Source organism: Pinus tabuliformis, chromosome 1_2, assembly GCF_031772625.1.
Source record: "Pinus tabuliformis cultivar Carrire ecotype Pingquan chromosome 1_2, CPIR1, whole genome shotgun sequence".
In the NCBI taxonomy this organism is placed as follows: Eukaryota; Viridiplantae; Streptophyta; class Pinopsida; order Pinales; family Pinaceae; genus Pinus; species Pinus tabuliformis.
Window position 1 is genome coordinate 1341800314 of NC_142298.1, and position 288358 is coordinate 1342088671.

Below are 288358 nucleotides of genomic sequence, written 5' to 3' on the forward strand. Positions count from 1 at the left end.
GGCTGAAAGTGTCTCACTGTGATATTCCACTGGATGCACATGTTGAGTAAGGACTGGCCCAATAGCATAGTTAGAGGCATCTATCTCGATCTCAAATGGTTGTTGCAAGTCTGGTAATGTGAGCATTAGTGTAGAGCAGAAGCGATGTTTCAACTCTACGAATTCCTTCTGTTGAGATTCAGACCAAAATAATTTTTCTCTCGTGTCTCCCTTCGTGACTTGACTCAAGGGCCAAGTGATATGAGAGAATCCAAACATGAACCTGCATCTGATTCCGCAGCCTTCAAGTCGACCACCAGTGACTGCTTGGCCCGACACTCACTTGTGTTGTGAGTGGATCTCTTATGGAACTCACACCACTTTCCTGTGTCCTTCTTCGGCTTTGTGGTGTTGTTCTTTTCTTGCAGATTTCGTGAGTTGTCCTGGGACACCCTGCCTTGGCTTTGTCCTTTGTTTTGTGGTTTGGGGGCACTTTTCCCTTGCTTTGGATTCGCAGATCCAAATTCTCACTTCTTTTGTTTAAACTTCTGCTCAATCTTGATGACATATTAGTACGTTGTGCTGAGCAAGGAGATGTCTAGGAACTCCATCGCGTCTTGGATGTACCTACATAGACAACCCTGGTACTTGAGTACCAAATGTTTCTCAGAATCCATGATACCCAACTTCGTGCGAAGGGTATGAAAAAAATTGGTAAACTTTGGAACATCTTGGTCCCTTCCATGCCACAACATTGTCCACTTTATGTATTTATCCTCCTAGCTCCCGATAGGGTAGTACTACTCCTTGATGGCATCCTGGAACGAATTCCAAGTGGGTGTGGCTGAAAACAGTGAAGTCGTACTTTCATTCTTCTGCTCACAATAGGTTTCCCACTAGTGCTTGACGTGGGGGGCAACTTTGAGAAGAGCAAAAGTAATATTTTCTCGACTGGAAAAATCATGAACAGAAAAATATCCTTCTAGTAGATTTAACCATTTATCTATGGCGTCTGCATCTATTTGGCCCTCAAATATGGGAATGTTAAAGTTTACTTGTACCTTAAAAGGAGTGGAGCCTCCAGAGTAGCTGCTGGATGTGGATGTGCTGCTAGTGGGCAACCGTTGAAGGATCTGGGTAAAGTTATCCATCATCGCGTTCCTTTGTTTCTCGAGGGCCTCCTTGAAAAATATTTTGACAGGATCTCCTGCCCCCTCGTCTTTCTTTTCTTCCCCCATAAGTGGTCACGGGAGTTTGCGAGGATAATCTTGCAAAGGTTTGTAGGTCCCTATACTACATGAAGCATTCATAGAACCGAAAAGTCGACAGCTATGGAATCAATCAGTTTCAGAGTATCTAATCAAGTGGAAGAACTTACCCGCTAAAGATTCCACATGGAAGGATGATAATTTTATATAGAAGCATCAATAGCTACTCAAGCATTGAGGACAACACTTTTTGAAGGAGAGGGGCATGTTAGGTCCCTATACTACTAGTGTAACCCCCTATTGTTATTAGTACAAACCCCTTATTATATTGTTGTGCCCATGTAGTCCCCATATTGTTATTATTGTGCCCCATAGAAGCCCACTATTGTTATTATTGTGCCCGTACATTATTATTGTTATGTCGGTTCTGATTATATTATGACCCCTTAGACTCCTATATATAGAAAGGAGGTCTTTTCATTTGTATCATCCAAGAATTGTTCATTTGTGTAATGTAAAGGAGGTTTCCCCCTCGAAGAGGTTGAATTCTAAGGCGTTGGTCTATCTTTTCTATCATTTTGTGAGCTGGTTTCATAACAAAGGTTCAACCAGATCGATCCCTAACTCCTTATATCCCGACCTCGTTGGGGACATGCAAAGAAAAACAGAGAAAGAGCAGACCACTCTGATACCACTAATCTAGATTTAAATAGGAATGCAACAAATTACAGATATAACCATAAATACAAAGATGCAGTAGAAATAACACTTCATTTCATTAATATCAAATACTAAAATATGCTTACAAATAGAATGGAAATAAGAATAGCTCGGGTGATGGTAGCTTATCTCTTTGAAGAGATGTGGCGGCCACATGTCTCATAACTCTATTACATTGAGGCTCAAAGGCCTATTTATTATTGAGAAACAATGGAAAACCCTAAACATCCAAAAAGCTAACCCTAGGAGATGAAGCACCAAAACTGTGGGACCCGTTTGGCTAAATTGCTACATCAACTACCTGGGGTCGTAACTTTGGGATACGATCTCCGTTTGGCTATCATAATACCTTGATTCGAAGAACTAGAAGAGAATGACATTAACAAAGCAGCAAGCTAGTTTGGGATGTTTTCGATCTCTTTGTTTTCCCTAAAAATGTCATTTAGGGCCTCAAAATGGCTCTGAAAGTTCAGGACTCGAAAAACTGCCAAAAATAGTAAACTGTGCTACAATAAAGGAACAGAAAAACTAAAAGAGACAGTGTTGGGGGTTCAAGTGGAATAGGCGGGTGGCCACCAATATGCACCTGGATCATTCCCCACCCCTTAGGTAGAAATTGTCCCCATTGCATTGAGTGCCTCCATGAGATGGGGAAACTGCTGCTGAACTTGGTCCCTAGTGAGCCACTTGCGTTGGTGAAGGAGTTGGCCACCTTTGAAAACCGGATATAGTTGGATCTTTTGTTGGCAAGTGCTCTTGATCTCTGCATCCATGATCCAATCAGTGGTGGCGTGTTCCATGTAGTTTGGGTTTAGCTCTGTTAGTGTGAGTTGTTCTGCAACATCAGATGTGTTCATTGATGGTGGAAAGTATGGCCGAAGTGGTTTACATTGAACACTGCTTGCGGACCAAGGAATGGTGGAATGCTAAGCTCAAATGCAATGTCTCCCAAAGCCTTGATAATGGTGCAAGGACCATATTGGAGTGGTCTGAGTTTCCGATAGGCTCTGCTAAGGCATTCCTTCTGCAAATGCAACCATACTTTGTCGCCCACTTGAAACTTGTGTGGCACTCGATGTTGATCATGTCACTGCTTGTACTTGTCATTTGATTTCTCCAGAATGTCGTGGACCTACTGGCATATATGTTGGATGTGCCCAATGAAGTTGTTTTCCTTATTAGCTTTGGACTGGACATGAGTCGAATCTACCTGAGTAGCTGCAAATGGCATGGCCACATCAATGGGACATAGTGGTTGGCATCCCAAGCCCACCTAAAAAGGGTTGTGGCCATTCGAGCTATGGAGAGTCGGGTTATAGCATTGATGGACACAGGGGAGGCTCTCATCCCATGTGCGTGGATGCTTTGAGTTGTACATGCATAGAATGTGTGTGATCATCATGTTGATGACCTCTGTCTGGCCATCAGTTTGGGGATGGAAAGTTGTGGATTTAATGAGCTTGGTGTCCAGCATCAACCATAGAATGGACCAAAATGTACTGAGGAACCTATTGTCCTGATATGAGACGATAAACTATAAGATCCCAAAGTGTTCCCACACTCGTTCGAAGAACAGTTTAGCAGTGGCTTCTATTGTGACATTCTTCTTACAGGCCACCATAATGGCCATCTTCAAGAATCTGTTGACAACCACAAAAACACAATCGTTTCCATGCTTAGTACAAGGAAGGACCGACATGTAATCCATGGAGATGGATTCCCAAGGTCGAATAGGAGTAGGCAGTGGAGTATAGAGGCCTTGCTTCTTGATGGCCAGTTTGGCGATGGCGCAGGTAGTGCAGGATCTGATGTACTTCCCGACATATTGTCAACGATTTTGCCAGTAGAAATACTTTTGCAGTATTGCCACCATTTTCGCGACCTCGAAATGCCGAGTGGCCCAATTGTAGTGCACTTCCCAAATCATCTTGGCACACTCGTTTGAAGGAACACAAAGGTGTCCCAAGTGGTATAACAGGGTATACTAGAGGTGAAAATCTGGAACTTTCTGACACTCCAAGAGCAGCTAGTATGTGTGGCCGAATTCTGGGTCTCTTTTGTAGAGAAGTGGCCAATCAAAATTTTCACACCCACAAGAGTTGAGAATGGTGTTTAACGCCATGATCGGTGGTCGCCTGAGGAAGTTTGCAACATTTTTGGTGCTACCCTTCTTATACTTGATATTGAAATGGAGTTGTTGCAGGTATGTGGACCACTTTCGATGGCAATCATTCTGTAACTTCCCTTGCATCTGTATGAACTACAAGGGTCAATGGTCTGTATGGATGACCTTTCCTTCCCCAAAATGTAATGCTTCCATTGTCAGCATGCCTGCAGAATGGTATACATCTCTTTATCATAAGTGGGATATTTCTGGACTATTTCCGAAAGTGTCTCACTGTGATATGTCACTGGATGCCCCTGTTGAGTAAGGACTACCACAATAGCATGGTCAAAGGCATCGGTCTCGATCTCAAATTGTTATTGCAAGTTTGTTAATGTGAGCACTGGTGCAGAGCAGAGGCAATGTTTCAACTTTGTGAATGCCTTCTGTTGAGATTCAGATGAAAATAATTTTTCTTTTGCTCCTCCCTTCATGACTTGACTCAAGGGCCAAGTGATATGAGAGAATCCAAACATGAACCTACAATAGTAATTGGCAAGACCCAGAAAAATGTGAACCTCTGTTAGAGTGGTTGAGGCTGGCCAATCTTGAATGACTTTGATCTTGGCTGGATCCACATGCACCCCCCGTTTATCAATAATGTATCCCAGATATTGAACCTGGGTCATGCCAAAAGTGCATTTATCCAAATTGGCACATATATTGTGTTGCCGCGGTGTTTGGAGAACCTGTCAGATGTGGTGGAGGTGCTCTTCCAAATTCTAATTGAAGATCAGGATTTCTTCCAAGTATACCACTACAAATGAGTTGGTGAATGGTCGTAAGCTGTCATCCATAGCCTCATGAAGGTTGCATGAAAATTCTTCAACCCGAAAGGCATAACCAACCATTTGAAAAGGCCCTCCTTGGCTCTGAAGGTAGTCTTGCACACATCCGAGGGTTTGATTGGTACCTGCTGATATCCGAACTTCAAGTCGATCTTGTTGAAATATTTTGCCCCATTGAGTTGGTCTAGAAGGTCATCGATCCGTGGGATCAGGTACCTATTCTAGACAGTGATCTTGTTCACTGCACGATAGTCAATACAGAGTCTCCAAGTCCCATCCTTCTTATGTACCAACAAGATGGGGTCTCCAGAAGGCAATGAACTCGTTTGGATGTGACCTTTCTTGATTTCTTCGTTCTCTAGAATGGAGTGCCGATAAATTGGTCCATTGGGCAATGGCACACCTAGGGTCAAATCAATGGAGTGCTTGACCTGACAGTGTAGAGGCACCCCTGCGGGGGAGGTGAAGATGTCCTCATACTCCTCCATGACCTTGTCAATCTATTGTTGTCGTGCGGATGGGCGTTGTCTAGAGGTTGTGGCCACCATCTTCTTCTATCCTTGAGGGTGTATCATCAAGAAAACTAATTTCCTGGTTTCGAAAATGAGCTTACTACATTGTTTTGCATTAACCAAAGAGATGGAGGTAGGTGGTGCTACCTTCGGTATCCTGTACAACCTATTTCCCAAAGTAGCAATAACAACGCGAGGACTTGACTCATACACAGCATGTCACTTCCACAACTATGGTTGGCCAAATAATACATCACAAACATAAAGGGGAGTAACGTCACATAATACCTTATCCGTGAAGGGCTTGATGCTGTGTGGAAGGAGGCACTGCTGGCTCACGTGAAGATCCAGTCCTTGGTGAAGCCACCCGATGGTGTAAAGTTGTGGGTGTTCTATGGTTAGTAAGTCCATCCACTTCACGACCTATGCTGAAATGAGGTTCTTTTGCCTCCCGTTGTCAATAATGAACTGTAGCAAGGAACCCTTTACCCACATCTGATAGTTGAAAAGGCACTCCTCCTCCTCTGGATCTTCGGGTTTGTCCTTCTAGATCTTCGTGGTGGAAATGGTGGCATTGTGCTCCACATCGATAATATTCTTCCCTTTTTCATTCCCCTTGTCGGGTTCTAACTCAGATTTGGAACATTCATCTGATTATGAAGCCTTCAACTTGGCCACCAGTGACTTCTTGGCCTAACACTCACTTGTGTTGTGAGTGGAGCACTTATGGAACTCACACCACTTTCCCGTGTCCTTCTTCAGCTTCATAATGTTTTTATTTTCTTGCAGCTTTGGCGAGTTTTCATGGGACTCCATGCCTTGGATTTTTCATTTTTTTTGTGGTTTGGGGGCACTTTTCCCTTTCTTCAGATTTGCATATCCAAATTATCTCTTCTTCTATTTAAAATTCTGCTCGATCTTGACGGCATATCGATACATCATGCCAAATGAGGAGATGTCCATCTTGTCCTGGATATACCTCTATAGGTAGCCTCGGTACTTGAGTACCAAATGTTTCTCAGAATTCTTGATACCCAACTTCGTACGAAGGGTATGAAAAACATTGGAAAACTCTGGCACATCTTGGTCCCTTCCCTGCCACAGCGTTGTCCACTTTATGTATTTATCCTCATAGCTCTTGACATGGTAGTACTACTCCTTGATGGCATCCCAGAACAAATTCCAAGTGGGTGAAGCTAAAAATAGTGAGGTCTAACTTTCATCCTTCTGCTCATAGCCAGTCCTTGATGTGGGGGGTAGATTTGAGAAGAACAAGAGTAATATTTTCTTGGCTAGAAAAATCATGAACAAAAAAATATACTTCTAGTAGATATAACCGTTTATCTATGGCATATGCATCTATTTAGCCCTCAAATATGGGAATGTTAAAGTTTACTTGTACTTTAAAAGGAGTGGGGCCTCCAGAGTGGCTGCTGGATGTGGATGTGCCACCAGTGGGAAACCATTGAAGGATTTGGGTAAAGTTATCCATCATCGAGTTCCTTTGTTTCTTGAGGGCCTCCTCGAGCAATATTTTGATAATGTTAGAAAATTATATATTACAGAGCAATGGAACACATAAAATATATTGCAGAAATACAAACACAGAAAACACATAAAACAAGAGAGAAACAGATATACGTGATTCACTCAATTTTGGCTACATCCACAGAGAAACAACCAGTCCTTCCTTTTATATTATCTAGTAAACTGAATAGATACAACCTACAGCAGATCTGTTGTAGTTCCCTCTTTGCTCTCACACAATCTCTTCTCTCTTTCTCACTTAGAACACAAATCTACATAGACACAATACAATTCCCTCATATATAGCAAGGGGTTGCCTTCTAGGGCAAAAAACACTAAATTTAACATAACTTCTACCGTCAAATCTCTGCCTAATGAATGACCAAGATTGACTACGAAATTACAACATTTTACAAGGAAATTTTACATCTACTTTAGCTTCAGTAGGCGCCCCCTTGGACCCCCCAGCAGCGTTCATTTTACAGGCGGCGTTGCAACCACATTATGAACTAGGGTCCAATGTGGCGATACCTCTAAATAAAGAAGATAATCAAGCTCCACACCCAACAATCTCCCACTTGGAGACTGATTATAGCAACTTCACCGTTGCTTCATTTGTTGGACAATGACTCCACCTTGGACCTAGTTGTTTCTCATCTTCTTCATCATACTTGAAGGCTAATTGAAACTGAGTAGATTCTTAGTTTCTCCCTGGTTACAACTTTTGTTAACATATCTGCAGCATTCTGGCTAGTGTGTATCTTTCCCAGCTTCAATTGTCCATCTTCCAACACAGTTGCCCCCCCTGGACCCCCCGTGCAGCGTTAATTTTACGAGCATGTTGCCGCCACATTATGAAAAGGGGTCCAATGTGGCAATACCTCTAAATAAAGAAGATGATCAGGCTCCACACCCAACAATATCCCACTTGGAGACTAATTATATCAACTTCACTGCTCCTTCATTTGCTGGACAATGACTCCACTTTGGACCTGCCTGGTTCTCATCTTCTTCATCATACTTGAAGACCAATTGAAACTAAGCAAATTCTCAGTTTGTCCCTAGTTACAACTTTTGCTAACATATCTGCAAGCTTTTGGCTGGTGTGTATCTTTTCCAGCTTCAATTGTCCATCTTCCAATGCAGCCCCCCCCGAACCCCCCTAGCAACGTTCATTTTACGGGCGGTGTTGCTGCCACATTACAAACTGGGGTCCAATGTGGCAATACCTCTAAATAAAGAAGATAATTAGGCTCCAAACCCAAAAATCTCCCACTTGGAGACTGATTATAGCAACTTCACCGCTGTTTCATTTGTTGGACAATGACTCCACTTTGGACTTGGCTATTTCTCATCTTCTTCATCATACTTCAAGACTAATTTGAAACTGAGCAGATTCTCAGTTTCTCCCTGATTACAACTTTTGTTAACATATCTGCAGGATTCTGGCTAGTGTGTATATTTTCCAGCTTCACCTATCCATCTTCCAATGCAGCCACCCCCATCTGGACCCCCCTGCAGCGTTCATTTTATGGGCGGCGTTGCTGCCACATTACAAACTGGGGTCCAATGTGGCGATACCTCTAAACAAAGAAGATAATCAGGCTCCACACCCAAAAATGTCCCACTTGGAGACTGATTATAGCAACTTCACCATTACTTCATTTGTTGGGCAATAAATTCACTTTGGACCTGGTTGTTTCTCATCTTCTTCATCATACTTCAAGACCAATTGAAACTGAGCATATTCTCAATTTCTCCCTGGTTACAACTTTTGTTAACATATCTGTAGGATTCTGGCTAGTGTGTATCTTTTCCAGCTTCAACTGTCCATCTTCCAATGCAGCCGCCCCCCGCTCGACCCCCCCTGTAGCGTTCATTTTACGAGAGGCATTGCTGTCACATTACGAACTCGGGTCCAATGTGGTGATACCTATAAATAAAGAATACAATCAGGCTCCACACCCAACAATCTCCCACTTGGAGACTGATTAAAGCAACTTCACCGCTGCTTCATTTGCTAGACAATGACTCCACTTTGGACTTGCATGTTTCTCATCTTCTTCATCATACTTGAATACTAATTGAAAATGAGCAGCTTCTTAGTTTCTCCTTGGTTAAAACTTTTATTAACATATCTACAGGATTTTGGCTAGTGTGTATCTTTTCGAGCTTCAATTGTCCATCTTCCAATGCAGTCGCCCCCCAGACCCCCCTGTAGTGCTCATCTTGCGGGCGGAGTTGCCGCCACATTACGAACTGGGTCCAATCTCACGATACCTCTAAATAAAGAAGATAATCAGGCTCCACACCCAACAATCTCCCACTTGGAGACTAATTATAGCAACTTCACCGCTGCTTCATTTGCTGGAAAATGACTCCACTTTAGACCTGCCTGTTTCTCATCTTCTTCATCATACTTGAAGACCAATTGAAACTGGGCAGATTCTCAGTTTCTTCGTGGTTACAACTTTTGTTAACATATCTGCAGGATTTTGGCTAGTGTGTATCTTTTCCAGCTTCAACTGTCCATCTTCCAATGTAGCTAACCCCCCCGGACCCCCCCTACAATGTTCATTTTACGAGAGGTGTTGCCGCCACATTACGAACTTGGGTCCAATGTGGCGATACCTCTAAATAAAGAAGATAATCAAGCTCCACACCCAACAATATCCCACTTGGATACTGATTATAGCAACTTCATTGCTGCTTCATTTGCTGGACAATGACTCCTCTTTGGACCTAGTTGCTTCGTATCTTCTTCATCATACTTGAAGACCAATTGAAAATGAGCAGATTCTTAGTTTCTCCCTTTTTACAACTTTTGTTAACATATCTATAGGATTCTGGCTAGTGTGTATCTTTTCTAGCTTCAACTGTCCATCTTCCAATGCAGCTGCCCCCCCTGGTTTGCAACATTCATTTTACAAGCGGGGTTGTCGCCACATTACGAACTTGGGTCCAATGTGGCGATACCTCTAAATAAATAATATAATCAGGCTCCACACCCAACAATATCCCACTTGGAGATTGATTATAGCAGCTTCATCGCTCCTTCATTTGTTGGACAATGACTCCACTTTGGACCTGCCTATTTCTCATCTTATTCATCATACTTGAAGTCCAATTGAAACTGAGAAAATTCTTAGTTTCTCCCTGGTTACAACTTTTGTGAACATATCTACAAGATTTTGGCTAGTGTGTATATTTTCCAAGGTCAACTGTCCATTTTCCAATGTGGCTGCCCACCCCCCCCCCCCCCCGGGACCCCCCCTGCAGCGTTCATTTTATAGGCGGTGTTGCCGCCACATTACAAACTAGGGTCCAATGTGGTGATACCTCTAAATAAAGAAGATTATTAGGCTCCACACCCAACAATCTCCCACTTGGAGACTGATTATAGCTACTTCACCGCTGCTTCATTTGTTGGACAATGACTCCACTTTGGACCTGCATATTTCTTATCTTCTTCATCATACTTGAAGACTAATTGAAACTGAGCAAATTCTGAGTTTCTCCCTAGTTACAACTTTTGTTAACATATATGCAGGATTCTGGCTAGTGTGTATCTTTTGCAGCTTGAACTATCCATCTTCCAATGCAGTCGCCCTCATTTTACTGTCGGCGTTGCCACCACATTACGAACTGGGGTACAATGTGGCAATACCTCTAAATAAAGAAGATCATTAGGCTCCACACCCAACAATCTCCCACTTGGAGACTGATTATAGCAACTTCATCGCTGCTTCATTTGCTGGACAATGACACCACTTTGGACCTGGTTGTTTCTCATCTTCTTCATCATACTTGGAGACCAAGTGAAACCTAGAAGATTCTCAGTTTCTCCATGGTTACAACTTTTGTTAACATATCTGCATGATTCTGGCTAGTGTGTATCTTTTCCAGATTCAACTGTCCATCTTCCAATGTAGCCGCCCCCCTTGGACCCCCCTTGCAGCATTCATTTTACAAGCGTCATTGCCACCACATTACGAACTTGGGTCTAATGTGGCGATACCTCTAAATAAAGAATATAATCATGCTCCACACCCAACACATAGGATCTCCTGCCCCCTCTTCTTTCTTTTCTTCCCCCATGGTCTGTCGTAAGAGTTTGTAAGGTTGATCTTGCAAAGGTTCAACCAGATCAATCCCTAACTCCTTATATCACGACCTTGTTGGGGACATGCAAAGAAAAACAAAGAAATAACAGACCGCTCTGATACCACTTATCTGGATTTAAACGGGAATGCAACAAATTACAGATATAACCATAAATACAAAGAGGCAGTAGAAATAACACTTCATTTCATTAATATCAAATATTGAAATATGCTTACAAGAAAAATGGAAATAAGACTAACTCAGGTGATGGTAGCTTATCTCTGAGAAGAGATGTTACAGGGAAAAGTGTCTACACAGAATTGCTTATCCCACTAAGGTGTGATAGCTACCTTAGAAACAAACAAAGTAAAGCTACTTTCGTTTTTCCTTTATGAAGTATAGATGAGAGAAGAACAAAGAAGACCAACCTATGTCTTGCGCTAATCTCCTAGTTCGATTCCTCTCTCTCTTGATAGTCTTTCGCTACTTGTTCCCTTGCACACCCAGCTTCACAAAGTACCTGTAAGATCACAGTAGCATAGCACTATACAAGAACATGGATATATAATCATAAACAATCTAGGATCATATGTAAATTGACCACACAAATGCAGCAAACATAAATGACACAAGAGTATGGAGGAAAACTTGAATAGCTTTTATTGATAAACAAGAAAGAGCCAAGGGAGTTACAACCAGTTGTTCTGACCCAACATCATCCTCTCAGCAAGGAAGCCCCTCTTCACCTCTTACAAAGCTTAGATAACCCAACAATCTGATGTTGTCTCAAGAAACCAACAGCAATTCCTTACAATATGCAAAATTCCAGCCTCCTGATCTCTGGGATGAGTGATCCATATATAGATATCTGTAAGGGAGATGAGTCAGCTTGTGACTTGATTAGTGTCTTCCCTCTGATAGTTCTTGCTTCCACTTGGAGATTGATGATCTCTTACTCATCCTTGGTCGAATTCGGAGAGGCAAGTGTCACAGGAGAAGTTTCTGGAAGTTTCTATGCCTCTCCACCTCGCGGAATGACACTACCATTTGTCACTTCTCGCTCATCGCACCCCATAGAAGGGATTTTTGAAATGCAACGCACCCACACAGTGTATTTAGGTGAGATGCAACGCACTTTGCCTATGGAGCAGCTGAAATGATCCTGTTTTGACCAGTTCTGAGCAGTTTTTCATGGAGAACTTCTGGGAGAAGCTGTAATCAGTTGACCTTGTTCCTTTAGGGGTTAGAACAACACTTTTAGGGACTTAGGAGCCCTTGGTTTATGGACATTTCATGCTTGGGGTTGTAGTGCCCAAAAATGTCTATAACAGTTGCCCCCTAAAGCATGAGGTCGTTAATCTTTTGATGTCGAGTGAAATGCTTTATTATGAGGATCTGAAGTTCTTTCAAGCTGGGAGAAGACCTGTAATAAGATACAATACAATACATTATCTTCATAATGTTTTCATGATTTAGCTGAGGCAGGCATTCCCATGCTCAGCTTTATAAATTCATTTTCATGTAGATAGGACAGACAATCGTCTGAGTGTAGACTGATGATTCTGGTAGAGCCATCATCCCTTTGATTGGATGATTATCTGTGCAACAATGATGTACATTTGATGTCTTTATTTCCTTGAATATATATCGCAGCCCGGATGGATGAAACTAGTTCCGGGGTCTTCAATCTCATTCGATCTTCACTCGAAGTACAAGTCTATCCATGTGAGAGATGTTCTGGAGTCGAACACGGAAAGACATCGCCTGATTACTAGCCAATGATGTAAGCTGTTAACAGGCGCGAGAGGAATCACCGATAATGATAATGACCCTCAAGGTACTGCAGTACAATTCATGTGGTGTGAATAAAGGACTTGGCGTCGAATACCACGCAAAATCTTTCGGTCGAAGGCCATTGATGTAAACCTGTCGCTGGAAGTGAGAAACTTGCCATTGAGGCATGCAAGCTTCAAAGTACTGAACGAGGTGTTCCTAGATCGACTTCTTGGATAATGCGTTGATGTCGACAAGAAGCGATCTGTCACAGGAGGGCCTTAATGAATCCCACATCAATGACACGGAACAGAGCAAATGATTTTAATGGAGGTGAAAACGATCTGATGACATACGGTTCAGGGTGGCGGTCATGAAAGAATGGAGTGTAAATGTATTGTAGCGGGTGAGACACAGGTGAATTCTCTGAATGACTTCTCTTGAACATATCGGCGACACTGACATGATGGATTGGTAGCATTACCCCAAATGTGGATGGTGTGATGGGACCATGGTGATGTGACCGGTGAATGAAACAACCCAACCCGACTTGGGTGCGGAGTGAAAGTGTCATGTTCAAGAGCGACTTGCTACCAACAAAGTTTCTTCAAGTTTTCTTCCCAATTTTTCCTCAGTCATTGCTGACCAGTACCTCTTTATTTTTGTCAAGCTTGAGGAGGATAACATATGCTTGTTCAATAATTTTCCCTTCGGGCAAACCCATCGCTATGTTTTAATGAGCCTAGCGATAGTGAAACTCGTTCTTGTCTGCCATGGACAAGTTTGTCGCTATTAAGTTTTAACGAGTTTAACGACAAAGATAACTTGGTCCTTTTCAATTTTAGAGAGTCTGAAAAGGAACGTAAAGGAAACTCCAAAATTCCTTTTTCATCATCTAATCCCTTAAGTCTGAAAAAGTATAAAACAATACAGAAGGGATGAATTTTCGATACTTTTAAAGAGCTGAACAAAACAAGCGCTCGATATTTTTGTGTAATAATCCCTCAGGTCCAAAAAGATTAAAATTTAGAGGAGGGATAGCACTTCCGGTCCCTTTAACGAGCTGGAGAGGCCAATGGCTCGACAATATTTTCATATTTTACGAGTCAGTTGAAAAGAGCTTAAAGGAGACTCGTCTTTTGAGGAACGAGTGATAAAATTGGGTAGCAGCTGATTCCAGGTAAGGTTTGGAATGTTCCAATCACGTCAGTGTTACAAGGATGGCTAGTGAGATCACTCTTTGCAGCTGTTCCTCAAAACGGGTAAACAATCAAATGGAGGTGAATGATCGGCCAATATAGAGTGGAGGTGATGATGAGAACACGACCAAGGCTTTTAAAGGCTGAAGTACTACATTCACAATGGTTATTTACTGGGAAATAGTTCACTTTTTAATGAGCTTAAATGCGGGGGGAAACATTTGCTCATGGTTTATGTTTATTTTTTAACGAGCTTGAACTATGCGCTAAAACTGCTCGATTAATCCAGTTGTATAATAAGAATGTCCCATTAAAAACAACAATTTTTAGAGTTTTTCCCCACATCCTTTCTTTATGCAAGTTAGGAAACGACCAATCCTACGAGTTTAAAGGGTTAGAGGACCTACAAATTAAAAAAAAAAAAAAAATAGTCGCTCTTCGCTTGCATGCCAAAACGTTTGCATGCCCCCAGGTATAAAATAAAGTTTCAAGGCCACCTTTTGTTCTACCGACAAAACATTTGTTTTATCAGGAAAGGTAATCCTCTTTCAGGTTACCAAAGATTGTTCTATTCACAGCGCAAACAAAACATTTCTTCGGCGATGTCTACCGAAATAGACAAAGGTGAGACAATCCACTCACATAACTTTGACGAGAGAATCTTGTTCCAGTCTAACCCCCTCTTCCAATCACGGACAGGAGTACAGTCTAGTCATATATCTCTCGCGGAAACCTACCCTATACCCGAAGTTTTCCTGCCGAAGCAGACCAGGGTGCATGCCCCCTAGGTTTCAGTCATGTCTCCCGAATCACTCGCGCTCATTAGGTGGACGGACTGGAGATTGATGAGACATTCCTTGTGTGAAAAGACCATTCAGCGATGGTATATGTCTATTTGCTATGCGTGATTTGGGAAATGAAAGATGGTCTACGAGCTTGACCACTCTTCCTTCCAAGGAGTAGATTATAATCCAAGGGTCCTTGGACGACCATTACGTTCATGTGAATGGTTTTCCCTCTCAATGTTATGGGCACATTGGGAAGGATCCCTAACGGTCGACTGGTTCCTTTGTCAATGCCTGTTAGATTTCTCACCTCAGGCAAAAGCGATGGTGAACCAAGCGATTTCCAAGCAGTCAAGGAAAGGATACTCACAGAAGCCCCTTCATCTATGATGGTACCGGCCATAACCATTCTATATACTTGAGCAATAATTCGGAATGGTACACTAGCTCGTAAACGGGGTCTGCCTAGTTGATTCCAGTCGAAGGAGACAACTAGGTTGCTTGGAGGTGGGACCGAATAGACGGCCGGGTACGACTCTGACGAACTTCCTTCCTGCGGTAAAGGAATGGGTAAATTGCCCCCATGTTCATCGGAGTCTGTGCTTACGAAAAGAATTTGGACGGTGTCATCCTTATTCTCTTCTGTGACTGTATCATCTGAAGATGGAACCTCTGAAGGCAAGACCGGGTCAACTACCGCCTCGACCTTTTGACTTTCATCTGGCATGGGTTCAGATGGTTTGTCTTCAATGATAGATGCTTCGGCCGACCACCTGAGTGGGTCAGCCAGCTTTTCAACTAGTGACGGACTCGGCAAGAGTTTTTTATATCCAAGAGGAAGTCGTAACGGTGAGACTGGACGATCATCCAAAACTCTTTTAGCCTCATCTAAGAAGGGACAACGGTGGACGGCATGGTCACCTTCGCACAGTTTACAAGGAAATCTATATTTTCCTTTTTGTCCTGGGCCTTCACTTTCACTAGTCGATGGTGTGCTTTCAACATGATTATCAGAGGTTGACAACACCGGGTTGTGCAAACGAGGAGACCAGTGCCTTAAGATCCGAGGGATGCAAGGAAAATCTCTATGATAGTGGTCTCCTTTGCAAATGACACATGGTGATTTAGGCCTGGTCGGTGCAGTGTGTGGATTTTCGCTAGACGACACTTGGTTGCCCCCCTTCTCTTTTGGCTCCTTCTTCTTCTTCTCTTTCTTCTTCTTTTCCTTCTTCTTCTCAGGTACTTGATTTTTGGCTTTACCAACCCATCAAGCGAAGAAGAAGGAGGAGAGGAAGAATTGGAGGAAGTAGAAGGTTGGTGGGTAACTCTGGATTCGTCTAGTTGCTGACTCGACTGTTCAGGAATTGCTGTGTTCTGAACGACAGAGGTTGAGAAGAGCCATACGAGCAAGCCGATTGTCAATCCTGGAAGTGACAATGTGGCCATATGGGGTGCACCAACATCTCCCCAAGAAGAGAAGGGACTAGGATTTCATCCAAGGGGAATTCCTTGGTTGGTGGGTTCCATTTTCTCAACCTAAGATCAACATAGGGAAAGGTGATGATTATTCCGTTTAAAATAAATTTTAGATGCTTTGACACAACTTGTTTTTTTAATTTTTAAGAGTCGAGAAAAAACAAAAGATGACTCTAGTCGCCTTCGATTTTTAATGAGCGTGAAGTGACAAGTGCTCAAATGGACCTTTTCCATTAAGGAGTCTAAAAAGGAACGAAAGGGACTACTCTGGAAATCTAGGTAGAGGGATTACCAAACCAATCGCAAAACTGCAGAATACCTTTTACGGTATGACAATCAATCTTCCCGAATGTTGTGTTCAGTGCATTGCGATCGATAGGGCGGCAAACACGTTTTCCCATGGATAAAGGATTAAGCCTATTGTGGTCTCCCAAAATATACTCGACGGTACGTGGGAGCACAAGTCCGTACTGGCACTTATCATCTCAAAGTGGAGGAATCACCCAACCATCAGTGAGAACAACAGTTAGTAGGCTTTACGATGCCGGAATACGTCTCTAGCCTAGACTTCTAAATGTTGTGCGTTAGGTTCCAAAGCATTGTTAGATTCATTGAATTTATTTTATAGTTGATCTTTTTTATGAAGTTTGCCTTTCAGGTTCACCGTGAGATGTAGATGTGTAATTCCTAAAATGCAATCTAAGATGATAAACAGTCTTTTATCTTCTTTGTGCAATGAAAATCCTAGCTACTAAGGAAAGAGAGACAGTATTCTTTCACAAAGTGTTGTTGGGAAAAGTATCCAATACGGAATGACCCTATCCCACTCTAAGGGTGATAGTTCCTTAGCAACAATCAAAGCAAAGCCATCTGAGATTTCTTCTTTATGAGATGTAAAAGAGGGGAGAAAGAGATCCACTAACCGATGTCTTCCGCTAATGGTTGATCCAATCTTCTCTCCTTGCTGCTTGCTCCCAGCTCCTTGCTCTTTCACGGGCCCAGCTACACCAAGATCCTGCAAAGTGACAAGAGAGGGAAACTACAAGAAGCATACATTCATAACTGATTCAAGGATTAGAATAAATCAAATATACAAGTATAACAATACATCATTGAGACACATGCATATAGAAGAACCTCAAATGCTTTATTAATGGAAGAAAGTAATGTTCAGGAAGTGATACAACCATGAGAGGCCCAATCCAGCATCACCTTCCCAGCAGAAAGAAATCTCCTCTTCACCTCCTTCAAAGCAAATCACCTCAATAGTTCTAGACTCAAACCAACAGCAATTCTTTACATTCACAAGATTCCAGCCTCCAGATCTCATAGGAGAGAGATCCTTATATAGAGTTTTGGAGAGAGCATGAGTCAGCTTGAGGCTGGTATGAAGCTGACTAGTGTCCTCTCTTACTCCAGTTCTTCTTCAGTTCTTGAGTCCACTTGGAGGTTCTTGCTTCCACTTGGAGTTTTAGAACCTCTTACTCATCACCAGTCGAATTCCTTGATCCAAGTGTCATTTTGGAAACTTCCTGGGCACTGACACATTGAGGAATGAGACTTCCACTTGTCAAATCTCGCTCAGCGCAGGTAGCCTTTGTTGGAGTTGACATTCAACGCAGGTAGTCCATGGAGCAGTTGACATTCAGCGCAGATGCTCAGTGGAGCAGTTGACATGATCCAGAATTGCCTTGTTTTTGAGTAGTTTTCAGTGGAGAACTTATTTGGATTGCTGTGGTTTGTCGGCCTTGTTCCTCTAGGGGTAGGAACAACATGTTTAGGGACTTTGGATCCCTTAGATTATGGACATTTCATGCTTCATGCTGTTAGGTACAAAAATGTCTATAACACAAAGAGCAAAGAGCACACTCTAAATGCACTTTCCTAAATCAAACCAATCAAATAGTCTAAATGCAAATGCACATGCATGTATTTGTTTTCGGCTTTCTTAGTATGTGAATGGAGAAAAGAAAGCTGATGCACAAATATGAATTACTTTTCAAGCGACAATTACCAACAAGTTTCTTTTCGAAATAAAAAATGGAGACAATCACAACACTTTATGATTTGGAAATGAATACTTGCTTTCGACACTAGAAAAATTACAAATTTAGACCAAATACAATAGTAACAGGATAATCGACTATCTACAGCAATCAAACTCTTTCCTATGTCTAAAAACGACACTTGCGACGCTTTCAAATCAAAGGACGACGGTACGATTACGTTACTTTTGCAAAGGAGAACTGAAAATGACTCAACAAATACACAAAAACATTTACAGTTCTTTTGTACAAAGGAGGCGGAATAACTGCAAGGAAAAGGGGTTTCAAACAGAGATATACTGATCACAGGCAGCAAAATTCATGAATAGAACTAGAAAGAATGAATCACAGAAACCAAAACTGAACAATGCCTAGTCTGATCAACGCACCTGTAACACAGGGAATTTGAAATGCAGTGCACCTAATACACTCGGGAAGTGTGCTGAATTTCAGATTTACAAAACAATACCTGCGCTGGGCCAGAGACGAGACTTTGCTTGGGTTCCGGGTCACAGTTTGCAGTTCAGTTCATGGGTTTTGGCCAAGCAAATGGTAATCAGTAATGCAACAATCAGGGGTAGATCTAAGGAGGATCTAAGAGCTATCACAAAGGGCAATCAGAGAGTTTGTAAATCAGTTGTTTAATTTATAAACAAATCCCGAAGATTGACTGAAGTGGCATTTATCTACTTTGCATTTGCATAGCAAATGCAGTTCGAAAGCTACCTGGCTCGACTTCAGGCTCCGTCTGTAAGTTTATAAAATAGACAACAAGGAAGATAAACAAACAAACTAATTCTTCCCCAGCGGAGTCGCCATTTTGTTACAGGGGAAAGTGTCTACACAGAAATGCTTATCCCACTAAGGTGTGATAGCTACCTTAGAAACAAACAAAGTAAAGCTACTTTCGTTTTTCCTTTATGAAGTATAGATGAGAGAAGAACAAAGAAGACCAACCTCTGTCTTGCGCTAATCTCCTAGTTCGATTCCTCTCTCTCTTGATAGTCTTTCGCTACTTGTTCCCTTGCACGCCCAGCTTCACAGAGTACCTGTAAGATCACAGTAGCATAGCACTATACAAGAACATGGATATATAATCATAAACAATCTAGGATCAGATGTAAATTGACCACACAAATGCAGTAAACATAAATGACACAAGAGTATGGAGGAAAACTTGAATAGCTTTTATTGATAAACAAGAAAGAGCCAAGGGAGTTACAACCAGTTGTTCTGACCTAGCATCATCCTCTCAGCAAGGAAGCTCCTCTTCACCTCATACAAAGCTTAGATCACCCAACATTCTAATGTTGTCTCAAGAAACCAACAACAATTCCTTACAATATGCAAAATTCCAGCCTCCTGATCTTTGGGATGAGGGATCCATATATAGATATTTGTAAGGGAGATGAGTCAAGTTGTGACTTGATTAGTGTCTTCCCTCTGATAGTTCTTGCTTCCACTTGGAGATTGATGATCTCTTACTCATCCTTGGTCGAATTCAGAGAGGCAAGTGTCACAGGAGAAGTTTCTGGAAGTTTCTATGCCTCTCCACCTCGTGGAATGACACTGCCATTTGTCACTTCTCGCTCATCGCACCCCATAGAAGGGATTTTTGAAATGCAACGCACCCACATAGTGTATTTAGGCGAGATGCAACGCACTTTGCCTATGGAGCAGCTGAAATGCTCCTGTTTTGACCAGTTCTGAGCAGTTTTTCATGGAGAACTTCTGGGAGAAGCTGTAATCAGTTGACCTTGTTCCTTTAGGGGTTAGAACAACACTTTTAGGGACTTAGGAGCCCTTGGTTTATGGACATTTCATGCTTGGGGTTGTAGTGCCCAAAAATGTCTATAACAGATGTGGCTGCTACATGCCTCTGAACTATGTTACATTGAGGCTCAAAGCCCTATTTATTATTGAAAAACAATGGAAAACCCTAAACATCCAAAAGCCTAACCCTAGGAGGTGAAGCGCCAAAACTGTGGGCCCCATTTGGGTAAATTGGTACATCAACTTTCCGGGGTCGTATCTTTGGCATACGATCTCTATTTATCTATCATAATACCGTGTTTCAAAGATATCGAAGAGTAGCCTGAAAAAAAATGGCAAGGCGATTTGGGATGTTTTCAGTCTCTCTGTTTTCCCTAAAAACGTCATTTAGGGCCTCAAAACGGCTTAGGAAATTTAGAACCCGAAAAGTTGCCAAAAATAGTAAACTATGCTAGAATTAAGGAAACCAAAAAACTGAAAGAGACAGTGTTGGGGGTCCAAGTGGAATAGGTGGGTGGCCACCAATATGAACCGGGATCATTCCTCTCCCCTTAGGAAGCGTCCATTGCATTGAATACCTCCATGAGATGGGGAAACTTCTGCTGAACGTGGTCCTTGGTGAGCCAGATGCCTTGGTGAAGGAGTTGGCCATCTTTGACAACCTGATATAGTTGGATCTTCTACTGGTGAGTGCTCTTGATCTGTGTGTCCATGATATGATTAGTGGTGCCATGTTCCATTCAATTTGGGTTTAGCTTTGTTGGTGTGAGATGTTCTGCAATGTCGGATGTGTCTAGCAATGGTGGAAGGTATGGCCGAAGACAGTGTACAATGAACACTGGGTACAAAACAAGGAATTGTGGAATGCTAAGAGCAAATTCAAATGCAACCAGACTTTTTCGCCCACCTAAAACTTGTTTGGCACCCAATGTTGATCATGTCGCTACTTGTACTTGGCATTTGGCTTCTCCAAAATGTCGTGGACCTTTTGGAGGATATGTTGGATGTGCTCAACGAAGTTGTTTGCCTTATCGGCTTTGGACTGGACATGAGCCGAATCTATCTGAGCGGCTACAAATGTTATGGCTACATCAATGGGACATAGTGGCTGGAATCCTACGCCGACCTGAAAAGGGGTGTGGCCAATCGAGCAATGGAGAGCTCGGTTATAGATGTGATAGACATAGAAGAGACTCTCATCCCATGTGCGTGGATTCTTTGAGTTGTAAATGCGTAGAATGTGTACGATTATCTTGGTGACAACCTTTGTCTAGCCATCAGTTTGGGGATCGAAATTTGTGGAATTAGTGAGCTTGGTGTCCAGCATTGACCAGAGACTGGAAATTTTTTTACTGAGGAGCCTGTTGTCCCGATCTGACATGATAGACTATGGGATCCCAAAGTGTACCCACACACGTTCGAAGAAGAGTTTAGCAGTGGCTTCTACTATGATATTCTTCTTGCAGGCCACCATAATGGTCATCTTTGAGAATATGTTGACGACCAAAAAAACACAATCGTTGCCATGCTTAGTTGAAGGAAGGCCTGACATGTAATCCATGGAGATGGATTCCCAAGGTCTACTAGGGTTAGGCAATGGAGTATAGAGGCCTCGCTTCTTGATGGTCAGTTTGGAAATGGCGCAGGCAGTGCAGGATCTGATGTACTTCCAGAGATCTTGTCGAATTTTTGGCCAATACAAGTAATTTTGCCCATCGTTTTCTTGACCCTGAAATTCTCAACGACGCGACTATAGTGCACTTCCCAAATCATCTTGGCATGCTCGCTTGAACAAACAAAAATGTGTCCCAGGTTGCATAACAGGGCATTCTAGAGGTGAAAATATGGAACTTGCTAACCCTCCAAGAGCGTCTAGTATGTGTGGCCGAATTCCGGGTCACTTTTGTATAGAAGTGGCCAATTAGAAGTCTCGTGCCCACAAGAGTTAAGCACGGTGGTTAACGCCATGATCGGTGGTCGACTGAGTTAATCTACATCATTATTGGTGCTACCCTTCTTATACTTGATATTCAAATGGAACTGTTGCAGGTATGTGGACCACTTCTGATGGCAATCATTCTGCAACTTCCCTTGCATCTGTATGAATTGCAGGGGTCGATGGTCTGTGTGGATGACCATTTCCTTCCCCAAAATGTAATACTTCCGTTGTCGGCAGGCCTGCACAATGGAATACATGTCTTTGTCATAAGTGGGATACTCCCAAACTGTGTGTGAAAGTGTCTCACTGTGATATTCCACTGGATGACCCTGTTGAGTAAGGACTGCCCTAATAGCATAGTCAGAGGCATTTGTCGCGATCTCGAATGGTTCTTGCAAGTCTGGTAATGTGAGCACTGGTGCAGAGCAGAGGCGATGTTTCAACTCTACGAATGCCTTCTATTGAGATTCAAACCAAAATAATTTTTCTTTCATTGCTCCCGTCATGACTCGACTCAAGGGCCAAGTGATATGAGAGAATCCCAAGATGAACTTGCAATAGAAATTGGAAAGACCCAGAAAGTTGTAGAGTTCTGTCAGAGTGGTTGGGGTTAGTGAATCCCAAATGACTTGGATCTTGGCTAGATCCACATGCACCCCTATTTCATCAATAATGTATCTTAGATACTAAACCTGGGTCATGCCAAAAGTGAATTTCTCTAAATTGGCACATAGCTTGTGTTGTTGTAATGTTTGGAGAACCTGTCGAATGTGGTGGAGGTTCTCTTCCCAACACTAACTGAAGATTAGGATGTCATTGAAATATACCACTACAAATGAGTTGGTGAATGGCCACAAGATGTCATCCATCAGCCTCATGAAGCTTGCAAGAGCATTCGTCAAACCGAAAGGCATAACCAACCATTCAAAAAGGCCGTCCTTGGATTTGAAGGAAGTCTTTCACACATTAGAAGGTTTGATTGGTACCTAGTGATATCTGGACTTCAAGTCGATCTTGCTAAAATATTTTTCCCCCTTGAGTTGGTCCAGGAGGTCATCAATCCATGGGATCGGGTAGCTATTTTGGACAGTGATCTTGTTCAATGCCCAATAGTCAATACAGAGTCTCCAAGTTCCATCCTTCTTTTGTACCAACATGATGGGGCTACCACAAGGAGATAAACTTATTTGGATGTGATCTTTCTACAGCAACTCCTAAATCTTCCTATTGATTTTATTGTTCTTGAGAACAGAGTGCTGATAGATTGGTCCATTGGACAACAATGCACCTGGGGTCATATCGATGGAATGCTTGAGCTGACAATGCAGAGGCACCCCTCCGGGGAGGTGAATATGTCCCCGTACTCCTCTACGACCTTGTCTATTTAGTGTTGTCGTGAAGAGGGGCTGTGTCAGGAGGTCATGGCCATCGTCTTATTCTTTCCCTGAGGGAGTATCATCAGGAAAAAAAAATCTCGGTTTTGGAAATGAGCTTATTGCATTTTTTTGCAGTAACCAAAGAGATGGCGGTAGGCAGTGCTACCTCCAGTATCCTGTACAACTTATTTCCCAAGGTAACAATAACAGTACGAGGTCTTGACTCATACAAATCATGTTGCTTCCACAAGTATGGTCAGCCTAATAATATTTCACAAACATTAAGGGGAGCAATGTCACATAATACCTCATTTGTGAAGGGCTCGATGATGTATGTGTTAACACCCAGGTTGTTCCCTTTGACTCCTGAGGGAATACGGCCGGGGTAACCACTAACCAAGCTTTGGATTACAGGTCCTAGCCTACCTATAATCAGAGAGGGCTCTCTCTTTAAGTTTTAACTTTGTTCTTGAGGATTTTAGGCTAGTTATGAGGTAGGAGTTTGCTTGAGTTTTGGTTGCAGACTGTTGTTCAAAGAAGGGCATGCAAATATGAAAGATGATTTAATCCATTGGGCATGTAGAGTCCAGAAATAAGTAGGTTTTGAATGTCTGTGATGAAGAAAGGTTAACTGCAAGGCTAGATAGGTATTCATGACACAAATTTTGATTTTTTAGCAAAGAAAACAGTATAAATTACACCAGGAAAGGCAATTAAGAGTTCTTTCACAGTGAAATAAGAGATGAAGAACAAATCTTACTCGTCAGCAACAAGAATTACTGAATAAAGACTTATCATGTGATTAGGGCAATTAGGAGCATTTAAGAATTCCACAGTTGCATCTAACCTTGAAGAAAACATATATAATAGTAAGGATTGAGTTTAGGGTGTCTGTAAAAGACAAATCCTGAACTAGTCTTTTACCTTTCTACCATAATTAAAATCCATACATACACAGACAGATTATAGAAGAGATAAAACATAAATACAGTTAGAAAACACTTATTGTATCACGCCATAACATGAGAATCTTGCAGCAGTCAGTAATTTCATCACAGCACATTCGAGCCACACATGTCTTCTGGAAACCAACAGTTCCTTCGTATTATATCTTTCAGAAGAATACAGCCGAGTTCTCTTGAACAGAATAAGTAACAACAACCCCCAATAAATAGCGCGGGGGTGCATATATACAAAAATATCTCAGTTCTAAGTTATTGCACAATAACTATTCTTACCAACTTTCAAAGATATTTTTACAAAATTAAAAGCTACTTTAATGAATACATAACAGCTGTTTGCTGTTTGTCAGAAGTTCTTGACTTTGAGGGCAACTGGCTCTGCAGGATGCTTTGCATTGATTCTGAATAATACACCTTTAATGTTCTGGCGTGTTGTAGCTTTCGCGGCCCTGTCATCTGTATCTGTCGATGTTGCTTTAGTGGCCAACTTGGTTTGCTGAGTTGGCTCAATCCACTCTTTTGCAGTCATAGTAAATATATCAACCATCTGAACATGATGATCTGTATTTTGATGTAGAAATTTGATGAAAACCTGTTTGTTCACAGCAATGTCTGTATCATACTTGTCCACCATTCCTGAGTAGGCAACTGATGTCTCAAAATTGTGCCTAATGTTTCATCTGCCTCTGTGTATTTGTAGTAATTAGGAGGCACTTCAAACAGATGTCTGATCTCATTCATGATAAAAAACAAATTCTCTACTCTGTCATAGAGACTCTGCCCAGATGCAGGCCTTGTTTCCTCTAGGGTACTTGATCCTGCAGTGATCTGATTTGTAGCAAAAGTATTTACCCTTTTGGCATAATTGTCATGGCATAACAACCTACCTGCACTGTTTAGTAGGCTGGGAAGGCCTCTGTTATGCAATTCTGTGAATTTCTCTGTAAACTTGTTCACCTCTGTCTGCATTTCCTGGCACCTTCTATCCAATGTTTGCACCAGATTTCTCAAAGTGAGGACCCTCTTCACCAGTAAGATGGTGTCAGTTCTGTTGGGGATTCCTATTGCTGCCAGCTGAGGGCCTGTACGGTTATTGAGGACATTGATCATCCTATTGGCTATCTCAGGCATAGTGCCTAGAGATTCTCTTGCTCTTTGACTTTCCTTGTGGGCCCTGCCTATGAGGTCCATGTGCTCATGAATGGTTTCTATGTATTTCCATTGATCTGTTATTGATTGACCAATATTGGCCCACAAAACTTTCTTGATCTCAGCCACAACCTTGTCAAGGGAGAGCTCTTTCTCAAGTTCTTTTATCTTCTTCTCAAGAGCTCTTACTTCCCTTGTTCTTTCAGCTACAGTTTGCTTTGATTTGTCATATTTTTCATTAAGTGTAGCCAATTTTTCCTTGGCTTCATTTAGCTTTTCCATTTGGGCCCCTAGAACTTGAATCTCCTTCATCATTTTCTGCATATCAAGGCTCGGTGCCTGTTCTGATGTTGTTGCTGGTGCTGATGTAGATGGGCCTGTTTCAGCTGTCTGTCCTGTGGGAGGAGTGATAATTTGAGGAGGTTCCTCAAGATTAATCACTAGCTGAGGGGGTTGAGATGTCTGGCCTCCTTCTTTCTGCTTCAGGGCTGCCTGTAATGCAGCCTCTGATTCTACCAATTTCCCTTCTGTTTGTACCAACTATTTGTGTAGTGTTAGCAGCATGGCTGCTACATCTTGGTCCTTCCTCTGTTGAGCAACATCTTCTGTTTGAGGGTGAAGGGTTGCTGGAATTTTTACCATCTTCCTCAAAGCTACTATATCTACCTCTTTTTCTTTTAGCAATGCCTGTACAGCTTTGGGATCACTTGGGTCATGCCCAAGCTCTATGATGATGTCTTCCAAAGACTTAATCCGGTTGTCTTTGGCCTGAGAGGATGCCTTCTCCAATTCAAGTTGGGCAGTTGTATTATGAAGGCTATTTTGCAATTTATTTGCAAGAAAGGTCTTATCTGCAAGAGTGGAATAGACCATCTCACCCGTTTGCTTATGAATCTCTATCTGATCCATTGGGTGGATGTCTTTTGCAAATACCTCAAGATTGGTCCTTATGTAATCTGCAGCTGACTGTGGCTGCAGCATAGTAGGCATGAAATGACTCATGGTCATCTTCCCCTCTGTTATGTCATATGCTGACATAAGCCTCTGCTGGTTTGTGGGAGCCATTTTGAGTAAATGATTGTATAGCTGGAGTCTAACTGGCTCATTTCTCTTCTTGATGTCAATAAATTGTTGTTTTATGCCAGATTCTGCCCTCCTTTGCTGGCTTGAGGAGCTGACCTCTCCTCCAAGTGTTCTTTCTTGTTCCTGTTGGAAGGAACTGGCAGATGCTTCCATGCTAGGGGGGCCCATACCCATGGATTGCCCAATAGGCATCTCTTCTTCAGAAAGAGGTTTTAATCTCTACATTTTCTCCCCTTGTTGACTTGTTGATGTAGTGAGGGGAGTTTCCTGCTCTCTATCCCTCTTTCTGATTCTTTCTTCATTTAATGGAGATTGGAGCACCGAGGCATCCACTATTGTTTCCTGCCTTGGAGGCACATTTTCTTGAGCCTGTTGCTCTGTATAAATGGGAGCTTCAGCCATTTCTTCTTGCTGTTTGGGTTGCTCCTTCTGCTGTTGTGCTGTTGGGGGTGGCTGCTCCTATTCCATCTCTTTTCCTTTACCTGTGCTGGCTGCCTTAAGAGTAGTTTGAGCTGCCTGTTGGGGGGCTGTAGAGGATGAGGCAGCGGCTCCAAGTTGAACTTGATAAGAAGAGGAAACCTGCCCACAATTTTCCAAGTCAGCTTCCTTTTCAAGATTCTTTGCTTCTTTTTGTAGTGTTTCCTCTCTAGTACTTGCCTCTTCTAATGTGCCTTCTTTCCATCTTAACAGATTTGCATATTTTTCAATATGAGGCAGCCTGACATGATCATAGCTAGCCAACTTATACTTGACCCTTCTAAGGCTAATGAAATGATTGGGATCATAGGGTATCCAGAGGAAACTGGTCTGCAACTCGAGGCACTTTAGGATCTTGTCTGCTTCTTGCCATGCCTCTTCTCTTTTGTTATAAATAAATGGGCCTAGCTGGTTCCTGACTTTGAGTTGTACCTTCTTATTTTTGCTGTGGAAATGGACCATGTCTGCATTTCCAAACTGTCTGAAATACTCTAAGGCAAAGAGTCTCATAGGGACATATCTTGGTAGCCTATATGGGGCTAACTCACAACCATATATTCTGATTACTGTATGGTGTTTGTAAAAGTACCAATCCCCAATGCTGTAGGCCTTTGAGAGTTGGAGGATTCTTTGCATCTCATCTGTTAATCTTGGAGGAGGGGCACTCAACAGCAAGGACATGGTTGGATGGATAAAAAGGTCTATGAATTCATAGTAGCTGTATGGTGAATAAGATGTATGATGAAAGATTGAAGACCAAAATACTACAGACCTTGGGTTTCCTTGAGCATCAAACTTCTTGAGAGTAATAGGGAAGCTATCAGGCTGATAGAATAAAAACAGGTGATAGATGTAAGAAGTGTATCTAAATATCCTCTCCCTCTCTAGATTCATCAATTTCTCATGAATCTTATTGGCAATGTAGGCAGCATAATCATAGTGAACAGCAGGAGGCTTTCCAGGGGAGAAGATGGACAGCATGACCAGAATGGTTTCATCAACATCCTCAGATGTTCTATATCCCAGGACATAACTGATCATATCCACAAGCATTTTGCCCAGCTCATTTAGATATACATTTCCAATGGGAGGGGTCCTCACAGTTTCAGAGCCTGATTGAATGAATAATTGATTGATCTTTACAATTTGGGCACTGGACAGCTTGCCTCCTTTCTTTATCAAATCCATCATGGAGACAGGAGTCAGTGGCTTTGTAGTATGAAAGTGTAGCATTTCATTTATGGCCTTAGGGGTGACATGGAACAAAATTGAGCCTGAGGAATTGAGGACAGCTCTCTGACAGGGGTCATAGTTGGCACTGCATCTATGTATCAAGTCTGGGAGGATATTGACTTGAGGGAGATTGAAAATGGGCAAATTGGAGTCCCAAATCCGTAGAATATTAGTTCCACTGAGGTGCTTGGCTTTCAGCTCATTGAGTACATGAATATTATACTTGGTGTCCAGTGAGAGTACTTCTGCCATCTGGTAATCTCTGTCAGCCAGGGCTTGCCACTCTAGCTCTCTTTGTGGGGCATTTAGAGGTGTAACATTCAATGCAACTGGTGTCTCCATTGTCAATTGGTGCTTTGATATGTATTTGAACTTGTTTCTCTGGGCTCAGCAACACAGAGCAATGAATTATGCAGGAACAGGGCAATTTGCAGGGGAAACAGGGTGAATTATGGTGGAAACAAGTTGAAATGCTCCTGAAAAGGTTTAATGAGTTAATACTGGGACTTAAGAGTCGTTTTCCTGGTGGACTTGCGTAGCAGAAGTTTTAGTTTGCGAATGCGCAAACTGACTGTAAATTTGTGGAAATTTGGCTCAATGCGGACAGTCTGTAGGTGAATTCGGCCTTATAGTTGGAGATAAATGGTGGTCACCGAGGATTTGCTGGTAATTACAGTGCTTTTCTCTCTTTTCTCGCTTGTTTTGGTGAATTATGCAAAAAACCAGGCGCGGAGGGGAGATTTTGATAAATACCTGGTGCAGACGGCCAATGGTGGCAATGCAGGTGAGTTGAGGGCACCCACGGTCTTTAAATCAATTTCTGCAGGTTGGCGGCGAAATGGTCGTAAATTACATGCAGGGAGCACAGTGGTTCTTTTATCAAAAATGCAAAAAACCGTGATTTTTGGCCAAATATGGACATTTTGGGCTTTGGCGCGTTTTTTGGATGACGTCAGCATGATGTCATCAGGTGGGGTCGGGTACAGAAAGGTGACGTGGCGGCCTGTGAGTGGTCCACGGGGACTGATGAGGTGGCGGACAGAGTGGAGCCATGGCAGGCTATGCGCTGATGCGGGGCCGACTTGGCATGACGTGGGCATAGCGTGGGCATGACGTGGTGAGCGGAATTGGCAGAGCGGTAAACGGTAATTTCGGACCGCTTATTGTACGGGAGCGGTATTGGCAGGCGACCTCCCGATACAACCTGGGAGCGACGCGTGGCCGAGCCCTGACGTCACCCTCTGACATTTTTCGGGTGCTATCGTCTGGACATCGGGGGCAGCCCGATATTGATATGAGCCGTCGGATGGGAGGGCCCAGATCCGACGGTTGACGGGGCGCAAAGTTGATAGGACAATACGGCGGGACCCGGCGGCATTATTTTAATGATTTCTTTTGTTTTTTGCGAAATGCGCATTGTAACAAAAACTTTGGATAGGCGGCAAAAGTGGGTTTTAACAAGGTTTTTGCAAATAGTGCGGGTAAAGCATTGTGAAGGGGTTGTAAGGGGAAAAGGGTAGGGTTTAGGTTATTAAACCAACCAGGGGTTAGTTTAATCCCTGACTTTAAACAAACCATATCCAACAAGACTTTGATTCTGCATGGTTTTCCATTATTTGAACATATGGCTATAATGCCAAAGGGGAGGGATATATACATACTTTGGGTTTTTATACACAATAGTGTTATGGTAATAGGGAAAGGGGAACATAGGGAGTTAAATGTAGATAGAGTTAGTAGTTAGTATTGGAGGGGAATATGAATGGGAAGTGATAGATACTAAGTTTTTTAGGAAACAAACTTAGTTAGGGAGTAGATCAAAATGAAAAGATTTTTACACAGGAAATGTGGCTCTTTATGCAACAAGGATCAATCAATGAGTTTGATTTATCTCATGAACAAAGGTGGTATTGGGATGTTAGCAAAGAGTTTGATGGGGGATGATTGGGAAGTTAGACATGCTTCATTTTGTTGCTGCAAAACTGCTGAATAGGAAGATCTGCACTGACACCATGTGTTTCCTTTGCTTAGGCCAGTGATATGAAAGAAATCATGCTTCTGCAACCCCATCTACCTACCCCTTCTATTGCCTAGCATTTTTTGTTACTTCAAGGAGGGTGCACTTAGACTTGCAAACCCTCATGTGCCTTTTCTTTTCCTTTGGCTTTTCCTTTTGATTTTCTATCTAAGGCTAGCCTTATTACTTCCAAGGCCCCAGATTAAACAGTTGGGAACCTTCATTCTCTACCTAACTACTTATCTGCCAAGATTGAATAGTTTGGACAGATTTCTTTCTCTAGTCTATAATAAAAAATTGAAATATGGTATGACCCAGCTTAGACTGTTGGATCACCCATTCAGAAGTAGGGCTGCATCAAACAACTGTAGAAATGTGTTTCCACAAAATATGAGATCTTTGCATCACCAAAGTAGATCATATTGGTACTTCCCTTGCCAATCATGAAAAATGAAACCTATTGGTATAGGTAGCTAATAGTGGCTCCACTTGGGGATGGTTTTTCTACTTGAAAGACCAAGAACAACAGGTCAGACTGCCTTGGCTTTTGACTTCTTCTCAAAACTTGAAAACTTTCTCTTTGGACTTCAAAACTGGAATCTGTCACCATTGTGGAACTTCTGAAATAAAAGCCTTTTCCTGCTTATTTACAAAACTTCTTGAATTGAACTATCTATATGCTGAAAGAAAAACTATATACAACTGATAATGTACAGGGAAGAGCCATGCTATATGCATGGAAAGTAGTCAAAATAGTGCTTTAACATCCGGCCATTTACAGGGCCCTCTTCAGCTTCAGTGCCATCTAAATTCTTCAAGAAATAGGTGTTATTTCCTTGTACTACTTGAATAACAAAAGGCCCCCTCCAAAGGGAGTCAAATTTGCCATGCTTTCCCTTGTCTTCTCTTCTTGAATCCCATTTAAGCACTTTATCACCAATAAAGAAATCTTCAGCCTTGGTTCTTCTATCAAAGGCTTTCTTCAGTTTCTCTTGTAGGACTTGAACTCTATTATACACTTGATCTCTGGTTTGCTGTAAATAGATAATCTGATTGATTCTTCTCTGCATGTCATTTGGTTCAGCTTGACTTTCTTGAAGTAGCTTCATGACAGGGACCCCTAATGATGAAGGGAATTTGGCTTCCATTCCATAAACCAACTCATATGGGCTGACCCCAATAGATCTTTTGGTTGTTAGCCTGTCTGCCCACAAGGCATTTACAAGCTTCTTGTGCCAATTTTTCTTATTCTCTTCTAGTATCTTCTTAATGATGTTGATAAGACTTTTGTTGGATGATTCGGCTAAACCATTGCCTTGAGCGTTGTCTGTTATAATCTTGTCAGGACAACCAAATCTGGAAAGAATGTTGGTTTCAAGGAACTGAATGATAGTAGAATCATTTGCTTGTCTGCATGGAACAACCTCAATCCATTTAGTAAAGTAGTCTGTGGCTGTTAGAATCCATCTATGTTGGCCTGAAGATGAAGGATGAATCTCCCCAATGAAGTCCAAGCCCCATTGCTGAAAAGGCCTTTCTGTTGCAATAGGCTTTAAGGGAAGTGGTAGTAACTTTCTTTTTCCCTCAAACACTTGACACTTGTGACATGAAGTGGTAAATTTTTTAACATCAGAGAAGAGAGTAGGCCAATAGTAACCTGCCCTTAATATCTTATCCACAGTAGACTTCCAGTACAAATGTCCACCACAATCACCTGCATGAAATTCTTTCATAACATTGCTTGTTTCATCCATATTCAAATAGTTCAGCAATATACCTTCATGATTTTTCCATAGTAAATTACCATCTATAGCACAAAATTTTGAAGCTTTCATTTTTAAAAATCTAGATTTGGTTCTGGACAATCCTGGGGGAGCACACAAGCTTTGCAATATATAACAGATATCAGAATACCACAGGGATTGTTCAAAGGCTACATTGATCTTTGGAGTCGCCAGCTCTGGTTCATTGTCCAGTTGGTTAATGTCCAAGGCTTGGAAGTTTGCTTCAGACATCAATTTAGCCAAACCTTTCCCTTTTATCAGTTTTGTAGGTCTTATCTCAATGTCAAATTCCAATATGTTAGCAATCCATTTTCCTCTTCTTCCCTCTAAATTTTCTTGAGTCAGTATGTCTTTCACAATGGGATTTGGTACATAAGCAATGAAATGGGAATATAGGATGTAAATCCTGAAGTCTTTGATGGCTTTGACCAAAGCATAAGCTTGCTTTTCCATGATCTGATATTTCAGAGGTGCATCTCTAAGGGCTCTACTAAAGAAAGCAATGGGTTTTTCATTCCCTTGATCATCTTTCTGCAATAAGACAACAACAATGGTATGTTTGGAGGCAAAAGAGAAAATGATAAATTCTCTGTCAAATTGAGGATTTGTTAAGACTGGGGTTTGGGTGAGGGCCAATTTAATACCTTCAAAAGCTTGATTTGCTTCTACTGTCCACTTCACTTTTGAATCCTTCTTTAGCATGTTGTTTAGTAATATGATCAATTCTGCTAAGTTTGGGATGAATCTCCTTAAAAAATTGATCTTTCCCAAGAAGGCTTGTAATTCTTTAATATTTCTTGGATGGGGCATTTGCAAGATGGCCTGTATTCTGTCTGGGTCAATTCTAATGCCATCCTTTGAAATGATATGACCCAAAAGCTTGTCCTCCTCCAAACCAAATAGAGACTTATTAGGATTTAAGGAAATTCCATATTTCCTACATGTTATGAATATTTGTCTCAAGTGTTTTAGATGTTCTTGGTCAGACTTTGAGAAAGGTGTTAGGTCATCTAGGTAAATCACAAGGAAGTCACGAATCTCTTTAGCAAAAGCAATATCCATTGCTCTCTGAAATGTAGCTCCTGCATTTTTCAACCCAAAAGGCATTTTAACATATTTGAAGGTTCCCCATGGGGTTGTGAAAGCTGTTTTATCTTGATCATCAGGGTGGACTAGGATCTGATTGAAACCTGAAAATCCATCAAGTAATGAGATTCTTGAAGCCCCCACCACTCTTTGGAGAATATGATCCATTTTTGGTAAGGGATAATTGTCTTTAAGGGATACTTGATTCAAATTCCTTAGGTCAACACAAAGCCTAATCTCCCCAGTTTTCTTTCTTGTGGGGACCAAGTTTGAAATCCAATCTGAAAACCTGATTGGTGCTATGATACCAGCTTTAAACATCTTTTGCACCTCTTTCTCAATTGAAAGGAGAAGCATAGGATTAATTCTTCTCAATTTTTGTTTGAATGGCTTTTGATTAGGCTTGAGAGGGATAGTGTGTTGAATAACAAAGGTGTCATAGGATTTCAAATCCTCATAACTCCATGCAAACACATCTTGGAACTCTTTAAAGAGGTCAATGTATTTAGGCTTTTGGTCAGGGGGTAAAGATGCAAACAATTTTATTATCTTGGGTTTTTCAGTAGTTCCAATGTTGCATTCTTCAACAGCAGCATTAAGGGGTTGCATTTTTGGTTTTCTAGGAACATCATTTGAGTCAAAAATGTCCTCTAATGGAGTTAGGCCTGTTGGTAAAAAATTGTCTTTTAGCTGTATGACCTCGGCTTCTGCATCAGTTATTTCATCAAAATGCAATTGTTTAATTTCTTGTATATTTTCCTTGTCAAAGGTTGTTGGATAGAGTATTTGATTTGTTGTTTTGAGTGATATAGCTATTTGGTCCTGTTCACTCAGTGGATGGGTGTCCTTCACAGAATCAACATCAATGTTCAAACCTGAAAATTCATGCTGCAAGGTTAAGAAACTGTTTATCTGTGTGTCATCCTCAAACACTTGCCAATATTTGACATTGTTTGGGACAGAGGGCCTGTGTTTTATCTCAGCTGTAAAACAATGGTTGGGTTCAAAAGGCAATTTGCATGTACTGGCAAACGTGGCTAAACTATGTGCATGAAGGTTGTGGGTCCTAGGTATTTTGGTCATTTGGAATTCAGTGAAAGCTTTGAGTATTTCAATAGTAGCAGACCTGTATGATCTTAGTCTTTTGTCATTGGTGACAAAATTGTCTTTCACTTGTTGAATAATAAGGTCTGAGTCTCCCATGATTGAAACTTTTGTGGCCTGTAAGGATTTTACCAGTTTGAGGCCTAGCAGAAGAGCCTCATATTCTGCCATATTATTAGTACATCTAAAATTAAGCCTATAGGCTCGACCTTCTGCATGATTGCTTTGTTTGTTATGAATCCACACTCCAGCTCCTGCCCCTAATTTGTTGACTGATCCATCAAACTCAAGAAACCATAGGATCTCTTGATTTAGGGGATTTTCAACATCTTCTCTATGACTTGGGATTATAAGTTGGAGTTCTTGTCTTTCATCTGGTTTGTCTTCTAGAATTACCTCATCAATTGATTTCCCAATTCTGATTCCTTGGGAACTTGATTGCTCACTCACATGCATATCTTGTTCAAGTATGACAGATTTGTTATCACTCATTGGACTTATATCATCATTGAACAGAATGAAGGAATCCATATCAGAATGGACTGCATAAATAGGGAAATTTTGAGGTTTTTCTTCACTGCTCACCATGTATTTCATGAGTGACTCTCTGTATAGCCTCTTGGGTTGCCCAAAGACAGAGATAGTGGCATATGACATGTCCAATTGTAGGGAACCTTGTAGTTTGGCTCCCCATGATCTTGATAACATCATTCCATATTTGGGTGGGATATCAGCAACTACCACATCCATTAAAATTGTTTTATTTGGGTACTGGACAAGGGACAAACATAGATCTTTTATCAAGCCTAAACACTTAACTTGGCTGGAGTCAAATGAAAATAGATCCTTATATGGTCTTGTGATGTCTAGATTCAATCTTTCCATTACTGATTTAGGCATTAGGTTATGAGAGGCGCCTGAATCAAACATTGCATTGTGTAATATCTTATCATGAACATGCAAACTGACATAAAAAGGTAGGATTCCAGTAACTGCTGTCTTTCCATCCACCTCTGGACCGAAAAGTAGTTCTGGGGTGTCATCCAACACATTGACATCATCTTTATTATGAGTAAGTTGAAGGGACTTCTTGATTTGTTGTTTGTAAATGTTATGCTTGGCTAGCTCTGACAGAGGAATGGCTATTTTCAATTTACCAATTTCAGCTTCTAAGTCAAAAGGTTTTTCAGATTGGATCTTGGTGTTCTCGTTAACAACCTTTTCTCTTTCAATTGAGTTCTTAGAGGTTTCTTCTTGACTCTCATTTTGATCTTGAGGCTTGTCCTTTTTGCTCATCTTTTGGAAAGTGTTGCTGGGATTGTGTTGTAAAGGAGGTGTAACCCTTGCTTCTTGATTTGAGGGAAATGGTTCGGTTACCTCTTCAACTGTTACTTCATTTGTAATTGAATCAGTCTTGTTAATAGGCTTTGTGATAATATCTTTCTTAGGTTGCAGGCTATCCTTTGTTTTCTCAGGCTGTGTCACATTTACAGTTCTGCTTCTTAATTTGTATTGCTTATGAACTTCAAAAACAGCTGTGTCATAGCCTTGTTTGAAATCAAATGATTCACCTAACTTGGTTTGGAACTGTTTGATGTCTTTATCTTCATGATCTTCTTGACTCAGAAAAACTTGCTGATCATTGTTGAGGCCCATCAAATTGATGTGGGTATCATCTATCTGCTTGTTAGAAGTGGATGCTTCAGCATAGTTTTCTTGGAATGGGGGTCTAATTTCTGGTTCCGGGTTGGCCTTGCCAACATTAGGATTTTGATTTCTTCTAAAATTGGGATTCCTGATAGGATTATTCTGTGGTGCTTCCCATGATGACTTCCTCTCAACTGATTCTACTCTGTCACCTAACCTATGCACACCAGTGATTATTGCATCCAATTTCTGATCCCAGCCTGAAAGCTCTTCTTTGAAGGTAGTTTTTCTTTCAGTTCTGGTCCTATTTCTCCTAGCTATCAGGTTGGCTTCTACACTCACTGCTATGTCTTGCATTTCAGCTAAAGTTCGGGGAGCTCTTTCTCTCAGTTGGTATGTCATATCTGAATCAAAACCATCAGGAAAGGTGTATAGAGCTAGATCAGGTGGGGGTCTGAGATTTTGAGGGATAGCATTGTAGACATTGTTAAACCGAGCACAATAGTCCAAGACAGTTTCTTGGGGACCTCTTTTGATAGTATTGTATTCAGATAAAATATGAAGTGGATCCTTTTTCTTCTCCCATATGTTGATAAAGGTTTGATACAGGGCTTCAGGGTCAGCTATGGAGTTTGTTGGGAGTGACCTAAACCATGATCTTACATCTCCTGTTAGGCTTTGCACATAAATTTTCATTCTAACCCCATCATCATCTATCTCATAATTTTTAAAGTAGTCTTGCATTTTCTTAGTATGTTGAAGGGCTGGATAAGAGCTAGTACCATCAAAATATGAAATCTTGCTTTAGTAATCTTGAGGCATAGGCCCTGGATTGGCAGGTAACTGCAGTGGAGCATATCTATTAGCCATGTTTGGTGAGACAACAGGGATAACAGGAACAAATGGGACAAGTGGAGGAAAGGGGATGAGAAGGGTATGTGTAGTTGATGGGGGGTTTGAAAGGAGACCTTGTGAAGTTGGTGAAGAACTAGGAGATTGTGGATTGGTGGTATGAGGATGTAGAGAAACCTTAGTAGGGGTTGGAATATTAGTTTGACATCCAGCTTCAGAACTTGAATCTGATAGCGTCCCTTTTGACTTGTGTCTCTTAAGGATTCTTGAAATCAAGTTTGGATTTTGGAACTCAGGTGATGGATCAGGATCTGGGTTTGATCTTGTATAGCGAGTTTTCTTCTTAGGAGCCAGTTTCTGTGATTTTCTATAGGAGAATTTTCTGAGAGATAGTGATATTTGACAAGGACTGATCAGGTATAGGACAATTGTATGGAACTTAAGACTGAATAAAGATTGACTGAGGCAGCTTTTATATACTCCTGCAAATGCAAAGCAGAGGCAGTTTCCAAGGCTGTCTGGCTGTCACTCAGGCTTTATCTACAGTATTAAGAATCAGACAGGGGGTTATAAAGTTCATTCGGTCCCCAGCGGAGTCGCCATTTATGTTAACACCCAGGTTGTTCCTTTTGACTCCTGAGGGAATACGGCCGGGGTAACCACTAACCAAGCTTTGGATTACAGGTCCTAGCCTACCTGTAATCAGAGAGGGCTCTCTCTTTAAGTTTTAACTTTGTTCTTGAGGATTTTAGGCTAGTTATGAGGTAGGAGTTTGCTTGAGTTTTGGTTGCAGACTGTTGTTCAAAGAAGGGCATGCAAATATGAAAGAGGATTTAATCCATTGGGCATGTGGAGTCCAGAAATAAGTAGGTTTTGAATGTCTGTGATGAAGAAAGGTTCACTGCAAGGCTAGATAGGTATTCATGACACAAATTTTGATTTTTTAGCAAAGAAAACAGTAAAAATTACACCAGGAAAGGCAATTAAGAGTTCTTTCACAGTGCAATAAGAGATGAAGAACAAATCTTACTCAGCAGCAACAAGAATTACTGAATAAAGACTTATCATGTGATTAGGGCAATTAGGAGCATTTAAGAATTCCACATTTGCATCTAACCTTGAAGAAAACATATATAATAGTAAGGATTGAGTTTAGGGTGTCTGTAAAAGACAAATCCTGAACTAGTCTTTTACCTTTCTACCATAATTAAACACCATACATACACAGACAGATTATAGAAGAGATAAAACATAAATACAATTAGAAAACACTTATTGTATCACACCATAACATGAGAATCTTGCAGCAGTCAGTAATTTCATCACAGCACATCCGAGCCACACATGTCTTCTGGAAACCAACAGTTCCTTTGTATTATATCTTTCAGAAGAATACAGCCGAGTTCTCTTGAACAGAATAAGTAACAACATCCCCCAATAAATAGCGTGGGGGTGCATATATACAAAAATATCTCAGTTCTGAGTTATTGCACAATAACTATTCTTACCAACTTTCAAAGATATTTTTACAAAACTAAAATCTACTTTAATGAATACATAACAGCTGTTTGCTGTTTGTCAGAAGTTCTTGACTTTGAGGGCAACTGGCTCTGCAGGATGCTTTGCATTGATTCTGAATAATACGCCTTTAATGTTCTGTCGTGCTGTAGCTTTCTCGGCCCTGTCATCTGTATCTGTCGATGTTGCTTTAGTGGCCAAGTTGGTTTGCTGAGTTGGCTCAGTCCACTCTTTTGCAGTCATAGTAAATATATCAACTATCTGAACATGATGATCTGTATTTTGATGTAGAAATTTGATGAAAACCTGTTTGTTCACAGCAATGTCTGTATCATGCTGGTCCACCATTCCTGAGTAGGCAACTGATGTCTCAAAATTGTGCCTAATGTTTCATCTGCCTCTGTATATTTGTAGTAATTAGGAGGCACTTCAAACAGATGTCTGATCTCATTCATGATAAAAAACAAATTCTCTACTCTGTCATAGAGACTCTGCCCAGATGCAGGCCCTGTTTCCTCTGGGGTACTTGATCCTGCAGTGATCTGATTTGTAGCAAAAGTATTTACCCTTTTGGCATAATTTTCATGGGATAGAAACCTACCTGCACTGTTTAGTAGGCTGGGAAGGCCTCTGTTATGCAATGCTGTGAATTTCTCTGTGAACTTGTTCACCTCTGTCTGCATTTCCTGGCACCTTCTATCCAATGTTTGCACCAGATTTCTCAAAGTGAGGACCCTCTTCACCAGTAAGATGGTGTCAGTTCTGTTGGGGATTCCTATTGCTGCCAGCTGAGGGCCTGTACGGTTATTGAGGACATTGATCATCCTATTGGCTATCTCAGGCATAGTGCCTAGAGATGCTCTTGCTCTTTGACTTTCCTTGTGGGCCCTGCCTATGAGGTCCATGTGCTCATGAATGGTTTCTATGTATTGCCATTGATCTGTTATTGATTGACCAATATTGGCCCACAAAACTTTCTTGATCTCAGCCACAACCTTGTCAAGGGAGAGCTCTTTCTCAAGTTCTTTTATCTTCTTCTCAAGAGCTCTGACTTCCCTTGTTCTTTCAGCTACAGTTTGCTTTGATTTGTCATATTTTTCATTAAGTGTAGCCAATTTTTCCTTGGCTTCATTTAGCTTTGCCATTTGGGCCTCTAGAACTTGAATCTCCTTCATCATTTTCTGCATATCAAGGCTCGGTGCCTGTTCTGATGTTGTTGCTGGTGCTAATGTAGATGGGACTGTTTCAGCTGTCTGTCCTGTAGGAGGAGTGATAATTTGAGGAGGTTCCTCAAGATTAATCACTGGCTGAGGGGGCTGAGATGTCTGGCCTCCTTCTTTCTGCTTCAGGGCTGCCTGTAATGCAGCCTCTGTTTCTACCAATTTCCCTTCTGTTTGTACCAATTGTTTGTGTAGTGTTAGCAGCATGGTTGCTACATCTTGGTCCTTCCTCTGTTGAGCAACATCTTCTGTTTGAGGGTGAAGGGTTGCTGGAATTTTTACCATCTTCCTCAAAGCTGCTATATCTGCCTCTTTTTCTTTTAGCAATGCCTGTATAGCTTTGGGATCACTTGGGTCATGCCCAAGCTCTATAATGATGTCTTCCAAAGACTTAATCCGGTTGTCTTTGGCCTGAGAGGATGCCTTCTCCAATTCAAGTCGGGCAGTTGTATTATGAAGGCTATTTTGCAATTTATTCGCAAGAAAGGTCTTATCTGCAAGAGTGGAATAGACCATCTCACCCATTTGCTTATGAAGCTCTATCTGATCCATTGGGTGGATGTCTTTTGCAAATACCTCAAGATTGGTCCTTATGTAATCTGCAGCTGACTGTGGCTGCAGCATAGTAGGCATGAAATGACTCATGGTCATCTTCCCCTCTGTTATGTCATATGCTGACATAAGCCTCTGCTGGTTTGTGGGAGCCATTTTGAGTAGATGATTGTATAGCTGGAGTCTGACTGGCTCATTTCTCTTCTTGATGTCAATAAATTGTTGTTTTATGCCAGATTCTGCCCTCCTTTGCTGGCTTGAGGAGCTGACCTCTCCTCCAAGTGTTCTTTCTTGTTCCTGTTGGAAGGAACTGGCAGATGCTTCCATGCTAGGGGGGCCCATACCCATGGATTTCCCAATAGGCATCTCTTCTTCAGAAAGAGGATTTAATCTCTGCCTTTTCTCCCCTTGTTGACTTGTTGATGTAGTGAGGGGAGTTTCCTGCTCTCTATCCCTCTTTCTGGTTCTTTCTTCATTTAATGGAGTTTGGAGCACCGAGGCATCCACTACTGTTTCCTGCCTTGGAGGCACATTTTCTTGAGCTTGTTGCTCTGTAGACATGGGAGCTTCAGCCATTTCTTCTTGCTGTTTGGGCTGCTCCTTTTGTTGTTCTGCTATTGGGGGTGGCTGCTCCTGTTCCATCTCTTTTCCTTTACTTGTGCTGGCTGTCTTAGGAGTAGTTTGAGCTGCCTGCTGGGGGGCTGTAGAGGATGAGGCAGCTGCTCCAAGTTGAACTTGATAAGAAGAGGAAACCTGCCCACAATTTTCCAAGTCAGCTTCCTTTTCCAGATTCTTTGCTTCTTTTTGCAGTGTTTCCTCTCTAGTACTTGCCTCTTCTAATGTGCCTTCTTTCCATCTTAACAGACTTGCATATTTTTCAATATGAGGTAGCCTGACATGATCATAGCTAGCCAACTTATACTTGACCCTTCTAAGTCTAATGAAATGATTGGGATCATAGGGTATCCAGAGGAAACTGGTCTGCAACTCGAGGCACTTTAGGATCTTGTCTTCTTCTTGCCATGCCTCTTCTCTTTTGTTATAAATAAATGGGCCTAGCTGGTTCCTGACTTTGAGTTGTACCTTCTTATTTTTGCTGTGGAAATGGACCATGTCTGCATTTCCAAACTGTCTGAAATACTCTAAGGCAAAGAGTCTCATAGGGACATATCTTGGTAGCCTATATGGGGCTAACTCACAACCATATATTCTGATTACTATATGGTGTTGGTAACAGTACCAATCCCCAATGTTGTAGGCCTTTGAGAGCTGGAGGATTCTTTGCATCTCATCTGTTAATCTTGGAGGAGGGGCACTCAACAGCAAGGACATGGCTGGATGGATAAAAAGGTCTATGAATTCACAGTAGCTGTATGGTGAATAAGATGTATGATGAAAGATTGAAGACCAAAATACTACAGACCTTGGGTTTCCTTGAGCATCAAACTTCTTGAGAGTAATAGGGAAGCTATCAGGCTGATAGAATAAAAACAGGTGATAGATGTAAGAAGTGTATCTAAATATCCTCTCCCTCTCTAGATTCATCAATTGCTCATGAATCTTATTGGCAATGTAGGCAGCATAATCATAGTGAACAGCAGGAGGCTTTCCAGGGGAGAAGATGGACAACATGACCAGAATGGTTTCATCAACATCCTCAGATGTTCTATATCCCAGGACATAACTGATCATATCCACAAGCATTTTGCCCAGCTCATTTAGATATACATTTCCAATGGGAGGGGTCCTCACAGTTTCAGAGCCTGATTGAATGAATAATTGATTGATCTTTACAATTTGGGCACTGGACAGCTTGCCTCCTTTCTTTATCAAATCCATCATGGAGAGAGGAGTTAGTGGCTTTGTAGTATGAAAGTGTAGCATTTCATTTATGGCCTCAGGGGTGACATGGAACAAAACTGAGCCTGAGGAATTGAGGACAGCTCTCTGACAGGGGTCATAGTTGGCACTGCATCTATGTATCAAGTCTGGGAGGATATTGACTTGAGGGAGATTGAAAATGGGCAAATTGGAGTCCCAAATCCCTAGAATATCAGTTCCACTGAGGTGCTTGGCTTTCAGCTCATTGAGTACATGAATATTATACTTGGTGTCCAGTGAGAGTACTTCTTCCATCTGGTAATCTCTGTCAGCCAGGGCTTGCCACTCTAGCTCTCTTTGTGGGGCATTTAGAGGTGTAACATTCAATGCAACTGGTGTCTCCATGGTCAATTGGTGCTTTGATATGTATTTGAACTTGTTTCTTTTGGCTCAGCAACACAGAGCAATGAATTTTGCAGGGGAAACAGGGTGAATTATGGTGGAAACAAGTTGAAATGCTCCTGAAAAGGTTTAATGAGTTAATACTGGGACTTAAGAGTCGTTTTCCTGGTGGACTTGCGTAGCAGAAGTTTTAGTTTGCGAATGCGCAAACTGACTGTAAATTTGTGGAAATTTGGCTCAACGCGGATAGTCTGTAGGTGAATTCGGCCTTATAGTTGGAGATAAATGGTGGTCAGCGAGGATTTGCTGGTAATTACAGTGCTTTTCTCTCTTTTCTCGCTTGTTTTGGTGAATTATGCAAAAAACCAGGCGCGGAGGGGAGATTTTGATAAATACCTGGTGCAGACGGCCAATGGTGGCAATGCAGGTGAGTTGAGGGTGCCCACGGTCTTTAAATCAATTTCTGCAGGTTGGCGGTGAAATGGTCGTAAATTACATGCAGGGAGCACAGTAGTTCTTTTATCAAAAAATGCAAAAAACCGTGATTTTTGGCCAAATATGGACATTTTGGGCTTTGGCGCGTTTTTTGGATGATGTCAGCATGACGTCATCGGGTGGGGTCGGGTACAGAAAGGTGACGTGGCGGCCTGTGAGTGGTCCACGGGGACTGATGAGGTGGCGGACAGAGTGGAGCCATGGCAGGCTATGTGCTGATGCAGGGCCGACTTGGCATGACGTGGGCATAGTGTGGGCATGACGTGGTGAGCGGAATTGGCAGAGCGGTAAACGGTAATTTCGGACCGCTTATTGTACGGGAGCAGTATTGGCAGGTGGCCTCCCGATACAACCTGGGAGCAACACGTGGCCGAGCCCTGACGTCACCCTCTGACATTTTTCGGGTGCTATCGTCCGGACATCGGGGGCGGCCCGATATTGATATGAGCCGTCAGATGGGAGGGCCCAGATCCGACGGTTGACGGGGCGCAAAGGTGATAGGACAATACGGCGGGACCCGGCGGCATTATTTTAATGATTTCTTTTGTTTTTTGCGAAATGCGCATTGTAACAAAAACTTTGGATAGGCGGCAAAAGTGGGTTTTAACAAGGTTTTTGCAAATAGTGCAGGTAAATCATTGTGAAGGGGTTGTAAGGGGAAAAGGGTAGGGTTTAGGTTATTAAACCAACCAGGGGTTAGTTTAATCCCTGAATTTAAACAAACCATATCCAACAAGACTTTGATTCTGCCTGGTTTTCCAGTATTTGAACATATGGCTATAATGCCAAAGGGGAGGGATATATACATACTTTGGGTTACTATACACAATAGTGTTATGGTAATAGGGAAAGGGGAACATAGGGAGTTAAATGTAGATAGAGTTAGTAGTTAGTATTGGAGGGGAATATGAATGGGAAGTGATAGATACTAAGTTTTTTAGGAAACAAACTTAGTTAGGGGGTAGATCAAAATGAAAAGATTTTTACACAGGAAATGTGGCTCTTTATGCAACAAGAACCAATCAATAGATTTGATTTATCTCATGAACAAAGGTGGTATTGGGATGTTAGCAAAGAGTTTGATGGGGGATGATTGGGAAGTTAGACATGCTTCATTTTGTTGCTGCAAAACTGCTGAATAGGAAGATCTGCACTGACACCATGTGTTTCCTTTGCTTAGGCCAGTGATATGAAAGAAATCATGCTTCTGCAACCCCATCTACCTACCCCTTCTATTGCCTAGCATTTTTTGTTACTTCAAGGAGGGTGCACTTAGACTTGCAAACCCTCATGTGCCTTTTCTTTTCCTTTGGCTTTTCCTTTTGATTTTCTATCTAAGGCTAGCCTTATTACTTCCAAGGCCCCAGATTAAATAGTTGGGAACCTTCATTCTCTACCTAACTACTTATCTGCCAAGATTGAACAGTTTGGACAGATTTCTTTCTCTAGTCTATAACAAAAAATTGAAATATGGTATGACCCAGCTTAGACTGTTGGATCACCCATTCAGAAGTAGGGCTGCATCAAACAACTGTAGAAATGTGTTTCCACAAAATATGAGATCTTTGCATCACCAAAGTAGATCATATTGGTACTTCCCCTGCCAATCATGAAAAATGAAACCTATTGGTATAGGTAGCTAACAGTATGGAAGGTGACATTGTTGGCTCACATGAAGATCTCGTCCTTGGTGAAGCCACCCGATGGTGTATAGTTGTTGTTGTGTTGTGGTCAGTAAGCCCAACTGCTTAATTAACTCTACCGAAATGAGGTTATTTTGGCTCCCACTGTCGACAATGAACTGTAGCGAGGAACCCTTTACCCACATCTAGGAGTGGAAGAGGCGCTCCTCCTCATCTAGATCTTTGGGTTCCTCTTTCTGGATCTTTGTGGTGGCATTGGTGGCGTTGGGCTATGCATCGATAATCTACTTACCTTTATCATTCCCTTTGTCAGGTTCTCACTCAGAGTCGAAACATGCATCTGACTCCAAAGCCTTCAGCTCGGCCACCAGTGACTTCTTGGACCGACACTCACTTGTGTTGTGAGTGAAGCTCTTATGGAACTCACACTACTATCTTGTGTCCTTCTTTTGCTTCAAAGTGTTGTTCTCTGCTTGCGGCTTTCACGAATTTTCTTGGGCCACCCAACCTTGGCTTTGTCCTTTGTTCTACGGTTTGGGGGCACTTTTCCCTTGCTTCAGATTCGAAGATCCAAAGTCTCACTTCTTCTGTTTAAACTTATCCTCGACCTTGACGGTTATTTGGTCTAAAATGTGGATGCAAATTAGAGTTTCATTTACTACCAATCCGGGTAAGTATACTTCGAGGATCATCCAATTTATATGGACTTAGAGACAAACTAAACTAAGCTAGGCGAAGAAATCCCAAAGCTCCCTTACAGGAGGTCTTTCATTGTGATCTACAACACCTATTTAGTCGTTTAACAAAATGAAATATAAAGACATTGTGACAAGTGTAAGAAATATTAAAGCTCCCTTCCAGTAGATTTTTCATTAATATTTCTAATCATCTTAATCAACAAACTATTTGAACTAATGAAATCAAACATTAAATAACAAATCAGATTTATTGAAAGAAACATTAATACTTTCTTACGAAAGGTCATTCGTTAATATTTAAAACGTATGAACCTAATGAAATTTACAAACAAACATAAAATGAAAGCTTACCAAAACAAAAGTGTACTTGCTAGACAATGGGGGCCCTTCCAAGGATTCACAAGCACATCAAAAGAGAAGTCAAATGTAGAAGATCAAAGAAGCTCCATTTTATTTATCATCAATTGCAAATTGCAATTACAAGTTCTACATTCCAAGAGGTTCTAAAATCTACATTACAATGATTCCAAATTCCAACTTCTCGTTACAACTTATAAGATCCTAAGGTTCTAAATTCTAACTTCTCAATTCTAAATTCTAAATTCCAAAGTTACAAATGAAGGAGATAACACTCCTATTTATACAAAAGTTATGATAACAAACTCATAAATGTGGATCCACTATTCCCTCTTCAAATCCACATATCTCTCAACCAATGGTGACACATAACCCTATCCTCCATGATCTTCTCCATGAGGTCCATGATCTTATCCATGAGGTCCATGATCTCCTCAAATTCGAATTTGAACATAGAGTGCCACATAAGGGTGCCTTAGAAGCTTCCTTTGTACCTACACATGTCAACAAACTCATTCTAATTGTTAGATATAAGTATATGGATATTATTTTCTAAAGTTTAACCACAAATTCAATTAAAAATACTAAGACTTAATAATGTTTTGGAAAACACAATGGTAACCCATTTAATGATGAAAGTGAAGCTGATGTGGTGACATGGTGGTGGAATAGAGGTGAGAAAATGTGAGAATGGAGTGAAGGTGGATGTATTTTAAGGAAAATTCTTAGGCCCAACATACCCCCAAACTGAAGGTATTGCACGTCCTCATGCAATCTATTACATTACTTTTTGATACTTGAGCTTTGGCTTAAACTTTGCATGATATCATTTACTTATATCATTTACTTAACTTTTGCAAAGTGTTTTTGATGAATTGCAACTTGGTTGGTTCTTGTGTTTCAACTGTATTTTGTTTGTTGCATTCCAATTCAATGTATGATCTTTGCATAATTTAATAATAATGTGATTTTTATTGCAAAGTATTTTTGTTGGAATGCATCATGGTTGGTTCTTATGTAACAACCATGATTGTGTTGGCATCCAATTAACTTTTAAATACTTTTTACAAAGCCATTTTTATGCTCATGATGATGTAATAGTAAATATATTTTGAAAGTATGTGGGTTTTAGAATGTGATATATGAATATGGAAAAATATGAAGGTGACAAAGTATGAATGTAAATATATCCCCCCCCCCTCCCAAACTAATGGTTTTAGCAATTTTGTGAAATGAGGAAAGAAAGTTTTTTTCCAAAAATTATCATTCTAGCTTTCAAGGAATTAAATGGTTAAAAGTTAAAAAATATCATACCTCAACTTACCCTTTCAAAAATGGATGAGAGTTGTGCATGTGTGGCTACAAAATTCTGATCATAGTCTTTTGTACTTGGTTGTGAAAATGGTGGATGAAATTGAGAAAGTGAATCTTTTATTGTTGTTGCATCTTCTGCTAAATCTGCTACTAGATCTTCTGTTAAATGTTCAAAATCTGCTATTGAATGCGGCTGGAAATTTATAAGGCTTGGAAGGTATACAAAATTCAGAATTTGCACTTCCCCCCCAGCCTTATTTATTGACTTGTCCTCAAGTCATTTACATTAAAAACTGAAAAGTAATGAAAGTAATTCTGCTTTCTCTGCTACAAAATGATTGGTCTTCAAGTCTTCAACACTCATTGGCACAATTCTTGTCATGTGAATAAATTTTTCGATGTCGAACATAACAATAAATTGTTAACTTAGTGGCCATTGATGGATGCCACTAGTCAACACGAGAGCTCCCTTCTTTGATGTGGATGAGAGTCAAAATGCCCCGAACACATCTTTCTAAGTATGAATGAATTTGTTGTTGTCGAATACTCAAAAGATCCGACGAATGAGGGACATTGATGTATTCCCTTGTTTATCGGCATGATAGATTTCCCTTAAGGCATGCAAGCTTCAAGGTGTTTTTAGAAAAATATTTAGAATCAAGGACTATGGACTCAATGGTGTATGGAAGCAAGGTTTTATTTGCAGGGGTAAGAAAAAGGAAACTGACAATGTGTTGCGCCAAAGTGGATCAAAAAGCTTGTAAATGTGCTTCGTTGCTTTTATTGGTGGGTTAGGTATGATGAAAATGTAATGAAGTGTATGTGGATAATGAGAAATGGTTAATGACTCTTGCTGGCAAAAAGTGAATTTTGGCATGCAAAATCTCATATATAACAAATCTTCTCATTAATTCTGGAATTTCTGCTAAAATAGCTAAGTTTGACCAGTGTTAACCAGCCACCTGTAGACATCAAATTCATGTGTGGATAGGTATTTCACCATCCTTGTACATTTAGGAACAAACCCCAGCTCTTCGAATTTGCTAATCTGTCATGCAACATGTCAAACCATTAAGCTATTACAAGAAGTTGCAAGAACTTGTAATTTTCTGGAAATTTCGTTTATGTTCATGGACTTGTTCTTTAGAATTTCTCATGAAATTAGTCTTTTGAAGACCAATTGTGCACACAATTAGTTTCCTTAATGATCAGTTGATCATCCGAAATCTGCAAAAAAAACTTGACATAAAGAACATAAGTGTGTTCAAGAAGAAATGGCCATTCCCTTCCTGATTCCTTCGCAAAAATTAATGCCAAATGAAACAGATTAAGGAGAATCAAAAGCATAATTTTCAGTCCAATTCATAATATTGATAACAATCCATTTTTAAGTAATAACCATGAAAATTAACTCATCTCCCTCTTTGTGTCAGATGTCTCCTCGAATGTGCATGACAAAGAGCATGTGCTACAGATTAGTATGTCTCATAAACATAGACATACTATTTGTTTGTTTTTTTCTATTTGTTTTGGTTTTTTTTTAATTGTTTTGATTCTATCTATTTTTTTTTATTCTTATTGCTTTGAGTTTTTTTTAATTATTTTGATTTTTTTATTTTTTTTTAGTTTTTGATTTTTTTGATTTTCTTTTTTAATTGCTTTGATTTTTTTATATATATTTTATTGTTTTTTAAAAACTAAAATTTAAAAATAAAATTTATTTTGTATCCAAAAAAAATAAAAATAAAAATAAAATATAATCATTTTTTTCTTTTTCCACTAATCAAGTAATATGTTCCATTTGTTCTTGTGGAGCAAATTCACATTCAGTTCCCTTTTTTTTTTTAAGTTTATTATATATTTTATTTCATTGCTCACAAAACCCAAAAAGAATGGATTAAGATGAGGAGGCCTTTGTTCAACCCAACCAAAGTAAACCAGAACAATGCATCATAGGATTTTCAACAGGGCTTAAAACTAGCAGAAATAGATCAACCACAAAACTACACGGAACTCGATTGTCCAGTGACTGATCTAGACGATATTTAACTCCATATTTGTAGCGAAAACTCAGGATTCAAACTTTACCATAAAGATTTATGGATTCGCAGCAGAATTGGTGAAACAAAGATAAACATTTCCACTAAGTCTTCATTATTGTTTCCCCTAAAATCATACATTTGATTGATGCAGAGGTTAAGGTGCGGTCGAAGATTCAAGATCGATATCTTTCCAAATTAAGAGCTTCACAAAATCTGCATCAAATCCCTCAAATCGCTCAAATTGTTGTTGTAGGCTAGATGGAGAAGTGTATAAAACATAAAATAACCGACCCACGGGCCTATATCAAAACCAAGGGAAGCATATTGGCGCGATACAATACTACAACCCGAGGCCCTTGCAGTGGATTGTGGCAGTGTAGAAACACTGTCGCTTAAATGGCTTGTGGCACCAATTATCGCTCTCTCATCGCCTTGGCTCTCTTAGTGCATATACAACACGCGCACATAGTGAAAGTATTCAGATTCAGTCTTATAATAGCGTGGAGGAAGGTGAGCTACCCTGGATTATAAATCTCAAATCAAAGGAAATCTAAATAAAAAACAGAAACATAAACGATCGAACCGAAACAAAGAAAGCAGGCCAGCTTTTGTCTCTCAGGCTTTTAGGTTTTCATTTAGTGGCATAGCGAACACGTTGGTCAGGAATAGAATGCTACCCACAAGCATGATGATGATGTATAACTAGCTGAAAGTATGCGTATGATGGTGACCAAATCAAACGATCAAAGTATGCGTAATGAAAGTATTTCGTGGATGGTGACCAAATGAAACGGTAAATGCGACTACTGAACCTTCTCAATCCATTAGCAAATTGGTTATCTCTTTTCTTTAAAATTCGATCGAAAGGGTTTCAAATTTAATGGAAATTGCCTGCGTTACCTGTTGTTTAGCAGGTTCTTTACAGCGATGGAAGTACCATCTATCAATTGACCGTGGTAGTTCTAGAGGCCTAGAATCAGTTTGGATCCTGAAAAGGAATGGTTCTTCATGTGAACTCAATGTAGTTGAAGATCCCCAATCCAGACCGAATGTGGTAGACCTGCAGCTTGTTCTCTGCATTGAGCGCTTGCTGCTTCAATAACGTGCGCCCTTCTGGTCTGATAAAGTTGGTAACAGAAGAGCCTTTGATGATGAACCCAATCCTCATATAATTGTGATCTGTGCATAAAAACCTTACAAAAGCCTTTGATCAGCTTATTACATCGGCATGGAATAGGCTCACATATGCGTATGCAACTGTTCTCTATAGGGGATCAACTAAATCCATTTATGGCATACTTGGTGGTACGATCAGGCATGCTACAGCCTACAACTATTCTGTTCTTTTTCAATTGACTATTAAAAGGATTTAACCAAATTTCTTCCTTAAAAACTGACATTGAATTATTTATATGCAGATTTGGCTTATTTGAAAGATGTGTTCAGTCTTAAAAAAAAAAAAAAAAAAAACCCTTTTTCTTCACACAGTCACCAAAGCAGAGTCTTGAAGAACCATGATTTCCTCTCAAACCGTTAGGAATCCAAGGAAACGATTTATGGGTTATGTCATTCATTACGTTCTAGAGAAAACCCATGTCTTTGTTTTTCTATATTTGTTTTGGTTTGATTACAGAACATGTTTAAAAGTGACGTGTCAAAACTACTGCATCTTCTAGCAATGCTGTAACAAAATCAAATATTCAGTTCATCGAAAGCCCTGTTTGGTGATGTTAGAGTCGGTCTGGTCATCCCTCCGTCAGAGATCAAAACTCTTTTTCGCATTTTATGTTTAGGTGTCCCATCACTTTCGATCAGTTGCATTTTGTTAGGAGCATGCCATAAATCTGACGAAAGGGCTTGTGTCACTCATTCCCCTCATGCTTGGCACTGTTGGCTCAGGTCTTTTCATAAAAATCAAGTCTTGAAAATTCATTCGCAGTCCTGTTTCAATTTCTAGGTCATAACAGTTATTTTAGTCATTAGGTCTAGGGTTAGTCAATTTGGTCTTTGACAAAGTCTAATAAAGCTAGCAGGCTAGAGGGACGTCCTTGATAAGTTGTTATTTCAAAGGTTTTTATCATCATATGGATGGATTATGACTTCTCTTCAAAACTCTATTTTGAAGATAAGTCGACATTTCGTTTTTGTAATAATTTTTCAAAAATTTCAGTTCTTGAATTTTCCAGGCGCAGCCCTAGTCTCCTTTGCCAGATCATATGTCAGCTATCCCTGCAAAAAATTGTCAAAGAAATTCATTATTTCAACCGAAATTAAGGAGGAAACAAAAAGGTCAAAATTCTATTAATTTTGAAAAAGTGTCAATTGCAAAACATTACAAATTGGGTTATTGAAGAGGCAAAAATCAAACTGGTGTCTATATAAAGTTTTTCCAATGAAGATTCAAGCCATTTTGCATGCCAAGGCTGGAGAAAATTGTTTCAAATCGAGTTTGTGTGTTTTGGAGAAGATTGGCTCACAGTTCACCTGCGCGGTGCATATAACAGGCAGCGCGGCACATATAGTGCATGCGGCGCACATAGGACTTCCGCCCAGTGTTAAGTTGAACCAACGCGGCGCTTATAGATTCAAGCCCGAAACTTGCTTGGAAACTCATCAAATCGCCCAAACCTTGCATCAATTTGCCAGGTAGGCTCTCATCCAATGTTGTTGCTCTATATTTGGTGATGAATGTGATTGGTTTATGGATGGTAGCCGTTGAAACAAGAATTTGAAACCTCCCTTTGAAAGTAAGGAAATTTGTTGTGGGTTTTTGAAACACTGTCTTGTCACCAAGGATTTTTCCCCTTCCCCCATTTCCCTTTTGTTTCCTCATTCCCAAAAATCCCCTCATCAATCCTACACTACATTCAAATCCTCAAACCCCTAAACCTTTACCCTTATAAAAGCTCCTCAGCCCTATTCAATATCCCAAACCCTAAAATCCTATTCTCATATATAGAATTCCCCTCCTCTCCCTAATTAAATTTTATTTCAATATTCCCTAATCCCCTAATATTCCCTAGTTACATTTGTTTTCCCCTTGGTTACAACATTGTTTATATCAAAAAGAGTAGTCCAAGTTCAGTTGTATACAGCAGATTCATACATCAGCAGTCATTCAAAACAGTTTGTATATCAGCAGTGATTTCGTCTGGTCATTCATTTGAATATGAGGCAGAAACCCAAAGTGATTCTCCCTTGGAAGAACAAGAACCTCGGAGGCCTTCTAAAAGTGGCAAACATGTTAGGGAAGAACCAATCACCCTTATAGAATTACATGCCTATCCTCTTGCTATGCAATGTTTTGAGTATCAGTCATGCTATGAGTTTTGTCAAAAGGTGGCTGAGGTCCAATTTCATCATGAGTTGGCTCATATTTTTGTCTTGCACTTGCACGGAGATCAAGATATCTTGGCTGGTGTCACCTTCACACTTACACCAGAATCTGTCTCATTAGCAACAGGTATACCGAATATTGGTGAACTATGGCACAAGAAACAACAGATTGACCGGCAGCATTATGAGCCATACATCAAAACCAATTTCTTGAGGCAGCTCAAGAGAGTGTTCCCATTCCAATACCTGAAAGATGAATATGCTCCACTCATGAGATTGATTATGAAATATTTCAGTTGTGAGGGACAGTTCTCTCATCTTTATGCTTATCACATCAGGTTGCTCATGCATTTCACCAGGGTGCGGATGATGAACATTCCGTATTTTATCTGCCGAAACATAGAGAGGATGACCACCTTTATACAACATAGAACCCCTCAGCAGCAACTTAACAGTGTCTATCATTTTGATCTTATAAAGATTTTGGTGGTTCATCAGCTTAGATTGCAGGGCATCACTTGGGATGATCTCATCTCTCGTGATTTCTTTAGAGATTCACGAAGAGTATCAGAGGTGAAACATGAAGGTGAACCTTCTCAGTAGTATGAGCGTCATGAGACCATGCCAGTATTCATTACATATCAGAAAGGCTATCCGAAAGGCACCAGACCTTTATTTGCAGCAGCAAAGCGAGTGTTATCTCCACCTAGCGTGGAAGGGGCCTCGCTTCCGACATCAGCACCACAGGTACAGGACAAGGGCAAGAAGCCCAAGCATAAGGAGGGGCCTTCAGGTGAGCCATCAAGTTTCGTTCTCGTTCATGATGATGAGACAGATACAGATTCAGAGAATGCCAAACATATAAGGGTCATCGAGGAGCAAGAAACAGACATTCAAGCCTTGGAAATCCAGTTGGAGATGGCCAAATGGAACATCAGGTATCTGGAGCAGAGAAATAAGCAGCTTGAAGACCAGCATGCGATCATGGAGCTGCAGAACATCCATGAGAATCGCCAAGCTGCCCGACATAGGAGGATTGAGTTCACTTCTCTAGAGAGACAGATCAATGAGGATCAAGAGTCTAATCTCGAGAGAGTCAACATTCACTTGGAGAAGCGGCTGAACAAGGCCAATAGAGACAATGCATTGCTAAGACACATGGTTGTCCACTACAGGGCACGGAACAAAGTTTGCAAGGCTCGGATAAGGAATCTAAAGGCGAATTTGAAGAAGGCAATCAAGAAGCAAAAGAAGCAAAGGGAGCTCGATCATCTTTAGATTTTAGCCGAGGCCTCTTTGGCCCAGCATCACACCTGATAAGGAAGCTCCAGCCCAAATTTCAAGAAATTTGGGGCATTTTTGGTGATTTTGGAAATTTTTGTGTTAAAAAACAGGCTTTTTCCCTATATGCGCCACACACCTTGTGCGACGCATAGGATTGGGAGCTCCAAATTACAAATGGCTTGTAGTTTTGGATTTGTCATGAGAGATCATGAATTTTGGTACTTGGACAAGAAACTTGGGCAAGTTCTGGGTCCCCAAACGGTCAAAAAACATGCAAAAAATGACCTCACTACCCCTATTTTGACACACAGGAAGCAGTCTTGGGAGAATGCACGTTTGGAGGGGCAAATGGATACCAAATTGGAAAATTCCACTTGGGTTGGTAAGTAGACAGGTAGGGCTTTCCAACAAGACAAACTGAGTGCAATTTGGACTTCAGAAAGTGCCTAAAAATCAGCAGTAAAGTAGCGCGGCGCATATAGAAATCAGCGCGGCACATATAGATTTTTGTCCCAATTTTTCATCTTTCAGCTCAGAAATTCGGCCAGTTTGACTAGTTTTGCTTTGTGATGCAATTTTTGACTTCTCTTGATGTAATTTACTAAACATGATGTAATTTTGACACTTAGTTACTTGTTCTAGAAGATTCATTCACCAAAGAGTGAAAATTTAATGAATGAATCAGTTTCCTACCTTATAGAGGCAAGTTGTTTTCACTGCCTAGATTGTAGTGCTTTGTTTAGAATTGGTTGAAACAGCTCCTAGAATGATGAGCTCAACCCCTAGAGGCAAGGGAATAGGTTGGCTTGCCTATATTATGTAATTTCTAAGTCATTTTCAGGGTTGGACTCTTGGGAAAAGCTTGACACTCTATTGTACATTCACTTCTGCATTTTTGGCAAAGGAAACACCAGGGTTTTGCAGCACTGTTTGGGATCCATGTGGCTTTATGTGTTGATGGTGTGCTTCTTTCAGTATTTGTAAGTTATTATGTGTATCATCTTCCTTCTCTCATCTTCTGCAATTGAACAAATGAAGTGTTAAGGTAGAATCCATAGATTGTTATGCTATGCCTTTGAATTTGTTTGATTTTTCATGTTTTCATATCTTTAAGGAGAATCCTTGAAAGCTTCTTGCTCTCCTTAGATTCTCACCAGTCAGATCTAGCCATTCATTCTATTTAAAAGCATCAAGACAATCGCCTACCTTGCCCCAAGTAGACCTCTGCAAAAACTGTGTCTCATCCCCGCACCCAAAATTGCCTTTCCCTTTGATTCAACAAAAACCTCAAAAATCAACTTCAAACTCCTTGTACTTCATAACTAGACTAAGATCAATTGCCAATTTAGTCATCTCGAGCCTCATCGATTACCTTTTGCCGAGATTGACCCGGAGAGAGCCCTCTCCTCTCCTCGTAGGGCTAGCTACGAGGCTAAGCGTGGTTTGATGTGGACCTAGAACCTTGTCTTTTCAGCCTGAGACAAATCTAGGCTCTAACAGGTGACATGAAATGCCACTCTGAAACCCATCGAGATAGTAGCAATGCCAATATGGAAGAGTCACAAAAAAATGAGACACAAGACTGATAAGATCTCGTTTGGACTAGTGGAAGGAATTTCAAACATCAGATTCTGCCAAGAAGGTTGTCAAATGTTGGTTTAATACAATGGTTCAGAGATTCTCCATCTGTTCCTTAAGATTGGCTTTGGCCTGGATGAGCAAACTTCCCAATTTGAAGGATGTTTTTAGTGAGGTAGGTGTGGAAGATGGGTGCATCAAGTTTGTTGGCTTGCTAGGGACATGAAGAAAGAGTATGCTACAGGTGAATTGATTTTGACAGGGATAGATGGAAATTGCACAATGGATTCCTTAATTCAAAAATTCACTTGTTATGTGAAAACAATATGTTGCCCATTTTTTGAAACCAATACATTGCCACATATGTGTTAAATTATGGTATGTTCTATGCTTATAACAGTTTACTTCTTTTTCTTATTATATTCCACCGATTAGCAATCACATGTACATAAAGTAAAGTGCAGATAGAACATTAAACGATCGACAGAAAACAAGCCAAGACAAGAGACACAAGATGTGGCGCTAGCCAGGGACAAACCCCACAATGTGTGGGGAAACCCTTTGATCAAATCTTCTTTTATCTTCAATAATTCAGCAGAGAGAAATAGTACAATAAATCTGATTCATATCAGCAGTAGCAAACCCTAGATCAGCAACATCAGCGTTAGTGGCTTCATTATCAAACTAGGGCAGACGATATCTCACAAACCGACCGTCGGATTGACTTCATTCCACCACCAAAAGTTTTGGCTTCTAGAGGAGGTTCAGATGAACCTACAGTGTAGTTCAGATGAGGAGATTTTCTAGGCCACGCAAGTCAATCTTTACTTCTACAGTTGCAGCTTCAGTCTCAGCAGTTTCCAGCTTCAAACTAGGGCAGTCGATATCTTGCAAACCGTTCGTCGGATTGCCTTCATTCCACCACCAAACGTTGCGGATTTCAAAGGAGATTTAGATGAACCTATAGAGCAGTTCCAAAGAGGAGATCTTCTAGGCCACGCAAGTCAATCTTTACTTCTGCAGTTGCAACTTCAGTCTCAGCAGTTTCCAGCTTCAAACTAGGGCAGTCGATATCTTGCAAACCGTTCGTCGGATTGACTTCATTCCACCACCAAAAGTTGCGGCTTTCAAAGGAGGTTCAGATGAACCTACAGCGCAGTTCCAAAGAGGAGATCTTCTAGGCCACCCAAGTCAATCTTTACTTCTGCAGTTGCAGCTTCAAATTCAATAGCTTCCGGCTTCACATGTGAGAGAGAGAGAGACCCATTTCAACGCAGTAGAGAAGAGACTCATATCTGCACAGTAGAGAGAGAAAGATGTGATGAGATGAGTGAGTCCAAATGAGGAAAGGTCCTCTTATATTTATGCACAACGTTGGTGGGTGAATAGATGCGACTGTTGGGCGTCTGAGCCTACATGAGTTGTAGGTCGGCTTGATAATAATTCCATAATCAAAATAAATTCATATCTCCATGAAAACTTATCGGAATTGGATGATCTTTATATCAATCCTACACCTCTCGATGAGAGGAATCTAATAAAAATATTATTAGCCATGAATAAGATGACCCACATGAAGTTTTGCCCTGGTTGCCAATTTTAACACTCCCTCTCAACCATGGAGAACTTCATCTGCAATCTGTCTATCGGTTGTTACTATTCATCCATCAAATGCACTACCTTGTACAGCCTGACCCTTGCCCTGCTCTGCTCTATTTTGCCTATTCTGCTTTGTCTTGTTCTGCCCTGCACTGATCTGTACTATTTTTTTTTGTTCTGCTCTGCTCTTGCATTGTTCTGTTCTACTCTGCTTTTGTCCGAATTATGAAGAAGAAGAAATGATCGAGGATGTATCATACTGACTCAAAGTCAGTCTCAGAGTATGTACCACTGGTCCCAGACCAGTCTCAACCAACCCAAAGTCAGCGTCATAGTGAGTACAACTCCAATGGTCCCAGACCAATATCATCCTCCACTGACTCAAAGTTAGTCTCAGAGTATGTACCACTGATCCCAGACCAGTCTCAACCGACCCAAAGTCAGCGTCATAGTATGGTACAACTCCTACCACTGGTCCCAGACCAGTATCATTGATCCCAAATCAATGGAGGTCATCCTAGCATAGGGAGTACAATAGTTACAACGATGCGTCCATCGGTACTACTATGGTCCCTAACTTCATTTCCCTGCTCATTGATCAGATGAGAGGTACTTCCCATGAGTCCCAGACTACATGGGTAGGATGCCTCAACAGGAGAACTAATCAATCCTATCCTCACAGGAGAACACATCAATCCTGCTACAATTGCCATGGAGAACACATCAATCCAGGCCTCACAGGAGAACACATCAATCCTGCTACAATTTCCATGGAGAACACATCAATCCAGGCCTCACAGGAGAACACATCAATCCTGCTACAATTGCCATGGAGAACACATCAATCCAGGCCTCACAGGAGAACACATCAATCCTGCTACAATCGCTGTGGAGAACACATCAATCCAGGCTACCATGGAGAACACATCAATCCAGGCCTCACAGGAGAACTAATCATCCTGCTACACAGGAGAGCGAATCATCCTGTTCCACAAGAGAGTGAATCATCTTGTCCCACAAGAGAGTGAATCATCTTGTTCCAGTGTGCACCACCAGGGGAGGGTGAGTCACCCTGTGGTCATATGTTGCTCCAGTAGGAACCGCAAGCCCTTAGAGCTCCCAGAGCTCAATGTATGAAACATGCAGGACCCTTGTACAAAGGTTTCTTGCCGACTCCAAGTCGTTTGGGAAAATCACAGATTAGATCTTTCCTCGGGGCTTTGACAAGGTGTATCAACCTGAACATCATCTTAATGTGATGGAGCTTCCTTGCTCATCAACTTACCATATCCCAGATGATGTCTATCTGCTAGAGCAATTGACGAATACGAGATTCCTCAATAATCGAATCCCACCTCTGGTTGTTACAAAGAATCACAGTGGTATCCAATGTAAATCTAAACAGCTCACTGAAGAGCTTTTGCAACCAGACTGCCTCACACGAGGCCATGCTAGCAGCAATACACTCTGCTTCGGCGGTGCTCAAAGCCACCGACTTTTGTTTCCTGCTCATCCAGGATATCGAAGCAGATCCCAAGGAGAAACAACACCCGAAAGTGCTCTTACGATCCTTCATATTTCCTGCCCAGTCAGCATCTGTGTATCCAAATAGTCTCACATCTCTGGCAATGTATCTTAACCCATAAGTGATAGTGCCACGAAGATATCTCAGCAGATTCTTGGCACCAATCCAGTGTATGTGGTGGGGTTCAACCATATGCTGGCTCAACGTGTTGACTGTAAAGCATATATCTGGACGGGAGTTCACTAAGAACATTAATGCTCCGATGAGTTGCCGATACTCAGTAGCATTTCGTAAAACAGGTCAAGCAGCACTACCGCTTAACTTCTTGAAGTCAAGCTCCATCGGAGTAGTTACAGGCTTGCAGTCCACCATTCCGAATCTTTCCAATATCTTCACCACATATTTTCCTTGAGATAGGAAAGTTTCTCCTGGATTTTGCCACACTTCAAGTCCTAGGAAGTAGTGCATCAGTCCTAGGTCTTTCATTTCAAATTCAGAGGTCAGCTCCCTCTTACATTTGTGAATGAGAGGGTCTGCACCTGTTAGAAAGAGGTCATCCACATACAACACCAGTATGAGAGGCTTGTCATCTTCAACCTTAAAGTAAAGGTTAGGATCGGCTTCACTCCTAGTGAATCCTAGCTTCATCAAGTAGCTATCGATCCTCTCATACCATGCTCGGGGTGCTTGCTTCAGCCCATAGAGAGCTTTCTTCAACCTGCATACATGAGATTTTCGATCATAAATCTCAAATCCTTCGGGTTGCTCCACGTAGACCTCTTCTTTGATCGAGCCATGCAAGAATGCAGTCTTGACATCCATCTGATGTAGGTTCCATCCTTGTGAAGCGGCAAGGGCTATGATCGAGCGGATGGTCGTATATCTGGCAACAGGTGCAAATATCTCATCATAGTCTATACCTTCCTTTTGGGAGAAACCTCGAGCAACAAAACGAGCCTTATACTTTTCCGTGCTTCCATCTGCTGCATGCTTTATCTTGTAAAACCATTTGGAAGTAACAACAGTCTTGTCCAGGGTCTGGGAACTACTTCCCAGACATCATTCTCCATAATAGACTCATATTCTATGGTCATAGCATCCTTCCATAGTTAATGCTTGATGACATCTGAGAATGATGAAGGTTCATTTTGTATGATCGTGCTCATGATGGTCAGGTATCCCTAATACCTGTTAAGTTTCTTACTTTGATGGAAGGTTCCTCAGGGTGCAGCATGTCCTTCAGCATCATCAAGTATCCTCCTAAGCCATGAAGGCCTCTTCCTAGAAGAGGAAGGCTCATGTGAATGAGGATCAATCGGATCCATGGGTTCTTCTACATCAGGCATTGATTCATCATCCTTTTCTTTCGGTTCCCTGGTGTCAACTTCTTAAGAGCTACTCAAAGTCAGCAGATTGTCCACCTTGCTGAGAGCCATATCTTTGTCAAAGGTGACATCATGACTAATCACGACTTCCCTTTGACTGGTGGTGAACATTTCTGCAGGAGTTTAGGAACCCAATGCTTGATGAGGGCATCAATTTTGTACATATACTACGGTGATTGTAGTTTCAGCCCATAGAAACTTTGAAAGTCTTTGATCATGTAGCATGGCTCGGACAACTTCCATCATCGTGTGGTTCTTCCTTCTTGCCACACCATTCTGCTCAAGAGAATGTGGTGTAGTAATCTCCCTCTTAATGCCAGCCTTAGATATGCCTGAGTGAACCAACTGAAATACATCGGAGGTCTTGCTTTGGCTTGAGGGGAACGGTCCCCTTTTGAGCTTTCCTTCAACACATCCCAGACATACACCTTCTTTCTCTATTTGGAATTCGGGCATCCCTGTCACCATTTGTTTTACACCAAGTAGAGCTTTGTAATGAAGGTGGGCAAACCTCTGATGCCAAAGTTTGGACTGAAGAGTTGTGTCACAAGACATGACACCTAGTGGACTTCCATTGACCTGATATGATGAATCAACACTAAACCCAAGAGTAAAGGCATTTCCATATACATACCTTTCCATTGCTTAAGGTTACCTTGTAGCCTTTGTCTTCCATTGCCGAGATGGAAACTAGGTTCTTTTTGAGGTCAGGTGCATTTAATACATCCTGGACTTTCTAGCCTTCTTGAATGGTTATCCTCTTCCTCGATCCCCAGCTCTCCTCTTACCTTTGCTGTTGAATTTGTCATTCCTTTGATTTGCCATCAGAGGGATTTTGATCATTGTCCCGGTGTGAGTCCTTTCTATCAGGGCACTCCCTTGCATAGTGACCTGCTTTATTGCAGATGTAACATCATCCTTTTCTTCCACCCTTAGGTCCAGCCTTTCCTTTTGATTTAGACCCAGAATTATTTCTTTTCTTAGCATGAGAAGAAAAAGCAGCAGGAGGACCTTTAGGCAAGGGCATTTCCTGCTCTTCTACCCTTGTTTGTTCTTGAATGCATCTAGCCATTAATTCCTCGAAACTAGGAATTACATTATTGTTTAGAAGAGTAGTCCTGAACACATACCATTCAGATGGTAATCCTCTGAGAGTTGTGAGTGCCATTTCTATGTCAGTAATGGTTTCCCCAATAGATAGGAGATCATTCTTGATCTTGGTGATTCTTAAGAAGTATGATTGCATACCTTCATCTTTACCCTTCTTGATTTCCCTCAACTTATTTTTAAGAAACAAAACTTGATTTGCATCATTAACTTTAAATAAACTCACCAGTCTGTCGTAGATTTCCTTGGAGGTGTCTAGATCAGAGATGTAGGCCACCAAGCGCTTGTCGATAGAGTCCCAGATGATCTTCTTTGTTTTGACTTCTCCATTTTTCCATTTGTTCCAGGCAGCAGCAGATGCATTTGATGAAGATTCAACAATATTGCCTCTTACATGGTCCAGCACTCCTTGATCTTCAAGGGTTAGATCGATAGACATCTTCCATCCGTGATAGTCAGCTTTCTCACGGAGCTTGTCTTCGGCAGGAAAGAGTGTTGAGGACCCCATAGTTCTTTTAGGATAGCCTTGCCAATCTTCTGTTCAATGATTGCTCTTGCTCTTGCTCGGGCTTTGTCTTCACCTCAGCTCTGATACCATGTTAAATTATGGTATGTTCTATGCTTATAACAATTTACTTCTTTTTCTTATTATATTCCACCGATTAGCAATCACATGTACATAAAGTAAAGTGCAGATAGAACATTAAACAATCGACAGAAAACAAGCCAAGACAAGAGACACAAGATGTGGCGGCTAGCCAGGGACAAACCCCACAATGTGTGGGGAAACCCTTTGATCAAATCTTCTTTTATCTTCAATAATTCAGCAGAGAGAAATAGTACAATAAATCTGATTCATATCAGCAGTAGCTAACCCTAGATCAGTAGCATCAGCATTAGCGGCTTCATTATCAAACTAGGGCAGACGATATCTCACAAACCGACCGTCGGATTGACTTCATTCCACCACCAAAAGTTTCGGCTTCTAGAGGAGGTTCAGATGAACCTACAGCACAATTCAGATGAGGAGATCTTCTAGGCCACGCAAGTCAATATTTACTTCAGCAGTTGCAGCTTCAGTCTCAGCAGTTTCCAGCTTCAAACTAGGGCAGTCGATATCTTGCAAACCGTTCGTCGGATTGACTTCATTCCACCACCAAACATTGCAGCTTTCAAAGGAGATTCAAATGAACCTACAGCGCAGTTCCAAAGAGGAGATCTTCTAGGCCACGCAAGTCAATCTTTACTTCTGCAGTTGCAGCTTCAGTCTCAGCAGTTTCCAACTTCAAACTAGGGCAGTCGATATCTTGCAAACCGTTCGTCGGATTGACTTCATTCCACCACCAAAAGTTGTGGCTTTCAAAGGAGGTTCAGATGAACCTACAGTGCAGTTCCAAAGAGGAGATCTTCTAGGCCACGCAAGTCAATCTTTACTTCTGCAGTTGCAGCTTCAAATTCAACAGCTTCCGGCTTCACATGTGTGAGAGAGAGAGACCCATTTCAGCGCAGTAGAGAAGAGACTCATATCTGCGCAGTAGAGAGAGAGAGATGTGATGAGATGAGTGAGTCCAAATGAGGAAAAGTCCTCTTATATTTATACACAACGTTGGTGGGTGAATAGATGCGACTGTTGGGCTTCTGAGCCTACATGAGTTGTAGGTCAGCTTGATAATAATTCCATAATCAAAATAAATTCATATCTCCATGAATACTTATCGGAATTGGATGATGTTTATATCAATCCTACACCACTCGACGAGAGGAATCTAATAAAATTATTATTAGCCATGAATAAGATGACCCACATGAAGTTTTGCCCTGGTTTCCAATTTTAACAATATGCCAACAATACATTGTTCCAAAGGCATATAACTTTGAATGTTTCTCTAATAAGATTATACACTGCTCTAAAGGCTATTCAATAAATTGATAAACATTTGAATGCTCTTCAAAAATGGTAAACAATTTTGAATGCTATTGATGAATGTTTGAACGTTATTCAATAACCATTTGAACACTCTCTAGGCATGAACGCTCTCCAAATGAAAGTTTTCACTTTGCTCATCTGCGTTTTTATCAGAATTTCAATTGAAGTGGGCTAAGAAAAATAAGGATTCGAATCTTGGAGAGTATTCAAATAGCCATTTCTTGTTAACCCAACATTCACCATTGTTTTTCTTAAGCTAAACTACAAATTTAATTTTTAAATTTGAAATAAAAAATAAACGAGTTTTTTTTTTTAAATGATCTCGATTTATAACGCTATAGTTTTTATGATTTGTGTAAATTCCAAGCAAGATATTTTTATTTAATTTCGAAAGTAAATCAATAGATTTTCTAATCTTCCTGATCGCTCGAAGCGTAGGAAGAGAGCATACTAACCTATTGATTTATTTTTATTTTTGTAGGTTAGTGTGGATGAAGTGCCTCTTACCTAAATTTATTTGTGAGAAATAATGATGTTTTTTTTATTATTTTTTTTTTTTAAAAGAAAATTCTATGAGATCTCGTTTTATTTTTCTAATCTATTCTACCTTAACTTGAAAGATTTTTTATTTCCTAGGTAAAAGAATGTTTCCAGTGAAGCCACCTACGAACTAAGAATTTGAAAATGCTCACATCAAGATTTAAATTTTTTACCTGATTATTTGCAAGGATGTGAGTAACCTGTTTTATTCTTGGAGTTGATGCAAGGTTCTTTTGGAACCAATCTTCAATATTGTTCTTGCTCTCCAAGAAGTACATGTTCAACATTTTCAATTTTCTCATCCGTAGATGGATTAGTAAGAAATGGGGGGTTTAAAAACTGAATTTGAAACTAAGTACAAAAAATAAAAATCAAAAATCTCAAACTTGAACTCCTTTATGAAGATCCTACTGTCACCAGGTTTCACAAGTTAGTCCATAAAAAGAAATTGCAATAAAAATGACTTCCTAAGTCTACCTCTAAATCATCTTCCCCGGCAACGGCGCCAAAATGTTTGGTCTAAAATGTGGATGCAAATTAGAGTTTCATTTACTATCAATCCAGGTAAGTATACTTCGAGAATCATCCAATTTATATGGACTTAGAGACAAACTAAACTAAGCTAGGTGAAGAAATGCCAGAGCTTCCTTACAGGAGGTCTTTCATTGGGATCTCCAATGCCTATTTAGTCATTTAAGAAAATGAAATCTAAAGACATTGTGACAAGTGTAAGAAATATTAAATCTCCTTTACAGGAGATTGTTCATTAATACGTCTAATCATCTTAATCACCAAATTATTTAAACTAATGAAATCAAATATTAAATAACAAATCAGATTCATTGAAAGAAAGATTAATACTTTCTTACGAAAGGTCATTCGTTAATATTTCAAACATATGAACGTAATGAAATTTACAAACAAACATAAAATGAAAGCTTACCAAAACAAAAGTGTACTTGCTAGACAGTGGGGGCCCTTCCATGGATTCACAAGCACATCAAAAGAGAAGTCAAATGTAGAAGATCAAAGAAGCTCCATTTTATTTATCATCAATTGCAAATTGCAATTACAAGTTCTACATTCCAAGAGGTTCTAAAAACTCCATTACAATGATTCCAAATTCTAACTTTTCATTACAACTTATAAGATCCTAAGGTTCTAAATTCTAACTTCTCAATTCTAAATTCTAAATTCCAAAGTTAAAAATGAAGGAGATAACACTCCTATTTATACAAAAGTTATGATAACAACCTCATAAATGTGGATCCACTATTCCCTCTTCAAATCCACATATCTCTCAACCAATGGTGACACATAATCCTATCCTCCATGATCTTCTCCATGAGGTCCATGATCTTATCCATGAGGTCCATGATCTCCTCAAATTCGAATTTGAACATAGAGTGCCACATAAGGGTGCCTTAGAAGCTTCCTTTGTACCTACACATGTCAACAAACTCATTCTAATTGTTAGGTATAAGTATATGGATATTATTTTCTAAAGTTTAACTACAAATTCACTTAAAAATACTAAGAATTAATAATGTTTTGGAAAACACAATGGTAACTCATTTAATGATGAAAGTGAAGCTAATGTGGTGACATGGTGGTGGGATAGAGGTGAGAAAATGTGTGAATGGAATGAGAGTGGATGTATTTTAAGAATAATTCTTAGGCCCAACAACGACATATCGATACGTCGTGCTGAGCGAGGAGTTGTCCAGGAACTCCATCTTGTCATGGATGTACCTATGTAGGCAGCCCCGGTGCTTGAGTACCAAATGTTTCTCAGAATACTTGATACCCAACTTCGTGCGAAGGGTATGAAAAACATTGGTAAACTCTGACACATCTTGGTCCCTTCCCTACCACAGTATTGTCCACTCTATGTATTTATCCTCATAGGTCTCGACAGGGTAGTACTGCTCCTTAATGGAATCCTAGAACTAATTCCAAGTGGGTACGGCTGTAAAAAGTAAGATTGTACTTTCATCCTTCTTCTCACAGTAGGTTTCCCACCATTCCTTGACGTGGGGAGCAACTTTGAGAAGATAAAAAGTAATCTTTTCTCAGCTAGAAAAATCATGAACAGAAAATATCATTCTAGAAGATTTAACCATTTATCTACAGCATCTACATCTATTTGACCCTCAAATATGGGAATGTCAAATTTTACTCTTATCTTAAAAGGAATGGAGCCTCCAGAGTGGTTGCTAGATGTGGATGTGCTTCTAGTGGGCAACCGTTGAAGGATCTGGGCAAAGTTATCCATCATAACGTTCCTTTGTTTCGCGAGGGCCTCCTCGAGTAATATTTGGATAGGATCTCCTTCCCCCTCGTCTTTCTTTTCTTCCCCCATGGGTGATCGTCAGGGTTTGTGAGGTAGATATTTCGAAGGTTCAACCAGATCAAGCCCTAAGTACTCCTTATATCCCAACCTTGTTGGTGACATGCAAAGAGAAATGGACAAAGAGAAGACCGCTCTAATACCACTGATCCAAATTTAAATATGAACAAAAAAAATTACATATATAACCATAAATACAAAGATGCAGTAGAAATAACACTTCATTTCATTAATATCAAATACTGAAATATGCTTACAAACATAATGGAAATAAGACTAGCTGGGTTGATGGTAGCTTATCTCTTAGAAGAGATGTGGCGGCAACATGCCTCTAAACTATGTTACATTGAGGCTCAAAGGCCTATTTATTATTGAGAAACAATGGAAAACCCTAAACATCCAAAAACCTAACCATAGGAGATGAAGCGCCAAAACTGTGGGCCCCATTTGGGTAAATTTATACATCAACTTCTTGGGGTCGTAGCTTTGGCATACGATCTCTGTTTGGCTATCATAATACCTCGTTTCGAACCTGTCGGAGAGAATGCTGAAAACAAAGTGACAAGCAAGTTTGGGACATTTTTAGTTTCTTTGTTTTCCCTAAAAACGTCGTTTAGGACCTCAAAACAACTCCAGAAGTTCAAGATCCAAAAAACTGCAAAAAATATTAAACTGTGCTACTATTAAGGAAACTGAAAAACTGAAAGATATAGTGTTGGGGGTGAAAGTGGAATAGGTGGGTGGCCACCAATATCCACCTGGATCATTCCTTCCCCCTTAGGAAGAAATGGTCCCCATTGCATTGAGTGCCTCCATGAGATGGGTAAACTTCTGCTGAACTTGGTCCCTAGTGACCCACTTGCCTTGGTGGAGGGGATGCCCATCTTTGACAACCCGATATAGTTGGATCTTCTGCTGCCGAGTACTCTTAATCTATGTGTCCATGATCCAATCAGTGGTGACCTGTTCCATGCAGTCAGGGTTTAGCTCTGTTGGTGTGAGTTGTTCTGCAACGTTGAATGGGTTCATGAATGGTGAAAAGTATGGCCAAAGGCAGTCTACATTGAACATTGGGTGCATACCAAGGAACCGTGGAATGTTGAGCTCAAATGCTTTGTCTCCCACAGCCTTGGTAATGGTGTAAGGACCATATAGGAGTGGTTTGAGTTTCCGATAGGCTCTGGTAAGGCATTCCTTCTGTAAATGCAACCAGACTTTATCACCCACCTAAAACTTGTGTGGCACTCGATGTTGATCATGTCGTTTCTTGTACTTGGCATTTTACTTCTCTAGAATGTTGTGGACCTATAAGCGGATATTTTGGATGTGCTCAATGAAGTTGTTTTCCTTATCTGCTTTGAACTAGACATGATCCGAATCTACCTGAGCAGCTGCAAATGGTATGGCCACATCAATGGGACATAGTGGTTGGAATCCCAAGCCCACCTGAAAAGGGCTGTGGCCAGTCGAGCTATGGAGAGCCTGGTTATAGCTGCACTGGACATAGGTGAGGATCTCATCCCATGTGCGTGGATGCTTTGAGTTGTACATGCGCAGAATATGTACGATCATCCAATTGACGACCTCTGTCTGGCCATCGGTTTAGGGATGGAAAAATGTGGACTTAGTGAGCATGGTGTCCAACATCGACTAGGGACTAGACCAAAATGTACTGAGGAACCTTTTGCCCTGGTCTGAGATGATAGACTGTGGGATCCCAAAGTGTACCCACACTTGTTCGAAGAAGAGTTTACCAGTGGCTTCTGTTGTGATATTCTTCTTGTAGGCCACCATAATGGCCATCTTCAAGAATCTATCGATGATCACAAAAGCACAATCGTTTCCATGCTTAGTAGAAGTAAGGCCCGACATGTAATCCATGGAGATGGATTCCCAAGGTCGACTAGGGGTAGGAAGAGGAGTATAGAGGCATTGCTTCTTGATGGTCAGTTTGGAAATGGCACCAGAAGTGCAGGATTTGATGTACATCCCAACATCGTGTCGAATATTCGGCCAATAGAAATAATTTTGTAGTACTATCACCATTTTCTCAACCTTGAAATGCCCATCGGCCCAACTGTAGTGTGCTTACCAAATCATCTTGGCACACTTGCTTGAAGGAACACAAAAGTGTCCTAGGTGGCATAACAGGGCATTTGGGAGGTGAAAATAAGGAACTTGTTGACCCTCCAAGAGTGTCTGGTATGTGTGCCTATATTCTAGGTAGTTTCTATAGAGAAGTGGCCAATCAGAAGTCTCATGCCCACAAGAGTTGAGCACGGTGCTAAACGCCATGATCGGTGGTCGGTTGACGATCCAAAATGGATTTTGGATAGACTTCTAAGTCAAAGTATTCCTCATAGAGGAAAATTAAAGTCCATGGAAATTCTTGGAAATAGCCCCGTTACAGAGATCTTTTCCTTCTGAATCTACTACAACTTGAATGGGCTAAAATGGACTTAGGATGCAAAAGTTATCACAAAAAGAAGTTGCCATTTGTTCTTTGGAAAAAGAGGCAAAATCCCAAAAAATGGTCAAAAAACCTTTATAAAGGGAAATCGCATCAGAGGAGGTCCAAAAGGTGGACTTAAGTAGAAAGGGGAGAAACCCCCAATTCCTGATCCTTGACATATCAGGTCAAAGGCAAGCTTGTGCATATAACCTAAGGCAAGGAACCTGGGTCAATGCGATATTGCGATCGCCGATATCGGCGGATCGGCGTCGGTGATGCCACGAGGCAAAGGACGGACCCCCAAGCCAACGCGACTTGTGATTACGATATATCGCATCGCAACGTCACCTCACAGCAATATAAAAGGGGTGATAACACAAGACCCGATGGACTCTATAGGCGCGGTACGATAAGTTTTGAATTTCGATAAAAGGGACTTTCCTGTGTATAAGCATGTTTCAGTGTAAAAACCGAAATACAAAGGAAATTGCCCGAAGTGCTAAAGCGGACCCGAAAGGGAATTATAAACACGACGCCATGTTATTTGAGTTCTGATAAGGCAGGATTTCGGGTGGGCCTTAGGCAGAAAGCGATATTGTGCTGGCTCCGCCCGAGCCCACACACTGGTCGACACGTGGCTGGCGGAGGAGAGAGGAAAACTGCCTTTTCAAGCGGGTAACCTCCCTACTCCTAAGCCGCTTGAAATTGGATATCGATTGTTGGATCGGAGATCCCACAGATCGATGATGGAGCTTGTGAAAGTGACCCAAGGCGGACCTGATACGATATTAGGGCGATTTCGATATAATTTGAAGTCCAATAAAAAGGATTTTGTCGGCTTTTTCATGTATTTCCCATGTATTTGGGATTTTACCCAAAACGCTTATCCGATGCGATATGAAACATAATGGCAGACCTGATAGGGAATTTAGGGGCGATTGAAGGGAATTTCATGTCCGGATTTCACGTCCGATAGTGTATTTTCCATAAATCTTTGTGTAATGAAATTTTCTCTGTTTTTGGGTTTTTGCATAAGAGAAGGCCCTGAAACCTCTGTAACTGCTTTGGATCCTCATGCCACACTACAAGCGAGCATTTGTACAGGCAATGATGCATTTTGAAGCCATAGAGCCGCAGATCCAGATGACTAGTCGAACTGACAAGGAGCAGGGAAGCCGCAGAGGCATAGAGAGATGATGATACGCAGAGAAATAGCTGGGGTAGCCGAAAAGTTGGAAAAGTACCTCAAAAGAGGCAAAGAGCTCAATTGAGAGTGAGGCAGAAGAAAGAGAGTAAAGAGAGAGAAAAGCTAATGCACAGAGCATCTGAGGGAGTCTTTGGAGTCACTTGGAGGTCAAGTGAAAAGCCAAAGACCTTAAAGTTGTAGAAATCCAAAGCCAGAGCCAAAGAAGCCAGAGCCAAAGAGTCAAAGCCAAAGCCAAGAGCCAGAGCCAGAGCCGAGCGTCAGAGCCAGCGCTAGAGCGAGAGCCTAGAGCCAGATAGTCAAGAGCTTCAAGCCAGGGGATAAGATGGTGTTTTGAACCCATTGTGTTCATTGTAAACAAGTGGATTTGAGTGTGGAGCTTGTAAAAGAACTTAGACCATAATCCTAGAGAGCCTAGTTGAGTTGACTAGAGCTCAAGGAGATGTATCCCAAGAGTTTTGGGTGAACTCCATATTAAACTTGTTGTCTTATGTGTGATGCTCATTTGCTGCATTGTTTCACTATTATATGTTTTATATCAGTTTAAGCAAATCAATTTACAACACATAAACAGTTTAAAACAACCATAAACATACACCTTATTTTCAAGCACATATTTATTTCCGCATTGGTTAATCATATAGACTTGGGAATATTTAAGCTTTGGAAGTGGGAGAGGTGCTTGTAAGTTAGATAAGAAGCCTAAGTGCCCCATTTTCATATCAGGTGGTATCAGAGCCTAAAATTGATCAACCCCACCTTCAAAAAAGGTTATGTCAGAATGCTTGACTGACAGAGCAAAGATTGCTTGTCTGAAAAGTGTTTGGGCAATCAAGGATTAATTATCTGATTGATCGTATGCTTGTTGCAGATTGACTATTTTCTGAGTTTGCAGAGGTGAAGGGAAAGCTGTTGATATCTCAATCTAGGAAGGACAAAAAGGAAGAAGGGATGAAGGCATTCTTCTATCCCAAAGGACCTCAAGGCAATCCTTGAAGCACAAGAGGTTTGTTGCAAAAGGTTGCTGAATAAAACTTGTTTGAAGTTCTTTGTTCATTTGCATAATGACAACTCCTACAAGTGAGTCCTCAAATTCCCCCTTCATCACAAGATCCTTTGATGAAGACATGAAGCAAGACTTGTTCACCATGATGGATATGGCGAGGGAAATATATGAGGATGGAAGGAAGAGCAGCATACTTAGAGAGCAGTTAAACTCTGTGGAGGAAGAAAAGCAGTTGCTTTCTGACAAATTGCAGGAAATGGAGAGGCAACTTCATATTGCAAATATGAACTGAGAAGGATGCATGAGTTGGATTCACAACTCCTTGTTGCCAAAAAAGTCTTGGTCAAGTATCAGCTTGAAGAAGAGGTAAATAGTTCCTGTTTGTCTTCAAATTCTTCTAAGAATTCTTATATTGGTTCTTTTGAAAAACATACTAGAGGAAAAGGTTCCAAGCTAATGTCCAAGATGGGCTATGAATGAAAACTCTTGGTCAAGCATGCACAAGGTATTGTTGAGCCAATAATGGTTGAGGAAAGGCCTAAATATTTGGGTCTTGGCTATGGACAGTCTTATGGAGAGAGTTCCAAAGCTTCCATGAAGGCTATTGAAACAGTCCCAAGAAGGAGTTTCATTTCATGTCCTCTACCTCAAAAGTGTGAAGATTGTATTCAGGAGGAATGTAATAGCTTGTAACATCATTTGCAGGATGCAGGTGTTCAGAAGCACACACTTGAACCATAAAACTGTGGAAACTCAAACAGCCTTGAAGAGCTTCATGGTATTCCAAAGGGAGCCACTTCTTCATTTGATTCACATCCTCAAGAAGGCAATAATGGTGAAAGACAAAGGTATAAATCTAGTTCTTATCATATTCCTTTTGATTATGCAAAGCATGGTAATTTTCCACATAGATATGGGAAAAGAATTGCTTTTTCCTTTTGTGGTTTGGATAACCATGATGTTTCTAGATGTTGTAAGAGAATGGCCACATGCAGGAAACTTTTGAACGAAAGGAAGCAAGAAGCCAAAGGTCCATTAGACAAGGCAAATCATGTTGTCAAGAGGATGCACATATGTTGCACTTACTGCCATAAGCAAGGACATCTTGCTGAAAAGTGTTGGACTCTGAATCCAGCAATGCTTCCACAAAAGCTGAAGAAAGTGGAAAGAGAGGATGGCAGAAATGGAAAGGAAGATTCCATGAATGATGTGTCTCAGGATGATTCACATGTTGATGTTGATGTTGATGTGCAGACAGAGGTAGCACCTTTGAAAGGGATTGGTAAGAAATGGTTAGAGTTCTTATCCAATTAAGATTTCATGTCTATTGATGCATCTATTTGCATTTCCTTGTTGATGGAATGCAAGTTGCAGGTTTCTACCAAGTAGGAGAATGGAGAAGCAGATCAGGAGACTCACTTTCTTGCTGCAACATTATATTTCATTTTAGCTTCGAAAGTACAGTGTGCTTAAGTGAAATTTGAAGGATAAAATGCATGCATGAGAATGAGATGCATGAACACATGGATGTTGATGTTTTCCTTGTATTTGAACATGTATGTGTAATTAACCTGAAGGGTTGATTGCTTTAAACATGCATGTAATATTGACTTGAGAAAAGTTGATTTGGTCTCCAAGATGGAGATAATGATAAAGTGTTTCATCTTTTGAAAAAGAGTCCTAATGATTTTTTTTTACATGCTGGACTTGAAGGGTCATTTGTTTTAAAGGTATGTTTTGTGGGCTTGTTATTTAGTCCATCATTTGTATGCAGATGTAAGGCATGGAGGCATTCACAAGATGTGAAATCTATTTCTTTTGTTGAAGCAGGAGTTTAGGCCATCCAGTTGTTGTCTGTATTTTTGTTGTTGTTAACAGTTGTTGTTGACAACTTGTCAAACAGGTACAAATGAAATTTTTGTTGAGCAGATGTACTTCACATTTGTTTGAGCCACCTTGGATCAATGATCAAGGCAGAACAGTTCAAACTACCTTCTATGACCATTTCAGCAGGAGTTCTGTAGGAAGCCAAGGAGGAACGGAGTTCTTCCCAGGAGGACCAGCACATCCAGGAGGGAAAGTGGTCAGAGACTTTGGTTTAGAGGCACTATACAAAGGCAAGTGTGTGGAGGCTGAAAGAAGAGGGTGTTGTTACTCTCATTTACTATTCAGATCAGTATATCAGTCTTTTGGAGACCAAAAGTTCTTTAGTGGGAAGGCATGATCCAAAATGGATTTTGGATAGACGTCTAAGTCTAAGTGTTCCTCACAGAAGAAAAATTAAAGTCTAAGGAAGTTCATGGAAATAGCCCCATTGCAGAGATCTTTTCCTTATGAATCTACTGCAACTTGAATGGGCTAAAATGGACTTAGGATGCGGAAGTTATCACAAAAAGAAGTTGCCCTTTGTTCTTTGGAAAAAGAGGAAAAATCCCCTAAAATGGGAAAAAAAAACCTTTATAAAGGGAAATCGCATCGAAGGAGGTCCAAAAGGTGGACTTAAGCAGAAAGGGGAGAAACCCCCGATTTCTGATCCCTGACATATCGAGTTGGAGGCAGGCTTGTGCATATAACCTAAGGTAAGGACCTCAGGCCGATGCGCTATTGCGATCACCGATATCGGCGGATTGGTGTCAACAATGCCACCAGGCAAAGGACGGACCCCCGGGCCAATGCGACTTACGATTGTGATATATCGCATCGCAACGTCACCTCGCAACGATATAAAATGGGTGATAATGCCTGTTGGCTTATTGGGCCCTGACCCAGGTTTGGAAGCGTTATTAGCCAAACAAATCCCATAGCTACTGGACCTTTCGGCAACATCCCACGGAGCGCGGACTGAAGTCTCACCTGAGGTAGTAGGGGAGGGTGCTGGAGCCAAGTTTCCGCACCCTTGGAATGTCTTGATGTGGTCTGGAGGGTTTGCGAACTGTTCTGAGGCTTTGTGCTACTTTACTTCCGCGCAGATCCAGAATAAGGCACTTCTTTAAGAGTTATTATTTATGAGTTTGTTATAGATCAGATATACTCTTTACAGTATTTAAGCAAACATTTAAACTTAAAACCCCATGCGTGCAATTATAAAGAAAGATATAAGCTCATACAATAGATCATGCATAAATTCATAATATAAGCAACAAACAGATCCGAAAGAAACCAGACAATGACTCAGAAATTCTTATCTTTATTGATCTTCTCTTTAGTACAACCAGATCCGCCCTACGCACTCAGTTGCAGGGGTCTATGCACATAGCTACGGACTCTACTAGGCCTCTGTGCACACAGCTATAGAGCCTCTATCTCTCTACCAACACCCTTGACTCAGACTTACAGACACTCCAAGACTTCTTTCTCTACAAGCCCATTACGTTTCAAATAAAAATTGCTTTTTCCAAAAAAAACTAACTTCTAACCATGGAGCATTGCTCTATTTATACATTTCCATGGTCCGCGGACCATGGATAGGCCGACTCATTTTACATTATTTTTGGGCAAACAACCCTTTGACTTGACTCCTTACACTTCACGCTCCACGCATCTCATGGAGTCTTTACCATACATTTACCCAAAATTGCGGGCTTTGATCACCAAAACCGTTATGCGGGGCCTTCGCTACCCAACAATCCCCCAACACAATCATCATGACTCATCCCGAGTCACTCGGCTGGTGCGACAATCTTTGCACAGAGGTCAGTCAGCAACTTCTGTGCTTCGCTTGTACTTGTAGCAAACTCTTCCGCAATCCGTTGTACCTATTCTACATGGGCTGCTGACACCTCAGTCTCTATTTCAGTTGCTTCGTCAGGTGCATATTCTGCCTGCATGTGTGCCACGTTGCGCTCGATAATGGTGGAAGCCGCGAATGCCTCATCAACCCATGGCTGGAGATGTTCTTTAATCACTACTTCCTTCTATCGAGAAACATCAGCTTGTATCTTCAAGGCCTGGGCCTCGCTCATCTTGGCCAAGCTCTATGTAATAGAAACGTCTGCACTGTTCCCTTGACATTATCATAGGCTTCCTAGAGCTCTCTTGCCTCCATTTCCAGTCGTTGTATGGTTGGATCTTCCTAGAGTGAAGTGAGCATAATAAGCGACTGATCCAACAAGTCGGCGCACTCCTTCATGGCACGTGTGATCGTTTCCCGCCCAGATTTAATGATGCCTCTGCGCTGCTCGGTGACCTCTGGTGGCATCGAAGGTTGTACTTCTAGTTTCAGCTTTGCGATCTACAAGCTGAGATCCAACTGAATCCTCGCGGCCTCCTCCTTTGCTTCACGGAACCTACTAGCCAGCTTGTGGATTCGTATGCCAACAGGCAACTCGGCTACAATATCTAGCTCAGGGGCCCGTGAACATGCTTCCCCTACAAGTTGCTCCAACTGCTGACTCTGTGCGACGGCTTCATCCCGTTGGAGGCTCAATTATTCTATATTAATTCTCTGTTCGCTGAGTACCTGTTCCACGCGTCCTTCCCTGGCACGGAGCTCCATCGTTGCGTTGTCCTGGAGCTGGTACAAGCTTTCGCATGGGAAGGCAACCAAATTTAATCCAAGCCCCATAAGCCAGCCCACCATAGCTCTATCCGCCACATTTTCTGTTATCAATTCTCCTGCTGGGATCACGATAGTATGAGCCATTTGGGCCTTTAGCAGCTGCTCAGTGGCTGACATACCTGTAACTCCATGAGTAGTGATGGTTCCCGGCTATGATGCCTGTGTCCCAAGTTCCTGTATCTGTGCGCAGAGCGCCCCCAACACAATTTGTTGCTCCGACATGGCCTCGTCTATTGCTTCTCGGGTGACTTCACAAACTATGTCCCTTATGTCACCTAGGTCACCCTCAGTCAATGTAGTCATTCCTCCGTCCCCCTTAGATGCCTTGCCCTTCTTCTGCGGCTTTGTCTATTCTATCGGCTGTGGCCATTTTAAGGGCACACCCGTGGTGGTTGGCGGCGTTCCTTCCGTCCTTATATCCATGGCCGTCTTGGTGGGCACCTTCAGACCACTTTCATCCTTTGTCGTCGCAGACCCTCCTGCTGGTGCCTTGCCTTGCGAAGTCTGTGCCGCTTCCCAAGCCGCCCGTACTTCTGCAGCGTGATGTTCGTTCCTCTTTTGTTGTGTTGCGCACTTAGCTTCAGCCTTCTGTTTTTGGATAGCGGCCTCATCGCACCCCACCACATCTGGTCCGCGCCATTCCAGTGGCCAAGTATCCAATACCGCATCGATAGCTTTGTTAATGGCAATGAAAGGAAGTGTGGTCCATGTCTAGTCGGGGTCCTTGCGCGCCCAGATGTAGACAAAGTGCATGTCTGCTTTAAACTTGGCGATGTGCTTCACACTGTCATATATTTCATTGGACAGCCGAGGTTGCTGGGTGATCCATTGCAGATGTTTGCATCCATTAGTATCCAAAAAATATTGATGCCCTAGATTCTTGCAGCACCCTTGGTCGCCCAGAGTGATGCATATTTGGCAGCTTCTGGCCAATCCTGGTCCAAAGAGGGAAACTGGCTGTCTTTGGGTAATTCACTGGTAACCAGCACGATGGACAATAGCAGCCACGCGTAGTGGAAGGTCTTGCCCTCCTCTTGGACCTCCCTACAGTTGATCAAAAACTCGTCACAGAAGAATTGCGCCCAATTGAACCGTTCCCTTGCTGCGCATTGCTCAGCTAGTGCGACGACTATCGCTGGAACCTCGTTGCTATGACATTTCCGCTTCGCTTTCCCTACCAGCAACTGGGTAGCAACGCGGACTGCTTTGTCCAAAATATTGTCAATAGTATACCCTCACTATCCTTTCTCCAGCTTGTATTTCTTTTTCAGGGTTTCTGTCATTGTCACATCGCCACTCTTATCAATGATTTCCCTGGGGTCTCTTCCTTCACAGGGGAGCTGCGAGATCCTATGAATGAGTTCTTTCGTGATGTGGATGGGTTTATCTATCCATAAGTATCCATCATGTACCAGACAGAGCAGCTGTCTGATGACCAATATTGTAATAGGGGGCCGGAGAAAGTGGGGAATGGACAGGAGACAGAGCAACCTGGCTTCCTCCACCTTTCGCAGCCATTCCTTTGGCTGAAGTGTCATAACCGTCCCTTCTGCGCTTTGCTCCATCAGTTCGCTAGTCGCCAAATGGGGAAATTTTTTTGTATCTGCAAGGTCCCAATCTTCAAATTTCATCGTCAAAATACAGCCAGTCACCATGCCTTCAATTGGAATCCCTTTTGGAAGAGACGGGGTGATGATTTTGTTTTCAATGTCATCCAGATTTGTAGGGGCCTTAGCCTTCCCTTTTCTTGGAGGAACATACTTGGGTCGTTGGACCGGCTAGATATTTGCTTCGCCTTCCTCGTTAGGGTCTATTTCTTTGACATAGGTCGGAGGTCCCTCTTCCTCCTCGTCGCTTTCAATTGTAACAGCTTTGCCCTTTTCTTCCATTGTGAGCTTGCTAAATCATAGATGCTACAGCGACCTCCTTATTGGTCCTGGTATCTGGGGGTCCTTATTGGTATGCGGCGTCCTAGGTGATTTAGGAATTTTGGCTGCCTGTGGTGTAGGATTCTGTGGAACCTCCTTCGTGGTTATCAACTTGAGGAACACCTCTCGCAATTCCTTTGGCATTGCCTGAAACCACAAGCTTTCTTCCATTGGTGTGTCATCCATCTTGCTCCTCTTGGCTTGAACCTAGGGCATCCTATTCTTTGAATGATCAAGCTTTGTTGTGTGCCCCTTCCCTTGCTTGTTATATATGATTTCAAATTCAAATTTGGCCTTTCACCCTATTCGTGGCTCATTAATGCGATATTGGCGATTACCCCTATGCCTTAATTTCCCGTTGCCCACTCCTCGACGTCTTAAATGGGATATCTTATCATGAACAGCACCTACAACAGTGACCTTCCATCCTTCCCCCTCAGCAACGCAGCCCTTGGTACGCGAATGCATCCTATGTGTTTGACTGGCCTTGCGCACCATGGCCAAATCGTGTATCTTTCCTGCAGCCTGTTTTATAGTCCCACGCCATCTTTCAACTGCGTGGAGCGCTGAGACTAGGCCTCTTATGGATAGTCAGGTGATCACACCCTTCATGTGAGCCTTCCTCTTCCCTGCTAGCCCCAGCTGCAGGCACCCTTCACATTCCTTTGAGTCTGGTAGCGTATTGCGGTCTGTGCTCCTTTGTGCCCTAGGGTGCAGTCGCAACCATGATAGCAGGGTCACGGCTTGTGCTAGTAGTGTAGGAGGGCCGGTCAGGTCCAGTTCCCTTAGTGGCTCTTTCATGCAGCCCGTTTGTGTGACTCCGAATTTTATTTTGTCAATTTCTTCATCCAACCTCGCACTTTTCCTCCTTAATCTGCTCCCCGCTTCCTCTAGCTCGTGAAGTCTCACATTTCCATGCCGAATGGCTTCCCACGACTGCTAGATTTCCTCATCCAAGTTTTCTTGTGCCTTGATTTTAGTGTGTTTATTCATGGGTAGAGTTCTCTGTGCACACCCTGCTTGGTTTAGGATTTTATTAGCCGAGTGAACCTTTGTGATGCATAGATGTCGTTGGGTCGATGATACCTCATACCATTGTGGGCTCTGTTGTAGACAGGTACTCGAACTATTATATCGTGGCTGCCCTGGTCGTCACAGAAGTCATTTAACCCATAACTACCTCCTACGTGCATGCTCACTGCACCTCCTCTTCCTACGCCATACTGGTGCGCGCGATGCTTTTTTCGTCGCACTATGCTTCTCCTGCTCTATGATTGAAGTACCAAGGTTGACGGAATGCTCCTCGTTTGTTGTGCCGTTATCCATTGGCCGTTGTATTACTTCAGTGGTTACGGGCCACAATGAACTAATCATCATATTATAGTTGAGTGTTGTGACTTCCTACAATCTATTCTACCATCTTTCAATCTCCTCATCTGAATCCGACATGCAGGAACTATCATGCTCCCATGAGATTCTTTCGTCCATTGAGGGATTCCCCCAATCCTGGTCTTGCGCTATTATTTGATAGATGCAGTCCAGTTCATTGTCATTGTCCTCATCGCGCACTGGCTCGGTGTAGTGCGCTCCTTCAGCTGGGTCCAATGGAACTATGGCACGGAGTGACTTTTTCTCGAATATCATTTTCCGTATTTTTAAGTTGATGACCCCATTCATGTCCATGGCCCAATCTATTACTAGTAATGCAGGGAAAGGATTGTTTTCATCAACAATTTCAATTACCTCAAAGTCGGTCTGTGTACTTACTCCTTCAATGTCCACTGTCACCCCTTGCAGTTGTCCCATCGGTAAGATCTTTTGCTGATTGGCCATCCGTAGTTGAATAGGAGACCACTGTAGTGCGGGCCTACACATTCCCACGTTTGCTTAGGTAACACATTCGCATCTAACCCTAGATCCAAAATGACCTAGTCTATCTCGTATTCACCGATTTGTGCCATCATTCACATCTCCCGCCTAGTGTGTAGAGCACGTTTCCCCACTTTCCGAACTACGCGCAGTTACCCTAATCTCGCACATCTAGTAATCAGCTCTTGGAGTCCTTTAACCACCCTATTATCGCGTAGCAACTTCATACATGTCTCTAAAAGGGTGGTAAGCATAGAGGGATCCATTCCCGGCTCAATTGGATCCCTATCACCTAGGGTAGAGACTTCCGTGAAGCTCTTCTGAGCTTCTTTAGACGTCCCTTTCGCCTGTTCTATTTCCAAGTCAGGTTCCTTTGTCAGAGCACCGCGACCCTTCTCATATTCTCAAGGTTGTTTCCTCGCACCTCCTCTGGTGGTTGCACCACTCCTTAGTACCATGTTTACACTGGGGTCCTCTTCGTGGGGTCTTGACTTCATCATTTGGACATTTGGAATTAATCCATTTGGATGAAACCCGTCGTGATGCCGCTTTGGCTAACGAAGCCCATAAGAAACGAGTCAAGGCACAGTTCGACAAAAATGTCAAACCCCGTGTCTTCTCAGAAGGTGACTTGGTCTTGCTTTACGACCAAGAATCCGATAAATTGGGAACAGGTAAATTCAATTCTTTATTTTGTACTTTGCAGATCCAATACATAGAAAACTTGCTTTCCCTTACAAAATTGAGCATGAAATGTCCATAATCCAAGGGATCCAAAGTCCCTAAAAGAGTTGTTCCTACCCCTAAAGGAACAAGGTCAACAAAAGACAGCTTCTCCCAGAAGTTCTCCACCAAAAACCACTCAGAAACAGTCAATTCAGGATCAATTCAGAGGCTCCACTAGCTACCTGCGTTGAAATGCAGAGGTTGTTGGGAAAAGTATCCAATTCGGAATGCCCCTATCCCACTCTAAGAGGTGATAGTGCCTTAGCAACAAACAAGGAAAACTATCTGAGCATTCTTCTTTATGAGATGTAAATAGAGAAAGAAGGATGTAACTAACCGGTGTCTTCCACTAGTTTGTCGATCCAATCACTCTCTCTTTTGTTCGCTTCTCACTGCCTACTCTTTCACTGGTCCAACTTCACCCAGTTCCTGCAAGATTACAAGAGAGGAAAACTACACCAAAGATATAGATTCACATTCATAACTAGTTTAGGATCAGATATAAACTAAATATGCAAATATAACGAAACATCATTGCAATACCAGCATATAGGAGAAACTCAAATAGCTTTATTGATATGATAACAAGGTTCAAGAGGAGATACAACCAAGTGAGTCCCGATCCAGCATCTACCTCCCAGCAAAGGAATCCCTTCCTCTCCTCCAACAAAGCATAAATCACCCAATGTACTAATCTCAATCTCAAACCAGCAGCAATTCTCTGCAAAGTACAAAATTCCAGCCTCCTGAACCTCTGGGTGAGAGATCCATATATAGATGTAAGCAGAGAGGATGAGTCAGCTTATGTTTTGACTTGTGGCTTCTCTCTGTCAGTTCTTGCTTCCACTTGGAGGTTGAGAGCCTCTTACTCATCACTAGTCGAATTCATTGAGGCAAGTGTCATTGGAGAAGATTCTGGAAGCTTCCATGGTCTTTCCACCTCGTTGAATGAGCTTGCCATTTGTCATTTCCCGCTCAGCGCACCCTGGTAGTGCTACCACCTGCATTGCAGTGCACCTAGCCAGTGTAACCTCTGCATTTCAACGCAGGCAGCTAGTGGAGCCTCTGAATTGATCCTGAATTGACTGTTTCTGAGTGGTTTTTGGTGGAGAACTTCTGGGAGAAGTTGTCTTTTGTTGACCTTGTTCCTTTAGGGGTAGGAACAACTCTTTTAGGGACTTTGGATCCCTTGGATTATGGACATTTCATGCTCAATGCTGTAAGGCACAAAAATGTCTATAACAGTTGCCCCCTAAAGTATGAGGCCGTTTATTGGGTGAAATGCTTTATTAGGAGGATCCGAAGTTCTTCCAATGCTAGGAGGAGACCTGTAATAAGATACAATACAATACATTATTTTTCATACTGCTTTCATGATCTAGCTGAGGCGGGCATTCCCATGCTCAGCTTTATAAATTCATTTTTCTGTACATAGAACAGACAATCGTCTGATGGCAGACTGATGATTTTGATGAAATCATCATCCTTTTGGTAGGATGATTATCTGCTGTAATGCTGTACATGTCAATGTCTTTATTTTTTCTGAATATATATCGTAGCCCGGATGGATGAAACTAGATCCGGGGTCTTCAATCTCATTCGATCTTCACTCTAAGTACAAGTCGATCCATGTGAGAAATGTTCTGAAGTCGAACATGGAAAGACATCGCTTGATTACCAGTCAATGATGTAAACTGTTAACAAGCGCGAGAGGAATCACCGATAATGATAATGACCCTCAAGGTACTGCAGTACAATTCACGTGGTGTGAATAAAGGACTTGGCGTCGAACACCACGCAAAATCTTTCGGTCGAAGGTCATTGATGTATACCTGTCGCCGGAAGTGAGAAACTTGCCATTGAGGCATGCAAGCTTCAAAGTACTGAAGGGTGTGTTCCTAGATCAACTTCTTGGATAATGAGCTGATGTCGACAAGAAGCGATCCGTCAAAGGAGGGCCTTAATGTATCCCACATCAGTGACACGGAACGGAGCAAATGATTTTGATGGAGGTGAAAACGATCTAATGATATATGGTTCAAGGTGGCGGTCATGAAAGGATGAAGGATAATGTATGGTAGTGGATGGGACACGGTTGACTTCTCTGGATGACTTCTCTTGAACATATCAGCGACACTTGTGTGATGGATTGGTAGCATTTACCCCACAGGTGGATGGTATGGCGAGACCATGGCGATGTGACCGGTGAATGAAACAACCCAACCCGACTCAGGCACGGAGTGGAAGTGTCATGTTCAAGAGTGACTTGCTACCAATAAAAGTTCTTTGAGTTTCTTCCCAATTTTCCCCAGTCATTTCTGACCAGTACCTCTTTATTTTTGTCAAGCTTGAGGAGGATAACATATGCTTGTTCTATAATTTGCCCTTCGGGCAAACCCATCGCTATGTTTTAACGAGCCTAGCGATAGTGAAACTCGTTCTCGTCTAAAGACAAGTTTGTCGCTATTAATGTTTTTTAACGAGTCTAACGACAAAGATAACTCGGTCCTTTTCATTTTTAGAGAGTTTGAAAAGGTACGTAAAGATAACTCCAAAGTTCATTTTTCATCATCTAATCCCTTAAGTCCGAAAAAGTATAAAACAATACAGAAGGGATGGATTTTCGATAGTTTTAACGAGCCGAACAAAACAAGCGCTCGATCTTTTTGTGCAATAATCCCTCGGGTCCAAAAAGATTAAAATCTAGAGGAGGGATAGCACTTCCGGTCGCTTTAACGAGCTGGAAGGCCAAACTCGGCAATCTTTTCATATTTTACGAGTCAGATGAAAAGAGCTTAAAGAAGACTTGTCTTTCGAGGAACGAGTGATGAAACGGGTTAGCAGCTGATTCCAGGTAAGGGTTGGAATTTTCCAATCACGGCAGTGTCACAAGGATGGTTAGTGAAAACACTCTTCGCAGTTGTTCCTCAAAATGGGTAAACAATCAAATGGAGGTGAATAATCGGCCAATGAAAAGTGGAGGTGACGGTGCAAACACGACCAAGGCTTTAATGGCTGATAAATTTACATTCGCAGTGGTTATTTACCGGAGGTTCATTTTTTAAACGAACTTAAACGCGGATTGAAACACTTGCTCGATCTTATGTTTATTTTTTAACGAGCATGAACTATGTGCTAAAACTACTCGATCTTATGTTTATTTTTTAACAAGCATGAACTATGTGTTAAAACTGCTCGATTTTATGTTTATTTTTTAACGAGCATGAACTATACGCTAAAACTGCTCGATTTTATGTTTATTTTTTAACGAGCATGAACTATACGCTAAAACTGCTCAATAACATGGTCTAGTTTTGATTTTTTACCATAAATAGTTTTGCCCTTTTCAAAGATAGTACTGTACCCTCAATTGCTGCACCAAACTAGTTAGAAATGAATAACATTTGTTTGAAAATGAGATTAAAACCCTAATATTTCGCTTTGAACTACGTAAAAAGCAATTAAAAAGTGTTTTTACCTCTCATTTTACCATTTCATTTGAACTTGGTTTGTTGGAGCTTTGGAGGTGCCTCTTCCCCCTTGATTTTCATCAGCTGATTCCGGGAGATTCTGTGGACGATTCTCAGCGCCGTCTGGACCAGGTAGGAGCTAAACTCGAGCTCTTTCATTTCATGGTTTCTTTTCTGCATTCTGTGCTTGATTTCCTACTTTTCTGAGCCCCTAGGGTTTGATGGGGTCGCTCTGCCATCAGCGCACCTAGTGCACTCGAAACCTGCGCTGAATGTCAAGCAGCATGAAGGCAGTTTGACCTTCAACGCAGGTGGAACACTGGGCAGGTGCACTAGGCACAGAAAAGAGTCTTGTTGCACAGTTTTTGATGAAAATTTTTGTCAGTTTCTCATCAAAACCAGGATCTAACTCCTCTCATGTTTGTTTTTCAGAGATATTTGAGCAAAATGACCCTTACATGGCGAGAACGAGAACATGAAGAAGAGGACATGATCGCCCTACATGATCCGGTCACGGTGAACGCGCTGCGGAACTGTGGTTTGCTGAAGTTCTTCCGCATCTCTAGCATGAGACAGCAGATCCACCTGCTGCAATATTTGCTCGATGCTTGGGATCCTATCAACCAAGTGTTCCAGATTAGGGGCAAATCTATCCCCTTGACCGCAGTAGACATTTACTTCTTGACTGGCTTGTCAAGGCGGGGTGCCCCCATTTCTTTGTCAGGTTCGGCCCGAGGGAGTGACTCTGTGAGAGATTATGTCCGCCAGTATTGCAGGGAAGGATCTCAGCCGAGTAAAGACGGCAAGATCGTTATCCGTGAGGTTGCTGACAGGTCCCTCAGGTCTATCCTGTACACCATTGGTAGGATGGCCGGTAGTGCGTCTCTTCATGTAGCCAACAGATCCTATGTGCAGCATGCCTTGGAGTGCCTCCAACCGAAAATATTCAACTGGTGTGATGCAGTACTTCTTCAGATGAAAAGTCAGTTGACCAAGGTAAAGGACGGGAAGTTGAAGAACTTTGGGTTTGGTTCTATTTTGACCGCCTTCGCTTTGGAGAAGATACCACTGATGCAGCCACAGTACATTGCACTTGACTTGCCTTCTCCTACTGAACCACGCATGCAGAGATGGGTTGATCACATGTCTAGACATGCTGGTCAATCTCAGATTTCTTTCTCTGATACCTTCTTCAGGTGGTTTGAGCATCAGGAGATGGTCTATTCCGAGTATCCATATGTTGGCATGGACTTCCGGGGTGATCCGGATTTGGTACTGCCGGATGGCAAGCAGTGGGGCGCTATTGGTAAAATCTTCGACCATATCACTGTTTACTGTTTTTATTCATAATGTCCTTGTGCTTTATTCTATCAAGACTTTAATCAAACTCATGTGTGCATGCAGATGTTGGTCCTGTTCATCCAGTAGTTTGCCCGAGAGCGCCAGCCGCTGCCCCAGCAGGGGAGGCTGCCGGGAGGGTTATTCTTCGTGACCTTGATGTGGCCGAGACCCTCTCAGCTGTGCAGGAGCAGGTTGAGAGCCTTACTCTCGGCATTCCATATGTGAGGATCGACGAGTTACCTCTACAGTTGCAGCGGCATACTACTGGTGTGCCTAGACGATGGACTCGTCTCTTACGCATGATCGCACAGGCCGTGACGTGCTATCATGAGCATCACTAGACTAGGGTGCCCCCTAGCATTTTTGAGTTTTTGGGTCATGCGACCGATTTTGTGTTGGTTACAGAACATTATATGTAAACCATAAACAGCTTATATATATATATTTTGATTTTCGGGGTTTTATTCTGGTTGAGTTATATGATCCACATGTATAACATCGATGATGTGTTTCTTTTTATAAATGTCGCAAATGTCTATCTAACACATAGTTTGCTAATGAGTCGGTTAATGTGTTTAAGTTTCTGGAAATATGTTGGTATTGAATTAAATCAAATTGTCTTTCCAAAATCTTAACTCTTAGGAACATGCGATAAATAGTTGGGTTGCGGATGGAATATATACCATTGAGTTGTAGTATTATGAGTTGTGAGTCTAGCCTGACGATTAGTCGGCGTATACCATGGGTGATGGCATCAGAAAGCAGTTCTATCAACGCGCTATACTCAGCGATGTTATTCGTTGATTGACCAATACATACACCTCTGAAACTTACTAGCTCGCCGCTTGGATCAAAAATGGCCCAGGCTGCGGAGGACAAGTTCCGCGAACTACGACTCGCTCCGTCGGCATATCCCACACATGTCTCCAAAAGGTTTGACATCTGCAATAAATGTAAAAAGGTGGATTACTCGACCAAAACGACCACTTTAGCGAAAACAAAATACAACAAAAGCATATTGGTTACTATTTAAGCATAGTAACGTTTAAGGTACAACCCATTACGAGGTTGCGCCAGTGGAATTCCGTCATAATCCATTAACTCGTAGGCTCCTTTTGCTAACACTCGTTTAACAATATAGGGGCCCATCCATAAAGAATTGAATTTACCTGTTCCCAATTTATCGGATTCTTGGTCGTAAAGCAAGACCAAGTCACCTTCTGAGAAGACACGGGGTTTGACATTTTTGTCGAACTGCGCCTTGACTCGTTTCTTATGGGCTTCGTTAGCCAAAGCGGCATCACGACAGGTTTCATCCAATTGGATTAATTCCAAGAAACGGGCCTCTTCTTCTAAAGTTCCGGGGAGGAGATCGATCGCGAGTTTAAGAGACGAGATTTCGCACTAGACTGGTAAGACTGCTTCCAGGCCATATACCAGTTGGCAAGGTGTGAACCCGGTCGCATTCCTTACTGATGTTCGGTAAGCCCACAAGGCTGAGTACAGGATTAGGTGCCACCTTCTTTTGTGAACTCTGATCATCCTTTGCAACATACGCTTCAGGACCTTGTTGATCGCTTCAACTTGTTCGTTGGCTTGCGGATAATACGGGGTAGAGCTGTCGTGAGATAGCCCTAGCTTGGCAGCTAATTCAACGATCATGTGATTGCGAAAATGCGATCCATGATCCGTAACTTTAGCCTGTGGTACGCCGAATCTGGCGACTACATGATTGAAAAAGAAAAGGGCAGTTGTTTCACCAGTGTTATCTAATGTAGGCATCGCCTCGGCCCTTTTGGTAAAATAGTCAACGGCGACTATAATATACCCATGCCCCCCGGTCGAGGTGGGGTTACATGTCATGAAATCGATGCCCCATTTGGCGAAAGGCCCAACAGCTACTATTGGCTGTAAAGGTGCGGGTGGTTTTCTGGTTTTGCTATCAAAAATTTGACAAGCATGGCAACTTCTGACTGCGGTTATGCAATCTTTGAACATGGTTGGCCAGAAGTATCCTGCTCGTAAGATTTTTTGTGCTGTTGCATATCCAGATTGGTGCCCCCCACACGCGCCTGAATGACACTCATTCAGGGCTTTTTCGGCGTCCTCATGGGTGAGGCACCTTCTCAGAACTGTATCGACACCACGATGGTAAAGCATATCACCGACGATCATGTAGTCTTTTGCTTGGTATCGTATACGTTTTTGTTCAGAGTGAGAGGTGTTAGGCCTGAACTTTTGGGTTTGGAGATAAATTATTATATCTCCATACCACTGATTGCTTGTAGATATCAGAAACAAATTCTCGTCCACGATTGATTCTTCGGATGTTTCATCGTTGGACGACGATGGGAGATCGCACAATAATTCTGCGAAAACTAGAGCTTTCTTTGATTTGGATTTTACAAATTCCAGATCAAACTCTTGAAGGATTGCTATCCATTTTGAATATTTGCCCCCCAGCAACTGTCGCGACAATATATAAGTCATGGGGTTGCAATCTGATAGAATGGTAGTTTTCCGAAAGAGGACATAATGTCGAAACCTTTGTATCGCTTGAACAGCTGCAAGCGCTAGTTTTTCAACATAAGAATATTTGCTTTCTGTATCATTTAAGTTTCTACTTAAATAATATATAGGGTGTTCAATTCCGTCGACTTCTTGGACTAAAACCATCGCGATGGTTGTATCTGCTGCAGCTAGATACAGGTTAAAATCTCTTTGATAATCGGGGGCGTACACTAATGATGCTTTTATTAAGGAATCCTTTAAAGCATCAAAGGAAGCTTGCGCAACCTGATCCCAGATGAAGGGTACCTCCTTTTTCAAAAGACGTGTATAACCTTTAGCAAGTTCGGCGTAATTTGGAATGAACCTCCTCAGAAAGTTTGCTTTCCCTTGGAGTTTCTAAATCTGAAGCAAATTTGAAGGTGGAGGCAAATTGATGATTGCCTGGACCTTGCAAGGGTCGAGACGAATCCCATCCTTGGAGACTACAAAGCCAAGTAAACGACCAGAACTGACAAAAATACACATTTGTGCGGATTGAGTCTTATCTTGTAGTGTCGGCAACGTAGAAATATCGCCCTTAAATGCTGCGGATGATCAGTCCGCTTTCGCGAATGAGCCGGAAGGTCGTCGAGGTATGGTTGAACGATGTTCTTGATGTCATGGAAGGCATAATTCATTGCCCTCTGAAACGTCGCCCCTGCGTTCTTTAAACCAAAGGGTAATTTTCGATATGCGAATGTGCCCCACGGACAAATGAATGCAGTCTTTGACTGGTCCTGTGGGCGGATATTTATTTGATTATACCCGAAAAATCCATCCATGAATGAAAAGATTTCACATCCGGCGCATTCATCAATTATCTGGTCGATGAAGGGTGTAGCTTGGTTTACGTCCCTATAATCGACACACACTCTAATTTTCCCTTGTTTCTTCATAACAGGGACAATATTCGATACCCAATCGGTTAGAGGAACCGGGTAGATGAAACCAGCATGGAGAAGGTTTTTCAACTTCTGCCTTAATGGCAGCGGCTTTCTTGGGGTGCACCTGCCTGAGCCGTTGTCGTACCGGTTTGACATCTGGATACATCTTAATTTCATGTTCAACGATACTCGAGTCAATGCCTGGCATTTCATCATATGACCAAGCAAAGACATCTCTGAATTCGCGAAAAAGAGCGTTATATACTTCTAGTTCTGAAGGAGAACTACCTTTGCTGACATAAATATTCTCTACAACATTTGTTTTAGTCGAGATATTTTTGGCTATAGTCTCTTCAATATTGGACAAGTTTCGCTCGGAATCCACCGTATTTACAGTATTTTATAGGAATTCAAATACTGAAGGGTGATAAAGGTCATTTTGAGTATCTTCTTCGTATTCTGAAAGAAGAGAACGATGGTGGTGATCATTCCATGGGGCCCCTTCAATCATCATTGATTGTAGAATTCCTTCGTCGGTTCCATGCACTCGCGACCAAGGATCTGAAGGGGTTCCATATTCTCTAGACCTATCTACCCAAATGCTTGACGAGCGTTGATTTGGGTTTGCCTCCCATGCTAGAAACATTGATTGCTACAATATTTCTATTTGGCTCAGGGGCAAAACCATTGCATGATCCATGTTGATATCGTTTCGTGAGATCTTTGTGGAAGATATCATGTTGCAGGTTCCTATCGATGCTACTTCCGCCAAATCAATTGGAGGTGGAAAAGCAAAAGTTCCCATTAGTATAGGATCTTTTAGTAGGCCTACTCCGATATTCTGAAGCGAATGGGGGCTTCCATGGATCATGGGAATGCTTCCTGTAACTTGTGAACTATTGGGGAGGAAGTTTTGTTGGTTGACGATTGTAATCCTCCCCTGAAAGGGAAATGCAATCTTTCTAAAATAGGTCGACACAACAGCTGCCATGGCATATATCCACAGTCTTCCTAGTAGGATGTTGTAATCAAGATTCCCATCGATGACTTCAACATCTATTTCTACTGTTTTTCCCCCTAGTTCAACCTTCAAGTTATTTAGGATACCGTATGGGGTATATGTCCTTCCGTCGAATGCTTTTAACGTCGTCGAAGATCGCGACAAGGTTGGAGATCCTAAAGTTTTCCAGCAACTCATCGACATAATACATGTAGACGCCCCCTCATCAATAATTTTTCGGTGAACAGTTTTGTTGAGGGCTTTCACTTGAATAAGGAAAGCTAGTTGCGCTGGTAACTGAGGATCGTATCCTTTGTGGTCAAAGGATACAAGATTGGAATCCTTAGGATCAACCCCACCAATGGCTGATAACAAAGCCTGCCTTTGGGATGGACAATTTTGCAGTACCTCAAGGGTCGACATAGCGGATGGCGATTGGGCCAAATCTTCCACTATGTTATAATGTTGCGCTGCTCTGGCGCGAGGATTAAATGTCGACTTGTGTACTACTCCCTTTGGCGGTTTTATTGTTAATTCAGGAATAGTGGGTGGTACAACTTCTGTCGAAGTTGTTGTCGAACTACTTGGTTGATCTTTACCTTTGTCGTTCGACAGCTGCGGATTCTCGTAATCTTTGTTCCTTGTCGAAATCAAAGCATCATTTTGTTGCTTGGAAATCGACAACATTAGCACTTGCGACGGGGAAGCATTTCCACTATCAACCAGATTTGTGCCTGGATTTGGAAACGGATCAGTTAACATAGCTGAGGTTTGCAAACTCTTAAAGAATCTTTCAAGCTCAGCTTTGTATGGACATTCTCTCGTCCAGTGATTCTCATCACATATCTGACACCCGAAAGGGGGTTTCCTATCTCCAGGAGGGTTTGAAGAAGTTTTTTCAGGAGATGACTCACCCTGTTTCTTCTTCTTCCCTTTGCTTTGTTTCTTCTTGCTTCCTGGTTGTTTGGTTTCTTTGCCTTTATCTACTGATACGGCATTTACTTCCGAAGCAAGAATTTCGTCCTTTGCATTTTGATCTGAAATCTTACGGGCTTTCTTGGACGAAGCCTTTGTCGATTTCGCGTTTGTCGTGCCAATCACACCATCGCCGGCATGAGAGTCATTATTTGATTTAGGAGGAGGAGGAATTTAGAATTCCGGTCTAGGGGCGTCAGGTATTTTGTCGTAGAGCGTGCCAGACTGAGTATAGACCAAGTCTAGATATTGCGCACGAGCGATAACTTGCTCTTCCGTTATGACTCCCCCCTTCGCCACATCTTCCGTTATGGCGGGAAGTAACGACTTGATAAACCATTCAGCTAATAGCTGATCGGGAACATATGTTTTTACCATCCTACGATGACGTCGCCACTCATGTATATGATCAGATATGTGAGTGGCTGTTGTCTGTTTGAAGTTGGTTAAGATTTCCGTTCCTGTCTCATACCTTATCGGTAATTGAAAATGGGTTAAGAAAGTCGTGGCTAAGGTGTTGAAATTGTCGAACGAAGCTCTAGGCAATTCAATATACCATTTTGCCGCTGGACCCGTTAACAGCCTCTGAAAAAGGCGAAGCCTTGTCGAATCATCGTTTAGGGTGTTTGATGAACACCACAGATGAAATGTCATCACGTGATTCGATGGGTCCTCACCTGGATTTCCATTAAATTTAGGAATATCTGAAGGAAGTTTGTGAGGAATCGCTGGCCACCAAGGGGCGTAAGCAATTGGATCGTTTGTTAACCGGTGTAAATCGGGTAGCTCTAAAGTTTCCACGAATGGTAACTGTTGATTCAGGTTAGGTGAAGCGTACCCAGGATACGATGGAATTGTTTGAGCAGTTGGCCTTTGCATACCAGCATAATGTAGTTGATGTTGGTACGACTGATACGGTTGGTGGACATGACCACTGTAAAGTGGTTGATTTTGACCGTTTTGAATGTACGGTTGTCCACTATTCGCAAAGATCTGCTGCTCAGAACCTTGGTATACTTGTTGGAATTGTAGTTGTTGGTATTGCACCAGCCACGGCTGTGAAGCCATGTTCTGTTGCGCTATACTAACCGTTGGACCAAGATGTGGGTTAATTGTACCCGTTTGGACCTGTGTCGCCCCACCAGTTGGCGATTGTGGTTGAGTCACAGGGTCAAGGGGCTGTTGCATTACAACCTGAGAAATCTGAGGTTGACATACAGCAGGCATCATTTGAACTTGTGACACTGTTACAATAGCTGTTGTTGTCAAGATGTTCGACATAGGTACACATTGTTGCATAGAATATACAACTCTTGGTTGTTGGGGTAGTATAGGTACCCAACCACTTGTCGTAACTCCAGTATAACCTGAATATTGTTGAGAACTCCCGTATGGATATCCTCCCGGAGGGGGTAATGAAAGGGCATACTGCCCCCCATATGGTGGTAATCCAGAACTCAAGGGGATTGTTTGCCCTTGGGGACTGGATGGCCCAAATTGACCTCCAAATGGATCAATTTGTCGAGTCTCAACATAAGAGTTGTCGGATATTATTCCGGAGGAACAAACAGGAACGGACCACACTGTCGAAATAGTCCCTGGATAGACTCCTTCTAGCGGTTGTGAGCTAGGCGGGACAGATGGTACGCCGGCAAACATTGTCGGAGTGGCGGCAGGGAGTTCTGCTGTCGCTGTGTCAGTTGACATAGTCCTAGATGTTGACGGTTGTTCAGACATTTTGAGTCTATCCAAAAGATTACCTAGCGATTCTACAGGAACTTCCACTGGTGGTAGACTATCTTCTGATGTCAAAGGAAATAGAGTGACCCCGACTCCAAAATGTGTTGGAGTACTCGCTTGCGGATCTTCTACAATTTCCTCTATCGCAATCAAACCAAGTGGAAGGGGAAGACCGTCAGGTCCGTAAAATATTTTTGGTGCCGAATAAGGGGTTGAATCGACAGCGACAGATGTTTGAGGAGCAAGACTCTCTGAACCGGTTGCAGATGGAACTGGTTCAGTAACGCAAGTGTTTACTCTCAGACTAGGATCAGTATTACTGTCCCTCTGTGGCTGTTGAACTTCTTCTGTAGAGGCAGGGTTTCCAGAAATGTTTGGAGTAACCAGAATCTCGGATGTTGTTGGAACACTTGTTCTAACTTTTATAGGAGATTTCGAACCGGTTAAACGAGTTCGCTTTGTCCGTACTGTTTTCGATTCCGGAGACAAAGACGGTTGACTCGTAAGCCTCCGCGAACGACGGGGTTTCAATTGACTTTCTTCCACGATTGCGGATTACTCGATCAACCAAAATACAAAAGGGGAAAGTGTGTTTCCGAATTAAATGAATTTTTAGACGCTTTAGACACAACTTGCTTTTTCAATTTTAAAGAGTCGAGAAAAAGCTAAAGATGACTCTAGTCTCCTTCGATGTTTTAACGAGCCCGAAGTGACAAATGCTCGGATGGACTTTTTCCGTTATAGAGTCTGAAAAAGGCCAAAAGGAACTGCTCTGGAGTTCTAGGTAGAGGGTGTGACAAACTTTTCGCAAAACCGCAGAATACTTTTTAGGGTACGGGCGGTCAATCTTCCTGAATGCTGTGTTCAGTGCATTGCGATCAGTAGGGCGGCCGACACGGCTTCCTATGGATAAAGGTTATATTCCTATAAGGGTCTCCCAATATATACTCGACGGTACGTGGGAGCACAATCCGTACTGGCACTTATCGTCTCTCAGGAGGAATCACCCAACCATCAGTGAGGCGACCAATGACCAGGTTTTACGACGCTGGAACACGTCTATAGCCTAGACCTCTATGTTGTGCGTTATGTTACAAAGCGTTGTTAAGTTCATTCAATTTATTTTAGGTTGATCTTTCTTAGAAGTTTGCCTTTTTGGATCACCACGAGATGTATGATACAATTCCTAAATGTAGTCTAAAGATGATAAGCAAGCTTTTATATCTTTCCAACAATGAAAATCCTAGCTACAAGGGGAAAAGAAAGACACCATCTTTTCTCAAAGAGCATAGAGCACACTGTAATGCACTTTTTCCTAAATCAACATACAAACTGTCAAAATGCAAATGCACATATGCATGTATTTGTTTTCACTTTCTTAATATTGATGCCTAAAAAGAAAGCTGTTGTACAAATTTGAATTCAATTTCAAGTGAAAAACACAAACAAGTTCCTTTTTCGAAATCAAAAAGACGATTACGACACTTTATGATTTACTTGTTTCGACACTTGAAATGCATAAATTCAAACCAAAAGACAAAAGTAAAAGCTAAATCAACTGTGAACAGCAACAAACTCACTCCTAAGATCAAAACGACACTTACGACAGGTCTAGATCTAAGGGTGACAGTATGACTAGTTTACTTTCGTAATGGGAAACTGCAAATGATGTAACAAATACACAAAGAACAAATACAGTTTCTTTATACAACTGAGGTGGAATTGAGGCAAATAAAAGGGGTTTCAGAAAGGTACACTGACTGATAATAGGCTGCAAAAACAGAGATAAAACTGAGAAAAAGGAAGCAAGGAACCACAGCTGCACAAGGCAAAGACTGATCAGCGCACCCCCAGCACAGAGAAACTAAACTTCAACGCAGGTAGCCTTCACGGGACCTGCATTGAAATGCAGAACCTCTTCACAGAGTCTACGCTGAAGCAGAAACGAGAATGGTTTCTGGGTTCTGGGTTACGGTTTGCAGTTTAATCTACGGTTTTTGGCCGGATAAAAGCTATCAATTAGGTACAATTAGAAGGATGATTTAAAGGAGGACTAAGATCTATCACAAAGGGCTGTTAGAGCACTTGTGGATCAGCTGTTCAGATCATAAACAGGCCCAGCGAATGGACTAGAGTAGCAGATCTCTACTTTGCATTTGTAAATGGCAAATGCAGTTCGATTCGGCACTCTTGAGTTTATGAAATGAATAGCAATAGAAACAAAAATAAACTAACAAGATACTGTCCCCAGCGGAGTCGCCATTTTGTTGTTGGGAAAAGTATCCAATTCGGAATGCCCCTATCCCACTCTAAGAGGTGATAGTGCCTTAGCAACAAACAAGGAAAACTATCTGAGTATTCTTCTTTATGAGATGTAAATAGAGAAAGAAGGATGTAACTAACTGGTGTCTTCCGCTAGTTTGTCGATCCAATCACTCTCTCTTTTGTTCGCTTCCCGCTGCCTGCTCTTTCACTGGTCCAGCTTCACCCAGTTCCTGCAAGATTACAAGAGAGGAAAACTACACCAAAGATATAGATTCACATTCATAACTAGTTTAGGATCAGATATAAGCTAAATATGCAAATATAACGAAACATCATTGCAATACCAGCATATAGGAGAAACTCAAATAGCTTTATTGATATGATAACAAGGTTCAAGAGGAGATACAACCAAGTGAGTCCCGATCCAGCATCTACCTCCCAGCAAAGGAATCCCTTCCTCTCCTCCAACAAAGCATAAATCACCCAATGTACTAATCTCAATCTCAAACCAACAGCAATTCTCTGCAAAGTACAAAATTCCAGCCTCCTGAACCTCTGGGTGAGAGATCCATATATAGATGTAAGCAGAGAGGATGAGTCAGCTTATGTTTTGACTTGTGGCTTCTCTCTGTCAGTTCTTGCTTCCACTTGGAGGTTGAGAGCCTCTTACTCATCACTAGTCGAATTCATTGAGGCAAGTGTCATTGGAGAAGATTCTGGAAGCTTCCATGGTCTTTCCACCTCGTTGAATGAGCTTGCCATTTGTCATTTCCCGCTCAGCGCACCCTGGTAGTGCTTCCACCTGCGTTGCAGTGCACCTAGCCAGTGTAACCTCTGCATTTCAACGCAGGTAGCTAGTGGAGCCTCTGAATTGATCCTGAATTGACTGTTTCTGAGTGGTTTTTGGTGGAGAACTTCTGGGAGAAGCTGTCTTTTGTTGACCTTGTTCCTTTAGGGGTAGGAACAACTCTTTTAGGGACTTTGGATCCCTTGGATTATGGACATTTCATGCTCAATGCTGTAAGGCACAAAAATGTCTATAACACACGTTTCCCCAGTTTCCGAACTACGCGCAGTTACCCTAATCTCGCACATCTAGTAATCAGCTCTTGGAGTCCTTTAACCACCCTATTATCGCGTAGCAACTTCATACATGTCTCTAAAAGGGTGGTAAGCATAGAGGGATCCATTCCTGGCTCAATTGGATCCCTATCACCTAGGGTAGAGACTTCTGTGAAGCTCTTCTGAGCTTCTTTAGACGTCCATTTCGCCTGTTCTATTTCCAAGTCAGGTTCCTTTGTCAGAGCACCGCGACCCTTCTCATCTTCTCCAGGTTGTTTCCTCGCATCTCCTCTGGTGGTTGCACCACTCCTTAGTACCATGTTTACACTGGGGTCCTCTTCGTGGGGTTTTGACCTCATCATTTGGACATTTTGAGTTGGAGTGGGCTGCAATACCCCCTTTTCGCGCATCTAGGAAATAAGCATTGGACAATCTACCATTTCATGGTCAAATTTCTCACAGTATGGACAAGATATCCTCATTGGATTCGTACAGTCATGAGCGTAGTGCCCTGGTCCTCCGCAGTATCCATGCCCTCACCTAGGCCCCATTCCTCTACCTTGTCTGTGTCCTTGAAATCCCCAGCGTGGCCCTACGGCCAGGTCAAAACCTCGCACTTCAATCTGCACTCGATAGGCTAGGGTCATTTCCATCATTAGATCATAACTTTGACACATTCGCTTGTCGTGACCTACTAACCTAGAAAAGTTGCAATACAGCTATTGCGGGGTCTAGGTATACTTCTGCAATAGGTGGCAGTTGTCTGTTGCATGCTTTCCCCCTACTTGACAAATTGTGCACCAGAGAGCGGGTGCCACACTTGGCCCTGCAAGTACCTCCAACTTTAATGGCATCATGCCCCCTCCCACCAGATAATCCGCGAAGACATGGCAGTGGTCCTTGTCGTGTCCTTGAATTTTGCATTTAATTCACCCTACCTCTGTACGCGCCTCCGGTTGGGGCACCCTTTCTTGCTTCAAGCTTTGCATTTCTAAGCACAAGTTTTGTAGTTTCGTGTGGATTTGCGGAACTGCCAACCCTGGATCTGGGATTGGAGTTTCGTGCAACCTCATTGCTGTCTCTAATGCTTCGTCTTGGATTGAAATCTTTTGCTGTGATAGCATTGTCCTCAGATGTGGTGTCAAAGATGCCACAAACCACGCACAGTGCTACGTATACATCAATGTCATGTTAGCCTCGCGGATTTTGCTTTTCAATCTCTGGTCTAGATCCCACGGGGTTTCACCAGGTAACATTGCGATCTCCTTGAACCCAATGACTGATTGTGTCTCTGATTTTGGATGACTAAATTCTTTGTTCAATGCATCCTGGATCGCCACTATTCCTGCATTCGGATGATCGCTTGAGTACTTTATATACCACGTCGACGCATGGTCCTTCAGTGTGCTAACCAGAGTAGCCTTTTTGATGTTATCATCCATTATGCCTTGGGCTTCCCATACAGCCTTTACCACAAACCAGAACTGACCTGGTTCCTCATTTCCTACACCTTTAAATACTAGCAACTTGACTGCACTCGCCATCCCAACCTTCGGTGGTGGTGGAGGTGGGGTTGGCGAAGATGGATTTGATGTAGGTGAAGTAGGTGATGGCATAGGCGGTGGTGGTATCAGTGGAATGCGTTGCTTAATCAACTGGACTGCACTTCTTGGAGAGAACCCTGTGAGTTCTTCCTCGCTTTCTCGTGAAATAGAAATCAAAGGATTGTTCTCTAATCCTTCGGTTCCTCGGTAGCCTCTTCTGCTCTGCATTACGCCAGATATCAATAAATGTGCATAATCCATTTTTCACATAATAACATTTTAATCCAAGTATTCAACGATTTGATGTACTTACCCCACGGTCCTTGGAGAAAATGCCTTTCTGCTTCACTATAACTCACAGTTGTGTCTATCGCGAACTCAGTGATGAACCCTCCTATTATCTGATCCAACCAGTGATCTACTGTGCGTGCGATTTTATCTTCAGATGCTTCTAGCCTGCGCACCAATTCTGGAGTCCATACAATGGGTTGATCTAGTCTGCACCTTCCCATGCTGTCAGCTAGCCTCACGATCCACTCGTATAACTCTATCGAGAATGATGCAAAGAGGATCTCATGGATCTCTACGTATATGTAACGATCCAACCACCTTTCTTTTGATATCCATGCATTTCAGTTTTCCTAAACCACGAACTCGTGAAGCTTTCGATCAACCAATCTTCAAGCTCTTTCTTTGTAGGGTTCCAATGTTCCGACATCAGACATCCCTTAGCCAGATCTTGGTCCCAATAACGGAACCATTTGTTAGTTTATTGGGCCCTGACCCAGATTCAGAAGTGTTATTAGCAAAACAAATCCCGCAACTACCGGCCCTTTCGGCAACAGTACGCGGAGCGCAGACTGAGGTCTCACCTAAGGTAGCAGGGGAGGGTGTTGGAAACAAGTTTCCGCACCCTTGGGATGTCTTGATGTGGTCTGGAGGGTTTGTAAACCATTCTGAGGCTTCGCGCTACTTTACTTCCGTGCAGATCCGGAACAAGGCACTTCTTTAAGAGTTACTTTTTATGAGTTGGTTATAGATCATATCTACTCTTTACAGTCTTTAAGAAAACATTTAAATTTAAAACCCTGTGTGCACAATTATAAAGAAAGATATAAGCTCATACAACAAATCATGCATAAATTTAGAATATAAGCAACAGACAGATCCGCAAGAAACCACACAATGACTTAGAAATTCTTATCTTTATTGATCTTCTCTTCAATACAACCAGCTTCGCCCTGCGCACTCAACTGCAGAGGTCTTCGTACACAGTTGCGGACTCTACCAGGCCTCTGCACACACAGCTGCAGAGCCTCTATCTCTCTTCCAACACCCTTGACTCGGACTTATAGATGCTCCAAGACTTCTTTCTCTAAAAACCCATTACATTTCAGATCAAAATTGCTTTTTCCAAAAAAAACTAACTTCCAACCATAGAGCCTTGCTCTATTTATACATTTCCATGGTCCGCGGACCATGGATAGGCCGACTCATTTTACATTATTTTTAGGCAGACAACACTTTGAATTGACTCCTTACACTTTGCGCTCCGCACATCTCGTGGTGTCTTTACCATACCTTTACCCAAAATTGTGGGCTTTGAGCCCTAAAACTGTTACAAGGGGCCTTCGCTACCCAACAACGCTGGACCCAATGGACTCTATAGGTGCGGTTAAATAAGTTTTCAGTTCGGTAAAAGGGACTTTCCTGTGTATAAGTGCGTTTCGGTGTAAAAACCGAAATATAAAGGAAATTGCCCGAAGCGATAAAGCGGACTCAAAAGGGAATTATAAACATGGTGCCATGCTATTTGAGTTCCGATAAGGCAGGATTTTGGGTGGGCCTTAGGCGGAAAGAGGTATTGGGCTGGCTCCGCCCGAGCCCACACACTGGTCAACATGTGGCTGGTAGAGGAGAGAGGAAAACTGCCTTTCCGGGAGGGTAACCTCCCTACTCCTAAGCCACCCGAAATTGGATATTGACCGTTGGATTGGAGATCTCACAGATCGACGGTGGAGCTTGTGAAAGCGACCCAAGGCAGACCTGATACGATATTAGGGCAATTTCGATATAATTTGAAGTCTGATAAAAAGGATTTTGTCACGTTTTTCACATATTTCCCGTGTATTTGAGATTTTACCCAAAACTCTTATGCGGTGCAATATGATGCCTAATGGTGGACCTAATAGGGATTTTAGGGGTGATTGAATAGAATTTCACGTCCAGATTTCACGTCTGATAGTGTATTTTCCATAAATCTCTGTGTAATGAAATTTTCTCCGTTTTTCGGTTTTTGCCTAAGAGAAGGCCCCGAAACCTCTATAACCACTCCAGATCCTCATGCCACACTGCAAGTGAGCATTTTTACAGGAAATGATGCATTTTGAAGCCACAGAGCCAGATGGCTAGTCGAACTGACAAGGAGCAGGGAAGCCGCAGAGGCGCAGAGAGATGATGATACATAGAGAAATAGCTGGGGTAGCCGAAAAGCCGAAAAAGTACCGAAAAGGAGGCAAAGAGCTCAATTGAGAGCGAGGTAGAAGCAAGAGAGTAGAGAGAGCGAAAAGCTAATGCACAAAGTAGCTGAGGGAGTCTTTGGAGTCACTTGGAGGTCAAGTGAAAAGCTAGAGAGCTAAAAGTTGCAGAAAGCCTAAGCCAGAGCCAAAGAAGCCAGAGCCAAAGAGCCAGAGCTAGAGCCGAGAGCCAGAGCCAGAGTCAAGCGCCAAAGCCAGAGCCAGAGCCAGAGCCTAGAGCCAGAAAGCCGAGAGCTTCAGAGCCAGGGGATAAGATGTTTTTCTGAACGCATTGTGTTCTGTGTAAACCAGTGGAGTTGAGCATGGAGCTTGTAAAAGAACTTAGATCATAATCCCAGAGAGCCTAGTTGAGTTGACTAGAGCTCAAGGAGATGTAGCCCAAGAGTTTTGGGTGAACTCCATATTAACTTGCTGTCTTATGTGTGTTGCTCATTTGCTACATTGTTTCACTATTATATGTTTTATATCAGTTTAAGCAAATCAATTTACAACACATAAACAGTTTAAAACAACCATAAGCATACACCTTATTTTCAAGGAAAAATTTAATTCCACACTGGTTAATCATATAGACTTGGGAATATTTAAGCTTTGGAAGTGGGAGAGGTGCTTGTAAGTTAGACAAGAAGCCTAAGTGCCCCATTTTCAGATCAACTGAGGCAGTCTACAACATTGTTGGTGCCACCCTTCTTATACTTGATATTCAAATGGAATTGTTGCAGGTATGTGGACCACTTCCAATGGTGATAATTCTGCAACTTCCCTTGCATCTATATGAACTGTAGGGGTCGGTGGTCTGTGTGGATGACCATTTCCTTCCCCAAAATGTAATTCTTCCATTGTCAATAGGCCTGCACAATGGAATACATCTATTTTTCATAAGTGGCATACTTCGAGAATGTGTCTGAAAGTGTCTCACTATGATATTCCACTTGATGCCCCTGTTGAGTAAGGACGGTACCAATAGCATAGTTAGAGGCATATGTTTCAATCTCAAATGTTTATTTCAAGTTTGGTAATGTGAGCACTGATGCACAACAGAGGTGATGTTTCAACTCTGCAGATGTCTTCTGTTGAGATTCAGACCAAAAGAATTTTTCTTTCGTTCCTCCATTTGTGACTTGATGCAAGGGCCAAGTGATATGAGAGAATCCCAACACAAACCTGTGGTAGAAATTGGCAAGACCTAGAAAGCTGTGGAGCTCTGTCAGAGTGGTTAGGGTAGGCCAATCCCGAATGACTTGGATCTTGGCTGGATCCACATGCATCCCCTGTTCATCATTAATGTATCCCATATATTGAACCTGGGTCATGCAAAAAGTACATTTCTTCAAATTGGCGCATAGCTTGTGTTGCCGCAGTGTTTGGAGAACCTATCAAATGTGGTGGAGGTGTTCTTCCCAACTTTGACTGAGGATTAGGATGTCATCCAAGTATACCACTACAAATGAGTTGGTGAATGGTCACAATATTTCATTTATCAGCCTCACAAAGGTTATAGGAGCATTCATCAACCCGAAAGGCATAACCAACCATTCGAAAAGGCCCTCCTTGGCTTTGAAGGCAATCATCCATACATTGGAGGGTTCAATTGGTACCTGGTGATATCTAGACTTCATGTCGATCTTGCTGAAATATTTCCCCCCTTGAGTTGGTCCATAAGGTCATCAATCCATGGGATCAGGTACCTATTTCGGATAGTGATTTTTTTCAATGCCCTATAGTCAATACAGAGTATCCAAGCCCCATCCTTCTTCTGTACCAACACGATGCGACTCCCACAAGGTGATGAACTCGATCAAATGTGACCTTTCTGCAGCATCTCCTGAATCTACCTCTTGATTTCATCGTTCTCCAAAACAGAGTGATGATAGATTGGTCCATTTGGAAATGACGTACTTGCGGTCAGATCGATGGAGTTCTTGACCTGAGAGTGCAGAGGCACCCCTGCAGGGGAGGTGAATATGTCCTTGTACTCCTCCACGACCTTGTCCAATCATTGTTGTCGTGCAGAGGGTCCCTATCTAGAGGTTGTGGCCACCATCTTCTTCTTTCCCTGAGGGCATATCATCAGGAAAACTAATTTCCCAGTTTTGGAAATGATCTTACTGCATTGTTTTGTAGTAATCAAAGAGACGGCGGCAGGCGGTGCTACCTCTAGTATCCTAAACAACATATTTCCCAAAGTAACAAAATAACAGCATGAGGTCTTGACTCATACACAACATGTCACTTCCAAAAGTATGGTTGGCCTAATAATACATCAAAAACATCAAGGGAAGCAACGTCACATAATACCTCATCCATGAAGGGCTTGATGCTGTATCGAAGGCGACACTACTGTCTCACGCGAAGATCCCGTCCTTGGTGAAGCCACCCGATGGTGTATGGTTGTGGGTGTTCTATGGTTGGTAAGCCCAACCGCTTCACGACCTCTGCCAAATGAGGTTCTTTTGGCTCCCTTTATCGAAAATGAACTATAGCGGGGAACCCTTTACCCACATGTGGGAGTGGAAGAGACTCTCCTCCTCCTCTAGATCTTTGGGTTCCTCCTTCTAGATCTTCGTGGTGGAAATGGTGGCATTGGGCTCCGCATTGATGATATGCTTCCCTTTGTTATTCCCCTTGTTAGGTTATGACTCAGATTTAGAACATGAATCTGATTCCGAAGCCTTCAGCTCGGCCACTAGTGACAACTTGGACTGATACTCACTTGTGTTGTGAGTAGAGCTCTTATGGAACTCACACCACTTTCCCATGTCCTTCTTCAACTTCGCGGTGTTGTTCTTTTTTTTGTGGCTTTGGCGAATTTTCTTGGGCCACCTCGCCATGGCTTTGTCCTTTGTTCAGCGGTTTGGGGGAACTTTTCCCTTGCTTCGGATTCGCAGATCCAAAGTCTCGCTTCTTCTATTTAAACTTCTGCTAGATCTTGACAGTGTATCGGTAAGCCGTGCCGAGCGAGGAGATGTCCAGGAACTCCATCTTATCCTGGATGTACCTGTGTAGGAAACCTCGGTACTTGAGTACCAAATGTTTCTCAGAATCCTTAATACCCAACTTCGTGAGAAGGGCATGAAAAACATTGGTAAACTCTGGCACATCTTGGTCCCTTCCCTGCCGCAGCATTGTCCACTTTATGTATTTATCCTCATAACTCCCGACAAGGTAGTACTGCTCCTTGATGGCATCCCGGAACAAGTTCCAAGTGGGTGCGACTGAAAATAGTGAGGTCGTACTTTCATCCTTTTGTCATAGTAGGTTTCCCACCAGTCCTTGATGTGGGAGGCAACTTTGAGAAGAGCAAAAGTAATCTTTTCTCAGCTGGAAAAATCATGAATAGAAAAATATTCTTCTAGCAGAGTTAACCATTTATCTGCAACGTCTACATCTATTTGGACCTCAAATATGGGAATGTCAAACTTTACTTGTACCTTAAAAGGAGTGGAGCCTCTAGAGTGGCTGCTGGATGTGGATACACCACTAGTGGGCAACTGTTAAAGGATTTGGACAAAGTTATCCATCATCACGTTCCTTTGATTCTTGAGGACCTCCTCGAGCAATATTTTGATAGGATATCCTACCCCCTCATCTTTCTTTTCTTCCCCCAAGGGCAGTCATCAGGGTTTGCGAGGATGATCTTGCAAAGGTTCAACCAGATCAAGCCCTAACTCCTTATATCCCAACCTCATTGGGGACATGCAAAGAAAAATAGAGAAACAACAAACTGCTCTGATACCATTGATCTGGATTTAAACAGGAACACAACAAATTAGAGATATAACCATAAATACAAAGATGCAGTAGAAATAACAGTTCATTTCATTAATATCAAATGCTGAAGTATGCTTACAAACAGAATGGAAATAAGACTAGCTCGAGCGATGGTAGCTTATCTTTGAGAAGAGATGTGGCAGCTACATGCCTCTGAACTGTGTTACATTGAGGCTCAAAGGCCTATTTATTATTGAGAAAAAATGGAAAACCCTAAACATCCAAAAACCTAACCCTAGGAGATGAAGTGCCAAAATTGTGGGCCCTGTTTGGGTAAATTGGTACATCAACTATCTGGGGTCGTAGCTTTGGCATATGATCTCCATTTGGCTATCATAATACCTCGTTTCAAAGATCTCAAAGAGAAGGCTAACAATAAATTATCAAGTTGGTTTGGGACATTTTTAGTCTCTCCATTTTCCTTATATATATATATATATATATATATATATATATATATATATATATATATATATATATATATATATATATATATATAAAATAAAAAAAATAAAAATAAATAAATAAATAAATAATTGTTTAGGGCCTCAAAATGACTCTGAAAGTTCAGGACCCGAAAAACTACCAAAAATAATAAACTGTGATAGAATTAAGGAATCCAAAAAACTAAAAGAGAAAATGTTGGGGGTCCAAGTGGAATAGGTGGGTGGCCATCAATATCCACCTCGATCATCCTTTTCCTTCTTTCTCCAAAATTCCAAGTATCCCACACTCTCCAACAGTGCTCGAAGAAAGTTTAAGTATCCAATAGTATGAGAGAGAGAATAGAAGAGAGTTCCACCAAAACTGAACTAACCATGCTTACCATCTGGGATGGGTGACCTCCCAGGAAGTCTTGGTTACCGGGTGCAAGCCTTGGAAGTGATGATTGATGCTATGTGATTCATTTCACTAGTTTCAATCCCACTTCTTCACCCCTGTGAGCATCACCCAATGCAATGAGTGCTAAGTGAACTATTCAAAAATCATGAGAAATTATTCAGTTATGACTACCTCTCATGGAAATGGTCATACGTGAATTACTTACTTAACGCAGTTGAATCCAAAAAATGATATCTAAGCTTATCATCCTGAGAAGCCTTTTTATTAGTGAGGCCTCTATTTTCTTCATTTTCCTTCAATTTCCTCCTCACATGCAACCTGTGACCTTTTGCCTTCCTTTTCTCCTATTTTCCATTATTTTCATAAATAAAATGTCAGTTAGTGCCTCTTTGCCTTTTCAAATACTTTTCCATTTCGTTTGCCAATTTCCTTAGCCATAATAAACTGAATGAACACCCACTAGGATGTTTTACCCACAATTTAGCTTGGAATATGTGTCCCATGACCGTGGTCTTATATATTTTTACTTGGATTTTTAATCAGGGTTGTTACATGTTCCCAAGGTCTAATCCTACAAAGAGATGTTGGGGGTATTGTGTCATTCAAATGGTTCCTTGTCAAATCTAGCAATGTCAATTGCTCTTCATCCCAAGCTCAACTAGAACTCCTGCGATAAGATAGTTTTCCTCATGACGCAATAAATGAAAATGTTGCAAGCTTGCAATTGAAGCAGGTATTCTACCACCCAGATTACTATTGTATAGGTCAAGCTCCTCAAAAAGGCCTAGGTTACCAATTTCCTGTGGAAGCAATCCCACCAAGCTCTTATTGAACAAATTAAGAATTTTTAGATTTTCCAATCAACTAAGCTCTAGAGGGATTAAACCATGCAATAAATTATTATGGAGATATATATCATACAAATAAATACAATTTCTAAGCTAAATAATAATTATCCCTGTAAGGCTATTATCGTATATGTATATCAAACTAAGTTGTTGCAAGAGCCGTAACGAAGAGTGTATGGAGCTAGAGAGCTGGTCTTGAGAAAGTGTGAGGTCGGTGATATTTCCTTAGAAACCTAACTTTGCAGGTATACATCCATCTAACTGGTGTCCATCGAAACTAAGGGTGATCAAACTAATTAGATTTCCTAAGATTTTAGGAATGCTCCACACGAAATTATTTCATGTTGAGCGTCGTATATGCCTATTTTTCCAACACATTGTACCACTATTTCATAACCTAAATTCTGACATTTTTTACTCATTTCATACTGTAATTCCACAACTTGGTGCCAATACATATCCTACACCTCATGGTCGATTAAGATTAGTTTTCTTAGCTTTTCTGTGATTAGAGATGATTTAGTCATGATTTACTAATGATGGGTTTTTTTAAGTTCATTTGTCGCAGGGTTCCATTGCCAAAATTATTCACATGCCAATTAAACTAGTCGCTATAGGTTGAGTACGAAATAAATTCATGTAGGTGAAAATATCCAATTTAGAGCTTCAAGATCTCGACACGATTTCGAGGAAAACGGAGGAAGTTTATTGTCTAAAATGATGTTCTAACACCTTCCCATGAGTTGTATTGCACCCAAGTCGCACATGTGGATCTCTAGAATAAAATCAACAAATTTTCTAAAATCCATAGAATTTTCAAAATGGCAAGTTTGACCTCGATTTGCTTGTAGATGGAGGCGAATCTCGAAAATCTGAGAAAACAAGTTTTTTTACCAATATAAAAAATTATCTATAGTCAAAACCTTTTTGCAATATTCAATTTGGTTCAAAAGTTAAACGCAGGTCTTTGAGGCAGTTTTATAAAAAAACATTGTTTTCCAGAATTCTAAAATCTTGCCGAAATTTGTAGAAAGAGCCAAACATCCAATTTCGGGCATGCTTTCCAAGAAAATGGAATTGAATGAGAAAAATAAAAGAGAGGGTTTTATTGAAAATATGACAAATTAGGTTCCCTCCAAACAATTTTCCAAAATTCACCATGGTTAGGAAGATATGCAAATATCTTTGAGGCCAATTTGTTAAAAGTATGCAATTTTCAAAGATTAAGGAAAATGACTCTTAAAGTCAAAATTTGCCTTGTAAATTTTGTAAATGGATTAGCTATGGCCTATGTGGAGGGAAGAAAATGATAGATCGAAAGGATTGATGTAATAAGTTTCGCTTTACCTCAGAAGCACTGAAAGAATGTATGCATATAAGCTTATGTTTTGAATTTTAATACAACTCGTATTTTCCACTGAATTTGTTGTAAGTATTAATGTGTTTTTTTATTTTTAAAGAGAGTATTTTGTTAATTTAGACTTGCTATGGGAGTGTCAAGGGCCCACCACCGCCTAGAAGCAAGTTTTGTAAAACATCATAGGATAGATCTAGACATAGGGATTTTACTTTGAAAACATTCATTAATTAGATCTCATATTTCTGAATCTGTACTGAAGGTTGTAATTTGTTTTCTTGAAATTAAATAGACATATCATCTCCAAGTCATTGCAAGCTCATGAATGATGTTGATCAACGGTTGTATTGCATAAATAATCCCTTTGTTACAAGTTTACGATTGGAATACTCAAAGGTGCTTCTTAATTGGATAAACAAGAGATCAATAACTCTATTTCTTTTAAATATGGATTAAAAGTGATTTTTTACCTTATTGATTCACTATAATTTCTCATAGCATTGTGTTTTGGCAAAAGAATTTGAAATCAATGCAACGAGACCATTAAATCATTGTTTGGAGTTGTAGTTTAGTTTTGAGATGCATTATAATTGTAATTAGTTATTGATAGAATGGTTGGTTAATGCGTTTATGTTTGAATGATTTCTTGAGTTTGATTAAAGTAATCTAAAGATAAAATAATTTCTTATTTTGTAGTCTTTTAAATCTAAAAACATGTCAATTAGAATCTTGGTTTACTGAGTTTCTTTTGAAGCAATTGCAGAGTGATGTTAGAGGTTAAAGTTTGAATGCTTATTGATTTGTGTGATCCCGAGAATTAGATTAGTTGAAGTCCTATTTGACCATTGCCTTAGTTTAAGATTGTTTGAATGAGAGTGAATTTTATTGGAATTAAGAATTAGTATAAGTTTGGTATCATTTTAAGTTAATCTTGATTGATTTAATATTCTTGTACGTGGATTAAATAGATCTTATTATGTAGATTGTAGTTTCCATTTAGATAAAAATCATTTGAATAATCATTTTTGTTGCTTGGTTTATGATTAATTAGAGTTAGTTTCGTTTGAACAATGACTTTTATTTCTTGAGCATGTTTTCCTCAATTGATTAGTTTCAAACTATAAATAGCAATTCTATACTCAAACAGTAAATTGATTTCTCACTCTAGTTTAGGTTAGATGTTCGGATCTTGCATTACCTATGCTTGTGGATCTAAGTCTTACGACCTTGGATTGATAATTTAATGTTGGAATTATAACATATATAATTTCCCCAACATTTTGGTGCCATTGTCAGGGAGTGCTAAAGGGATTAGAGCATATTTTCTTTCATAAGTTTTTGGTGTGACCTTAGTTACAGGGAAACTAGAGGGTGGAGGTGACAATCAGACGTGAGTGAAGAGCCACACATCCTCTTTGGTCTGGGCTCACTCCAAAGTCTGGTTGTCCAAGTAAGCGAGGATTTCAAGTTTGGTAAGTTTTATTTCAATTAGCAGTTTTTATTCATTTAGATTAAAAATTCAAGCCCTTCAAAGATAAAACATTTTTGGGGTATTGTAAGAACCCCTAGGTACTAATCCTTGTTGTGAGACAGGGATCATCAACCAACAGGAAAAATTCAAGAATGATTTAGAGCTTGACGAATGTCCCTCGAAGCACTTTCTCAGATCCTAGCAGTAGACGAGATTCTGCTTCTCAGGAAGAGTTCATCCTGACCGCATTCAGGAAACTACCTATCTCTCCACAGCCAGAAAAGGATTTGGAAGTCTCCCTTGATTCTTCTTTCATATCTGCCAAGGAGATCAAGAACTCCTGTACCAAATCCAATGGGGAGCATCCGACTGAACCTGAGATCAAGGAACTTTCACCATGCCCAACAAAAAGCCTTATATGCGTTCTGGAGACCAATTATCCAAGTTTTCCTAGCATGACTGAGGAGGACTTTCAGAGTGGTCCAAATGAAGAAATGGGTCAATACCACCAAGATTACATTGAGCATTGGTTCCAGACCAGAATTCATTCAAAGTATCACTCTCATCTTCAAATACTCTTTGTATCACATCTTTCAAAACTGCTGATTTTTCATGCTCATATACCTTCTAAATGTTATATTATAAATCTGAGCATGAATATATCTTTGTACCTGATCTGCACATGGCTTCATTGGAAGTTCTCTTTCACTTGAAGGGGGAAATTTTTTCTTTAGTATAGTAGGAAAGTTAGTAAATAAATGAAAATAGTAAAGAGAAAAATAGTCCTTTTGTGAAAACCAGCTTGTCTAGCACAACTGGGCATGGATTTTTCTTGAAAAGCAGGGAATTGGCTGGCAAAGTTCCCAATAAAGTTTGTAAATTTGTATGAGTTCTTCAAATCATGTATATTTCAAGTCATTATGTTTGTACTTGAGTTGGTTGATGTGGGATCCCTCAAGGACCACCTGCCAACAAGCCTTGTTCCATCGACATCAACAAATTATCTCGGACCAAGGTTAGAGTTAGATAAGGTACCTAAGAGCTTGCATGCCTTAATGGCAAGTATCCTTGTCGTCTACTAAGGAAATATATCAATGTTTCTTGGTGGAAGAATTATGTAGTCCATTCGACTTCAAGAAATCCATTGATGGCTAGTAGAATGTACCTAGTGCCTTGATTCCCATTGACATCAAAGGTGGGATATCTCGCATTGGCTAACGACATTCTCAATGGTTAGTAATCCAATGGTTCTTTCTTATGTTCAACATCGAAACCTTTTATTCAAATATGCAAGATTACACACAGGTGTGTAGCAGTTGAAGACTATATGGTTTGGTAATCACAACACATATTTGCAGCAGTTTGGATTTTTTGTGTCAGCATTTCCATTTTCATTTGTAGCAACAATCACCTTTTCTCAGTTGTTTGGGGACATACAACTCCTCAGGAATGGGGGAGAAGGGTAATTTCAATTCATCCTTCATCTTCCTTCAACAGATTCAAATTAGCTTCCATTGCATCTCTTCTTCAGTGGAATATATTATCAGTCCCATTAGCTCCATCCAGTCCATCCTCCACTTCATCTTGCAACATAGACCACATAAACAACAAGGTAAAACTTGACATAAATTTGGCTTAATATTCTCTAATTCATTATAAGGTTTAGGAAACTTAATGATTCACAACTTCTCATTCCATGGATTTCACCTTTCATAAACCATTTGTTTTCCTTCCATTCATTACGCATATACTCTGATTACAAGCCATGTTAGAAGCAAAATCCTTATGGTGTAAAGGCAGTCTCTATAGTGCCTTCTCCTTCCATGATGACAAGCATTCTGTTTGTATGATGAATTCATTACTACCATGAAATGATAAACAAAACCACCTATAAGCATTAACCTTGCGATGACAGAGTATGTGATCACCCATACACCATCTCCATCACCACCTAGTTTTCATCCATCATCTCTCCCTCATCCATCCCATTCTTGTCCTCAATTTGTATTTATCTGAAATTAGTATGATATGTTAATATGAAATAGTGTTTCTCCACAAGAACCAACACCTCCAAATTTTCAAGCAATGTTGCTCCACAAGAACCAACATCTACAAAACAATGTCAAAAATCTGTAGATGAACAAGGGATTTGTTTGCACGAGGACATGCAAATCCTCAGGCATGGGGGAATGTTGAGCCTCGTATATGAATATTTTTCCATCACATAGTACCACTATTTCATAACCTAAATACCGAGATTTTTAACTCATTTCATATCGTAATTCCACAACTTGCCGCCAATACATATCCTATGCCTCGTGGTTGATTATCATTAGTTTTCTTAGCTTTTCTATTATTAGAGATGATTTACTCATGATTTACTCATGATTTACTAACTTCATTTTCCACAAGGTTCCATTGCCAAAATGCTTCACAAGCCAATTAAACTAGTTGCTACAAGTTGAGTATGGAATAAATTCCTATAGGTGAAAATATCCAATTTGGAGCTTTGACATTTCGACACGCTTTCGGGGAAACCGAGGAAATTTATTGTCCAAAATGATGTTATAACACCCTCCCATGAGTTGGATTGCACCCTGGTCACACATGTGGGTCTCTAGAAGAAAATCAACAAATTTGTTCAAAATCCACAGAATTTTCAAAATGCCAAGTTTGACCTCAATTTGCGTGCATCTGGAGGAAAATATCGAAAATATGAGAACATGGGTTTTTTTACCAATATAACAAATCATCTATGACCAAAAATGTTTCCCAATATTCTCTTTGGTTCAAAAGTTATATGTGGGTCTTTGAGGTAGTTTTATGAAAAATCATTGTTTTTCTAGAATTCTAGAATCTTGCCCAAATTTGCAGAAAAAGCCAAATATCCAACTTTCGGCACGCTTTCAGAGGAAATGGAGTTGAATGAGAAAACTCCAAGAGAGTTTTTTGTTGAAAATATGACAAATTAGGTTCCCTCCAAACAGTTTTCCAAAATTCGCCATGGTTAGGAAGATATGCAAATATCTTTGAGGCCAATTTGTTAAAAATATGCAATTTTCTACAATTAAGGAAAATGACTGTTAGAGTCAAAATTCTCCTTGTAAATTTTATAAATGGCATATCCATGGCCTGTGTGGAGGGAAGAAAATGATAGATCGAAAGGATTGATGTAATAATTTTCACTTTGCCTCAGAAGCACTAAAAAAATGTATGCATATAAACTTATGTTTTGAATTTTAATGCAACTCCTATTTTCCACTCAATTTGATCTAAGTATTAATGTGTTTTTTTATTTTTAAAGAGTGTATTGCATTAATTTAGACTTGCTCTGGGAGTGGTAAGGGCCCACCATCGACTCGAAGCAAGGTTTTTAAAACATCATAGGATGGATCTAGACGTAGGGATTTTACTTTGAAAACATTCATTAATTGGATCTCATAACTCTGATTATGTACTCAAGGTTGTAATTTGTTTTCTTGAAATTAAATAGACATATCATCTCCAAGTCATTGCAAGCTAATGAATGGTGTTGATCAACGATTTTATTGCATAAATAATCCCTTTGTTACAGGTTTACAATTGGAATACTCAGAGGTGCTTCTTATTTGGATAAACAAGAGATCAATAACTCTATTTCTTTTAAATATGAATTAAAAGCGATTTCGTACCTTACTAGTTCACTATAATTTCTCGTAACATTGCGTTTTGGAAAAAGTATTTGAAAACAATCCAACGAGACCATTAAATCATTGTTTGGAGTTGTAGTTTAGTTTTGAGATGCATTATAATTGTTATTAGTTATTGATAGAATGGTTGGTTAATGCGCTTATGTTTGAATGATTTCTTGAGTTTGATTAAAGTAATCTAAGTATTAAATAGTTTCTTATTTTGTATTTTAAATCTGAAAGCATGTCAATTAGAAGCTTGGTTTACTTAGTTTCTTTTGAAGCAATTGTAGAGTGATGTTAGAGGTTAAAGTTTGAATGCTTATTTATTTGTGTGATATCGGGAATTAGATTAGTTGACGTCATGTTTGAACATTTCCATAGTTTAAGATGGTTTGAATTAGAGTGAATTTTATTGGAATTAAGATTTAACATAAGTTTGGTATCATTTTAAATTAATCTTGATTGATTTAATATTCTTGTACTTAGATTAACTAGATCTTATTATTTAGATTGAGATTTCCATTTAGATTAAAATCATTTGAATAGTAATTTGTATTGCTTGGTTTATGATTAATTAGAGTTAGTTTCGTTTGAACATTGATTGGTATTACTTGAGCATGTTTTCCTCAATTGATTAGTTTCAAACAACAAATAACAATTATGTACTTAAATAGTAAATTGATTTCTCACTCTAGTTTAGGTTAGATGTTCTGATCCTGCATTATCTATGCTTGTGTCTCTAAGTCTTACGACCCCGAATTGATAATTTAATGTTGGAATTATAACACATATAATTTCCCCAACATTTCCATTAAAAAACAACTTTTTGAGATAGGGTAATGCCCCTAAGATTGAAGGTTTAGTTCCTTGTAGCTGATTGCTTAGAAGATAAATATCAATAAATCCAAAAAACACTATCCAAATTATGGTTACTAATTTATGAATAGGAATTCACTATATTTCTAAAGAATGTTTGATGTAGGGATATCCAACCATTTATAGAAGGACAACTTGTGAATGTACGAGTGAGTTCCATAAAGATGTAGTTATTGGAAAAATTAAAGAATAGGTGGATGGAGGAATATGGGAGGAGGCATTAATAGTGTTGACACCTAATTGTAGGGATTGGGTGAACAACTATAATTAGTGTAAATAAATAATAGAGAAAATGGAGAGTCATCGGGAGATGGACTGAACAGTCACTCCCTCTTGTATATAATAATGAACAACCTGAATGAATAACATGATTTGATTTGACGAGTTACCTCCTAGCCTGACATGGTATCAGAGCCAACCTCTATTTTTATTTTTCTGCATTGTAAATCCTATCAGTTTCCTACCCTCTGTCTCTTTTCTCTGTTGAATCTCTGCATTTGGACATGACCATCCGCATTCAATGCTTAACTCTCATAGAAGTTGTTTGGAGCAGACCTACAAACAATAGTTGAAGTCGTTGAAGCCTTGGCGCTGAGAGATGGAACATGTGAGTTAAAAGACTATGAGCTGGGTCGAAACCTAGAGGTGTTGCGGCGTTTGGTAAGTGTTTTCAATAATCAAAATTCATTATCAAGCAGAATATTGAAGGTCAATGGCATATATGGTGAATGCATGAAGTTTTTAGTTGGTTGAATGGTGTTATACACTGGAGTGACTATGTACGTGGTCCCCTCATCTCCCATAAGTGTATTCACTATCCCGCGGTCCCCTCGCTCTCCTTCCATTGCAATGTATTAAACCACCTCTGCGCACTCCTCTCCACTACGCAACAGAGCCCTATGGTGTCATATCCCGCACAACGTTTGGCTTCTACGATGTTCCATATATATAAACACGCTGCTCCTATGTTGTTGTTCCATATACATAAACACGCTGCTCCTACACTGTTATTCCATATATATAAACACGCTGCTCCTACGTTGTTGTTCCATATACATAAACACGTTGTTGTTCCATATATATAAGGTTGATATATATACGCTAGCTCCTACGCAGTTCTACCTCCTCCTGTCTCCACGCTATTTTCATATCCCAAAACGCTGTTATAATTTATTTTGTCTCCATATCATATATTTTTGAATGCTCCCAAACCTCCAGTATATATATAACGTGTATTGCGCCTCACAGTTGGCTGCTTACAGCATTTAAATGATTCTGTCCATATATACCTCTCCCATATATACCTCTGATAATTACATATCAGAATAATATTTTTTACATTTTTGTCTACACAACAAGTGCAAATTTTTGCTAGTAGAGGAGTATTTTTTTTTTTTTTTACACAGTACACATTTAAATGCATTCATTGATCTCTATAGTTGGAGTGGTTCTCACCAGCAAAGAGAACAATGCAGAATGGTCGCAGAAAATCAAACACACTCTCATTTTTAATGAGCTGTGGAAAGGAGTGTGTGTTGGAAACGAAGACAAAGAGCCAGAATAGCCTACCTTAGACAAGGAATTGGCCATTTGGGAAAATAAGAATAGCAAGGCTTATGCATTGATTGCAGCATCAGTAAATGAAGAGGTGAGTCGCCATATTTCACCATTTTCAAATGCTTTGGAACCCTTACAAAAACTGAAGGAACTCTATGACTCACACTCTGCACTTGAAGTTGTTCAACTCATGATTAAACTCTTCACCCTTGAATTACAAAATAATGATCCTCTTGCTCTTGCATCAGAAGTAAAATCTATAATGCATGATATCAAAGTCACTAATGTTGAACTCGATATTCCTTTGATAGATTTTCTCAAGGCACTGTATCCCACTTACGCAAATTATCTTGAGTCATTGCAAGCAAATGGAAACCTCAAAGATATTACCTTTGACTTTCTTGTGAAAAAATTTGCTGAAAGAGAGAAAGCTTTTGGGAAGAAGACAACTTTTGAGTCTTCTGAAGAGGCTGTGTGCCTTGCTCATAGAGAAAAGAATCTTGCTCAAGATTCTTCCAGAGGAATAGGTGGTCGAAGAGGAAGAGGAAGAAATTTCAGAGGCAGGGGGGGGCAGATGCTCTCAAGGAGAAAAGTCAAATTTGCAATGCATACACTGCAAAAGAGATGGATCACATGATGCATCCACATGCAAGTTGCCTTGGGATAGAATTGAGTAGGAAAGAAACCAACCCAAAGGTAAAACTAATGACAAAGAGAAAGGTAAAGCACATGAATCTTCTCACTATGTTGTGGCACACTGTAATATTGAAGTAAATGAAGTCTTATTTAATGTTTCACTTGCTTCCTGGAAAAATGATTGGTTGCTTGATTCAGGAGCAACTTGCCACATGAATTTCAGAAGAGATTTTTTTGAAGAATTTATTGACAATGTTGATGGAGCAGTATACTTTGCAGAAAAATCAAAACTCAAGCCATCAGGGCTTGGCACAATCAGGCTTAAATTGCATGGTCTTCCAGTCTTTCTTCTGCATCATGTTCTATATCTCCCATAGCTGAGGAGAAACTTGCTTTCCTTGGTACACATCTGCTAGCAAGGACACTCCATTCATATGTTTGATGGCAAGCTTGAGGTGATAAATGCATCAGACCACTCACTTGTCATGACGGGGATAAAAGAAGAAAGGCTTCTCAAGCTGCAGGGTACCTCTGCTAGTGCACAAAATCTCTCACAATTCTCATTATGAAGAAGGTACATTTCCATCAATTTTATTATGGCATGCTATATTTGGACACATGAACTATGACACCCTCCACTTGTTGAAGACAAATGGTATTATTGGTTTGCCTACAATTCCTAGGAAACTTAAGCAATGTGATGCTTGCATTCTAGGAAAGCATAGCAAACAGTCTTTTCACGATTCACATTCCAAAGCACATAAAAAACTTGAACTCATTCGTTTAGATTTATGTGGTCCAATGCATGTTCCTTCTGCAAATGGAAATAAATATATGATGACATTTATTAATGACTACACCAGAATGTGTTGGGTTTATTTATTGAAGAACAAATCTGATTCTTTTCAAACATTCAAGAACTTTCATAGATGGATTGAAAATGATGCAAAATCTCATATTGGCTCTATTTGCATTGATAATGGAAAAGAATACACTTCAAATGAATTTGAAAAATATCTTCGCCAACATGGGATCAAACATCAAACAACTATGCCTTATAATCCCCAACGGAACGGAGTAGCTGAAAGGATGAATAGGACAATCTTAAATATGGTATGCTCCATGATGTTTTTCAAAAATGTAAAATTGATGTTTTGGGTTGATGCAATTCTATGTGTTGTATATGTAAAGAATAGATGTCCATCTAATGCTATTAGAAACAAGACTCCTTATGTGATTTGGTATGGGCACATTCCTTCAGTAAAGCATCTCAGGGTCTTTGGTTCCACATGCTATGCCTTGATACCAAAGGTACATAGAAACAAACTTGGTGCAAGAAGTCATAAGTGTATCTTCCTGGGGTATTCAAACACCTCAAAAGCATACCATCTTTATGATGAAGTCAATAAAAAGTTTGTTGTATCTAGAGATGTAATCTTTCTTGAATCATCCAAAACTGACAATGTTGTTGAGTGGCAACTTGATCACTTGGATAGATTCGCAAATGAAAAATCATTTCAAGAATTTGATAATCAGATTCCACATCTTGAAGGGGGGATTCCTATACTAGATCAAACTGTGGAATCTTCTTCTGAAGCACTCTCTCCCTCGCATGAAACTACAACAGCAGATGATACTTTGAGTGATGTGATTGACAGAATTGGGAGACTCAATCTTGATTCAGTCCCAACTCAATCAACGGAGCATCCTGGACCATCTGAGAAAGGTCCCCCAAAGTGGCTGACAAAGACACTTGAAAGTGTTCATCATGATGAGGTTGGAAAGACAGGAACTAGAAATTCAAACCGGAAAAATGGAGGTGATGTAGATGACTCTGATTCACCTGTTGATATGGATGTTTCTTATGATTGTGAATTGAATTTGTCTACAGATTTTGAACTAACTTCCTTCAAAGAAGTTGCTTCTCATGATGAATGGAAAGAAGCAATGCAAAAGGAGTATGATGCCTTAATAAAGAATGGCACTTGGAAGTTGGTTGATCCTCCATTGGGAACCAAACCAATTAGCTGCAAGTGGGTCTATAAGAATAAGTATAAAGCTGATGGCTCACTTGACAAGCACAAAGCCAGGCTTCTAGCAAAAGGTTTTGCACAGAAGGAAGGGGTTGATTATGAGGAGACTTTCCCCCCACAGCAAAATGGGCTACCATCCGGACACTCTTTGCCCTAGGAGGTCAAAACGGTTGGAAAGTCCATCAAATGGATGTAAAAAATGCTTTCTTGAATGGAGATCTAAAAGAGAATGTTTTTATGTCCCAACCTGAAGGATTTGCTATGAAAGGACAAGAACATAAAGTATGAAAACTTGTGAAATCCTTGTATTGCCTCAAATAAGCACCGCAAGCCTGGTATGAAAAACTAACTGAGCATCTTCTGAAACTCAATTTCAAACATTATGATCTTGATGATGCAACTTTGTTTGTCAAGAAGGTTGGCAAAACAATTGTATATCTTGTGGTATATGTAGATGATCTTTTGATGACAGGGAACAATGAGAACTACATTGCATCCATAAAGAAGGAATTGAGGAAAGGTTTTGAAATGACTGATTTGGGCTATGTTCATTACTATCTTGGTATTGAAGTAGCTCAACATCCAAGGTCCATATTCCTTTCTCAAAAGAAATACATTGGAGATCTGTTGAATAGGTTTGGCATGCCTGAATGCAATCCTCTGACTACTCCACTGGAACAAAACTTAAAGCTCACATCCATTGAAGGAAAAGAATTTGAGGACGCAACAAAGTATAGGCAACTTGCAAGAAGTCTCAACTACCTAACTACTACCAGACTAGACATTTCATTTGCTATTGGGATCCTCTCCAGGTTTATGCAAAAGCCTTGTGAGGGACATTGGTCTGCTACAAAAAGAGTTCTAAAATACTTGAAGGGAACTCAAGACTTTGGAATCAAGTATACACAGGTGGGCGACTTCAGCTTGATTGGATACTCTGATTCAGACTTCGATGGAGATAAATAAACTGAGATATCTACTTCAGGTTATGTTATGAGTCTTGGATCAGGAGTTGTCTCTTGGAGATCACACAAACAATCAGTCCCAGTATATTCCACAACAGAGGTAGAATATGTGGCAGCAGCTAAGGCAACAAAAGAAATTGTGTGGCTCAAGAAAATTCTTGAAGATTTGCAGGTAAAACAAGTACAATCGACTCCACTCATGATTGACAATACCTCGGCAATAAATTTGGCCAAGAACCCAAAGTTCCATGATCGAACAAAGCACATCAATACAAAATATCATCTGATTCGACATCATGTTGAGGCCAAAACAATCCATCTTTTCCATTGTTCCACTAATGAGCAAATTGTAGACATCTTCACCAAAGCACTTGGAAGAGAAAAGCTTGAAAGATTCAGAACGATGCTTGGACTCACCAACATCCCTTCAGATTAAGGGGGGAATGTTGACACCTAATCATAGGGATTGGGTGAACAATTGTAATTAGTGTAAATAAATAATAGAGAAAATGGAGAGTCATCGGGAGATGAACTAAACAGTCACTCCCTCTTGTATATAATAATGAACAACCTGAATGAATAACATGATTTGATTTGAGGAGTTGCCTCCTGGCCTGACAAATAGGAAGATATTTTGTTATTTTTTTGGATATTATAGTGAACAAGAGGTAGATTTCTCATTGCTTACTAATTAAAAAGAATCATGATGGAAATAGAAATTACTCATTGAAGCCTTGTTTAGATTTAAAGTAACAAGTATATTTGAATATTTTGTGGATCTAAATTTTATAATAATAAGAAGAAAAAACATTAACAAGATAGAATGAAAAACCCATTTAAAAAGCTTAAAAATTTGTATAATGTTTTAATGTTTACATCTTTATAATTTTATCAAAAATGGTTTAATATGACGTGTTATATATATATATATATATATTTGAAGATGATCATAGATTTGTTTTAAAATGTTTAAATAATCCGTAGCATAACAAATATTTTAAGATATAAACTTATTCTAAATATATTAGATCCCATTTAAAAGAGTATTAAAAATTAAATAAACTCTTTCAACTTGGAATTTGCTAATTTCCAATTTTTTCAAAAGCAAAGTTTTTTATTTAAATATTTGAAATATTGAAAAATATAAAATAATATATATAAAAGGAAAAGATTAATATAAATAATTAAATTTTATAAAATAATATATCTATATATATTCTTTTTAATGGATGCCAAGTTCTTTCTTTTATATAATAAAAAATTATTTATATATTTTATTTTATTTTATTTTATTGTGTTAAATTTACAAAGTTGTATGCAAAAATTAATCTTAATCAAAAAGGAAAAAAGAAAAAGATTAAATCAATATTAAAAAATAAGAATATATAAATCTATTAAATCAATATTAAAAAATAAGAATATATAAATCTATATATGTTAATTTTTTTTTAATGAATATTGAGAAGAATTTAAAAGTGAAAATATCATTATTTTGATTTTTAATCCATTAAAGATTTATATAAATTTGTTTTAATTTATTTTATTCTAATTTATTTGAAAATGATTTTTTTAATTATTAAAAGAAATTGTTTTAATTTTTTTTTTTTTTAATTTAAAAATATTTTTAGTGTATTTTGTAAGTTGGATAATTTTTGGGCATGGAGAGTATTTTAAAATTGCATTTGTTTGGGTAAGAGATTGTTTTTTTGGGACTTAAGGAAACAGGTTAACAACGCAAGTGGTAGGAGTGAATGCCTGCCTTGCCTAGACAGAGACCATCGGTGTGTAATTCGAGGTGGTGTGGTTTTCCTTGAAGAAGGATGATGAGGCATTTGGTAGGAGTGGTAATTTGAGGTGGTGTAGTTTTCCTTGAAGAATGATGATGAGGCATTTGGTAGGAGTGAAACCCTGCCCCCTAGATATAGACCATCCATGGGTAATTGGAGGTGGTGTGGTTTTCCTTGAAGAAGGATGATGAGGCATTTGGTAGGAGTGGTAATTTGAGGTGGTGTGGTTTTCCTTGAAGAACAATGATGAGGCGTTTGGTAGGAGTGAAAGCCTGTCCTTCCTAGATATAGACCATCAATGGGTAATTCCAGGTGGTGTTGTTTTCCTTGAAGAAGGAAGATCAGTGAGTTTGCATTCATGGATAGCAACCAATGACGACTATTCTCACTGCTATTTTGACGAGTTATGATAGGTTTTGTCACTGTGATTATATGTTAAATATTTTTACTTTTTAGATATATATTTTAGTCAATTTTTTTTTGTATTTAGTAAAAATTTGTTAGAATTATAAATACTAGATATATTATTTACACAATCCGATTACATAAAAAAATATTTAAAACAATCTTCTATTCTTTCACATTTTGCTTTAAAAATAATAATATTATAAATAACAAATCCTAAAATCTCAGAGAAATTCCATCCAATCTCATGACATCATTATAACAAGACCTTTTAATTAAGCATACCAAAAAAAATTAACACAAACAACTATATTCCCTTAACATTATAGCTAACCACTCTCGTCTCTCACGGCAACTAACTATATTTTAGTCTAATGCTTTAAATAGATATTTGCTTTTGATTGTAATGTTTAAATAGATATTTGCTTTTGACACCTGAAATCAATACAATGACAGTGTGGTATATACACATATTAATTAAAAAATAAAAAATTTGCCATCTCCTGTGCCATTTGGTTTCTCCACATTTATACATAAGATAATATTATTCCTTTGGTAGTTTCCACAGGAACCTTTGTGTTGGTTGTTATTTATTTGATGCACAATCTGTATATTTGCATCTCTTCTTGTTGGTCGTTACTGCTAGATGCACAATCTGTATATATTATCAAACTTGAACTCTTGCAAAGTATGAGATTAAATTATCTAACTTGAACTCTTGCAAAGTATGAGTAATGAGCATTCTATGAGAGGATTTTCCCTCGGCAGAGAGAGATCTTCCTATTTGAAAATGTGTAATTCCAACCCTTTGAAGTTTGACCAAACAGACAAATCCAAAATGGGTTCCTTATGCTTAATCAATCACCATATGATTGGATTGCTAGATTTCTCATTAATCCACACGTACAAATTTTCATCAGGTGGGGAAGAATGAGCAGGATGGCAGTCTGAGAGGACAAAATCAGCAGAAATCTATACAAGTCACAGATATTCGAAGCTCTGCCCAAGGTGCTGATAAAAATCAACTGGACAGTGGGAATGGTAATTAGGTGAGTAGTAAGAATGACCCTATTCCTCTTCTCTCTCAAACGCATAGGAAATTCAATCCTACAAGTATTACTGGTTTTGATTGCAATAAAAGGAAAGGGGGTTGTAATCAAATTCCAAGGGAAATAAGAACAGAAAGAACCCAAGTTGAGAGAATTGGTAAAGGTCAAAACCATTTTTCAATACATTGTCCTTCATATTTGCAAATAGAAATGAATTTCCCTACAAGCACTAATTGGAAAGCTTTAATGAATAGTGAAGAATCCAACGTTGGTAGTGGCCAAAATGCCTATCCATTACATTAATCTATGTTGAGGAAAATGCCCATGAATATGAATTCAAATTCGGCACCTGTTAATCAGAACCATTATGAAAGGAGAGGGGACGCTGAGAGTTTTCAAATGGGTGGGAGCTACATCCAAAATCACCCTCAGCTGCGTTATTCTACTATTAGACAGTTGCCTATGAAAACTAACAACACAAGCAAACAACCACCTATAAAGCCTGTAACTTTGACAGCAAATAACAGTTCACCGGCTATAGTGAATGCACGGTATGGAGGTGAAATCAGTGCTAGGGCCAAAGAAGAAGAGGGGATCTTGTAGGATTGGTTATAGTCAAGTCAGAGTGTGCAAGTGAAAGCGCAGACGGCCCCAAAGAAGAAAAAAGGAATTCTGTAGGACTCGTTAGAGTGAATAAAGAGCATGGAAGTGAAATTATTGCCGGGGACAAAAGGTTTCTGGTATCAAGACTCAAGTACCTAATGTTGATCAATTAAGATCTGATCTTGCTATGAATTTGAGTCGTTTCAAGGAGCTGATTGTGCTTGGAATAGGTTCCATGCTACAAACTGCTGGTAATTTGTTTGCAGACACAGAAAGATATAGAAGAAAACACAGGTATGGTGTAAAAGAGGCATATGTTGTTCGTACCACTAAAGAGAATACATCTTCTTTGAGTCCAATCCTTTCCAAAGTTTTGCATCTTCTTTCTGTTTCAATTTAAGCTTAGCATTCACATTGTTCACATGTTGCATTTTGGTCTCTAGAATGCGAATTTGTTCTTCTGACTTCTCCAACTTTGAGTTATGATTGGACTGCTAGATTTCTCATTAAGCAACAAGTACAAATTTCCATCTACAAACAAAATATCCAGAGCAATGGGGCATTGGTCCCCAAAAATGGTGGAACCTCAATTTCATAGCTAGACAGATTAAAAGACCCAATACCAGTAACAAGGCGCCATAACAGTGGATTGACACCTCCTTTGTAAACCACAGGAAAAGGCCACACAACACCTACAATGACCCCATCGATGAAAACCATAACCTCTCTAAAAGGCCCACTACCAGGCGTGCAACTCAATTTGTTTGCCTCAATATACACATTGCGGGGATTGGAGTACCCAGAATCATCACTAGAATGAAAGAAATAAAAAAAACTCTAAAACAACCTTGTAAGCATTAGATGGTATTTGCAATGACTTTAGATGGTATTTGCAATGACTTTGAATGCATATGAGATAAATTTATCTGAAACCAGTAAACGAAATAGATACATGTCAACGTGCACGATAATTGACAATGTGTCGAGGAAACGAAATAGATACATGTCAACGTGCACAATAATTGACAATGTGTCGAGCAGTGGATAATTAAGGCTTCAAAGATTAGGTCATGTTGCACAATAATTGACAATGTGTCGAGCAGTGGCACTATGACCTTTCAAACGCATTTTCCCGCTAATTTCGGATGTTTAATCCAGATTCATAAATTCCTTGTAAAAATGTAAAGCACAACTATGCTGACTTTTTTTTTCTTTTTTTCCTGAGTATGATTCATTGGTAGACTCTGTTTAGTCTCATTTGTTACATACATTGGATTGTGATAATGATACTTGTGGCCACTCAAACTCTTTCCATAGTCGACCTTCGTGTACATCAGGAAGTCTCCACTTCATCAACAATTCAAGCAGGAACATACAAGGCAAGTCACTCTAGAACTCATGACCATCCAATGTTATTTTTAGATGTTTTTAATGGATCTTTTAATTTCAAAGGAATCTTGAATGAAGTGTTCGGAATTTTTGATAAAAATCGTTTGCGGAATACGGTGTTTCAGCAACGCAGTTTCGTCAATTGCTAAATGCAGTGTTTCAGCGACGGTGTTTCAGCGACACTCTGTTTTTAACCCAGCTTAATAAAAATATATTTTCTGAAAAGTTGTACACTGCTGTGTGTAAATTTTCATTCTTTCATACGCCTTGCTGCATATTGCAAGAAAAAAAAAAAACTATCTCTACTGTGAATTACAAAGAGAACTCTGTCTCTGTTTCTGGTCAGCTCATATTACACAGATAAAAACATTACATTTCATATACAGCAACCAAAAAAAATTGCGTGTACTGTAAAAAATCTACTTGAAATTTTTATGACAAGACTAGAAATTAAAAACAAGGTATGGGCGGCTGAAGAATAAGTTTAATTCCTGAAATTTCTGGATAAGTTTAATTTCTGAAATTTCTGGATGTTGCGGTACATTCTCCATATCCACAGTAAAACCTGGTGTTTACTATTTTTACCAACTGTGATAAATTACCACCATTCCGTAATAAATCGCTGTGTAATGGTGAATTCAGGCAAGGACTGGTGCTGCAGCTGTTTAATGGCGGATACGTCATTGCAAGGGTATGGCAAAGGACTGGCCCTGCAGTTGAAAATAATATTTCAACATGAAAGAGGAAACAACCCTCTCCAATTTCAAGAAAATAATATAATATTTAGTAATTTCCTAATTTCCAGTTAATAACTTTCTAATTTCGAGAGATTTGGGATCACAAGTCATTCATAAGATTTTATGACAAGGATTTGGGCTTGATTTGTAAAGTCCACTCCAGATGTTATTGGGCTTCAGGTGCTCATGCGAGAACTCTTGAAATGGAAGGCAATTGAAGGCGTTGGATTGCACTCTTTTGTCGCCTCCCTCGTCTTACATGCTACACAATCTGAGCACACCATCTTCGATGAATTCTCCAAGCACAAGAATATTGAAAGTAGGTGTGCCTTGGAAGAACGCGTTCATGGAATTCGTCTAAATAGAAAAAACAGAACAAACTTCACTGTCAGGGAATTTTGCGTGAAAGTGTTTGAAGCAGCCATTAAAACACAGCCAGGGATTTCATATTTTGGTGGGAATCCATCTTCATAGCAGGAAACGCTTGTCCATGAACATGGGGAAGAAGGATCTGCATTTCTTTCCGATGTAGAAGATGACCGGACGAGTTGGATAAGCCATCTTGGGATGCAGCAGAGGGATTTGTTCAGAGGCCTTTTCAGTGGACATGGCGTTGTGTGTTGCAGAGAGGAAAACCCAAACCAAATAAAAAAACTCAACTCCTGAAAACCGAAAACCAGTAGCATCAATTCGTACAGAGGTGGCAACAAGGTATGAGGGCCCAACGTCACTACTGTCGTCCTCAACGACACTTTACATTTCAACCACACTTTACATCTCCACCTGTCAAATTTTAATTTATGAGGAAAATGAAAATAGAAATCTCTTATTGGCTAAAATAAACAGTCTTTGCTCACCCAAAACCCGCAGAGAGAATTCCTATTGGCATAAAAATATTGAATTTACTAGATTCTAATAATTAAAATACCAGAGATTAAACATACAAAAGACACACTTGATAATACGAAATTACATACTTTATTGATTAAAACATCTTGTATACCTATTCAATTTATAGGTATATGATTCTTCTTGGACATACTAGATCCAAGAGACTATTGACAACTCATGAACTTGACCACTCATCCTTATCAACTTTCTAACTTTTCCTTCGCTCTTTCTTATGCTTTTATTGTATTTTCTTTCTGCTTTTTCACCTTTCAATTTTTAATGGAAAAATAGATTTGCTTCAGTACCAAAGATAAATAACAATACCACCTCAAATGTACTAACTGTTAAAAAAACCAACTCATAAACTCTGGCAACTATGAAATACAGCTAGATTGACAACGAAAACAACTAAATGGTCGTTGGAATTACTCCTCGAATACTAACTTCTAATTCTCATGATAAATTTTCTGGTTCCCATTTCAAAAACATTTAAGATATTCATTAAAGAAATCAATGCATATTTGATAATGGCACATTTTTTTTTTCATAATATAACACTAAGAATTGAATCTTGATCGTACTTTAACATGATCTTGCTTCCCCGTAAGAAGGAGATAATAGTTTGCAGTGAGCGTAAAAGCAAATTTGAAGAGTCAGTCATGGAATAGGAACTCACCAGCTGTGTGAAAGTGAAATGAGTGGCAAATCAAAACCATGTATGGGACTCGAATCAAATTGAAGATCAGGCATTGAAAGCAAGCCAGGGCATCTCACATAAAAAGCATTATGGGTAGTACCATGAGGGACAACACCATGACCATGGTTTCGATGGGAAGACCCGTTTGCATATGCTTGAGCAACCCATCCCATCTTTATGGCGGTGCTCATCAATCGACTTCCTCAGTATCTCTACGTGCTTTTCTCCTTCCATTGCTCGAACCGCAGACCATGCTTCGCTACCTTCTTCTTCAATAGATTCGAGTATTAAGGGACTGCCATACACATGCAGTTCCCTCAGATTCTGTAAATTTTCGAGTCCTGGAGGAATGGTCCTGACGTTGGAGCAAAAGACTAAGCCCAATTTCTTCAACAGAGGCAGAGCCCCATCCCTTATTGGGGGAAAACTCTCAACTCCATCGGTTTCCTCCAACCAGAAACTTTCTAGGCGTGGAAAGGCACCTGCTTCTCCAAAAGCATCGGGTAACTCTTTTAAAGACGAGGATTTAACTATATCCAGCCTCCTTAGCCATTCAAGCTTTTCCAACCCTGCAGGGATCTCCTCCAGTTGGGGACAATCTCTTAGTATTAGACAATTTAGCAGTTGGAAACCACGTATCCACGATGGGATCTTACCCAAAACGTTGGACTCCACAAAGAGACTGCTTAGCTTTACCATACCACCTCATGTCCTCTGGTAATTCCTTCATATGTGACATCCTCAGGATGAGAGTCCTCATCTCTGTCATGTCGCCCACTACGCCATCTGTAATTGGCTCCTTCGAGCACTCTAGCGCCAGCCATTTAAGGTGCTTCAGAGGGTGTAGATCCTGGAAGCGAGCACGAGCACGACCTCCCATCGGATCACGCAGAAGTTTTCTCTGTGGTGGTGTTGCTTGCGGCCAGGTTTTCCAGCATCTTTCCATTTTCAGATATTGTAGCGATGTCAACGCGGAGATCCCACAAGGCATGCACTTCAACTGTTGACAGAAACTCAAATCTAGATATATCAAACTTGTCATCTTACCTAACTCATAAGGCAACTCACTCAGCTGGTAGCATTCGGACAGATCCAGTATCTCGAGCTTCTTCAAACATGTTACTGAATCTGGCAGCTTCACTATTGGCGATTTTGCTAAACGAAGGAAGACTAGATGCTTCAACGCGCCAAAGTTATGAGGCAAATTTTTTATGGATGTCCCTCCCAAATCAAGAAGTCTAAGAGAGGTGAGAGTCGTGACCACTCTTGACGGAACATATTCCAGAGATATGTTCTCCGAAAGTAACATCGCCCGCAGACCCTGACCTCGGTATCCATTAGGTATTGACCTAAAATTGTTGGCCCTCAGAGAAATCCTGGTTTTACGGGTGCAATGTTTCAATGGGAATTCCACCAAACCTTTCCCCGCTCTGAAACAACAATTCTCTTCCTTCTCGGCAATTTGCAGCGCTAGATGATGTAAAACATCATGCACAGAGAAGATCACCACCTGTCCATCAGCATCCTTAATACTAGCTTCGATCAGACATCGATCCACTAAAAAGTTAGCGTAAGCCCTTCCAACTTCTAATGGATCTTTACCATCTTCCGTGGGAAGAAGGCCCTCTCCTATCCACAAGTTTATCACATCCTGCACATACATTTCCTCGTCCTCTTTGAAGGTGCCCAAGTAGAGAAAGCAGAGCTGCAAAGGTAAATATTGCGAGGTGCACAGCGCGTCATAACTCAATCTCAACCGATTGTAGAGTTTCTTCTCTACATGAGGGTCCACTTTATCCGCATTTTGCAACTTCTCCAGAGTCAGCCGCCAATCTGATGGCGCAGTGATGCCCGCCATGGCTGCTCCTATTACTTTGAGAGCAAGCGGCAGCCTATCACACTCCCCACAGACATCCCGGGCAATCTTTTCGATTCCAACATGTGGAGTGTGCTGATTACCTACAAACGCATGAAAGCAGAAGAGGCTCCAGCTCTCATCTGCAGACAGACTATCCATGGCAATTTGGGTACCCACTCTCATTTTTGAAAGGACTCTTCGATCTCTTGTCGATACAACGATCTTGGAGCTGTCATACATCTGATCGTCCGGTACGCCCAACATCTCCAACAGATTTTCACTGTCGTCCCAAATATCATCTAAAAATAGCAAGAACCTCCTGCTGCTAGTTTTTTGATAAATCCATCTCTTGACATCTTCTTGGCTCCATCTCACGTCAAAGCCCTCACTTAAATGGAGGTCTATCTGTCTCCCAAGGTTATTGCGTAGATTTATGATTGACAAATTTTGGGAAACTGTCAACCACAGAATCAAATCTTTCTCAAAGTGCTGTTGCACTTGCTTGTCATTCAAGGCTCTCTTGAGGAGCAGAGTTTTTCCAGATCCACCCATGCCAACAACGCCTATTCTGGATGTCGCAGAGGCTGCGATTTCGTTATTATCTGTTAGCAGACGTTTAAGGGTTTCGAATACCTCATCTTGTCCCACGATGCACGCCTCTTGAATTGGCTGCTGCCTGTAACTTGCAACGCTTGGCGGCCTTGTTGGAGGAATTGAAGATTGGCTCTGAGGAGCTTCATGGCTCTGTATGTTTTGCAGTTCAGAACGGAGTTGTTGAGTGAATCCAATCAAAGGCAGTCTTTCCAGATGACTCTGCAGGTTGTCAATACTCTTCCTGATCTTCTTGCTCAACAAATATCGAGATACCATATTATATGCTGGAACTTGACATTTATCCACTATTTTGATTGCATCTTCCATAATTCTCTTCAATGTTTGAAGCCAGTTGTTGACTGTAACGGGTTCAATCTTGTTAACTAAATCACTCTGAGACTGCCGAATAGCTATTCCATATTGTTGAATTTCCATGTTTATAGGCTGAATCTCCTTCACTAAATTTTCCAAAACCCTCAACTCTTTTCTGCAACAAAGAGCAATCTTGATGTGCCCCTCTATTACTTGAACCGCCCTATCAATAAGAACGCCTATTGATCCAGATACAAATCCAGGATCTCCCATATTTTCTCCTTTCTCTCGATGATTTTGGTGCCGTGATCTTGCCTAAAGCTAGACGTTAATATAGTCTAATTAACCACGAAAATGTGTGGGGCAATTATGAATCAACCGGGAAATAGTTACACCATGAATGACATGACTGGTAGGTATGAACGATACCAGTCTGAATAGTAGGTGTGAATTTTAGGTGTAGTCATAGTTTCTTAATCGAAAACATATGAGATGAGAATGATATGTAATTTTCTAATGGTATGTGTTTTTCTAATAGTTAAATTATAAAATTTAAATGTGTATTAGGTTGTTTAAATTTTAATCGAAGAGTTGAGAATTTCACGAAATAAAAATTGTTCTAAGGATATTTGGCTAAATCTAAAATTGTATAAATAAAAATGGTTCTAAAGCTATTTGGCTAAATCTAAAATTGTATAAATAAAAATGGTTTTAAAAGTTCTTTAGCTAAATCGAAAGTTGCATAATAAAGATATTTGGGTAAATCTAAAGTTGTATAAATAAAAATTGTTTTAAAAAATCTTTACCTAAATCGAAAGTTGCATCATATTAATGAGAACATTAAATAGATGATTATTCTTTTATTCAACATTACAACTAACCTCAACCAAAATTCAATATAGTGAAAAAACAACATGTAATTTACTTTACAAGTTTAGTGATATAAAAAGGCCATTTAACCTTTACTTGTTCTAACTCAATTACAATATTTGATTGTTCTCTGGCTTTCCAGTTAATCAACGTAATCATCTCATCTATCATTTTTACTTACTTAGCATCTAGGTTTACATAGGAGTCTCCTTTGGATCTCTTACATTTCTAACTCACTATTTAATCTTTACTTGTTCTCTAGCTTTTGATATTAACAACATAATCATCTGATCCGCGAAATAGAAGAAAAAGAATTATCTACTATAAAAATCCCCTCAGAGATATTTTTGCATCTTGTTCTAGTTGTGTGTTAAACCAAGCCGAACTAGAATATGAAGAAACACAGCCATCTGCAAGATGGAAACTTCCTAGCATTAGTGCATTAGAAGTTTATTCAGATCTGACTGTATTTCACTTAAAGGTTGCTACTAGAATCAATATTAAAGAGTCAATAAGCCAAATCCAAGAAAACTTTTATAGTGTACAATCTATCCCTCTTCTTGATCCAAAGCAATTACATGCTGAAGCAAAAAGGCTTAAAACCAAATAGTTACATCTCGGATGTATTAGAATCGGCATAAATCCTTTGACCCATCAAGGCCTAAATACTTTTGTGTTAGCTATTGTCAGAGATCTAACCCATAATAAATACACCGATTCACTGATAGGAGGAATAGTTGCTCTTTTGTCTAATGGCCCAGTCTATTTTGATTGTTATCCAAATTTCTCAGTTTATGTCTTTGATCAAACTATTGATCAAATCCTCCAACTACAAATCCAGACCACCAGATTTGATATGCACAAAAAGAGACATAACATTGTTATCCAAACAAGGGGTTGTTTTCAGCACACTAATACTTTGTATACGACTATCCTCCATGCGCCCAGTAAAGATTCCAAGTCTAGTGTTGTTGTTTTAACTGATTCAAAAAATCAAAAGATTGAACACGAGACTATCCACTGTGAAGATTTAACTTTCCCATAACACTGGGTTGTTTCTAATCCCAAACCTCCGGTTTTAAGGAAAATAACTTCTGCAGACATACAAGAGAATCAATCCTCTGTTGTCCTATCCTTTCCCAGAAGATCCACGATAGACCGTAGAAGAATAGAACAAGCCTGCAAAATCTCATCAACTTATCAAGATCCAAGCATTGTAGACACTCCCTGCTCTAGTATTGTTTCGAATCCTTGTCATCATATTTCTTTATTTGAATTTGCACAAATTGTAAATTTTTCTTCATTAGAAGTAAATGTCCTGAGTGTCATTCTTCTGTAAATTTGAGCATTCTTGTTGAATCTCCCATACATGAGAACCACCATCCTCGGACTGGTGAAGCACCTCCTTCCACATCCATAAATCCATGTCCAAATCCAAAATGCTCAGACATACCATTTCCACACGAGTCTGACCATGTTCTCATGATGCGTGAACTACCTACTTTAGAAGATCCAAGGCTGAAGGAAATGTTCAGAAAGATGAAGCCAAGTAATATGCCCAGATATGGCCTAGGGTATTTAGAGCAGATGAATGACCTCATTCCAGAGTCTAGATTTTTCTCTCTACCATCTGACTGTAAAAATCCCTCTGTACCAGAGATGCATAAATTCTTTACCCTAATGGATGGTTATCGAAAGACCAAAATAGAATCCCAATGGATGAAAGAGATGTTGAATTGGGATATCTACACTCACCCTGAAGCAGAACAATTTGGTCTCAGTCATATAGTTGAGGAAAAAATCAAGCTATCCTAGGAGTGGAAAAAGTATATGGATAAAACAAGTTCCTGGGTTTCTTTCTATGTCTGGAAAAGAAATGCTGAGTCAGAAATGTGCCGATGATTGGTACATCATCCTCCTCAACAAAGAAACATTCTTGGACTATTTTAGATGGAAATAAAGTAGAAACTCCAACTACCTTCCCTCCATACAAAGGTATAATCCTTAGAGAGAATCAAAACATTGCAAAGGATATTCCTTTGGTGCTCAAAGATGACAATGCATTGGGTATAGATGGAAGAATACAAAAAGCCAGTGAACAAATCAATTGGACTAACACTGTAGTAAAAGGGCTTGAAATGAATACAACAAAATCAGTTGCAATAAAAGAATAGTTTGATATTGTCCAATTTTCTCTTAATGATGTAAATAAGTGTCTTAATGACTTATAGTATTCATCTTCTATTGTAAGATCTTATGCTAAAGAATCTCTCAATAAGATTGAAGAAGTAGAAGAAAAAATGGTAGACCACATTGGTACTACTAAGGGATTGTTAATAGACTTAACAGAAAGAGTTGACAAAATAAGTCTGTCAAAAATAGATAAACTAGTCCCTACTTCTTTCTTATATAAGAGAAATGTGCAGATACAGAATCCTGTCAAACCTGTTGATAGATTCCCAAATTTGTTTCCAAAAGAAGTAGCTCAGACCTCCTCAGATAAATCTGAAGCTACAGAACAAATTACAATTGCTTCCTTATTCAAGGAAGAAAAAGAATCAAAATCCCAAATTCTTCCCATCTATGAACCATTGGAAAGTCGATTCAATAAATATCCAACTCCTGACTTGGAAGGAAAAGGAAAAATTTCAAAAACACACACATTATTCCCAGATTCACACAGAGAATGGAACATTGATAATCTCAGTGTTGGCCAGATCAGACAAATGATCGACATGATGTTCACAGAGTACAAGTTAATGTGTCTCAAAGGAAAGAATGAAGTTGAAGCATGTAAAACTATCATTCAATGTTTTACTGGAACACTTCTCAGATGGTGGGAGACTGAATCATCTCCAGCTCTACTGGTAAAAATGGAGAGCGAAGTACTCAAAGATGAAGCGGGAGATATTATACATAATTCAGATGGGACAACTCAGAGAAATATGATTGGAGCTCTGACTTCTATGATCTTAGAGCACTGGTGTGGCTCTGAGATGGAGATTGCTGATAAGCATGAGGTCATACTTATGAACCTCAAATGTAATAAGATGTCACAATTTGAAGACTTTCATCGAGATTGGATGCATAGAATCTACGAGGTGAAAGATTCTAAAAATTTGCTATGGAAACAGGTATATCTTGCAGCTTTTCCTTCTATATTTGTTGATTATATTAGACTACAAGAAGTCTTTCAATTACCATTTGAATCATATACCTGGGGAGAAATTTATTCTCTCATTACTAAAGCATTAGTCAGTCTATGTACTAGCTCTAAGGTGAATAGGTCCTTAGAAAAATTGTCAAATCTCTTAGATAGTAAATCTATTTGTAGCAAATATGGTCTAACCATTGATGATCCCCTAGTTAGAAGGAGAAAAGCTAAAAAGAAAGCTAAAAAGGAATACAAATAGACTAGCAAAAATCACAAAATCAAAAGACATGTCTCAAGTAGACCCAGGGTCTCTTCAAGACACAGAAAGGGATACTACAGGTATGTCCCTAGAACGCATTACTACAAACCTTCTGATATACACTTGCACACCTCCAAATAGGAGAAATGGAACAAGCTTACATGTTGGCTTTGTGGTAAGACTGGACACACTTCCAATAAATGTCGAGTAGGAGAAGAGTCGAAGAAAAACAGAGGTAAGAAATCTCAATCTCTGTTCAGGCGAGGCAAAGCTGTCAAAACCGAGACCCAAATACAATGTATGAAATGTGGGTCAAGGAGTCATACTACAGATCACTGCCCTAATGTAGTAATTAGAGAGAAAATTCAGCAGCAACAACTAGACGAATCATCTGTTGATTCATTTAGCTCCTTTTCTGATTCTTCATCTATGGAAGAATTAAATACCCGCATACAACCTTGTGATTGCTCCGATTCAGAAAATTGTCAATGCTAAATTTTTTCTGACCCTGATTCTGATGACTACAGTGAATCTTCCATTGAAGAAATTTATGTAGCACCACAGAAAGAGAAAGTATTAATGGCTCAAACAGAAGAAGAGGAGATAAAAATCCTTTCACACATTCATGCCATGAAAGAAGGAGATATGAAGAACAGACTCACTGAAGCATTTCTAGATCAGCTTTGTTCTTCCAGTTCATCCAAACATTCTGTTAAAAAACCATTGTTTATAGATGTTTCTTTTTAGCGAAACACCAGGTCATTCCAGAAGCACCAACTGCAGGATAAGGTTCTCGCACTCACCTCAGGGGAGGTAAGTAGAGAAATACATATTCTCAAAACTGAAATCTTTGTTTTAAAGTCTAAATTGTTAGAATTAGAGAAAGGAAAACAACCCACAGTCACAGATACAAATGAATGTAGCACTACAACTACCTCCAAAGAGCCAATAGTCAGAATCATTGAAGGAAAGAAAGATCCTATTATAGGATTCAGAGAAATGTGAATTTTTGCTATTGAATATCAGCAACACCATGTACAGGTAAATATTTTCATACAAGGTGAAATGTTTTCATTAACTGCACTACTGGATGAAGGTGTAGATGTAAACATACTAAATATTAAAGTCATTCCAACAAAATACTGGATCTCTGCAGACAGAAAACTAATTGGTCTAGGAAACAAAACACTCAAGTATGAAGTACCAAAAGCTTCTATCTGTTTTGACCAACATTGTATAAAACTAAAATTTGCAGTTTCAGACATTCCAATAGATTGTATTTTGGGTAATATCTTTTTAGCCGTAGTAGAACCTCATGGTTCAGTAAGACTAAAAGGAAATAAAGCGGGCTATTTCATTATTGTTCCAGCCTCTAAAGGGAGTTCAAAAAGAATTGAGATGCCATACATCTCAAATCCAAGAATCTCTACCATGGTCCAAACCATTAAGGAACTGGACAAAGCTGAAGCTAAATTGACAGATCTCAAAGATCTGAAATCTACTATACAAGTAGAAGAGCAGCTGAAAAATCCTCTAATCAAAAAGAAAATTACTGATCTCAAAAAGAGGATAGAAGATGATTGTTTCTCAGAAGAGCCAAATGCTTTCTGGCACCGAATGCAGCACACAGTGGAATTGCCCTATAAAACGGAATACACTGTGAAGACTTGCAAAAGCAAAGCAATCCCAATGAATAAAGAATACAGAGAACTGTGTGAAAAAGAAATCAAGTAGTTACTGGACAGAAAACTTATCAGAGAATCTGATAGTCCATGGAACTGCTATGGGTTTTATGTGAATAAAATGTTAGAGTGGATCAGGGGGATTCCAAGACTTGTAATAAATTACAAGCCCTTAAACTCTGTCCTTGCTGATATTACCTATCCTATTCCTCATAAAGGAGATATTATAGGAAGAACAGCAGGAGCAAAGATATTCTCAAAATTTGATTTGAAATCAGGCTTTTGGCAGGTCACCATATTTGAGAAAGACAAATTCAAGACAACCTTCAGCGTACCTGCAGGACATTATGAATGGAATGTAATGCCTTTTGGTTAGAAGCATGCTCCCTCCAAATTCCAAAAGGTAATGGATTCCATCTTTAAGCCATATTTTGATTGGCTTTTGGTTTATATTGATGATATCTTAATCTTTTCTAAAAATATCCAAGACCACTTTAAACATGTACAGACATTTGTACACTTAGTAAAAAGGAATGGATTGGTTCTGAGTAAGAAACAGATAGAAGTATTTCAAACTTCTATAAAATTTCTTGGCCACACTATATTCAATGGTCAGATATCACTTCAAAAACATGCCCTGGAATTTTCTGATAAATTTCCAGATGTCATCATTGATAAAACCCAGCTTCAAAGGTTTATGGGATGTCTCAATTATGTTAGCAACTTTTATCAAGACTGTGCAAAAGACAGAAAACTACTAAATCAAACATTGAAGAAAGATCTACCCCAGTGGTCTGAAGCACATACAAGGGTTGTCTAGCAAATTAAGGCCAAGGTAAAAACACTCCCTATTCTGTATGTAGCTGATGATAATGCTTTTAAAATTGTTGAGTCAAATGCTAGTGATATTGGATGGGGAGGCATCCTTAAGCAAAGAAAGGATGAAATTGAACAGACTGTTCAGTTTGCATCAGGGACTTGGAATCCTGCGGAGTGAAATTATTCCACCATAGAAAGAGAAGTCAAAGCTACGTGGAATTGTATAGATAAGTTCGAAGTTCATCTAGTAAACAAGAAGATTCTACTGAGAACCGATGCCTCGGCTTTAAAAAAGGTATTAACCAAAGATATTAAAAAGCTTGGAGAAGCTAAGTTTTCCAAATGGAAAGCCCTCCTTACTAACTTTCAATTTTGAAGCTGAGCACATCAAAGGAGTAGAAATTCTTTTACCATATTTCCTTAGTAGGGAATACATTCAACAACAAGAACATGTGCTAGTGATTGTTATAGAATGGGATCAAAGTCAAAAACAGGAAATTTTGAGAACAATCCCTAAAAACCAGAGCCGGTCTGAATATAAAGAAAATTGGAAACCAACCTAGCAATTAATAAATAATAAAGTATTAGATGCAAACCTACAAGCACATACTGATATTTTGCACCTAGTACCTAAAAGAAGAGTGTACCCGAAGGGCAGCAGGTGGATCGATGAAATGGCCTATGTTGGGTCCCTATAATACTAGTGATTACCCCATTACTATTGTAGTTGTACCCTTTATTAATAGTGTTGTGCTCCTATTATCCCCATATTGTTATTACTGTGCCCCATAGAATCCCTCTATTGTTATTTTTGTGGCTTTATATTATTATTGTTAGGTCGGCTGGGTTATATTGTGACTCCTTAGACTCCTATATATAGAAAGCAGGTTTTGTCATTTGAATCATCCAAGAATTGTTCATTTATATAATGCAAAGGAGGTTTCCCCCTCGAAGACGCTGAATTCTAAGGCATTGATCTATCTTTTCTATCTTTTTCTTGAGCTGGTTTCATAACATTTGGTATTAGAGCTTTGGATTCTAAGGTTTCACTGCTCCAAACAGGTCATCGTGGCATTTTCGCTATAACTTTTTTTCTGTGACATTTCAGAAGTTGCAAAAAAAAACCATCTAAGAAGAAATCACACTGAACCTCGGGTCCGAATTTCAGAGCTGTTCGCGCTATATTTGCGGAGATATGATCTAAGGAAGTTGGTCTTTTTGCAGACTCCTGAATTACATTCCAAACAGGTGACCTGGGGAAAATCATCATAACTTTCTCTCTGGGGATCGGATTGAAATTTCGTAATAAGGTACAGAAAGAGGACGGACTGTAGTTTCTTGTATGCATTTTTGAGATCCAAAGGTCAAAACAGTGACTCATGGCAAGTCGTACAAGTTCGCTCTACTGAACTAGTCTATAATCAAGTCACTGTGGGAGATTTCGCATAACTCTTCCTTGGAGAATCCAATTTGGGTCAGACTTGTGGCATTGGAAAGAGGACACAGAGGGCTACTGCAGGTCACAAATTTAGATCTAGATGATTGGAAAGTACAGAGATACATCAGAGGCAATATCGAGCTCCTACAAAGTGAAAAAAGGTGTGTAGATTTTCTTAAATTTTTGCTTAAGCTTGGTTTGAAAATTTATTTTGAAGGAATTCAAAGGGCATAGTAGAGCATTATTATCGGTAACTGATGCCCCGAGGAAAGAAAATGCAAACACCTAGTAAGGAACCTGAAATCTCTAGCATGACTCATGAAGAAGAGGAAGAAATGCAACATGATATATCAAAATTACAAGACCAAGTGCAACAACTGTCCCTTGCACAAAAAGGAACAAAATCTAAGATGGATGGTTTAAAGAAAGGTGTAGAAGCTAAGATGGACTGTTTAAAGAAAGGTGTAGAAGCTAAGATGAATGACGTGGAAGCTACGATGGATGATTTGAAGATAGATTTGAAGACAGACATGGAAGAATTGAAGATAAATATGAATAAGTTGCTACAAGAAAGGGTCACTAATGGTGAAAGGGTAGTAAAGGAAACTCATGATGAGAACAAAAGAAATGTTAATCATGATTCCATAGACTCTAATGTTGGATCAAAGACCCACCATATTCCAAAAATCGATATGAGGAAGTTTGATGGCAAGGATCCCGCAACATGGATATTACAGATGGAGCAATTTTTCGATCTCAATAATGTGCAAAACACACAAAAGGTACGTATTGAAACTTTATATTTGGAACCAAATCAGTTTGTATGGTATCAATGACTTTGCTCTCATAAACAATTTATCACTTGGGCAATTTTTACGGAAGAATTGATAGCACATTATGAGGATACAAAAAGAAACACTTTTTTTAGCCAATTGATAAGTCTCAAACAAAAGGGTTCAATAATGGAGCACATTGAGGAGTTCCAAAAATTGAACATAAGGGTAAAAGATATTCCAGAGGAGCATAGGATTGATGTGTTCATAGGGTCTTTAAAGGATAATATCCAACATGATGTTCACCTTTGGGAACCTGATTCATTAGAGAAGGCATTTAGGTTAGCAAGAAAAAGGGAAAGCAAAATTATGGCAACCAGGAAGCATACCACTCACAACTATAAAGACGGAAGTGCTGTTGCCGCTAGTCTTCCACAACCTATATGGTTGACACTACAACAATTGGAAGAAAAAAGAGCAAAAGAGATTTGTTACAGTTGTGATAGCAAATACACTAAAGGTCATAAGTGTGCTGAGAAGAAATTATTCTACATAGATTGTGAAGAGGAAGGAGAAAAGGAGCAAGAAAGGTCAAAAGAAGAGGATATACTCCAGGAACAAAGTGTAGATAAAGAAGAAATGAATCCGACCATATCTTGTAATGCATTGGCGGGAATTACCACTCCTCAAACCATCAAGATAGAAGGACAAATCAAGAAGAAAAAGGTAATAGTGTTGATTGATTCAGGAAGTACCCACAATTTTATTCATTGTAAGGTAGCAAGAGAATTGAATTGCTTCTTATATCCAGCACCAGAGTTTCAAGTGATGGTTCCAAATGGAGGAACAATAAATTTCTCGGGAAAGTGCCATAATATCAAGCTATCCATGGGAGAATATGTATTGACTAGCCCAATGCTTTCCATTCCAATGGGAGGTGCTGATGTTGTACTAGGAGTCCAATGGCTACAATCCTTGGGTACAATAGCTTTTAATTTTCAAGAACTTTTCATGAAATTTTCTGTGGAAGGAAAGGAAGTTGAATTAAGGGGTATTGCAGGGAAACCGAGAAAGATAATCAGATCTAATGGTATGACAAAGCTTCTAAAAAAGGAACAAAGAGGTGTAATTGCACAATTATGTTCGCTAGATGTGTCCACAGTGGAATCATCTATTTCTCCAAATCTCCAAAAAGTCTTGGACAATCATTCCAAGGTATTTGAGACTCCCAAAGGTCTCCCACCTATTCGTGATCACGATCATTCTATTCATATGATTCCAGGAAGTGTTCCTCCAAAAATCAGGCCGTACAGATATCCTTATGCCCAAAAGAGTGAAATTGAACGTATGGTTGCAGAAATGCTAGAGGCTGGTATAATTCAACCAAGTCAAAGTTCTTTCTCTGCTCCAGTCGTATTGGTGCACAAGAAGGATGGATCATGGCGCATGTGTCCGGATTATAGGGAGCTCAACAAGCTCACTATTAAAGATAAGTTTCCCATTTCTGTCATTGATGAATTACTGGATGAATTGAATGGATCAATTTACTTCACCAAGTTGGATCTTCGTTCAGGATATCATCAAATCAGAATGAAGATTGAAGACATTCCGAAAACAGCATTTAGAACTCATGAGGGTCATTATGAATTTTTGGTCATGCCTTTTGGCCTTACCAATGTACCTTCAACATTTCAAGGTTTGATGAATTCAATTTTCAAACCATTCCTTAGAAAATTTGTGTTAGTATTTTTTGATGATATACTAATCTACAGCAAGTCTTGGAAGGATCATGTTGAACATGTTGACAGGGTGCTACAACTATTGGAGGAGAAACAATTATATGCAAAAAGATCCAAATTTTCTTTGGAGTACAAGAGGTGGAATATTTGGGTCATATTGTATCTCATGAAGGAGTTAAGGTAGACCCTAGCAAAATTAAAGCCATTAAGGAATGGAAAATTCCCACATCCATAAAGCATCTGCGAGGATTTCTCGGGTTGACAGGGTATTATCGCAAGTTTGTTAAGAATTATGGGAGAATAGCAGCACCTCTAACAACATTATTGAAGAAAGATGCATTTTCATGGACTCCAGAAGCAACAAAGGCATTCGAAAATCTTAAAGAGGCAATGTGCCAAGCACCGGTCTTAGCTACACCGGACTTCACAAAAACCTTTATTGTGGAATGTGATGCTTCAGGAAATGGAATTGGTGTTGTTTTAATGCAAGATGAAAGACCCATTACTTTTGAAAGTCGTCCAATCAAGGGAAAGTTTTTACACAAAGCTATTTATGAGAAGGAAATGTTGGCAGTACTCCATGCACTTAAGAAATGGCGGCCCTACCTAATGGGAAGACACTTAAAGGTAAAAACGGATCATGATAGCCTTAAATACTTTTTAGAACAAAGAGTATCCTTTGAAGAGCAACAAAAGTGGGTCACAAAGATGTTGGGTTATGACTTTGAAATCATCTACAAAAAAGGGAAAAGAAATGTGGTGGCAGATGCACTCTCAAGAAAGGATGAGGCTGTGGAATCATTGTTGTGTGCCATTTCTATTATCCAACCAAATTGGATAAACGAAACAAGGGAGGAATGGAATAATGACGAAGAAGTGTGGGCACTTATTCGAAAGTTACAACAAGATTCCAGTATGTCTGATACATTTAGATGGCAAAATGATTCGTTATGGTACAAAGATCGCTTATACCTCTGTAAGAATTCCCAGCTAAAACAAAAGATTCTTATGGAATTGCACACTTCTCCCTTAGGAGGGCACTAAGGATTTTTAAAAACTTACCACAGGGTTAAGAAGGAATTTTTTTGGGATGGCCTTAAAGCGGATATTCAAAAGTTTGTGGCGCAATGTTTGGTTTGCCAACAAAATAAAGTTGAAACAATTAAGACACTGGGTCTATGACAACCTTTATCCATTCCAAGCCAACGTTGGGAGGAGGTTTCAATGGATTTTATCACTGGTTTACCCAAGTCTGAGGGAAAGAGTGTCATAATGGTGGTAGTTGACAGAGTTACCAAGTATGCACACTTTTGTGCATTATCACATCCATTTAAAGCCAGTACAGTTTCTACTGCATTTATGGAAACAATTCAAAAGCTACATGGAAACCCAAAGATTATTGTAAGTGACAGAGATCCCATTTTCACTGGAAATTTTTGGACAGAATTATTTTCTTGTCTTGGTACTCAGTTAGCTCATAACTCATCTTATCATCCTCAATCTGATGGGAAAATTGAGATAGTAAACAAATGTTTGGAAGGATATCTTCGTTGCTTTGTATCTGATAAACAAACACAATGGGTCAAATGGTTTCCTCTGGCTGAATGGTGGTATAACACTTCCTTCCATACAGCAACAAAAATGACCCCATTTATGGCACTTTATGGGTATCAGCCACCATCCATCACATCATATTTAAGAAAAAATTCTAAGGTTCAAGCAGTGGACCATCACATTGAACATCAACAACAAGTCCTCCAACTCTTAAAGGATAACCTCGTGTCGGCACAGAATAGAATGAAACAACAGGCAGATCAACATCGTAGCGAAAGAAGTTTTGATGTAGGTGATTGGGTATTCCTACGACTACAACCATATAAGCAAATGTCCCTCAAGCAAGCTAAGAAGGATAATAAATTATCACCAAAGTATTATGGTCCATACAAGGTGTTGCAAAAGATTGGTACTATGGCATACAAATTGGAGCTTCCTGCAACTTCTCGATTGCACCCAGTTTTCCATGTTCCATGTTTAAAGAAGGTTATAGGTGACAAGCTCCCAGTTCAAACAATATTGCCAGAACTTGACGAGGAAGGAAAAATTATATTGGAACCGAAAGCAGTCACAGAAACAAGAACTTGACAACTACGAAATCGATCAATTTTGGAGTATCTTATCAAGTGGAAGAACTTATCCGCTGAAGATTCCACATGGGAGGATGATAAGTTTATACAGAAGCATCCATAACTTCTCAAGCGTTGAGGACAACACTTTTTTGAAGGAGAGGGGCATGTTGGGTCCCTATAATACTAGTGATTACCCCATTATCCCCTATTATCCCCATATTGTTATTACTGTGCCCCATAGAATCCCTCTATTGTTATTTTTGTGGCTTTATATTATTTTTGTTAGGTCGGTTGGGTTATATTATGACTCCTTAGACTCCTATATATAGAAAGGAGGTTTTGTCATTTGAATCATCCAAGAATTGTTCATTTATGTAATGTAAAGGAGGTTGCCCCCTCGAAGAGGCTGAATTCTAAGGCATTGATCTATCTTTTTCTTGAGCTGGTTTCATAACAGTCTACACAAAAAGTAGAACATATTCACTCTTGGCAGAAGATGCTCTTAAATGTGATTTCCACAACATCACTATGATTTGGTCTCATGGCGGAAATCAAAGAGGAATCTATAACAGATATTTCAGCATAAATCGTACTCGAAATATCTCCTAGCCAATGATGACACATAATGCAGCATTATGGCTTGGAAGTGATCCTAAGCTTATTTTCCCTCATACAATCTATGACTTTGCAGGATATAAAAATCTTTGGTGGGATTTTCTAAATGTTGATGGAAAGGATGAAACCCACTATACCAAATTAAAATTGGAACAACCGGAATCATGCAAAGAAACCAACAATGTGATTGGTTGCAATCTTGGTGGACAGATTATGGAGTCAATAAAACTGCTTTTGACCCGATATACCATGAATCCTATAGTCAATTTAAATGTGACGTTTGTTTTGAGAATAACATCCCTGATTGCTTCCACTCTCCCTACAATAGTGTTAAAAATATGCTGCAGATTTTGGATAATGAAATCTTAAGAGAATATATGACTACACACTATGAGTGGCTTATCCTTACCTAGATCAAGCATCAAATTGTTTTAGGTAAACCCATGATTGTTAGAAGGATCTTTACCAAGGCATGGGATGAAAATTTGTACAATAGGTATCGATTTCCTGAAATCACTATTTTTTAAGGTTCTCGTGAGCTTGTCCTTAAAAGTTTCCACTTTGTAATCATGAAGTCTGTTCAAAAGGACTTTTTGTGACCAGTTTTCTCGTGGGCTTTTCTGTACAGAAGCATCCACTATGTAAATATCTAGTCAGAATAATTTCTGTGGGATTTGATAAATAATCCATAGTGCAATTTTGTACAAAAGATTCTTCAGTCACGAGACTCGAAGCACTTCTTCGACTTTTGGTGCGCTTTGAGCCACATCTTCTTGACTGATAGAATATTAGTACAATAGTTTGTCGGCCCAATGACTAAATTCTTGTCCCCTCCTTCTCCTATATAAAAAAGGGGTAAGGCTCATTCAAGGCATTCAGAGTTTGAGAGTCTTAGAGTCATAGAGATTTGAGAAGCCTGCATATCAGTGTACTTGGCACTGGTAAGAATCTAAAGTGGCTGGATCTAGTAGAATTTTGAAGCCTTGAGTTTGTATATTCTGAGATAGATTATGTGTGTTGCCAGGAAGCCTTCGGTAATGATCTCTCCTCTGTGAGGAGCTAAAAGACCGATAAAAGCAAACACAGTCAATCTCTGGAAGGGATACATTGTAATCAGTTCCATTTTCTGAAATAATATGAGAAGAGTGTTGTTGTTCGTTCCGCATTTGAGTACTTGTGCACTTGAGTAAATGTCTGTTGTGTAGTAGTTGTTTTCAATTTATCTTTGCCTTGAAGTTCGCCAAAATTTCGCCAAAGGTTCGCCAAAGGATAGAAGGGAGGCCAAACCATTAAAAGGTAAGGAAAGTCACGTGAAAGGTTGACAGAGCAAGAAATATCTGAGTAGGTTCGTGTATGGGTTCACGTTGGGTTCATGTAAAGGAAGATAGTTGAAGACAATCGAAGAGATGCAACAAGGCCAACAGACAAGCAAGCTTGTGTGAGAAGCCCCTCTAACATGGGTTATTCGATGAGCTACATTTATTACTCTGGATTTTCCTTATTGTTGGCTGCCTCTCTCATTAGTTTTTGACAACTATTTCAACTTCCTTGTTCAAGTGTGGCTCACCATTCATACAGAGACATCAACCAAATATTATTATTAAAGATAGTTAATATATATTTATATGGGAAGCCAAGAGGTTTTCTAAAATGATTTTTAATTTTAACCAAATCTTTCACCTCTGGTTCAAGCTACGATGATACAAGGATGCTCAAAAAGGAGGATATCATATCGTTCTGTGTCTTGAATAGTGCTAAGAAGAAAATAAACATTGTTAAAATACGAACTAATTCATGCCAGCTTCAAAGTGAAACTGGCCATTGGTCAATTCCCAAAAATCCTTGTAACTAAAGAGTCATATTTGGGATACTAATAGGGTTGACGATGAAAAACACTTTCTATTCAATTGTCTAGATATTAGCCACATCCATTCTAATTTTCAAAATCTTTGCCACACTACCGACCTTCTTGACTTGTTAAGCTAGCAAAACTAGGATGATCTAGGAACACTTCTCTCCACTCTTTTCAAGCATATAAATAATATGTTTAAAAATCTCAATTAATCTCATTGCTCATATAGGTGCACTCTACTGCTAGTATGAGGGCAATGTGTAATTATATTTGTCCAATAAAACAATAATAAAAAAAAAAAAAATCAATGTCTTCCCTAGACAAAATGAAAATAACCATATAGATGAAAAAAACTATAATACAATTATCTCATGCCTTTAATAGTTCTTTTATCATATACTTTGAATTCAAATGGATCATAAATTTACCTTTGACACAATTTCTTTTACTACATTAAAATTCCAATTTAGGTAAAATTTTAAACATCTTTACTCTTTACTAAAGACAATACCATTTATCAAACCAAAGTAAAAAAGTTAATTTAACACAAAGAAATCGTGCTCCAAAATCTTTCTTTTAATTAAATATTTGTAAAATGAATCTTTAAAAGAAAAACCATATCTTATGGATATATTTAAATCTTTAAAGACATAATATTTCCACGTCAAAGTTGTAGTATTTGAAAATATTAATTTGATATAGTTTTACTATAAATTTTGTCATCATGTCATGTAAAACACATCATTAAATCTAATATTAATATTATTAAATTTAATAACTTTGAATTAATACAATATTAAATTTGTTATCTTATAATATATATATAATATATATATATATATATATATATATATATATATATATATATGGGAGGGAAGAACAAATACATAGAGTGGTAGAGGTGGAGAGATAGAGAGAGTGAGAGAAAGGGAGAGAAAGGGGGGGAAAGGGAGGTAGAAGAGAAAGGGGGAGAGAGTAAGGATGAGAGAGGGGGATTGAGAGAGAGGAGGAGAGAGGGAGAGAGGGAGGGAGGGATAGGAGTTGGAAGGGGAGAGAGGGAAGGAAGAAGAAAGAAATTGAGAGAGAAAAGTGGAGAGAGACATAGAGGAAGTGACAAGGGATAGATGGAGAGAGAGTGTGTATGTTTGGGGGTGAGATAAAGAGACAAACAAGGATAGATGGAGGGAAGGGGGGAAGAAGGAGAGAGGGAGGGAGATAGTGACAAAGCTGGAGGGTGGAGAGAGAAGAGAGAGAGAGAGAGAGAGAGAGAGAGAGAGAGAGAGGTAGGAGAAAAAGGGAGAGAGAGGAAGGAAGAGAGCGATGACGTGAGAGAGAGAAGGAGGGAGGGAGGGAGAGAACCAAGGAGGAAAGGAGAAAGACACAAAGAGAGAAAGGTGGAGAGAAAGAGAGAGAAGGAGTGATAAGGGAGATGGAGAGAGAGGGAGAGAGGAGAGTAGGATGGAAGAGAGATAGAAAGGGGGGGAGAGGAGAGATAAAGGGAAGAGAGAGAGATAAGGAGAGGAGGAGGGAGGGAGAGATAAGGAGAGGAGGAGGGAGAGTGTATATGTGGGGGTGAGAATTAGAGACAAAAGAGAGACAAAGGGAGAATATAGATAGAAGGTGAAAAGAGGGAAGAAGAAAGAGATAGAGATAGGGAGAGATAAATAGATATGGAGAGAGAGAGTGTGTGTTTTGGTGGGTGAGATAGGGAGACAAAGAAGAAGAGATGGAGGGAGATATAGATATAGATGGAGGGGGGAGAGAGGGAAGAAGATATCTTGCATTAGATGTATTGATTTTAGTGTAGATGGTGATTTCTAATCCTATTTGATTACTTTCACTAAAGGAGATAAATTGAAGGAGAGGGGAGAGGAGGAATAAAGAGAGAGAGAAAGAAAGGAGTGAGAGAGGGAGAGAAGGGAAAGAGAGAGAGGGGAAACACAAATATGGAGGGGGGAGAGGTGGAGAGAGTGAGGGAGATAGTGAAATGGTTATAGGAAAAAGAGAGAGAGAGAGATGGGGGGAGAGAAAGGGAGAGACAGGAAGGACGGGAGAGGAGGAGAGATGGAGGGATAGATTGGAGGAGAGAGGGAGGGTCAAAGAGATGGAGTTGGAAGGGGAAAGATGGAGAGAAGAAGAAATACATAGAGAGAGAAAAGTGGAGAGAGAGAGGGAGTGACAAGCGATAGCTAGAGAGAGTGTGTGCATGTTTGGGGTGAGATAGAGAGACAAAGAAGGAGAGACATAGGGAGATATAGATATATATGGAAGAGGGGGAGAGGGAAGAATATTTCTTGCACTAGATGCATTTATTTCAATGTAGATGGTGATTTTAAATCCTATTTGATTTCTTGCATTAGATGCATTAATTTAAGTGTGGATATTGATTTTTAATTATATTTGATTGCTTGCACTAGATGCATTGATTTCAATGTGGATGTTGATTTCTAATCCTATTTGATTTCTTACACTAGATGCATTGATTTTAGTGTATAAGTTTTCTAATTATATTTGATTGCTTGAAATAGATACATTGATTTCAGTGTAGATGTTGATTTCTAATTATATTTGATTTCTTGGACTAGATTCTTTTATTTTAGTGTAGATGGTGATTTTTAATCATATATGATTTCTTGCAATAAAGGAGATAAACTGAAGGAGAGGGGAGAGGAGGAGAGAGAAAGAAAGAGAGATAGTGATCCGAATTGGATCCATGAAGAATAATCAAAGTACCATGACTGTATTATATCGGGACAAACATAAAATTCAAGAGCACAGAGCGATCGGGAAGACCTCTGAACAGTGGCAGTTGGAAGCCAGCGAGGAACGACGAGGACCTCGGTCAAAGCGCGCTGACCGAGGTCCATGGAGACTACGCAGGAGGCCAAACTGGCACTTGGGAAGCCCAGATCGGGAAAAGGAGGCAGTTTCTGATGTGTGATTAGCGCTAATCATGCATCACTAGATAAAACCCCTTGAGAAGGAAGGGCCCCGAGCACTCGATCTCATGGAAGCCAGGAAAACAGTGGGGAAAAGTGCTAAAGGGTAAAGGCGGGACCCACACTCCAAAACTAGCGGTATTTATCGGGGGCACCCTTGGGCGGTAAGCAGATTTGGCTGAAACCTTAGTGATTCCATTTAGTGCCCAATGCGTGGTAGGCGGAGGAGAGAGAAAACCACCGCTCATCGCACGCTAATGGTCGAGCAATTCAACCGCATGAAATAAGCGAATGACTTCGGATCTGGGGGCTCTAGATCTAACGTCTGAGAATGTTCCCGATGAAAGAACCAAATTTGACAAGGGATTAAGCAACGATGTATAAGGATTTGAGGTCTGATTTGACCACTGAGGTGGCAGATGAGTCATTTCCTGACGCAACCAAAGAATCGAACCGACGAGGAAGAGCTAGCACAGTTCATAGGAGGACAAGTGGCCACTCCATGAGAGCCATGGATGATGACGCCGAGGCAGGGAACTCCAAGCGAGTAGCATCGGGTGATCCGACGGGGGCAGAAGAGGAAACAAGCAGTCATGAGAGTGACTGGCTTTAAAGCCATGAACAAAGAACAAAAGACATAGAGAGGACACCCAGAGGAAGAACCAGAGAGAAGAATATGGAGACAGAGAAAAGAAGGGACAGTAAAGCAAAGAGCAGAAAGACAAAGAGCCAAGCTGACCTACGGCATAAGGCAGCATCGAGCAATCCCTGAGAGGATTTGTCGGGGAACTGAGCACCACATTGGGCTCCTCCCATTAAAGACCAGAGAGGTCAAGAGTTGGTAAGGAAAATACTCTATGCACTCTAGTGGCTTGGGGAATCCAAGAACCACCCTGCCAAGCAATTCTGTTTCAGGAGACTAATATTGAGCTCCTCATTGTAATTCTCTACTTCAAGACACAATAAAAGAAGGCCACCACTGAGAGTTGGACCAGAGATGCATCCCTGGAGGATAGGGTGAACTCCTTGTTAATTTGTTGTGTTCTTGCATTTGCTTACTGTGTTTTTCTGCTATTTTCCATTTAAGTGTCTGTGCATTTTGCAATCTGATCAATTCGTTGCATAAGATCACATAGACACACACTAGCACATGAGTTTGTAATACATTCATTTAATAATTCTTCAACTGAGATCACTCATAGGGTGATTATCAGATCAAGTGGTATCAGAGCTTTAGGCTGTTAAGGTTAGACAAGCTTGTGTTGGGTTAGCTGTTGAATGCTCACTAAATCAAAGCTCAAATTAGGAGGAGGAGAGTTGGTCAAAACTAATCTTGAAATTGGGAGAGTCTATCCTCAAAAGACAATGTCAGAGGAAGGTTCTGTGGGGCCAAACCCTCAATTCATAGAAAGTTTCCTAGCCATAAAGTCCATGGTAGAAGAAATGTATAGGGACTTTAGAAAGCATAAGGATGAAGATTCATTAGGATCTAAACAAGATAAGGGAGAATATGAATCACACTTCCATAACCACTCAAAAGGGAAAGGGCAAGGGGAAAGCTTTCTCACACCTCCTAATAGCCCTGTGCATAACAAGAAAGCATCTTTGATCAAACTAGATGTCAAATTTGATTTGTCTATATATGATGGAGAGCTAAATGCAGAAAAGTTAGACAATTGGATTAGACAAATTGATGTTTATTGCAGAGTACAGAACATCGACTCAGACAAGAGCAAGATTCAGCTGGCAAGCCTATGCCTAAGAGGCACTGCCTTGGTTTGGTGGGAAGGCAAAACCCAAGCTAATATGAAAAGACATGGTAAGACTCTCTCTATCTAGGGTGAATTTGTTTTTGCAATCAAAAAGTAGTTCTATCCATTGGCCTACATGCAACAAGCCATGATGAATTGGCAAACTCTTCGGCAGTTGAAAGGGCAAAGTGTGCAAGGGTACATTCAAGAATTCAGAAAGAGAACATTGATTCTAGGAATCTCATTAGACTCACCAGAGACTCTTTTGAAGTGCATTGGTGGTCTACATAGCTACATGAGGCATACCATCCTCATGTTTAATCCTACTAGGATAGATGAAGTATCTGTACAAGCTACTCATCTAGAAGCTAGAGGAAAGAATGGAAATCCAAAAGTTGGGGGACCATCCTAACCCACTATAAGCAAGAGAAAAGAGAAAAGAAAGCAGAAGTGGAAAGCAAAGAAGGCCAATACTACACAGAAAAGCAAAGCTTCATTCACTCACTATAAAAAGGATGGGCATGATGATGAGCATTGTTGGATTCTACATCTAGAGCTAAGGCCTAAGAAGTTCGAGGGCAAGAAGAAGAAGACTACTGCAGCTATTTAAAAAGATTTGGGGTCAGACTCAGGAGATGAAACAACCATTGCAGCCATAGGTATAAAAGGTAAGAATTCTAAAGCATCTACTGGTAATTCTGCACAATCTATTACTGATGAAGAAAATGAGAGAAAAAGACATGAGATTTTCCATATTTGAGTTATTTCCAAACATTAAAAGATTGATACTTTGTTTGATAGTGGCTCACAAGTAAATTTAATTTCTGAAGCAATTGTAAAGAAATTGGGATTAGCAACTACACCTCACAAGAAACCATACCCATTAAGATGGTTGAATGATAAAGCACAACTACAAGTGACTAGATAGTGCAAACTCAAGTTTTCTTTTGGGTCAACATTTGTAGATGAGGTCGAGTTAGACATAATTCACTTGGATATATGTGGAATTGTTTTAGGAAGTCCTTACTTGTATGATAGAAAAGCTATTTTCCATAGAGATCAGAACAAGTATCTACTTGTCAAAGATGGAATTGAATACTTTGTAAGAGCTCATAAGCTCAAGAATAATTATACTCTCATAAACTCAGGGCATATGAAAAGAATGATAAATTCATGCAAACAATTCTTATTGATGGTTGTAAAGGAAAAGAAACTTGATAAAACCAATGTATTTGAGGGATGTAATGCTAAACAACAAGTTGATATAGAAAAGGTTGTTTCAGAGTATGATATCTTGTTTCAAGAACCTAAAGGTTTACCACCCAAAAAGGAAATAGTACATGATATTATTTTGCAACAAGATGCTCCTTTTCCTAACATTGGAATGTATAGATTGTCTGCTTTAGAGAATGCTGAAATCAAGAAGCAGGTGCAATAGTTGCTCGAGAAGGGGTTCATCAGGCCTAGCACATCACCATGTGGGTCACCAATCGTTTTGGTGAGAAAGAAAGATGGCTCGTGGAGAATGTGCATTGACTAATAAACACTGAATAAGATAACAATAAAAAATTGTTATCCCCTTCCTCGCATAGATGATCTTTTAGATCAATTGAAAGAAGTTGTTTATTTCACCAAGCTGGACTTGCACAGTGGATACCATTAGGTCAAAGTTGCAGAACAAGATGCATGGAATACTACTTTCAAAACAAAGCAAGGATTGTATGAGTGGTTGGTTATGCCTTTTGGCTTGACCAATGCTCCTGCTACTTTCATGAGATGAATGAATGATGTACTCAGACCTTTTCTTGATGATTTTGTTATTGTGTATCTGGATGACATTCTATCTTTTAGTAAAACGTGGGAAGAACATTTAAAGCATGTTAAGCAGACATTAGATGTTTTGAAAAGAGAAAAACTTCATGTTAAAATCTCAAAATGTGAATTTGGAAAAACATCTCTGAATTATTTGGGTCATATAGTAGGGGGTGGTGAATTGAAAATAGATCCCTCTAAAGTGGCAGTCATTGTAAACTGGCCTAAACCCAATTCTGCTACAGAAGTGAGAAGCTTCTTAGGGGCAACACAATATTGGAGGAAGTTCATTTCTAACTTTTCCTCAATTTTAGCTCCCTTAAATGCTTTAACAGGATTGAACAAGGTGTTTCAGTGGGGAGGCAAACACTAGAAAGCCTTCGACACCTTGAAAGAAAAGATTAGTACAACACCTGTACTAGCACTGTCTGATCTGCAAAGACCATTTGAGATCCAAACAGATGCCAGTGACTATGCCATGGGAGTAGTGTTGACACAGCACGGTAAACCCATATGTTATCATTATGAGACTTTTAATCCTGCAATAGTTAACTATCCTACATATGATAAAGAATTGTATGCATTAGTTCAGAGTGTGAAAAAGTGGAAACATTACTTATTGGGAAAAGAGACAGTGATACATACTAATCATCAACCACTTCAATATCTACACTCCCAAACTAAGTTGCAGCAATCAAGACACTATAGATGGATGGGTTTTCTACAACAGTTTCATTTAGTCATTAGATATAAAAAGGGCATACATAGTAAAGTTGCAGACATGTTATCTAGACCCATTATAAATGCATCTACTATACTTAAAAGCATAATTTTGTGCTACATGAAAGCTACATTGAACAATATGCTCAAGATATAGACTTTAAAGATGTATATGCAACTTTAAGTCAAGGAAAACAAGTAGAAGAATTGGATTATCATGTGAAGGACTGACTCTTATATCATTGTGGGAAATTCTGCATTCCACAAACTGAGAGAGTAAAGATAATTAGAGAAGTACACACTTCTTTGATATCAGGTCACTTTCCAAAAATGAATGAGACAGTTTCTAGATATGTAAGAGGGTGTACTATGTGTGCTAAAAGCAAGCCCAGCAATAGAAAACTAGGCTTATACACTCCACTACCAGTTCCTTCTCACCCTTGGGAAAGTGTTTCCATGGATTTTGTTGGAGGACTGCCTAAATCTAGGAAAGGCCATGATTATCTGTATGTAGTTGTGGATAGGTTCAACAAAATGTGTATTCTGATACCTTGTAATAAACAGATTACAGCTGAACAAACTGCAAAACTGTTCTTTGAACATGTATGGGTTCATTTTGGATTACCCACTTCTATTGTATCTGATCGAGACACTCAATTTGTAGCGAAGTTTTGGTCAAGTCTGTGGGAACTGATGGACACCAAATTGAAGAAAAGCACAACTTTTCATCCACAAACTGATGGCCAGACAAAAGTAGTTAACAAGATAGTAATCCAGCTACTCAGAGGATATTGCAACAAACATCCTAAGCTTTGGGATGAACATTTGTGTTATGTGCAACATGCTTACAACAGAGCAAAACATTCTTCTACACAGAGATCTCCTTTTGAGAAGCTACTCATGGAGAAGCTACTCAAGAATACAAAAGCATTCAATTGGATGAAGACTTGTCAGGTGGCATTGAAAATCCTAAAGGAAAACTTGGTAATTTCTCCCATCTTAGTATACCCAGACTGGAAAAAAAAAATTCCACGCACATATCAATACATCAGGAATTGTGCTAGGGGTAGCGTTGGTTCAACTAGGGGAAGGGAACTTGGATCATTCAATATTCTTTGCAAGTAGGAAGTTGTCAACTACAAAAAAGAACTATAGCACGACCAAGAGAGAAGAACTAGCCATGGTATACTCCTTACAGAAGTTTCATCACTATTTACTTGGAGCCCCGTTCAAATTCTTTACAGATCACTCAACATTAAAATACTTGGTCAACAAGCCAGTCTTAGAGGGAAGAATTTGCAAGTGGCTACTGTTGTTCCAGGAGTTTACATTCGAGGTTATCATTAAACCAGGCCGGTTGAATGTGGGACTAGATCACCTCTCCAGACTAGAATCAAGGGAAAGTGGGGTCTCCCTAGATGATCAACTATTGGATGCTGATTTATTCCGCATAGAAGCAATACCTGACTACTTGGAGGAAATTGTAGCTTTTCTAGCCATAGGGCAATGTTTGGAGGGACATACGGCAACGCAAAAGAGACACATGGTGGTGTAAGAAGTTGACTATCAGCTGATTGGAGGACATATTTATAAGCTGGGCCTCGATCAATTCTTGTGACAATCTCTCCTCCAGCATGAAAGGCAAGATGTACTATGGGAGTGCCACTCTAGAGTTATGGGAGGGCATGTCGGGGGAAAAGCAATGGCAAGGAAGGTCTTGCAGGTAGGGTTATGGTGGCCTACACTAAAAAAGGACGCCAAATAATATGTGAAAGGCTATGATGTGTGTCAGAGAATTGGAAACATTTTGCATCGTGATGAATTACCACTACAACCAATATGTACAGTGTAGATCTTTGAAAAGTGGGAATGATTTCATTGGGCCGATCAACCCACCAACATGTCATTATCATGCACAATATATCGACACAGCAGCTGAATATCTCATGTGATGGGAAGAGGCAGCACTAGTTAAATATTGTACAACACACACAGTGACAAGGTTTATTTTTGAAAATATCATATCTAGGTTTGGATGCCCAAAAATCCTAACAAGTGACCAAGGGACTCATTTTATAAATGAAATAGTTGCGTCCCTCCTGCAGAATTTCCTAGTCCAACATCATAAGAGCAACCCATACCTCCCTTAGGCTAATGGGATGGTTGAAGCATTCAACAAGATACTGGAGAAGGGACTAACAAAGATATGTTCGGCAAGTCGAGACAATGGGGTTGAGCGTGTACCAGCCACGTTATGGGTGTAGCAAACAAAAATCAAGTGATCACACAAGAAAACACCATTCCAGTTGGTATATAGATGAGAAGCCATGGTACCTGCTAAATTTGCAGCATCGAGCATATTCATTGCTCAAGATACAAAGATGAAAGACGATGCATTGCTACAGAAGTGGTTGGAGAAATTGATGGAATTAGGTGAAGCCAAATTTCTAGCTGAATTCCACCAATCTATTGAGAAAACAAGGCAGAAAGCATGGCACGACAGGCACATTAAGAGAAAATTGTTCACAGTTGGAGGACAACTTTTATTATACGACATCAAGTTTCAGAAGTTCCTAGGTAAGTTGCAGATGCATTGTCTTGGTCCATTCATAGTCACAGAAATCAGGGAGTCTGGAGCAATGAAACTTGCGCAACTGGATGGAATATTGATAGCAAGATGGGCGAATGGCGCATGCTTGAAGCCTTTCCATCAGTACAACTCCCAATATTCTAATTGATGAGGTCTCTGAAAAGGGCCTATAGGTAGGTTTAGAGTTATTAGGAATAAGACAATCAAGCAGTTAGTCCGTTTAAGTTTTATTTTATTTTATTTTCTATATAATAATTCTCGCGTGTTAGCTCAGTTGTAGTACCTATGCCACCTCAACACAACTGACAGTCGTCGTGGAGGTTAGTCACACGTTTCACAAGTCTTATCCATCGTATTTAGAGTGTTTTCCATAATAATTAGGTAATAATACCCCTATCAAGTAAATTTCCATAGAATCTTTTCCTATTATGGAAAGAGTTAACCAATAAATTCGCCATTACAGTCACATTGTTACCCATCTGCTCCACTTTGTACTTTTATCATCATGCATCATCCAAGTTAGGTATAGCTTAGCCAGCGGCCAATTAACATGATCAAGTATTCATAGGTAAAGTTTTCGTAGTAATTAGTTAACGAGTCTAGTAAGAAAAGTCGTGTCGAATTTGGTCTACTTAATTTGCATGGTTATGCAGGAATTTTTAGAAGTTCCAATTCAGGTGACAAAATTCTTTGAGTCTCAGCTCGAAACTCAACAATGTTACTCAAGCACTCGCTAGCCCCCTGTAACTGTCATATATCAGCAATGCAGAAGTATGATGAAGATAATCTCAGTTCCTGAAGACAAACTAGATGACAAAATACTATTATCGAATCATTGTATGGGAAATATGACAAGGCAACACTGGTAGACAACGATCTTTTGAATTGTTTCCAGTTTCTAGCACTCAAGTGAGAGTTTGATCCAGGTGGATATTGGTGGCCACCCGCTAATTCCACTTGGATCCCCTCTAGTGCTTCTTACAGTTTTTTTCAGTTTCCTTAATTATAGCACAGTTTACTATTTTTAGCAGTTTTTCGGGTCCTAAACTTCCAGAGCCGTTTTGAGGCCCTAAACGATGTTTTTTTGGAAATCTACCGCCAGCAATTTTTTTGATAAAAATCGTCTTTTCCGTCGTAGTCCTCGAAGAGATCTTTCCAATGGGCTATCATGCACATCAAACGGAGATAGTACGACCAATTCACGACCCCGGGAAGTTGATGTACCAATTTACCCAAAAACGGGACCCACAATTTGGCGTTTCATCTTCTAGGGTTAGGTTTTGGAATGTGAAGGGTTTTCCATTGTTTCTCAACAATAAATAGGCCTCCGAGCCTCATTGTAAGACAGTTCAGAGGCATGTAGCCACCACATCTCTTCTCAGAGATAAGCTACCATCGCCCTAACTGGTTTATTTCCATTTCTGTTTGTAAGCATATTTCAATATTTTACAGTAATGAATTGAGGTATTATTTCCGCTGCATATCTGTCTTTATGGTTATCTCTGTATTTTATTGCGTTCCTATTTAAATCCGTATCAGTGGTATCAGAGCGGTCTGCTTTTCTTCTTTGTTTTTCTTTGCATGTCCCCAACGAGGTTGGGATATAAGGAGTTAGGGCTTGAATTGGTCGAACCTTTACAAGACCAGCCTCGAAAATCCCGACGACCTCCCATGGCAGATGAAAAGAAAGACGACAGGGCAGGAGATCCTATCAAAATCTTGCTTGAAGAAGCCCTCGAGCGACAAAGGAACGCGATGATGGACAACTTTGTCCAAATCCTTCAGCGGCTACCCAGGGGCGACGCATCGGCTTCCAACAACAACTCTGGAAACGCCACACCATTTAAGGTACAAGTTAATTTTGAAATCCCCATATTCGAGGGTCAGATAGACGCAGATGCCGTCGATAAATGGTTAAATGTGCTAGAGGGTTATTTTTCTGTTCATGATTTTTCCAGTTGGGAAAAGATTATTTTCGCTCTTCTCAAAGCAGCCCCCCACGTTAAGGATTGGTGGGAAACCTACTGCGAGCAGAAGGATGAAAGTACAGGCTCACTATTTTCAGTCGCACCGACTTGGGATTCATTCCAAGATGCCATCAAGGAGTAGTACTACCCTGTCGGAAGCTATGAGGATCAATACATAAAGTGGACCACGCTACGGCAGGGAAGGGACCAAGACGTACCAGAGTTTACAAATATTTTCCATACCCTTCGCACAAAGTTGGGTATCAAGGATACAGAGCAGCATTTGGTACTCAAATACCGTGGCTGCCTGCACAAGTACATCCAAGAAGAAATAGAATTCCTAAACATCTCCTCGCTCGGCACGGCATACCGATATGCCGTCAAGGTCGAGCAAAAGTTTAAACAGAAGAAGCAAGACTTTGGGTCTGCGAATCCGAAACAAGGGAAAGGTGCCCCCAAACCGCAGAACAAAGGACAAAGCCAAGGCGAGGTGGCCCAAGAGAACCCGCCAAAGTTGCAAGCAAAGAATAGCGCCGTGAAGCCGAAAAAGGACACCGGAAAGTGGTGTGAGTTCCATAAGAGCTCCACTCACAACACAAGTGAGTGTCGGGCCAAGCAGTCACTGGTGGCCGAGCTAAAGGTTTCAGAATCAGATGCATGTTCTGACTCTGAGTCAGAACCCGATAAGGGGAATGACAAAGGGAAGTAGATTATCGATGCGGAGCCCAACACCATCGTTGCCACCACGAAGATCCAGAAGGAGGAACCTGAAGATCCAGAGGAGGAGGAGCGTCTCTTCCACTCCCAGATGTGGGTAAAGGGCTCCCCGCTACAGTTCATTGTCGACAGCGGGAGCCAAAAGAACCTCATTTCGGCAGAGGTCGTGAAACGGCTGGGCTTACCGACCACAGCACATCCACAACCATACACCATTGGGTGGCTGCACCAAGGACGGGATCTTCGCGTGAGCCAACAATGTCGCCTTCCATACAACATCAAGCCCCTCATGGATGAGGTATTGTGTGACATTTCTCCCCTTGAAGTTTGTGATGTGTTATTAGGACAACCATACTTGTGGAAGCGACATGCTGTGTATGAGTCAAGGCCCCGTGCTGTTATTGTTACTTTGGGAAACAAGTTGTACAGGATACCAGAGGTAGCACCGCCTACCACCATCTCTTTGGTTACTGCAAAACAATGCAGTAAGCTCATTTCCAAAATCGGGAAGTTTGTTTTCCTGATGATACACCCTCAAGAAAATAAGAAGACGGTGGCCATGACCTCCAGATAGGGCCCCTCCGCACGACAACTACAGATGGACAAGGTTGTGGAGGAGTATGAGGACATCTTCACCTCCCCCGCAGGGGTTCCTTTGCACTGTCAGGTCAAGCACTCCATTGATTTGACCCCAGGTTCGCCGCTGCCCAATGGACCAATCTATCGGCGCTCTGTTCTGGAGAACGATGAAATCAAGAGGCAGATTCAGGAGCTGCTGCAAAAAGGTCACATCCGAGTTCATCGCCCTGTGGGAGCCCGATCGTGCTGGTACAAAAGAAGGATGGGACTTGGAGACTCTGTATTGACTATCAGGCACTGAACAAGATCACTGTCCGTAATAGGTACCCAATCCCACAGATTGATGACCTCCTGGACCAACTAAAGGGGGCAAAATATTTCAGCAAGATCGATTTGAAGTCAAGATATCACCAGGTACCAATCGAACCCTCCGATGTGTGGAAGACTACCTTCAAAGCCAAGGAGGGCCTTTTCGAATGGTTGGTTATGCCTTTCGGATTGACGAATGCTCCTGCAACCTTCATGAGGCTAATGGACGACATCTTGTGGCCATTCACCAACTCATTTGTAGTGGTATACTTGGATGACATCTTGATCTTTAGCAAGACTTGGGAAGAGCACCTCCACCACATCCGACAAGTTCTCCAAACACTGCGACAACACAAGTTATGTGCCAATTTGGAGAAATGCACTTTTTGCATGACCCAGGTTCAGTATCTGGGATACATTATTGATGAACAGGGGGTGCATGTGGATCCAGCCAAGATCCAAGTCATTCGGGATTGGCCATCTCCAACCACTCTAACAGATCTTCGCAGCTTTCTAGGCCTTACCAACTTCTACCACAGGTTCGTGTTGGGATTTTCTCATATCACTTGGCCCTTGAGTCAGGTCACCAAGGGAGGAGCGAAAGAAAAAAAAATTTGGTCTGAATCTCAAAAGAAGGCATTCACAGAGTTAAAATATCGACTCTGCACAGCACCAGTTCTTGCATTACCAAACTTGCAACAACCATTTGAGGTCGAGACAGATGCCTCTGACTATGCTATTGGGGCAGTCCTTACTCAACACGGGCATCCAGTGGCATATCACAGTGAGACACTTTCAGACACAGTCCAGAAGTATCCCACTTATGACAAAGAGATGTTTTCCATTGTGCAGGCCTGCTGACAATGGAAGCATTACATTTTGGGGAAGGAAATGGTCATCCACATGGACCACCGACCCCTGCAGTTCATACAGACCCAAGGGAAATTGCAGAATGATCACCATCAGAAGTGGTCCACATACCTGCAACAGTTCCATTTGAGTATCAAGTATAAGAAGGGCAGCACTAATAATGTTGCAGATTGCCTCAGTCGACCACCGATCATGGCGTTAACCACCGTGCTCAACTCTTGTGGGCACAATACTTCTGATTGGCCATTGCTCTACAAAAGCGACCCGGAATTCGACCACACATACCAGACACTCTTGGAGGGTCAGCATGTTCCAGATTTTCACCTCCAGGACGACCTGTTATGCCACCTAGGTCACCTTTGTGTTCCTTCAAGCGAGCGTGCCAAGATATCTGGGAAGCACACTACAGTCGGGCCGTTGGACATTTTGAGGTCGAAAAAACTGTGGCAGTACTGCAGAAATACTTCTATTGGCCGAACCTTCGACAGGATGTCGGGAAGTACATCAGATCATACACTGCTTGCGCGATTGCCAAACTGACCTTCAAGAAGCAAGGCCTCTATACCCCGCTGCCTACCCCTAGTCGACCTTGGGAATCCATCTCCATGGATTACATGTCAGGCCTCCCTTCCACTAGGCATGGAAATGACTGTGTTTTTGTGGTCGTCGACAGGTTCTCGAAGATGGCCATTATGACGGCCTGCAAGAAGAATATCACAGCAGAAGCCACTGCTAAACTCTTCTTTCAATGAGTATGAGTACACTTTAGGATTCCACAGTCTATCATTTCAGATCGGGACAGCAGGTTCCTCAGTACATTTTGGTCTAGCCTCTGGTCGATGCTGGACACCAAACTCACTAAGTCCACAACCTTCCATCCTCAAACTGATGGCCAGACTGAGGTCGTCAACATGATGATCATACACATTCTATGCATGTACAACTCAAAGCATCCACGCACATGGGACGAGAGCCTCCCCTATGTTCAGCACAGCTACAACCGGGCTCCCCACAGCTCGACTAGCCATAGCCCTTTCCAGGTGGGATTGGGATTCCAGCCACTATGTCCCATCTATGTGGCCATGCCATTTGCAGCTACTCACGCAGATTCTGCTCATGTCCAGTCCGAAACATATAAGGCAAATAGCTTCATTGAGCACATCCAACATATTCGCCAACAGGTCCATGACATTCTGGAGAAATCAAATGCCAAGTACAAGCAGCGACATGATCAACATCGTGTGCCACACAAGTTTCAAGTGGGCGACAAAGTCCGATTGCATTTGCAAAAGGAACGCCTTACCGGATCCTATCGGAAACTCAGACCACTCTGATATGGCCCTTACACCAATACCAAGGCTATGGGAGACAATGCATTTGAGCTCAGCATTCCCCCATTCCTTGGCCTGCACCCGGTGTTCAATGTTGACCGCCTTCAGCTATACTTTCCACCATTATTAGACACGTCCGACATTGCAGAACAACTCACACCCACAGAGTTAAATCCAGCTTGCATGGAACAAGTTGCAACTGATCGGATCATGGACACACAGATTAAGCACACTCGCCAGCAGAATATCCAACTGTATCGAGTTGTCAAAGTAGGACAACTCCTTCACTAGGGCAAGTGGCTCACCAGGGACCAAGTGCAGCAGAAGTTCCCTCATCTCATGGAGGAACTCAACGCAATGGGGACCATTGCTTCCTAAGGGGGGAGGAATGATCCAGGTGGATATTGGTGGCCACCCGCTAATTCCACTTGGATCCCCTCTAGTGCTTCTTACAGTTTTTTTCAGTTTCCTTAATTATAGCACAGTTTACTATTTTTAGCAGTTTTTCGGGTCCTAAACTTCCGGAGCCATTTTGAGGCCCTAAACGACGTCTTTTTGGAAATCTACCACCAACGATTTTTTTGATAAAAATCGTCTTTTTTGTCGTAGTCCTCGGAGAGATCTTTCCAACGGGCTATCATGCACGTCAAACGGAGATAGTACGACCAATTCACGAGCCCGGGAAGTTGATGTACCAATTTACCCAATAACGGGGCCCACAATTTGGCGTTTCATCTTCTAGGGTTAGGTTTTGGAATGTGAAGGGTTTTCCATTGTTTCTCAACAATAAATAGGCCTTTGAGCCTCATTATAAGACAGTTCAGAGGCATGTAGCCACCACATCTCTTCTTAGAGATAAACTACCATCACCTTGGCTGGTTTATTTCCATTTCTGTTTGTAAGCATATTTCAATATTTTACAGTAATGAATTGAGGTATTATTTCCACTACATATCTATCTTGATGGTTATCTCTGTATTTTATTGCGTTCCTGTTTAAATCCGGATCAGAGTTATATACAGAATAATTTCCGAAGGGTGATGATACAATGGCAACGAATATCGAAGGAAGATCTGAGTCACTTCAGCGTTCGAATTTGATAAATTTGAGGAGTTTGTCGATTTTTAGAATGTCTTTCACTGCAATGAAATGCACTAACATTATGGTGAGCAAGATGCATGGTGGCTCACTCTTTTTAGACAAATAATGTCCAATTCATGTGGAGGAAATTCAACGCCTCACCAGGCTCTCACCAACAGGAGATGAAATCTCGACCGCGTTTAAGACCAGGTCGAAGCAAGCCAAGAAGGAGGGGGACAATGATTATTACAGTGAGTATAACACCAAGCGTGGTGGCAAGGGCACTAAAATAGATTTGATCAACAAGGACCACATCAGATTCACTTGCTACATCATTGCAGGGAAAGTAATGAGACATTTCTCTAGAAATGAGTGCACATTGGACACCATATCAGTTGCAGAGCACTGTTGCGAAGGAATTTCACTCAACTGATCGACATTTCTACTGAATCAGTTATTTGAAGCTTGCGAAGATCTATACAGATGAACCAAAAATTTCATTTTTGGGTATTTGATTATGACTTTGGCGATGTAGAAATGGTGCATGCCAACAGGGAGGAACCTAGCGGAAATCACAGATGAGCAACCACTAACGCTCATATACACACCATGGAGGACGTCCAGGGACCTTAGCACCAAAGAGATCAATGAGGTATGATTTAAGGACTAGTACCAGAAGATTATTGCCACCATAAGGGCAACGGAATGAATCCCTAAGGGATTGCTTGATAACTACTTGCACTAAATCTAGTTTGGGGTAACACATGGATAGACTTATATCATGCCATAATGCATCCATCCAGAGACTTTTCAAACAAGGCCGCAGTGGTTCACATTGACAGAAGGGGCATTACACACGGAGGTCAGATCATGGCCAAGGGTCGTGTGCGAGATTACATAGGGCCAGTTCAATATTTGTTCGAGGGCATGCAACCACAACGACTGACAAGAGACATGGTTGGGAGCAACATGAAGAGGGGGTTGGAGGAGGAATTACAGTCGATGGTCTCTCAAATGGAGCAACAGATGAGCTTCATTCAGCAAATAATTTACATCTTCCACGGTTCAACATGTACGACTCCCCAGTCTAGTGCTTTTCAAGGGTTTACTTTGTTTAATATGATCATAACTACTCCCCTCATTGTGGCTATCCCCCATCATAGCCCTCGCTCTCAGACAAAGCCAACCATATCCAAACCTAGGCAGCCCAAAGGTACTAAGGTACCAATGGCCAAGACGCAAAAGACAATGCCTACCATGACTATTGTTGACCTCACCGGAGATGGACTCGAGTCAGCATCAACCTCCCCAATTGTTGAAGAAAACCCACAATCTACCTCTACTGTCTCACCTAGGTTGCAGGATCCATCCCCCCATGCAACTTCCACCTTCATGACCCTATCTAACATAGTCCCTCCAGGTACTTGAATAACCACAAAAGAAATGGAAGTCGATTCAGCTATCCAATCCAACAAGTCACTAAACAGTGGTGAAGGCCATACTATTCTTCAAACATCCCTAGTATCCTTATTGCTAGGAAAATGCCAACTCCTGAGCGAAGAACCAATCACATCAAAATCACACTCCACTACGATCGAACTGTTTGAAGCCTCATTTCCTATAAATCTCCCAGTGGTTCTAGAGTGAGTAATTATCCCTCCTGATCCCTAATTTCTTGAAACCACACAGCCTGCAACTTCCCCCCAAGGCCAGTCAGAAAAATCCATTGCTAGCGGCTAAGCCCTGTAAAGAAACTTCTTGGACCCATCAACAATGAGACCTAAGAACCTTCAGCATTGGTCATCTGCACAACTGTTCGGATTTATCCAACAAGAAGCTCAGAGGGATAAACAGAGAAACAATGACATGGTCGCCGAGCATGAGCAGGAGAAGAAACAAATTGTCACTATCACGATTGAGCGAGATCAGCTCTAACATAACAATCAACAACTACAATCGCAGGTCGATCAAGTGACATCAAAGCTAAGAGCACTTTGGCCAATTGTGGTCGAATTAGTAATTGAAGCACTTGATGATTTTTCGGCCATCATTTTGGTCGACTGTTGTGACCATATTCAGACATCATGCACAGAACTTGTGGCCACCAACAAGGAGCTGAAGAAGAGTTTATATATGGCCAAGAGCAGTGTTTCCCGATCCAACTACAAGCTACATCATGGAGATCGAGCATAAACTCAACACTTCCACTGCAATGAAATCTTGCTAACTGATGCCCTGACAAATGGTTATGTGCTACTGGAGCACGTCAATGATTGGTCAGGCATCTTGTCCATGAAAAACCAGCCAATCTATCCACTTTGCCAACAACTCCAGCAACACATCGCTGATAGAAAGACCTATAGGGATAAAGGCCAGCTGAAGAAAATCGATGACGAGATCGTCTCTCTCGAGGATAGGGTACAACAAATTGAGGAGGAAGTGGCTGAAACAAAAGATAAAATTCATGATCTGAGGTCACCGGTCCGTAAACATGTAAGAGCATTGCGGGAGGTATGTGATGATGTTGAAGAAAAGTGGAGCACCTTGCAAAATGCCTGGCCCGAGCAACCAAACTACACATCAACGACCGAATTTATCCAATAGACAGAAACCCTCACAAGCGTCTGGCATATGACATTGGAAGAGTATAACTGCTTCCACCAAGAAATGATTGTCGCAGTAATTGAGTTGGGGCCTTTGTTTGTGAAAGAAGGGCCAAAATGTAGCAAAAGCAGCCCCACACGAAGCAGGACCAACACACTCAAGGGAAGAAGCAACAGTGCCGCAAGAGGAGGAACCAACACAGCAACAAACAATAACGACAGACCTTGCCAAGAGCAACAACAGAGCTGATAACACTGAAGATAGATTAACTTGGGGATGAGTCAAAGAATTGTAGTCAGCACCTGTTGGGGCCTTCGTTTTGGATTTTGGTGGGAATAAAGGTCAAGAACATGGGGCGGGGACAACGGTTCGGGTTGCAGAGCTGACAGCCAAAGGAAAGGGACGAGAAGTGGGAGTGAACGGGAAGTTGTGGCAATGTGGCGGAAGAGTACAGAAGCAGCTGAGCAAGGGAAATAGAAGGCAGGCGAGGGTAGCTTCAACCAAATGAAATTGGCAGTGGGAATGTAGAACAAAGGATAAAAAGCAAAAGGGATCATGAGGAAGGGGTTGGTGATGAAGTGGGTGAGCAAGGGCAGGATCCTGAGAGTCGGATTGGTTATGGAAGAGCTAGGACTGTCTTCGACTCTACTTATGTCCATTCTTATCAGTTGTGTTCTATGAAAAGTACTCTTTCGATATTTGATGAACGAGCCTCGAGCCTTTTATATTCTGTCATGTACTCTCTTATATTCCAGTTAATGAAAGAAGCATTTTGGGTTCCTTATTGTATTATTGTGTTCTTGATGGGCTATTTAAAATTTTAAATGAATGATCAATAACTAGGTAGTTTCCTACAATGGCGTAAGCAGAATGACAACCATAGATAGTACAACTAATTGAGTGCGATGAGATATTGTTGTATGTTATTTACATTTGCTCGATAACCCTCCTGCTCCATCTAACTTTGGTCGTGGCATGCCTCGACTGAGACTCCTTGCCCTCCCGGTTAGGTGAAAAGGTCAGCGTTGTGCTAGACTACAGCAGAACCTTGTTGGCCCCTTGAGCCTGAACCCCAAGGTCTTTTCCCTGTTGTCATTTTCGTGAAAACAACCTACCTGTCCACTCCTCATTGGGTTCCCCTTTTTCTCCCATTGATCCTTCTTCTGTTTTGGTTTCTTTTGCGCTGATCTAAGACTTTCTTTAAGCATGCGATAGACTCCTAAGATGTGCTTCTCTTCTCTTTGGACATTTGCCTCATTTATATATAAGTAGATGAACAATATAACATGATTTAAAATGGCTAAAACCTTCTCCAAATTTCCTACAAATTGACATGCTAATGCTTCATCTGGGGACGTCCCTTAAAAATGGTATTTCGAGTTTGAGGTGAATTTTTTTTATATGAAATATGCAATCTAGATTGTGTAGAAACATCGTTGTTGATTTCTTTTGTTAACCAGATTTCAAAGATAATCATTTTAAAGATTTTCCTTTCTTTACCAAGTTGCAGAAAATTTCCTTTCTTATCTTTTTTCAATATAATATTTTAACCAATGGTGTGGACAAAGAGGAACTAGAGAAAGAGATCAACAGTGGAAACACACTAAATAGAAACCATTCAATAGTTGTGGCAAGATTTTAATAGCTTGTGCTAATTCTAGTTACTGTTTTTTTGTATTACTAGATTAATTTGTTTGTAATTATTGTTGTGCGGGTCATGCCACATGGGTGTGATGTTGATCTAAGTCTATCGAATTATTTTTTATTAAGTTAAAAATAGGGGTTGTGCGATTATAGATTTTATAAATATTATGTCATTATGTATCAAGTATTTTTTTTAAATCAATGCCTATATCATCACATAATTCTTTAAAGGGTGTTAGTTCAATGGCAGAACACTTGCCTTATAATAAGGAGGTTGGTGGTTCGATTCCACTGTGCCCTAACATGAATTAATCAATGATATTTTAGTTTATTTTTAATTAAACAATTTTATATTGATTTATTTCAATGGTGTGATATTTTTGTGGATTCATTTTTTTATATTGTCTCTAAAGAAGCAAAAGTGATATTATATTGTCTTAAAATACAATTCTTTATCGTCTATATAAAGACAATAATTTAAGATGCTCGCTTAAAGACAACATTTAAGGCAATATAGAAGTTTTTATTTTTGTCTCAAGTTTCGACAATTTACCCAAAAGTTGTCTCGAATATTGTTGTAAAATCTCCTATGTGTTGTAGCAATGTTGGACGACTTGTACTCGTATAAGACTCGTCAAGTCATTAACTCGTCAACTTGTATAATACTCAGGAATGACCCTTATAAGACTTGTCAAAATACAAAAAAAAGTTAAAATATGGTAAATTTTAAGCACAAAAGGGACTAGATATTACATTCACAGTGATGAAACTAGGTCGAAGGGACTAGAGATTACATTCTTCACCAATAAATATGAAACTAGGTTGAAGGGACTAGAGATTAAATTCTTCAAAATAAGCACATACAAGGGGGATCAAGAGCTTTCCTCTTTTCAGAGGGGATCCTGGCCCATGCTTGGGAGTCGAAAACACGGAAGTGGGTGACCTCTGGTTTAGTGCTGCTCCAAGCCTGAAAGGGGGTCTGATCCTTGATAGACCTATGAGGAGATCTATTTTGGATGTAGTTAGCACAATTAAGTGCTTCATCCCATAGCTTATGAGGTAGTGATTGAGCATGCAACATGCAGGAAGTCATCTCATTGAGAGATCGGTTCTTTCTCTCAGCAACTTCATTTTGCTGCGGAGTGTATGGAACTATGTACTGCAACTGTATGCCGGACTAAAGGCAAAGGTAGAAGTGTTGTGTTAACATATTCCCCCCCATTGTCTGTACGGAAGGATTTGATCTTTCTCTCTGACTGTGTATCAACTAGTGCTTTGAAATCTTCAAAGTGCGCAAAAACTTCAGATTTGTTCCTGAGAAGATACACCCAAGTATATCGTGAGAAATCATCAATAAATGTAAGCACATACCTTGATTTGTTGATGGAAGGATGAGGAAAAGGCCCCATAAGATCACTATGGATCAGATCTAGAGGAGAGGATGCTCTGTGAGTCTTGCTAGTGTCAAACTTTTCTCTAGGATGTTTTTCAAGGACACACCCTTCACAAACTCCTTTGGAGAAACTGATATTTGGCAAGTCTTCCACCATCTCATGCTTGCTTAGCTGCTGCAGATACCTATAATTTAAGTGACCCAACCTCTCGTGCCAAAGCCTACTACTATCATCAGCATGTGTAAGCAATAAGGAGGATTCAGATTCAATAAATAATGTATACAGTTTGGCTCCATTGTTTACCTCACCGGTTGCAATTTTGGAGCTACTATGTAGGTCATATATGTTCACTGCATCTGGAGTGAATTTCACTCTCTTTCCAGTGCCAGAATGAGTGATCTGATAAACTGAAAGCAAGTTTACCAAAAGTTTTGGAACATGAAGCACATCTTCAAAGCTTCTGTGTAAAATTTCCACTCTACCTTTTCCGGTGACCTCAATAGGTGAGTCATCTCCCATGAGGATGGGAGGTCCTTTTCATGCATCCAAAGAGGAATAGACTTCCTTTGTAGCATCCATATGATGTGATGCACTAGAATCTATAATCCATGCATTAGGGGAAGAATTAATTGCAACTAAAGCATGAAAATTGTTACCTTTCCTGTGTGGCAGATCTTCAGTTTTCTTCTTGGTGCCCTGAGGGATGTGGTCCCCAAGGTTGTGCTTCTGAAGGTCTGCCATTTGGTCAATTTGTTTCTTCATGCAAGAGAATTCTGGATGGAATCCTCTTTGATAGTAGGTGCATCTATTTCCTTTCTTCCCTTTCTCATTTCTCGAGCCGGAGGAGTGATTGAAGGGCTTGGTGTACCCTTCCTTGTTTGGATGGGAATGCGCTTTTCCCTTGTCTTTTTGCTACTAATTTTTCTGATTTGAATCAGATCTGTGATTTTTATTGTGGTTGCCATCATGCACAGCAAGTGCATGCGCTTTTGGAGGTTTGATTTTCCCCATGCCAATGAGTTTATCTTGCTCAAAAGTAAGGGACTCCATGAACTCTTTGAGAGAAGGCATAGTGTAGGATTTACCTGTTGTGAGCCTTCCTCAATGAAATGTAGACACAAAGATGGATTATTCCGGTCCGAGCTTTGACATAATAGAGAGAACTTGGCGACTCTCCTCCTTGGATTTGTCAATTCCACAACCCTTGAGTTGCAGCAATAGATCATTATATTTGGTGAAGAAGTCTTGAATTCTATCATAGTTCCGTGGATCCAATGACAGCAGCTCCACTTCGAGCAGATGTCCTTTCAGCTCATCCTGTTTCCCGTAGAGTTCTTCAACCTTTTTCCAAATCTCATTGGGAGTATTGCAGACAGATAGATGCAACTGCAACTCTGGAGAGATGCACATGCATATGGATCCATGGGCCTCATCCATACTATTGAGGTACTTGGATTTCTCTATGGCTGAAGTGGGATCCATTTCTGCAGCCATGGTAATCATGTACAACCCTTTTTGACGAAGGTATCGAGCCATTTGGTCCTTCCATTCGTGATAGTTGTACGGTGTTAGGATCGATGCTTTGGGAAACTCCATTTTTATGTCGATCTTTGATCTCCAAGTTGTAATACCTACAAAATAAAGTACTGGTGCGCCTTTTATCTAGCAACCTGTGGGCTCCAATACCATGTAAATGTGTTAGAAAACCTGCACAGATGGATCTAGCTAGTAAAGGTTGAACACACAACTTTGTAGAGCAAAAGCACTAAAAGAAAATCGAAAGAACAAAAGAATGATTCATTAGAAAATAGGTTACAATGCTCATGATATAGCATTACTGGGTGAAGATCCCAAGGTAATGCACCATAGTGGTGATCAATGAGAAGACTCAACACCTACAACAAGTTCCGGAAAGAACTAGCCTGTTGCGGAGTGAAAGAATGAGCAAATCAGAGAGTAAGAACTAACCAGTTGCAGAGTTAAAGAAGGAGCAAATCAGGGAGTAAATCATGCAGAAGAACTAACCAGTTGCGGAGTTAAATAAGGAGCAAATCAGGGAGTAAATCATGCAAAAGGAATCTTGCATGTAGTCCCATGCTCTAACTAAGTGTACGCATGTAGGTGTGTAGTACATCCAACAAATAATGCAAGCTTAAAGGTCATTCAATTGAGTGACAGGTATGGCCAAAATTGCACCATAATAAAAAAGCATGTACACCCACCTCTGAAACTATTTTGAGTCAAAGGATCATTCCTCATCCCTCACTTTATTTTGGAGCATAACTGACATTTAGCAAGCATGTAACTTTCTTCCAAAGAGGTAATTTCCTTTCCAAGAAGGTGGTGGTGCAAAGAAATAAAGCCCATTGGCTGGTAGATACAAGTACATTACTATACAAATATTAAAAGAATTATAACGAAAAGAAATTTAAAATCTTTGGTTAGAATTCATGAGGGTTTCAAGGACTATGGACATGGATGGTACACACAAGGTGAATAACTATATGCTTTTAGAACAAATGCACAGTAAAGTCAACCAATAAGCCGTGGAGACCTTGATTCAGAAGGGTAGAGTTGCAAAGAAGCCATTGGAAGTGGCGGGATGTTTACCTCAAGGAAGTAAATAATTGAAAGAGCTAGATGGTATAAGTCTAATTGGAATGCAACAGATAGATCACCTCATTTCCAAAAAAGAAAAAAATAAAAATAAAAAAAAATTGAACATTTGTGCCTTTTGAGACTCGGGTTCTATACAGGTCCTATAGAATACCCACGAGTCTTATACGGGTAGACGAGTTCTATAAGATACCCGCAAAATTTAGATCTTAAATGCGGGTTCTATGCAAATTACCTGACTCCACATAGAACCCACCAAAACCAGCGAGTACTTGCGGGTTTAACATGGGTCATGCTTCGCTATGTTATAGTGCGCATACCTCCTTGGTGACATGTAATAAGTCTCTACTAAGTCTCTTAATGACATTTAATAAAAGTGAATTGCTTAAAATCTATCACCAACAAAATAATTCAATTAAAATGATTTAACAACACTATATTAATCCATATTTTATCCTAATCCATATTTCAGGATAAAAGCGAGCTGACGACGAGCATCCAGTGATCGATTTCATAGGAAAATGCTCAAGTCACATCAAAGTGAACGGTTTCTTCATCGAAATCATAAAGTCCGAGATAAACTTTTGGTTTACACGAAGAACAAGGAACGATGGCCCCATATTTGTTGGATTTTTTTTAATGATCCGTAATATTATATTTCATCGCTTGAATGTTAGTTGGCGCGACAAGAAAAGAACAAGGAACGATGGCCCCATATTTGTTGGATTTTTTTTTAATTGATCCGTAATATTATATTTCATCGCTTGAATGTTAGTTGGCACGACGAGAAAAGAACAAGGAACGATGGCCCCATATTTCATCGCTTGAATGTTAGTTGGCACAAAGGAAATCGTCGGTGATTTGATTATTGATTTTTTAATTTTTAATTTTTTCAAATGATTTGTTTTTGTTAATTAACCGTAGGGATTTGGTTATTGATTTTTTAATTTTTAATTTTTTCAAATGATTTGTTTTTGTTAATTGAGAAAATAAATTATAAATTTAATAAAGTTGTATAGTTGGTGTTTTTGCAGTTTAATTTAATTTGGGCAGACATAACAAAATTTCAATTTTGATGATAGACTGACAGAGTTACACACCATACTGCGCTGTAAAATGAGCTTCTCCCCTCAATTAATTACCCATCTGCAATTCATATATAATAAATATTTCAAAATTATAAATATAATAATTATAAATAGTAATGGTGAATAACAACTATAAATGTGAAGTGCAATAATATAAAAGATATAATTTTTTAATGCAATTATTTGAATGCTAATTAATATAAATATGCTGTGCATTTCAAATTTGTAAATATGATTGATAATTGCTCCTCAATATTATAAATATTAAATATAGTAATAAGCTATATTATTTTGAAATTATTATTTATATATATATATATAAAAGTAGATATTCTAATTTCTAAATATAATTATAAATTATAAAAGATATTCCAAATTTATAAATAGGATCAATAATAATGAATAACAATTATAAGGAATACTTAAGCATGTGAGGTGCAATCATATAATGAATGTAGTTTTTCTAGAAGACATAAAATTAGTCGATTTGCTTCAGCGATTAGTGAGACCTGATTGTAGTCTTATTTTCCACAGGGCTTGCATCGATTACTGGCAATTAGTCGGTCAGATCGAACCTTTGCCAGATTTCTCCCTTCAGATTTTTCCAGTTTAAGCCTGTTGGACAAATTGTAAGCGTTTCTTCTGGAAATAAGCTCTCTCCGGGTGTTTCTTCCTTAGATGAATTCTGTCTTGATAGACATTTTCAAAGAAAACTGCTGCAGATAGGTTCGCTTGTTGTGCATACATCTTCAAAACAACAACTTGAGTGCTAATTTTCCAGACTGGGTATTGATCTCAGAAACCCTAAAGACTTCCATGTTTATACATATTTATATTCTCTGAAGGGAATTTTAATCACTAAATATCATATTGCAATCTCTTTACTATTATCGCAGGTTTATATTTCGACAAGCTTTCATTAAATTGAGTAATATAACATTTATTTGTATTCACAACAAATTTCCATTATCAAATGTTCAAGTTATGCTTTTTATTTAAAAATTTTGTTACCAGCAAACCACGGAATGCCCGATACAACAGTAATACGTAAACGGTTGAAAGTTTATAAAATCTTACTGCAGGAGGTTCACGATTACAGCGAGAATTCCTCATTTGGTGTGTTGCAGATACTCTGGAAATCCTTATATGTATGTATGAGGGCGGGGATTGTATTCAAGAAACCAAAATGGTGTCATTTCCAAAATGGTTAGAAATTGTAATTACTCCAGCATGTTAAAGCTGGCTTAATTTAGGAGAGTCAGTTAAGCATAAATACTCCTAACCAGATTCATTGTTAGAATCGAGTTTTGGTTGATCAAGCTCATATTATTTGGTTGTATCAATTTTTATGTTTTTCCCTATCTTTCCAACAAATTGGTAACGAAACTATAAGACTGTAGATAGAAGATCGTGAGCAAAACCTGAGAGGGTTAAGAATTAAAGAATCCACCGGTTGTTAAGGGTTTAACTTAAGTAGTTTTTCAGGACTTTAGTGATGATAGCGGGTATTACCGTATATTGGAAGAAATTCAGGGCAAAGCAGCGTGCCGGGGAAAAATTCAGCGAAAAGCTGCCTCTCAATAAAGGTGAGAATCTAAATTCAGATGTTCAATGTTCCATGCGGGGAAAAACATGAGAAGAAGAAAAAAATAAAACTGGGAAAAACTATATAATGAAGGTCAAGAACTTATATTTTAAGAACATTCTAATATGAAATATAGTGGGATTTCCCCATATAGACGGTGCTTTCATACTTTGCGAATTTTATATGATTACAGACGAATCGATGGGTTTTACCCCAGACGAATCGATGGGTTTTACCCCAGATGAATCGATGGTTTTTACCCTACACCAGATTGTGGAAGCCACACAAAACTTTAGTCGGATACTGGGGTGTGGTGACTCTGGAAAGGTGTTCTTTGGTAGACTACCGGACGGAAAAGAGATAGCAGTAGAAATGCTTTCATGCAATTCAGTAGAAAGATTTAAGGAGTTCTTCACTGAGGTAATTCCAATTTCGAATTATTTCGCTTCTAAAAATATATGTGAGCATGGTAAAATTGATGTATACAGATTCACTTTGTTAACAGGTCGATCTGCTTTCTAGAGTCCATCATAAGAACTTGGTGTGTTTACTGGGTTACTGTTTTGGTAAATCCCAACAGCCTATACTTATCCACGAGTACATGTCTGGGTCTTTAACGGACCATCTTTATGGTAAGTATGTCTCCCAGGAATATTGTTTGGTTGATTTGATATTGCAACAAAAGCAGTATACATTTAATTATAAATTTGTCTTTCAGGAGAGAAGGCAGGACTTTCCAAACTAAACTGGAAAAGCAGGCTCAAAATAGCAATCGATGTGGCTGAGGGTAATTTATATAAATACTTTTTTTCACACTACACTTTTGTAGTGTAAGCGCTGTTTAATTTTATGTATTTGAATACAACTAAATAAGAGAAATCGTGATTAACCATATTCCTCGTCTGTTTCTGATTGAAGCACTGCAATACCTGCACGAATGTTGTATTCCAATGATAATTCACAGGGATGTGAAAACTTCAAACATCCTCCTCGACAGCGATTTGAATGGAAAATTAGTGAATTTCGGTTTGTCGATGATGACAATGGATCGGAACGCTTCTATCGAGGATACAGTGAAAGGAACTTTGGGATACGCGGACCCAGTGTAATATACCTTGCATTTCTCTGCGAAATATTATTTTTGATGCCCCAGGAATTCGATTAATTATTAAGAGCCACGGCAATTTCACTTTTATCGTTGGATATTCTTACAGGTATATAAGTACTGGACAGTTCACTCAAAAGAGCGATGTATATGGTTTTGGTGCGGTTTTATTAGAAATTATATGTGGGAGAAAACCCCTCGATCACACTCTACCTGAGGAAGAAATTGATCTCTTGAGATGGGTAAGGAATTTATTTGTAATTAATCATCCAAATTTACGACATACGCTTTCATTTTAAGTGTGTGTACGAATAATTATATTTGCACGTCATCACAGGTGAAAGACTATGTGGCCATCAATGAAACCCCTGGAAAAATGGTGAAAATCATAGACAAGGATATGGACGGAAAATATGACATGAAATCAATCACTATGGTTGCCAAACTAGCGCTCAGATGTGTTGAGCATACACCATGTTGGAGGCCCAGCATGAGTGAGGTAGTAGGAGAGCTTAAAGAGGCTTTCATGTATGAGAAAGTAAAGCTAAAGAAGGTTGCCGTTGTCAAACCTATAAAGATTCAAGAGTAACTTATAATTCAGATGACGGATGTTTCTTGTTCCCATTTCAAGCACTTTAAAATATTAATTAGAAGATCAATGAAAATTTGTTAACATGTCACATTTTTTTCTATCATATCACATGAAGATTTGAATCTTGATGATGTGATCTTGATTTCATGAAAGAGGGAACTAATAGTTAACCCAAGCAAATTTGAATGGTCAGTCATGTATCATAACTCAACTGACGTCCACTTTGTCAAAGTGGAATGAGTGGCAAATCAAAACCATACATGGAATTTGAATCAAATCGAAGACAAGTATGCAAGCACAAGGTATACCTGCCAAGTGATGATGCACTATAATTTATTTATTTTTGTCCGATGGAACTTCCACTCAACTTCAACAATTAACTTAAGATTTTGTAATTTGGAGTCAAATATTTGTTTTCCAGGGGTAAAATGCCAAGAAAAGTGTATGTTGAATAATTAAGATTTTGTACTTTGGAGTCGAAGACTTGCTTTCCAAGGGTAAAATTCCAAGAACAGTGTATGTTGAATGTACAGGCAAGGCTCCCGCCCTTGTTACATTGTAAAAATAATTTTGTTTTCTGCAGTCGCTGAAGGGTTTGGGTCCCAAGGTAACGTCATGTCTTTAACATTTCTAAAGGTAAAAGCAGTGACGCCGACGCTGTGTTAGCTTTTGAAAGAGAAATTCCAACATGTAGAAACCAGGAATATTTCAAAAAAATATATTCTAAGCCCTAAGCTAGCGACTAGAAGAGAAAAATACAAATGGCAGATGATAGATTCATATAAATCAAAAATCAAAATGATATGTACTCATATTAGATTCATATAACTCAATTTGCAGGTTACTGTAGTGAGCAGATTTCAGAAAATAATTCAGTTTGACAGTTACTGTAGAGAGCATATTTCAAAATTTCCATAACCTGATAACATAGAGTGGCTATTGGAGAGAGCCTAGAACAAAAAGAAAACTAGCAGGGTCTTTGGTCGGCACCAAAAAAATTCATAAAAGTGGAAATATGGAAAAATGTGGTACAGTGGCACGGAAAAAGTGTTAGAAATTAATGGAGAATAGGTTACGTAGTTATGATTTTCTCTTTATTTGACATTCAGTTCCTATTAATTAGGAATCTGTTTTTGTCTATGTATCTATTTAATTTCTGATGATTAATGAATATGTGAAGCGAATGCATTTGCTGGAGGGAGCTCCTGGTGATCTGCACCTGTGAGCTCCCGTGTGTTTGTCCAAACTTCTGTCTTCTGCATTTCTTATCATGGTATCAGAGCAGCAGGTTTGAGAAGGCCTGCAAATCCTTGAGTGGGGAGTTTGTGGAAGATCGCAACTGAAGACCGCAAATCAAGTGATCTGGTCCTTGGTTCATGCATGTCAAGTGATCTGACTATTGACTGTTAGTGGTTCCAGATCGAGTGATCTGGCCACGTGTTTGAGCATCGAGTGCCGAAGTGATTGATGATGTTTGGTGAGTGTCGAGTTCGCTGGATGTTGGTTGATAGATCGGGGTTGCCTCAATCAACGAGCGTGGAGTCTGCTGGGAGGCCGAGCTGAGGAGGCATGTGGTGACTATGGCTGTTGTTGAAGGCATCATTATAAATTCGCAGTGTGTGAGCCAGATCTGAGTGACGAAGCTGAAGGATCCAGATCTGAGAAACGTTGTGCCGCGTGGAGTGGCTGTGTCAGTGGGGCGGTGGCTTGCATATCAGTTCCCCTGTTAGTGGTGGCATTTGCGAGTACCAAAACCAATATGACGATATCAACTGCTGCAGAGCGCAATTGCTTGCAAAGAGGATGAGCTAGCAGATTGTTGGAATTATGTTGCTTCCACTGGCGGTGGTGATTATTATGTCGGGAGAAAATCGCCTACTCGCTGAGGGTCAATGAATTAGCCATGTTTTGGTGCTGCTTGAAAGCCTTGCAGAATTAGATCAAACAACGAAAATCAACCATTGAAGCAGAATAAAGAGACAATTCACGAGAATTAACAACCTTTTTCTCTATAAATTATCTGTTGATCATGGTGGCAGTTGCATGCTGGTGAGTTTCAGAGTGTTGGCTATACAGAAAGCAAGGTATTCGAAGGCCAGAGTGGTGTTGCCAAGGCCGAAGGTTCGTAGCTTGATCCCGCGTGGAGGTTGGGTCTACGCTGCTGGAAGATTTCCTCACAATTGTTGCCACAAATCCAGATTGGTGGCACTGTGTTCGTGGAAATGAGATCCGCTTGTCATGGTCAAGGAGATTTCCAACAGTATTGGGCGTTGTTGAAGCAGAATTTTGTGGGTTATAAGTCTATTATTAGGCATTGTGGTGAGAAGCATATTTGAGGGTTCGTTTTGTGAGGGCAGTAGTGCCTGTTTGTGCATATTTGAGAGGGTGTTTCATGTGAACCTCATCTGCCACGAATTCGTGTATTTTTTGACACGACATTGCCGTGGTAAATCGAGAGTTGTTCGTTTTTTAAGTTGCCGAGGTAACCTGTTTTTTTTAAGATGAATTCTCAGATGGCAGATTATTTAAATGAAAGCAGCAAATTGGATGGTTCCAATTACATAAATTGGAAATTTAAGCTTCAGACTTTGCTTGAAGGTCAGAATACCTACAGCATTGTCATCGGTGATGAAGGTAAGCCAACTGTTGCAAATGGTGGAACGAATGCAACAACTCAAGAATGGGAGAAAAGGGAGCTGAAGGCAAAGGTCCTACTAAAATTGTCAGTTAAAGATTGCATCATCCCTCATATTCGGGATTGCAAGACAACAAATGAGATTTGGACAACTCTCAAAGACATGTATGAAATCAAGAACACTAGCCGAACCTTGTTCCTCAGGAAGAAGATCCTCTCAATCAAGATGGAGGAGAATGAGTCTGTTTCGTCATTCTTATCTCGGATAAAGGAAGTTAAAGATAAACTATCTGATATTGGTCAAACCGTGGCAAATGATCATCTGTTGACAATCACCATGAACGGTATGACAGATGACTATTAGATGTTTATAACTGGATTGAATGCAAGGGAAAAGCCTCCAATTTTTGAAGAACTTACTGGAATTTTGCTACATGAAGAGGAAAGCAGGTCGTCTCTCAAGCCTCAAGATCCAGATCTTGCATTGATAACAAAGTTCAAGCCAAAAGGGAGAGCGATGGCTGATCAGAGGAGGGGCAACACATCAGAAATGACACCACAAGGCATGACCTCGTATAGAAATGACTCTGCTCCTGAATGTTTTTATTGTGGTAAGATAGGCCATATTGCTAAATTTTGTCGCAAGAAGAAGGCAAATCAAGAGAGGTACAATCAGAAAAGGCATGCAGGTCATTTGGCAGATGCAGACGCAGATACAGACCCAGATCAGAATCTGGATGTTAGACTATTTATGGCCGAGGGTGACACTGCTACTGAGGAGGATGAATCAGAGATTTGGATTGTGGATTCTGGAGCCTCCTCGCATATGTCAGGTAAAAAGCAATGGTTCAGAAATTTTAAAGAATCCAACACTGGAGTAAAATTCTATCTTGGAGATAATAGTGGGTACAAGATCAAGGGACATGGAGATGTCCTTGTTACTCTGCCTGATGGTAAGATCAGGAATATATCTGATGTGTGGTATGTTCCTGGCATTAAGAAGAACCTGATTTCTATGTCCAAGATTACAGATCAGGACCTCAAGGTAGAATTTTTTAAATCTTATTGCATTATTAAAGATTTGTTGGATCAGATGAAGCCCATTGCTACAGGTATTCGCATAGGAGGACTCTACAAGTTGGATGTGAAAAGTACGCCTCAGCAAGCCTTGATGACGTCAAATAAGTCTGCTGAAAGGAGCCGGGACAGCAGGTATCCATCATCAATGGTACCTGCTGAGAAGGTAATTGGAGCGCTTCACACCCGAGCTCCAGAGCTCCAATCTCTGTTGGATCCAACACCCAACGAATTCGATTCCTTTGAAGACATTGTGAAGCTCTACTCCGATGGGATAAAGATGCCCGACAACCCAGTTCTGGACGCTATCACGAGTCTCATTCCTCCTGAGCTCATCAAGTTCCTCACAACAGACGGCCAACAATTGCTCAAGCAGTTTCTCACAACAGACGGCGAAAAGTTGCTCAAGTATCCGCGTCCTCAAGTTATTGCCACTGACGAATTTGCGTGGAGGACAGACGAAGAGTTTGCGCGCCAGATGCTGGCCGGTGTCGATCCTGTTGTTATACAGAGACTTCAAAGTTTTCCTCCGAGAAGTAAACTGGACCCAAAGATATATGGTCCTCAGATCAGTTCTATTACGGATTCACATATACAAAAGAATCTCGATGGGCTAACAGTAGAGCAGAGTATGGAGGACAACAGGCTGTTCATTCTGGACCACCATGATGTCTTCATGACTTATGTGAACCGAATAAACGCTCTGCCTACCACTAAGATATATGCTTCTCGCACAATTCTGTTCCTTAAAAAGGATGGCACATTAAGACCAGTCGCAATCGAGCTGAGCCTACCCCCTTCAGATCAACGTCCGGAAAGTGTTCGTAAGGTGTTTACTCCAGCAGAGGAAGGCGCAGAAGGAGCTTTATGGCAGCTCGCCAAGGCCTACGTAGCTGTTAATGATTCTGGTTACCATCAGCTTATCAGTCACTGGCTTAAGACTCACGCAGTCACGGAGCCATTTGTCATCGCTACCAACCGACATCTGAGTGTGATGCATCCCGTGTATAAGCTACTGAGCCCCCATTTCCGGGACACCATGAACATCAACGCTCTGGCTCGCCAAATTCTTATAAATGGCGGAGGCATTTTTGAAAGAACCGTGTTTCCTGGAAAGTATGCCATGGAGATGTCCGCGGTAGCATACAAGGACTGGAGATTTGACGAACAAGGGTTGCCTGCAGATCTCCTTAAGAGGGGTATGGCGGTGATGGACTCATCAATGCCCTACGAGCGTGAAGCCACTTGGGTTCAATGTTAAAAGACGTGATTACAAGATGAGGTTCCAGGGGTCTGAAACAGGTAGAAAGGGGCATCTTTCTGTAGCTACAGAGATTTTTGAAGTTTCTCCTTCTCTCTTTGTTGTAGCTGGCGGGAATACCCTGGAGTACAACAAGTTCTACGAGAATTTTTCTACTGCTTTAAAGGACATTGTGTGGACATCTGAGGTGGACGTGACAGAAGAATAGCTGGAACTACAATTCACTAAGCCACTAGGAAGACTGAAGTTTGATTTGTTTAGGGACATTTTAAGTGTGTTTAAAAATCCCTTTCTCCATTAAGGGGGGATGTTAGAAATTAATGGAGAATAGGTTACGTAGTTATGATTTTCTCTTTATTTGACATTCAGTTCCTATTAATTAGGAATCTGTTTTTGTCTATGTATCTATTTAATTCCTGATGATTAATGAATATGTGAAGCGAATGCATTTTTTGGAGGGAGCTCCTGGTGATCTGCACCTGTGAGCTCCCGTGTGTTTGTCCAAACTTCTGTCTTCTGCATTTCTTATCAAAAAGCCTTGGCAAGACTAGCCCCAGTGCCTTTCTTACATTCCAGCAGATTCCAGCAGCCTGGTGCAGGATGGATCCAACACATATGGTTGATCCATTATAGATGAGCTCATAGTGTATCTGTCTGTCGAGGAGTGGCAGAATATCCTCGCTTGGATAGCCGATCAATAGGGGCATTTTGTTTTCGGTATAAATGGCAGAACTGGATAGAATAGAAAGATGCCTTCAATATCTTAATTGTTGGAAAATTAATCCTGCAGAACTAGATAGAAGAGAAATATCTTAATTGTTGGAAAATTAATCCTGCAGAACTGGATAGAAGAGAAAGATGCCTTCAATATCTTAATTGTTGGAAAATTAATTCTAACCATTGCTTTAAAAACACTCACAACAACCATACTTGCCAAGTAGATTTTGTTTGCAGGTTGAATTTTTGTTTGTACGTTGAAGGACAGATTACATGAAGTTCTGAGAATGAGTACACATCACACCATTCCACAACACACATCAAGTAATTAAGAAGGAATGCTTATTTAATGAAGGTTCGGGAAAACACTCACTCTGCAAGTATTAGTTACACTCCACAACATCTACAAGTTCAAAAAATCATTTATTTTATACAAATTCCCATACCATGTCTTCATACTTTGACTTTGTCATAAATATATGTGTTGAAATGTATGTTTTGAATATACATGTGTAAAAGTCTTTAATTTAGTGGTGGGTGTAAGTGTGAGAGGTGAAGAGGAGAAAATCGTAGAGCAAATTTTGGTGGGTAACAATTCTGTTTTAGAGGTGCAACCTCCATTCTATTATGCGAATGTATTTTCATGTGTTTTGAAATATAATATAAAGTATTTTCATGTGTTTTGAAATATAATCTAAAATATAGTTTGTTGCAACATGGTTTTAAAATTTCATCCAGTTTTAACTTGTTTTACTCTGTGCTATCATGAGTCACTTTTTGGGTGTTTTAACCTTGTAAGAATTTTGTTTTACTTGGTGAAGGAGCTGCAGCCTCCATCTATTATGCGAATGTATTTCATGTGTTTTAAAATATAATCTAAAGTATATACCTCTAGTTTTACTACAACCACTCTATTTTACTTTGTTCTATGGTGAGTCACTTTTTGTGTGTTTTAAGCTCATGTCTAATTGTGATTTGATCTAGACAAATTGAGAGAAAGAATCCTCTCCTCTGCGTATAATTTCTTTCACGTGGTATAGTCACTTTTTGTGTGTTTTAAGCTCATGTCTAATTGCGATTTGATCTCAGCAAATTGTTGAGAGAAAGACTCCTCTTCTCTGCCCATAATTTCTTTCAAGTGGTATAGTCACTTTTTGTGTGTTTTAAGCTCATTTCTAATTGCGATTTGATCTCAGCAACTGAATTGTTGAGAGAAAGACTCCTCTTCTCTGCCCATAATTTCTTTCATGTGGTATTAGAGCAGGTTAAACTTTTGTTAGTGTAAAAACAAGTGTTTTTACTAGAAATTAAAAGGTTGTTTTGAAGATAGATTTTGTGGTATTAGAGTAGGTTAAACTTTTGTTAGCGTAAAAACAAGTGTTTTTACTAGAAATTAAAAGGTTGTTTTGAAGACAGATTTTTGGAGTGAGAAGGTCTTTTTTACACTCAGAAATTGCAGCATCAAGCACAAGCTTGACTAATCCTTAGATACCTCAGTTTAATGTCGAAAATCATGACTACTGGGATATAAAAATGAAGACTCTGTTTTCTTCTCAAAATATTTGGGATTTGGTGGAAAATGGGTTCCAAGAATCAGCAGATGCAACAGCATACAATGCCTTGACACAAGTAGAAAGGGATTTATTGAGGGACAATAGGAAGAAGGATTCAAAAGCCCTCTTCTAAATTCTTTAAGAAGTTCATGGAAGTATTTTCCCAAGGATTGCAGTAGCAACAAAGTCCAACCAACCATGGGACACCCTCCGGACAACCTACCAAGGCATGGCAAAAGTGAATACAACAAAACTACAAATGTTGAGGAGAGGTTTTGAAACTATTTGTATGAAAGAGTATGAGAATGTAGAGTCATTCTTTACACATGTAATTGGACTAGTTACTCAAATTAGATCTCATGGTGAGACACTTGAGGAAAGGAGAATAGTTGAGAAAATTTTGAAAAGTCTGCGAGCAAAGTTTGATGCCATTATTATGGCCATAGAAGAGACAAAGGATCTCTCACAGTTTTCAGTGGATGAGCTTCATGCATCACTGATTTCTCATGAACATAGACTAAATAGAGCAACAAACTCATTGGAGCATGCCTTCAAGGCACAAGTTTCATGTGGTCAAGGTAGAGACAGAGGAAGTTCAAATGCTAGAGGAAGAGGAAGGAGCCCATATAGAGGTGGAAGAGGGAGCCCTTCAAACTCAAGTGAAAGGGGCAACAATAAAAATCCAAGTCAAGGCCCAAGCCAGAATAAAGCACAAGGTCAGCGGTATGATAAATCTCAAGTTCAATGTCATTACTGGAAGAAGTATGGTCATTATGCAAATGAATTTAGAAAGAAGCAACATGATATAAGTAACGAACAAAGTGTAAATTTCAAAAAGGAAAATCAAAACCAAGATAGCATGTTTTTAGCTTGTAATGTAACACAACAAAAGCAAAGTGATGTATGGTTTCTAGATTCAGGGTGCAGCAACCACATGATAGGGAACATATACATGTTTTCCAATCTAGATGAAAGTGTGAAATCTAAAGAGACATTAGGGACTGATAGGAAAGTATTTGTCATGGGCAAAGGAAGTGTAATATCCCTTCGATACTTAATCTTGTTTGGGGATAGAATGGTGGAAAATCCATGAAAAATATGGGAACAATGATGTAAATGAATAATTGCTAATAAATAAATAAATAGAGTGTATGTACTTAGGAATGAGACACCTAGAGATGAGACTTTTGCCAAATAAAATCTCATTGGTGAATGAGAATATATAATTCTTTCATGATAAGAATTCTAGATCAAATTCTAGATAAGCTTAATGGATGGGAGACAAATATCTATTAAGTTGCTTAGATGGAGAAAGATGTTAAACTTGGAACAAAAATTAAAACATCGCGGGAGAGAAAAACGATCTTTTATGGGAAAAGCCCAGGCAAGTGGATAAAAATATCCACAAAAGTGAGATGCCGCTAAAGGAAACCTTATCATGAAAGAAGAGAATCAAATACCCACGGAAGGGATCAACAAGAGGTTGTTGAATCTTGGGCAAGCATTCTCTACTCGGGGGTGAACTCAAGGAAATCAGTTATTGGTTGGGATGTGGTGTTCGATTCCCAAGTGGCTTCCTGCTGGTCATACTGGTTTGAATTATTTGTGTTATGAGTTTCTTTGGTTTCATCTGCTTTTATGTTAATTACTCTCCAATTCCTGAATAGATACCTAAGTTACTCCCTTTAAAAGAAAAATAGAAATGTCGAATTTCTGATTTGAAATTGAAGAGCTGACATTATAAGAATTTAAATCTAAAAGGGATGTATGCAGTAACGAGGGAATTGGAAAAGATGTTGTGGGAATAGTTTTTCATAGTATTACTGTATGCATGCACCATAGGAGTAGAAGTTTAGTAGATGAAAGCAAATGCATAATAGAGGCTAAATGATTAGTTATTATGCTGAACTTCGTAATCTGATTTGAATTTACCTAAATATTGTAAATTTTCTTTCTATAAAGGAAACTTATAGTAGGTTATGATCCTAGCCTAGGAAAAGATATGGGTTCTAAATAAATAAATAAATAGAGTGTATGTATTTAGGAATGAGACACCTAGAGATGAGACTCTTGCCAAATAAAATCTCATTGGTGAATGAGAATATATAATTCTTTCATGATAAGAATTCTAGATAAAATTCTAGATAAGCTTAATGGATGGGAGACAAATATCTATTAAGTTTCTTACATGGAGAAAGATGTTAAACTTGGAACAAAAATTAAAACATCACGGGAGATAAAGACGATATTTTATGGGAAAAGCCCAGGCAAGTGGATAAAAATATCCACAAAAGTGAGACGCCGCTAAAGGAAACCTTATCATGAAAGAAGAGAATCAAATACCCGCAGAAGGGATCAACAAGAAGTTGTTGAATCTTGGGCAAGCATTCTCTACTCGGGGGTGAACTCGAGGAAATCAGTTATTGGTTGGGATGTGGTGTTCGATTCCCAAGTGGCTTCCTGCTGATCATACTGGTTTGAATTATTTGTGTTATGAGTTTCTTTGGTTCCATCTGCTTTTATGTTAATTAAACTCCAATTCCTTAATAGATACCTAAGTTACTCCCTTTAAAAAAAAGATAGAAATGTCGGATTTCTGATTTGAAATTGAAGAGATGACATTATAAGAATTTAAATCTAAAAGGGATGTATGCAGTAATGAGGGAATTGGAAAAGATGTTGTGGGAATAGTTTGTCATAGTATTACTGTATGCATGAACCATAGGAGTAGAAGTTTAGTAGATGAAAGCGAATGCATAATAGAGGTTAAATGATTTGTTATTATGCTGAACTTCGTAATCTGATTTGAATTTACCTAAATATTGTAAATTTGCTTTCTATAAAGGAAATTTATAATAGGTTATGATCCTAGCCTAGGAAAATTTATGGGTTCTAAATAAACGAGAAATGGGTACTGACATTCTTTGCAATATTACTATAAACAAGTTCAATGTGTTTATGGGTAAATAGCTCAATTAATTATAAGACAGTCAGTATAGTGTATCCATGTAGAAATATGGTTACCCAGATTATAGAAACGAAAGAGGTGGAAGTTGTACATATTAGATACAAAGATTGGTTGTTTATTTCACGTGAGAAATGTTCAATTAGATGAGTATAACCAACGAAATTACCACCAATAGGTTAAATACATGCGGCATGCATATAAATCTGAGTTGTATTACATCCTATGAAGTAACATGTTATTAATATGTTTTACACATTATCGCTTCAGTAAGAATTCAATACTAATCACCTTATGATTCCACTAAATTCAATCCACTTGATCACCCGACCAGATCAGTTGAATTAATGAATCTTGAAATCAATCTAGTTCTTGAATGGAAGGGTGAGGGTGCATGAAGAACCAAATATCAGGCCCATACGCAAGTTAGTGCTATATACCTCTTTTCTATAATGAATTCTATGACTAAGTGAAGCACAACAGCACCTTGGAATTAATATTTTATTATGAGTGCGCCCGATGATACAATGCTGCCCAAAATCATTGTCGCAAGTGGTGCCAGAAAAGCTTCGGACATAAACAGATAAGTCAATAATACACTTCACACATAGAACTTAGTTTAGAGACTCGTAGAATCTATGATTCAGATAGCATTGATAAATTCATTACAACTGCTACGGTTATTATGAACCAACTTTATGTCACTAGGTATTGTGAACCAGTTCCGTATGAACGGGTTACTGAGAAAGTTCTTAGGAATCATTGCATCGAAGATATTTGTATCCAAGATACTTCAGATAATGTTAAGGAGTTGTATAGGGATTTGAGTTAAATCAAGAATTAACAAAAGTTCATGCGATTTGTGGAACCCATCCAAACAGTGCACTAGATACACCTTGATCTAGTGCAATGTTCAGGGGAGATAATTAGAACAATAGTTTTAACATTGTTTAGAACAATAAGGGTAACTGATTGAGATGGAATGAGTAGGACTACGATAACACTGGTACAGTGCTCTATATATATGAAATGATTAATTTATATAGGTTAAATTATTTCCTTGAGGAATGAATAGGATCTACAAAAATGAAACAGTAACCTGTGAAGCGACTGTTGTTCACCATTCAAATTAATTTACTAGGAAGGTAAACATAAAACTTCTCATAGCAAAAGATAGACTAGAAATTGCTCAAGTATGCGTATAAATCACTGTACAGAAAACATATGGTTATAGATTAACCAACAAGCGAAAATAAATAGGTAGACATTATGTACTATAGTATAGCGTGATAAGCCATTCATTGCGCAAAATATAAACTAGTATTGAAACAGATTACTCATAAAATTGACGTATGGTCATCTCTTAAGGGAATGCATGATGGGAATACTATCAAAGTTGTTAGTGGTTGCAAGGGACAATAGATAAAGAGAGATGAGAGAGAAAATTACAGCTAAATACCTCCACATAAACAAAACATTGTAACAAAAGAAGTTTATGAAGAAACCAACACATAATAGACAAGTGCATGGGAGTAACAACATGAAAAAATAGGAGTATATTCATAACGATAGTGATTCATAACAGTGAAACAGTAAATAGATACATTAAATGTACAACCTACTTAAGAGGCATTTTCAATCAACTATACTGTCTACCAGCCATGAATGGCTAAACCCCTGAGTAAGGGCATGTAGCCGACTGTCAGAAGGAGTCCAGTGATCATGAACTAGAAAACAAACAAACCAGGGGCACTATGGACACCCTCATTTAAAAATTGTAAATAGCCCAAATTTCTCTTTAGTGTTCTAAAATATTTTGTTCAACTAGTGAACAAGGAACCCGCAAAAGGAGGGAAACATTGCATAACCAACCTGGAGAGAGTAGAGGGATGTATCAGGGTTCACCCTTTCAGGAGCAGCAACATACTGGAGCTGCAACTAGACAAAAGAAATGGCAAATGAAATACTTGCGACATAGTCCACCATAGGGGTAGAGGCGTTAGTAAAATAAATATCTTAAATGATGATAAAAGAAATTGAGTGAGGAATGCAAGAAGGGCATATAAATACCTGAAATAGGGGCGATGACTAAAAAGCCTGCAAATGTCGGAATAGTGTGTCTAGACAAGATAGCAAGAGCAAGCATACAGGAATTAGAAAAAGTGTGAGCATTCTTGGACAAAAACTTAGTTGAAACACATGTTCGTGAGAAAAAAGCTTCTTACTGTGAGACGAAATGCAGAGATGCATTCTTGCTAAAAGGACGGAGTTCATGCCAAACTTGGAGATCCAGTCCTCTGCATACATGTCAACAGAGGAATAGTAATGAGTTAGAACTTAAAGAAAAAAAGGGCGGAGTAAAAAAATAAAACTCAAATACCTAAATAGATTTTAGCTGAATTCCCTGGTTGAGGGAGAGTTACATATATCGTATCACCCCTCCAAATATAACCACAATTCTATCCTGAAGAGAGTAATACATAGGATAGACCAGGAGAGGACTGGAATCACTATGGGATGTAACCATGTGGTCAGATAGAGTAATGAAATGGTTACGCAACTGAGAGCGTCAACATAGAGCAGGAATACCAAACCCTCCCTCTTACATAGTGAAACCAAAAACCAAATAGGTGAATGGAGGCCAACACTAGAGTTTAGGGTTTTCAAAGTAAATGTACATCATTGATGCAATCCTGGTGATCTAAACCATAGATGGCTCATCTCCTTGGTGAATGCGGAAACTGCAGGGTCGTGGTACCCGATCACGTGGTCAGAGATGTGTGGTGGATATAAAGAAGCGGTAGGTCATGCAAGAAAATAGATGTCATTAGATCCCCACAAAAAGAGCTAACATAAGGATGAACCCTAGTCACGTTGTATGAATTTAAATAAAGGGATAACAAAATAACATGGGCTGCACTTGAATATAACTAAGGGTAAAAACCCAAATCAGGGAGGAGAGGATAGATTTTAGGAAAAAATAATTAAGAGCATAACGGTGGGGTATTAGGTTGTCTTCATCAGCAAAGTCTATGGGGCACCTCTTTTCCATTGTTAGGTTCCATAACCTCAATGTTTATAATGGTAGCCCAACAAGAGGGACTGTGACCATAGAACTCCCCTTCAAAATTGAGCACTAAACCCAATCATACCAAGAATATCATTGAATTCATAATTATAAAAGAGAAGGTGAGAGACAATTATCTAATATTAGAATGGTAAGTGTAGTAAATATACCCATGGTGTTAACTAGACTGTTCATCTCCACAGTATAATGCTTGGATACATTAATTTTTTTTTTTATAACAATGATGTGATTTTAATGTGAGTTGGTATGTGAGAAATTTGTGCTAACCCTCGGTATGTGACAGATGGTATCAGAGCCCTAGGTTCAAATCTCGGACCTAACAGGAAGAAAATAGTATGGTTATTAGCCATTGAACTAGATATGTAGAGTTTATCAATTCAGCAACACATCATAGATGTTGCTATATAGCGAAGATTAGAATAACAATATAATGTTCAAACATTATGATTGAATGGAATAACTAGGTTATAAGTTCAATGTTGAAGTCAATGGGCAACCTACAACTACAAGACAAAGGTTATTAACAGTGATGGAAATGCTTAAGATCAAGGTGCTATACCAATCTTCGAGCAAATTGTTATTTACTGGTTGTCTAAATAAAATTCATGATGAATCAAAATATTAAACTTAATATAAACATAACATGTATTCTGAGGATATCGAAGACACAAAAAAGAATATAAAATTCCAAGTAATGTCCATTGTATTACTAGCCTACCCGAGTGCGATTAAGCCAGTTATAGATGGAGGTATGTATTCTACTGTTTGAAGCCTCATTTCCTATAAATTTCTCAGTGGTTCCAGAGTGAATAATTATCCCTCTTGCTCCCCAATTTCTTGAAACCACACAGACTGCAACTTCCCCCCAAGGCCACTTAGAAAAATCCATTGCTAGTGGCAAACCCCTGTAAAGAAACTGCCTAGACCCATCAACAATGAAACCTAAGAACCTTCATCATTGGTCATCTACACAACTGTTCGGATTTATCCAACAGGAAGCTCAGAGGGATAAACATAGAAAAAATGACATGGTCGTCGAGCATGAATAGGAGAAGAAACAAATTGTCACTATTGCGATTGAGCGAGACCGTCTTTGACATAACAATCAACAACTACAATTGCAGGTCAAGCAGGGGACATCAAAACTAAGAGCACTTTGGCCAATTGTGGTCGATTTAGTAATTTAAGAGCCTGATGATTTTTCGGCCATCATTTTGGCTGACTGCTGTGACCATATTAAGAGATCATGCACAGAACTTGTGGCCACCAACAAGGAGCTGAAGAAGAGTTTAGATATGGCCAAAGCAACGTTTCTCGATCCAACTACAAGCTACATCATGGAGATCGAGCATAAACATTCAAGCTACATCATCGGTTGAATGTTAGTTGGCACGATGGGAAAAGAACAAGGAACAATGGCCCCATATTTGTTGGATTTTTTTTTAATGATCCGTAATATTATATTTCATCGCTTGAATGTTAGTTGGCACATAGGAATAAAATTTGATGGGAAATCGTCGGTGATTTGATTATTGATTTTTTAATATTTAATTTTTTCAAAATGATTTGTTTTTATTAATTAATTGTCGGTGATTTGATTATTAAATTTTTAATTTTTTCAAAATGATTTGTTTTTGTTAATTGAGAAAATAAATTATAAATTTAATAAGGTTGTATAATTAGTGTTTTTTGCAGTTTAGTTTAATTTGGGCAAACATAGCAAAATTTCAACTTTGATGATGGACTGAAAAAGTTACACACCATACTGGGCTGTAAAATGAGCCTCTCCGCTCAATTAATTGCCCATCTGCAATTCATATATATAATAAATATTTCAAACTTATAAATATAATAAATAATTATAAATAGTAATTGTGAATAACAACCATAAATGTGAAGTGCATTAATATAAAAGATATAATTTTTTTATGCAATTATTTGAATGCTAATTAATATAAATATGTTTGTGCATTTCAAATTTGTAAATATGATTGATAATTGTTCCTCAATATTATAAATATTAAATATAGTAATGAGCTATATTATTTTGAAATTATTATATATATATATATATATATATATATATAAAAGTAGATATTCTAATTTATAAATATAATTGTAAATTATGAAAGATATTCCAAATTTATAAATAGGATCAATAATTATGAATAACAATTATAAGGAATACTTAAGCATGTGAGGTGCAATAATATAATGAATGTAGTTTTTCTATAAGACATAAAATTAGTCGATTTGCTTCAACGATTAGTGATACCTGATTGTAGTCTTATTTTCCACAGGGCTTGCATCGATTACTGGCAATTAGTCGGTCAGATCGGACCTTTGCCACATTTCTCTAGTTTAAGCATGTTGGAGAAATTGTAAGCGTTTCTTCTGGAGATAAGCTCGCTCTCTCTTTGCAAGTGTTTATTCTTTACATAAATTTTGTCTTGATAGTCATTTTCAAAGAAAACTGTTGCGGATCGGTTCGCTTGTTGTGCATACATCTTCAAAACAACAACTTGAGTGCTAATTTTCCAGACTGGGTATTGATCTCAGAAACCGTAAAAGAGTTCCATGTTTATATCTTATTTATATTCTTTGAAGGGAATTTTAATCACTAAATATAATATTACAATCTCTTTACTATTATCGCAGGTTTATATGGAACAATTGTTTCACCTGTATAATTCGTGCATACGTTTTCGACAAGCTTCCACTGATTTGAGCAATATAACATTTATTTCTATTCACAACAAATTTCGATTATCAAATGTTCAAGTTATGTTTTTTATTTAATATTTTTGTTACCAGCAAAGCAAGGAATGCCCGGTACAACAGCAATACATAAACGGTTGAAATTTTATAAAATCTTACTGCAAGAGGTTGACGATTACAGCGAAAAACTCTTACTGCAGGAGGTTCACGATTACAGAGAAAATCCCTCATTTGGTGCGTTGCAGATACTCCGGAAATCCTTATCTGTATGTATAAGGGCGGGGATTGTATTCAAGAAACCAGAAATAATTTAGGGAAGAACAAAGTGGGTGTTATTTTGGGAATTGTTAGAAATTGTAATGACTCCAGCATGTTAAAGTTGGTTAAATTTAAGAGATTTAGTTAAGTATAAATATTTCTCACCAAATTCATTGTTAGAATCAAGTTTTGGATGATCAAGCTCATATTATTTGTATGTGTCAATTTTTGTGTTTTTCTTTATGTCTTTTCAACCCATTGGTATCAGATGTTGGAAATTTCTGGTAATTTCAAACAAAATCTGAACGGAGAAAATGCTCTATTTTTGCCCAGAAAATAATACTTTGTTTTAGCACAGGAAGCAAAAAAATTGTTTGTTGGAGATGAAGAATAGAGTTTCACACACCAAAATAAAACTTGTATTCATTAATCAAAGACAATTGCTGTTACAAATTTCTTCTCTCAGAGGGATTACACCAGTTCCAAAAAGAAATTTACTCTGTCTCTGCAACAGAGAGCAATACTCTGTTTTTCAAAAAGTAACACTGCTGAAAATAAAAACACTGCTGTGTATTACACAAACGAAATCTCTGTCTCCTCTGAAGAATTTACACTACTCTGTAAAATAAAATTCATTCACATGTTGCTGCGTATTTTCCCTCTTTCATATTCTCAACAAAAACATTACATTCCATTACATATGTTCAACAAAAAAAAACAACATTAAATTCGCTGCTGCATTTTCCCACTTCACAATCACAGTGCTGTGCATAAAGTTTTCCCTTCGCGCTGCTGCATCTTGCCCTCTCACATTACACACACCAGAACAACAAAAAACATATTACATAGTCAACGGGCAACAAAACAAAAAAAACAATAAAATTAAATATTTCACCTACATTTACTGACTGTAATAAATTCATTTTAATTACATTCATTCAACTGTGCAAATGATTCAGTCATCCGTGCAATGTCAATCATACGGAGGTCCTCCCGATTAACCAAAAAACATGTGCCTGCTACCACAAACCGTAGATCTAATCCGACGGCTGTTTGTAATTCCCCGGAGGTCAAAAACGCACGGACATTATGCGCCAGGGAAAGGGCTGTTTTGGAACAATTATTGTGGACACGCGTCAATTGATGATTGTGATCGCTGCCCCCTCCAAAAATACCACTGATGCGTGAAAGGTGGTGCGGGGAATCCTCAGCAGTTTTCCGGAATTAATACGCGGCAGTTGGAATTATATTTCAACACTCCCCTTTAATTTCAACTGCTGCGTTATCAATCATACCCAGACATTTCCTAAAAAATTCAAAGCTTTTCTGTCCCAATGGCTTGGTTAGAATGTCTGCAACCTGCTCCTGAGTTCTGCAATGTTTTAAGACAATTTCTCCATTGTTTACCAATTCCCTGATGTAGTGAAATTTTGTGTCAATGTGTTTCGTTCTCTTATGAAACACAAAATTCTTGGATAATGCAATAGCTAAGCTATTGTCACAAAAAATCACAGTTCCTTTTGTTTGCTCTTGGCATAAGCTCCTCAACATCCTTCTCATCCAAACTGCTTGACATGCTGCTGCTTTAGCTGCCACATACTCTGCTTCTGCTATAGACAACGCTACAATAGGCTGTTTTTTAGAAGCCCATGAAATGGCTCCTGAACCCATGTGAAAAACATAATCGGATGTGCTTTTCCGATCATCTACACTTCCAGCCCAATCACTATCAGTGTATCCAACTAAATCTGAACATTCTGAAGTAGTATATAAAATGCCAAATCTTTTAGTACCTTTAACATACCTCAGAATCCTTTTTGCTGCCTGCCAATGTGCTTCTTTTGGCCTCTCCATGAATCTAGAAATTAAACTAACAGCATACATTATATCCGGCCTAGTTGCAGTCAAATACATGAGGCTGCCAACTATGCTCTTGTACAAACTAGGATCAAAATCCTTGTTGCTGTCCTCTTTGCTGAGTTTTAATCCCATCACTGTGGGAGTGATTGCTGCCTTGCTCTCCTGCATATTGAATCTTTCCAATACTTCCTTAACATATTTCGCCTGTGAGATAAAAATCCCATTTTCATTTTGTTCTACTTCTATTCCTAAGAAGTATCTCAGCAAACCCATGTCAGTCATTTCAAATTCTTCTTTCATGACTGTCTTGAAATTTTCAATAAGATAATCATCATTACCTGTGAAAATAACATCATCAACATATAACACAACAATTAGTATTTTACCATCCTTTTCTTTGATGTAGAGGGTGGATTCTCCCTCACACTTCTCAAATCCATTTTCCAGTAGATAGGAATCTATCCTACTGTACCACGCTCTTGGTGCTTGCTTCAGCCCATAAAGAGCTTTCTTCAATTTACACACTTTGTACTCTTGGCCTTTCTTTTCATAGCATGGAGGTTGTTCAATATAAACCTCTTCCATTAACACTCTATTTAGGAATGCTGACTTCACGTCCATTTGGTAAACTTTCCACTTATTTTGTGCTGCTATGGACAGCACTGCTCTCACGGTTTCCATTCTAGCAACCGGTGCGAAAGTTTCCTCATAGTCTCTCCCATACTGCTGCTTGTATCCTTTGACAACAAGTCTTTCCTTGTGTCTTTCTATTTTTCCTTTAGCATTACTCTTGGTCTTGTAGACCCATTTAACTCCAATGACTTCCTTTCCTTTTGGTAGTTCAACTAAATCTCATGTCTTGTTTCTCTCTATGGCATTGATCTCCTCATCCATAGCTTCTATCCATTTCTTATCCTTAATTTCCTCTTCAAAATGAACAGGGTCATCAACATGACAATATAAAGGAAATAAAGAATTCATACCTTCATTTACTGCCTCTTTTTCATAAATATCACTAAATTTCTGAACTTCTTACCTCTTTCATTTTGTGTACAAGTGCTTGAAGAAGCACTTGAATTTCCTCCTTGTGGTGTGCTTGGAGAAGCACTTTCATTTCTCCTCAAGGGTGTCCCTTGCTGTCCTTGTGTTGGTGCTGCTGTTTGGGGATGTATTTCAGCCATCTCCTCATCATTTTCATCATGTGACAAAGAGCTTTTAACATTCACTGTTTTCTCTATGCTTCCATCCCAAGCTTCCTCCTCAATGAATTGAACATCTCTACTCACAATGAGCTTCTTGGTGGATGGGTTATACAACCTGTAAGCTTTGGATTCCTCACTGTATCCAATGAAAATACATTTCTCCCCTTTGCTGTCCAACTTCTTCCTTAGCTGATCTGGAATGTGTGCATAAGCCACACATCCAAAAACTTTCATGTGGGTGACTTCTTGATTTGTCCCACTCCATGCTTCTTCCGGCACTCTGTTCATGACTTTTTTTGTAGGGCACCTATTCAAAATGTATGCTCCACAATTTACAGCTTCAGCCCAATAATCATTTGGCAAATGCTTTGCCTTTAACATACTCCTCGCCATGTCCATGATTGTCCTATTCTTCCTTTCAGCAACTCCATTTTGCTGCGGGGTGTACCTAGCTGTAAATTGCTTATGAATTCCATTTTCTATACAAAAACGTAGAAATTCCTTGGAGATATACTCACCTCCTCTATCAGTTCTCAGAACTTTGATATGCAGCCCGCTTTGGTTTTCCACAAGTGCCTTGAAATTGCAAAATCTTTCAAACACTTCACTTTTGTTCTTTAGGAAGTAAACCCAAGTTTTTCTAGTAAAAACATCAATGAATGTTACTATGTAGTGGCTGCCTGTAAGTGATAGAGTTTGCATCGGTCCACATAAATCTGAGTGGACAATTTCTAAGGGTGCTTTTGCCTTTATGCTTTTCCCTGATGGAAAACTTTCTTTGTGTTGTTTCCCCAAGATACAACCTTCACAAAGGCTATCTGGTTTCTCTATCAATGGTAATCCTCTTACTATTCCTTTTCTACTCAACAAATTAAGACCTCCAAAGTTGAGATGTCCAAATCTCAAGTGCCACAACCAATTTTCATCTTTTGGTTCACTTTGGAAAGCCTCTTGAGTCATTGCTGCTATTACTTCTTTATTTTTCAAATCTGCTTTCATTCTGAGAGGGAACATCCTGTTCCTTGTCATCTTTACTTCAACAATACATTGTTTGCTGGGTGCTCTATCCATGATGGTGCATACATCATTCACAAAGAAAACATTGTACTCCTTTTGCACAAGCTGTCCAATATTTAAGAGGTTACATTTCATTCCAAGAACATAATAGACATCTACAATGGTTTTCTTTTCACTTTTCTTTGTTAAGAAATTTACTTCTCCTTTTCCCATAACAGAAACTTTATTATCAGTCCCTAGTGTGACTTGTGATTTAACACTTTGATCTAACATAGAAAACAGGGCTATGTTTCTTGTCATATGGTTACTGCAGCCGGAGTCTTAGGAACCATACATCTTCACTCTTTTCTTCAGCAATATTACAGGCTAAAAACAAATTGTTTTGGCTGATATTTTCTCTAGTGAAATTTGCACTAGTTCTATTACTCATATCATGCTACTTCTTCCTACATTCATTTACATAATGCCCATATTTTTTACAGTAATGACATTGGACATTGGATTTATCATACCTTTGTCCTTGACCATGATGTTGTCCACTTTGTTGGTGCTGCCTCGGCCTTGGTTCCGATTTGGATTGCTGCCTCTTCCTTGAGAATTTGCTGGACTATTTCTTCCACCTCTATTTTGGCTTCTGCCTCTTCCTCTCTTGTTTCCTCTGCATTGACCTCTTCCTCTTCCAAAGGACATCTGGGTCTTGAAGGCATGCTCTAGAGATGAGTTTTCATTTCTACTCAATCTCTGCTCATGTGCTATCAGTGATGCATGTAGTTCATCAACTGAGAAATTTGTGAGATCCTTTGTCTCCTCTGTGGTGGTGACAATCACATCGAACTTTGAGGGTAGGACCCTCAACAGTTTCTCCACAATTATCCTTTCTTCAAGAATCTCTCCATGAGACCTTATCTGTGTGACCAGACCAATCACTTGTGTGAAGAATGAGTCAATATTATTTGACTCCTTCATGCATAGATTCTCAAAATCTCTCCTCAGCAACTGTAGTTTTGCTGTCTTCACTTTCTCCATGCCTTGATAGGCTGTCTTGAGAGTTTGCCATGCTTATTTGGATGTCTTGGCTGCTGCTATCCTTGGAAACACACTCTCATGCACTGCTTGATACAAAAATAAGAGGGCTTTAGAATCCTTCTTCTTATAGCTCTTCAACAGATCTTTCTCTGCCTGTGTCAAGTTATTAAACTCATCTTCATCTACTGGTTCTTCAAATCCATCCTCAACAAATTCCCATAAATCTTGTGAGGCAAGCAAAGCTTTCATGGTTATTGCCCAATAGTCATAGTTTTTCCCATTAAACTGTGGGAGCTGAGTATTAAAGATACCCATGCTAGTGTTGGTGCTGGAGCTAGCCATTCTTGCACTCTTAACTATGCTTCAAATACCTGACTGTGTATTTAAAATAACTGACTGTTTTCAAAACACAAAAAAAATCTTGAGAAATACCTTGGATTTTTGACTGAGTCTTCACTCTGCTGGAGAAGCTGCTGCAGCAAGAAATCCTTCCTTCAGCTTCTTTGACACCTTCAAAGAGCCTGGACAAGCTCTGATACCACTGTTGGAAATTTCTGGTAATTTCAAACAAAATCTGAACAGAGAAAATGCTCTGTTTTGCCCAGAAAATAATACTTTGTTTTAGCACAGGGAAGCAAAAAAATTGTTTGCTGGAGATGAAGAACAGAGTTTCACACACCAAAATAAAACTTGTATTCATTAATCAAAGACAACTGCTATTACAAATTTCTTCTCTCAAAGGGATTACACCAGTTCCAAAAAGAAATTTACTCTGTCTCTGCAACAGAGAGCAATACTCTGTTTTTCAAAAATTAACACTGCTGAAAATAAAAACACTGCTGTGTATTACACAAACAAAACCTCTGTCTCCTCTGAAGAATTTACACTGCTGTGTAAAATAAAATTCATTCACATGCTGCTGCGTATTTTCCCTCTTTCATATTCTCAACAAAAACATTACATTCGCGCTCTGCTGCGCTACATAACATTACATATGTTCAACAAAAAAAAAAAACAACATTACATTCGCTGCTGCATTTTCCCACTTCACATTCGCACTGCTGTGCATAAAATTTTCCCTTCGCGCTGCTGCGTCTTGCCCTCTCACATTACACACACCAGAACAACAAAAAACATATTACATAGTGAACGGGCAACAAAACAAAAAAAACAATAAAATTAAATATTTCACCTACATTTACTGACTGTAATAAATTCATTTTAATTACATTCATTCAACTGTGCAAACAATTCAGTCATCCGTGCAATGTCAATCATAAGGAGGTCTTCCCGATTAACCAGAAAACATGTGCCTGCTACCACAAACCGTAGATCTAATCTAACGGCTGTTTGTAATTCCCCGGAGGTCAAAAACGCACGGACATTATGCGCCGGGGAAAGGGCTGTTTTGGAACAGTTGTTGTGGACACGCGTCAATTGATGATTGTGATCGCTGCCCCCTCCAAAAATACCACTGATGCGTGAAAGGTGGTGCGGGGAATCCTCAGCGGTTTTCCGGAATTAATAAGCGGCAGTTGGAATTATATTTCAACATCAGAACCATAAGAAAGTAAATAGCAGATCGTGAGCAAAACCCGAGAGGGCTAAGAATTAAAGAATCCACCGGTTGGGTTGTTAAGGGTTTAACTTAAGTAGTTTTTCAGGACTTTAGTGATGATGGCAGGTATTACCGTATATTGGAAGAAATTCAGGGCAAAGCAGCGTACTCAGGAAAAATTCAGCGAAACGTTGCTTCTCAATAAAGGTTAGAATTTAAATTCAGATGTTCAATGTTCCATTTGGGGAAAAACATGAGGAGAAGAAAAAAATAAAAACAGGGAAAAACTATACAATGAAGGTCAAGAACTTAATTTTTTATGAACATTCTAATATGAAATATAGTGGGAATTCCCCATATGAAGCTAAGTAAGACGGTGCTTTCATACTTTGCGAATTTTACAGATGACTGGATGGTTTTTACCCTACACCAGATTGTGGAAGCCACACAAAACATTAGCCACCAGATTCGGTTTGGTGCCTTTGGAACGGTGTTCCTTGGTAAACTGCTGAACGCAAAAGAGATAGAAATAAAAGGGTTTTCAGTGAATACAAGAGACATATTTTAGGACTTATTGACTGAGGTAATTCCAATTTCCGAATCATTTCGCTTCTCTCACAATTAAGAAGAAAAGATATGTGAACACAGTAAAATTGATGTACATAGATTCACTTTCTTTACAAGTGGTGTTGAAATATTACTTTCAATTGCAACGTTTTTTTTTTCTTCAGAAAACCGTCATGGGATTCCCTGCACCGCTTTTACGGAATGGTGGTAATTCTCGGGGGCAGTGATCACACTCATCGGCTGACACGTACCCTGAGCGGTTTGCCAATACAACCTTTTCCCCGGCGCGTAAAGTTTGGTAAAAAAGGGCCATGCGATTTTGCCGACAACCGTCCGATTGGGTACACTCCTCTAGGCTGCCGTACTAGTAAATGAATACGGATTCACTTTGCAAGGCCTGCACCATGGAGCTATTTATTACTTGATGTGAATTGGCATTTACATTGATGGCCAACTTTATCAGTGAAGTAATTAATGTTAATTCATTGCGGTTGTTGAATGTAGGTGAAGACTTTTAATTTTATTGTTTCTTTTTAATTCACGGGAGTCATTTTTTTTTACAATACAAGTAAAATGTAATGTTATGTTTTTTTGGTAGATGCAATGTAATACGCAGCAGCGCGAAAGTAAGAAGTGAAAAAGAAAAATTACACACAGCAGTGTTAATTTTCCAGGAGAGACAGAGTGAAGTTTCTTTTGGAACTGCATCTGAAGCAGTCTTGCTGTAATCCCTCTGTTAGAGAAAGAATTTTTTGTAACAGTCAGTATTGTTAATGAATACAAGTTTTTCTTGTGTGTGTGTGTGAAACTCTGTCTTCCCAGAAACAATTTTAGTTTCTCTGTGTTAAAACAGAGCATTATTCTCTGTTCATTTTTGTTCTGGAATTATCAGAAATTCCCAACATGGTATCAGAGCTTGTCTAGGCTCTTTGAAGGTGTCAAAGAAGCTGAAGGAAGGATTTCTTGTTGCAGCAGCTTCTCCAGTAGAGTGAAGACTCAGTCAAGAAAGAATCCAGAGTATTTCTCAAGTTAGTTTTTTGTGTTAATGTTGAGGAAAATCAGTTATTTGAAATACACAGTCAAGTATTTTGAAGCATAGTTAAGAGTGCAAGAATGATTGGAGCCAGCACTAGCATGGGTATCTGTAATACCCAGCTCCCACAATTTAATAGGAAAAACTATGACTATTGGGAAATAACTATGAGAGATTTGCTTGCTTCCCAAGACTTATGGGAATTTGTTGAGGATGGTTTTGAAGAACCAGCAGATGAAGATGAGTTTAATAATTTAACTCAGGCAGAGAAAGAACTACTGAAGAGCAATAAGAAGAAGGATTCTAAAGCCCTCTACTTTTTGTATCAAGCAGTGCACGAGAGTGTGTTTCCAAGGATAGCAGCAGCCAAGAGATCCAAAGAAGCATGACAAACTCTCAAGATAGCCTATCAAGGCATGGAGAAAGTGAAGATAGAAAAACTATAGTTGCTGAGGAGAGATTTTGAGACTCTCTACATGAAGGAGTCAGATAATATTGACTCATTCTTCACACATGTGATTGGTCTGGTCACATAGATAAGGTCTCATGGAGAGATTCTTGAAGAAAGGAGGATTGTGGAGAAACTATTGAGGATCCTACCCTCAAAGTTCGATGTGATTGTCACCACCATAGAAGAGACAAAGGATCTCACAAACTTCTCAGTTGATGAACTACATACATCACTGATGACACATGAACAGAGATTGAGTAGAAATGAAAACTCATCCCTAGAGAATGCCTTTAAGACCCAGATGTTCTTTGGAAGAGGAAGAGGTCAAGGCAGAGGAAACAAGAGAGGAAGAAATAGAAACCAAAGCAGAGGTGGAAGAAACAGTCCAGCAACTGCTCAAGGAAGAGGGAGCAATCCAAATCAGAACCAAGGCCAAGGCAGCAACCAACAAAGTGAACAACATCATGCTCAAGGACAAAGGTATGATAAATCCAATGTCTAATGTCACTATTGTAAAAAATATGGGAATTATGCAAATGAATGTAGGAAGAATATGAATAATAGAACTAGTGCAAATTTCACTAGAGAAAATATCAGCCAAGTTAATTTGTTTTTAGCCTGTAATATGGCCGAAGCAAAGAGTGAATATGTATGGTTTCTAGACTCCGGTTGCAGTAACCATATGACAGGAAACATAGCCCTGTTTTCTATGTTAGATCAGAGCGTGAAGTCACACTACGGACTGATAGTAAAGTTTCTGTTATGGGAAAAGGAGAAGTAAATGTCTTAACAAGGAAAGGTGAAAAGAAAACCATAACAGATGTTTATTATGTTCTTGGAATGAAATGTAACCTCATAAGTATTGGACAGCTTATTCAAAAGGGGTACAATGTTTTCTTTGTGAATGATGTATGCACCATCATGGATAAAACACCCAGCAAACAATGTATTGCTGAAGTGAAGATGACAAGGAACAGGATGTTCCCTCTCAGAATGAAAGCAGATTTAAAAAATGGAGAAGAAATAGCAGCAGTGACACAAGAGGCTTTCCAAAGCGAACCAAAAGATGAAAATTGGTTGTAGCACTTGAGATTTGGACATCTCAACTTTGGAGGTCTTAACTTGTTGAATAGAAAAGGAATGGTAAGAGGATTACCATTGATAGAGAAACCAGACAGCCTTTGTGAAGGTTGTATCTTGGGGAAACAACACAGAGAAAGTTTTCCATCTGGGAAAATCATAAGGGCAAAATCACCCTTAGAGATTGTCCACTCAGATTTATGTGGACTGATGCAAACTCCATCACTTGCAAGCAGCCACTATATACTAACATTTATTGATGATTTTACTAGAAAAACTTGGGTTTATTTCCTGAAGAACAAAAGTGAAGTGTTTGAAAGATTTTGCAATTTCAAAGCACTTGTAGAAAACTAAAGTGGGCTGCATATCAAAGTTCTAAGAACTGATAGAGGAGGTGAGTATATCTCCAAAGAATTTCTATGTTTTTGTAGAGAAAATGGAATTCATAAGCCGTTTACCACTAGGTACACTCCGCAGCAAAATGGAGTTGCCGAAAGGAAGAATAGGACAATCATGGATATGGCGATGAGTATGTTAAAGGCAAAGCATTTGCCAAATGATTATTGGGCTGAAGCTATACACTGTGCAGCGTACATTTTGAATAGATGCCCTACAAAAGCAGTCATGAACAAATTGCCGGAAGAAGCATGGAATGGGACAAAGCAAGGAGTCACCCACATGAAAGTTTTTGGATGTGTGGCTTATGCACACATTCCAGATCAACTAAGGAAGAAGTTGGACAACAAAGGGGAGAAATGTATTTTCATTGGATACAGTGAGGAATCCAAAGCTTATAGGTTGTATAACCCGTCCACCAAGAAGCTTATTGTGAGTAGAGATGTTCAGTTCATTGAGGAGGAAGCTTGGGATGGAAGCATAGAGAAAACAGTGAATGTTAAAAACTCTTTGTCTCGTGATGAAGATGATGAGGAGATGGCTGAAATACATCCCCAAACAGTAGCACCAACACAAAGGAAGCAAGAGACACCCTTGAGGAGAAATGCAAGTGCTTCTCCAAGCACACCACAAGGAGGAAATTCAAGTGCTTCTTCAAGCACTTATACACCAAATGAAAGAGGTAAGAAGTTTAGAAATTTAAGTGACATTTATGAACAAGAGGCAACAAATGAAGGTATGAACTCTTTGTTTTCTTTATATTGTCATGTTGATGACCCTGTTCATTTCGAAGAAGCAATTAAGGATAGAAAATGGATAAAAGCTATGGATGAGGAGATTAATGCCATAGAAAGAAACAAGACATGGGATTTAGTTGAACTACCAAAAGGAAAAGAAGTCATTGGAGTTAAATGGGTCTACAAGACCAAGAGTAATGCTGAAGGCAAAATAGAAAGACACAAGGCAAGACTTGTTGTCAAAGGATATAAGCAGCAGCATATGAGAGACTATGAGGAAACTTTTGCACCGGTTGCTAGAATGGAAACCGTGAGAGCAGTGTTGTCCATAGCAGCACAAAACAAGTGGAAAGTTTACCAAATGGACGTGAAGTCAACATTCCTAAATAGAGTGTTAATGGAAGAGGTTTACATTGAACAACCTCTAGGCTATGAAAAGAAAGGCCAAGAGCACAAAGTGTGTAGATTGAAGAAAGCTCTTTATGGGCTGAAGCAAGCACCAAGAGCGTGGTACAGTAGGATAGATTCCTATCTACTGGAAAATGGATTTGAAAAGTGTGAGGGAGAACCCACCCTCTACATCAAAGAAAAGGATGGTAAAATACTAATTGTTGTGTTATATGTTGATGATGTTATTTTCACAGGTAATGATGATTACCTTATTGAAAATTTCAAAACAGTCATGAAAGAAGAATTTGAAATGACTGACATGGGTTTGCTGAGATACTTCTTAGGAATAGAAGTAGAAAAAAATGGAAATGGGATTTTTATTTCACAAGCAAAATATGTTAATGAAGTGTTGGAAAGATTTAATATATAGGAGAGCAAAGTAGCAATCACTCCCACAATGATGGGATTAAAACTGAACAAAGAGGACAAAAGCAAGGATTTTGATTCTAGTTTGTACAAGAGCATAGTTGGCAGTCTCATGTATTTGACTGCAATTAGGTCGGATATAATGCATGCTGTTAGTTTAATTTCCAGATTCATGGAGAGGCCAAAATAAGCACATTGGCAGGCAGCAAAAAAGATTCTGAGGTATGTTAAAGGTACTAAAAGGTTTGACATTTTATATACTGCTTAAGAATGTTCAGATTTAATTGGATACACTGATAGTGATTGGGTTGGAAGTGTAGATGATCGGAAAAAACACATCCGGTTATGTTTTTCACATGGGTTCAAGAGCCATTTCATGGGCTTCTAAAAAGCAGCCTATTGTAGCATTGTCTACAGTAGAGGCAGAATATGTGGCAGCTACAGCAGCAACGTGTCAAGCAATTTGGATGAGAAGGATGTTAAGGAGTTTATGCCAAGAGCAAGCAAAAGGAATTGTGATTTTTTGTGACAATAGCTCAGCTATTGCATTATCCAAGAATTCTTTGTTTCATAAGAGAACGAAACACATTGACACAAAGTTTCATTACATTAGGAAATTGGTAAACAATGGAGAAATTGTTTTAGAACATTGCAGAACACAGGAGCAAGTTGCAAATATTCTGACCAAACCATTGGGGCAGAAAAGTTTTGAGTTTTTGAGGAAATGTCTGGGTATGACTGATAACCCAATAGTTGAAATTAAAGGGGAGTGTTGAAATATTACTTTCAACTGCAGCATTTTTTTTTCAGAAAACTGTCATGGGATTCCCCGCACTGCTTTTACGGAATGGTGGTAATTCTCGAGGGGGCAACGATCACACTCATCAGCTGACACGTACCTTGAGCAGTTTGCCAATACAACCTTTTCCCTGGCGCGTAAAATTCGGTAAAAAAGGGCCATGCAATTTTGATGACAACCGTCCGATTGGGTACACTCCTCTGGGCTGCCCGTACTAGTAAATGAAGACAGATTCACTTTGCAAGGCCTGCACCATGGAGCTATTTATTACTTGATGTGAATTGGCATTTACATTGATGGCCAGCTTTATCAGTGAAGTAATTAATGTTAATTCATTACGGTTGTTGAATGTAGGTGAAGACTTTTAATTTTATTGTTTTTTTTTTAATTCACGGGAGTCATTTTTTTTTACGATACAAGTAAAATGTAATGTTATGTTTTTCTTGGTAGATGCAATGTAATATGCAACATCATGAAAGTAAGAAGTGAAAAAGAAAAATTACACACAACAATGTTAATTTTCTAGGAGAGACATAGTGAAGTTTTTTTTGGAACTGCATCTGAAGCAGTGTCGCTGTAATCCCTCTGTTATAGGAAGAATTTTTTGTAATAGTTAGTATTGTTAATGAATACAAGTTTTTTTTTTGTGTGTGTAAAACTCTGTCTCCAGAGAAACAATTTTAGTTTCTTTGTGTTAAGAAACAAAGCATTATTCTCTGTTCATTTTTGTTCTGGAATTATCAGAAATTCACAATAGGTGGATCTACTTTTTAGAATCCATCATAAGAACTTGGTGTCTCTACTGGGTTACTGTTTTGCTAAATCCGAACAGCGTATGCTTATCTACGAGTACATGTCTCAAGAGTCTTTAAAGGACCATATTTATGGTAAATACGTCTTTAAAGGAGGGATATTGTTTGGTTGGTTTGATATTGCAACAAAAACAGTTTACATTTAATTATAAACTTGTCTTTCAGGTCAAAAGGCACGACTTTCCAAACTAAATTGGAAAAGCAGGCTCAAAATAGCAATCGATGTGGCTGAGGGTAATTTAAATAAATAATGTTTTTCACACTGCAATTTTGTAGTGTAAACGCTGTTTAATTTTATGTATTTGAATACCAATAAATAAGAGAAATCGTGATTAACCATATTCCCCCATTTCTATTTCTGTATGAAGCACTGCAATACCTGCACGTGTGTTGCATTCCAATGATAATTCACACATTCTCCTCGACAACGATTTGAATGGAAAACTGGATGATTTCGTTTTGTCGATGATGACAATGGATCGGAAGGCTCCTATCGAGGATTCAGTGAAAGGAACTTTGGGATACCTGGATCAAGAGTAAATGACACATATACCTTGCATTTCTCTTCGAAATATTATTTTTGATGCCCCAGGAATTCAATTAATTATTAAGAGAAATGGCAATTTCATTTTTATTGTTGGATATTCTTACAGGTATTTTACGACTGAGCACTTCACTCAAAAGAGCGATGTATACAGTTTTGGTGTGGTTTTATTAGAAATTATATGTGGGAGAGATCCCATTGATGTAACTCTACCTGAGGAAGAAAGGGATCTCTTGACATGGGTAAGGAATTTATTTGTAATTAATCATCCATACATAGGCTTTCATTTTAAGTGCGTGTACGAATAATTATATTTGCAAGTCATCACAGCTGAAAGACTATGTGGAGATCAATGAAACCCCTGAAAAAATGGTGAAAATCATGGACAAGGAGATGGATGGAAAATATGAAATGAAATCAATCACTATTGTTGCCAAAATAGCACTGAGATGTGTTGAGCATACATCATCTTGGAGGCCCAGCATGAGTGAGGTAGTAGGAGAGTTGAAGGAGGCTTTCATGTATGAGAAAGTAAAGCTAAAGGAGGTTGTCATTGCCAAACATGTAAAGATTCAAGAGTAACTTTAAAACATTGAATTTACTAAGTTTCAACTTATAACTCAGATGACCTATGTTTCTCGTTCCCCTGTGTTAATGGTGAAAATCATGGACAAGGAGATGGATGGAAAATATGAAATGAAATCAATCACTATTGTTGCCAAAATAGCGCTGAGATGTGTTGAGCATACATCATCTTGGAGGCCCAACATGAGTGAGGTAGTAGGAGAGTTGAAGGAGGCTTTCATGTATGAGAAAGTAAAGCTAAAGGAGGTTGTCATTGCCAAACATGTAAAGATTCAAGAGTAACTTTAAAACATTGAATTTACTAAGTTTCAACTTATAACTCAGATGACCTATGTTTCTTGTTCCCCTGTGTTAACATGACACATTTTTTTTAATAATATCACATGAAGATTTGAATCTTGATGATGTGATCTTGATTTCATGAAAGAGGGAAGTAATTATAATTTACCCAAGCAAATTTGAATAGTCATTCATGTATCATGACTCAAGTGAGGCCAAATGTGTCAAAGTTGAATGAGTGGCAAATCAAAACCATACATGGAATTTGAATCAAATCGAAGACAAGTATGCAAGCAGAAGGTATACCTACCAAGTGACGTTGCACTACTATATTTTATTTATTTTTGTCTGATGGAACTTCCACTCAACTTCAACAATTAACTTAAGATTTTGTAATTTGGAGTGAAATATTTGGTTTCCAGCGGTAAAATTCAAAGAAAAGTGTATGTTGAATGGGAAATGAAAGGCTTCCGCCCTTGTTACATTGTCAAAATAATTAAGATTCTGTAACTTGGAGTCGAATATTTGCTTTCTTAAGGGTAAAATTCCAAGAAGAGTGTATGTTGAATGGAAAGGAAAGGCTTCCGCCCTTGTTACATTGTCAAAATAACTTTGTTTTCTACAGTTGCTGAAGGTTTTGGGTCCCAAGGTAAAGTCATGCCTTTTAACATTTCAAAAAGTAAAAGCAGTGACGCCGACTCTGTGTTAGCTTTTGAAAGAGAAATTCCAACATGGAGAAAACCAAGAATGTTTCAGAAAAAATATTCTAAGCCCTAAGCTAGCGACTAGAAGAGAAAAATACAAATGGCAGATGATTGATTCATATAAATAAAAAATCAAAATGATATGTACTCATATTAAATGTGAATAGTTATAGATTGCGATAGTTATATATAAATTATAACTCAATTTGCAGGTTACTATAGCTTTTGAAAGAGAAATTCCATAACCTGATAACATAGAGCGACTGTTGGAGAGAGCCCAGAATGAAAAGAAAACTACCAGGGTCCTCAGTAGGGACTTACAAAAAATCATAACAGACAACAAAGTGGAAATATGGAAAAAAGTGGTACAGTGGCACGGAAAAAGCCCAGGCAAGGCAAGTCTAGTTCCAGTGCCTTTCTTACATTCCAATAGCCTGATGTAGGATGGATCCAACACATATGGTTGAACCATTGTAGATGAGTTCATAGTGTATCTGCTTGCCAAGGAGTGGCAGAATATCTTTCGCTTGGACAACGGAATTTAAGGGGACAAAGTATGAGATAAAATGAAGAGGTTTTTCAAGTGAGTCAATTTTTACCTAGAGAATGAATGTTTAAGCCCTCAACACATTTCATTCAATCAAAGTTTCGTATACATAAAATCATATATTGTCTAGTGGTTTGAACCACTCTCTAAATAATAGGATCTTGCACCTAAATAGAAGAGTTCAATCCTAAAGTACAACAACAAACAACCAAATACATTAATATAGAAAAAATTAGCATTAATCCAACTGAATTTGATAGAAAAGAAAGATGCATTTAATATCTTAATCAGCTACATCCATCAATTTGCAATGAATTCATCAATTTGTAATGAATATTTTTCCCATTTTTAATGATTATTTGCAATATTATAAATTGCTAAATATATTTAAAATCTAGGTCAATGTGTTGTTAATAGAATATTTAGAAATGCTATAAGCATGGCTATTAAACATGTTCCTTCTATTCAATCATTAAGCATAGTTATTACACTTTAGCACTCAAATTTGAATGAAGGTTTGAAATTTTACATCTGAGTAAGGCATCAGTGGCCTCTCCTTGCTATAACTGCCGGCGGGAGTCGCAAAATTGCATCCCCTCTAACTTCCGTCACCCGGATATGGAGGTAATATCAACAACAACCTTTATGGTCTTTGTTACCCTAATGAAAAATATGCTTAGTAAGATGTTTAATTCCAACCATTGCCTTAAACACATTGACAAACACCATGTTTTGCCTAGTCAACCACTGCACAGAAGTTAAGGCATTTAATAAATCTTGGTAAATAGACATAGACAAACATTTACTCGTTGACTATTGCTCACACTCCACAACACTTGTAAGTTCACAAAACCAATTACTATGTAAAATCGCCAATGCTATGTATTAATTATTTGTAGTGTCATGTATTAATGTCAAATTTGTATGTTGAGATAAATATGGATGTAAAAGTCATTTGTATTGTTGGGCAAGTTAGAGAGTGAGATAGTATTTGAGGTAGCGAGGAGAAAATCGTGGGGGAAATATTGGTGGGCACGTGAAAACCACTTTTACAGACATTTTTACTCCGCAACCTAGTGATGCCTAAATCGCACTAAGTTTGTTGTGTTTTTCACTTGGATCTGCAACCTCCATTTGTCACTTTAATGTATTTCCTTATGTTTTGGCATATAATATAAAGTGTGGCTTGTCACATTATGGTATTAATCTTTGACAAGTAGATTTACGGCAACCTTTTATGTTTTACTTTGTTTTATTAATTCTGTGTTTTATTAAGCCTATGTGTAGTTGCGATTTCCAAAACACAACCTAAGATTAGTTGCGATTTCCTTGCCGCAACCAAATTCTCAGTGAGACTCTTCTCCTTTGCCTCGTAAATTTTTTCTAACAATTACCTTTCAGCTAAATATTCTTTCAACAACAAATCGACCCTACCTCCAATTTAGCCTCATCACTTGATTACTACCTTTTTCTTAGAGTTGTTTGGTTGCATCCTTTCAGGAGCATTTTAACTCAGATTTCCCTGAAGCACCAAAATTTTTATTAAAGAAATCATAAGTCTTTATACCATTATAGCTAAAATATTTATAAGGGATTGGTTTTTGACCTTCCAATCCACAGGGAGAATGTAGGTGCCTATGCAGGTTCCTAACAAGCATGGAGGTAGTTTTCAACCCAGAGTTTCTCTAGGCTAAACCAAAAAAGAAAAACATTTTTATGCCCTACTTATTTTCTTCTATGTTGTAGATGCACAATTCCTTCCCTTTGGACACATCTCCCATGTCATCATGGGTATCATTCTCTTGAATGCTCCACCCTAGAATTAAATCATAGAGAACAATGGGAATAATTAAGGGTCCTCTAATGAAGAGAAGAAAGATTAATCTTATGTTTAAATAACAATATTATACTTTTTAAGGGAATGGAGTTAGATGAAATCTAGAATTAGAAGTATATGTAAGGTCAAATAACTATTTCCCCTCGACTTTGGTTCTGTGGGAATATTTGCATAACGTCAAACAAATATCCTTCCTCAACTTTGGCTATGTGGGAATATCGTTATTCAATATTTTCATGTGAGAAATGCTCAATTCTGTATGTGAAGAGAGCATGTCGAAGACCTAGCTGCAGGGCTAAGTTCTATGGTCAATTGAAGAAACAAATGTGGACAGTTAACATAAATATGATACATGTAACATACTAAGATGTGCTTGTGCTTGTGACTGATTGAAGAAACAAATCTAGAAGAGACATAAACCAAAAATCGTTTTGTATTTGTGCTTATCTGAACTTATCAGATTGAAGGCAAGAAAATATTTTAAATGTTAAAGTAAATAATTACTTGGAGTTGTGACCTTGACATGTCACTTGCTGGTGTTGTAGAAATTCTCACTGTAGATCACCTGATAATGCAATATACTAAAGCAAAATACTTGATCTTGTTGGAAATAATACTGAGAGGGGGGGTGAATCAGTATTATAAAATCTTTTTCAATATATATTCCTTATTTATATTTTGAATTATTCTTCAGATATTGATCGTTACTTTGTATGTCAGTACCATAAAATAATGAGCATGGACAAGAAAAACAGATAGTCACACCAAAGAACACCAGATATAAGGTGGAAACCCAATGTGGGTGAAAACCACCTGCTGCAATATGTCTCTATCTTCTTTCAATTAGAAACTCATTTTACAATGATTTTGTACTGGTGCAGTCCTTTACCAGTACGCAGGCTGCAACCTGCAGAGAGCTAGAACTCTCTCTCGTTTTCCAGTCTCTCCTGGAAGGGAGCTACAACCCCCTACTTCTTTTCTTTCAAGGACCACTTTTCATAAATTTTCAAACTGGATCCAAGAAGATCAAATAGTCATCAAGTACATGCAAGTCACCCAAACTTCTTATACAATCAACCAAGAGTCACCCAACTTCTCAGAATGCTGTAAACAGAAAGATAGTACCAGAAATATAAACCCAGAACTCTGCAGCAATAGATAAAAGATAACCAACAAATGTTTTAAGACAGATCCGCAGTTTTTCTTTATCTGGGCTGCGAGGCTTCGCACTTCACCTTCTGCGTCTCTGCGTATCCCCGCAGAGAGCCTTCCGCTGCGCCGCGTACCCACGCACTGTGCCTTCAATCGCGCCGCGTACTTCTACTGTGCCCCCGCACCCTCGGCTTCTATCGCGCCGCGTAGCTACGCACTGCGGCTTCTGTAGCGCCGCGTACTTTTACTGTGCCTCCGCACCTGAACCTCTATCACGCCGCGTACCTTTACTATGCTTCCGCACCTGAACCTCTATCACGCCGCGTACCTCCGCACTGGGACTTTCGCTTCGCTGTGTACCCTCGCACTTTCGCTGTGTATCACCTGCGTTCCTCTGCACCTGGACTTCCGCTCTGCTGCGTATGCCCGCACTTTCACAGTGAATGGTCTGCATACCTCTAATTAGAACCCAATTAAATAGTCCTCCTATGTGCCACTGACAGTGAGGTTTACAGATCTGATCTTGTGCCCGATAGATCGCACTTTATAGATTCACTTCCAACTTCACTTTTATATAGATCAAGCTTTTAAACCGATAACCCAATATTTCAGATCTTAAGATATTCAATTTGCAAAGATACATTGGCCAAGTGATCTCCTTCCCTATTTATAGTCAAGCCCTCATTCACACCATGGGACAAAACCATCAAATAACCAAAACAAAGGATCCAAACTGGGGCTAAATTAGATCCTATACCACGGGCCAAAACCATAGGATCATGAACGACGGGCTAAATACCACGGGCCAAACATAAGAAACCCCACGTGAGTGCGCTTCTTTGCCTTGAAGTGAGTGAACTGGGGGACCGCACCTTCTGAACGGGTAACCTGCGGGTATGACCGCATTTCCTGCACAGCGTGCCTGCGGGTCCGCACTTTTTGAACCATTCACCTGCGAACCTCTTAATTTCCAACATTTTGAGAGCCTGAATAGAGCATTGCCACTAAAGTGAGTTGCCATCAAGTACAACACCTGTATCATAGAGCCATACCAGAATCATAATGCCAACAATCTCCCCCTTTGGACTTGATGGCAACCTCAAGATCCTCAACGTCATTCTCCCCCTTTGACGTCAAGGGAAAAGGGTTATGCTCCCCCTAAGAACATGATCCCCCTGACTATAAACCAGATCAGCAAATAAGAACCATAATCCACCAAACACCATAAATTACCATGAGAGAGATAGAGACATATTGCAGCAATATTCAGACTAGCATCCATGATCTCCTTCTGTAGTTCCTCCATAATGCCAACAATGCATTATATGCTCCCCCTGAACCTATGCTATTCGATCTTCGACCAATCCGCAACCCAGCATATGTACACATATACCCCAGATGAACCTTGCGTACAACCAACAATCAGAAGAGATTCAACAACAAGATGATGCATCAACAACCCCCAGCTTTTGCCTGAGGTATTCAAAGGTCTCCCTAGGCAATGGTTTGGTGAGTATATCAGCAACCTATTCCTTAGAAGGAACATACTCCAACTTGACCTTTTGTTCAAGCACTTGTTCTCGGAGAAAATGATACTTGATCGGTATGTGCTTGGTCTTTGAATGCATGACTGGGTTCTTTGAAATGCTGATTGCACTTGTATTATCACATAAGATGGAGATAGGTGGTGTACAAGTGATTTGAAAATCTTGCAAGGTCTGCATCATCCAAAGGAGTTGAGTGCAGCAAGATGCAGCAGCAACATATTCCGCTTCAGCTATAGACAAGGCAATTGAACTTTGTTTCTTGCTGAACCAAGATACTAATCTGGAACCCATAAAGAATGCACCACCACTTGTGCTCTTCCTGTCATCCATGCTTCCGGCCCAATCTGCGTCTGTATAAGCACGAAGTGTGAGATCTGTATCTCTAAGATACCATAAGCCATAATTTTGAGTCCCTTGAAGATATTTGAAAATTCTCTTCACTGCCTGAAGATGAGTTTCCTTTGGATTTGCCTGAAATCTTCCAACTATTCCCACTGCATGCATGATGTCTGGTCGGGTACCTGTCAAATAAAGTAGACTTCCAATCATAGATCTGTAGGTTGGTTGATGCACTGCTGCTGATTCATCATTTGCACTGAGGCTACATCCTGTGACCATGGGTGTACATACTGGTTTTGCATCTTCCATGCCATATTTCTTCAAAATCTGCTTGAGATACTTGGTTTGAGGCAAGAAGATCCCTCCTTCTTTTTGTTGGATTTGCAAACCAAGAAAATATGTCAGTTCTCCAAGCAAGGACATTTTGAATTCTTTCTGCATCACCAAGGCAAAGCTTTGACTCATAGCTTCTTCATTGCTACCAAAGATAATGTCATCTACATACACAACAAGTATTAGCAATTTGTCATTTTCAACTTTTATATAAAGATTGCTATCTGCTGATCCTTTTGAAAAACCTTGTTGATGAAGATATTTGTCCAAACGATAGTACCAAGCCCTTGGAGCTTGTTTGAGACCATAGAGAGCCTTTTTCAGTCTGCATACAGGATTTGGATCATTTCCAAGAATGAAGCCATCTGGCTGCTCAATGTATACTTCTTCTTCTAAGTCTCAGTTCAGAAAGGTTGATTTCACGTCCATTTGAAATACTTTGAACTTTTGAAAGCTTGAGAGAGCAAGGAACATTCGGATGGCCTCAAGTCTTGCAACAGGAGCAAAAGTTTCTTCAAAATCTATTCCTTCTTGCTGTGCATACCATTTACAAACAAGTCTAGCCTTGTTTCTAATTACTTCCCCATTTTCATTCAACTTATTTTTGAAGACCCATTTTGTCCCTATAACATTCTTATCCTTTGGTCTAGGAACCAACTCCCAAGTGTTGTTCTTTTCGATCTGTTCAAGTTCTTCATCCATTGCTTTGACCCAACATTCATCTTTGCATGCCTCTTTCATATTTTGTGGTTCAGTGGAAGAGAGTAATGCCAAAGAGCTTGAAGCTTCTGCAATTGTTCTTCTTGTTTGTACACCTGCTTCTTTCTGCCCCAAAATCTGAGATTCTGGATGATTCTTCTGAACATACCTGGATGGAGTCTTCTCTTCTATCCTTATCTGTTCCTCTGGTGCTTCTTGAGGTTCTTCTTCTTCATCATTCTATCTTTGAGGGTAGTCTTCATCTTCTTCGATATTTTCATGATTTACTTGCCTAGGAATGTATCCCTTTTCATCAACCACTACATCAATGCTGTCAACAATTCTTCCAAGTCTTTTATTGTAGCACTTATATGCTTTGCTGTGTGGAGAATAACCAAGAAGAATGCCTTCATCTGCTCTAGGTTCAAGTTTGCCAAGTTGCTCATCAGTATTCTTAATATAGCATTTGCTCCCAAAAATTTTGAAATGCTTTACCGAAGGAGTCTCACCATACCAGAGCTCATGAGGAGTTTGAGTGCTGTTCACTCGGACATTTGTTTTGTTGAGAATAACAACCGCAGCATATGCAGCTTCACCCCAGAAAGTTGCGGGAGTTCCAGACTCATCAAGCATAGCACGAGCCATTTGTTGGACTGTTATGTTCATCCTTTCCACCACTCCATTTTGCTGAGGAGTTCTAGCTGTAGAGAATTCTCTTCTTATCCCATGTTCTTCACAGAAATCGAAAAATTCATTTGAGGTAAACTCCCCACCTCTGTCGGACCTAAGGCACTTAATTTTGTAACCTGATTCATTTTTAACCAAGGCTTTGAAGGATTTGAATTTTTCGAATGCTTCATCTTTGTGCTTCATAAGTCCTAACCAAACAAACCTGGAGAAATCGTCAATGAATAATATCAAGTATTCTTCTCCTCGAGGTGTCCTTTTCCTAAATGGACCACATACATCTGTATGGACTAGCTCAAGAGGCATGCTAGCTGATCCTTCCTTCTCTGGAAAGTTAGTTCTGGTTTGCTTTCCAAACTGACATGATTTGCATATGGTGTTGTCTGGAATTTTGATATCTGGAAGACCATGAACTGCCTAATATTTGCATGCTTTCCTTATTTGTGAAAAGCTTAGATGCCCCAACCTCCGGTGCCATAACCAGTGTTCATCATCCTTGCTCAAATAGCATTGTTGTTGTCCTTCTTCAAATATGTATAGATTATTTGGAGTTCTTCTACCTTTGATCACTGTTTCACATGTATCAAGATCACGAACACGACATCCATTTGATCTAAATATTACCTCGGTTCCTTGATCACACATCTGGCTGACACTCAGAAGATTATGCTTCAATCCATCAACATACAAAACATTTCCAGCTTTGACCTTTTCCTTCAACTGAGCAGTGCCTTTTCCTTTTATAGCTGCAGGAGTATCATTTCCAAAAGAAACTTTCTTTCCCTTTTCTAAAGCAGAATATGATTCAAGTTTTTCTTTATCACCTGTCATATGCTTTGAACATCCACTGTCGATGTACCATAGATTTTCCTGTCCCTCTGCATAAAAGGCTATCCCACATCTTTCTGTTTGTGGTTCCTTTATTCTCCATGTTCTGGTGCTTGAGGCTTGTTCCTTTGTCTGCTGAAACCTGCTCCTGCATTCAGAATCTTCATGACCAAAGTTATTGCAAATAGAACATTCAACTTCATTTTCAAGAGCCGAAAAGTTGTTATAAGTCCTTTTTGTAATCCCGGTCATACTTCTTTGTTTTTGAGCTTCTCTAGTCATGATTGTTTTATATGCAACACATTGAGCTGCTTTGTGACCAAAGTTATGGCGAGAGAAACATTGCCCAGTGAAGAAACTTCTACGATTATCAAATCTACCGGCCAAATGATTGTAATTTCTATTGTCATCCATTCTTAAAGCAAATTGAGAAGATTTTACCTGTGGCTGGTTGTAGCTTTTTTTCATCCTTAAGACGGATGGCCCCTGGTTTACCTGATAGTCCTTGTTTGTTCTTGATATAATTCGTCCCTGCTTTACCTGGTGATCTCCATTGTGCTTTTTCTCATTCCTTCTTGCTGCATCAAGATAACTCTTTGAGGTGGATGCTTGAGATGTTTCTCCATTATATCCCAGACCTGTCTTGTTTAGCAGAGAACGTTGTACATTGATGATCTCATCCAGAGTTTCAGATCCTTTGACAAACTTAAGATTAATAGCCTTTGTTTTCTCAATTTCTTTTCTAAGGCCAACAATTTCACATTCTAACTTTTCAAGAAATTTTTCTTTTTCATCAATTTGAAATTGTAGAGTATCAATGATCACATTCTTTTCTTCTATACATGTCTTGAGTCTAGAAATCTCTTCATAAAAGCTATCCACATCTATAGCATCCATGTAATAATCATCTTCAAATGCCATTAAAAGTTTATAGTCATTACCTCGTTCATCTTCATCACTATTTGATAAACCATCATTGTCTTCATGAGTGTAGTAGCTTTTCTTATTTGCATTCTGTTTCTTGTTCCATCTAGCAGGTTCCTTTCCTTTGTCAATCTTATCCTTATGAGGACATTTGGCAGCATAATGACCTACTCTTACACGAGCAAAGCATTTAAAAGGTAACTTACCTCTGAACCTTCCAGTGCCCCGTTGAAGATTTCTGACAAAATTTGATTCTTCTTCTTCTTCTGGCACGTGACTTGATTCATAGTAGTCTCCTTTGCCTGAAGCCTTAAAAGCAGCTTCTCTCCTGTCTGATGGACCTCCTTTTCTCATTTCATAAGCAGTTAGAATTCCGTGTAGCTGAGACATAGTAAGAGTTCGTAGATTTTCCTTTTCTTCTATTGCAGACACTTTAGATTCAAACTTGGGGGACAATGATCTTAGGATTTTTTCAACCACGACAGCTTCTTTTATTTCTTCACCGAATTTTTTCATGCAATTAACAATCTCATCTACCCGAAGGAAATAGTTAGCCACACTTTCATCATTATACATTCTGAGATTCTCATATTGAATCCTGAGGGTTTGAAGTTTTGCTTGTTTTACCTGATCATCTCCTTCGTAGCTCAAAACAATCTTGTCCCATATTTCTTTTGCGGATTTATATTGCATAACCTTCACGAATTCTGATTGAGATAGGCATCCCAACAGAGTATTGACTGCTTTAGCATTTGTTTCATATTTCTTCTTTTCAGCCGGATCTGTAGGAGTAGCTGAAGGAAAAGTGTACCCTGTATCTATGATATCCCATACATCTGTACCAAGAGATTGAAGATAGGCAGTAACTCTTACCTTCCAATATACGAAGTTAGTCCCATCAAAAATCGGTGGCCTGATTGATGCTTCCCTCTCGTAGTTTCTCATGATGATAGATCTTCCTTCAAGCGATCAAGCTTCTTCAGAAGGACCTGCTCTGATACCAATTGTTGGAAATAATACTGAGAGGGGGGGTGAATCAGTATTATAATTTTTTTTTCAATATATCTTCCTTATTTATACTTTGAATTATTCTTCAGATATTGATCGTTACTTTGTATGTCAGTACCATAAAATAATGAGCATGGACAAGAAAAACAGATAGTCACACCAAAGAACACCAGATATAAGGTGGAAACCCAATGTGGGTGAAAACCACCTGCTGCAATATGTCTCTATCTTCTTTCAATTAGAAACTCCTTTTACAATGATTTTGTACTGGTGCAGTCCTTTACCAGTACGTAGGCTGCAACCTGCAGAGAGCTACAACTCTCTCTCGTTTTCTAGTCTCTCCTGGAAGGGAGCTACAACCCCCTACTTCTTTTCTTTCAAGGACCACTTTTCACAAATTTTCAAACTGGATCCAAGAAGATCAAATAGTCATCAAGTACATGCAAGTCACCCAAACTTCTTATACAATCAACCAAGAGTCACCCAACTTCTCAGAATGCTGTAAACAGAAAGATAGTACCAGAAATATAAACCCAGAACTCTACAGCAATAGATAAAAGATAACCAACAAATGTTTTAAGACAGATCCGTAGTTTTTCTTTATCTGGGTTGCGAGGCTTCGCACTTCACCTTCTGCGTCTCTGCGTATCCCTGTAGAGAGCCTTCCGCTGCGCTGCGTACCCACGCACCGTGCCTTCAATCATGCTGCGTACTTCTACTGTGCCCCCGCACCCTCGACTTCTATCGCGTGGCGTAGCTACGCACTGCGGCTTCTATAGCGCTGCGTACTTTTACTGTGCCTACGCACCTGAACCTCTATCACGCCACGTACCTTTACTGTGCTTCCGCACCTGAACCTCTATCATGCCGCGTACCTCCGCACTGGGACTTTCGCTTCGCTGCGTACCCTCGCACTTTCGTTGTGTATCACCTGCATTCATCCGCACCTGGACTTCCGCTCTGCTGCGTATGCCCGCACTTTCACAGTGAATGGTCTGCGTACCTCTGATTAGAACCCAATTAAATAGTCCTCCTATGTGCCACTGACAGTCAGGTTTATAGATCTGATCTTGTGCCCGATAGATCACACTTCATAGATTCACTTCCAACTTCACTTTTATATAGATCAAGCTTTTAAACCGATAACCCAATATTTCAGATCTTAAGATATTCAATTTGCAAAGATACATTGGCCAAGTGATCTCCTTCCCTATTTATAGTCAAGCCCTCATTCACACCATGGGACAAAACCATCAAATAACCAAAACAAGGGATCCAAACCGGGGCTAAATTAGATCCTATACCACGGGCCAAAACCATAGGATCATGAACGACGGGCTAAATACCACGGGCCAAACATAAGAAACCCCACGTGAGCACGCTTCTTTGCCTTGAAGTGAGTGAACTGGGGGACCACACCTTCTGAACGGGTAACCTGCGGGTATGACCGCATTTCCTGCACGGCGTGCCTGCGGGTCCGCACCTTTTGAACCATTCACCTGCGAACCTCTTAATTTCCAACATTTTGAGAGCCTGAATAGAGCATTGCCACTAAAGTGAGTTGCCATCAAGTACAACACCTATAACATAGAGCCATACCAGAATCATAATGCCAACAGATCTACTTCTAAAAACAAACTTGTGGAAGCTTAATCGATTTTGAGCAAGATCAAATAGAACACATATAATAGAGAATGAGAAATCAATCACACATGAACATAGAAGAATACTCTGAGGAAAGCCACAGCTGAAAACCCCGCTATCTGTGTTATCATACAAGTGGAAATATCTCTGGATTACACAAAGCTTTAGCTCACAAGCTATCTAGCTCTCAGTACAATCCCTCAATGTTTCTCATAGATAGAATAGACACAACATATGCCTTCCTTCAGTCCTCCAAGCCTCCTATTTCCTTGCACAGTTTCTCCTGGGTCCTCTGGCTGCCACCTGTGTGAATTTACCTCTCACACAACTCCCAAACTCAGAAATAACTGCACAATCCTCAAGGAATGAATTCCTTTTGCATGCAAGAGATATCCTCAATGGAATATTCCTACAACTGATAGTATACTCTCCCATCCTTTGATCTCAACTGGGTCTCTGACTGAATTGACATGCATGAGTTATTTATGAGAGAATATTCAGTTATCTGAAGTACACTAGTTACATGCATGCATGCATTAACTAACTGAACTCACAATCAGTTCCACAAATTGTTGGAACTAATCTAACTGGACTTAACTCAGTTAACTGAGCTAACTAATTACAACTCAAAGTACAACTCATCCTGATCTCCTTAATTAAGAGATAACTTCCTCAATCAAATGGATAACTATTGCATGTCTTCACATAGACTTCATGTTTGATTTTCTCCAACTTATTAACTCAAGATGAATTAATTAATTATTTTACAAATAGCTGCTAAGATCAAATTCGAATTTTAATTCTCAATTTTAGTTCAGGGACTAACTAAAATTGGAATGTATCCCAAAATGCTATTTTTAGCACTTCTATATTTAGCATTTCTTGTTGCTATTTTCAACACTCCCTCTCAACAAGAAAGGGATTATCTGCCACCTCAATCCTGTCTCTGTGGAACTCGAATTTTCATTTTGACAATGCCTTAATCAAAATATCTGCATCCTGCTCCTCAGTCGAAACATACTACAACAACATGTTCCTCTTCATCACACAATCTCGAAGATGATAATACTGAATATCGATGTGCTTGGACCTGTCATGAAATACTAGATTCTCAGAGAGTTTGATACAACTCTGATTATCGCAATAGATCACAGTTGGATCCAACCTCTGATCAAACAATCCAACTAGAATTTTCTACATCCAAATGGCCTCGCATGTTGACTGAATAGCAACCATGTATTCAGCCTCTGCTGAGCTAGTGCAATTGACCTCTGTTTTTTGCTGTACCAAGAAACTATAGCTGAACCAAGGTTGAAAATTCTTCCTGAAGTGTTATTCCAATCTGATGGACTCCCTGCCCAATATGCATCTGTGAAGCCTTGAAGCTTCACTCCCTCTGTCCATCTGTACCATAATCCATACTGAGATGTGCCTCTGAGGTATCTCAGCACATGCTTTGCTGCCTTCCAAAACAACTTGGTAGGCTGAACCATAGCTTGACTTGGTTCACCACAAAGCAAAAATCTGGTCGTGTGTTCACTAAATACATCAATGAACCCACAAGCTGTCGATAAACAGTAGCAGCTACTAGCTCACCTGAAGTAGCATCCTCCTTCCTTTAGTTACCTGCTAGAGAAGTCTGCATGGGCTTGCACTTCTTCATGTGGAATCTCCTGAGTATCTCATTAGCATACTTGCCTTGAGACACAAACAATTCCCCATCCTTCTGCCACACTTCCATGCCTAGAAAGTAGTGCATGAGACCCATGTATTTCATCTCGAACTCTCTTGCAAGGTCCTCCTTACAAGACTTGATCAACTGATCATCACTTGTCAATATCAAATCATCAACATAAAGAACAATGATCAATTGCATACCTTCTACCATGATGTGGTAAAGGTTCACATCCACTTCATTCTTTGTGAAGCCCAACCCAGTGAAATAGCTGTCAATCCTGGTGTACCAAGCACGAGGTGCTTGCTTCAGCCCGTACAAAGCTCTCTTGAGTTAGCACATATGCGACTCACGATCGAAGGTCTCAAATCCTTCCAGCTGCTCTATGTACACCTCTTCCTCAATCTTACCATTAAGGAACACAATATTCACATCCATCTGATGGATCTTCCAACCCATATGTGCTGATAGTGCCAACATCGATCTGATAGATGAGTACCTTGCTGTAGGAGTAAAAGTATCATCATGGTCGATCCCCTCGACCTGTCAGAAACCACGGGCAACAAACCTTGCCTTATGTTTCTCAACACTACCATCAGCTACTTGCTTTACCTTGTAAAGCCATCAAGAACTCACCATTGACTTGTCCTCCAATCTTGGAACAACATCCCAAACACTGTTACGAACTATGGAGTCATACTCCTCCACCATAGCATCAACCCAGACTGGTTGCTGCACTGCTTCCTCAAAGGAATATGGTTCGTTCTCTATACATTCCCCAACCAGGGCCATGTAACCAGTGTACTACTCAGGTGACTCCTCTGTTTGCACTCAGAAAATGGCTATCCCACATTCTCTCTCACATCCATCATCAATCTGTCAGCTTCCCTTGAGCATTTCTACCCATCTCTGGAAAACTCTGCATGAATGGATGTCTCCACTCATGGATTCTCTGCATGTGGCTGCTCCGCATCAGTCTGAGGTTCCTCCTCTTGAGGAACCAAAAGTTCCTCCTCTGCATGCAACTTGAGCTCCCTCTCAAGGGAAACTCGCATGGCCTTCTGCTCGTCGAACTTCAGATCTCTGCATACCACTATCCTCTCACTGGTAGGCAAGAACACCTGATAGTTTTGGGGTGTATCAGTGTACCCCACAAGTATCTCCAACTCAGTTGTTGGCTCTAGCTTCTTCCAGACATCTTTGGTCACATGGAAAAATACTGATGAGCCAAAAATCCTGAAGTGACTCACATCTGGTCTCTTCCCGGAAAAAGCCTCCTCTAGTGTCTTCATTCCCAGTATACGATGCAGGCTTCTATTCTACAAGTATACTGTTGTATTGCATGCCTCAACCCATAAATGAAGTGGTAGGCCTTGGTCATGTAGCATCACCCGAGCTGCTCCCACAATTGTTCTGTTCTTCCTTTCGGCCACCCCATTGTGCTGTGGGTTATGGGGTGCCGTCAACTCCTGTTTAATTCCTTCTGCTGCACAAAAGTCTTTAAACTATTGAGAGACATACTCTCCACCATTGTCGCTTCGCAACGCCCTTATTTTCTTTCTAGATTCTTTCTCAACCAAGGCTTTGAACTCACAAAACTTTGAGAAGGTTTGATCCTTCTTCTGCATGAAGTAGATCCAACATCTACGAGAAAAATCATCAATGAAAATAACATAGTACCTTTGTTTAGTGATGGAGGCTGTCGAGAATGGTCCACACACATCTGTATGAACTCGCTCCAAGATTGCTCCAGCTCGACGGTCTCGATCCTGAAAGGAAGATTTTGCATACTTACCCAAGGTACAACCTTTGCATGTATCCGCTTGCTCCAGTTTACCCTTGGAAAGTCTGGTAAGAATGTGCTGCATGATGTTCAGGGCCCCATGGTGCAAGTGGCCCAATATTCTATGCCATAGCTCGCCAACATCTTGGCTTTGCACCAACTCTACTTTGGAACTCAATGCAGCACAGTCATCTACCTCCAGCTTGTAGAGATTCTTTACTCAAATCCCAATCCTCTTGGTCTGTCCTGTGCCAATGTGCCTCAAGAATGCCTTTCCTTTACTAAAGACTACATAATATCCTTTGTCTTCCAACATAGCGATGGACACTAGATTCTTCTTCAGTCCAAGCACATACTTTACATTAGTCAGGGTGAGAGGAGCTCCATGCTCCCTCTGAATCACAATCGCACCTTCACTTGAAACACAGTACTTTCCATCATCGCCCATCTCTATGTGCATCTGCAGGTCCTTCTCCTCCAAGGTATTGAATAAACTCTTATGGCCGGTCATGTGGAATGAGGCTCCACTGTCCAGGTACTAAACACGACCCACCATCAATGAGACCATGCATGCGATGAGGGTGAAATCTAATTCGAATTGTGAGGCCAGTGCCTCACCATCTGATCCTTTTGAGGATCCCTTCTTGGATTTCTTCTGTGGACAATTCGTCGCATAATGGCCCACCTCATGACAATGAAAGCATCACACTTTTGATTTGTCAATCTTCTTCCCACCATGGGAAGAACTCGATTTGGAATGGGAAGTCTTCCCCTTCCCTTTCCTTGCCTTACTCACTAAGGCTAGATTTTCTTCATCATCATGCTTTGATGAAGAACCATCTCTGGTACTTCTCCTTATCTATTCCTACATCAAATCCAACCACAGTCATTCCCAATTTGACAGTTTCTCTCTTCCATTTACTAAGTCTTGATAGCTATGCCAGCTCTTAGGAAGACCAAGGAGAGCAAGACTCACCATGTCATCATCGTCTGTCGTGATTCCTACACTTCCAAGCTCATCCCTGCAAGTGGTGAGCTTGTTCAGATATGTAGAGATCGTGTCGCCCTTTTCACACTTGATTTTCCGAAGCTTGTCTTTCAGCACCAACTTCCTCTGATCGATGTTGTTCTAATATAGATCCTTCAATGTTTTCCACATTGAAAATGGTGTCTCCTTCCCATGGAAACTCGAGACAATATGGTCTCAGACTCCCTCTAGAAGGATCCTCCTCTCTCTAGCCGCACATTTCTTCCATTCTTCTAATTCTTGGGCATTAGTTGCTGCTGGCTTGGGGAATTCTTAATCAATGAAGTCCTTCAAACCATTTTCCTCTAATACTGTTTCCATGCGATCCTTCTAGGCTATATAATTTGAGCTGCCATCCAGGGCATACTCGAGTCTCAAACCATTGAACGCCATTGGTGAAATTTGAAATGTGATAAGGATTGGATTTCTATAATCAGAAACTTCAAACTTCGAACCTCTCCCTTCTTTGTATATTGTTCTCTACTTTGATCACCTTTGCTCTAATACCATGTAGAAATTCTCACTGTAGATCACTTGATAATGCAATATACTAAAGCAAAATACTTGATCTACTTCTACAAACAAACTTGCAGAAGCTTAATCGATTTTGAGCAAGATCAAATAGAACACATAACAGAGAATGAGAAATCAATCACACATGAACATAGAAGAATACTCTAGGGAAAGCCACAGCTGAAAACCCCGCTATGTGTATTATCATACAAGTGGAAATATCTCTGGATTACACAAAGCTTTAGCTCACAAGCTATCCAGCTCTCAGTAGAATCCCTCAATGCTGCTCATAGACAGAATGGACACGACATATGCCTTCCTTCAGTCCTCCAAGCCTCCTATTTCCTTGCGTAGTTTCTCCTGGGTCCTCTGGCTACCACCTGTGTGAATTTACCTCTCACACAAATCCCAAACTCAGAAATAACTGTGCAATCCTCAAGGAATGAATTCCTTTTGCATGCAAGAGATATCTTCAATGGAATATTCTTGCAACTGATAGTATATTGTCCCATCCTCTGATCTCAACTGGGTCTCTGACTGAACTGAGATGCATGAGTTATTTATGAGAGAATATTCAGTTATTTGAAGTAAACTAGTTACATGCATGCATGCATTAACTAACTGAACTCACAATCAGTTCCACAAACTGTTGGAACTAATCTAACTGGACTTAACTCAATTAAATGAGATAACTAATTACAACTCAAAGTACAAATCATCCTGATCTCCTTAATTAAAGGATAACTTCCTTAATCAAAGGGATAACTGTTGCATGTCTTCACATAGACTTAATGTTTGTTTTTCTCCAACTAATTAACTCAAGATGAATGAATTAATTATTTTACAAACAACTACTTAGATCAAATTCGAATTTTAATTCTCAATTTTAGTTCAGGGAATAACTAAAATTGGAATGTATCCTGAAGTGCTATTTATAGCAATGCTATTTTTAGAACTTCTATATTTAGCATTTCTTGTTGCTAATTACAACTCAAAGTACAACTCATCCTGATCTCCTTAATTAAAGGATAACTTCCTTAATCAAAGGGATAACTGTTGCATGTCTTCACATAGACTTCATGTTTGTTTTTCTCCAACTAATTAACTCAAGATGAATGAATTAATTATTTTACAAACAACTACTTAGATCAAATTCGAATTTTAATTCTCAACTTTAGTTCAGGGAATAACTAAAATTGGAATGTATCCTGAAGTGCTATTTACAGCAATGCTATTTTTAGCACTTCTATATTTAGAATTTCTTGTTGCTATTTTGAACAGTTGCGCTTTGCGGTGTGCTTGGAGAAGCACTTGCTTGGCTGCACTTGAATAGGAGTAGAGGGAGTCATGTTGAGGAATTACTTTATGCTATTAATTCCTCTCTGTCCTCATGTCGTATACATGCTTTGACATTGACTTTCTTCTCTAAACTTCCATCCCATGCTTCCTCTTCTATGAACTTCACATCTCTGCGGATTATGACCTTCTTCGTTGATGGATTGTAGAGTTTGTATGCCTTGGATTCATCACTGTATCCAACAAGTATACATTTCTCCCCCTTGTTGTCCAACTTCTTCCTTAACTCATTTGGGACATGTGCATATGCCACACATCCAAAAACTCTCATGTGAGTGACATTTTTCTATTTTCCACTCCATGCCTCTTTAGGAACAATGTTTTGGACACTTTTGGTTGGACATCTATTCAAGATATATGTTGCACAAGCAACAACTTCAACCCAATAGTCATTTGGCAAATTCTTTGCCTTCAACATACTCCTTGCCATCTCCATAATGGTCATATTCTTCCTTTCTACCACACCATTTTTCTGAGGTGTATACCTTGTTGTAAATTGCTTGTGAATTCCATGCCCCCTACAAAATTGAAGGAAATCATTTGAGATATATTCGCCACCCCTGTCAGTCTTGAGGACTTTGATGTAGTATCCACTTTGCTTTTCAACAAGATCCTTGTATTGACGAAAGTGCTCAAACACTTCACTTTTTTGTTTTAGGAGAAAGACCCATGTCTTCCTTATGTAGTCATCTATTAAGGTCAACACATAGCGACTACCACCAATTGCTGGTGTCTATATTGGTCCACATAAATCTGAGTGGACAATCTCCAAAGGTGCCTTTGCCCTTACTAACTTTCCTATTGGAAATGTCTCTCTATGTTGCTTGCCCAAGATACATCCTTCACATACGCTGTCTGGTTTTTCTATGAGTGGTAAACCATTCACCATGTCTTTCCTATGCAGCAAATTCAAACCTCCAAAATTGAGATGTCCAAATCTCAAGTTCCATAACTAATTTTCATCTTTTACCTCTACTTAAAAGTTAACTTGTGTGACAGCTGCGTCTTTTCTTCCATCTTCTTGTGAGTTCATAAATAGTTGTGCCTATGCACCTTCTTTCTGCAAATCTGATATTATTTTTAGGGGAAACATTCTATTGTTTGTCATCTAAACCTTTGCGATCAGCTGTCTTCTTGGAGGCCTATCCAAAATTTTGCACACATCATTTTTGAATAAGACATTGTCGCCTTTCTGCATGAGCTGTCCAACGCTCATGAGATTATGTTTCAAATCGGGGACAAAGTAAACATCTGAGATGTATTTCTTCTCCCCCTTCTTTGTTAGGATATTAACTCTTCCTTTTCCCATGACAAAGACTTTTCTATCAGTCCCTAATGTCACTTCAGACTTCACACTTTCATCTAGATCATAAAACATTTCTATGTTTCCCGACATGTGGTTGCTATACCTTGAATCTAGATACCATATATCACTCTGTTTTTCTTGTGCTACATTACAAGCTAAAAACATGCTATCATGGTTCTAATTTTCTATTGTGAAATTTACACTTGGCTTGTTACTAATATCGTATTGCTTCTTTCTACATTCTTTTGCATAATGACCATACTTCTTACAGTAATGACATTGAAATTGAGATTTATCATACCTCTGACCTTGTGCTTGATTTTGGCTTGGGCCTTGACTTGGATTTTGATTTTTGCCTCTTCCATTTGAGCTTGAAGGGTTGCTTCTTCCTCTTCCTCTAGCATATGATCTTCCTCTACCTTGAACTTGACCAAATGATACTTGTGTCTTGAAGGCATGCTCCAATGAGGAGCTTACTGCTCTATTCTGTCTATGTTCATGAGAAATGAATGATGCATTAAGCTCATCCATTGAGAACTGTGAGAGATCCTTTGTCTCTTCTATGGCCACAACAATGGCCTCAAACCTTGCTGGAAAACTTCTCAAAACTTTCTCAACTATTCTTCTTTCCTCAAGTGTCTCACCCTGAGACCTGATTTGAGTAACCAATCCACTTACATGTGTAAAAAATGAGTCTATATTCTCATACTCTTTCATACTAAGTGTTTCAAAATCTCACCTCAACATTTACAGCTTTGTTGTCTTGATTTTTGCCATGCCTTGGTAAGCTCTCTCGAGGGTGTCCCATGCTTGCTTGGACTTCATTGTTGCTGCAACCCTTGGGAAAATACTTTCATGAACTACTTGGAAAATATAAAACAGGGATTTTGAATCTTTCTTCATGTTGTCCCTTAATAAATCTCTTTCTTGTTGAGATAAGGCATTATATGCTGCTGCATTTGCTGGTTCTTGAAAACCATTCTCCACCAAATCCCAAATGTCTTGAGAAGAAAACAGTGTCTTCATTGTAATAGCCCAATAATCATAATTTTTTCCATTAAACTGAGGTATTTTAGGATTATTCAAGCTTGTGCTTGATGTTTCCATTTCTGAGCATAGCCGAGAGGCAGAGAGTTATGACTTTCACGAAGCTACTTTCAGGTAGCTAGCTTTGCGCACCGTGGACCACAGAGCTATTTCAGAGACTTAATAAATAATATTCACTCACACACCACAGAGCAAAGACTTAATGAATAATATTCACTCACGGCAAAAATAACAAAGTAGGTTTGGAGCAACACAATAAAAACTTAGTATTAAATTCTAAAACATGAAAATACATTCACATGAGGTTGCGGCTCATCATAGACTTAATGAATAATATTCACTCACGGAAAAAATAACAAAGTAGGTTCTGAGCAATGCAATAAAATCTTAGTATTAAATTCTAAAACATGAAAATACATTCACATGAGGTTGCAGCTCATTCATCAAGTAAAAACTAAAATTTCACGCGCAATAACACATAGTAAAATACTGTAATTGTTGTTTTCACGCGCCCACGAAAATTTGCTCCACCATTTTCTCCCCAGAGACTTGCACTCTCTTTTTCTCTAAGCTCCTACTCTCTAACCTATTACAAAATGACTTTTACATTCATATATAACTCAACATATGATTTTACATTTAATTTATGACAGAGCAAAGTAATTAATATGATGTTGTTCTTCAGTGTAATCAAAATCGCGCACATGTTTATGGAGTGTGGGAAATATTCTCTGAATGAATTCTTGCCCATATCTATTTACCAAAGTACATTGACTGCTTTAAATTCCTTGTTGCATTTCAAAATGGTTCATGCCTCGCTTCAGTCCTTCCATCTTCAAACAGAGATGCAACCTGCAAAAATACCTCTAACAAATATGGCTATTATCAAGTTGTTTATTGCGGTGATTGGAATTATTATTTCCAACACCTCCTTGGTTCCGAATCTGATTTTTCCTCCCATCCAACAGTGTAGCGACCTCCATGTACTTAGTGGTGTAAACCTTTCAACTACATCTGGCTCTAATATGAAAATAACATTAAAATATTGAATTTACTAAGTTCTAACTTGTAATTTAAATTTTTTGGTTCCCATTTCAAAAACATTTAAAAAATCAATGCAAAGTGATAATGTCACATTTTTTTTCATAATATGACAGGGAGATTTCAATCTTCACTATACTTATACATGATCTTGATTCCCTAAAGGAAGAGAGAACAGTTTTCTTGAAAGATAATGATCTTGATCTTGACTCCTTGAAAGAAGAGATAATTTGCGTAAAAGCAAATTTGAAGAGTCAGTCATGGTCTCGAAACTCAAGTGATTGCAGGTGTGTGAAAGTGGAATGAGTGGCAAATAGAAACTATTAAAGATAAGGCATTGAGTGAAAACGACCATAAGGCATCTCACATAAAAAAGCATTATGGGTAGTACCATGAGGGACAACACCATGACCATGGTTTCGATGGGAAAACCCGTTTGCATATGCTTGAGCAACCCATCCCATCTTTATGGTAGTGCTCATCAATCAACTTCCTCAGTATCTCTACATGATTTTCTCCTTCCATTGCTCGAACTGCAGACGATGCTTCGCCACCTTCTTCTTCAATAGACTCGAGTATTAAGGGACTGCCATACACATGCAGTGCCCTCAGATTCTGTAAATTTTCGATTCCTAGAGGAATGGCCTTGACATTGGAGCAAAAGACTAAGCCCAAATTCTTCAAGAGAGGCAGAGCCCCATCCCTTCTCAGAGGAAAACTGTCAACCACATCAATTCCCTCCAACTAGAAACTTTCTAGGCGTGGAAAGGCACCCGCCTCTCCAAAGGCATCAAGTAACTCTTTTAAAGACGAGGATTTAACTATATCCAGCCTCCTAAGCCATTCAAGCTTCTCCAACCCTGCAGGGATCTCCTCCAGTTGGGGACAATCTCTTAGTATTAGACAATTTAGCAGTTGGAAACCACATATCCACGATGGGATCTTACCCAAAACGTTGGACTCCACAAAGAGACTGCTTAGCTTTACCATACCTCTCATGTCCTCTGGTAATTCCTTCATATGTGACATCCTCAGGATGAGAGTCCTCATCTCTGTCATGTCACCCACTACGCCATCTGTAATTGGCTCCTTCAAGCACTCTAGTGCCAGCCATTTAAGGCGCTTTAGAGGGTGCAGATCCCGGAAGCGAGCACGAGCACAACCTCCCATCAAATCACACATAAGTTTTCTCTATGGTTTTCCAGCATCTTTCCATTTTCAGATACTGTAGCGATGTCAACACAGAGATCCCACAAGGCATGCACTTCAATTGTTGACAGAAACTCAGATCTAGATATATCAAACTTGTCATCTTACCTAACTCATAAGGAAACTCACTCAACTGGTAGCATTCAGATAGATCCAGTATATCGAGCTTCTTCAAACATGTTACTGAATCTGGCAGCTTCACTTTTGGTGATTTTGCTAAACGAAGGAAGACCAGATGCTTCAATGCTCCAAAGTTATCAGGCAAAATTTTGATGGATGTCCCTCCCAAATCAATAAGTCTAAGAGAGGTGAGAGTCGTGACCACTCTTGACGGAACATATTCCAGAGATATGTTCTCCGAGAGTAACATCGCCCGCAGACCCTGACCTCAGTATCCATTAGGTATTGACATAAAATTATTGGCCTTCAGAGAAATCCTGGTTTTACGGGTGCAATGTTTCAATGGGAATTCCACCAAACCTTTCCCCACTCTGAAACAACAATTCTCTTTATTCTCGGCAATTTGCAGTGCTAGACGATGTAAAACATCATGCACAGAGAAGATCACCACCTGTCCATCAGCATCCTTAATACTAGCTTCGATCAGACATTGATCCACTAAAAGGTTAGTGTAAGCCCTTCCAACTTCTAATGGATCTTTACCATCTTCCGTGGGAAGAAGGCCCTCTCCTATCCACAAGTTTATCACATCCTGCACATACATTTCCTCGTCCTCTTTGAAGGTGCTCAAGTAGAGAAAGCAGAGCTGCAAAGGCAAATATTGTGAGGTGCACAGCGCGTCATAACTCAATCTCTGTAAATGTGTTAGAAAACCTGCACATATGAATCTAGCTAGTAAAGGTTGAACACACAACTTTGCAACGCAAAAATACTAAAAGAAAATTGAAAAAACAAAAGAATGATTCATTAGAAAATAGGTTACAATGCTCATGATATAGCATTACTGGGTGAAGATCCCAATGTGATGCACCATAGTGGTGATCAATGAGAAGACTCAACACCTATAACAAGTTCCGGAGAGAACTAGCCAGTTGTGGAGTGAAAGATGGAGCAAATCAGGGAGTAAATCATGCAGAGGAATTAATCAGTTGCGGAGTTAAAGAAGGAGCAAATCAGGGAGTAAATCATGCATAAGAACTAACCAGTTGCAGAGTTGAAGAAGGAGTAAATCATGCAGAAGGAATCTTGCATGTAGTCCCATGCTCTAACTAAGAGTCCGCATGTAGGTGTGTAGTAGTTCCAACACCCCCCCCAAACACCACTATGGGGAAAAATAGGAAATGGGCCCTAGCAACTAAGGCCAAAGGTCACACAAAATACAATGCAACTTGTACTAAAATTGAGGAAAGAGGGAAAAGCTCATGGGAAAACCCCCCCCTCAAAATACAATGTAATCAAAAGAAAAGAGGAAGAAAAGACAATTGCTAAGCAACTGTGTCCTTCACTCCAAGACGATCGTGCAGAGAGCGAAACTTCTGCTCAGTGAATGTCTTGGTGAAGATTTCTGCAGTCTATTCTGCCGAAGGATAGAACTGCAAATCAATGACCCAATCATGTAGTGCATATGGATCTCTATGTGCTTTGTCCACTGCCGCTGTACTAGATCCTTGCAAAATTTGAGAGTGCTTTGGTTGTCACACCAGATGACAATGGGCTGGTGGAACTGGACGCCCAACTCAGTGAGAAAGTGCTGTAGCCACATAGCCTAAATGGTGATGTTGACTACTCCTCTGTACTCGGCCTTAGCCGAAGAGAGAGCAATAGCAACCTGCTTCTTGCTCGACCAACAGATAGGGCCAGGTCCTAGACTGAGTGAATATCCGGAGGTGGACTTGCAATCAATGCTGTCTCCCGCCCAATTAGAATTTGTGAAGCCAAGGAGATTCAATGCAATGCCTGCTGCATAGTGAATCCCGAAGGTGATGGTGCCATGCACATATTGGAGGATGCGCTTGGCAGCATTCCAGTGTAGCTCATGCGGCTCCTGCATGTATCTGGAAAATGCCCCTATTGCATATGAGAGATCTGGTCTAGAGTGGGTGAGGTAAAATAAGCTCCCCACTAGCTGTTGGTAGAGAGTGCTGTCAACTAATGGAGTGTCACATCCATCCTCAAGGCGGACCCCAGTCAGAAAAGGAGTCGGTGCTGGCTTACAGTCAGTCATGCGAAATCTCTCGAGGAGATCCCGTGCATACTTAGCCTGAGAGAGTTTGATGTTTGTGGCATCCTGGCTAATCTCAAGACCAAGAAAGAAGTGTAATGGACCCATGTCCGTCATCAAGAACCTATCATGCAAGGCCCTCTTGATTGTAGCAATGGGTGGAGCCGAGCTACTGGTGATTAGGAGATCATCCAGATACAAAACTAAGATTAGAAGAGAATAATGTGTCCTGAGCATGTAAACATTCAGATCAGACTTACATCTTTCAAAGTTTTGTGATAAGAGAAAAGAATCCATCTTCGCATACCAAGCTCTCAGGGCCTGCTTAAGGCCGTAGAGAGATTTCTTCAGTCTACAGATGAAAGATGAATCCTGAATGAAACCATGTGGCTGCTCCATGTAGATCTCCTCAGATAGGTCTCCGTGAAGAAAGGAATTCTTCACATCCATCTGATGTACTTCCCATCCCTAGGTAGCCACAATGGAAAGTGTAAGGCATATGGAATCCATCTTTGCTACTGGAGCAAACGTCTCGTCATAATCAATGCCATGCACTTGTTGGAATCCTTTGGCTACTAGCCTTGCTTTCCATCTCGTGATTTGCCCATCTGCAGCACTCTTGGTCCTGTAGACCCATTTTCATCGGACAAGTTTCCTTTCTAAAGGAAGGGGGACCAGATCCCAGGTCTAGTTCTCGAGGAGGGAGTTATACTCCTCCTCCATGTCAGACTCCCAAGATGGATGCCCAGCAGCCTCAGCATAAGACTGTGGATCAGAAGACTAAACCAAATGACAATGCTAGGATGGCGATGGTTCAGTGACAGTGAGCATAAGAGGAGGCTCAATAAACTCTAAGCTAGTCCTCTGTCGATAATAATTATCCCCCACAAGACCATTTCTAGCAGCTGGGTGGTCTTGTGCATATATCTCACATAAGCTCCTTGTTCTCTGATTTATGATAGGGGAATTTGATTCACTGCTAGAAGCCTGATCTGGGCTTGGATGTGGATCATCATATGCAGGCATTGGATTTGTATTTGAAGACTCTGTCTCTGCATCTACATGCTTTGTATCTACATTTGAGTGTACTGAGTCATCATCTCGGACATGAGGTAGATAAAAGGTGTTTGCATGCGGAAATTGAGGTGCATGCGAGAGACTTTCCTCAAATTTGACACTTCGCTCAATGATGAGCTTGTCCATAGAGGAAATTAGGAATTGATATCCCTTCACACCATCAGGGCATCCAACAAAGATGCACTTAATGCTCTGTGGATCAAGAGCTTTCCTCTTTTCAGAGGGGATCCTCTCCCATGCTCGGGAGCCGAAAACACGGAAGTGGGTGACCTCTGGTTTAGTGTTTCTTCAGGCCTCAAAGGGGGTCTGATCCTTGACAAACCTATGAGGAGATCTGTTCTGGATGTAGTTAGCATAATTAAATACTTTAGCCCATAGCTTATGAGGTAGTGACTTAGCGTGCAACATGCAGGAAGGCATCTCTTTGAGAGATCGGTTCTTTCTCTCAGCAACTCCGTTCTGCTGCAGAGTGTATGGAATTGTGTACTGCAACTGTATGGCAGACTCAAGGCAAAGGTTCTGAAGTGCTATGTTAACATATTCCCCCCCATTGTCTGTACAGAGGGCTTTAATTTTTCTCTCTGACTGTGTCTCAACTAGTGCTTTGAAATCTTCAAAGTGCGCAAAAACTTTAGATTTGTTCCTGAGAAGATACACCCAAGTATACCGTGAGAAATCATCAATAAGTGTAAGCAAATACCTTACTTTGTTGATGGAAGGATGAGGAAAAGGCCCCATGAGATCACTATGGATCATAACTAGAGGAGAGGATGCTCTGTGAGTCTTGCCAGTGTCAAACTTTTCTCTAGGATGTTTGCCAAGGACACACCTTTCACAAACTCCTTTGGAGAAACTAATATTTGGCAAGCCTTCCACCATCTCATGCTTGCTTAGCTACTGCATATACCTGTAATTTAAGTGACCAAACCTCTCATGCCAAATCCTAGTACTATCATCAGCATGTGTAAGCAATAAGGAGGATTTAGATTTAATAAATTCAGAAAATGTATACAGTCTGGCTCCATTGTTTACCTCACTGGTTGTAATTTTGGAGCTGCTACGTAGGTCATATATGTTCACTACATCTGGAGTGAATTACACTCTCTTTTTGGTGCCGGAATGAGTGATCTGATAAACTGAAAGCAGGTTTACCGAAATTTTTGGAACATGAAGCACATCTTCAAAGCTTCTGTGTAAAAGTTCCACTCTACCTTTTCCTGTGACCTCAATAGGTGAGTCATCTCCCATGAGGATGGGAGGTCCTTTTCATGCATTCAAAGAGGAATAGACTTCCTTTGCAGTAGCCATATGATGTGATGCACCAGAATCAATAATCCATGCATCAGGGGAAGAATTAATTGCAACTAAAGCATGAAAATTGTTACCTTTCCTGTGTGGCGGACCCTCAATTTTATTCTTGGCGCCTTGAGGGATGTGGTCCCCAAGATTGTGCTTCTGAAGGATTTCTGTTATTTGGTCAATTTGTTTCTTCATGCAAGAGGATTTTGGATGGAATCCTCTTTGACAGTAGGTGCATCTGTTTCCTTTCTTCCCTTTCTCATTTCTCGAGCCGGAGGATTCATTGAAGGGCTTGGTGTACCCTTCCTTCTTTGGATGGTAATGCACTTTTCCCTTGTCTTTTTGCTGCTGATTTTTCTGATTTGAATCAAATCTGTGATTTTTATTGTGGTTGCCATCATGCATAGCAAGTGCATGTGATTTTGGAGGATTGATTTTCCCCATGCCAATGAGTTTACCTTGCTCAAAATCAAGGGTCTCCATGAACTCTTTGAGAGAAGGCATAGTGTAGGATTTACCTGTTGTGAGCTTTACTGAATGAAATGTAGACACAAAGACAGAGTATTCCAGTCCGAGATTTGACATAATAGAGAGAACTTGGCGACTCTCCTCCTTGGATTTGTCAACTCCACAACCCTTGAGTTGCAGCAATAGATCATTATATTTGGTGAATAAGTCTTGAATTCTGTCATAGTTCCGTGGATGCAATGACAACAACTCCACTTCGAGCAGATGTCCTTTCATCTCATCCTGTTTTCTGTAGAGTTCTTCAACCTTTTTCCAAATCTCATTAGGAGTATTGCAGGCAGATAGATGAAACTGCAAGTCTGGAGAGATGCACATGCATATGGATCCGTGGGCCTCATCCATACGGTTGAGGTACTTGGATTTCTCTATGGCTGAAGTTGGTTCCACTTCTGTAGCCATGGTAACCCTGTACAACCCATTTTGATGAAGGTATCGAGCCATTTGGTCCTTCCATTCATGATAGTTGTACGGTGTTAGGATCGATGCTTTGGGAAACTCCAATTTTCTGTCGATCTTCGATCTCCAAGCTGTAATACTTGCAAAATAAAGTATTGGTGCACCTTTTATTTAGCAACCTGTGGGCTCTGATACCATGTAAATGTGTTAGAAAACCTGCATAGATGAATCTAGCTAGTAAAGGTTGAACACACAGCTTTGCAGAGCAAAAACCCTAAAAGAAAATCGAAAGAACAAAAGAATGATTCAGTAGAAAATAGGTTACAATGCTCATGATATAGCATTACTGGGTGAAGATCCCAAGGTAATGCACCATAGTGGTGATCAATGAAAAGACTCAACACCTACAACAAATTTCGGAGAGAGAACTAGCCAGTTGCAGAGTGAAAGAAGGAGAAAATCAGGGAGTAAATCATGCAGAGGAACTAACCAATTTTGGAGTTAAAGAAGGAGCAAATCAGGGAGTAAATCATGCAGAAGAAGTAACCAGTTGCGGAGTTGAAGAAGGAGCAAATTAAGGAGTAAATCATGCAAAAGAAATCTTGCATGTAGTCCCATGCTCTAACTAAGAGTCCGCATGTAAGTGTGTAGTAGTTCCAACAATCTCAACTGATTGTAGAGTTTCTTCTCTATGTGAGGGTCCAATTTATCCGCATTTTGCAACTTCTCCAGAGTCAACCGCCAATCTGATGGGGCAGTGATGCCCGCCATGGCTGCTCCTATTACTTTGAGAGTGAGCGGTAGCTGATCACACTCCCCACAGACATCCCGATCAATTTTTCGATTCCAACATGTGGAGTGTGCTAAATACCTACAAACTCATGAAAGCAGAAGAGGCTCCAGCTCTCATCTGCAGACAGACTATCCATGGCAATTTGGGTACCCACTCTCATTTTTGAAAGGAATCTTCAATCTCTTGTCGATAAAACGATCTTGGAGCTGTCATTCATCTGATCATCCGGTACACCCAACATCTCCAACAGATTTTCACTATCATCCCAAATATCATCTAAAAATAGCAAGAACCTCCCGCTACTAGTTTTTTGATAAATGCATCTCTTGACATCTTCTTGGCTTCATCTCACGTCAAAGCCCTCACTTAAATGGAGGTATGTTTGTCTCCCAAGGTTATTGTAGAGATTTATGATTGACAAATTTTGGGAAACTGTTAACCACAGAATCAAATATTTCTCAAAGTGTTGTTGCACTTGCTTGTCATTCAAGGCTCTCTTGAGGAGCAGAGTTTTTCCAGATCCACCCATGCCAACAACGCCTATTATGGATGTCGCAGAGGCTACGATTTCATTATCATCTGTTAGCAGACGTTTAAGGGTTTCGAATACCTCATCTTGTCCCACGATGCACGCCTCTTGAATTAGCTGCTGCCTGTAACTTGCAAGGCTTGGCTACCTTGTTGGAGCAATTGAAGATTGGCTCTGAGTAGCTTCATGGCTCTGTAACTGTATGCTTTGCAGTTCAAAAAGGAGTTGTTGAGTGAATCCAATCAAAGGCACTCTTTCCAGATGACTCTGCAGACTGTCAATACTCTTCCTGATCTTCTTGCTCAACAAGAATCGAGATACCATATTATATGCTGGAACTTGACATTTATGCACTATTTTGATTGCAACTTCCATAATTTTGTTCAATGTTTGAAGCCAGTTGTTAACTATAACAGGTTCAATCTTGTTAACTAAATCACTCTGAGACTGCCGAATAACTATTCCATATTGTTGAATTTCCATGTTTATAGGCTTAATCTCCTTCACTAAATTCTCCAAAATCCCCAACTCTTTTCTGCAACAAAGAGCAATCTTGATGTGCCCCTCTATTTCTTGAACTGCCCTATCAATAAGAATGGCTATTGATCTAGATACAAATCGAGGATCTCCCATATTTTCTCCTTTCTCTCGATGATTTTGATGCTGTGATCTTTCCTAAAGCTAGACATTAATATAGTCTAATTAACCACAAAAATGTGTGGGGCAAATATGAATCAGCTGGGAAATAGTTACACCATCACTGAAATGACTGGTAGCTATGAACGATACCAGTCTGAATAGTAGGTATGAATTTTAGGTGCAGTCATAGTTTCTTAATCGAAAACATATGAGATGAGAATGACATGTAATTTTCTAATGGTATATGTTTTTCTAATAGTTAAATTATAAAATTTAAATGTGTATTAGGTGGTTTAAATTTTAATCGAAGAGTTGAGAATTTCACTAAATAAAATTTGTTCTAAAGATATTCAGCTAAATCTAAAATTGTGTAAATAAAAATTGTTTTAAAAGTTCTTTAGCTAAATCGAAAGTTGCATAATAAAGATATTTGGGTAAATCTAAAGTTGCATAAATAAAAATTGTTTTAAAAGATCTTTACCTAAATCGAAAGTTGCATAATATTAATGAGAACATTAAATAGATGATTAATTCTTCTATTCAACATTACAACTAACCTCAACCAAAATTCAATATAGTGAAAAAAACAACCTGTAATTTACTTTACAAGCTTAGTGATATAAATTTAACCTTTACTTGTTCTTACTCAATTTACAATCTTTGATTGTTCTCTGGCTTTCCAGTTAATCAACGTAATCATCTCGTCTATTATTTTTACTTACTTAGCATCTAGGTTTACATAGGAGTCTCCTTTGGATCTCTTACATTTCTAACTCACTATTTAATCTTTACTTGTTCTCTAGCTTTTGATATTAACAATGTAATCATCTGGTCTATTATTTTGAGATACTTCACATCTAGGTTTACATAGCAGTCTCCTTTGCATCTCTAACATGGGTTATTCGATGAGCTATATTTATTACTTTGGATTTTCCTTATTCTTGGCTGCCTCTTTCATTAGTTTTTGACAACTATTTCAACTTCCTTGTTCAAGGGTGGCTCACAATTCATACAAAAACATCAACCAAATATTATTATTAAATTAAATATTATTATTAAAGATAGTTAATATATATTTATATGGGAAGCCAAGAGGTTTTCTAAAATGACTTTTAATTTTAACCAAATATTTCACCTCTGGTTCAAGCTAGGATGATACAAGGATGCTCAATAAGGAGGAGATCATATTGTTTTGTGTCTTGAATAGTGCTAAGAAGAAAATGAACATTGTTAAAATACAAACTAATTCGTGCCAGCTTCAAAGTGAAACTGGCCATTGGACAATTCCCAAAAATCCTTGTAACTAAAGAGTCATCTTTGGGATACTAACAGGGTTGAAGATGAAAAAAACTTTCTATTCAATTGTCTAGATATTAGTCACATCCATTCTAATTTTCAAAATCTTTGCCACACTACCGACCTTCCTGACTTGTTAAGCTAGCAAAACTAGGATGATCTAGGAACAATTCTCTCCACTCTTTTCAAGCATATAAATAATATGTTAAAAAATCTCAATTAATCTGAGGGCAATGTGTAATTATATTTGTCCAATAAAACAATAAAAAAATAAATGTCTTCCCTAGACAAAATGAAAATAACCATATAGATAAAAAAAACTATAATACAATTATCTCATGCCTTTAATAGTTCTTTTATCATATACTTTGAATTCAAATGGATCATAAATTTACCTTCGAAACAAATTTTTTTTACTACATTAAAATTCCAAATTAGGTAAAATTTTAAACATCTTTACTCTTTACTAAAGGCAATACCATTTATTAAACCAAAGTAAAAAAGTTAATTCAACACAAAGAAATCGTGCTCCAAAATTTTTCTTTTAATTAAATATTTGTAAAATGAATCTTTAAAAGGAAAACCATATCTTATGGATACATTAAAATCTTTAAAGACATAATATTTCCACGTCAAAGTTGTAATATTTGAAAATATTAATTTGATATAGTTTTATTATAAATTTTGTCATCATGCCATGTAAAACACATCATTAAATCTAATATTAATATTATAATATTATAATATTAATATTATGAAATTTAATAACTTTGAATTAATACAATATTAAATTTGTTATCTTATAATATATATTAATATATCATGATATATATTAACTCTATATATATATGGGAGGGAAGAACAAATACATAGAGTGGTAGAGGTCGAGAGATAGAGAGAGTGAGAGAAAGGGAGAGAAAGGGGGAGAGAGGGAGGTAGAAGAGAAAGGGAGAGAGAGTAAGGACGAGAGAGGGGGATTGAGAGAGAGGAGGAGAGAGCGAAGGAGGGAGAGGAGTTGGAAGGGGAGAGAGGGAAGGAAGAAGAAAGAAATTGAGAGAGAAAAGTGGAGAGAGACATAGAGGAAGTGACAAGGGATAGATGGAGAGAGAGTGTGTATGTTTGGGGGAGAGATAGAGAGACAAACAAGGAGAGATGGAGAGAAGGGGGAAAAGAAGGAGAGAGGGGGGGAGATAGTGACAAAGTTGGACAGTGGAAAGAGAGAGAGAGAGAGAGAGAGAGAGAGGGATGTGGGAGAAAAAGGGAGAGAGAGGAAGTGAGAGAGCGATGACGTGAGAGAGAGAAAGAGGGGGGGAGGGAGAGAACGAGGGAGGAAAGGAGAAAGACACAAAGAGGGAAAGGTGGAGAGAAAGAGAGAAAGGGAGTGATAAGGGAGATGGAGAGATAGGGAGAGAGGAGAGTAGGATGGAGGAGAGATAGAAGGGGGGGGGGGGGAAGAGGGAGAGAAGGGGAAGAGAGAGAGAGAAGGAGAGGAGGAGGGAGGGAGAGATAAATAGGCATTGAGAGAGAGTGTATATGTTTTGGGGGTGAGAATTAGAGAGAAAAGAGAGACAAAGGGAGAATATAGATAGAAGGTGAAGAGAGGGAAGAAGAAAGAGATAGAGATAGGGAGAGATAAATAGATATGGAGAGAGAGACTGTGTGTGTTTTGGTGGGTGAGATAGGGAGACAAAGAAGGAGAGATGGAGGGAGAATAGATATAGATGGAGAGGGGAGAGAGGGAAGAAGATATCTTGCATTAGATGTATTAATTTTAGTGTAGATGGTGATTTCTAATCCTATTTGATTACTTTCACTAAAGGAGATAAATTGAAGGAGAGGGGAGAGGAGGAATAAAGAGAGAGAGAAAGAAAGGAGTGAGAGAGGGAGAGAGGGGCAAGAGAGAGAGGGGGAACACAAAGATGGAGGCAGGAGAGGTGGAGAGAGTGAGGGAGATAGTGAAATGGTTATAGGAAAAAGAGAGAGAGAGAGAGAGATGGGGGGAGAGAAAGGGAGAGACAGGAAGGACGAGAGAGGACTTGAGAGAGAGGAGGAGAGATGGAGGGATAGATAGGAGGAGAGAGGGAGGGTCAAAGAGATGGAGTTGGAAGGGGAGATATGGAGTGAAGAAGAAATACATAGAGAGAGAAAAGTGGAGAGAGAGAGGGAGTGACAAGGGAGATCTAGAGAGAGTGTGTGCATGTTTGGGGTGAGATAGAGAGACAAAGAAGGAGAGACAAAGGGAGATATAGATATATATGCAAGGGGGGGAGAAGGAAGAATATTTCTTTCACCAGATGCATTTATTTCAATGTAGATGGTGATTTTTAATCCTATTTGATTGCTTTCATTAGATGCACGCATTTAAGTGTGGATGTTGATTTCTAATTATATTTGATTGCTTGCACTAGATGCATTGATTTCAATGTAGATGTTGATTTCTAATCCTATTTGATTTCTTGCACTAGATGCATTGATTTTAGTGTATAAGTTTTCTAATTCTATTTGATTGCTTGCAATAGATACATTGATTTCAGTGTAGATGTTGATTTCTAATTATATTTGATTTCTTGGACTAGAAGATTTTATTTTAGTGTAGATGGTGAATTTTAATCATATTTGATTGCTTTCCCTGAAGGATATAAACTGAAGGAGAGGGGAGAGGAGGAATGAAGAGAGAGAGAGAGAGAGAGAGAGAGAGAGAGAGAGAGATGAAGGACGAGAGAGAGGGAGGGAGAGAGAAGAGGAGAGAGGGAGGGAAAAAGAGATGGAGTTGAAAGGGGAGAGAGGGAGGGAGAGAGAAGAGGAGAGAGGGAGAGAGAAGAGGAGAGAGGGAGGGAAAAAGAGATGGAGTTGAAAGGGGAGAGAGGGAGAGAGAGAGAAGAGGAGAGAGGGAGAGAGAAGAGGAGAGAGGGAGGGAAAAAGAGATGGAGTTGAAAGGGGAGAGAGGGAGGGAGAGAGAAGAGGAGAGAGGGAGAGAGAAGAGGAGAGAGGGAGGGAAAAAGAGATGGAGTTGAAAGGGGAGAGAGGGAGGGAAGAAGAAAGACATGGAAAGAGAAAAGTGGAGAGAGAGAGGGAGTGAAAAGGGAGAGATGGAGAGAGAGTGTGTATGTTTGAGGGTGAGATAGAGGGACACAGAAGGAGATATGGAGGGAGATATAGATATAGATGGAAGAGAAAGAGAGAGAGAATAATATTTTCTACACTAGATGCATTGATTTCAATGTAGATGGTGATTTCTAATCCTATTTTATTGCTTGCACTAGATGCATTGATTTTAGTTTAGATGTTGATTTCTAATAATATTTGATTGATTGAACTAGATGCATTGATTTCAATGTAGTGATTTCTAATTCTATTTGATTGCTTGCACTAAATGCATTTATTTTAGTGTAGATGTTTTCTAATTCTATTTAATTTCTTGGACTAGATGCGTTGATTTCAGTGTAGAAGTTGATTTCTAATTATATTTGATTGCTTGCGCTAGATGCATTGATTTTAGTGTTGATGTTGATTTCTAATCCTATTTCATTGCTTGCATTATATGCATTTATTTTAGTGTAGACGTTGTTTTCTAATCCTTTTTTATTTCTTGCAATGTATGCATTTATTTCAGTGTAGATGTTCATTTCTAATCCTATTTTATGGATTGTGTTATATGCATTGATTTCAGTGTAGATGTTGATTTATTATTTGATCTAACTAGATGTATGATGGTACATTAATTTTAAAGTGATTGGATTAACAATGTGTATTGATTTTAGTGTAAGCACAAAAAAGTATTGATAATAAGTATTGATTTTCGTGTTTTAGTAATTCAACCTATTAATATTGGATAGTAAGAGAGAGAATGTATGATGTTTACTACAATAACTCGAGTTAAAGATTTGAATGATTTACGATTTCAACTCTTCTTTTCATATAATCGATATGAAAATATGGTAAAACTAACAGGGGTGACAATAAGAATAGTAGAAGAAAATAGTTTGAGATTAATCACAATTAAGACTATTAGTATTTGACTACATTCTTATTATTCAAATTTTATGTCATTCAACATTATTACACTTTCATTTTATATTCAAATTTTTTATTTCATTATTAAAATTATTAACAATATCTATCATCTCAACAAATTGAGGAAACTGAGAAAATTTAAAATTAAAACTACTCTTCAAGATATATTTAGTAATACCTGGAGGGCCACTATTAAGAATTAATTAGTTTTCGAAAGTTGTGATACCTAAAATTAAATGAAATAGATGTGCAGTATCAATCTTCCTACAAACTATTGACAAAATTGTCTCCTTCCTTCATCACCAACTAATTACCAATAAAAAATTACATACACATATAGAAATATAACACAATACATTCACAAAAATTATACCATCCAAATCCAAACGCATAAACACACAAAACAATCAAAGCATCCAAACACAAACCATTCAAGGCACGCAATATAGACTAAATTAAAGAAGAGAATGATATGGTCATGTCAAGCAAAGAAAACATAGTGGAAATTTCAAAGTATGAAGTTTATCTCAAACATATACATAATAATGGTAATCTAAAAATGTGACAATGTTTCCCTCAACTAGAAGCAACCTACATCAATCTAACTCTAGATCTATCATGCACCGAGAGGGATCAAATTCCTTTAGGTACATACTTTTTATCAAATTCTACATTCCAAAAAGAAGGTTTGCACCTCGAGGGATTTAATCCTTCTTAATGCATGATAGATATGGAGTTCGATGTATCTAGGATTGTACTTTATTAAGGTACGATAGACCATATTGATCTTAGTGAATCATCACTATCATCATCATCAATAAAATATTTCAATCATATAAATTAATCACTTGAAAAATACATTTATTTAATAAATAATTATAATAACTTTATTATAAATTAATATTACTATATTATGAATTAGTTGGCCAATAGTTACATCATCACTTAGCTTTCTCCACCCAAAACACGAATGCTCACGTCAAATCAAGGTCAATGCTCGACCAGATCGATGTATTAAAATTTCCATGTGTCTTCGAGAATCAAGGAATCAAGCCTTACTTAAGTGACTTATCGGAAAAATCAACCGTCACTGAAATGATTGGTACCTATGAATGATACCAGTCTACAAACACTAAAATGACTGGTACCTGTTAGCTCCTAAGGTGTAGTGCTACTATTTTTAGCAGAAATGTACCTTATTTTAGCTCCGACGGCCACGTCTCCTCTTGCTCTGCTTTGGCCATAAGCCGGACTTCAAAATATTACTCTCGCATCTATAATTGCATCAGGTCTTGATCCAAATGGATCCAATGGTACAGTTAGGATTCTGCATCTATTCATTGAATCTATAAACTATTGAGCATTTGTGGTTGAAAGCCTTGTCAATCTGAGGGTGTTTATGCATGTTTTGAGTGAAAATAGAGTTGAAACAGTCATCTGACTTGATCCAAACCTCAATCCATTCCAATAGTTCAGAGAACGATATTGAATATTTATATGTTTCCAGGCATCTCCGAGCTACAACCTAAGAGAGCTTCCTGGAGTGCTAATAGTACCTATGAATGATACCATTCTGACTAGTAGTTATGAACGATACCAGTCTCACTGGTAAGTATGAATTTTAGGTGAGCCATAGTTTCTTAATCGAAAACATATGAGATGAAACTGATATGTAATTTTTTAATGCTATATGTTTTTATCATAGTTAAATTATAAAATTTAAATGTGTATTAAGTTGTTTAAATTTTAACAAAGAGTTGAGGATTTCACAAAATAAAATATATTTGGCTAAATCGAGAGTTGCATAATATTAGTGAGAACATTAAATAAATGATTTATTTTCTATTCAACATTGCAAGTAATTATCTCAATCAAAATTCAATATAGTGAAAAAAACAACTTATGATTTACTTTAGAAGCTTATTGCAAGTCAAATTCTTCAAATTCTACATTCCAAAAGAAGGTTTGCACCTCAAGGATTTAATTCCTCTCGGTGCGTGATAGATCGAGAATCTAGACTAGTACTTTCTTAAAGTCCGATAAACCATATCAGCCTTAGTGAATCATCTTCATCATCGATAAAATATTTTAATCATATATATTAATCACCTAAATAATACATTTATTTAATAAATAATTATAATAATTTTATTATGAATTAATATAATTATATTATTAAAAATAGTATTAATTAAAATTAAATAAAATAGCCTAATCATTAAGATCGACCATTTTTATTTGATTAAAAAATATTAATCCAAAAAAATTCTAAATATATATTTAAGTACCTGCTTCAAAGGATTTCTAATAGATCCAAAGGGACCTTTTGTAACCTTTTCTTTTTGTACTGGTGGAAACAAGCTAACTCTTGTGGGTCCAATCTCAAAGTAGCCAAATGTTTCACTTGTGAAAACATCTCAGCTGACTCAAACAAGCCATCGAAATCAACATCCTCATGGTTGAATTTTCTTATATTACTGAAACAGTGAAGTTCTATGCAACCTTATTGGGGTCAAACTGTCTGCCATGAATGGTGGTAAGCTTTAAATATGTAATGTGATCGATTTCAAGAATATCATGCTTGAAATTGTGTAATGCATAAACACCGCATTGGATGGGAAAGGAAGGCCAAAGTGACTTTTTAGATTCTTATAGGGTCTTGGTTATCCCATCCCCTACAGTTTGGTAAGCAATTTCTCTGGCAAGCGGTTTATCTAGCACATACCATGGGAGAACATGGGGAGGTGCTATACTTCCAAAGACTCGGAAATAAGTAAATAGTTCTTCCCCAAACCACCTACCTATTGGTAAAATATCAATCTTGGCCTCATCAGATAACCTTGGGGCCCTCTTGTCAAAAACAGCTTGGTGGATGGGTAGCATAATTCCTTGGTCAATTTTGTAGAAATGGGTTTGAAAATTAGACTCCCACAGGATTTTGTGATATATATGAATGGGGGTAGGATCTTGAATAGTCCATTTCCACCCCATAGTTGGGAAACTGGTAGTGAAACCGACTGCATCCATACTGTAGGCACTCATAAAAATTGGTGGGAATTTTCTAGAGGTGACATATCGGTGTTGTTTATATTCCCAAATTTGTAAGGCAAGGTTGTTAGACAAGATAGTGTCCCAATCCATTATAAAATAGTTTACTACTGCATCAATTAGTGGAACCCACTCAACAAAGAATTCAGTGGTATCAACATATTCAAACAATCTACACATCATAGCATCAATATAAGAGTAGGGAGCATCAAGAGATGATATAGAATACACACTCGATTTATCATATTTGTGCTTGTTTGAATTGGACCTCCATTACTTAATTGGGTTTGATGGTTCCTCATTCTCGGCTATGAAATGCTCGAGGAAGGCTTTATCATACACCTTCTTTGGGTCTAGTACATGATACATGTTTTTCAAGTCTTCTGCTATGAGGGATCCAATAATCATTTTCCTTGAGGTCTGGAATGCTCGGTCGGCAATGTTAATATTGTCTATTATCCATTTTACCATATCGGTGTATTGTAAAATCTTAGGTCCAGCAACAATTCTGTGAAGGAAAGAACTTATAGCTTCAAAGTGGGAGGCTTCAGAAGAGGTAGTGGCATCTGTTGTTGCTTTACTTTGAATTATCCTTTGACCCTCGCTCTCCAGCAACTCGTACATGGTTTCCCATGAGGAAGTACCATTGTCGATAGTGCATGCTGTGTCTGAGAATAATGGGGGGATTTTTGTTACATCAGAAGTAGAGGATTGTGTAGCTTCGTTGAGTTTCTTTCCTTTCTTCAACTTAGTCATCTTATTACACAATTCTTTCTTGGGTAAAACCTACAAATTGAGAATACAAAGGAATGAAGAGCAATAGGAGTTAAACGCGGAAGCATAAAAACACACAAGGCTTTGAAATGAAGGAAAAGGAATTTTAAATCCAAATCAATCTGAACAGGCCATCAAATCTCCTTGGGATTTGAAATCATAAATACTGTTAGAATCCTTTAATAACTGAAATCATGGCTTCACGTGGTTATTTATTATTCATTAATATAGCGCATTGTAAAACCTTTTCAAATGGTAAATAAAACTTATCTTTGAGTACCCCACAGATATGCAATAACAATATCACTGTATCGGTTTATTAAGTATGAGAGATGTGCAATTATGATAATCTCATTATCGCAATATCGCAATCAAGGCTTATGACGTGCATGTCACAATTATAGGAAAAGGTGACACTTTGAAGAGCTTTCTAAAATGGCTTTTGCATGTAACCCCCAGCTTCTAAGAATAGATCCCTAAAATCTAGGGATGATTTTTCTTTTTTGCTTTTTTCATTTTCAATAAAAAGTTGCCCATGCATGCAAGGAAATATTGCACAGTCATGGAGGGAACCGGTCAACCTGTGAGCACATGTAACAGAAAACAAGCCTTGGGATGACTTCTGTGTAGTTTTTGGGCTGAGTGGCTCTCGCTACCCCTCAATCTCTGTGTAATTTCTAGATAGAAGCCAAGGTTTCTAGTTAGAACTGCGCAAATTCTGAGAGAAAGCCCAATGATGGGTTTCTCTGTGCAATTTTCTTGGGGAAGGCATCCTGCATACTCTGCGAAATTTTGGAGAGTGGTTCTGGCTGTCAGTATGCACTGCGCAATTCTGGAGAGAAAGGTTGACTACCCTCAAGTTCTGCGCAATTCTCCAAGTCAGCACAAGAACCAATTGAAGACTAAGTCATAGGAGGCCAACTTGCGGGTGAAAGGTAAACAAGTTAGCAAACAAAAGCTGATAAGCCGAAGAAAATCAACTGAAACCATAAGTACTTGGGTAGTGAAAGACATGCTGCCAAGGATGGTTGGTAGGGAGGCTCCAAAATGAAGTAGAGGAAAATTTTGGGAGGATGGTTGTAGTCGCTACAACAGGTTCTCAGGGTACCATCAGGTCCGAATAGAAGAGGAGGACAAGAAGAAAACAATGTTCACCACATAATGGGGCTTGTACACATACCACGTCATGCCTTGTGGCCTAAAGAATGTGCTTGCTGTGTTCTCCTGAATTTTCATTGCCACCTTCAGAGACCACATCACTGGTTCTTGGAGGTATACATGGATGATTGGACAGTTTACAACCTATCGAAGAAGCATGCCAACTTACTTAGAGTAATTTTTTACTGGTGTAGATAGCTACAAATATCGCTAGACCTAAGGAAGTGTATCTTTGCAATTCCATTTGGTACGTCACTGGGCCACATCAATTGTAAACACGGTGTTTGTGTGGACCCTCCAAAGGTTGCGACAATTTTAAATATGGAACCATCGGCTAATATGAAGTAGTTGCGATCAACGCTAGGCCACATAGGGTATTATCGCTGATTCATCCAAAATTATGCATCCATAACTGCCCTCATGGAGAAGCTACTCAAGAATACGGAAACATTCAATTGGATGAAGACTTGTCAAGCGGCATTGAACATCCTAAAGGAAAACTTGGTAAGTTCTCCCATCTTAGTATACCTAGACTGGAACAAAAAATTCCACGCACATATCAATACATCAGGAATCGTGCTAGGGGTAGTGTTGGTGCAACCAGGGGAAGGGAACTTGGATCATTCAATATTCTTTGCATGTAGGAAGTTGTCAACTGTAGAAAAGAAATATACCACAACTAAGAGAGAAGATCTAGCCATGGTATACTCCTTGCAAAAGTTTCAGCACTATTTACTTGGAGCCCTGTTCAAATTCTTTACAGATTGCTCGACATTAAAATACTTGGTCAACAAGCAAGTCTTAGAGGGAAGAATCTACAAGTGGCTACTGTTGTTCCAGGAGTTTACATTCGAGGTTATCATTAAACCAGGCTGGTTGAATGTGGGACCAGATCACCTCTCCAGAATAGAATCAAGGGAAATTGGGGGCTCCCTAGATGATCAACTATCAGATGCTGATTTATTCCACATAGAAGCAATACCTGACTACTTGGAGGAAATTGCATCTTTTCTATCCACAGGGCAATGTCCGGAGGGACATACAGCAATGCAAAAGTGACACATGGTGGTGTGAGAAGTTGACTATCAGCTAATCGCAAGACATATTTATAAGTTGGGCCTCGATCAAGTCTTGTGACGATCTCTCCTCCAACATGAAAGACAAGATGTACTATGGGAGTGCCACTCTGGAGTTGCAATAGGGCATGTCGGGGGAAAAGCAATGGCAAGGAAGGTCTTGCAAGCAGGGTTATGGTGGCCTACACTCTACAAGGACGCCAAATAATATGTGAAAGGCTATGATGTGTGTCGGAGAGTTGGAAAACTTTCGCATCGTGATGAATTACCACTACAACCAATATGTAAAGTGTAGATCTTTGAAAAGTGGGAAGTTGATTTCATTGGGCCGATCAACCCACCAACATGTCATTATCATGCACAATATATCATCACAACTGTCGAATATCTCATGCGATGGGTAGAGGCGACATCAGTTAAATATTGTACAATAGACACAACGACAAGGTTTATTTTTGAAAATATCATATCCAGGTTTGGATGCCCAAAAATCCTAACAAGTGACTAAGGGACTCATTTTATAAATGAAATAGTTGCGTCCCTCCTACAGAATTTCCTAGTCCAACATCATAAGAGCAATCCATACCACCCTTAGGCTAACGGGATGATTGAAGCATTCAACAAGATACTGGAGAAGGGACTAACGAAGATATGTTCAGCAAGTCGAGACAATTGGGATGAGCATGTACCAGCCACGTTATGGGTGTAGCAAATGACAATCAAGCGATCACACAAGCAAACACCATTCTAGTTGGTACATGGACGCGAAACCATGGTACCCACTGAATTTGCGGCACCGAGCATATTCATTGCTCAAGATACAAATATGAAAGATCATACATCTCTACAGAAGCGGTTGGAGGAATTGATGGAATTAGATGAAGCCAGATTTCTAGTTGAATTCCACCAGTCTATTGAGAAAACAAGGCAGAAAGCATGGCACGACAAGCACATTAAGAGAAAATTGTTCACAGTTGGAGGACAATTTTTATTATAAGATATCAAGTTTTAGAAGTTCCGAGGTAAGTTGCAGATGCATTGTCTTAGTCCATTCATAGTCGCGGAAATCAAGGAGTCCGGAGCAGTGAAACTTGCGCAACTGGATAGAATATTGATACCAGGATGGGCGAATGGCGCATGCTTGAAGCATTTCCATCAGTACAACACCCAATATTCTAATTGATGAGGTCTCTGAAAAGGGCCTATAGGTAGGTTTAGAGTTAGTAGGAATAAGACAATCAAGCAATCAGTCTGTTTAAGTTTTTTTTTAATTTTATTTTCCATATAATAATTCTCATGTGTTAGCTCAGTTGTGGCACCTATGCCACCTCACCGCAACTGACAGTCGTTGTGGAGGTCAGTCACACGTTTCACAAGTCTTATCCATCGTATTCAGAGTGTTTTCTGTAATAATTAGGTAATAATAACCCTATCAGGTAAATTTCCATAGAAACTTTTCTTGTTATGGAAAGAGAACCAATAAATTCGCCATTACGGTCACATTATTACCCATCTTCTTCACTTTGTACTTTTACCGTCATGCATCATCAAAGTTAGGTACAGCTCAGCCAGTGAATAGTTAACATGATCAAGTATGCATAGGTAAAGTTGTCGTAGTAATTAGTTAGCGAGTCTAGTCAGAAACGTTGTGTCGAATTTGGTCTACTTAATTTGCATGGTTATGCAATAATTTTCAGAAGTTCCAATTTAGGTGACAAAATTCTTCGAGTCTCTGCTTGAAACTCAACAACGTTACTCAAGCACTTGCTATCAATTCCCTGTAACTGTCATATATCAGCAATGCAGAAGTATGACGAAGATAATCTCAGTTCCTGAAGACAAACTAGATGACAGAATATTGTTATAGAATCATTGTATGGGAAATGTGACAAGGCAACACTAGTAGACAACGATCTTTCGAATTGTTTCCAGTTTCTAGCGCTCAAGTGAGAGTTATATACAGAAGAAGTTCCTAAGGGTGATGATACAATGGCAATGAATATCAAAGGAGCATCTCAGTCACTTCAATGTCCGACTTTGATAAATTTGAGGAGTTTGTCAATTTTCGGAACGTCTTTCATTGCAATGAAATGCACTAACATTCTGGGGAGCAAGATGCATGGTGGCTCACTCTGGTTAGACAAATAATGTCCAATTCATGTGGAGGAAATTCAATGCCTCACCAGGCTCTCACCAACATGAGATCAAATCTCGATCGTGTTCAAGACCAAGTCGAAGCGAGCCAAGAAGGAGGGGGACAATGATTATTACAGTGAGTATAACACCAAGCGCGGTGGCAAGGGCATGAAAATAGATTTGATCAACAAGGACCACATTAGATTCACTTGCTACATCATTGCAGGGAAAGTAATGAGACATTTCTCTAGAAATGAGTGCACATTGGACACCATATTAGTTGCGGGGCACTGTTGCGAAGGAATTTTGCTCAATCGATCGACATTTCTACTGAATGAGTTATTTGAAGCTTGCGGGGATCTATACAGTTGAACCAAAAATTTCATTTTCAGGTATTTTATTATGACTTTGGCGATGTGGAAATGGTGTGTGCCCGCAGGGAGGAACCTAGTGGAAATCACAGATGAGAAACCACTGACGCTCAGATACACATCATGGAGGACGTCCAGGGACCTTAGCAGCAAAGAGATAAATGAGGTATGATTTAAGGACTGGTACCAAAAGATTGTTTCCACCATAAGGATGATGAAAAGAATCCCCAAGGGATTGCTCGATAACTACTCACACTAAATCTGGTTTGGGGTAACACATGGCAATACTTATATCAGGCCATAATGCATCCATGGAGATACTTTTCAAACGAGGCCACAGTGGTTCACATTGACAGAAGGGGCATTCCACATGAAGGTCGGATCATGGCTAGGGATCATCTGCGAGATTATAGATGGCCAATTCAAATATTTGTTCGGGGGCATGCAACCACAATGGCTGACAAGAGACATGGTTGGGAGCAATAGGAAGAGGGGGTCGGAGGAGGAATTAAAGTCGATGGTCTGTCAAATGGAACAACAGATGAGCTCCATTCAGCAGAAAATTTCCATCTTCCACGGTTCAACATGTACAACTCCCTAGTCCAGTGCTTTTCAAGGGTTTACTTTGTTCAATCCAATCATAACTACTCCCCTTGCTGTGGCTATCCCCCATCATAGCCCTCACTCTTAAAAAAATCCAACCATCCCCAAACCCAAGCAGCCCAAAGGTACTAAGGTACCAGCGGCCAAGAAGCAAAAGACAATGCCTGCCGTGACTATTGTTGACCTCACCGGAGATGGACTCCAATCAGCATCGGCCTCCCCAATTGTTGAAGAAAACCCACAATATACCTCTACTGTCTCACCCATGTTGCAGGATTCATCCCCCCATACAACTTCCACCTTCATGACCCTATCTAACATAGTCCCTCCAGGTACTTGAATAACCACAAAAGAAATGAAAGTCAATTCAGCTATCCAATCCAACAAGTCACTAAATGGGGGTGAATGCCATACTGTTGTTCAAACATCCCTAGTATCCTTATTGCTAGGAATGGGCCAACTCCCAGGCGAAGAACCAATCACATCAAAACCACACTCCACTATGATCAAACTGTTTGAAGCCTCATTTCCTATAAATTTCCCAATGGTTCCAGAGTGAGTAATTATCCCTCCTACTCCCCAATTTCTTGAAACCACATAGCCTGCAACTTCCGCCCAAGGCTACTTAGAAAAATCCATTGCTAGTAGCCAACCCCTGTAAAGAAACTTCCTGGACCCATCAACAATGAAACCTAAGAACCTTCAGCATTGGTCATGTACACAACTATTCAGATTTATCCAACAAGAAGCTCAGAGGGATAAATAGAGAAACAATGACATGGTCGCTGAGCATGAACGGGAGAAGAAACAAATTGTCACTATCATGATTGAGTGATATCGGCTCTGACATAACAATCAACAACTACAATCGCAGGTTGAGCATGTGACATCAAAGCTAAGAGCACTTTTTCCAATTGTGGTTGATTTAGTAATTGAAGCACCTGGTGATTTTTTGGCCATCATTTTGGTTGACTGCTGTGACCATATTCAGAAATCATGGACAGAACTTGTGGCCACCAACAAGGAGCTGAAGAAGAGTTTAGATATGGCCAGAGCAGCATTTCCCGATCCAACTACAAGCTACATCATGGAGATTGAGCATAAACTCAACACTTCCGCTGCACTAAAAGCTTGCTAACTGATGCCCTGACAGATGGTTATGTGCAACTGGAGCAAGTCAATGATTGGTCAGGCAGCTTGTCCATGAAAAACCAGCCAATCTATACACTTTGCCAACAACTCCAGCAACGCGTCGCTGATAGAAAGACATGTAGGGACAAAGGCCAGCTGAAGCAAATCGATGATGAGATCGCCTCTCTTGAGGACAGGGTACAACAAATTGAGGAGGAATTGGCCGAAACAAAAGATAAAATTCATGATCTGAGGTCACCAGTCCATAAACATGTAAGAGCACTGAGGGAGGTATGTGACGATGTTGAAGAAAAGTGGAGCACCTTGCAAAATACCCAGCCCAAGCAACCAAACTACACATCAGCGGCCAAATTTCTCCAACAGACATAAACCCTCACAAGCATCTAGCATACGACATTAGAAGATTATAACTGCTTCCACCAGGAAACAATTGTCGCAGTAATTGAGTTGGGGACTTCGTTTGGGAAAGAAGGGCCAAAATGTAGCAGAAGCAGCCGCACAGGAAGCAGAACCAACACACCCAAGGAAAGAAGCAACAACTGCAAGAGGAGGAACCAACACAACAACAAACAATAATGGAAGACCTCGCTAAGAGCAAAAATAGAGCTGACAACACTGAAGATAGATTAACTTGGGGATGAGTCAAAGTACTGTAGTCAGCACCTGTTGGGGCCTTCATTTTGGATTTTGGTGGGAAGAAAGGTCAAGAACATGGGGCGGGGACAATGGTTTGGGTTGCGGAGCTGACAGCCAAAGGAAAGGGATGAGAACTGGGAGTGAACGAGAAGTTGCGGCAATGTGGCAGAAGAGTACAGAAGCAACTAAGCAAGGGAAATAGAAGGCAGGCAAGGGTAGCTTCAACGGAACGAAACTGGCAGTGGGAATGTAGAACAAAGGATAAAAAGCAAAAAAGATCATGAGGAAGGGGTTAGTGATGAAGTGGGTGAGTAAGGGCAGGATCCTGAGAGTCGGATTGGTTACGGAAGAGCTAGGATTGTCTTCAACTTTTCTTATGTCCATTCTGGTTATTTGTGTTCTATGAAAAGTACTCTTTCGGTATTTGATGAATGGGCCTTGAGCCTTTTATATTCTGTCATGTACTCTCTTATATTCCAGTTAATGAAAGAAGCATTTTGGGTTCCTTATTATATCATTGTGTTCTTGATGGGCTATTTAAAATTTTAAATGAATGATCAATAACTAGGTAGTTTCCTGCGATGGCATGAGCTGAATGACAACCTTAGATAGTACAACGAATTGAGTGTGATGAGCTATTGTTGTATGTTATTTACATTTCCTTGATACCCCTCCTACTCCATCTAACTTCAGTGGTGGCATGCCTCGGCTGAGACTCCTTGCCCTCTGGGTAAGGTGAAAAGGTCAGCGTTGTGCAAGACTACAACAAAGCCTTGTTGGCCCCTTGAGCCTGAACCCTAAGGTCTCTTCCCTGTTGTCAGTTTCGTGCCAAAAACCCACCTGTCTACTCCTCATTGGGTTCCCCGTTTTCCCCCATTGATCCTTCTTCTATTTCCGTTTTTTTTTGGGCTGATCTAAGACTTTCTTTAAGCATGCAATAGACTCCTAAGATGTTCTTCTCTTCTCTTTGGACATTTTCCTCACTTATATATAAGCAGATGAACAATAGAACATGATTTAAAATGGCTAAAACCTTCTCCAAATTTCCTACAAATTGACATGCTAATGCTTCATCTGGGGATGTCCCTTAAAAATGGTATTTCTAGTTAGAGGTGAATTTTTTTTATATGAAATATGAAATATAGATTGTGTAGACACATAGTTGTTGATTTCTTTTGTTAACCAGATTTCAAACATAATCATTTTAAAGATTTTCCTTGCTTTACCAAGTTTCAGAAAATTTCCTTTCTTATCTTTCTTCAATATAATATTTTAACCAATGGTGTGGACAAAGAGGAACTAGAGAAAGAGATCAACAGTGGAAAAACACTAAATAGAAACCATTCAATAGTTGTAGCAAGATTTTAACAGCTTGTGCTAATTCTAGTTACTGTTTTTTTGTATTACTAGATTAATTTGTTTGTAATTATTGTTGTGCGTGTCATGCCACATGGGTGTGATGTTGATCTAACTCTATTGAATTATTTTTTATTAAGTTAAAAATAGGGGTTGTGAAATTATAAATTTTATAAATATTATGTCATTATGTATCAAGCATTTTTTTTAAATCAAAGCCTATATCATCACATAATTCTTTAAAGGGTGTTAGTTCAATGGCAGAACACTTGCCTTATAAGAAGGAGGTTGGTGGTTCGATTCCACTGTGCCCTAACATGAATTAATCAATGATATTGTAGTTTATTTTTAATTAAACTTTTTTATATTGATTTATTTCAATGGTGTGATATTTTTGTGGATTCATTTTTTTATATTGTCTCTAAAGAAGAAAAAGTGATATTATATTGTCTTCAAATATAATTCTTTATTGTCTCTATAAAGACAATAATTTAAGATGCTTGCTTAAAGACAACATTTAAGACAATATAGAAGGTTTTATTTTTGTCTCAAGTTAAGACAAGTTACCCAAAAATTGTCTCAAATATTGTTGTAAAATCCCCTATTTGTTGTAGAATTGTTGGACGACTCGTACTCGTATAAGACTCGTCACGTTATTGACTCGTCAACTCGTATAAGACTCAAGAATGACCCTTATAAGACTCGTCAAAATACAAAAAAATGTTAAAATATGGTAAATTTTAAGCACAAAAGGGACTAGATATTACATTCATAGTGATGAAACTAGGTCGAAGGGACTAGAGATTACATTCTTCACCAATAAATATGAAACTAGGTCGAAGGGACTAGAGATTACATTCTTCAAAATAAGCACATACAAGGGGAACTATAGAAGCAAAAATAAGATGAGGGGCTACCACCAAAACCACCACAACAGGAAATGAATAAAGTTCATAAACCGACAAACTTCACCAAGCAGGAGAAAGATAAAGTAGTGATGAAGTTTAGAGAGAAGATGTTGATACTAGATAGGGGACATTAAACCTAGTTCAAAGGAGGAAGGTTAGATTGACACTTTTCTACAAAATTTAGGAGCGACTTTGAGAAAAATGTATGCAAGTTGTACAAAAATTGAAATTTGATTAACATCCAAAAATGACCAAAATAAGTTAACATGCATCAACAACTATAAAAGGAATGCAGGAATGCATCTACTAGCAAAGAGCACAGTAAAAGAAAACTCTACTCTAAATCTAAATCAAACTCATGTATAAAAGCATGCTAGCAAATAGGACGTGTGACCCCAATAATGCAAGCTTAAAGGTCATTCAATTGAGTGACGGGTATGGCCAAAATTGCACCATAATAGAAAAGCATGTACACCCACCTCTGAAACTATTTTGAGTCAAAGGATCATTCCTGATCCCTCACTTTATTTTGGAGCATAACTGACATTTAGCAAGCATGTAACTTTCGTCCAAAGAGGTAATTTCCTTTCCAAGAAGGTGGTGGTGCAAAGAAATAAAGCCCATTGGCTGGTAGATACAAGTGCATTACTATACAAATATTAAAAGAATTATAATGAAAAGAAATTGAAAATCTTTGGTTAGAATTCATGAAGGTTTCAAGGACTATGGACATTGATGGTACACACAAGGTGAATAACTATATGCTTTTAGAACAAATGCACAATAAAGTCACTCAGTCAATAAGCCATGGAGACCTTGATTCACAAGGGTAGAGTTGCAAAGAAGCCATTGGTAGTGGCGGGATGTTTACCTCAAGCAAATATTTGAAGGAGCTAGATGGTATAAGTCTAATTGGAATGCAACAGATAGATCACCTCATTTCCAAAAAACAAAAAAACAAAAAAACAAAAATAAAAATAAAAGAATTGAACATTTTGTGCCTTTTGAGGCTTGACAGGTTCTATAGAGGTCCTATAGAATACTTGCTATTCTTATATGGGTAGACGAGTTCTATAAGAAACCCGCAAAGTTTGGATCTTAAATGCGGGTTCTATGCAAGTAACTCGGCTCGGTATAGAACCCGCCAAAATCCGCGAGTACTTGCGGGTTTAACACGGGTCATGCTTCACTATGTTGTAGTGCCCATACCTCCTTGGTGACATGTAATAAGTCTACTAAGTCTCTTAATGACATTTAATAAAAGTGAAATGCTTAAAATCTATCTCCTTACAAATCACCAACAAAATAATTCAATTAAAATAATTTAACAACACTATATTAATCCATATTTTATCCTAATCCATATTTCAGGATAAAAGTGAGCTCACGAGCATGCAGTGATCGATTTCATAGGCAAATGCTCAAGTCACATCAAAGTGAACGGTTTCTTCATCGAAATCATAAAGTCCGAGAGAAACTTTTGGTCTAGCACGTCACCATGTGGGTCACCAATCGTTTTGGTGAGAAAGAAATATGGCTCATGGAGAATGTGCATTGACTACCGAGCACTGAATAAGATAACAATAAAAAATCGTTATCCCCTTCCTCGCATAGATGATCTTTTAGATCAATTGAAAGAAGCTGTTTATTTCACCAAGCTGGACTTGCACAGTGGATACCATCAGGTCAGAGTTGCAGAACAAGATGCATGGAAGACTGCTTTCAAAACAAAGCAAGGATTGTATGAGTGGCTGGTTATGCCTTTTGGCTTGACCATTTTTCCTACTACTTTCATGAGATTAATGAATGATGTACTTAGACCTTTTCTTGATGATTTTGTTATTGTGTATTTGGATGACATTCTGAGTTTTAGTAAAATGTGGGAAGAACATTTAAAGCATGTTAAGCAGACATTAGATGTTTTGAAAAGAGAAAAACTTCATGTTAAACTCTCAAAATGTGAATTTGGCAAAACATCTTTGAATTATTTGGGTCATATAGTAGGGGGTGGTGAATTGAAAATAGATCCCCCTAAAGTGGCAGTCATTGTAAACTGGCCTAGACCCAAGTCTGCTACAGAACTGAGAAGCTTCTTAGGGGCAACACAATATTGGAGGAAGTTCATTTCTAAATTTTCCTCAATTACAGCTCCCTTGCATGCTTTAATAGGATTGAACAAGGTGTTTCAGTGGGGAGGAAAACACCAGAAAGCCTACGACACCTTGAAAGAAAAGATTAGTATAGCACCTGTACTAGCACTGCCTGATCTGCAAAGACCATTTTAGATCCAAATAGATGCCAGTGATGAGCAATGCTGACACAGCACATTAAACCCATATGTTATCATTCTGAGACTTTTAATCCTGTAGTAGTTAACTATCCTACATATGATAAAGAATTGTATGCATTAGTTCAGAGTGTGAAAAAGTGGCAACATTACTTAATGGGCAAAGAGATAGTAATACATACTAATCATCAACCACTTCAATATCTACACTCCCAAACTAAGTTGCAGCAATCAAGACATTATAGATGGATGGGTTTTCTACAATAGTTTCATTTAGTCATCAAATATAAAAAGGGCATACTTAAAACCATAATTTTGTGCTACATGAAAGCTACATTGAACAATATGCTCAAGATATAGACTTTAAAGATGTATATGCAACTTTAAGTCAAGGCAAACGAGTAGAAGAATTGGATTATCATGTGAAGGACCGACTCTTATATCATTGTGGGAAACTCTGCATTCCACAAACTGAGAGAGTAAATGAACGAGATAGTTTCTAGATATGTAAGATGGTGTACTATGTGTGCTAAAAGCAAGCCCAGCAATAGAAAACTAGGCTTGTACACTCCACTACCAGTTCCTTCTCACCCTTGGGAAAGTGTTTCCATGGATTTTGTTGGAGGACTGCCTAAATCTAGGAAAGGTCATGATTATCTGTATGTTGTTGTGGATAGGTTCAACAAAATGTGTATTCTGATACCTTGTAATAAACAGATCACAGCTGAACAAACTGCAAAATTGTTCTTTGAACATGTATGGGTTTTTTTTGGATTACCCACTTCTATTGTATCTGATCGAGACACCCGATTTGTGGGGAAGTTTTGGTCAAGTCTGTGGGAACTGATGGACACCAAACTGAAGAAAAGCAAAACTTTTCATCTACAAACTGATGGCCAGACAAAAGTAGTTAACAGGACAGTAATCTAGTTACTCAGAGGATATTGCAACAAACATCCTAAGCTTTGGGATGAACATTTGTGTTATGTGAAGCATGCTTACAATAGAGAAAACCATTCTTCTACATAGAGATCTCCTTTTGAGACCTGTTTTGGTTTCACACCAAGGTCTCCTTTGGATTTTGTCTTTGGTAAAGATACCACAGTTGATGGACACAATGATGTGGACAAGGCAACTAGGTTCATTGAACAAATCCATGAGATCCACTAGGTAGTAAAGGAACAACTAGAAAAGAGCCAAGCCAAATACAAGGCTAGGCATGACAAGCATCGGATGGAGCATAGTTTCCAAGTTGGTGACCAAGTCTGGCTATATATCAGCAAGGACAGGGTGCAGGGTGAAGGTAAAAAACTAAAGCCTATCAGTTATGGACCTTTCAAGATACTTGAGAAGATTGGTGAGAATGCTTTTCACCTTGATCTACCAGCTTACATGCACATCTACTCAGTCATAAATGCAGATTGCCTGATATTGTTTGAACCCTCTCTAATTGAGGATCTTGAAGAGCAGAGTCAATTGCCTTCTATTGATGACCTGCTACCTTAATATCTTAATGAATTGTAGGAAGACAAAGTGTTGGATAGGAAGGTGAAGACGACGCGCAAAGGAGATGTTGAGTACCTCAAAATTGGGCTCAAAGGTTCAAAGCTGAGCAGTGCAATGTGGATCGAGATTGGACAAGTGAGATAATTGTATCATCACTTAGTCGATGCTTGAAAACCAACTCTTGGTGGTCCAAAAGCTTTTTCAGTGGGAAGGCCATGATCCGAATTGGATCCATGAAGAATAATCAAAGTACCATGACTGTATCAGATTGGGACAAACTTCGAATTCAAGAGCACAAAGCGATTAGGAAGACCTCTAAACAGTGGCAGTTCACAGCTAGCGAGGAACGACGAGGACCTCAGTCAAAGCGCACTGACTAAGGCCCATGGAGACTGCGCAAGAGGCCAAACTGGAACTTGGGAAGCCCAGATCAGGAAAAGGAGATAGTTTCTGATGCGCAATTAGCGCAATGGCGCATCGCCAGGAAAAACCCCTCAAGAAGGAAGGGCCCCGAGCGCTCAGTCACATGGAGGACAGGAAAACTGTGGGGAAAAGCGTTAAAGGCTAAAGGTGGGACCCACGCTCCAAAACCAACAGTATTTATCAGGGGCACCCTTGGGCGGTAAGCGGATTTGGCTGAAACCTAGTGATTCCATTTAGCGCTTGAGGCGTGGCAAGCGGAGGAGAGAGAAAACCGCCGCTCATCGCACGCTAACGGTCGAGCAAGTCAACCGTGCAAAATAAGCAAATGACGTTGGATCTGGGGGCTCCAGATCTAACAGTTGAGAATGCTCCTGATGAAAGAACTAGATTTGACAGGGGATTGAGCCGTGATGTATAAGGATTTGAGGTCCAATTTGACCGCTGAGGTGGCGGACGAGTCATTTCCCGACGTAACCAAAGAATCCAACCGACGAGGAAGAGCTGGCATAGTTCATAGGAGGACAAGTGGCCACTCCCTGTGAGCCATTGATAATGACGCCGAGACAGGGAATTCCAAGTGAGCAGCAGCAGGCGATCTGACGGGGGCGGAAGAGGAAATGAGTAGTCATGAGAGAAACTAGCTTTAAAGCCATGAATAGAGAAAAAAAGACACAGAGAGGACACCCAAAGGAAGAACCAGAGAGAAGAAGATGGAGACAACGAAAAGAAGAGACAGTAAAGCAAAGAGCGAAAAGACAGAGAGCCAAGCTGACCTGCAGCATAAGGTAGCATCAAGCAATCCCTGAGAGGATCTATCGGGGAACTGAGCACCACATTGGGCTCCTCCCATTAAAGACCAGAGAGGTCAAGCGCTGGTAAGGCAAAGAGTCTGTGCACTCTAGTGGCTTGGGGAATCCAAGAACCACCCTGCTAAGCAATTCTGTTTCAGGAGACTCAGATTGAGCTCCTCATTGTAATTCTCTACTTCAAGACATAATAAAAGAAGGCCACCACTGAGAGCTAGACTGGAGATGTAGCCCTGGAGGATAGGGTGAACTCCTTGTTAATTTTTTGTGTTCTTACATTTGCTTACTGTGTTTCTCTGTTGTTTTCCATTTCAGTGTTTGTGCATTTTGCAATCTGATCGATCCGTTTCCTGAGATGACATAGACACACACCAGCACATGAGTCTGTAATACCTTCATTTAATAATTCTTCAACTGAGATCACTCATAAGGTGATTATCAGATCAGAGAGAGAGAGAGAGAGATGAAGGATGAGAGAGAGGGAGGGAGAGAGAAGAGGAGAGAGGGATGGAAAAAGAGATGGAGTTGAAAGGGGAGAGAGGGAGGGAAGAAGAAAGACATGGAAAAAGAAAAGTGGAGAGAGAGAGAGAGGGAGTGAAAATGGAGAGATGGAAAGAGAGTGTGTATGTTTGGGGGTGAGATAGAGGGACACAGAAGGAGATATGGAGGGAGATATAGATGTAGATGGAGGAGAGAGAGAGAGGGAATAATATTTCCCGCACTAGATGCATTGATTTCAATGTAGATGGTGATTTTTAATCCTATTTTATTTCTTGCACTAGATGCATTGATTTTAGTTTAGATGTTGATTTCTAATGATATTTGATTGATTGAACTAGATGCATTAATTTCAATGTAGAGATTTCTAATCCTGTTTGATTGCTTGCAATAGATGCATTGATTTCAGTGTAGATGTTTTCTAATTCTATTTAATTGCTTGCACTAGATGCATTGATTTCAGTGTAGAAGTTGATTTCTAATTATATTTGATTGCTTGCACTAGATGCATTGATTTTAGTGTTGATGTTGATTTCTAATCCTATTTCATTGCTTGCATTATATGCATTTATTTTAGTGTAGATGTTGTTTTCTAATCCTTTTTTATTTCTTGCAATGTATATTTATTTCAGTGTACATGTTCATTTCTAATCCTATTTGACGGCTTGTGTTATATGCATTGATTTCAGTGTAGATGTTGATTTCTTATTTGATCTAACTGCATGTATGATGGTACATTAATTTTAAAGTGATTGGATTAACAATGTGCATTGATTTCAATGTAAGCACAGAAAAAGTATTGATTTTTGTGTTTTAGTAATTCAACCTATTAATATTGGAGAGTAAGAGAGAGAATGTATGATGTTTACTACAATAAATTGAGTTAAAGATTTGAATGATTTACGATTTCAAATCTTCTTTTCATATAATGGATATGAAAATATTGTAAAACTAACAGGGGTGACAATAAGAATAGTAGAAGAAAATAGTTTGAGATTAATCACAATTAAGACTATTAGTATTTGACTACATTCTTATTATTCACATTTTATGTCATTCAACATTATTACACTTTCACTTTGTATTCAATTTTTTTATTTCATTATTAAAATTATTAACAATATCTATCATCTCAACAAATTGAGGTAACTGAGAAAATATAAAATTAAAACTACTCTTCAAGTTATATTTAGTAATACCTAGAGGGACACTATTAAGAATTAATTAGTTTTCAAAAGTTGTGATACCTAAAATTAAATGAAATAGATGTGCAGTATCAATCTTCCTGCAAACTATTGACAAAATTGTCTCCTTCCTTCATCACCAACTAATTACCAATACAAAATTACATACACATATAGAAATATAACACAGTACATTCACAAACATTATACCATCCAAATCCAAACGCATAAACACACAAACCACTCAAAGCATCCAAACACAAACCATTCAAGGCAAGAAATATAGACTAAATTAAAGAAGAGAATGATATGGTCATGTCAAGCAGAGAAAACATAGTGTAAATTTCAAAGTATGAAGTTTATCTCAAACATTTACATAATAATGATAATCTAAAAATGTGACAATGTTTCCTTCAACTAGAAGCAATCTACATCAATTTAACTCTAGATCTTTCATGCACCGAGAGGGATCAAATTCCTTTAGGTACAAACTTTTCATCAAATTCTACATTCCAAAAAGAAGGTTTGCACCTTGAGGGATTTAATTCTTCTTAACGCATGATAGATATGGAGTTTGATGTATCTAGGATGGTACTTTATTAAGGTACGATAGACCATATTGGTCTTAGTGAATCATCATTATCGTCATCATCAATAAAATATTTCAATCATATAAATTAATCACTTGAAAAATACATTTATTTAATAAATAATTATAATAACTTTATTATGAATTAATATTACTATATTATGAATTAGTTGGCCAATAGTTACATCATCACTTATCTTTCTCCACCCAAAACGCAAATGCTCACGTCAAATCAAGGTCAACGCTCGACCGGATCGATGTATTCAAATTTCCACGTGTCTTCAGGAATCAACGAATCAAGCCTTACATAAGTGACTTATCGGAAAAATCAACCATCACTGAAATGACTGGTACCTATGAATGATACCAGTCTACAAACACTGAAATGACTGGTACTTGTTAGCCCCTAAGGTGTAGTGCTACTATTTTTAGCGGAAATGTCCCTTGTTTTAGCTTCGACGGCCACGTCTCCTCTCGCTCCACTTTGGCCATAAGCCGAACTTCAAAATATTAATCTCGCATCTATAATTGCATCGGATCCTGATCCAAATGGATCCAAATATGCTCTCTAAGTCTTCAAAAGCTAGTAAAATCAAGCCAAAGATCAAAACAATTGCATGAGAAGAGCCCTTAGAATGACGAAGAAACACTATCGGGAGGCCAAAAACACGTAAAAATAGTGAAAAAAAAGAGTATCAGAGGCATAAACAAGTGAAGGCACAGTAGCCGTCAGATCTGGCCGATCAATGGTCCAGATCTGATCGGAAAATCGCAATCGGCAACCACAACAGAGCACTTACAACGGCCCGGGGCTATCGCAATATGCGATTGCGACTAATCGCATCGCGATATCGCAATCGGAGAAACATTATGGAGCGGGGCCTATACCCATACATGTATGCGATGTGATTAGCTAGACCTGATGGCTATATAAACATTATTGCATAGATTTTGAGATCCGTCGAAAGGCGTTTTTAATGTATTTTCACATATTTCGTTATTCAATGAAATACAAAGGAGTAAGGCTGAAGCGACTTGTGATAGCAATGAGGATGGACTCGATAGAGTAATAGACCGTATTTAAGGATTTTTGAAGTCTAGAATGAACATAGTTTTGGCAGAATTTCACAGTGTTGTAGCGTTTCTCTGTGTAAAACAGAAAACAATCGTTTTTGGTATTCAAAAGGATTTCAAAGGCCCGAAGACCCATTCCGTTACATTACAGAGGCCGGGAGACAGATGGCCGGAAGGGGAAAAAGCCACAACACGATGCAGCCGAACCAACAGAAGTGATCATGGAGCATCGCTGGCACGAGCGAGCTACCTGACAGTGCGGCAAAATTACTAGAATTTGGTTACTGGGTTGTTAGAAAAAGAGACCTCCAGCTCAAGTCTTTCTAATCATGGCATCAAGCATTTAGAAGCTAGAGGGGATAGATTAAGACACCTCGAGCCTCAGAGAGCCCGAGAGCATTGTAAAAAGCCTATAAATGGCTAAAAGTTAGAAGTATCAGGGGTTCAACTTTTGGAGACTATGGAGACTCCGCTCCTCTCAGCATCTCATCTTCATTCCAGTAATACAAGTTTCTTTTGTTGTTATATGTTCAATTGCCATCTTTCTCTCTATTCTAAGCTTGCACTTGAATGGGTTATTCATGTTTTCTTCTCTGTTGAATGCCAGATAACTGTCATCTTATCTCTGCGTTGATAAATTATATTTGTAAGCTTCATTTACTTTTTGTAGCTAGCCATTCATATGTGTTTATGTATGTATCTGCTGGTACAGTCAGGATTCTCCATCTATTCATTGAATCTATAAACTATTGAGCATTAGTAGTTGAAAGCCTTGTCAAGTTAAGGGTGTTCATGCATGTTTTGAGTGAAAATAGATTTGAAACAGTCATCTGACTTGATCCAAACCCCAATCCATTCCAATAGTTTAGAGAACGATATCGAAGATTTATATGTTTCTAGGCATCTCCAAGCTACAACCTAAGAGAGATTCCTAGAGTGCTAACAGTACCTATGAATGATACCAATTTGACTGGTAGTTATGAATGATACCAGTCTGACTAGTAGTTATGAACGATAGCAGTCTGAATAGTAAGTATGAACTTTAGGTGAGCCATAGTTTCTTAATCGAAAACATATGAGATGAAACTGATATGTAATTTTCTAATGCTATGTGTTTTTATAATAGTTAAATTATAAAATTTAAATGTGTATTAAGTTGTTTAAATTTTAACTAAGAGTTGAGGATTTCACAAAATAAAATATATTTGGCTAAATTGAGAGTTGCATAATATTAGCGAGAACATTAAATAAATGATTTATTTTCTATTCAACATTGCAAGTAATTATCTCAATCAAAATTCAATATAGTGAAAAAAACAACTTATGATTTACTTTACAAGCTTATTGCAAATCAAATTCTTCAAATTCTACATTCCAAAAAAAGGTTTGCACCTCAAGGGTTTAATTCCTCTCGGCACATGATAGATCAAGAATCTAGACTAGTACTTTCTTAAAGTCCGATAAACCATATCAGTCTTAGTGAATCATCTTCATCATTGATAAAATATTTTAATCATATATATTAATCACCTAAATAATACATTTATTTAATAAATAATTATAATAATTTTATTATGAATTAATATAATTATATTATTAAAAATAGTATTAATTAAAATGAAATGAAATCACCCAATGATTAATATCAACCATTTTTATTTGATTAAAAAATATTAATCCAAAAAACTTCTAAAAATATATTTAAGTACATGCTCCAAAGGATTTCTAACAGATCCAAAGGGACCTTTTGTAACCTTTTCTTTCTATACTTGTGGAAATGAGCTAACTCTTGTGGGTCCAATCTCAAAGTAGCCAAATGTTTCACTTGTGAAAACATCTAAGCTAACTCAAACAAGTCATCGAAATCAACATCCTCATGGTTGAACTGTCTTATATTACTTAAGCAGTTAAGTTCTATGCAACCTTATTGGGGTCAAACTGTCTGCCACGAATGGTGGTAAGCTTTAAATATGTAATGTGATCGATTTCATGAGTAGCATGCTTGAAATCGTGTAATGCATAAACACCGCATTGGATGGGAAAGGAAGGCCAAAGTGACTTTTTAGATTTTTTAGGGTCTTGGTTATCCCATCCCCTACAGTTTGGTAAGCAATTTCTCTGGCAAGCAGTTTATTTGGTACATATCATGGGAGAACATGGGGAGGTGTTATACTTCCAAAGACTCGGACATATGTAAACATTTCTTCCCCAAACCACCTACCTATTGGTAAAATATCAATCTTGGCCTCATAAGATAACCTTGGGGCCCTCTTGTCAAAAACAGCTTGGTGGATGGGTAGCATAATTCCTTGGTAGATTTTGTAGAAATGGGTTTGAAAATTGGATTCCCACAGGATTTTGTGATATATATGAATGAGGGTAGGATCTTGAATAGTCCATTTCCACCCCATAGTTGGGAAACTGGTAGTGAAACCGACTGCATCCATAATGTAGGCACTCATAAAAAATGGTGGGACATTTCTAGAGGTGACATATCGGTGTTGTCTATATTCCCAAATTTGTAAGGCAAGGTTGTTAGACAAGATAGTGCTCCAATCCATTATAAAATAGTTTACTACTGCATCAATTAGGGGAACCCACTCAACAGAGAATTCAGTGGTATCGGCATATTCAAACAATCTACACATCATAACTACAATATAAGAGTAGGGAGCATCAAGAGATGATATAGAATACATACCTAATTTCTCATATTTGTGCTTGTTTGAATTGGACCTCCATTGCTTAATTGGATCTGATGGTTCCTCATTCTCGACCACTAAATGCTCGAGGAAGGCTTTATCATACACCTTCTTTGGTTCTAGTATATGATACATGCTTTTCAAGTCTTCCGCTATGAAGGATCCAATAATCGTTTTCCTTGAGGTCTAGAATGCTCAGTCGGCAATGTTAATATTGTCTATTATCCATTTTACCATATCTGCGTATTGTAAAATATTAGGTCCAGCAGCAATTTTGTGAAGGAAAGAACTTATAGCTTCAAAGTGGGAGGCTTCAGAAGAGGTAGTGGCATTTGTTGTTGCTTTACTTTGAATTATCCTTTGACCCTCACTCTCCAGCAACTCGTACATGGTTTCCCATGAGGAAGTACCACTGTCGATATTGCATGCTGTGTATGAGAATAATGGGGGAATTTCTGTTACATCAGAAGTAGAGGATTGTGTAGCTTCGTTGGGTTTCTTTCCTTTCTTCGACTTAGTCATCTTGTTACACAATTCTTTCTCGGGCAAAACCTGCAAATTGAGAATACAAAGGAATGAAGAGCAATAGGAGTTAGACGCAGAAGCATAAAAACACACAAGGCTTTGAAATGAAGGAAAGGGAATTTTAAATTTGAATCAATCTAAACAGGCCATCAAATCTCCTTCTTTAATAACTGAAATCATGGTTTCGCGTGGTTATTTATTATTCATTAATATAGCACATCGTAAAACCTTTTCAAACGGTAAATAAAACTTATCTTCGAGTACCCCACTGATATGCAATAGCGATATCACTATATCGATTAATTAAGTATGAGAGATGTGCAATTATGATAATCTCATTATCGCAATATCGCAATCGAGGTTTATGACGTGCATCTCACAATTCTAGGAAAATGTGACACTTTGCGGAGGTCTCTAAAATTGCTTTTGCATGTAACCCCCAGCTTCTAAAAATAGATCCCTAAAATCTAGGGATGGTTTTTCTTTTTTTCTTCTTTCCTTTTCAGGAAAAACTTGCCCATGCATGCAAGGAAATATTGCACAGTCATGGAGGGAATTGGTCAACCTGTGAGCACATGTAACAGAAAACAAGCCTTGGGATGACTTCTGCGTAGTTTTTGGGCTGAGTGGCTCTCACTACCCCTCAAGCTCTGCATAATTTCTAGACAGAAGCCAATGTTTCCAATTAGAACTACGCAAATTCTGAGAGAAAGCCCAGTGATGGGTTTCTCTATGCAATTTTCTTGGGGAAGGCATCCTGCATACTCTACGCAATTTTGGAGAGCGGTTCTGGCTGTCAGTATGCACTGCACAATTTTGGAGAGAAAGGTTGACTACCCTCAAGTTCTGCACAATTCTCCAAGTCAGTACAAGAACTAGTTGAAGATTAAGTCACGAGAGGCCAACTTGCAGGTGAAAGGTAAACAAGTTAGCAAACACAAGCTGATAAGCCGAAGAAACTCCACTGAAAGCATAAGCACCTGAGCAATGAAAGACATGCTGCTAAGGATGGTTGGTAGAGAGCCTCCAAAATGAAGTAGAGGAAAATTTTGGGAGTATGGTTGTAGCTACTACAACAGGTTCTTAGGGTACCATCAGGTCCGAATAGAAGATGAGGACAAGAAGAAAACAATGTTCACCACATAATGGGGCTCATACACATACCACGTCATGCCATGTGGCCTAAAGAATGTGCCTGCTGTGTTCTCCTGAATTTTTATTGCCGCCTTCATAGACTACATCACCGGTTCTTGGAGGTATACATGGATGATTGGACAGTTTACAATCTGTCGAAGAAGCATGCCAACTTACTTAGAGTAATTTTTGACTGGTGTAGATAGCTAGAAATCTCCCTAAACCTATAGAAGTGTATCTTTGCAGTTCCATTTGGTACGTTTTTGGGCCACATCAATTGCAAATACGGTGTTTGTGTGGACCCTCCAAAGGTTGTGGCAATTTTAAATATGGAACCATAGATTAATATGAAGTAGTTGCGATCGACGCTAGGCCACACAAGGTATTATCGTTGATTCATCCAAAATTATGTGTCTATAACCACCCTCATGGAGAAGCTACTCAAGAATATGGAAACATTCAATTGGGAAGACTTGTCAAGTGGCATTGAACATCCTAAAGGAAAACTTGGTAAGTTCTCCCATCTTGGTATACCCAGACTGGAACAAAAAATTCCACGCACATATCAATACATCAAGAATTGTGCTACGGGTAGTGTTGGTTCAACCAGGGGAAGGGAACTTGGATCATTCAATATTCTTTGCAAGTAGGAAGTTGTCAACTATAGAAAATAACTATACCATGACCAAGAGAAAAGAGCTAGCCATGGTATACTCCTTACAAATGTTTCAACACTATTTACTTGGAGCCCTGTTCAAATTCTTTACAGATCGCTCAGCATTAAAATACTTGGTCAACAAGCCAGTCTTAGAGGGAAGAATTTGCAAGTGGCTACTGTTGTTCTAGTAGTTTACATTCGAGGTTATCATTAAACCAGGCTGGTTGAATGTGGGACCAGATCACCTCTCCAGACTAGAATCAAGGGAAAGTGGGGGCTCCCTAGATGATCAACTATTGGATGTTGATTTATTTCGCATAGAAGCAATACCTGACTACTTGGAGGAAATTGTAGCTTTTCTAGCCATAGGGAAATGTCCAGAGGGACATACGGCAATGCAAAAGAGACACATAGTGGTGTAAGAAGTTGACTATCAGTTGATCGCAAGACATATTTATAAGCTGGGCCTCGATCAATTCTTGTGACGATCTCTCCTCCAGCATGAAAGGCAAGATGTACTATGGGAGTGCCACTCTGGAGTTGTGGGAGGGCATGTCAAGGAAAAAGCAATGGCGAGGAAGGTCTTGCAAGTAGGGTTATGGTGGCCTACAGTCTACAAGGACACCAAATAATATGTGAAAGGCTACGATGTGTGTCGAAGAGTTGGAAAAGTTTTGCATTGTGATGAATTACCACTACAACCAATATGTACAATGTAGATCTTTGAAAAGTGGGAAGTTTATTTCATTGGGCCGATCAACCCACCAGCATGTCATTATCATGCACGATATATCATCACAGCTGCCGAATATCTCATGCGATGGGAAGAGGCGGAACTAGTTAAATGTTGTACAATAGACACAACGAGAAGGTCTATTTTTGAAAATATCATATCTAGGTTTGGATGCCCAAAAATCCTAACAAGTGACCAAGGGACTCATTTTATAAATGAAATAGTTGCGTCCCTCCTACAGAATTTCCTAGTCCAACATCATAAGAGCAACCCATACCACCCTTAGGCTAACGGGATGGTTGAAGCATTCAACAAGATACTGGAGAAGGGACTAACGAAGATATGTTCGGCAAGTCGAGACAATTGGGCTGAGCATGTACCAGCCATGTTATGGGTGTAGCAAATGAAAATCAAGCAATCACACAAGCAAACACTGTTCCAGTTGGTATATGGACGAGAAGCCATGGTACCTGCTAAATTTGTAGCACCGAGCATATTCATTGCTCAAGATACAAAGATGAAAGACGATGCATTGCTACAGAAGCGGTTGGAGAAATTGATGGAATTAGATGAAGCTAGATTTCTAGCTGAATTCCACCAATCTATTGAGAAAACAAGGCAGAAAGCATGGCATGACAGGCACATTAAGAGAAAATTGTTCACAGTTGGAGGACAATTTTTATTATACAACATCAAGTTTTAGAAGTTCCCAAGTAAGTTGCAGATGCATTGTCTTAGTCCATTCATAGTCACGGAAATCAGGGAGTTCGAAGCAGTGAAACTTGTGCAACTGGATGGAATATTGATACCAAGATGGGCGAATGGCGCATGCTTGAAGCCTTTCCATCAGTACAACTCCCAATATTCTAATTGATGAGGTCTTTGAAAAGGGCCTATAGGTAGGTTTAGAGTTAGTAGGAATAAGACAATCAAGCAGTCAGTCCGTTTAAGTTTTATTTTATTTTATTTTCCATATAATAATTCTCGCGTGTTAGCTCAGTTGCAGCACCTATGCCACCTCACCGCAACTGACAGTCGTTTTGGAGGTCAGTCACACATTTCACAAGTCTTATCCATCATATTTAGAGTGTTTTCCATAATAATTAGGTAATAATACCCCTATAAGATAAATTTCCGTAGAATCTTTTCCTGTTATGGAAAGAGTTAACCAATAAATTCACCATTACGGTCACATTATTACCCATCTGCTCCACTTTGTACTTTTCCAGTCATGCATCATCCAAGTTAGTTATAGCTTAGCCAGCAACCAGTTAACATGATCAAGCATGCATAGGTAAAGTTGTCATAGTAATTAGTTAGCGAGTCTAGTCAGAAATGTCGTGTCGAATTTGGTCTACTTAATTTTCATGGTTATGCAGGAATTTTTAGAAGTTCCAATTCAGGTGACAAAATTATTTGAGTCTCGGCTCGAAACTCAACAACGTTACTCAAGCACTCGCTATCAGCCCCCCTGTAACTGTCATATATCAGCAATGTAGAAGTATGATGAAGAAAATCTTAGTTCCTGAAGACAAACTAGATGAGAGAATATTGTTATAGAATCATTGTATGGGAAATATGACAAGGCAACACTGGTAGACAATGATCTTTCGAATTGTTTCCAATTTCTAGTGCTCAAGTGAGAGTTATATATAGAAGAATTTCCCAAGGGTGATGATACAATGGCAACGAATATCAAAGGAACATCTCAGTCACTTTAGCGTTCGAATTTGACAAATTTGAGGAGTTTGTTGATTTTCAGAATGTCTTTCACTACAATGAAATGCACTAAGATTCTGGTGAGCAAGATGCATGGTGGCTCACTCTGGTTAGATAATTAATGTCCAATTCATGTGGAGGAAATTCAACGCCTCACCAGGCTCTCACCAACAGGAGATGAAATCTTGACCGCGTTTAAGACCAGGTCGAAGCGAGCCAAGAAGGAGGGGGACAATGATTATTACAGTGAGTATAACACCAAGCGAGTGGTAAGGGCACTAAAATAGATTTGATCAACAAGGACCACATCAGATTCACTTGCTACATCATTGCAGGGAAAGTAGTGAGACATTTCTCTACAAATGAGTGCACATTGGACACCATATTAGTCGCGAAGCACTGTTGCGAAGGAATTTTGCTCAATCGATCAACATTTCTACTGAATGAGTTATTTGAAGCTTGCGAAGATCTATACAGATGAACCAAAAATTTCATTTTTGGGTATTTGACTATGACTTTGGCGATGTGGAAATGGTGCATGCTAGCAGGGAGGAATCTAGCGGAAATCACAGATGAGCAACCACTGACGCTCAGATACACACCATGGAGGACGTCTAAGGACCTTAGCAGCAAAGATATCAATGAAGTATGATTTAAGGACTGGTACCAAAAGATTTTTGCCACCATAAGGGCGACGAAAAGAATCCTCAAGGGATTGCTCGATAACTACTCGCACTAAATCTGGTTTGGGGTAACACATGGCTAGACTTATATCAAGCCATAATGCATCCATCTAGAGACTTTTCAAATGAGGCCGCAGTGGTTCACATTGATAGAAGGGGAATTCCACACGGAGGTCGGATCATGGCTAGGGGCCGTGTGCGAGATTACAGAGGGCCAGTTCAAATATTTGTTCGGGGGCATGCAACCACAATGACTGACAAGATGCATGGTTGGGAGCAACATGAAGAGGGGGTTGGAGTAGGAATTACATTCGATGGTCTGTCAAATGGAGCAACAGATGAGCTTCATTCAGCAGACAATTTCCATCTTCCACGGTTCAACATGTACGACTCCCCAGTCTAGTGCTTTTCAAGGGTTTACTTTGTTTAATCCGATCATAACTACTCCCCTCGCTGTGGCTATCCGCCATCATAGCCCTCACTCTCAGACAAAGCCAACTATCCCCAAACCCAGGCAGCCCAAAGGTACTACATCACCAGCGGCGAAGAAGCAAAAGACAATGCTTGCCATGACTATTGTTGACCTCACCGAAGATGTACTCCAGTCAGCATCGGCCTCCCCAATTGTTGAAGAAAACCCACAATGTACCTCTACTATCTCACCCAGGTTGCGGGATCCATCGCCCCATACAACTTCCACGTTCATGACCCTATCTAACATAGTCCCTCCAGGTACTTGAATAAACACAAAAGAAATGGAAGTCGATTCGGCTATCCAATCCAAAAAGTCACTAAACAGGGGTGAAGGCCATACTATTGTTCAAACATCCCTAGTATCCTTATTGCTAGGAATGGGCCAACACCCGGGAAAAGAACCAATCACATCAAAACCAAACTCCACTGCGATCGAACTGTTTGAAGCCTCATTTCCTATAAATTTCCCAGTGGTTCCAGAGTGAGTAATTATCCCTCCTGCTCCCCAATTTCTTGAAACCACACAGCCTGCAACTTCTCCCCAAGGCCACTCAGAAATATCCATTGCTAGTGGCCAAACCTTGTAAAGAAACTTCTTGGACCCATCAACAATGAAACCTAAGAACCTTTAGCATTGGTCATCTACACAACTGTTCGGATTTATCCAACAGGTAGCTCAGAGGGATAAACAGAGAAACAATGACATGGTTGCCGAGCATGAGCAGGAGAAGAAACAAATTGTCGCTATCATGATTGAGCGAGATCGGCTCTAACATAACAATCAACAACTACAATCATAGGTCAAGCAAGTGACATCAAAGCTAAGAGCACTTTGGCCAATTGTGGTCAATTTAGTAATTGAAGCGTCTGATGAATTTTCGACCATCATTTTGGCCAACTGATGTGACCATATTCAAACATCATGCACAGAACTTGTGGCCACCAATAAGGAGCTGAAGAAGAGTTTAGATATGGCCAAAGCAGTGTTTCCCAATCCAACTACAAGCTACATCATGGAGATCGAGCATAAACTCAACGCTTCCACTGCACTAAAAGCTTGCTAACTGATGCCCTGACAGATGGTTATGTGCTACTGGAGCAATTCAATGATTGGTTAGGCAGCTTGTCCATGAAAAACAAGCCAATCTATCCACTTTGCCAACAACTCTAGCAATGCATCGCTAATAGAAAGACCTATAGGGACAAAGGCCAACTGAAGCAAATCGATGACGAGATCGTCTCTCTCAAGGACAGTGTACAACAAATTAAGGAGGAAGTGGCTGAAAAAAAAGATAAAATTCATGATCTGAGGTCACTGGTCTGTAAACATGTAAGAGCACTGCGAGAGGTATGTGATGATGTTGAAGAAAAGTGGAGCACCTTGCAAAATGCCTGGCCCGAGAAACCAAACTACACATCAGCGACCGAATTTCTCCAACAGACAAAAACCCTCACAAGCATCTGGCATACGACATTGGAAGATTATAACTGCTTCCACTAGGAAATGATTGTCGTAGTAACTGAGTTGGGGCCTTTGTTTGGGAAAGAAGGGCCAAAATGTAGTAGAAGCAGCCCCACACGAAGCAGGACCAACACACCCAAGGGAAGAAGCAACAGTGCTGCAAGAGGAGGAACCAACACAACAACAAACAATAACGAAAGACCCCGCCAAGAGCAACAATAGAGTTGACAACACTGAAGATAGATTAACTTGGGGATGAGTCAAAGAACTGTAGTCAGTGCCTGTTGGGGCCTTCGTTTTGGATTTTGGTGGGAAGAAAGGTCAAGAACATGGGGCGGGGACAATGGTTCAGGTTGCGGAGCTGACAGCCAAAGGAAAGGGACGAGAACTGGGAGTGAATGGGAAGTTGCGACAATGTGGTGGAAGAGTACAGAAGCAGCTGAGCAAGGGAAGCTTCAACCAAACGAAATTGGCAGTGGGAATGTAGAACAAAGGATAAAAAGCAAAAGAGATCATGAGGAAGGGGTTGGTGATGAAGTGGGTGAGGAAGGGCAGGATCCTGAGAGTCGGATTGGTTACGTAAGAGCTAGGACTGTCTTCAACTCTGCTTATGTCCATTCTTGTCAGTTGTGTTCTATGAAAAGTACTCTTTCGGTATTTGATGAATGGGCCTCGAGCCTTTTATATTCTGTCATGTACTCTCTTATATTCCAGTTAATGAAAGAAGCATTTTGGGTTCCTTATTGTATTATTTTGTTCTTGATGGGCTATTTAAAATTTTAAATGAATGATCAATAACTAGGTAGTTTCCTACAATGGCGTAAGCAGAATGACAACCATAGATAGTACAACGAATTGAGTGTGATTAGCTATTGTTGTATGTTATTTACATTTCCTCGATAACCCTCCTGCTCCATCTAACTTCAGTCATGGCATGCCTCGGCTGAGACTCCTTGCCCTCTAGGTAAGGTGAAAATGTTGGCGTCGTGCTAGACTATAGCAGAGCCTTGTTGGCCCCTTGAGCCTAAAGCCCAAAGTCTCTTCCCTATTTTCATTTTTGTGCCAACAACCCACCTGTCCACTCCTCATTGGGTTCCCCTTTTTCCCCCATTGATCCTTCTTCTGTTTTGGTTTTTTTTTGCGTTGATCTAAGACTTTCTTTAAGCATGCAATAGACTCCTAAGATGTGCTTCTCTTCTCTTTGGACATTTGCCTCATTTATATATAAGTAGATGAACAATAGAACATGATTTAAAATGGCTAAAACCTTCTCCAAATTTCCTACAAATTGACATGCTAATGCTTCATCTAGGGATGTCCCTTAAAAATGGTATTTCGAGTTTGAGGTGAATTTTTTTATATGAAATATGCAATCTAGATTGTGTAGACACGTCGTTGTTGATTTCTTTTGTTAACCAGATTTCAAAGATAATCATTTTAAAGATTTTCCTTGCTTTACCAAGTTGTAGAAAATTTCCTTTCTTATCTTTTTTCAATATAATATTTTAACCAATGGTGTGGACAAAGAGGAACTAGAGAAAGAGATCAACAGTGGAAACACACTAAATAGAAACCATTCAATAGTTGTGGCAAGATTTTAACAACTTGTGCTAATTCTAGTTACTGTTTTTTTGTATTACTAGATTAATTTGTTTGTAATTATTGTTGTGCGGGTCATGCCACATGGGTGTGATGTTGATCTAACTCTAATGAATTATTTTTATTAAGTTAAAAATAGGGGTTGTGCGATTATAGATTTTATAAATATTATGTCATTATGTATCAAGAATTTTTTAAAAATTAATGCCTATATCATCACATAATTCTTTAAAGGGTGTTAGTTCAATGGAAAAACACTTGCCTTATAATAAGGAGGTTGGTGGTTCGATTCCACTGTGCCCTAACATGAATTAATCAATGATATTGTAGTTTATTTTTAATTAAACATTTTTATATGGATTTATTTCAATGGTGTGATATTTTTGTGGATTCATTTTTTTATATTGTCTCTAAAGAAGCAAAAGTGATATTATATTGTCTTCAAATACAATTCTTTATTGTCTCTATAAAGACAATAATTTAAGATGCTTGCTTAAAGACAACATTTAAGGCAATATAGAAGTTTTTATTTTTGTCTCAAGTTAAGACAATTTAACCAAAAATTGTCTCGAATATTGTTGTAAAATCCCCTATGTGTTGTAGCAATGTTGGATGACTTGTATTCATATAAGACTCGTCATGTTATTGACTCATCAACTCGTATAAGACTCAGGAATGACCCTTATAAGACTTGTCAAAATACAAAAAAACGTTAAAATATGGTAAATTTTAAGCACAAAAGGGACTAGATATTACATTCACAGTGATGAAACTAGGTCGAAGGGACTAGAGATTACATTCTTCAAAATAAGCACATACAAGGGGGCCTGTAGAAGAAAAAATAAGATGAGGGGCTACCACCAAAACCACCACAACAGGAAATGAATAAAGTTCATAAACCGCCAAACTTCACCAAGCAGGAGAAAGATAAAGCAGTGATGAAGTTTAGAGAGAAGATGTTGAGACTAGATAGGAGACATTAAACCTAGTTCAAAGGAGGAAGGTTAGATTGACACTTTTCTACAAAATTTAGGAGGTACTTTGGGAAAAATGTATGAAAGTTGTACAGAAATTGAAATTTAATTAACATCCAAAAATGACCAAAATAAGTTAACATGCATCAACAACTATAAAAGTAATGCAGGAATGCATCTATCAGCAAAGAGCACAGTAAAAGAAAACTCTACTCTAAATCTAAATCAAACTCATGTATAAAAGCATGCTAGCAAATAGGACGTGTGACCCCAATAATGCAAGCTTAAAGGCCATTCAATTGAGTGATGGGTATGGCCAAAATTACACCATAATAGAAAAGCATGTACACCCACCTCTGAAACTATTTTGAGTCAAAGGATCATTCTTGATCCCTCACTTTATTTTGGAGCATAACTCACATTTAGCAAGCATGCAACTTTCTTCCAAAGAGGTAATTTCCTTTCCAAGAAGGTGGTGGTGCAAAGAAATAAAGCCCATTGGCTGGTACATACAAGTGCATTACTATACAAATATTAAAAGAATTATAACGAAAAGAAATTGAAAATCTTTGGTTAGAATTCAGGAGGGTTTCAAGGACTATGGACATGGATGGTACACACAAGGTGAATAACTATATGCATTTAGAACAAATGCATAGTAAAGTCACCCAGTCAATAAGCCATGGAGACCTTGACTCACAAGGGTAGAGTTGCAAAGAAGCCATTGGTAGTGGTGGGATGTTTACCTCAAGGAAGTAAATATTTGAAAGAGCTAGATGGTATAAGTCTAATTGGAATGCAATAGATAGATCACCTCATTTCCAAAAAATAAAAAAAGAAAAAATAAAAATAAAAATAAAAGAATTGAACATTTTGTGCCTTTTTTAGCTCGACGGCTTCTATACAGGTCCTATAGAATACCCGCGGGTCTTATACGTGTAGACGAGTTCTATAAGATACCCGCAAAGTTTGGATCTTAAATGCGGGTTCTATGCGAGTGACCCAGCTCGGTATAGAACCCGCCAAGACCCGCAAGTACTTGTGGGTTTAACACAGGTCATGCTTCACTATGTTGTAGTGCCCATACCTCCTTAGTGACATGTAATAAGTCTACTAAGTCTCTTAATGACATTTAATAAAAGTGAAATGCTTAAAATCTATCCCCTTGCAAATCACCAACAAAATAATTCAATTAAAATAATTTAACAACACTATATTAATCCATATTTTATCCTAATCCATATTTCAGGATAAAAGCAAGCTCACGAGCATGCAGTGATTGATTTCATAGGCAAATGCTCAAGTCACATCAAAGTGAATGATTTCTTCATCGAAATCATAAAGTCTGAGACAAACTTTTGGTTTACAGGAAGAACAAGGAACGATGGCCCCATATTTGATGGTATAAGTCTAATTGGAATGCAATAGATAGATCACCTCATTTCCAAAAAAGAAAAAAAGAAAAAAGAAAAATAAAAATAAAAGAATTAAATATTTTGTGCCTTTTGAGGCTCGACAGGTTCTATACAGGTCCTATAGAATACCCGCGGGTCTTATACGGGTAGACGAGTTCTATAAGATACCAGCAAAGTTTGGATCTTAAATTCGGGTTTTATGCGAGTGACCCGGCTCGACATAGAACCCACCAAATCCCGTGAGTACTTGCGGGTTTAACACGGGTCATGCTTCACTATGTTATAGTGCCCATACCTCCTTGGTGACATGTAATAAGTCTACTAAGTCTCTTAATGACATTTAATAAAAGTGATTTTTTTTTAATGATCCGTAATATTATATTTCATCGCTTGAATGTTAGTTGGCACGACGGGAAAAGAACAAGGAACGATGGCCCCATATTTGTTGGATTTTTTTTAATGATCCGTAATATTATATTTCATCGCTTGAATGTTAGTTGGCACAAAGGAATAAAATTTGACGGGAAATCGTCGGTGATTTGATTATTGATTTTTTAATTTTTAATTTTTTCAAATGATTTGTTTTTGTTAATTAATCGTCGGTGATTTGATTATTGATTTTTTAATTTTTAATTTTTTTAAAATGATTTGTTTTTGTTAATTGAGAAAATAAATTATAAATTTAATAAGGTTATATAGTTAGTGTTTTTTACGGTTTAGTTTAATTTGGGCGGATATAGCAAAATTTTAACTTTAATGATGGACTGACAAAGTTACACATTATACTGGGATGTAAAATGAGCCTCTCCGCTCAATTAATTGCTAATCTGCAATTCATATATATAATAAATATTTCAAACTTATAAATATAATAAATAATTATTAATAGTAATTGTGAATAACAACTATAAATGTGAAGTGCAATAATATAAAAGATATAATTTTTTTATGCAATTATTTGAATGCTAATTAATATAAATATGTTGTGCATTTCAAATTTGTAAATATGATTGATAATTGTTCCTCAATATTATAAATATTAAATATAGTAATAAGCTATATTATTTTGAAATTATATATATATATATATATATATATATATATATATATATATATATATATATATATATATATATATTCTAATTTATAAATATAATTATAAATTATAAAAGATATTCCAAATTTATAAATAGGATCAATAATTATGAATAACAATTATAAGGAATACTTAAGCATGTGAGGTGCAATAATAATGAATGTAGTTTTTCTATGAGACATAAAATTAGTCGATTTGCTTCAGTGATTAGGTAGTGATACCTGATTGTAGTCTTATTTTCCACAGGGTTTGCATCAATTACTGGTAATTAGTCGATCAGATCGGACCTTTGCCGGATTTCTCCAGTTTAAGCATGCTGGAGAAATTGTAAGCGTTTCTTCTGGAGATAAGCTCTCTCCTTGCAAGTGTTTCTTCTTTACATAAATTCTGTCTTGATAGTCATTTTCAAAGAAAATTGCTGCGGATCGGCTCGCTTGTTGTGCATACATCTTCAAAACAACAACTTGAGTGCTAATTTTCCAGACTGGGTATTGATCTCAGAAACCCTAAAGAGTTCCATATTTATATCCTATTTATATTCTCTTAAGGGAATTTTAATCACTAAATATCATATTACAATCTCTTTACTATTATCGCAGGTTTACAAGCTTTCATTGAATTGAGCAATAGAACATCTATTTGTATTCACAACAAATTTCCATTATCAAATGTTCAAGTTAGTTTTTTATTTAATATTTTTGTTACCAGCAAAGCAAGGAATGCCCGGTACAACAGTAATACCTAAACGGTTGAAAGTTTATAAAATCTTACTGCATGAGGTTGATGATTACAGCGAAAAAATCTTACTGCAGTAGGTTCACGATTATAGTGAAAATCCCTCATTTGGTGTGTTGCAGATACTCTGGAAATCCTTATCTGTATGTATAAGGGCAGGGATTGTATTCAAGAAACTAGAAATAATTTAGGGAAGAACAAAGTGGGTGTTATTTTGGGAATTGTTAGAAATTGTAATGACTCCAGCATGTTAAAGTTGGTTAAATTTAAGAGAGTTAGTTAAGTATAAATATTCCTCACCGAATTCATTGTTAGAATCAAGTTTTGGTTGATCAAGCTCATATTATTTGTGTGTGTCAATTTTTGTGTTTTCCTTTATGTATTTTCAACCCATTCGTATCAGAACTATAGGAAAGTAAATAGAGATGGGAATTTTTGATAACTCCAAACAAAACGAACAGAGAATAATGCTATGTTTCTTTTCACAGCGGAAACTGAAATTGTTTAGGGAGAACAGAGTTTGACACATGCACACAAAGGTTTGTATTCATTAAAAAAAAAATGATACAACAGATCTTCCCCTTCCAGAGGGATTACAATAGGAACGCTTTAGTTCCACAAAAAAAAAAATTCACTCTGTCTCTCCTTGCAAATTTTTCATACGCGCTGCAGTGGAAAGAAAGAAAAAAAAACTTAAAACAAAAATTGCACTGCTATATATTACAAAAAGAACACTTTATCTTTGCTAGGATATGCGTGGAGGTGTCTTAATGGACCACCAACCACATTTACAATTAGATATGGGTTCTGATACAGTCTGTTGACAAAATCGACCTTTCTAATTTATCTGATGTCCTTCTCTGGTAGCTGAAATAAATTATGGATGGAGTTCCATGCCTGATAAATGGTTTCCACTGCTCGAGGTCATCCTTTTTGTCCTTCGGCCATTTTCTTCTTTAAATGTTGTTGGTGAGGAGTAATGGCGCAAAGTGCTGGTTCTGGCGTTCTTCCTTCTTCGGGAACACAAAACAGGTTAAGGCGTAAAGACCGTATGGCGGAGGCGTAAATATGACGGGAACAAATATGGGCTGTTGGATCAAATGAATGGACAGCGGGGATCATTTGCAGGTGAGGCGATGTGCGATGCGATCAGAGCGCATCACAATATCACGTCGGCAGAAGACCAAATGGTGGAGACATAACACATATGGATGCGATCTGTGATTTGCAATCGAATCGCATCGCGGGATCGCAATCGGCATAAAAACACAGGACGTAGCGGAGGCAACAGGGCGCGGACGTGATTTGCGATATGTGATAATATCGCATCGCAACGTCGCGTCGGAAGAATGCAAGGGAACAGACGGAGGTAGCGAGCATGAATGCGATTTGCGATATGCGATCAGATCGCATCGCAAGGAAAAAAAACAAGCGGTTTTCTGAAATAAACGCTACAGTTGGAATTACATTTCAACACTCCCCTTTAATTTCAACTGCTGGGTTATCAGTCATACCCAGACACTTCCTCAAAAATTCAAAGCTTTTCTGCCCCAATGGTTTGGTTAGAATATCTGCAACCTGCTCCTGAGTTCTACAATGTTGTAAAACAATTTCTCCATTGTTTACCAATTCCCTGATGTAATGAAACTTTGTGTCAATGTGTTTCGTTCTCTTATGAAACACAGAATTCTTGGATAATGCAATAGCTGAGCTATTGTCACAAAAAATCATAGTTCCTTTTGTTTTCTCTTGCCATAAACTTTTTAACATCCTTCTCATCCAAATTGCTTGACATGCTGTTGCTGTAGCTGCCACATATTCTGCTTCTGTTGTAGATAATGCTACAATAGGCTGTTTTTTAGAAGCCCATGAAATGGCTCCTGAACCCATGTGAAAAACATAACCGGATGTGCTTTTCCGATCATCTACACTTCCAGCCCAATCACTATCAGTGTATCCAATTAAATCTGAACATTCTGAAACAGTATATGAAATGCCAAACCTTTTAGTACCTTTAACATACCTCAGAATTCTTTTTGCTGCCTGCCATTGTGCTTCTTTTGGCCTCTCCATGAATCTTGAAATTAAATTAACAACATACATTATATCTGGCCTAGTTGCAGTCAAATACATGAGGCTGCCAACTATCCTCTCGTACAAGCTAGGATCGAAGTCCTTGTTGCTGTCCTCTTTGCTGAGTTTTAATCCCATCACTATGGGAGTGATTGCTGCTTTGTTGTCCTGCATATTAAATCTTTCCAACACTTCATTAACATATTTTGCTTGTGAGATAAAAATCCCATTTTCATTTTATTCTACTTCTATTCCTAAGAAGTATCTCAGCAATCCCATGTTAGTCATTTCAAATTCTTCTTTCATGACTGTTTTGAAATTTTCAATAAGATAATCATCATTACCTGTGAAAATAACATCACCAACATATAACACAACAATTAGTATTTTACCATCCTTTTCTTTGATGTAGAGGGTGGGTTCTCCCTCACATTTTTCAAATCCATTTTCCAGTAGATAGGAATTTATCCTACTGTACCATGCTCTTAGTGCTTGCTTCAACCCATAAAGAGCTTTCTTCAATCTGCACACTTTGTGCTCTTGGCCTTTCTTTTCATAGCCTGGAGGTTGTTCAATGTAAACTTTCTACTTGTTTTGTGCTTCTATGGACAGCACTGCTCTCACGGTTTCCATTCTAGCAACCGGTGCGAATGTTTCCTCATAGTCTCTCCCATACTGCTACTTATATTCTTTGACAACAAGTCTTGCCTTGTGCCTTTCTATTTTGCCTTCAGCATTACTCTTGGTTTTGTAGACCCATTTAACTCCAAAGACTTCCTTTCCTTTTGGTAGTTCAACTAAATCCCATGTCTTGTTTCTTTCTATGGCAATGATCTCCTCATCCATAGCTTCTATCCATTTCCTATCCTTAATGGCTTCATCGAAATGAGCAGGGTTATCAACATGACAATATAAAGCAAACAAAGAATTCATACCTTCATTTGCTGCCTCTTGTTCATAAATATCACTTAAATTTCTGAACTTCTTACCTCTTTCATTTGGTGTACAAGTGCTTGAAGAAGCACTTGAATTTCCTCCTTGTGATGTGCTTGGAGAAGCACTTTCATTTCTCCTCAAGGGTGTCCCTTACTGTCCTTGTGTTGGTGCTGCTGTTTGGGAATGTATTTCAGCCATCTCCTCATCATTTTCATCATGTGACAAAGAGCTCTTAACATTCATTGTTTTCTCTATGCTTCCATCCCAAGCTTCCTCCTCAATGAACTGAACATCTCTACTCACAATAAGCTTCTTGGTGGATGGGTTATACAACCTATAAGCCTTGGATTCCTCACTGTATCCAATGAAAATACATTTCTCCCCTATGCTGTCCAACTTCTTCCTTAGTTGATCTGGAATGTGTGCATAAGCCACACATCCACAAACTTTCATGTGGGTGACTCCTTGCTTTCTCCCACTTCATGCTTCTTCTGGCACTCTGTTCATGACTGCTTTTGTAGGGAATCTATTTAAAATGTACGCTGCATAGTGTACAGCTTCAGCCCAATAATCATTTGGCAAATGCTTTGCCTTTAACATACTCCTTGCCATATCCATGATTGTCCTATTCTTCCTTTCAGAAACTCCATTTTGTTGTGGAGTGTACCTAGTGGTGAACTGCTTATGAATTCCATTTTCTCTACAAAAACATAGAAATTCCTTGGAGATATACTCACCTCCCCTATCAGTTCTTAAAACTTTGATATGCATCCCGCTTTGGTTTTCTACAAGTGCTTTGAAATTGCAAAATATTTCAAACACTTCGCTTTTGTTCTTAAGAAAATAAACCCAATTTTTTCTAGTAAAATCATCAATGAATGTTAGTATATAGTGGCTGCCTGCAAGTGATGGTGTTTGCATCGGTCCACATAAATCTGAGTGGACAATTTCTAAGGGTGCTTTTGCCCTTATGCTTTTCCTAGATGGAAAACTTTCTCTGTGTTGTTTCCCCAAGATACAACCTTCATAAAGGCTGTTTGGTTTCTCTATCAATGGTAATCCTCTTACCATTCCTTTTCTATGCAACAAGTTAAGACCTCCAAAGTTGAGATGTCCAAATTTCAAGTGCCACAACCAATTTTCATCCTTTGGTTCGCTTTGAAAAGCCTCTTGAGTCACTGCTCCTATTACTTCTTTATTTTTCAAATCTACCTTCATTCTGAGAGGGAACATCCTGTTCCTTGTCATCTTCACTTTAGCAATACATTGTTTGCTGGGTGCTCTATCCATGATGGTGCATACATCATCCACAAAGAAAACATTGTAACCCTTTTGCACATCTGTCCAATACTTAAGAGGTTACATTTCATTCCAGGAACATAATAGACATCTGCTATGGTTTTCTTTTCACCTTTCCTTGTCAAGACTTTTACTTCTCCTTTTCCCATAACAGAAATTTTACTATCAGTCCCAAGTGTGACTTGTGACTTCACATTCCGATCTAGCTTAGAAAACAGGGCTATGTTTCCTATCATATGGTTGTTGAAACCGGAGTCTATAAACCATACATCTTCACTCTTTGTTTCAGCCATATTATATGCAAGAAACACATTATCTTGGCTGATATTTTCTCTAGTGAAATTTGCACTAGATCTATTATTCAGATCATGTTGCTTCTTCCTACATTCATTTGCATAATGCCCATATTTTTTACAGTAGTGACACTGGACATTGGATTTATCATACCTTTGTCCTTGAGCATGATGTTGTCCACTTTGTTGGCTGCTGCCTTGGCCTTGGTTCTGATTTGGATTGCTGCCTCTTCCTTGAGCATTTGCTGGACTGTTTCTTCCACCTCTGTTTTGGCTTCTGCCTCTTCCTCTGCCTTGACCTCTTCCTCTTCCAAAGAACATCTGGGTCTTAAAGTCATGTTCTAGAGATGAGTTTTCATTCCTACTCAATCTCTGCTCATGTGTTATCAGTGATGCATGTAGTTCATCAACTGAAAAGTTTGTGAGATCCTTTGTCTCTTCTATGGTGGTGACAATCACATCAAACCTTGAGGGTAGGATCCTCAATAGTTTCTCCACAATCCTCCTCTCTTCAAGAATCTCTCCATGAGACCTTATCTGTGTGACCAGACCAATCACATGTGTGAAGAATGAGTCAATATTATCTGACTCCTTCATGCATAGATTCTCAAAATCTCTCCTCAGCAACTATAGTTTTTCTGTCTTCACTTTCTCCATGCCTTGATAGGCTATCTTGAGAGTTTTCCATGCTTCTTTGGATGTCTTGGCTACTGCTATCCTTGGAAACACACTCTCATGCACTACTTGATACAAAAAGTAGAGGGATTTAGAATCCTTATTCTTATTGCTCTTCAACATATCTTTCTCTGCTTGAGTTAACCTATTAAACTCATTTTCAACTGTTGGTTCTTCAAAACCATCCTCAACAAATTCCCATAAGTCTTGGGAAGCAAGCAAATATTTCATGGTTATTGCCCAATAGTCATAGTTTTTCCCATTAAATTGTGGGAGCTGAGTATTAAAGATACCCATGCTAGTGCTGGCTCCAGCCATTCTTGCACTCTTAACTATGCTTCAAAATACTTGACTGTGTATTAAAATAACTCACTGTCCTTAGCAATAACACACAAACTAACTTGAGAAATACCTTGGATTTTTTTGACTGAGTCTTCACTCTGCTGGAGAAGCTGCTGCAACAAGAAATCCTTCCTTCAGCTTCTTTGACACCTTCAAAGAGCCTATACAAGCTCTAATACCAAGATGGGAATTTATGATAATTCCAAACAAAACGAACAAAGAATAATGCTTTGTTTCTTTTCACAGCAGAAACTAAAATTGTTTAGGGAGAACAGAGTTTGACACATGCACACAAAGGTTTGTATTCATTAAAAGAAAACTGATACAACAGATCTTCCTCTTCCAGAGGGATTACAACAGGAACGCTTCAGTTCCACAAAAAAAAAAATTCACTCTGTCTCTCCTTGCAAATTTTTCATACGCACTGCAGCGGAAAGAAAGAAAAAAAAACTTAAAACAAAAACTGCACTCCTGTATATTACAAAAAGAACACTCTATCTCTACTAGGATATGTATGGAGGTGTCTTAATGGACCACAAACCACATTTACAATTAGATATGGGTTCTGATATAGTCTGCTGACAAAAACGACCTTTCTAATTTATCTGATGTCCTTCTCTGGTAGCTGAAATAAATTATGGATGGAGTTCCATACCTGATAAATGGTTTCCACTGCTCAAGGTCATCCTTTTTGTCCTTCAGCCATTTTCTTCTTTAAATTTTGTTGGTGAGGAGTAATGGCGCAAAGTGCTGGTTCTGGCGTTCTTCCTTCTTTGGGAACACAAAATAGGTTAAGGCGTAAAGACCGTATGGTGGAGGCGTGAATATGACGGGAACAAATATGGGCCGTCGGATCACACGAATGGACGGCGGGGATCGTTTACAGGTGAGGCGATGTGCGATGCGATCAGAGCGCATCGCAATATCACGTCAGCGGAAGACCAAATGATGGAGACATAACACATATGGATGCGATCAATGATTTGCGATCGAATTGCATCGCAGTATTGCAATCGGCATAAAAACACAGGAGGTAGCGGAGGCAACAGGGCACAGATGCGATTTGCGATATGGGATAATATCGCATCGCAACGTCGCGTCGAAAGAATGCAAGGGAACAGATGGAGGTAGCGAGCATGAATGAAATTTGCGATATGCGATCAGATCGCATCGCAAGGAAAAAAAAACAGGTGGTTTTCTGAAATAAACACTGCAGTTGGAATTACATTTCAACAAATAGAAGATCGTGAGCAAAACCTGAGAGGGCTAAGAATTAAAGAATCCACCGGTTGGGTTGTTAAGGATTTAACTTAAGTAGCTTTTCAGGACTTTAGTGATGATGGTGGGTATTACCGTATATTGGAAGAAATTCTAGGCAAAGCAGCGTACCCAAGAAAAATTCAGCGAAAAGCTGCTTCTCAATAAAGGTTAGAATTTAAATTCAGATGTTCAATGTTCCATGTGGGGAAAAACACGAGGAGAAGAAAATAATAAAAACGGGGAAAAACTATACAATGAAGGTCAAGAACTTATTTTTTTATGAACATTCTAATATGAAATATAGTGGGAATTCCCCATATGAAGCTAAGTAAGACGGTGCTTTCATACTTTGCCAATTTTACAGACGACTCGATGGTTTTTACCCTACACCAGATTGTGGAAGCCACACAAAACTTTAGTCACCAGATTGGGTCTGGTGTCTTTGGAACATTGTTCCTTGGTAAACTGCCGGACGAAAAAGAGATAGCAATAAAAATGTTTTCACTGAATACAAGAGACAGCTTTCAGGAGTTCTTGACTGAGGTAATTCCAATTTCCGAATCATTTCGCTTCTGATCTCGCAATTAAGAAGAAAATATATGTGAACACAGTAAAATTGATGTATACAGATTCACTTTGTTAACAGGTGGATCTGCTTTCTAGAGTCCATCATAAGAACTTGGTGTCTCTACTGGGTTACTGTTTTGCTAAATCCGAACAGCCTATGCTTATCTACGAGTACACGTCTCAAGGGCCTTTAAAGGACCATCTTTATGGTAAATACGTCTTTAAAGGAGGGATATTGTTTGGTTGGTTTGATATTGTAACAAAAACAATATACATTTAATTATAAATTTGTCTTTCAGGTCAGAAGGCACGACTTTCCAAACTAAATTGGAAAACAGGCTCAAAATAGCAATCGATGTGGCTGAGGGTAATTTAAATAAATAATGTTTTTCACACTACATTTTTGTAGTGTAAGCGCTGTTTAATTTTATGTATTTGAATACAACTAAATAAGAGAAATCGTGATTAACCATATTCCCCCATTTCTGTTTCTGTATGAAGCACTGCAATACCTGCACGTGTGTTGCATTCCAATGATAATTCACAGGAATGTGAAAACTTCAAACATTCTCCTTGACAGCGATTTGAATGGAAAAATGGGCGATTTTGGTTTGTCGATGATGACAATGGATCGGAAGGCTCCTATCGAGGATTCAGTGAAAGGAACTGTAGGATACCTAGATCCAGAGTAAATGACACATATACCTTGCATTTCTCTTTGAAATATTATTTTTGATGCCCCAGGAATTCGATTAATTATTAAGAGAAACAACAATTTCATTTTTATTGTTGGATATTCTTATAGGTATTTTATGACTGAGCACTTCACTCAAAAGAGCGATGTATACATTTTTGGTGTGGTTTTATTAGAAATCATATGTGGGAGAAATCCCATCGATGTGACTCTACCTGAGGAAGAAAGGGATCTCTTGACATGGGTAAGGAATTTATTTGTAATTAATCATCCATACATAGGCTTTCATTTTAAGTGCGTGTACGAATAATTATATTTGCACGTCATCAGAGCTAAAAGACTATGTGGAGATCAATGAAACCCCTGAAAAAATGGTGAAAATCATAGACAAGGAGATGGATGGAAAATATGAAATGAAATCAATCACTATTGTTGCCAAAATAGCGCTCAGATGTGTTGAGCATACATCATCTTGGAGGCCCAGCATGACTGAGGTAGTAGGAGAGCTGAAGGAGGCTTTCATGTATGAGAAAGTAAAGCTAAAGGAGGTTGTCGTTGCCAAACATGTAAAGATTCAAGAGTAACTTTAAAACATTGAATTTACAAAGTTCTAACTTATAATTCAGATGACATATGCTTCTTGTTCCCCTTTGTTAATATTGAAATGCTAATTCCAACTGTTGCGTATTTTTTTTTTTTCTTCTTTTTCTTTGCGATGCTACCTTATCGCAAATTGCAAATCGCATCCACGCTCTGTTACCTCCATTACGCTCTATGTTTTTCAGCCGATTGCGATTTCGCGATGTGATCTGATCGCATATCGCAAATCACAAACTCCAGTGTCAAAGCTCTGCCCTTTCGCTCCCGATGATGCAATATTGCGATGCGATCTAATCGCATATTGCATATCGCACCTTCTTCAAGTTAATCTCCGTCGTCCATCTTTTTTAATCCAACGGCCAATATTTGTTCTTGCCCTATGCACGCCTCCGCCATACTGTCTTTATGCTTTAACCTGTTTTGTGTTCCCGAAGGAGGAAGAAGGCCAGATCCAGCCTTTGCGTCATTAATTCCTCAACAACTGCATTTAACAAAAAGCATGGCCGAGAAGGAAAAGGACATGCCTCGAGCCGGTCGCAGCATTTATTAGTTATGGAGTTCCACTCCACCTGCTCGAGAGGTACAACAGATCATCGGAGAAGATCTATTTTGTCCACTTAAGCAAGCAGTTTGTAGCAGAGACTCCATCAGAAAGTTAAAGCGGTTGGTGGACAGTTATGACCCCTCCTCGCATAGCTTAGTAATGCAGAAAATGTAATGCACAATATGTGTAGATACAATAGTGTAAAAATATAGTGGTTTTTTTCTTCTGTAACGCACAGCAGTGCTGAGACAAAAAATCCTTTTTTTTGTGGAACTGAAGCGTTCCTCTTTGTAATCCCTCTGTGAGAGGAAGACCTATTGTAACAACATTTTTTTTAATGAATACAAAAGTTTTTTTTGTGTGTGTGAAACTATGTTCTTCAGAAAACAAATTTTCGCTTCCCTGTGTTAAGATCCTGTGATAAAACAGAGCATTGTTCTCTGTTCAGTTTATTCGTTTTTGTTTGGAATCATCAGAAATTCCCAACTTGGTATCGGAGCTTGTCCAGGCTCTTTGAAGGTGTCAAAGAAGCTGAAGGAAAGATTTCTTGTTGCAGCAGCTTCTCCAGCAGAGTGAAGACTCAGTCAAGAAAGAATCCAAGGTATTTATCAAGCTAGTTTTGTGTTACTGTTGAGGATAGTCAGTTATTTTAAATACACAGTCAAGTATTTGAAGCATAGTTAAGAGTGCAAGAATGGCTGGAGCCAGCACTAGCATGGGTATCTTTAATACTCAGCTCCCACAATTTAATGGGAAAAACTATGACTATTGGGCAATAACCATAAAAGCTTTGTTTGCTTCCCAAGACTTATGGGAATTTGTTGAGGATGGCTTTGAAGAACCAGCAGATGAGAATGAGTTTAATAGATTAACTCAGGCAGAGAAAGATCTGTTGAAGAGCAATAAGAAGAAGGATTCTAAAGCCCTCTACTTATTGTATCAAGCAGTGCATGAGAGTGTGTTTCCAAGGATAGCAGCAGCCAAGACATCCAAAGAAGCATGGAAAACTCTAAAGATAGCCTATCAAGGCATGGAGAAAGTGAAGACAGCAAAACTACAGTTGCTGAGGAGAGATTTTGAAAATCTTTGCATGAAGGAGTCAGATAATATTGACTCATTCTTCACACATGTGATTGGTCTGGTCACACAGATAAGGTCTCATGGAGAGATTCTTGAAGAAAGGAGGATTGTGGAGAAACTATTGAAGATCTTACCCTCAAGGTTTGAAGTGATTGTCACCACCATAGAAGAGACAAAAGATCTCACAAACTTCTCAGTTGATGAACTACATGCATCACTGATAACACATGAGCAGAGATTGAGTAGAAATGAAAACTCATCTCTAGATCATGCCTTTAAGACCCAGATGTTCTTTGGAAGAGGAAGAGGTCAAGGCAGAGGAAACAAGAGAGGAAGAGGCAGAAGCCAAAACAGAGGTGGAAGAAACAGTCCAGCAAATGCTCAAGGAAGAGGCAACAATCCAAATCAGAACTAAGGCCAAGGTAGCAGCCAACAAAGTGGACAACATCGGACAAAGGTGAAAACATCAGATCCAGCCTTTGCGTCATTAATTCCTCAACAACTGCATTTAACAAAAAGCATGGCCGAGAAGGAAAAGGACATGCCTCGAGCCAGTCGCAGCATTTATCAGTTATGGAGTTCCACTCCACCTGCTCGAGAGGTACAACAGAGCATCAGAGAAGATCTATTTTGTCCACTGAAGCAAGCAGTTTGTAGCAGAGACTCCATCAGAAAGTTAAAGCGGTTGGTGGACAGTTATGACCCCTCCTCCCATAGCGTAGTAATGCAGAAAATGTAATGCACAGTATGTGTAGATACAATAGTGTAAAAATATAGTGGTTTTTTTCTTCTATAACGCACAACAGTGCTGAGACAAAAAATCCTTTTTTTTTGTGGAACTGAAGCATTCCTGTTTGTAATCCCTCTGTGAGAGGAAGACCTGTTGTAACAACAATTTTTTTTTTAATGAATACAAAAGTTTTTTTTGTGTTTGTGAAACTCTGTTCTTCAGAAAACAAATTTTCGCTTCCCTGTGTTAAGATCCTGTGATAAAACATTGTTCTTTGTTCAGTTTATTCGTTTTTGTTTGGAATCATCAGAATTTCCCAACAGTTAACATGACACATTTTTTTTAATAATATCACATGAAGATTTGAATCTTGATGATGTGATCTTGATTTCATGAAAGAGGGAAGTAATTATAATTTACCCAAGCAAATTTGAATAGTCATTCATGTATCATAACTCAAGTGAGGCCAATTGTGTCAAAGTGGAATGAGTGGCAAATCAAAACCATGCATGGAATTTGAATCAAATCGAAGACAAGCATGCAAGTAGAAGGTATACCTACCAAGTGACGCTGCACTACTATATTTTATTTATTTTTGTTTGATGGAACTTCCACTCAACTTCAACAATTAACTTAAGATTTTGTAATTTGGAGTGAAATATTTGGTTTCCAAGGGTAAAATTCCAAGAAAAGTGTATGTTGAATGGGAAATGAAAGGCTTCCACCCTTGTTACATTGTCAAAATAATTAAGATTTTGTAACTTGGAGTCGAATATTTGTTGTCCAAGGGTAAAATTCCAAGAAGAGTGTATGTTGAATGGAAAGGAAAGGCTTCCGCCCTCGTTACATTGTCAAAATAACTTTGTTTTCTACAATTGCTGAAGGTTTTGTGTCCCAAGGTAAAGTCATGCCTTTTAACATTTCAAAAAGTAAAAGCAGTGACGTCGACTCTGTGTTAGCTTTTGAAAGAGAAATTCCAACATGGAGAAAACCAGGAATGTTTCAAAAAAAATATTCTAAGCCCTAAGCTAGCGACTAGAAGAGAAAAATACAAATGGTAGATGATTGATTCATATAAATAAAAAATCAAAATGATATGTACTCATATTAAATGTTAATAGTTATAGATTGTGATAGTTATATATAAATTATAACTCAATTTGCAGGTTACTGTAGCTTTTGAAAGAGAAATTCCATAACCTGATAACATAGAGCGACTATTGGAGAGAGCCCAAAATGAAA

At 39.4% G+C, this 288358-nt stretch overlaps 5 protein-coding genes, 1 long non-coding RNA gene and 2 pseudogenes across 14 annotated transcripts; 5 read left to right on the forward strand and 3 right to left on the reverse strand.

Moving 5' to 3' along the window:
- Nucleotides 1–64262: 64262 nt before the first annotated feature.
- Nucleotides 64263–184505, reverse strand: LOC149211171 (uncharacterized). 9 transcript variants are annotated; one of them, XR_016252998.1, is made up of 5 exons: nt 184168–184505; nt 183970–184041; nt 183815–183864; nt 183617–183676; nt 64263–64548 (listed from the first exon to the last, which is right to left on the reverse strand). It is a non-coding gene; the product is annotated as an uncharacterized LOC149211171 (long non-coding RNA). The 9 variants fall into 9 exon arrangements; XR_016252993.1 differs by having other exon boundaries at nt 64278–64548; nt 183617–183682; nt 184168–184490; XR_016252997.1 differs by lacking the exon at nt 64263–64548 and adding an exon at nt 121567–122537.
- Nucleotides 123211–127339, reverse strand: LOC149211172 (putative disease resistance protein At5g63020). Its single transcript, XM_089396946.1, is given in 3 exon segments — nt 123211–123347; nt 124132–124854; nt 124856–127339. Coding segments are annotated over 2 exon segments (2949 nt in total). The 5' UTR covers nt 127190–127339; the 3' UTR covers nt 123211–123347; nt 124132–124239.
- On the forward strand, nt 151793–152203 carry LOC149211173 (uncharacterized). Its single transcript, XM_089399201.1, has one exon. The coding sequence runs from the start codon at nt 151793–151795 to the stop codon at nt 152201–152203; it is 411 nt and encodes a 136-aa protein (XP_089255327.1).
- On the forward strand, nt 168669–171840 carry LOC149211174 (putative LRR receptor-like serine/threonine-protein kinase At5g48740). Its single transcript, XM_089396957.1, has 9 exons — nt 168669–169040; nt 169337–169460; nt 169740–169840; nt 170033–170259; nt 170345–170471; nt 170558–170626; nt 170758–170944; nt 171054–171186; nt 171282–171840. Exons 2-9 carry the CDS (start codon nt 169405–169407, stop codon nt 171531–171533), a joined length of 1152 nt encoding a protein of 383 aa, XP_089253083.1. The 5' UTR covers nt 168669–169040; nt 169337–169404; the 3' UTR covers nt 171534–171840.
- Nucleotides 175265–176509, forward strand: LOC149211175 (putative linoleate 9S-lipoxygenase 5 pseudogene; annotated as a pseudogene).
- Nucleotides 184506–201636: 17131 nt separating the features above from the next.
- LOC149211176 (putative serine/threonine-protein kinase PBL9) lies at nt 201637–202288 on the forward strand. Its single transcript, XM_089399202.1, has 3 exons — nt 201637–201698; nt 201816–201948; nt 202037–202288. The coding sequence occupies exons 1-3, from the start codon at nt 201637–201639 to the stop codon at nt 202286–202288; spliced, it is 447 nt and encodes a 148-aa protein (XP_089255328.1).
- Nucleotides 202289–224945: 22657 nt separating this feature from the next.
- Nucleotides 224946–226500, reverse strand: LOC149211177 (putative disease resistance protein At1g59780; annotated as a pseudogene).
- Nucleotides 226501–282966: 56466 nt separating this feature from the next.
- Nucleotides 282967–284746, forward strand: LOC149211178 (putative leucine-rich repeat receptor-like serine/threonine-protein kinase At2g04300). Its single transcript, XM_089399203.1, has 6 exons — nt 282967–283068; nt 283266–283444; nt 283548–283714; nt 284016–284156; nt 284274–284328; nt 284444–284746. Exons 2-6 carry the CDS (start codon nt 283274–283276, stop codon nt 284744–284746), a joined length of 837 nt encoding a protein of 278 aa, XP_089255329.1. The 5' UTR covers nt 282967–283068; nt 283266–283273.
- The last annotated feature ends 3612 nt before the right edge of the window (nt 284747–288358 follow it).

Excerpts from the sequence above, each read along its gene's own strand:
- LOC149211173 (XM_089399201.1), top strand. The coding sequence starts at position 151,793 with ATGGTACCTGCTAAATTTGCAGCATCGAGCATATTCATTGCTCAAGAT.
- LOC149211174 (XM_089396957.1), top strand. The coding sequence starts at position 169,405 with ATGTATGAGGGCGGGGATTGTATTCAAGAAACCAAAATGGTGTCATTT. Across the intron at positions 169,461-169,739 it reads ATGGTGTCATTTCCAAAATG|GACTTTAGTGATGATAGCGG; the intron begins GTTAGAAATTGT and ends GTAGTTTTTCAG. Across the intron at positions 170,260-170,344 it reads TTAAGGAGTTCTTCACTGAG|GTCGATCTGCTTTCTAGAGT; the intron begins GTAATTCCAATT and ends CTTTGTTAACAG.
- LOC149211176 (XM_089399202.1), top strand. The coding sequence starts at position 201,637 with ATGGATCGGAAGGCTCCTATCGAGGATTCAGTGAAAGGAACTTTGGGA. Across the intron at positions 201,699-201,815 it reads TTGGGATACCTGGATCAAGA|GTATTTTACGACTGAGCACT; the intron begins GTAAATGACACA and ends ATATTCTTACAG. Across the intron at positions 201,949-202,036 it reads AAAGGGATCTCTTGACATGG|CTGAAAGACTATGTGGAGAT; the intron begins GTAAGGAATTTA and ends AAGTCATCACAG.
- LOC149211178 (XM_089399203.1), top strand. The coding sequence starts at position 283,274 with ATGGTTTTTACCCTACACCAGATTGTGGAAGCCACACAAAACTTTAGT. Across the intron at positions 283,715-284,015 it reads GGAGGGATATTGTTTGGTTG|GAATGTGAAAACTTCAAACA; the intron begins GTTTGATATTGT and ends GATAATTCACAG. Across the intron at positions 284,329-284,443 it reads ATGTATACATTTTTGGTGTG|GCTTTCATTTTAAGTGCGTG; the intron begins GTTTTATTAGAA and ends ATCCATACATAG.